Here is a 219,686-nt window from a genome sequence, read left to right as displayed (position 1 = left end):
TGTATAATATTAAAAATATAACTTTTTAAAAAATTTGATTTATAGAGAGGTATTAGTCCGTTTTGGCTCTAATTTTGTACTTTAAGATTCAAAATTTTTTCAGCTACTATTAAATAAAATAAAATTTTTTAAATATTTACCATAATTTATTTTTTGCATAAAATTTTCTCTAAACTAAACTTTGTAACTGTGTGCAAATATTTTTCAATTGGCATAAAAAGTTCTCGAGATATGGCGAAATGCGCAAAAAGAAATATTAACATTAGGTGGCTCAAATTGGGACCAAATTTTTTCACATTGCGGCCATTCCTTATATTTTAGAGATCAGAAATTTTAATCCGTTGATGAAAAAGGTATGTTTATTCAGAGAAAATATCGTCTGACCTATTTTATTAGCATATTTGAAATCAACCCCTCGAACCATTAGAAACCTTGAACGTGGAAGTCTGATTATTAGTTCAAAGGTAAGTTTTTTTTCTACGAAACTAGCACTTTCTATTTCATGGCCCGGGATGGCTTGGCTGGTAGGGCGTGAGTTCAAAACATTTAGATTTGAATGTCTTATTAATAACGGTATATAAAATTTTAAAAGAATTCGTTTTGCCTACAACCACAAATCAATAATTTCAAATTATGTGTGTTATCATTATTTAGACATCTAAGATTTTGAGCGTTGAAGTAGCTTAATTTTTCGGAAACATTCTACCGCCTAGACTTTTCTCCGACTTATGTGTATGTTGGCAACCTTTAACTCTTCAAAATCCTGAAGTGTCGGAGGACATGCGTGGCAGCAGGAAAGTCCTCAATCTACTGCCCATGGGTGCCACTCTTCAGTCCTGGGGACTGAAATCAGTCTTAAGAAAAATCAATGAACAAATAAATTCTATCAATTGAATTAAATTTTTTTTTTTTTCATTAGAAATTTAAAAAAAATTTTAGTCAAAATAAAAATATATTATACTTTAATGAAAACATATGATATGGTAATGATGTCAGGACTCTTATTTATCTTGACAAATGGGATTGATTGAACTTAATCTACTTGTGTAATTAAATTTGTAATATTACTGAATCTAAATCTACTATTGTCATGCTGACCAAAGTTAAATTAAGATTTTTTTAAAAAAGAGAAATTATAGTACTAGAACAAAAAATAAGTAATGGTGAAGTGAAAAATATGGATATGAATGGTTTCAGGTTGTTTAGTAATAGTTGTAAAAAAATATACAAGGTTAGCTGTTATTTTCATTTTGTTTGCTAAAAAAACATAAAATAAAGAAAAAATAATCAAATGATTGATTTAATATGAAGGCTATTATCTAGGAAAGGTAAATTTTGGTGTTAGTGACCTATAAATTTCTGAAAGTTTGGTAAACAACCCTAGATAGTATTTTTTGGTCAAAAAATAAGTTTACTCTTGAGTGGCATTCTTGCTACTGCCACATATTTAATTTTTTTACAAGTTTGTTCAAAAAAGAAGACTGGTAACTCCATTATTTTACTTTTGCAGAAATTCTTGTCACTTTATTTATTAATTAACAATTTTTTAATATGAATCTGATTTCTTTAAATACTGAAGCTATAGGGAAAAAAAATTATTCGATTAATTTTTCTTGTGCAGAGTAGCCAGTCTACTAACACTAATTCAACAAATAGGACTGGGCGATATAAGAAATTTTATATCGTGATGCATCGTCAGTTTTGCATCGCGATATAGTATTTTTGAAATTCATTTACTTGTAAGGCGCAGAAAGTCGGATTTCTATCAAAACTTCATACTCAAATTGATTTAAATCAAATTATGAATTTGCTTAAGAAAGATATTAATGTTATATTTTCTAAAAATGATCACGCAAATAACGAAAGATTTCTTAGTTTAAAAATAAATAAAATTGAAATTTATCAATATATTTACCTAACAATATAGAAAGAAAATTTAAGAAATAAGTTCGTTAAAAATTATTTGTATGCTTAAAACAAAGTGCTAAATAAATTAAACAAAAAAAAACACTATTTTTTATCATTATTATTTCACATAAATAATAAAGTTAAATTGAATAATTACCGAATTCTGAGCGAAAAAACAATGTAAGGTTTAATTTCTTAAAAATAAAAACAAAAGAATTATGATATTCGATAATATATTCAACTGACAATATTGAAAGAAAATTAAAAAACACGATTATACTCTTTAATAAAACGAAGTGCTAAATGATTTTAAAAAAAGAAGTCGCAATCGCAAACATTACTAATTTTTTTGAATAAACAAAGTTGATTGACTTATGTCCAAATCCAAAAGAGAAAAAATAAGTTTTGTTATATAATTTTATTTATAAAAATGAAAACAACTAAAGATTTATAAATTTAAAATCAGTAATAAAAACCCATTAAATTATTATTTTATCCAAAAAGTTTTTAATAAAGTAAAAAATAGCCTAACAAATTTAATTCTTTATGGGCACCTTAAATTAGATTTCCGTTTGTAATAAATTCAATAATACTTAAACATATAATATCAAAATTAATTTTCATATTTAAAAATAAAAAAGAAAGTTTTGTTGCAAAAAAAAATTTACCTAATTAATTAAGAAACACTTCTTTATATATTCTTTTCAATAATAGATTACGTTCAGAACAAGCTAACGACGGCCATCACAAAGTCAGTCCCACTGAAAATAATCTACAAGAAACGATATAAAGAAGAAAGAAAAAAAAACTAAGAGGTGCGGAAACGAACATGCGAGATCACGATATATGTTCTCAAAACTGATTCTGATTCTACCGCTCATCAATCAAGGCGGTTTCAATATAACGATACGTACATCGTCTTCCCGAGCGCGAGTTGGCATCGGAACGTAAGAGATCCTTGCGTGTCTTGTATCGCTATATCGTTCATCTTCTTTACTCGACGGCTTAAATCAGATTTCTGATGCATCGCCTGGAACGAAAGTCGCTGTATCGGCCTGCCGATACAGGCGTTAAATCGATAAGTCGCGATATATCGATTTATAGTCCAGTCCTAGTTACAAACCACTAGAAATGTAAAACAAATCCACAATCTTTTGAACAGCAAAGAGCTAAAGTATGTCGCTTCAGTTAGAATGTTCTGCCTCTGACTAAAATTTTCAATCGAAATTTCTTGCTCCGCAAAGGGTTTAACGAATGAGTCATACCATTTTTTTCTTCATTAAAGCACTTACAACAACGATTGTGGGTTAAACCCTTTTGCGCAATATTTGAATATAAAGGCAGAAAAGACTAATTCGCGATCATAACGCTCGAATACGCCATTTGAGGAGAAGATCGGTGTCTTGACCCTTCCCTCTCCTCCTCTTCTAAACATTTTTCGTGTCCCGTTGTAAAGACACAATTCTCAGTAAAACACCGAAGTCAAACATTACTGGCTGCGGTCCGCAACCGGATAGGTGACCACTTTGATCAGCCTGCGTAGGGACCGAGGGTGTGCGGTATCGGTCCTCGTTAAACAGTCTTATCGTAAAGTGCTCGACTTCGCTCGCAGATCGTTGGGCTACCATAACAGGGGAATCAACACCACTACAGAGGATCAAAATTGCGATGGCATGTCTTCAGATCATTCTTATGGAGGTTTCCCAGACCGTCGCCAATAGCTCAAGTGCGACGTAAATAAAGTACCTACCTACCTGATATTTTTCACATATAATTATCAAAAGTATTTTTTAAATTTTCTACGACTGTTTCTTTGATATCTATGCTAAATGTAGTTTTCAGCTCCATATAGTTTACAAACTTAGAAGGTTTCGATCTATTTGAAAATCAAGACAGAATCTAATGTACTTTCTTCTTCTTTGTCAGTTCTCACGCAAATGGTGAAAGCATGTGAAGTGTTGCCATAAGTAGAGTATTCTGCTTTACGCCACCTGTAGCCCGTTTCGATCACCAATAAATGATAAACGTTCAGTCTCATGGATAGATGTAGCAATTTTGGCAATGTAAACAAGAATTTGCTAATTCTGCTATCCTTAGTTACCAAACACCTAATTAACAACTTTCATTAATGGTAGATGCCTCTGGTACCCCTATTAGGGCTGTTTCAAATACAAATACTCCTGGTGGACCAAATCCCCTCAGCTTTTTCACCCTCAAGCTCTCATTAACTGAAAGAATATAGCACATATGATCGCGAATTACTAGTCGTTTACGTAACTATCGAGCCCATCCGACATAATCTCGAAGCTCAAAATTTCGTAATTTTTACAGATCAAGTAATCATCGTCCCTCGATTTGCGTATTTAAAAAGAACTTAAATTCAAGCTCATTATGCCAACTTCGACACCTAGATTTCATTGCTCACTTGAGCACTGATATACGGCATGTTGCCGGTTCTGACAACATAGTAGCAGACACACTTTCATGCGTAAGCTCCATTGATCTACCTCCACTTGATTTCCTAGGCACCGCTGATGTCCAAAGAAATGATGAAGAGTTGCTGAGACTACTCAGCGAATGTAGAGACTCTAATACAACCTTACAGCTGCAGCCTATGAAATCAGATGGCCCACATCCAATACATTGTGACATTAACACAACAGCCACCCTTATGTGCAGTTCACCCTTATATGCCGAAAGACTTTAGACGAAGGTTTTTCACAATTTTTCACATCCCGATATTCATTCATCCAAGAAACTCGTTCTCTCACTGTTCATATGGCCATCTATAGCCAAAGCAAAGATGTTATGGAATGGACTCAATCATGTATAAGCTACCAGAAGAACAAAGACACCCGTTACTCCCAATCTGCTCTACAATCTTTCCCACTACCCTCTCAACGGTTCAACCATGTGTATATAGACCTTGTTGAACCACTTCCACTTTCTACTGGAAGCGAGTACCTTTTAACTTTCATGAATAGATTCACACGATGGCTAGAAACTATCCGGATATTCGCGATCGCAACACACGAATACGCCATCTGGGGAGAGACCGGTTTCATGCCTTTAGCCCTTCTCCCTTCCCTCTCCTCCTTTTCTCAGTTGTATAGGAATGTACTACGATATTTTCCCTTTTCTTAATATTTTTCCTTTTTATATAATAAAAATATTTCTTAAAATTTCCATGATACTTTTCTTAAGAACTATGTTTAATGTAGTTTTCAGTTCCATATAGTTTCTCAAGTTAAAAGATTTTAATCTATATGAAAATCCAGAGAGAAACTAACGTACTTCCTTCCTCTATGACTTTGATTTATTGAAATTACATACATTTGCTGACTTGTGTGCTCAATATAGGCTTATAAGTCATTGTCAAGTTGAAAATACAGATAGAACAATTCAGAGAAAGACATCACAAAGAAAACATCCAGGGTAACGGCGGGATTCGAACCCGCTACCTCCACGCTTAACAGAGCGTTTGGACCGGCGATACCGCTCGGCCAAGGAGGCCCCCTCTATGACTTTCCACACGCTAATGGGGAAAGCATGTGAAGTGTTGCCATAGGAAAAGAGTTCTGCTCTACGCCACCTGCAGCCCATTTCGATCACCAATTACAGCAGAAACAGTAGCACGAGTGCTCGTCAGACAATGGTTTTCCAGGTATGATATACTTTCCATCATTACGATTCACGACAAACCCATCAATTAGAGAGCAACCAGTTTCATCAACTGTCACGAATGATTGGCGAGCATGACTGATTGCACCCTCATCGCTCTCGCTGGACGCCTAGTGATTTTTGGAACAGTGACTTAAGTCAGTGTGTCGAGCAGACGCGGCCTTTCTGGTGTTCACAAGTGGAAGTGGCGTCACGGTATTAGAGGAAAGTACTAGGCTTTCAATGACGGTTTGATTCCAAAGGACCTTGCGCGGACTACTTATAAAAGACCGCGTGGAGGCTTCTTGATGTAGGAGGTGATAGTACCACACTATACCGTCCTTCCAGCAATGGACTTTTTGAATGGCTTCCACAGAGTCTTGAAACAAGGTCAGAAATTTCATTCTAATGTAAAATGGTCTGAATCTCTTGCACTTGTTCTTTTCGGTCTCATATCTGCTTTAAAAGACCTCGGATGCACAGGTACGGAACTCGTCCATGGAACCCCTTGCGATTTTTTTTGCTACTGTATAGGCAATGCGTCCCCCCAGATCACGAAGTAATCGGAAATCAACATCGTAAGAGGTTCCGAGGGATGGAGAGCGAAAGCGAGCATTTTTTAGAAAATGTAATACGTTTATTATCATTATTACTGCATATTTCTAATGGGTAAGATTTTTTTATTTTCCTTATTATTATGTTGATCCACCAAAACTTGGTGAAAAAATGTATGCTTTTCACTAGAAAAGTCAAACTAAAAATTTCAAATCAAGTCCTTTTTTTTAAAACTACTCTCTCGGAATAGCTGGCGGTGATTGTATAATACGCACTGCACTGAGTCAAATGTATATACTTTTTTAGTCTAATTTCTTAGTTTTCAGTTGTCAAGATTTTTATTCAAATCTGTAGAATTTGATTTAAATTGGAAAATACTTGTCTATTTAAAATATTTTAAGACTTTCAAATAGATGGAAAACCACTTTTTTCATTAATTAAACATAAATAATACTCACCCATTTTGTCTGAAACTCGTATAAACAATCATTTAAGAAACTTAAGTGTTTTAACCCTCAGCTCAAGACGGTTAGATGGACAAGCGAACGTTAATCGTTTAACACAAAGACAGTCATGAAGCCACGTAGAACATTAACAAACTAATTACGCATCGAAGTTGCCAGGTACACAATATATATATATATATCACGGTTACAATAAAATTTCAATTAACTTCAGGTTAATTAACATTCTAACTTATGTGGGGAAACTTAGCTCAACTTTAACACGCTATTTTGCTCATAAACAATCAGCTGGCGCTGACGTCATATGCCACATGTGTGGGTATCCGTGATCTTCTTCTTGAAGTGCATGCACCCAATTCAAATAATTTAACTATTCAATTTTTATAGATAGCATAATGTTAAATAATTAATACTTACATGAATTGTGGCATCTTACATTAAAAAAAAGGAAATAAATATTTTCTTAACTTACCAAAAAAGGGATTAGACGGATCGAAAAGTTTTTTTACCATTGTGAACAAGTAACTCTTTTGTACTAACTCATATGACCAAAAAATATGGTTATCCTGGTGATCTCATATGAAGTCGAAAGTTGTGCTTCTCTGAGGTTTCCTACAAACAATTCTTAAGGAAAATATCCCCCCCCCCCTCAGAAAACTTCAACAGGAGCGTCTGAAATTCGGACAACGGACGAGCCATGCTACGGGAGAGAAAATTAGAAGCTCAGAAAGGAATTCGACAACACTTTTCCTGAAGCAATAAAGATAAGGTGGAGTGACAATTGAAATCAAGAATTTTCCTATCGGTCAACAAAGGGACATATATATCACCTCGGAGGGGGATGAATAAAGGATGATCTGGTAATAGTCAAGTATAAGGAATTGGTTTAAAAACAAGAATAGAAATAACCTTTTTTTCATTAAAAAAAAGAGCAGATTTTATCTGCACATTTTGTTTCTATCGCAACAAAAAAGTTCCAATATAAGCAAAATAGTCCAAAGGTGGGGTGGTAGTTAGTTTCTAGGGCAGGGATGGCGAACCAATGGCACGCGACACAATATTTTGGGCACTCCACCGATGGCAATTGTTGTTACACTATGAAGCATATGTAACAATTAAATTAAAATTCACAAAAAATAAACAATTATTAATAAAAAAATAAAGCTGAAAAAACAATTAATAACCATAAAAAACAAGCTAACAACTAGCAAAAAAAAGTTAACAGTTCTGTTTAAACTAACATCTTAAAACCTAATATAAGTTATTTGTCATCTACATGTCAGAAGTCAGAAGATCATTTGTCAGAAGTCACACTGATGTTACTTGAAAGTTGAATTACACGTATAACTGAGATATTGCAATATGTATTTTTTTTTCAATGTAAATAAAGAGTTTTGAGTTGATAGTATTTAGTATAATTATTTTTCCATTAATCACGAAGTCAAAATTATTTGACGGCACGTCTATGATCTCATTAAGCAATTTTTTAGAGAAAATGGCACGTTGGAGTAAAAAGGTTCGCCACCCCTGTTCTAGGGTCTTCAGGCGATCATGCTATGACCTTCGACTTCTGCGCCCTTCGTTGTAGTCAGATGGAACAAAAAAAAACTTTTCCTTAGAGAAGGGTAAACGATAGAATAAAATTAATTTCATTAAAAAACTTTCGTTTTTAAGTTTTTTCCCCCTAGAAAACACATTTGAAACAAAATTATTGTAAATTTCTATTTTTTCAATTTGATATGATGAAAATTTTTCAATAGAAAGTAACCACTCCGAAGGGTGCCAGTTGAAGGGGAGCACGAGGATAGGTTCCGTCGGGCCAATCCATCCTTGTCTCATATGTTACATCGTTTTTATTCGATGTATTACTGAATAATTAACAAGTAAATACATTAGTACACAACTTTCTAATGAATTTCCTTTTTCAATTAATATCGGTCACGAAAATATTCGCGACCTTTATTCCAAATTCGATGATTTTTGAGATAATAAATTTTTAAAATGCAACTTCTCCAGCGAATTGGATATTGAGCAATAGTTCTTAAAAAGGAGCGATAGTTAATAGACAGGGGTGAAAGCGAGACGGAAAAGAGGAAAGGCTGGTAGTAAAACCATTTCAGCTATAGCTAGTTTTGGGGAGGAGCTTACTTATTCTTTTTTTAAATTTTTCAACAATATCTACTTTATCTTGGAAAAGAAGCTGTTTTATATAAATGCCAGAATTATAAAAGAAATCTTGATAGTTACAGATATTTCATTTTTTTCGAAAAAAATGCTGGAATGAAATGTTTTACGTACCAGGTTTTTCTCTTTTCCGTCTTGCTATATAAGGGCTTTCACCCATGTTAATAGATAAACGAAGAGAGATTTTTGTTAGAGAAAAAGACTTTGAGGACGGATATAACCGCTTTTATATATAAAAATGGACAGCTCGAGCCATTAGAGCAGTCGGACATTTTTTCAAGAAAATTATAGTTTTTTCTATTTCTCACTGTAAGGTAATCAATCTTAAAGTACAAGCATGCACTGGTTATAATTTATTTTAGCCTTTAAATTGTTTACTTTACTGTCTCACAATTTGTAATATGGAATAAGCTTTATGTAAAAAGTGGTAGAGCGTCTGAGATTACAACTCATTAACAATCAACACTCTCGTTTCATCTTGTGCACTTTTTTTCAAAAAAGATAAAACTGGTAACTCAATTATTCAGGGATGAGAGTAGTCAGAAAGTAAAAAAGAGGAAATCCAAGAATGAAAGAAAGTATATATATATATATATACACAAAAATTTGACGAAAAAAGTGAGATTTTTAAATTTGTCAGCCATGTGATTATAAATCCCGATGATTAATTTTAAAATTGTATGAATATAAATCCCGATAAGAGGCTTTTAAATCACGTGAATATGAAACTCTATATCGAATTTTAAAAAAATGCGAAAATACAAATCATGATGCGTAATTTTTAGATCACGTAAATACGAATCACGGTGCATAATTTTTAAATAGCGCGAATACAAATCACAATGTCTAATTTTTAAAGCACGTATAATTACGAAAATTGACGTTTGATATTACAACCGCAATAGCGAATCACGACATTGAATTTTAAGCTCGCGTGAATACGAATCGCTACATAGGGTTTTAAAAGCGCGTAAATACAAATCGCTATATTGGATTTTTAATTCTCGTAAATAAGAGTTGCAATGTACGATATTTAAATCGGCTGAATAAGAATCGCAACGTTCAACTTTCAGATCCGGTAAATACGAAAATCGATGTTTGATAATAAAATCGCGATTTTAAAAATGCATAAATACAAAACGCGATATTGGATTTTTAAATCTCGTAAATAAGAATCATAATGCACGATGTTTAAATAGCGTAAATAAGAATCGCAATGCGCAACTTTTAAATCAGGTAAATACGAAAATCGATGATTGATATTAAAATCGCGTGAATAACAATCGAGATATTTGCAGAGTCTGGACTTGGGATTTCTAAAAGGCTTGTTTGTATTGTTTTTGTTTAGACCTAATAAATAGAAATTTTCAAGATTAATTGAATGAGCAAATAAATATTTTCACCGCTAAACGTCTATACTTTTTTTTCGTTTGCTTTTACGCCAGACAACAGGGTCACGACGTCTGAATTGCAAAAATATGAGCTATCCGGCGGACGAATAAAAATACGGAAAATCTTATTTTCTGTGTATAAAAGCGGAGAAAATAGCTAAAATAAGTAAAAATATGGAAGGGTTAACAGCTAGGACATAGTTTGAATTTTCTGTTTATCTTTGAAAATCGTAAACAAATATAATTATTTTATATCAAAGACTGAATTTTCAAAAGGAAAAAAAAGAAAAAAGCGGGATATTTATTTAAAAAAAAAACGAAACTTTTCGAGAATCGGAGTTTTTGATAAAAAGGTTGAAATTCAAGAGGCAAAAACGAAAAATCTCATCTCTGTATAAAGGTCAACCAGTTTTATCCCAAAGAAATGATTTTTAGAGAAACTTCAGAGGGAGGAATGAGGACTTCAATACTTTCGATCCGCGGAAAATTAAATTCCTCATAAAATATTTTAATTTGTTCCAAAAAAAATTCCGCGGAAATTAGCGGGAAAAATGGAAAAATCTGACAAAAAGCGGAAATCCGCGAATCCGCGGAAGAATCACATCCCTGATTATTTCTTATTTTAATTTCATTGGGAGAAACAAAAAAATCCGTACTCGCCATATTTTGTTAATGAAGTACAGGGGTTGATCAAAATAATAGAAATTCTTCTATACTAAGTCAATGCAAAAAAATATTATGTTTGGGGCAAATTTTACCTGACAAAGCTGTTCGCTTAATTTAATAGATCATGCTGGTAACCCCATGCAAAATTTGCATTGACCATAATAAGTTTAGACCAAAAGATTAGGAAATTAAAAGCCGATTTCCTTTTTCAATACCACTAAAATTAAAAAAAAAAACATTGTTAAATAAATTTTGAAATCATAATGAATGAATTGCAAAATCGCTGGTTTTAAAGCTGAAAAGAAGTAATTAACTTTTAATGCTCACTTTGGTCAATTCGAACTTAGCAAGTGTAAAAATGACATTTAGTAAAAGTTTCAAGCATGAGCTTTCATATTGAGCCAACAATTTCGCCATTTAAAACCTCTCATAACATTAGTTGCAAAAAGAAAAATTGTTTCGAGTTAGTATAGAAGTTTACCCCTATAAGTAGTTGCATTTTGATCTGAAATCAATGCAAATGCAAAATTTTTAAAAACTAAATCAACCACATCTTTGTGCAATCTTAAAAGTTTAATAATTAAAATAAATATTCGACAAGAAAACATCCAGATTTTTGGATCAGGGAGACAAACATAAATAAGTTTTAGAAACGTTATATTTCACAAGATGCTGTTGTAACCAGGGAGGAGACCTGTCAGGAGAGATAAAAACTGATATTAAAACTATTGCATTTTTAGCTGGGTTTCGTGAGGGGTATAAAAAACCTTACTATTCTTAATTAAAAACTCATCACTAATTACTTCTTCATGGTCTTTTACATTATGAGCTCCTTTCGTTTGTATATGCGTAAATAACAAGGTAAATTCAAAACTAAGATTTGTTTAAATAATTACACCTTGGCTATATAAGCTATCACCTATAAAAGCCTCCACACTGTTTCTGAAAGGTAGTCCGATCAGGTCACTATGCAACTAAATTACTTTACACAATAGTCACTTAATAGAAAATTTTTTATCTTAAAATCTGCTTAGTTAATGAATATAATTGGTTTGCTTTAATTCCTTGTTAACCAGAACATATCAATTCCTCAACTACGTGAATATTAAATTAAGCTAAATTTCTTCTAAGTACTCAGTTTATGCAGACTACTTGCAAAAAATCGTGGGGAGACTTTCAGATGTAGGAAATAATGTATGAGCCCAGTTAACTTAGCCACCTAACAGAATGAAAAGACCATGTGTTACAGAAAGCAGAAGACTAGTGTTGGCAAGGAAATGGGGAAAATGCCTCTAACAGAAAGAGAAGCAATCTTAAACATGTGATAGATATAACTGCATGTAGGTTATTATGCAGTCATATGATCAATTACGCTTGAGGAATAAATTGCAAAGGAAATTATATTCTTAACTATGAGACACAATAAAAAACATCAGAATATTTTAAATGGAAATGAAAGCAAGTTTTTTTCAAATAAAATTTTATTAGCAAAAGTACACTGTATTTAATATATATATTTAGCAGTAAAGTTTATGAAAATATTAAAATGAATGCTATTCAAGAACTTACTCTATCACTTGAAACTCTTAAATAAACTACAAGTCACTTACTGCACATTGGCACACTTAACATAATTATTTTCAATACTTGAATTGTAACTCTATCATTGCGTTTTTCTACTTTCCATCTTAACTCTGGTTGCTTGTTAGCATCCTGAAAAGCAAAAAATATTATTAATCAATGAAAGGTATTGGCAGTACCAACTTGTTGCATACCATTTTATGTTAAGCAGAATTTAAATTTTTTCAAATTAATTTTCATTAAAAACCAATGCAATCTTTAAATAAAAGTAAAGAAATAACCTAACTAAAATTATCAAGTCTTATTAAACAATAGAATTTCTTAATTAACTTTTAATCAAATTAAATTTTTTTTAAGGGAAAATACAATTTTTTCTTAATAATTGCTGTTAATCTAAAATGCTCAAGTTGCATATGTTACTTATTTCTAATTAAATTTTTTTTTACATATAAGTAACATACATACCATTGAATTCTTATTGATAATGGTTTTATCCCCCCGTTAGAGAAGCATTATGCTTAAATGAAGAATGCACCTGCCGTTATTAGATTTGGAAAATTATCACCAGAGTTTGAACTTGAAAAGGCAAATGATATGGAAATTTTGGTTTTAATTCTTCAAATTATTGCCAAATCAATTGCTAATTGCATTTTATTTCTTCTAGTCTGTTAAAAAAAAAAAAAAAAAAGACACTGAAATGTAGAAGTTTTAGGTCCCAAGGAGCTTTCTTAAATCTAGCGAAATTACTGGGGATTATTATAATGCATTAGAACTCATACGCTAACTTATTGCATGTTTACTTATTGTATACAATAAGTTAGTGCAAGAGTACAGTAGTTAACTTATTGCAAGTTAGTAGTGGTTAAGCACCCCCATACAGTTAAAATTCTTTCAGAATATTACAAATGTACACAAATCTAAAAGATTTGAGGATAAGGCCTAATACGTATACGAAACTTTTAGTGTATTATTAAATCAGCTTAGTTCATATGGACCCTTTAATAGTGGTAGTAATTTTATAATCATGCTAGCAGAAATGTTCTTTATTAAGATACTACTATAATTCTTGCAATTTAAATTCAGAGGATTTGCCCAAACAATTACAAACAGAGGATTAACAATTACAATTACAGGAGAAACAATTACAGAGGATTACAAAGGTATATTTTACATGAAATATAACAGGTAGTAGTTTTTAGAAACAGATAAGAATATTGATGTTGTATTCACTTTTATCACTAATTTTTAACATTTATAATGCCTGGTAAAATCCTGTGGATAGTATCAGTAATATATAACCTTGCAAAACATATATGAATACTACTATATGAATTGTCATAAATTATTATAAAAGTGTTACTCAAATATAACATTTTGTTTCTTTTAAATTTCCAGAGCATGCCTCATCTTAACACTTTCGAGCCTAACAAGATTTTTTTAAAATTTGCTTGGGACGTGTGTGTCATGCGTCCCAAGAAAATTTCAAAAAAATCTTTTGGGACAGAAACGCTTCTCTGTCTAATGGAAGACTTTCCCACCAGTCCTGCCAATATTTTTGAAGGCATTTTCATTCACAGAACATAGATGGCACTACCGTCCATAATTCTGCCCTACTTATAGTTTATGCTACCAAAATTGTTCTGTTGTAAAAAAAACTCGTCGCGAAAGGGTTAAAACAAAAATTTGAAAACACCTTAAGAGACACAATAGCTAAGGTTTATGAAATTTAACCTACAAAAGAAAATTGTATTTAAACTAATATTTTTCTTAATTCAAAGTACTGTTTATAAATCAGGGCCACATACAGGTGGATTTTACTAGTGTTTATTTGTAACAAAAAGCGTAATTATATTAGCAATCTCGACAACCCCACAAAAAATAAAATAAAAATGGTAGTTCTTAATTAATGCGGTAAAGTAAGTAACTCTTTTGCAAAAAAATAATTCAATAGTGCATATTTCGTAAGTTCCATGAACATGTGTGCAAGTTTAATGACATTTAAACTGACTTATTCTTATCACGATTTAAAAACCAACCACACTATGATTCAGGATGAAACAGAAATTGAAGAGCATTCCACCTACAAAATCATTAAATTTTCATTTAATGGCCCTCTATAGCTGTCAGATGATCAAGTAGATTAAATTATCACAAGGCGCGAAACTTCTTCAAATTGCAGGATAACCATTGAGAAATTTTTCAAACAATTTTCTACCTACATGAACTATTTTGTATATTATTAATTTTTTTTATTTGCAAAAAAAAAAATCAAGAAAAGCATTCAAAAAATATAAATTTAATATAACACTAAATATATATCAATATTAAATGTAAATAGTAAGTGTCATGACAAATAAGTATTTGTGATAAAGAGTTGTAAACGAGTATCTTAATATTTTTTATTTTAATACTAAGGAAAATAGCTCCTTCAAAATTAATGCTTTTTAAATATTTGAACAGAAAATGGTGATACACTACAGTTTTTTTTTACAAAAATAAAATGTTGCTAAATTTTGTTTTACAAAAATGGGCATTAGGTTGCACATTCTGGATTAACACCTGTAATTACTTAAATATATTTATAGTTTTAAAATTACACCACTTTATTTTTTAAATTAAAATAACGTGACATCAAAATTAGAAACAAATATACTGACTGATATTAAATTATAGTAGTAAAAGTTAATTTTAGAAACCTTTTGATGAATTTCATTATGCAAGTCGCTACCATTCTTTATGAGCATTACAATCGGAAATAGTACTAAATCCTACTCTGAAACAAATTTAAAAAAAATTTAGTTTATTTGAATATATAATCGAAAAATTAAATAAACTTTTTGCTAACTCAATAGCTGCCAACATTTGTACCAGAAACGTTTTGAGTGGTAGTGAAATTATAAATATATTGGTAATTGTAAGGAGAAATAAGCAACAATAAATTACTTAACATTCAACATGCATGTTAAAAGCTAAGTAGCTTTAAGTTTTTTTTGTAAGTTTAAACCAATTTCAGTGTTCTCCCTAACCAAATTTAGAAGGCTGGCCAGAAATGCCTGCTCTTTGATCCATATAATTGCACCCATTTTGCAAAAATAAGCAGCCATCGCTTAATAACACTGCCTTGTTATTCATGTTTCATTTAAAAAAATTAATTAGCTGTTTAAATAATAATTACACACGGGCAAAATTATCTGTGTTTATAGGTTTAATTCTGATAACTATGAGACATAAAATAGCTTAAGAGGGTAGTTTAAAATTGTTGAGGATCAAATTCTGCACACGTTGATAAATTTATAACATTAATATCAATTATTAAGATGAAAATTTAATGTTTTTTTTTAAATTTATTGTTGTAAATTTTAATATAAAGGAGCATGAGATATTTAAGATTAAGTATTTCTTCAGTTAAAAAAAATATTTAACAGTGGAATGATTAAAAAGAATAAAATTGTTAAATGGGCTACATAAATACATATAATAAAGTTATGTCTTAGTTCTAAAAACAAAGAATAAACTATTTTTTTAATCATTTATTTTAACTTAAATGAGTTTCAAATATAACAATGTTCGAATTGATATATTGCAACATTAAGAAAAAAAACCTTAAAAATATTTTAAAGGAAATTTGAATATTTTTTTAAACCATATTTTTAAAAATATAATATAAAAATTTTAATTTTAAAATATAACAACAATGAATATATGCAAACTGTATATAATACAAATTTGTTCACTTAAGTAACAGAAAACAAATCTAAAACTAAAATTTAGAAAAGCACTTTATTTCCATTTATACTTGAATGTAGCAAGAATTATGTATCTTTAACAAGTACATTACAATAAAGATTGAGAAACTTTAATTCTTTTAATAATTACATGATTTAGCTAATTTTAAATACAGTACAAAACCCGTTATCCGGAAATCAGAAAACCAAAGAACCGGAACGAAATTCGATAAATTTTCCCACCATTTTTTTTAAAAATTTCTTTTTTCCTCATAAGATTTTAGGATTTTTCTTTCTTTTTTGAAAGATTTTTACCTTACCATCATTTTGGAAATAATCATTAGTGTATTACTTTATCGTTTTTTCTTCTTTTTAAGATTATTTCCAAATTTTTTATTTTAAGTTGGGTTTAACAATAAAAAAAAATGGCTTTTTGTAGCGACTCAGAAAACCGGAAAAATCAGTTATCCGGAATAGCGATGGTCCCGATCGTTCCGGATAATCGGTTCCCTACTGTAATAACAGATCATGGAATTAGTTATGGTCTATTTTATTGTTTTTAGTATGCTTGTATAATTTTTATTTCAAATTAGGCAGTGGTAAGAAAAATAAAGCAAAGGATTATTAGTCACGCCCTCTAATAAATTGGTCTTATCTGACCTTTAATTTAGTGTTAAAATATTTATTAAATAATATGTTAAAATAATATATTGTCTGCTATATACCATAAATTAAAGAAAACAGTAGGTTTTTGACGATTTTTACCACTGTCATGTCAAAAACCAGTTTTTGACAGCAAAAACCCCACCCTGATTTATAAGTAATGGTGAACTAAGTTCTTTTAATTCCAATTCATTGAAATATTAATATACTATCTTTGCTAGCTACCACTGAAAAAAATATTTTCAGAAACTACAGAAAACCTGCTGCAGAATTATTATCAAAACTGCATCAATTACCATATTGGTAAATTACCTACTGGCATTACCTGATCATATAATACCAGTAGTACACAATAATTAAGCATCATCTGTGAATGGCAATTTTCTACAGTTTTCCAAAAATTTTCTATCAAGCATTTCTCCTTTAACTTTGCTTTTTGCAAATAGCTTATTATATTTCAATTAATACATAGTATCAATATTCATAAAGCATTCATGTCAATAATGTGGTGATTTTTTACAGCTTCTCAAAATGAATAAGTGTTTTTCCTTCCTTATTTTTGCTTTTTAGCACATAAGTTTTTTATTTATATCAATTAACATATTGCCAACATTAATGAAGAATCATTGTCACAAATGGTAGTATCCCAGAGGCAGAATTTTTTCTGGCTTTCTGCAACAAACTTACCTAGCACTAATATTTTGCATTAGGATATTTTTAATTGTAACAATTACTTATTAAAAGTAACAGAAACGTTGTGTTTACAGAAGAAAGTATAGAATAAAAATATATAAAAAATTTTAATTAGTAAAAATAATATTTCTTTTAATTCTAATAAAATAGGCGACATTCTCGCATTTTGTAGGCGGAAAAATGCACTAATTATTTCCGCTTTCGAATTTCCTAAATCATTACACAAATTAATATTCGTAAATAAATTAAAATTCGTACATAAATTAAAAATCGCAAAATCCGTGCATTAACTCCCAAAATATAGATCACGTATCATGCGAATAGGACTCTTTAAAAAAAAAAAAAAAAGAGTTGTTCATAAAAGAAAAAATAGTAATAAAAGAAAGAACAGAATTTCTAGAGCAAACTGTCTTTTAAACCTTTGAATTTTTTATTTTATATTATTAATATTAAATTCTAGCTGAAGTCATTACCTTTTTTTTTTTTAAATCTCAAGAATAGAAAAATCATGATTATTTTCTCTCTGATGCGCAAGAAAGACATCTTTAAAAAAAAAAAACATTTTTTGAAAAATTATGCAGAAAAGGAAAACAAACATTTTTCCTTTCCCAAATGAAAAATCTTTCTGCAAAAATTATGAAACGTTCCGTGACAATGTCGCCGCAATTCTGTCACGGGGGGTAGTATGATGATTTCTTACCTATCTTTTAGACAAATGAGTAACTATACTTCATTACTTTAGCTTCCTAGTACATAACTTATTTCAATATGCATATATTACCTAAATTAAGCATAATTGGTGTCAATAATAAAACGAAGTAGTAGCACCACATTCCCATTAATTTTGCCTTTAAATACATAAATATTTTTTCTATTCAATTACCATTGATTTTAAATGAATAATTATTTAGAAATACATTGTAGAAGCATAAATAAAAAAAGAAGCATGTGATATCAGACCACTTTAAGAATATAAATTTGATGACGTAGAGACCATGTATAATCCCCCAATTTATCAGACATAGCGAATATAAAATAATTAAACATTTAAATACATGCAATAAATAATTTTTTGATTGATAATCTAGAAATTATCACTGGTGTTATCTTTAAAATATGTGAAAAATTCAATCGTCTATAATTAAATTTAAAACAATGGCTAACATTTAACCTATCAGAAAATTCCATTTTGTTTTTAACCCATCCCGCTTGAATGGTTCACCATAGAATGCTCTAATGTCGACAATGACCTTCCTTAGGAGTCTATAAAAGTCACACACAGACATTCATTTATATGTAGTGTAAATCCATACGTAAATCCACATCTCCAAGTGTAAACAAATATTGTTTTATTTAAAGAATTATAAAATAAAGTAGTACTAAAAAAAGCTTATTTTATCATGAAAAACAAAATCAGAATACCAAGTTAGTCGCCTTCAACAATCTTTTGTAAATTTGGTGCATTTTTGTATACTTTTAAATGAGAATTTGTAGATAACTACACTATTTTAACTTTTATATGTAGTGCAAAATATACAAATAGTAATCTATAGTTTAGAGAAAGATAAAATGCATTATTTTGAAAAAACTTTTGTTTTGTTTTTGTTTAAAAGGATAAAGTTTTGTAACTTGAATGCAAGAATGCACAATTGATTGCAAAACATATAAGTAGCAAAGCATAGTTTAGCGAATTGTAAAAAAAAAATATTATGAAATTTTGTTTTTAATTAAAAGAGAGATTGGATATATATATATATTTGCCTGGAATAAGCTTGCCTAAAACCTTTCAGTTAATTGAAACATTATGTACCTATAGGTACTATTTGTGTAAGATAATACATTGGTAAATGTAGTATCTCTGTATTTATCAGTAGTATAGAAGTGGTCCCTGTATATTTTTGCTGAAATTAAATTTTGTAACCTTTTTTCAATGTCAATGTTCATGAAGTACTAGCATTTTAGTTCTAGCTAAATTAAAAATTAACCGGGAATTGGTAAAATTATATACTGTTTAAAAGGCTTTAATTTAAAAAGGGCATTCATTTAAAGTTAAAATTGTAACTGATAATTATCACATATGAAGAGCTGAGTAGATAAACCAGGTAAGCAACATTTTCAGAGTGGCTATAATCAGGATACGAAGGAAAAAGGATGCATCCGAACTATTTTATTAGATGGTGGAGCTAATAATTCCTTGCTTTACTTCATTTACCATCACTTAATTTTAAATAAAAATCATGCAAGCATACTCAAAACTAATAGTGGATTAGTTATGTCATAATTCTATAACAGTGGCATAAATGTAATTAATTTTTTAAATATGCTTCAGAAAAATGCATAAAATATAATATTAAACACTAATACTTCTAATAAATTTGAAAATAAACATTAAAAAGAAAATTCATAACAAGATTAGTTTTTTAGGAAAAAATGTAAGACTTTCAAGGAGACCTAAGTTTTCTTTTTTCCTAAATTTTTAGGTGTTTTAAATAATTTTCCTTTTTCCTCCATGAAATTCTGAATTAACAATTTCATAGTTATACCTATTGAAAAACAATTATAGTTATACTTATTGAATTAACAATTTCATAGTTATCATTGAAGAGTATTAATCTATAAAGAAAAAATTAAAGTAACATTTTCTTCTTTCAGTAACCATTTTAGGTTTTAAAGTTTTACAATAAGTTTATTTTAATATAAAATATCCTATTGTCATAAAAAAATCAATATATTTTTTGCAAAAATAGTGGGATGATAATATGTAACTTACAACTACTTGATCTATTTTATTGACACTAATTGCAAGGAAGAATTTCACGCGATATCGCGTGGTCCATCGAAAACTTATAAACTAAGGTAACTTTCAGAACAAATAGTGCCATCCACGGAAATAAATGGGTTTACGTTCTAATTTTTTACTTCACTGCAATTATATCTATTTACTAACAGTAGTCTCAGCATTGACTAGTTAAAAAGTAAAAGTTCTGGGAGTAGTAACATTTTTATTGCTGCAGCATTTTTTTTATAACATTTATTTAGCATTAAAACGAATTATTGGAAAAATCTTACTATAAAGTGGTTATACATAATTCGGAAGATTTCAGACTAAAATGTGAAAAACAAAAGTTCTTTACATTTTATTTTGAAGAAGAAAAAAAAATTTCATAGTATATGTTGGAATTTCCACAGAACAATTTACAACACTATATAGATGCACAGTATTAAAAACTAACTAAGAATCATTAAAAATTGATCAGCAGTATTTTCTTAAGGAAAAGGAACATTCTTTCATTAACAGTATTAAAAGAGAGGAAATTTTATCACTGCTGATTTCCAAGAATATAAAAAAAATAAAATCGAAATATCGGGAGAAGCGTCTTCGGCTTCAAAAGGTACTCTAGACCTACTTTATAAGTATTAAAAAATATTGCATGTCCTTTAAGATTAATCTGAAAAAATTCAAAATACTTTTTTGCAAAAATTAAATTAACTGATATGGTCTGTGTATTTATCAGACGCTATGAAATGCTTTGCAAAGGAATGGGCAATTTTCCAAAATTTCAAAAATAATAATGTGAATAATAAAATATTAAATAAATATAATTTTTTTTTTTAAAGTTCCTTCACCGATTAATTTAAAGAAAGCAAAACCGAAAATAAAAAAATCTGTTTCTTCAGCAAGGTTATTTATAAAAACCTTTCATCCGATATGCAAGAGGTTTGCAGAAAGTAGGTCACTGGAGCACGTGAAACCGGGAAATTGCCGGGCAGGGCCATTCAGATGTAAACAAACATTGAATCGTTGGACGAACTTTTAAGTTGAAAAATCACCTAAGTAAGTCTCATAAAAGATAAATAAACAGAAAAATTTCCATTTTTAGGCATATTAACCGCTTTAAAGATCAAAGTATAAAGAGAAAGGTGAAGAAAAATAATAGAACCGACCAAACGGCGACTCCATTTTAAACACTGAAGACCTTCTTTACACGAAAAAAGCTTAAAAAAACTAGAAATATAGAAGAAGTATACAGAAATTGCTAAAAGGAAAACAAAAATTGAAAAAAATAAAAAAAGTATTTTAATGCAATTTTTCTTATAACTCACTTAACCTAGACAAAGAAGTGAGGGTGTAACCTAGAAAATCACCTCATCATCAAGCACGCTGGATCATACCAGCTACCTCATATCCTCTAGTTCGGTAAGTATTCATTAATTAATTCATAATCATCCATAATAAACAGTGGAAAGTTAACAAATGTTGTTTTATATTCCTTTCATCTTGTTAAGTTATAAGACTACCTCCCCTTTTCAAAATGTTGCCCAATGCGTGTTTTAAAACGCAGCAGCACCTGCACGAGTCCCGTGAAAACGAGCCCGGGGAAAAATCCCCGGGTGTAGATGCGACGTCACCGGCCAGACTTCGACCTCCCGAGATGATCTACTGCGCATTACTACAGCGCAGAACGTGCACTATAGTAAGTTTTCGGTAGGCCGATGTTAGTGTAGGATGCAGTTATAAAATATTTTTTAGGATTTTAAAGTTGAATTCCAGTTTCATTTGCAATGGATTACTCCGTGAAAGTTCCAGGAACACTGCAGAGGTGTTTTTAACCCGATAGCAAACGGAAGGATTAAATGTGCAATCATTTTTCTGCAGCCTCTCCGATCCCTCTATATCTGGATATGTTCCGTGTTGTGAGTGTAGTAAGGATCTTTTGTAGAAACCTTAACATCACTTTCGGAGCGAGAGCTTTTGCAATTCGTTTACCTACTTTTCTTTCGAAATGCGTATTTAAAAATTAAAGCCTTCTAATGTTTACTTGCATCGTGCTTTTTGCAATTATAATATGCATGGAGAAAATCCATCGCAAATAAAATGTATTACATGGAAATGAAAACTATTCACTCAGCTGTGACGAAGTTCGCAAAGAGGAAATTAACCGCAGAAAAGTTTTGCGCTAGCTCTTCGTGTAATATTTTAACTTTTATTCGCATTAATTATACTTGTTTATTAGAAGGAAATACAATTATTTGATTAATTAATTAAACTTTTTTCAAATAAATTTTAAAAATTAATTGAGAAAAAAAATAAATCGAAAATTTCTTAATATTTTATCTAGTTTTATTTTGGCTTCAATTTTAGATTTCAGAATTTTTTTTCCAATAAAAAATTCGAAATTTAGATTTTACTCATACTTTATTCAAAAATTTTATAACCTAATCTTTTAAAACTTCGATAAACTTTTCATAATCTCGACCGCAGTGCCTTTCAGTACTTATTACTGATGCGTTGCATTTATAAGAACATTGTCAAAAATGACGAACGAATAACAAGTGCAAACGAAAAACTTTTTTTAAGTATCGTCTGAAAAAAATGTAAATAAGTATTTCCCCATATTTTAATGAGGACTACAAAAAGAGCATAAAGATCAAAGCAGAATAGAACTGTCTGTCGCCGGGAAAAAAATAAAAACAAACGATTTATTTTTATGACCGGCTTTAAAAAATAAAAAAAATTACAGAAAGGTATCCAAAATATTCGCTCTTAACCACTCTGCAGGTTCCAGACGATGTTCCTGTGAGTGATTGGTCTCAGCTAAAATCCGTTTTCTCCGAACTCACACCCACACGTTTTATGTCACAGATGTCGCGATACACGTGAGGCAGTACATTACACCGCCGTGAAGTATTCTCTGGCGCGTAAAGGAAGTGTTTTCTTCGACTTTAGTACAGTGTAGCATGGCCGAAGGTCCTGCCAGTGCACATGATATAGGCGAAGGGAGTGAATTTATGGACCAGCCCTCGACCAGTAGCTCCGCTAGCAGAGATTCTTCTTCGAAGGTGAGTGCTCTCTTTCTCTTTAGCAGACGATTGCTGCAGTTGCCGGTTTAACGGGTCGCGGCAATTTAAACCACGTGTTCCGGGTACATATTTATCCGGCTATGATAAAAATTACTGTGGTCTCCCGATTAGGCTTATTGTTGATCTTCAGAGGGAGGGGGGGTGGGAGAAATCGTTTGATTCTTCTATTGTGATGTTAAATGAAGGATTGTAGGGAAAGTATTCATGCCTTTTGGTTACTTTTACAAATTATTTTTAGCATTATTATAAAAAAATTTTACATTTAATTTTGGTGTTGTGTTTTTAGACTGATGTAGTGTTTTTCTACATATTACATTTAATTAAAGAAATTGGTTATAAGTTTACCTGGAAATTTGAAAAAATTTAAAAACATGCGCATTAATATGATGCATATTGCCTGAGATAGATATTCTTGCTTTCATAATTGCAACCAAGCATGCATACTTAAGCATCAGTAGGTCTGAAATGGATTTAAATTTTTAAAAATATTTAACATTTAAAGGAACAGCAGAAATATTGAGTGGCTATTAAATTCGCTCTATAACAGATTAAAAATTACTTTAATTAAAAATAGCGATTGTGTTTAAGAAATGCTCCAACAAAGTTAATTAGTGAATTATAAATCTTTGAATTTTTAAACTCTTTAAATATATACATCTTAACAAAAAAAACAGTTATGTACTTTTAAAAGAATATCTCACATATAATAATAATTATTTTCGCGTTTACAATTTAGGTTTTAAAACCATTAAAGCCGGACTTTAAATAACACAGTAGTGGGCTTAGTTCGCATTTTATTAAAATTTAATTGGAAGTGTTTTTTTTTTTTTTTTTTTTTTTTGCTTTAACCTCTAAATAACAGACACAAGAATGATGAATAAGCATATATATATATATATATATATATATATATATATATATATATATATATATATATATATATATATCAATGTAATCAAAAACATTTTCAGTTAAATTTATAAGATGGAAATTAAATCAAAAAAGTATAAATGATACTACCTATTAATATATATGATATAGATATAAGCAATTTATATATTTATATATCAAAAATCACAGTACAGTGCTTTTTCAAAGCTAAAGATGTAAGGATAAAGATAAAAAAGGAAATATGAATTTGGTGTTAATATACTTGACGTCACTTTTTTGTGAAAGCTCTTTTGCAATGTTTTTAGTCTGGCATTAGTGGGTTAATACGTGTGGTACTGATTGATTTAAACAGGAAATTGAGTGGAAACAAATTAAAAATTGGCACAATATTAAAAAGCGGTAGTAAATGGAGGGCTCACCACCAATAAGATCTGTGGTAAGTTTGTTTTCTCTAGAAGAAAAGTGGTTGCAGAAATGGTTAATAATTAAGTTTTTTAAAAGGTTTATTTTATTAACTAATTGTTCTGTCTACCAAACTACTTCAGTATTATAAATTCCTCTATTTCGATTTGAAATGGAAGCACAGTATTCCTTTAAAGCTTAAGTGGTAGGTAGTTGATAGAAATATAGTCAGACTTCTATTTAACAAACTTCCATTTTGAGAATTTCTCTATTTTGCAAATTTTTTTTAGGAACCAAGAACATTTTGGAAATTTCTTCGTAAAATAACTTCCAAATAGCGAACTGAATTTTCTATTTAATGAAATTTTCTTTGAGATTCACTTTCCCTATTTCCCAAAATGTTTCTGAACATTTTAAACTTGTTAACCCATTTTATAGAAGAAATGACATTGAATTGATTTTCGAAGCACCCTTAACTTTTAGAGAAAGCAGTAAAACCCCTTTCTCTTTTTGTTTGCATTTCAAACGAAAAACTCAGACAAAATTAACGGATTTTAGCAGTAACAATTAAACCTAAGAGCGCATGTGGTAATGTATGTTTAAAATTACTTTGCAGTTATAATTTTATGCAGCAAATAAATCCAGTTATAATTTTTTACATAAATTTAGCTTTTTTTAGTTGAAAATGTTTGTAGCATGATAATGTAACACTGGATAATGTTTTTCTCTATTCTTGCTTTCCATGCAGATTTCTTTTATGACTAAGATTTATAAAATAAATAGTAGATACTAGGTTTCGAGATAAAGGTGTATCAATTTGCCATTTTAATTATGTCCAGTGTTTATAAATTTAAAACCTGTTTTGTGTTTTTTAAGTATGTCAAAAGGTGATTTTCTATTTAACGAATTTTCCTTATAACGAACTTATTATCGGGATTTAGTAACTTCGTTAAATGGAGGTCCGACTGTATTTATTTTGTGTACAACCACTTTCTTCATTAAGGTCTTCGTCGAATGAAGACTTTTTGTTGCTAGACATTAATATATTACGTAGTGTTTCTTGCTGATCCCGCCGAAAAACGTAAAGGTTGATATTATAACTACACAATTTTGTTTACCTCTAGTTAAACAGACACTCCAACTATTACGAATTCTTTGTAATTTCAGAAAATATTTTTCCCAGTATGACGAGGGTAATGTAGAAATAATTTAAAAAATTGGAATTGAAAGATTTGAAGTATTTTGCCAAGAAATAATATATATCACAGAGATATCCCTTAAAAAAAAAAAGTGCTTTTTCATAAACAAGGGCATCTTCAGTTTTGAAGGTCATTAATCTTGCTAAATATACTAATTATATCTAGCTAGATTAGTGTTTTTCAGAATAAAATTAAAAATACTCAAATAAATATTAGTAGTAATAGAATCTTATATTGATTTAACCTAAAAGTAATTTTCACTAGTTATAGTAATCTGAAGATTCTCCCTTCTGTTATTGCTATTTCTTTTTTTAAAATAAAAAGAGCATTTTTTTTTTTAAAAAGGGGGGACTACATTTTTACGAAAATGGCATGGAGGGAGCATCTTCCCCTGTGAAAGGGCAGACGTGGGCCACCCTTCTCAAAACGCTTGGGGAAAACATTAATATATATCATCAATGTTCTCCCTAAGCGTCTCCCTGCTTACGTTTTGATCCCTATAAATGCACCCTCTTTGTCCTTTTTGTAAAAAATAAGCTGCCACCCCTAAAAAACACTGCCTTTTTATTCATATTACATTCTGAAAAAAAAAAAATTAATTTACTGTTTAAATAATAATTAACACACTGCTCAAATTAACTATGTTTATAGGTTTAATTCTGATTATTATTATAAATATTTACGTTTTAGGATTATTCTCAATCGGTTCATCAAATGTTATTTATCAAATGGTAATTTTCTCATAATTTTCAGTTCAAATTGTAGGAAAAAGTTTTTTCAAGTTGCAAGTTGTTTATCAATTAATCACTTTTTTTTCTAGTTGACTTTTTTTGAAAAAGAAAATTATGCATAGAGATTTTCTCTTGGCATGCCCTTAATTATTTTTATAAACTGCAAATTTTTCTATTATTTTGAAGGTAAAATTATTTTTTAAAATATTCATATATAACAGTATAAGAGGGTAATTTACAAATTGTTGAAGATCAAATTCAGTTAATACGTAATATTACAAATTTTAATTAATTTTTACGGTGTTAATTGGGTGCTCTTTCAAAATTCAAAGTACACTTTTCTGCGAGGAAGTGCTTTGCCTTTTTTATTCTTTGGGAGAACTCTGTATAATATAATATAATATAATATAATATAATATAATATAATAGTTCGCAGCAGCTCAAATATTGGGAGTTTCTGAGTTAAATGACAGCATTTTAGCTACCGAAACATAGAGTGATACAGAATGTCGAACTATCTCTAAGCCTGGATGAATGAGGTTTTAAAATTGAACCCCTGATACTGGATGCTTACCTCCTTACTTGTTAGTATTAAGGCTCCTATAATATTGGAGCAAACAGGTTCGCAAGTTAACGTTATGTTAGTATTAGTTATGTTATTACAGACACGCCAAAATAATTTAAAAAACGGTAAATAACTACAAAGTAAATTTTGCAAATAGTTGACAATATTTGCTTTGCTTTTAAAAAATTAAAGCATATAATAAGTACTATAAAGTGGTGAATTATATAAGCCTACGCATTGTTTAGAAATAGTGGTGGATTAAAATCTACTAAATCGAACTTATTAAACTAAGTATTTCAATTAATAAACTACCACTTGAAAATATTTATTCGATGTGCTTATGTTAGCTCTTTGCTCCAACAATAAATGATAAATCGGCCTGTCTAATTCAGGGGCTCTAGTTAGTATAAATATAAATGTCGTAATTCAACATTATTTAGCTGAATACAATTTGAAGCAATAACATCAATTAGTTGTCCTGAAATAAACATTTCTTGTTTTTTATTTATTGAATCAATACAAATTTCAATATAAATGAGCGTGAGATATTCAACTAAAAAGATTTTATCAATTAAAAATATTTAAAATTCATAGATTGATGAAAAGAAATGAAAAAGACAAATGTACTGCATAAATATAAATATGTAAAATTTTAAAGGTATGTTTTAGTACTAATTGTTTGGAAAATAAGGAGTAAATTTCTTTATTTTGTTATTTATTTTAACATGATGGAGTTTTAAATTTAACAATATTCTTATTGACGCATTGCAGCATAAAATTATGCTAAATGAATTTATATATTTTAACCAGATTTTTTTTAATATAATGTGAAAAATTTAATTTAAAAATTACGATAATGAATAATATTATGTACGATACACATTTATTTACACTGGTGACCGATATAATTCTAAAATTTATCTGAAAGCATTAAATTTAGAAAAGCCCCTCATTTCCATTTATACTTTTGACTATAGCCAGTAGCGTAGTTTTAAGAGGACAAAGCCCCCTCCGATATTAAACAATACTAGATTAATGAATTATCTAATTTTAGAAACTACAGAACATGGGTCATTTATTTTATTTTAAATATTTTTAAGAGACATTATGACTTTATTTTAAATTTTCTCGTATAAGTTAACACAATGAGCGATAGAAAGTTTCTTCCACAGTGGAAGAAACAGGCTTCTTCCTATCCAAATGGAAGAAACTCTTTTTTTTAAAAATAGAAATGTCAAATATCTAAACAGTTTTTTCAATCACTTTACTGTTGCAGTCCAGTTTAAATAATAATATTGATTTTTAAGGTATTAAATGTATCACTTTTTAAATAAATAAATGCTAAAAAGTAGAAAAATTTCTTCTATTTCTTTTTATGTATTTCTTAAAAAAATTAAAATAACTCGTTTTTTGATATTTTATTTTAAAAAGGAAAACTTAAATTTATAATTATATAAAGAACTTTTAAAATAACATAGTCAAATTTTATTAATACCGCTAAATTAACAAATCATATAACTAAACGTAGGTGCTACTGAAAACACTCATTGAACTCTCAATTTTAAATAGCATACAGATTTTTATAATCAAAGTATAAATACTCAAACCAACTCTTGAATAATATGATATATAGATTTCTTAATTCTTCAGAAAACTGATAAATAAATAAATAATTCTTTTAAAAAATAAATAAAACATTTAAACATTTTGTTTCTATTTTAAATTGAATTTGTTTAAATTTGAGTTATTCTATTCTTATAATACTTACTGTAAAAAAAAATTGTATTGGTCATTTTTGGCTTCTTCTATTTTGCCCAGCTCTTCCTCTGTTTTGGAAAAAAATAGTCTTCTTCTGATTGAAATGCCAATCCTTTTTAACACAGATATTTCTATGGAAAACCATTTCTGCCTAAACATTTAAAAATTGCAGATTTATGTTTACTTGAAATAATATAGATTGAAACTCGAAAATGTAAATCTTTTTCATCTCTTTTTCGTTTTGTTACAATTGAATTGAAGAAATTTATGTAAACAATAGAAAACTTAATTATATAAATTACTTGTTTTTTTCTATTTATTAAATTGTGATTTAAACCATAGTTTAATTTCAACTGTAACAAAATGGCGTATCACATAAGTGTTGAATTATTTAGAAGTGGTGGTGTGTAAAAACCCTGTAAATCGAATTTACTAAACCAAGAATCATACAGAGACTACAACTTGAAAATATTTATCCGCTTTCCGGAGTAAGTTGGCATCTTAGAGCTGGGTTTAATTAAAATTTAGTCAATCGATGGCATCCTTGATACAGGATGATTAGAATTCTATTTTTAGTGATTTAATTACCAAATCTAACCCGATACTCACACTAAATACATTGTCATTTATATGCTGTGATAATTAACAATGCCTAATCTTTTTCTGAAATAGACTAACAGGGTTGTTACAACCTAAAAAATTTGAAAAATGACATGATTTTGACAACCATTATATTTAAATATTTGAAACAGGTCTGTTGGTTCTCTGAAAGGGTGTTGTGCTGACAAACATTTTTATCACTAAAATTATAATTATTAAAATTAACTAAATCACTAACAATAAAATTCTAACCATCCTGTATCAGGGATGCAATTAGTGGACTAAATTCTAATGAATCGAATGAAATCTTTTGAATGAATCAATTGAATCGTCAAATGAATCAATGGAATGGGTGAAATGAATCAATTGAATGGGTGAAATGAATAAATCGAAATGGGTTTCTCTACCGATAGGAAATTTTTTTTTCTAAATGCGAGAGAATTGGTAGATATGTTAATGTATACATTATATTACTACTAAAATAAATTTAAAAAAAAACTATCACAAACATTGATAGCTATTTATTGGGTTAGGAATATCTGGTTCATACCCATTTACGCTGGGAGATTTCTATTTTATGAGACAGTGTTATTTTTGATTGATTGCAGCTATAAAAGTTTCTCTCAGCTAACTATCCAATTTTGCAAAATGACCTGACAAATTAAAAACAAATTTGGAACATGCATTTTTTTAAAAAAACAATTATTATGCGTCTTTATCTCAGCAGAGTGTGGTTAAAAAAATTCATAAAATTTTGCCGACCATTGAATGTACTGCTTATCACCGTGTTGCAATAAACTTATAAAAAGAAAATCGGCAAGATTAACGATAGAACCAGGGCTAAAGGTCGGAGAAGTTATTACTGGTTTACGGGAGGAGGAGTAAAATAAGCTCTTACCTTACTATTCCTAATTATTACATATTTTTTTTTGCCCTCCTGGGAAATGACCTACATCATACAGGCATCTGAAGGGCAGATTTGTTACCTACACTTTCCTGGGCAACCATATTAGATGGGCCAACGTTGCTGCGACAGTAAGGACAGATAGCACAGAGAATGAAAGAACATCCAGGCCTAGCCCGGGATTCGAACCCAGAACCTTTATGATGCATGGCCAGTTCCCTGACCCTTACACAGGCCGATTGGCTTATTCCTAATTATAAATTCTACTAGAGCCGCGATGGCTTGGGGGATAAAGCGTTTGCATTCCGATGGGGTGAATCGCATTCGAATCCCGGTGATGGCTGGTCGATACGAATCCGCATCCGGCTTGCACCGACCACAGTGCTGACGTGAAATATCCTCAGTGGTAGACGGATCATGGGTGTTAGAGATTGTAATATGTTTTTATAGTTGGTGTCACGTGACTGCTGCTGCTGCTTTCATTTAATTTTTATTCTTTAACTTTGGTTTTTATGTTGGCAACCTTCTTAAAATGTTTTTGTGTTGATTATTTAGTGTTCGAATAAGTTAGGTTTTGAAAATATCACTAAATGGAGATTGCTTTAGAATTAATAAATGTTTGTTAAGTTTTAATTTGTATCTGTTTATTCATCTGTAGAACTAGTAGTTCATTTGAATAACATTAAAAAGGCGTCCGTGAAATTTATTTGTTTGCTGCAATTTACATTTTCTGGCGTCCGTGACAGGACATTTTTTCCGATTCGAAACAATGTTTCAAGCAGCAAAAGGATTTAAAAAAGAAGATTTGTTGTTCGTCGCTGAAGAAATTGGCGCAACATTACCTCAAAAGGTCACGATATCGGAACTAAAAGAAGCAATTTTGAAAAGTAAGCAGTATTCCGAAGATCCACAGTTTGTTGAAGATATTTTGGTAACAACTGTTAGTGACCGGAAGCATAAAGAATTGGCGGAGGCGGATCAAAAACAATTAGAATATGAAGAACGGGAAAGAATAAGATTACATGAACTGGAGTTGGCGCGAATTCAAGTAAACCCGCCAGTGGTAATAACAGGTGAGTCCGAAAATTCTATGATTACTAGTGCTAGGAGGAAATTTAATTTACCCAAATTAGAGTTTCGACAATTCAGTGGGGATATCAAGGAATGGTTACCTTTTTGGAGCCAATTCCAACAGATTCATCAAGATGTAGATATTGCTCCCGAAAATAAATTTCAGTACCTTATTCAAGCTACTGTAAGCGGATCTAGAGCGCGAGAAGTTGTAGAGAGCTTTCCGCCAACCGGTGCTAACTACGCCAAGGTAATTGATAGTCTGAAAGCTCGGTTTGGAAGAGATGAACTTTTGGTAGAAGTTTATGTTCGCGAACTATTAAGATTAATAATTTCGGTTCAGAAAAATGAAAAAAATTTAATGACTTCTCTCTATGATAAGCTTGAATCGTACCTTAAAGCATTAGAGACACTAGGAGTAACAACTGATAAATGTGCTTCAATACTTTATCCAATGGTTGAATCTTGTTTTCAAGAAGAGTTCCTGAAAGCATGGAACATAAGTCCTTCTTACGCGGCTTCAACTGATGCTAAAGAACGACTGAATAATTTGATGAATTTCCTGAAAACCGAAACTGAAGGAGAGGAAAGAATAAATTTAGCCATGGCTGGGTTTGGTTTGGGTTCAAGTGAAAATCGCCAAACTTTTAGGAAAAAAGGAAAGCCTTTGATTTCAGGTAGAGTGCCTACAGCTGCCAATTTACTTACTGCGGCTTCAAAAGAGGTAAAGAAATTATGTGTTTTTTGTTCTGGAAAGCACTCCAGCTCAGACTGTTTCACCGCTCAAAGGATGAGTTTAGCCGAGAGACAAGATATTGTAAGAAAAAACCAGTGTTGTTTTGCGTGTTTGAATCCTGGTCATCCAGTACGTAAGTGCAAAATGTTTATCAAATGTATTGTATGCGGTAAAAGACATGTGCCACTTATGTGTGAGAAGCTAGATACCCGAGGTAAAGAATCAGGAGAAAGTGGTGAGAAATGTGAAAGTTCTGAGATTAACATGTCTAACATTACTTATGGTCCCAAAGTGTTTCTTCAGACATTAAAAATCAAACTGGTTTCAGATAACAAGGAAATTCTAGTGAGAGCTGTATTGGATTCCGGATCCCAAAAAACGTATATTTTGAAAAGTCTCGTGGAACAAATGGGATATACTCCGGTAAGAAAAGAAACACTTATACATTCTTTATTTGGTGGTATTAACTCTGATAAGTATGAACATACATGTTATAGAATCCGATTAAGAAATCCTAAAAACAGCATAACTTGTAACATGGAAGCTTTGGACCAGTCTTCTATATGTGATAACATTACATCTGTAACTTCAGGTTGGATCAAGGAGCTTCAGGAAATGAAGATAACTTTATCAGATATTGGTAATGAATTGCAACCTGTACAAGTACTTCTTGGAGCTGACGTGATAGGGAAGCTTATGACAGGTCAGCGTAAAGTATTAACTTGTGGACTTGTCGCCATAGAAACTTTACTTGGTTGGACTTTGTCGGGAAAAGTGCCTGAAAGCGATGCATCTTTATGCAATTCTATGTTGGTAACTTCTCTTTTAGTGAAAGAAATGGATATATCAGATATGTGGACATTGGATACCATAGGGATACAGGATCCATCAGAACAGGAGACTAAAGAAGAACTTTATAACGCTTCGGTAGATCATTTCTTAAAGACTGTTAAAGTTGAAGATCAACGTTTCTTTGTTAGTCTACCTTGGCTTGACGTACATTTGCCTTTGCCCTACAATTTCAATTTAGCACTAAAAGGATTGCAAGTAACAACTCGGAAGCTTAAAGCAGAAAATTTGTTTGAGGAATATGGAAATGTTTTCAAAGAATGGGAACGAGAAGGCATCATCGAAGAAGTTCCTGTAGAAGAACTGAAATTGACTTGTCACTATATGCCACATCGTCACGTAGTGAAGGAGAACAGTACAACAAAGATTAGGCCGGTGTTTAATGCTTCGTCTAAACAAAAGGGACATCCCAGTCTTAATGACTGTGTTGAAAAGGGCCTAAATTTGATCGAATTAATTCCTTCCATAATGACAAGATTTCGCCTCCATAAGTTTGGCATAATAGCAGATATACGCAAAGCTTTTTTGCAAATAGGTCTTCATAAGCCAGATAGAGATTTTCTACGTTTTCTATGGCACGACGAACAAGGTGAGCTCAAACATTACCGTCATCGAAGAGTTGTCTTCGGTGTTTCTTGTAGTCCCTTTTTGCTTGCGTCAACCATACGATACCACTTAGAAAACAAACTAGATGAAGCCACACAAGGAAATGGAAGATATCCTGAAGGCATTATCCGCCAACTACTACTCAGTTTTTATGTGGATAATTGTTTAGTTAGTGTTGAAACTGAGCAAGAGTTAAAGGAGTTTATTGAAGTTGCCACAGAAATTATGGCTGAAAGAAAATTTGATTTAAGAGGGTGGGAGTTCACTAATCCCGCTGAATCCACTGTAAGGTCAACAAACATTCTAGGAATGATATGGGACAGACAAAGTGATACTCTTTCCATAAATATTCCTGATGTTAATGAAACAAAGAATGAAGTGATCACAAAGCGAAATATTTTATCAGCTTCACACAAAGTTTTTGATCCCATAGAGATAACCAGTCCAGTGATGATGCGTTCAAAACTTTTGTTACAAAATTTGTGGAAGTCTAAAATTGGTTGGGACGCTGAAGTGGATATAAAAACGAGCGAAGAATTTCTAAAATGGTTAAATGAGCTTGAATATTTGAAGAATGTGAGGGTGGCAAGATGGTTGCACTGCGGTAAGGGAGTTGAAAATATTTCACTTCACTTTTTTTGTGATGCAAGCAAGTATGCGTATTCGGCAGTAGTCTTTCTGCGAGTTTGTTATATGACTAATGTTTATGTACAGCTCGTACAAAGTAAAACAAGAATTGCCCCTTGTGGGAAAAAAGAGACAACAATTGCAAGATTAGAACTTCTTGGTGCCACAATATCTGATCGTCTATCCACTGAGGTCCGAAAAGAGTTTAAAACCCACAATGTGTATTTTTGGACAGACTCCACCACAGTGTTAGCTTGGTTGAAAAGAGAAGAAACGTGGGGTGTATTCGTACAGAACCGTGTTCAAGAAATTAGAAAACTGACACCAGTGACATGGAGACATGTACCTGGATCCTTGAATCCCGCGGATCGGCCAAGTAGAGGTTGTTCAGCTAAGCAATTGTGCCAGTCAAAATGGTGGGAGGGTCCCTGTTGGTTGTACCTTCCATCCCGTGAATGGCCAACTAACGACTCAGAGGAAGATGTTAATGAAGAAGAAGTGATTAGAGAAAAAAGAAGAACGATCGTATCTTCAATTGTAAATATTGAAGTTACAGAAATGTGGAGCGATCATTTTTCCTCTTACAGTAGAAACATCAGAGTGGTGTCATGGATTCTTCGTTTCATACATAACACATCACATGAAAATAAATTAAAAGGTAACTTGAGCTATGAAGAATTCAAAGAAGCAGAAACTCAAGTGCTTAAATCCATGCAATTAAAAGTGTTTCACGATGAGAAGTTTCTTAACAAAATGCAAGCATTTAGAGATGAAAAGGGATTACTGCGAATAAGAACCAAACTTGTAAATAGTGATGAAACTGAAGATTTTAAATTTCCCATTCTTTTACCTGGTAATAGTTTCGCTATGAAGTTAATACGAGAAGAGCATGAGAAATCAATGCATGCTGGTTCTTCTATCGTACTTGTCAGACTTAGGGAGAAGTTTTGGATTCTTAAGGCTAAAAAGTTAGTAAAAGAAGTCATTTCTAAATGCGTGACATGCAAGCGTTTCAAATCTAAACCAGTTGAAGTTCCCTTCGCTCCACTGCCTAGAGAAAGAGTTACCTTGACAAAAGTCTTCGAGGTAAGTGGTGTAGATTATGCTGGTCCTCTCTACTTGAAGTCAAAAGGAAAAGCTTGGGTCGTTTTATTTACGTGCGCCATTTACCGAGCGGTCCATTTTGAACTGGTACAATCACTCACCACAGATGCTTATATCCAAGCCCTCAGACGATTCATTGCCAGACGAGGCCGGATTTCAATCCTTTATTCCGACAACGGCACAAATTTTGTGGGAGCCAACAGAGCATTGAAAACATTAGATTGGAACAAGATAGCCGCATACTCAACCGCTCAGAGAATCACTTGGAAATTTATTCCACCTACCGCAGCATGGTGGGGTGGGTGGTGGGAGCGAATGGTCAGAATGCTCAAAGAACTGCTACGTCGAGTTCTAGGGAAATCTACCATCAATTACGAAGAACTCTACACGATATTGTGCGACTGTGAGTCAGTAATAAATTCAAGGCCACTCACTTACATACAAGATAATCCAAATGAATTAGTACCGTTGACACCCGAAATGTTTATTCACGGTGGCGGTAACAGCGAAACACCAGATCTAGATAATGTAGACCGATCTTGCCTCATAAAACGAGTAAAGTATTTATAGAAGCTACGTGACAATCTCAGGCAAAGATTTAGAAATGAATATCTTGCTCTTTTAGTCCATAAAGGGATAAGAAGAAATAATGTTTTAGACGTTGGTGATGTTGTGTTAATAGGACATGACAATGTCCGTCGTATCGATTGGCCACTTGGAGTTATTTTAGAAATTTTTCCTGGTAAAGATGGTATTCCTAGAGTTGCAAGACTGAGGACCAGTAAGGGTGAAAGGATCCGTCCATTTCAAAGGCTTTACCCATTAGAAGTGTCTACCAAAACAGATATAGAGGTTTTAAAAGCTGCTAGAAGGACTGACGATTTTGTAGAAAACAATGAAGCTTTAGATGTGAATTATTTTCCTAAAACAAAGTCGGGAAGAATCATCAAAGTTCCTGTTCGGTTGGACTTATGAGCATTCTTTTTATTTTTAGCTCCAGTAAGTTTAAAGTTCCAACTTTCGTAAAATTTTGGTTGCAAAGTTCAATAAGCCTAACTTTGCAAGGTGGGAGTATGTTAGAGATTGTAATATGTTTTTATAGTTGGTGTCACGTGACTGCTGCTGCTGCTGCTTTCATTTAATTTTTATTCTTTAACTTTGGTTTTTATGTTGGCAACCTTCTTAAAATGTTTTTGTGTTGATTATTTAGTGTTCGAATAAGTTAGGTTTTGAAAATATCACTAAATGGAGATTCCTTTAGAATTAATAAATGTTTGTTAAGTTTTAATTTGTATCTGTTTATTCATCTGTAGAACTAGTAGTTCATTTGAATAACATTAAAAAGGCGTCCGTGAAATTTATTTGTTTGCTGCAATATACAATGGGTTTGAGTCCCTTTGCCGTCAGTCTAACCGTGGAAGGTTCTCGTGCTCTTCCTCTCCATGTAACGCAAATGCGGGTTAGTTCCACCAAAAAGTCCTCCACGAAGGCAAATTTCTCCCAATACTTGATCTAGGAGTTTCCTTGTCTTCTAGATTGGGTTCAAAATTACAAGGTTACGGAGTTGAACATTAGAAATCGTAAACCCAAAAATCGGGCCGGCTGTTCAACGACGGTTTTAATTATAATAATTATAATATAAGCGCTACTATTCCACCACTATTTGCTTTCTCTCGGGCTAGAAATAATCCTACATGCATGTTTTTACTATTAAAAGTTCAGGGGTCTGTTTAGAAGAAATTTGGGTCCGTTAACGGACCCTTCACAAAATATCTTTTTATAAAAACGGACCCTTCACAAAATATTTTAACTTAAAAACGAACCTTTCACAAAATAATTTATCGTTTAATCGGACCCTTCACAAATTTGTTTATCTTCATTATTGTTTTGTTTATTGAATAAACCCTTCCCGGGAAGGGGGGAAAGAAAGACAGATGTAAACGAACTAAGTTTTGTTTTCTGCAGACACTTCTTTCTTTATTCGTCTGGAATGAATATTCTGTGTTCAGCAGTATAGGCAAAATACCAAATATTTATATGTTGCATCGCTAATTTAGTAGCTGCAATTGCTGTTTATTTTTTAAAATTTAATTTTTTTAATTATAATTTTACAGTGTTGAGCATAACCTTGTATATCTTTACAATTTAAAAACTCCTTTAAAAAGTTTTTTTGCAATAACGGACCCTATTTGCACAAACACACAAAAACGGACCCTTGTTGAAAGAATGTGACTTAACGTTTATTTTATATTCACAAATTACGAGTAATTTTTTCACAATTTTACAAAAACGGACCCTTCACAAAATGTCTGGACAGACCCCTGAAGTTCTTGGTTTTCATAGGTATATTATTCCTCCCGTAAACCTGATTGGGTGAAATTGTTTTGTCACCCTCCTAACAAAAAATTTACCTTGGCCCCAGTTGGTCTCAATATCGGTCCTGTATAAACATGCACCGAGGGACCAATATTGGGATAGCTGGAGTTTTTAATATTGGTCCTATATAGGTCAAATATTGGCCTTTTTGGAGCTAATATAGGGCCTATATTTGCTGAATAATGATTATAAAATAATGATTATAAAATATTGAGTAAATCTGACAATTCTATATAGGGCTGATATTGGTTTTAAGTGGCTGTAATCGGTGAATCGAATAATTCTGTACAAGGTTTGGGCGAAAATATGAAAACACTTCTATGCTAACTCTTTGAAAGCAATATTTCTTTTAGCAGCAGTTGTTTTGGAAGATTCTACATGATAAAACTGTTGGCACAATTTGAAAGATTGTGCTTAAAGCCTTTAATAATGATTTTTTCACCTATTTTATACTTAAAAGTTAAAATGGGTAATAATAATAGAATATGGTATTAATGAGTAATTATATTATTTATAATATTTACCCATATAAAATTTGGATCGACCAAAATGAGAATATTAATACCTTCTTTGTTGAACCTAATGCCTTTTCTTAAACAAAATCGGCTTTTAGAAAAACTAATAATTTTTTAAGTTGCAATAATATAAAAAAGGATATAAAATTGTTAATTACTTACCACATTGAAGTGATTGTGTGTTAGGAACAATTTAGAGAAGCAAATTTTTAAATAAAACACATTAATGATTATGAATTGTAAAAATTTATAGATGACTTCGAATTTACATAAGGTATAGCACAGTTTAAAACAATTAATCTGAAGCTATATAAAGTACAACTAGAATGAATTAGTTACACGACTGAAATAGGTTTGGTTCAATTATGGTAAAAAATGTCCAGTTTTAAAGTGAATATAAAAGCAGCAATTTCATTATTAATTAATAACATTTGATCTATTTATGAAAGAAATGCCCTTAACAAAAACTAAAAGATAAATTTCAAATTCAGAAAGGAAGCAAATTTGAAAGAAAAATATTCTTAATACAGTGCACGCATAGTTATCAATCTGTGCAGTAAAAAATTAAACTAGTACAATTATAGTTTTACTTTTGATTTTGTAAAAAAATACAGTTTTATGTGCTTTATTAAAAATAATTCTACGTAATTTTAAATCTAATTTCAAACTAAGCGTACTCAATTCACATAAAAAATTCTTTCTTTTTAAGGTTAGATTTGTAAAACTAATAATAAAAAGTATGCCTTATCGATTATATATAAAGAAAGCATAGGATAAAGTTTTATTTTTTTTGTGTCCAAACTACTTTGTATATATGAACACCGTTCATATTCCTGTTGTCGTTATTTTTATATATAGAGGTAATAACATTATAAATTTTGGTTGGGCAAAATTATACATTTTCTCCAACCTCTGTAAACACTTCTATACAAATACTTAACTTCTTCAAAAATCACTTGAAGAACATTTCTATACAAAGAAGATAGAACACTTAGAAAAGAACACTTCTATACAAGAAACACTTAGAAGAAGAAAGACTTCGATACAAATGCTATGTAAGCAATCTTTCTTTTCGCAGCAAATATTTTGGAAGTGTGCATGATAACACGTTGAATGCCACGCTTATTTTACATGGCTTGCCCTTCTGTCCAAAACGATTTTCTTAGTATGTATAGCATTAATTTCTTCAAACCATTTTGCTAACGATAATAATATAAAAAAATTAAAAGCATTAAAAATTTACTCGAATTATTCGTTTCTAATAATCTTGGCTTCTCCTGTCACCGGTGACCTCCTGGGTGCTACGAACAAACTCAGTGCTGGTTACTGGTGACCCCATGGCATACAACGTGTTAAACTGCTGGCACGATTTGAAAGAGCATGTTTGAAACTTTTTGAAATGATGTCTTTTACCCATGAAAAGTTTGGATCTACCAAAATGAGGGAAAGAAGTTAATATCTTTTTTCTGGTTTTAATACCAGCAATCATTCTTTCACTTCAATTTACTTATCAAATTGAGCTGGTTGTCTGAGCTAAACATGGCCTTTGCCATCTATCGTATCCTTGACAATCAGGAAGGTAGATAATTTACATAAAAAAAAGATAAAAATTTCGAATGGAAGAGGAGAGGATGTAGTTCTTCCTTCTGCTTAGCCTAAAGCTTGATGTAATAACGGATGAATTATAATTTTGAAGTAGTCTTGATTATGTAGCATCACTGAGAAAGTGTGCCGCAATGGGTATGATGTATTTTGTCTTCTTTTAGAATCAGGTATTGTAAAATATCATTAAAGTGTGCTATATTGCATTTTAGAACATTGCCAAAAATAATTCTGACTTAATTTGGAGATGTGCTTGCCTAATCTTTCTATTTTAAGATCTATATGGAGGTTTTTGTTTCGTAGAACCATCTTGCTTTAGTTTTCTCAGAATTTAATTTTGGAAAGGGACAAGTTCCTTAATTTGATTTTTTGAAATATTACGGAGGTGTTTATTTGAACACTGGTCTTATCACTGATAAAATAAAATCTATTATATTTTGCAATATTTATATTAGAATGCTTTTTTTAAAAAAATTTATAGTGATATTGAAAAAGGAAAAAAGCTTTTAACTTCATACCCTCATTTTGGTCGATGCAAATTTTGTATGGGTAAAAAAGGACCCCTTTTTTTAAAAGTTTGAAGCATAGTCTTTAAAGTTGTGCCGAAACGTTTGCCACGTAAAATTTACAAAAATATTTGCTTCTGAAAGCAGTACATGGAGTTTGCTTTGGAGTGATTCCATATTTTTGTACAACCCCTGTAAAAGATAATCCACGATGTTTTTACCATAAAACTTTAAATTATTCACATTTCTGTATACCAAGTTTTATTTTAAGAAATTATACCCGAAACTTTTGCATCTCAAAGACAATAAAATATGTTTTAAATAGTGTTATTACACAATTCATAAGATATTCCATTTTGGTGCAATCTTAAACATCTGATACCCAATATCATAAATTATTTCACTGAATAGTCGTCAGTTGAACAAATTTAAATACACATACACATATTTTGAATATTAAAATGTAAGATATTAAAAAACCAATAAAGACTGGCTAGTAAAACCTGATCAGTTTGGGTTTTTTTTTCTTCACAAAAAGGCCATCTTTTTCACAAACCTGATGTAGGTACTAACTGGGAAACATTAAATTGACCAATTGTTTAAGTTGACCTCTAAAAGAAAGCCAAAACCTCTACGTAAATTGCAGTAATTCTTATTCTTATATTTTTTTTAGACAATTCAATTTGTCCTTTTTTTCCTGTTCTTTTTATTGAGAATTTTTGTTACCCAAACAATAAATAATTGTTTTTCGTTATAAATTTTAAAATTTTGCAATAAATTCTAATTGCACATGATCTTCTGTACTTAAATTTCAAGAAATTTTGTATAGTAAACAATTGGCGTGCTTTTTTCATTATTTGATTTTTTAAAATAATGAATTTGATAGCATTGAATTTATGTAGCATTCTGGTAATTAATCTCAATTTAACCTATATGTAGTATTCCGTAAATAAAATTTCAAATTATGTTAAAGAACATAATTACATTTACTTAGAATAATAATAATAATAAATAAATAATAAAAGAAATAATGACTTACCACACTTTTTTAAAATGACCAATTTTCTAAGTTTTCAAATTTTCTTAATGTGGTTAAGTTAAAGAGAATTTAAGTTTTCAAATATTAGTTACGCAACGCAACAGTGTAAGTTAAGAAACGCAACAACATACACAGGTTACACTGTATTTTATTTTTTAAATCTTGTTATTTTTTATGTTTTTACTATAATTCACTACCAATTCACTCATTTTATGTCTTTTGCAAAGATTTGAAGTTAGATGCTATGCAATATTGTCTGATTATTAACCCACTCCAGACTATTGCTGAGAAAACGCGAGATTTTGTAGTGATGCAAAGATGCCTTTATATTTCTACTAATGTGATATTTTCTAGCAATAGTCTGGTAGCAAAACAGCAGCAATAGTTGCAATAGCAGTAGCTAAAGCAGTAGCTTTAGCTACTGCTTTAGCTTTGAACTATCCAATTTCATTAATAAAGCAAAACAAAGTCAATAAATCACAAATAAGGTAGTCATTGTCTGATAATTAACCCACTCCAGACTATTGCTGAGAAAACGTAACATTTCGTGGTGATGCAAAGATGCCTTTATATTTTAACTAATGTGATATTTTCTAGCTTTGGTTATTGCTTTATCTTTGAAATATCCTATTGCATTAATAAAGCAAAACAAATTCAATAAATCACAAATTAGTTATTCAAATTGCCTGATTATTAACCCACTCCAGACTATTGCTGAGAAAACGCAGCATTTTGTAGTGATGCAAAGATGCCTTTATACTTTTACTAATGTGATATTTTCTAGCTTTAGCTTTGAAATATCCAATTTCATTAATAAAGCAAAACAAAGTCAATAAATCACAAATAAGGTAGTCATTGTCTGATAATTAACCCACTCCAGACTATTGCTGAGAAAACGCAACATTTCGTGGTGATGCAAAGATGCCTTTATATTTTAACTAATGTGATATTTTCTAGCTTTGGTTATTGCTTTAGCTTTGAAATATCCTATTGCATTAATAAAGCAAAACAAATTCAATAAATCACAAATTAGTTATTCAAATTGCCTGATTATTAACCCACTCCAGACTATTGCTGAGAAAACGCAACATTTTGTAGTGATGCAAAGATGTTTTTATACATTTACTAATGTAATATTTTCTAGCTTTAGCTACTGTTTTAGCATTGAAATATCCAATTGCATTAATAAAGCAAAACAAAGTCAATGAATCACAAATAAGGTAGTCACTGTCTGATAATTAACCCACTTCAGACTATTGCTGAGAAAGCGCAACAATTTGTAGTAATGCAAAGATGTTTTTATATTTTTACTTATGTGATATTTTCTAGCTTTGGCTACTGCTTTTGCTTTGAAATATAAAATTGCATTAATAAAGCAAAACAAAGTCAATAAATCACAAATAAGGTATTAAAAATCGACTTACTACTCTGTAAAAAATTTTGGTGTATAGTTGCCCCCATTTTTTGTATTGAGGTTAACTAAATTACTTTACAGTGCATGTAGTCAAATTTTTTACTTACTTTTCCACTGTTATAGTTTTATTTATTTTTTTATTCATTTTTGTTTGTTCATTTATTGTCAGCCTATATTTTTATGCGCATTACAATTAATTTAAGGCTTCATTTCAAAATCATTTCATTTAAAAAAACACATTAAACATTTTTAGCAACGTATTCACCCTAATTCTTTCAAACAATTGTTATTTTGTCAATTTGATAAATTTTTTTTACACAATACATACGGTGCCGATGTTAAAAATGTATTAAGTTTACCTCAACACCAGGGTTGGGATTTTGACACCAAAAACTGGTTTTTGACATGGCACGTCAAAAACTTGTCGAAAAGTGACAAAAACTGTCAAAAACCTGGAGCAAGATTCCTTTTTGTCATTGAGGGTATTTTTTAGATAGTAAATCATGCACAATACATGCATTATATACTACTTACTATAATTATGATTTATATTAGGTATCATATATGAAAAAAATATAGCTAAAATTATTGAGACTATTAATTTGCTTTTGTAGAAATATAGTACTCATAATAACTTTGAAATCAATATTATTTGCTACATTATAACTATTCAGTTTTTATTACAGGTATTAACTATGAGTATTAATTATTATCGAATTAAATATTGATGTTAAGTCTTTTATGGCACAATTTAGGCAGATATTTTAGATTAAGTAAATCAAAAATGGTCACCAACTAGTGTCTGATCTCAGCTTATAATTTTTTTTTTTTTGATTCTCAATATTTATTGTCATTACTTATATTCAGGGGAGTATAATATGTTTGATCGCGCGAATGAGGTTTTGGGGGAAATTCGGACAGTCATGGGAAAATTTCCGATCTAAAAAAATTCCTGTAAAAATTTTTATTGTTAAGAAATGTGTCGCTTTACAAAATTTTTCCTTGTCAAAAAACGTATGTTAATTTCTGTGTTTATTAGTTAGAATTCCTTAAGTTTGTGAGATCCCTCTTATTTAATTTAATGAATTATAACCATATCAATATATTTTGATTTCTCTTATTTTTAACACATTCGTTTATTCAAGTATTTAAATGAATTTTTTTCTTATATATCTAAAAAAATGCTAAAATTTTGATTTGAAGAAAACTTTATATGAGGAAATATTAGGCTCTGAGTATTTTCTACATTCTTGATTATATGTGCATAAATATTTCCAATAAATCATGACTACAATATATTCCCTGATAAGTAAACTAATTATAAATCATGACTACAATATATTAAAATCATGACTACAATATATTCTCTGATAAGTAAACTAATTATAATTTACAAAAAATATAAATGCTAGTTTAAATGAGTTGATAATTTTTTCAACCCATCAATTCAAGGAATTAATTAAGTTATTATTAATATTTAATACAGTTATTAGAATAAATTTCTTAACTGCATTATTTTATTAAGCTATAATAGTTTTAGTACGTGAATATTTTAGTCTATGCAGCTCAGCATCAATCGAAAGAATAGTTTCAAATTTCGGTCTCATTCTTACAAAACTGAAAAATGAACTTAAAGTACAGAGGGCTTCAAAACTACTTTTTTGTAATCGCACGTTTCAAAGAAAGAAAGTGTTGAAATGGGAATAAATGAAAATTAATTTTACTTATAATGAATAAGATGATTGTTAAGTGTTTTTTTATAAGCTGATTTGTATTTGTATTTTTATTTTCAATAATTAAAAAAAAATAACTGATTAGATACATTTTTATTTTACACATTTTTATCTATAATTATTTAATATTTCCTACACCAAAATTTGAGCTTTTAACAGCAGTAGTAAAAAAAAAAAAAAAAAAAAAATTTAATCTTGAAATAGTAATTTAAGAACGTATTTGATTGATCTCTTGTAATTTTATATGTATGTTTAATTATAAATACTTCATATTTCTAGTAGTTATCCTTATACCAAAATTTGGGGGTTTTGATAATTGTCAAAAAGTATGTCTAAAAGGGTCCATTTTAACCGTTTAACATGACGGTTAAAATTGGACAAAACCGTTTATTCTCAAAGACTTGCCAGTTCTGCTCAACAACAAAATTGGTGGCAACTGTATACCGACATTTTTTACTAGCATAGTTTCAGTTCTATAAACAAACTTATCTTTATATTATCTGACCAACTTATATTTCTCAATAATACAAAGCAAAAAAATTGTTATAATTTTTATCTGTTAAACAACACGATTACGACACGAATGCGCGCTACAACTACCACAATATTTTAATAAGTAATAATATATAGATCCGAAGAGGACTAATAATTCCAGAGATGTTGACTTGTTTTCAACAGCAAATTTTAAAGTGGTAGTTTATCCATTGTGATTCTTGGTTTAATAAATGCAATTTAATAGATTTTTATCCATTACTGTTTCTAAATAATTCGTCGGCTTATATAATTCACCACTTTATATTACTTATGTCATGCTATGCCTTTTAAAGAGCAAGCAAAAATAGTCAAATATATGCAAAATTTAGTTTGTAGGTATTTACCGTTTTTTTAAAATTATTTTGGCGTGTCCGGAGCTGCTGGCATATCTGTAATCCAGGGTTATTCAGAGAAAGAATATTTTTGTGTTTGATTTCGTAACTTAAAATATCGTCAGCACTTATTAATTAGCATATTTGAAGTCACCCCTCAAACATTTATGATTGAGTTCTAAAGCTTGAAGATCCTATCGTTAGAACAAAAGTTTTTCAGGGTGGTCCATTTTTTATTTTACGCACTGTGCATCATAATTTACATACCTTTTTTTCCATGTGAGATATGAATAAGTTTTTTTCTTACATGTTACATTTGGAGTAGTAGCTAATGTTTAAAATATATCTACTAGAAAATTTTGCGTAGGTGACTTATTTTTTTCTTGTCTTGTTGCTTATGGTATGTTGGGTGAATAAATCGACCCTTATTTTTGATTACCAGATATCAAATTTATGGTATGTCGGGTGTATAAGTCGACCCTTATTTTTGATTACCAAATAGCAAATTTACGGTATGTTGGGTGTATAAATCGACCCCTATTTTTGATTACCAGATATCAAATTTATGGTATGTTGGATGTATAAGTCGACCCTTATTTTTGATTACCAAATAGCAAATTTATGGTATGTTGGGTGTATAAATCGACCCCTATTTTTGATTACCAGATATCAAATTTATGGTATGTTGGATGTATAAGTCGACCCTTATTTTTGATTACCAAATAGCAAATTTATGGTATGTTGGGTGTATAAATCGACCCCTATTTTTGATTACCAGATATCAAATTTATGATATGTTGGATGTATAAGTCGACCCTTATTTTTGATTACCAAATAGCAAATTTACGGTATGTCTGGTGTATAAATCGATCCCTATTTTTGATTACCAGATATCAAATTTATGGTATGTTGGATGCATAAGTCGACCCTTATTTTTGATTACCAAATAGCAAATTTACGGTATGTCTGATGTATAAATCGATCCCTATTTTTGATTACCAGATAGCAAATTTATGGTATGTCGGGTGTATAAGTCGACCCCTATTTTTGATTACCAAATAGCGAATTTATGGTATGTTGGGTGTATGAATCGACCCCTATTTTTGATAACCAGATATCAAATTTATAGAATGTTGTGTATCGGGTAAATTTTTAATACTGCTTTCGAAATTTATGCTAATTTTTTCTATTGCAGTAATAAAGTGTTTTTTTTAAATAATAATAAATAAAAAGTAAATAAATACTCGAATTCGGAAACATTAAACGTCTGATTTACATTTTTATTCCTTTTTTTGTGTGGAACAAAACGATAAACGTGTAATTCTTGTCTCTGTGAAACATTTACATTTTCGATAAAGGGGGCGATGCGCATCTGTTTGGATTTAGGGACATTGCAACTTTTTCGAATACATATATCAATATTACTCCAAATATATATTCAAATTTTGACATTAGTTCATTCAGTTAAATCATTTATTGCATTCTTTTTGATGAAAGCGAAGACGAAGGGGCAAAAAAATATTTCTAAAAGTCTACAGCAGCGCCACCTTCTTGAAGTGGGAGAAAGGATGGAGTACTGGATCAATACTTCAACCTTGACATTGGGCTAGGAATGAGGGTCCTTATACACCCCTTATCCCCGCAAACGGGACATTTCATTCTTTCATGTTCCCTAACGTCCTTTTTTTTAAAAAAATTCTAAATTGTCGACTTTTATCTAAAAATTTTTTTAAAGCTATCCCAGTTCCCTTTTAAAGAATTAAGCGGTATGAATGCGGTTATATTTGGATGGAATACTGAAAGCACTCTGCGGTTCTCATCACGATTTTGGCATCAAAATATAGACTTTGTCCGTGATTGGCTAGTTTTTCGGCGATCCGATTTGTGATCGATAAAGAAATTGTATTTATATTCCCAAATGATCTTAGTTTTTATCATTTGTAACTATTAAATGTTCAAATGTGTTATGAAAGTATTGTTTACATGGAAATGTTCTTACGTTTTGATGCTTCTAAAAAATTTCTGCTTTTATGTTTAAATTTTAATTCATTAATTTAAAGTTAATCTAAACGTTTTCTAGCCAAAATAACGGTTATGACATAGCAAAGAATAACTATTCATTTTGAAAGATTTAAACGTTTTGAATGAGTTTATTTATTTTTTTTTTTTTAAATTTGTTTATTATGTTTAAAAAGAAAGTACCATTTGATATTAAGTAAGAACGTTAAATTAAAATAAGGATTTTGATTTTTTTTTGCATATAAATATAATAAAAATTTTAGTTTTATTTAAGTTGTAGAAATGTAATTTTTTTAACGCTATTTAAAATTAGCATTTATGTACATATTTCTAGAAAGTATGATAATTATTTTTCAAATATATAAAGGTATTTTACATTGATTTGAAAATATTTTTATGCATTAAATTTTTAAATTCCATTTTAAAAAATCTTTTTAAACATATTATTTTGCAAATAATTTTATACAGTGTTCTTTTAAAAATACGGTTTTCTCGCATGATATCTACCTGTAATATAACTAAATATAAAACAATATGTTATAAAGTAAATTTATTTGTTGCATATAATGATCGGAAAAAAACTAATTACTCAGCATTTAACGAAGCATTTTATAAAACGACCGAAAAATAACCAACTCAAATTTGCAAATTTTGGTTACTTTGGCCAACTTTTTAAAAGGCTCAACATTGCTTAACTGTAACAATGTAGGGTATCATATAAGCCTTCGAGGTATAAGTAAAAACCATATTAATAGAATTCTCTAAGTCAAGAATCATACGTTAAAGTCAGGGGTCTGTTTAGAAGAAATTTGGGTCCGTTAACGGACCCTTCACAAAATATCTTTCCGAAAAAAACGGACCCTTCACGAAGTAATTTATCTTTTAATCGGACCCTTCACAAATTTGTTTATCTTCATTATTGCTTTGTTAATCGAATAAATCCTTCCCGGGAAAAAAAAAGACAATTCAAAACGAACTAAGTTTTCCAAGTTTCCCTAAGTTTAAATTCCAAATGTAGTATTCTAAAAAAATATTTCTACTGTTACAAACATCGTGTGCACATTCTTATTGATATTAAATAAAAATTTTTTTTGTAAATAAATAGTTTATCAATTTATATTTATTCAGAAAATTAATTAATAGAATATTATGTAAATAAAAATTAATTTCTGGCAATGTTTGAAATAAAATATTATAAATTTAAGAATTGTTTAAGTTTACTTAATGCAAAACACATTAAAAGTGATACATAACTAAGTTGTGTTATTTAAAATATGTCAATTGAAAATATTAGAAATGTGAGTGATTTTGTTTCCATTATTCATTCGAAATGAATATTCTGCGTTGAGCAGTATAGACTAAATACCAAATATTTGTATGTTGCATCTCTAATTTAGTAGCAGCAATTGTTGAGCATAGTCTTGTATCTATTTACTATTTAGAAACTTCTTGAAAAAGTTTTTAGCAATTTTTGCAATAACAGGAACCTATTTGCACAAATTCACAAAAGCAGGGCCCCGGTAGAAAGAATGGGACTTAACGCTTATTTTATATTCACAAATTATGAGTAGTTTTTTTCACAATTTTACAAAAACAGGACCTTTCCCAAAATGTCTGGACAGATCCCTATAAGTACTACCACTCGAAAATATTCATCTTTAGTTCAGAGCAAGCTGCATTTCTTTGCCGGAGGATACTGCTTAAGCTCAGAAGCCGTTAATGTGCACAATACTTAGCTAATATTTATCTTTTGTCCGGAGCAAGCTAAATGCAAAAAATAAATAGGAATTATAAGTTTCAAAACTACTTTAAATATAAAAATAATATTTTTGTGAAAATGTGTTATAACTAACAAGCATTTGCCGTGAAAATTACAAATATAACGAAAACAAAAGGTAAATTAAAGATAACGATCTCTGGCTGTTTTAAAAGTAGATTAAATTGATGTGTATTTTTTCAAAGTAATAATATAAATTAACCCATTATATCATTAGATTGTAGTAAATTAAAAAACAATAGTTCTATGGAAAGAATTGTTGCTTTTTATATTTAAATTAATGGATTGGATTTTGATTTAATTAACCCCTTTGTACCTTGCATTCTTTTAAAAGGATGGTTCTTTTTTTTCGAAAAAAAAAATGCCCAATTGTTTGCAGAGTGAAGATAGTATAATATATTAATCTTAAAAATACTTATATTTCGATCGGAAATATTTAAAATAAAAAAAAGTTAAAAATTAAAAACAATAAGTTAAAGACGTCACCGACTTCGTTTTTCAAAAGAGATTTTTGTGCAGGTTTCCTTTTTAAGATAAAATATTTTGTGAAAGGATCGTTTTACTGACAAAATATTTTGTGATGGGACTTTCACGATAAAATATTTTGTGACTGACCGTTTTTACGATAAAATAATTTGTGACTGACCGTTTTTACGATAAAATAATTTGGGAAGGGTTCGTCTTAGCGATAAAATATTTTGTGAAGAGTCCGTTTTTGCAACCAGTTTATCGAGATAAATCTCCCGCCAGAAGCAGATGGTGGTATAAAGATTTTTATCAAAATAAAACTAACATTACTCACTTTTGAACATTTTATTGAACTGATTCGAATGAAACTTTAAATATTCATTAAATATATATGATCACAGATCATATATATTTAATCATTATATTTATCATTATTAAGCGCTCTCCTGATCATATTTATCAGGCTCACAGATCATATATATTTAATCATCATACGTAACAGATCATTATATTTATGTTCGAATGAAACTTAAAATATTTGTTAAATATATATGATCCCAGATCATACATATTTAATTCTTATATATAACAGATCATTATAATTATGTTCGAATGAAACTTAAAATATTTGTTGAATATATATTGTCACAGATCATATATATTTAATTAATCATTATATTTATCATTATTGAGCGCTCTCCTGATCATATTTATCAGGCTCACAGATCATATATATTTAATCATTATATATAACAGATCATTATATTTATGTTCGAATGAAACTTAAAATATTTGTTAAATATATATGATCCCAGATCATACATATTTAATTCTTATATATAACAGATCATTATATTTATGTTCGAATGAAACTTAAAATATTTGTTGAATATATATTGTCACAGATCATATATATTTAATTAATCATTATATTTATCATTATTGAGCGCTCTCCTGATCATATTTATCAGGCTCACAAATCACATATATTTAATCATTATATATAACAGATCATTATATTTATGTTTGAATGAAACTTAAAATATTTATTAAATATATATGATCCCAGATCATACATATTTAATTCTTATATATAACAGATCATTATATTTATGTTCGAATGAAACTTAAAATATTTGTTGAATATATATTGTCACAGATCATATATATTTAATTAATCATTATATTTATCATTATTGAGCGCTCTCCTGATCATATTTATCAGGCTCACAGATCATATATATTTAATCATTATACGTAACAGATATTTATGTTCGAATGAAACTTAAAATATTTGTTAATTATATATATTGTCACAGATCATATATATTTAATTAATCATTATATTTATCATTATTGAGCGCTCTCCTGATCATATTTATCAGGCTCACAGATCATATATATTTAATCATTATATATAACAGATCATTATATTTATGTTCGAATGAAACTTAAAATATTTGTTGAATATATATTGTCACAGATCATATATATTTAATTAATCATTATATTTATCATTATTGAGCGCTCTCCTGATCATATTTATCAGGCTCACAGATCATATATATTTAATCATTATATATAACAGATCATTATATTTATGTTCGAATGAAACTTAAAATATTTGTTAAATATATATGATCCCAGATCATACATATTTAATTCTTATATATAACAGATCATTATATTTATGTTCGAATGAAACTTAAAATATTTGTTGAATATATATTGTCACAGATCATATATATTTAATTAATCATTATATTTATCATTATTGAGCGCTCTCCTGATCATATTTATCAGGCTCACAGATCACATATATTTAATCATTATATATAACAGATCATTATATTTATGTTTGAATGAAACTTAAAATATTTGTTAAATATATATGATCCCAGATCATACATATTTAATTCTTATATATAACAGATCATTATATTTATGTTCGAATGAAACTTAAAATATTTGTTGAATATATATTGTCACAGATCATATATATTTAATTAATCATTATATTTATCATTATTGAGCGCTCTCCTGATCATATTTATCAGGCTCACAGATCATATATATTTAATCATTATACGTAACAGATCATTATATTTATGTTCGAATGAAACTTAAAATATTTGTTAATTATATATATTGTCACAGATCATATATATTTAATTAATCATTATATTTATCATTATTGAGCGCTCTCCTGATCATATTTATCAGGCTCACAGATCATATATATTTAATCATTATATATAACAGATCATTATATTTATGTTCGAATGAAACTTAAAATATTTGTTGAATATATATTGTCACAGATCATATATATTTAATTAATCATTATATTTATCATTATTGAGCGCTCTCCTGATCATATTTATCAGGCTCACAGATCATATATATTTAATCATTATATATAACAGATCATTATATTTATGTTCGAATGAAACTTAAAATATTTGTTAAATATATATGATCCCAGATCATACATATTTAATTCTTATATATAACAGATCATTATATTTATGTTCGAATGAAACTTAAAATATTTGTTGAATATATATTGTCACAGATCATATATATTTAATTAATCATTATATTTATCATTATTGAGCGCTCTCCTGATCATATTTATCAGGCTCACAGATCATATATATTTAATCATTATATATAACAGATCATTATATTTATGTTCGAATGAAAATTAAAATATTTGTTAAATATATATGATTACAGAGCCCACTTTTAAGTCGAAAAAATAGTTCGGAATTTGTTATAAGGTAGCTCTACAACACTAGTAAAGTAATAAGATAAAACAAATTGTTAGTCTCATAATTTTTGAGAATAACATATTTGATTTTGTAACTACATGCTTTCTGTGAACACACATGAATATTTATTTATTTCTCATTCACATATAGTTTGAGTTGAATAATGCGCAAAAAAAGGACCACCCTGAATAACTTTTGATCTAAATATCGGATCTTCACTTTCTAGGACTCAATTTTAATAAATTTACTCCATTTTAGCATATTTTAAGTTACCCCATCGAGAGGTGGTAACTTAAAATATGCTAATAAGCGCAGAGGATATTTTAAGTTACGAAATCAGACACAAAAACGCACCTTCTCTGAATAAAAATGCCTTTTTTTCGATGGATTTGGATTTCTGACCCCCAAAACATAGGGGTAAGCCTCAATCTGGGAAATATGGTTCCAATAGTTTGGTCAGGAGGGCGCTCTATAGTTTGGACCCCATAATGTTAATTTTACTTTTCGCGTATTTCGCTATAGCTCGAGAACTTTTTAACCGAATTGAAGAATTTTTGAGCACAATTATAAAATTCACTTATCCGAAGATAATTCCATGCAAAATATAAATTTTAGAAAATATTTATTAGTTTTTTATTATTTTGTTTAATAATGTATTAATATTATTTTGTTTACAATTTTTGAATTGTAATGTACTCAATAAATTTTCTGCATCATTTTAAAGAATATAATTGTGGATATAATACAAAATTTGAGCAAAATAGGTGGAATGGTTTCTGAGAAATCGAATTTTGAATGTCCAAAATTTTTGAAATTCAGTTTTATATGAACTATTCAACCGAATTTGCTCAAATTTTGTATTTAGTCATGTAAAATTTTAATCTTTAAAATGATGCAAAAAATTGTATAGGTACTTTACAAATCAAATTTTTTTCGACTATTATTAAATAAAAAAAAATAATAAATAATTTTTTAAAGTTATTCTTTGCATGGATTTTTTTTTTGGATGAATGAATTTTATAATTTTGCGCAAAATGCTTTCAGATCGCTTACAAAGTTCTCGAGATATGAATTCGCAGAAAATAAAATTAACATTAACGAGTTCATATTTTGGATCGCTCTCCTGTCCGAACAGGGGGGACCATATTTTTCAGATTGCGGCTACCTCCTACATTTTGGGTGTCAGAAATCCGCATCCGTAAAAAAAACTATGTTTGTTTAGAAAAAGTACGTTTTTCTGCCTTATTTCGTAATTTAAAATATCGTCTGCTCAAATTAATTAGCAAATTTGAGTTCACACCCTCGAGCCATTAAGATTGAGTCCTAGAAAGTGAAGATCCGATCATTAGATCGAAATTTACTCAGGGTGGTCCGTTTTTTTTTGGAACACTATACAGCGCCACTTATTTTCAAAACTTCAAACTAATTTTTTCACTCGAAACATTGGTTCTATGGTGTAAAGAACTTATATTTGAAGCCTCGTTTGGATTCGTTTTGAACCGGAGGAGACTTGGTGATCTAGGTAATAGAGTGCTCACTTTTCGAAGCGGTAACAGAGGCACGAATCTCAGTGATGGCTGATTGATTCAAGTTTTACTTCGCTTCTGGCTCGCACTGCTGGTGTACAATCTAAAAAAGTTATAAACTAAAAACGCTTCCAGAATGTAGTTCAATTTAGCGGACTCTTTAAATGTTTAATAAGATATAATAGATGTAATAACTTCACTTGCCAAATGGAGCTGATCCCATGGTTAGCCTGATTGCAATAGGACTCTAACCCATGATAAGTCTACCACTGAAGATATTTTACTTCAGCATTGTGGTAGGTGCAAGCCGGATGCAGAATTCGTATGGACCAGCCATCGCTGAGATTCGAACCCGGTTCACCTTATTGGAAGGCGAACGCTCTATCCCCTGAGCCATCGCGGCTCCAGGGGAGTTGCAGAATGAAATAATTGAGAATAATTAAGAATAAAATTATCGAGTAACTAGTTTTTGCCATTTTGAAAATAATAATAAGAAAATAAGGAGCCACCCGTAAAAGACGGAACGATTGCAGGGAAATAAAGACAAGGAGAGGGAGAAAGATGGCGAATGTGACATATTGGTAATAAGAGAATAATAAAAAAGATTATATGAGAAGTATGTGTAATAAAGGTGTGTACAATAAAGGTTTATTATATAATAGAGAAGAATGTAGGAGGTGATATGAAATGCGACTTACGAAACTTAGGTTAAATTAAAAATACATCAAATCGGAAAATTAAATATTTGAATATTATATAAGATTTTTTTTTCTTCATCAAAATAAGTGCACATCTAATCATTATTATTGTTACACCCACAAATGTTATGAAAAAATGTAGATAAAATTTAAAAATAAAGTACGAAATATAATTTTTAACATGGGTTTTGTTTCTGCTCTGCTAGCATATATTTTATGTAATGTTAGCATGATATGTGACTGAGTGGTATGAAGAAGTGTGACACAGAGGAGGAGGGCTCTAAATTGTTTTTAAAAAAGCGTAACTTCATATATAGACGGCCCGTGAGAAATGAAAGCATGTTATGAATATGAGCAATTTAATGTTTATTTAAAAGTCTCTTACAATTTTAATTACCACTTTTTAATATAATTTAAAAAGAATATGATATGTTATTAGAAGCACTTTAATTTCTGAATGAAACGTGGCGTTGCTACCATTTTAAAAAAATGCTTGTAATTTCAAGCATGTTTACAGAGATGCCAACTTGCTCCGGACAGCAAATAAATGTTTTAAAGTGGTAGTTTATCAATTGTGATTCTTGGTTTAATAAATTCAATTTAATAGATTTTTATCCACCACTATTTCGAAATAATTCGTAGGTTTATATCATTCACCACTTTATAGTAGTATGTCATGCTAGACCATTTAAAAAGCAAGCAAAAATAGTCAAATATTTGCAAAATTTAGTTTGTAGTTATTTACCGTTCTTTTAATTATTTTGGCGTGTCCGGAGCAGTTGGCATCTCTGTGTTTATGAAACTTTATTCAGTATGTTATCTCACGGTGAGTAACATGAGAGTACAATTTTTATTCTGTTGCATGACATGTAGGGATGCCAACTGCTTCGCTTTCTAGAGTAATTTTAACACGTTAAATGCCACGCTAATTTTACATGGTCCGTCTGACCACAACGGTAAATAACTTATACAGTAAGAATAATTACTTCTATTTTTATAGAGAGTAACTGTGAAATAAATGTCCTAAGCCCAGTGGTGCAATTTATCGTGGCATCTGGGCCGCGGAGCGACCTCTACTCCATTCATTGTGAATTTAAATTCAGTTTGTGTTGAGTCTGTAGTGTGTCTACCACTACAAAATTGCAATTCCAAATGAATAGTATTTAAAACATGTAAAATCGATTTTATGTTGGGACCTCGGCGTCACACTTAGTAGTACTTTAAACTGGAACTCCCATATTGATAATGTTCTAAGCAAAGCGCAAGGAGCCTGTAGAGCTCTGTATCTGAAACCAATATTGAACTATAACTGAAAACAAAACGAACGCTATACATCCAATGCATTCGACCGATCATCAGCTACGCAGCCCCGGCAACAACCACTGCTACTCAAAAGAAGACGCTAGAGAGTACTCAAAATAAATTTCTCAGATACATCACTGGAGCCCCCAGTTCCACGAGAATGAAAGTTCTAAGAAGAGATTTAAAAATCAACAAAATAGATGAGCATATAGCTGAACTATGTGCAAGTTTCTTCAGAGATGCACTCTCTTGTGATACATGCAACTATACTTTAAATACTTTGATTTTGAGCTCATCAAAGACAATATAAAATATAGCCCGGCAACAGCCTTTTTCCTATCTGATGGAGTTTTGTCCCGTAAATGTTGTAAATAATTGCAAATACTTGTATATATTCTTGCTCATTTATTATCATGCATTTTTCCTTTTCTCTGAGGCTATGTGGCTACTGTGCACCTGAGAAGCTCGGGGGTAATACCTCGGGGGGAGGCAAGGCAGTCTGTCAAAAAAAACCTCTTCTCTCTCTTAAATTTGATTGTTTAATCCCGCTACTTTATTTTAATTTTCACTCAGTAAATGTTACTGAACGCCAACTTTCACCTTTCAGTTGTGCTTCGGCGATTTATTATTTATTCCCACTACTTATTATTAGTCACGATTTATTATTATTCACGATTTATTATTATTCACGATTTATTATCCCAGGCGATTTATTATTAGTTAGAGCCCCTCGCGGGGCTGATGCTAAGATAACCAATGAGTATGAGTTCTATATTGGGGTTCCTTTTCACAGATGAAGGTTGACATGGATTACCCCCACAAGTCTTTACGGTCAGCAGGCTGTGATGCTGCTCTATATACGCTTCAAGTACTCTGCTTGAAAAACTAAAAATGCATTGTAATAATGAAAGCAGGCAGCTCCAAATTAGGTTTGCTTCAAAAACTTTTAGTTGTAGATGAGTAAAGAAATGTGTCAGCATGAGGAAGATATTTCAGATTGATCGATTTCAACAGTTGTGATTTTATTTTGTAGAATTTTAGTTTTTAGAATTGTAGTTCAAGCAAAGTTGAAGTTTCAAATTTAGATCTGTAGTTGAAGCTGTGGTTGAGACTGTGCTAAGATTTGAAGTTGAGGACTATTATTTATTTCGATGGTTGTAATATGAGACGTCGGAGGGGAAATGTGCAGCTATTGGTCTATATTTCTTGTCTCTATTATAGTTTTCAAAGTTGAATATTTCGTTAAAATTGACTGTACTGCATTTTGTGGCTTTGTCGAAAAAATCTGCATTAATTGCATGTATGTGCTGCGATATAGTTAGGATTTTAAAATATTTATGGGTATTTGTATTCTGGTTAAATCTTGTTTTGACATTGATTTAGTTTTTTCATGAGATGCTATGGTATTGTTGACCGGGCAGGTGAGACTTAGGAAAGTATTGGAAGGATCATTGTTGTGTAGAGCGGTTTCTTTAATTTTAGAGACACATTCCGATTGTAAATTAGAGATTGTATGACTATTATTGCTGTGTTTGCTTTGTCTATAATGCTGTTGACGTGATCATTCCAGGCAAGTTTGCTGTTTATGATTAGGCCAAGGTAATTAGCTTTTTTAACTATTGGTATTTGCATATTAAACATTTTTGGTTGGCATTGTGGAAAATATTTAATCTTCATTTCAGTATAATTATATTTTGTGATTTTCCAGCATTAACTGCTGTTTTCCACTTGACGCACCAGTCTTCCATTTCATATATTTGTTCCTGTAATTTTTGAAGGGCAAGGTTTGGATTTCTGAAATAAGATATTTGTATTAAAGCTCCATTTCGTATCATATTTCGAACTTTTGATATGTAGTAGTGGAAATATTACTTAAAATGAAAATTACTGAGCTATAAATAAATTACTTTATCCACTAGAAAATAGTTAAGTGGAGCAAATTAATAAGACGGAGAAAGTTGGCTTTTTGGAGATGTTTTTATCAGATTTCATAGATGCCAACTTGTTTCGGATAGCGAATAAATGTTTCCGGGGGATTGTCTTTTTATGTATGTTTAGTAAATTCGATTTAAAGAGTTTTTACTCGTCATTACTTCTAAACCAAAGGCTCACGTAATATTCCACTTAAGTAGGGGAGAGTGGGGTCAATTGTAACAGGGTACGATTGTAACAGAGCAAAAATTTCGAGTGTCGGGTTCTAGATTTGGTTCCTAGATGGTGCACAAGGTGTATTTAACAAATCTACATGTACACCCCTGATGGCAACCATTTTTATGTACTTTTGAAAGAGTTACATCACAAAAGATATTTTCACGTCACGCAAGTACTTTTTTTGGTATTAGAATATTTTATTGTAACAAAGTAATTTTGTTTAAACAAATAAAAATTAGTAACCGAATATGTAAGTGGACACCTTAATTAACATTTCAATAAAAAAAAGATTAGTTTTGCTAATTAACTAGCATTGTTTTTAACAAATGAAGCTGAAATGGCGTCGTGGGGACAATTGTAACAATAAGTAAAGGGACGATTGTAACAGCTGAAAATAAATAATCTTATGCTTACAAACCATTACTTAACTCTTTAAGAACCACCAATAGTTTCCTATAGCATTTATATTATGCTGCATGTGCATTATTTTATTTGTCACCTTTCACAGCATAAATTAAAATTTTTAACCCCTTAAAGTTAAAAGTTTGACCCTTTAGGTCTCTGCTCATTATTATTTTTACTCCTAAAATATCACTACTATTTTGATCAATAAAAAAATATATCACAACTATGATAATATGTATAATTAACTATGTTTTAGTTGAATTTATGAACTGTTACAATTGACCCCGTAAGTGGGGACAATTGTAACAAGTGCACGACTGTCAAAAATTGTTAATAACTAATATAATAATATTTAAAATCAGGTATTTAATTTTTTTTCTAGTAGAGGATAGTCTACTTTACTCGTCTGTCAATTAATACTAATAATATATTGGATTTTTTGTTAGTTAAAAATGGTTAAGTAAAAAATGTTACAATTGACACCACTCTCCCCTACAGTTAAGCCGGGTTAAACCTCTTAAAAATTTGACAAAAGGAGCAAAAAATTTAAAAATTTTAGTTTGAAGTTCTCTACCGTGTACCGTTTTCTTTAAACATTTTCTCGTTTTCAAAGATGCAGTTGACATCTTTGAAATTTTAGGTACTTTCGGATCGCTGATTTCAAATATGAAATCTGTTTATTGCACAAGCTACAGGTTTTATTCCATTTAAGAATTTGCAGTCTAGAGTGCTTTTCCGGCTCCTGAAATTACTTACCGTTCTGAATTTTTATGTTTTTTCACTTTAATGTCTAAGTTCCCATAGCTTTTGGAAGACGTTAAGAAAATTATGGTTATATAAGGAGTATTAGGGAAAAACTATCGATAAAATTAATATTGAGGGCACGTTAAAACTCGTGTAATATTTTGGTTTTCTATAGAAGAATTATTGACAATTCTAACTCACTGTATAATGTTTGTTAATTTGAGCAGTTATGTTATTAAGACTGTTTATCTGTTCTTTTTTCAAGAATTAAAAAAAAAATTAACATTGACATGACATTGACAAGAAATTAACATTGACAAGAATTAAAAAAAAATTAACATTGACAAGAATTAAAAAAAAAAGTAACATTGACAAAAAAAAATTAACATTAACATTAAATTAGACTTCGCCATGATTTTTGCATGAATTTGAACCTATTTGTCTTCGTAGCTTCCCTAAATTTTGCTTAAAAGGCGGATACATACCAGGGGTCTGTTTAGAAGAAATTTGGGTCCGTTAACGGACTCTCACAAAATGATTTTTCTTTTAATCGGACCCTTCATAAATTTGTTTATCTTCATTATTATTTTGTTAACCCTTTCGCGCCGACTGTCACAAATACGTGACAGCATAAAACAGTATCAGCCAGGGTAAAAAGATAAAACTGGTAATCAAAGTAATTCTTTAGCAGCTTATTTGTGGGCGGAGTTATAATTGTTTGATTTATTTAATTCACCATTACTTTGTTCAAAATAAAACTATTTAGTTATACTTTGAATTGACATTGATTATATAAATGATTAAACTAATAATAATTAATGTAAAAGCAAGGTAAGTCTGTCAAATTAGCAACTACTACATTTAAGTTACCGGTTTTTATTTAATTACAACTTGATTCTGATTTTGTATAATGCTTTTCTGAATCACCCGTCCCCAAGGGGTTAATCGAATAAACCCTTTCCAGGGCAGAAAACGAGAAAGATGGATGAAAACGAATTAAGTTTTGTCTTCGGCAGACGATTCTTCCATTATTCGTCCGAAATGAATATTCTGCGTTCAGCAGTATAGGCTAAATACCAAATATTTGTATGCTGCATCTCTAATTTAGAAGCAGCAATTGTTGTTTATTTTTTAAAATTTAATTTTTTTAATTATAATTTTACAGTGTTGATCATAATCTTGTATGTCTTACAATTTAAAAACTCCTTGAAAAAGTTTTTTTTGCAATAACGGACCCTATTTACACAAATTCATAAAAGCGGATCCTGTTTGAAAGAATGTGAGTAATTTTTTCAGAATTTCACGAAAAACGGACCTTTTACAAAATGTTTTGACAGATCCCTGCATACTCTTTTCGAGAATGGATTTTCCAAGTGGTAGTAAAACAATTACCTAAAAACTATCTTCCTCAAAAATATATTTACATTTTAATCAGGTTGAAATTCGCTATCGTAAGGACTAATATGCTTTTATATATTTGTTGTAATTATTTATATGTAGTGGTGGTCAAACTGATTTAAACTTATTATTATAATTCAAAAAGTTTAGTGAAATAACATGAATTTCGCTAGCACTTTAAATATGAGAATAAAATCTTCCGGGAAAACCGGAATAGTTGGCAGCTATGCGGATATATTCTTTAACATCAGTCAGGCATAAGCCGTGGTGGCTCAGGGGATAGAGCGCTTGCCTCCCAATAAGGTGAGCCCGGCTTTAAATCCCAGCGATGGCTGATCGATACGAATTCCGTACAAGGCTTGCACCGACCACAATGCTGACGTAAAATATCCGCAGTAATAGACGGATCATGGGTTAGAGTTCCCTTACCGTCTGGCTAACCTTGGGAGGTTTTCGTGGGTTTCCGCTACATGTAACGCAAATGCGGGTAAATTCCATAAGAAAGTCCTCCACGAAGGCAAGTTTCTCCCATTATTTGATGCTGAAGTCTCCTTGTCTTTTTAGTTTGGCTCAAAATTACAAGGCTACGGAGTTAAACATTATTAGACATAAACTCAAAATTGGGTCGGCCGTTCAACAACGATGGTTATAAAATTACATAATAAAGTAAAATCAGTCATGTATTTTTATATTTCTTTTTTGTTTTAAAAAGTCAGAAATTCGTTATTTGCTAACTTTGGAGCATTTAAATTTTTTTCATTTTTCTTTCTTTTCATTATTTTTTTTTCATTTTGGACGGGATAGCTTGGTTGGTACGTCGTTAGGCCCATGTGCAACGTTCATGAGTTCGATACCCACCGACCAAAGACTACCCGTATAGTAAATGATGACTTGTTTATGTTAAATCTGTCCAGTCACAAAGTCATCCATGTTCCCATAACATATCATAATTCTGGGGGTACTGAATTGGAGATTGATCGTTCTTTGGTTCAGGTGAAAATAATGATCTGTGGATGAGTAAATTGATGTATGAATGGGTTTGCCCTATTAGCGTGTGTGTCTGAAATCGTATTCTTGGCCATAGATGACGCCATTGAAAAACAAGAAACGCGTCCCCTGCCTTAAATTCGCCTAGTTTCACCAAGCTGCCTTTCTGATATTGGTAAGTGGTATTAGAAACAACAACAATAATTTTTCTCTCCCTTTTAACTCATTGTACAAGAAAGTTTAGAATATATATTTAAGTTAACATATTTTTTTTCTCTCTCTTTTCTTTAATTATACGAAGGGATACTATCAAGGCATAATCAACTTCGGATATCCTATTGTTAACTTATAAAATATGATTCTCAGATTCCATTCAGTATTGACTGAAGGAAGACATAGAAGTGTTGAAATAACCTGAAATTATTCTTTCTAAACTGATAACGTTCATAAATTAAGTTATTTCATGTTTTTTTTGAAAATATGTAAAAAAATAATGTTTAATGAAGCATTAATTCAAACTGCAAAGTGATATGATGAATTTATTTTTATGCAAACATTCAAAAATTTATGCGTGATTTTTTTTCTATTAATTATTTTACTTTTATTGTTATTATTACCGTTTATTTTTTTATTAAGGGAGCGTTGAAACTTTTTTGACCTTTGCAAAGTGAGTGGTGATATAAAAAAGGTTTATGTTTAGTAACCACATTGTAAAAGGTAGTATTAGTAAAAGGTTTTAATGTTCAGTCTCTCTCTCTTCGTGTGCCTGTTAAGGCAGAGGGGTGTGATTGTTCTTGTTTTTCAGTGGCGCCATCTATGGCCAAGAATTCGACTTCTGCCACACCCATACGTCACATCCATTTATAGGGATGACCCATTCATACATCCATTCATTCATCCACAGATCGTAATTTTGACCTGAATCAGAGAACAATAAATCTCCAATTCAGTACCCCCAGAGGTGTTGATTTGTTATGGGAACATGGAGGACTTTGCGACTCGACAGATTTAATGTGCATCAGTCACCATTTACTATGGAGTCTTCAGCCCACGGGGTTCGAACCCACGAACTCTCGGACATGGGTCCAGCGCCCTGCCGACCAGGCTATCCCGGCCTATAATGTTCAGTAACCATATTATTTAATGGAATCTATGTGTTATACAGTGATTGTGAAAACTGTGAGTTTTGTCCAGTAAATTCTTACGTCCTTATTCACCAACGCGAGCTACTTCCAGGTAAACCGAGGGTACCAACTAATCCAGGGGTTAAACAAGAAACGTTATTGTCCATCCGAAATCCGCAGATAAACCGCAGATTGCTGCCTGTTTTGGAAGAGTAATCGGAGGGTTATATGCGGATTAATCTTGTAAACTAACAAAATGGACACACTCACTTTTTTCGTTCTCAATAACTTTTTTCGTTCTAGTAGATCTTGAATTCCTCGCAATTGTTGAAAGAAAGAAGCTAAAGGTAGCAGATTCGAATCCAGCTAGTGGCATGGATTTCTCTCTATGTTTATCTTTGTCGTGTGAGGTATGAATGTGGCCTATACTATGACCCTGTATCTGAGGCAGTATGGCGTGGGTAATATTACTCGCATCTGTGACGCAGGTCTCGAAGTGCAATCACTTCTGGCATCTTCTGTGGCGAAGAACGTAATAGTTCGGTGCCGGTCATTGGAAAACAAATTATGTACAAAGTCGTATGATTTTACCTTGTCCAATTAGAGGTTTTGCTACACTTCTTGCAAGAGGGAGTTAGAAAAATCCTTCGCTGAAGACGGCTAGAGAATAAAGACCGAGAGTTAACCCTAGAGTAACTTTAACTCGATCATTTACTAATCCCTGAGTTACTTTCCGTTAAACACTTTTTTCCTACTTCATATTATCTAACAAAAGCCGACCGGCCTGTGTAGGGGTTAGGGAACTGCCCTTGCATCAGAAAGGTTCTGGGTTCGAATCACGGGAAAGGGATTCCTTCTCTGTACTATCTGTCCTTACTGTGGGAGCTACGTTGGCACACCTAATATGGTACCCCTGAAAGAGTGACCAACAAATCTGCCCTTCAGATGCCTGTATGACGTAAATCATTCCCCAGGTGGGCATTGGAAAAAAAATATATTACAAAATAATCGTCATGTCTAGCTTATCTACACTGATGGGGGAAAAAATCCCAACACCAAGAAAAAATTATTATAGAGTAATGAAATTTCGGCATCCGTTTGTTTGAGTAACATATTTGATTGAATTAAGTTTTAAGATCCCAGATTAATGCAATCAAGAGAAAAACCATTTTCAAATCTGAAATACTTGTACATTAATAACCGGTATAACCATCAGAATTATGAATGCAAGCATGCAAACGGGCATGCGTTGTGCCATACAGATGCTTATGTCATTTTGTGGGAGGGAGTTCTTTGCCTGTTTGCACTTGGTCAGTCAATACGGGGATAGTTAATACTGGTCGTGGATGAAGTATCGGGCAAATGTATACCGGGCAATGACACTTGACTTTTAAAAAAAATCAGTGTAGGGTATACCGGGCAAATGTATACCGTGCAATGGCACTTGACCTTAAAAAACCATTGCCCGGTATACAATTGCCCGGTATATTCCAAACACTGATGTTTCTTCTAATCTATCATCAGTAAGTGTAAAATATCAAATAAATGTAATTATATCCACGAATAAATTAATATCAAATCGGATGTAATAAATATTTCGGACATTCACCAAAGCGACTATGTGATTGTCAACATTCACCAGTGAAAGTCAACAACCACCGATTTCGGTCATTCACAGTAACATGCACATCATTTACATAATAACCTCATCAGGACGTTTATTTCATACTTTGCCTAAACAGCATCCGGCATTATATAGAATGCGTAGGCAATGTGTAAAATATTAATCATTTCATACTTTGCCGGCTAGTTTCAGGCATTATATATAATGCCGGATTTCATACTTTGCCGGTAACATATTAAAGTTGACCTTATTAATATTCACGTAACGTTCTAGAAAAAAAAAGATAACTTCTGACGTGTATTGAAGCTGGCAAGACAAATCTAAGTTTACGTGTTATTGTACTTTTGACATTTATTTGTAGAGTCAAACGGTACGCGTGTTTCAACAAAGCTTGGGTTTTTCCCGCCCTTCGCCTTGGCTAAATCGTTTGCTCAGGTTGACCATAGTTTCTCAATTATTGCTGGCATCACTTCCTAATAGTATTATTCCTTAGGAGGTTTTATTTTCAGCTTTGTTTGTGCGTTGCGTCACTTTTAGTAACTGGTGAATTGAGATTCGTTTTTGTTTTTCTCAGAAGACGTAAATATGACGTGCTTTTATTGATAGACCAGCTGTTTCCTGAACAGCAAACAGTCTGAAAATACACTTAAAATTAAGGTATTACGAAAAACAAATAATAAATAAACCGTATGGCCAATAAAATCGTCTTCCTAGTTTTGGGGATTTCCAATCATAATGTTTTAACCTTGTTATGTTAAATAAAGTAAACAAGGGTAAAACCCATATTTGACTATTAATTTTATGACTTATAATGCCAAGGTTTCGTTTTGCGGGGAAAACATTCCAAATAATCAGGGCAATATTGTGTGACATTATTTCAGCTGCTCCTAATCTAGAGCCTGGGAAGACAAAAAAATAGGTCTTAAAATCTACACATTAATATTTATGTGGTGTGATTATAATTGGGATGAACTCTGATATTTAATATGATTACGAACAAAATGAACTCTGATATTTTATGCGATTATGCCCAAAATAAACTTACAAATTATCTCTTAAATTAAATAATACTATGATTCAAATAAACTCGGGTTTTAATTATAATTATGATATAAATGAAAATTTGTATCATAAATTGTATAAAAATATGTTATTTACGTTTTGATATTCAAACATATATTATTCGAGATTATGTGACATGAAACAGATAAAAATATTTAATATTTTTTTTTCGTTTCAGCAGCGCCATCTTTTCGCGAACTTTTTAACTAACATTAAAACTTGTTCAAAATAAATAATTTAGTTTCCTAAGTAAGATTCAGCAAACTGTACTTTTCGATCTACTTATGTTTTTTATCTTTAATTTAATTTAAATGCTCATATACTTCTTCGTTTCTTTGAATTTTTCATGCATTTTAGTACTTTTCCTTCTGTACCAAACCAACTATATAGCTGGAAATCTTCCAGTTTTCGAAGAACATTTTATTTTTATGTTTAAAATAGCAATACAATTTAGGTTTTAAAATTTTCTTTCCTTATTATCTAAATTTAATTTATAACAATTTTAATCGCCCTTAATTTAAATATATAAATATTTTTTTATTTGATTCAAGAGGGAAAAGAGCCGTAAATGTACTCAGGCGACTAGATAAATTTTAATGATGATTTGATTCAAGAATCATGATTCAAGATCGTGGCTCTGTCAAGTATGAGTTTTATAATAAGCTAATAATTGTTAGCAGATCCGTAGTGGCTCAGGGAATGGAGTGACTCAGGTTGCAGAGGCTGGTCATCACCTCCTACATCAAAAAGCCTCCACACGGTCTTTTATAAGTAGTCCGTGCAGACTATTTAAAAAGTGAGTCAGTTGTGCGCATAAACCCAAAACCTTTTATAAAAGTAATTAAGAGAAATTTATCATATATATTTGAGAATTGAATCTGTAGTGATTGACAAGTGAATAAGGCAAACCGATTATATTCATAAATAAAACAAATTTTTATTCATACATTTGCTACCACTTTCCTATTTTAACTAGATTTTGTATTAAATGACTCGTTCAGGAAGTGGATATCTTCATAGTGGTCTGATCGGACTACCTGTAAAAAACCGTGTGGAGGCTTTCAGTTATAGGATGCGTTGGGCTGGTTGATACGAATTCTGCTCCCGGTTCGCACAGACAATAAAACTGATATAAAATATCTTCAGTGGTAGATGGATTAAAGGTTAGACTCCCCTTTCGGCATGTTGACCTTGGGAGGTTTTCGTGTTTTTCCTTTCTCTGTAACGAATTGCTGGTCAGTTCCATAAAAAAGTCCTTCACCAAGGCTAGTTTCTTGGCTCAATGCTTGATCCATGAGTTTTCTTGTCTTCTGGGTTGAGTTCGAAATTACAAGGCTATGGAGTTGAATATTGATATTTTATTTTATAACCGTCGTTGAACAGCCGACCCAATTTTATGGGTTTACGACTACTAATGTTCAAAACCGTAGCCTTGTAATTTTGAACCCAATCCTGAAGACAAGGGAACTCCTGGATCGAGTATTGGGAGAAACTTTGCCTTCGTGGAGGATTTTTTTTTTTGATGGAACTAACCCGAATTTGCGTTACATGGAAAAGAAGACCACGAGAACCTCCCACGGTTAGCCTGACGGCAAGGGGACTCTAACCTATCATCCGTCTACCAACTGAGGATATTTCACGTCAGCACTGTGGTCAGTGCAAGCCGGATGCGGAATTCGTATCGACTGGGATTCGAACCCGGTTCGCCTCATTGCAAGGCGAGCGCTCTATCCCCTGAGCCATCGCGGCTCTTTGAACATTGATAGTCGTAAACTCAGAATCGGGTCGGCTGTTGAAAGCTGGTTACAATAATTGTTAGTAGGTTTCAGGTTTTCCTTAATTAGGATTCGCCACTGACGGAAAATGGAAGATACTTCCACCATGTTCAATTACGGGAAATCCCAAACTTGACGACTTTTAAACTGCAAAAGGAAGTGTTTAAGATTGTAGATTGGCACATTCACTGGAAAATTCGAGTAAAATTAATGCTCAAAAATTCAATTTGCACGCCATAAAGAAAATTTAAAAATCTACTTCTGTTTAACTCTATTCAACGATTGAATTCCATTGGTACTAAAGTCGACTTATCTTGGTCTGGTATTACATTCGAATTTTCTTTTGCAATGGCCATGGGAAAAAGATGAAAGACAAATCAACTGCCGCAAAGAATAATCTTCAAGCTCTCATCACCTCCAAATCAAAATCAGACATTAAACTAAAACGACTAATTTGTGCCTCGATGATTAGAACATTCTCACCTATGCATCACTAGCATGGGGCAGCATTTCAAAAACGCAAATAAAAGTGTCATTTTCTTAAATAAAGTTCTGAGAAAAGTAACTATAATGCAAGTTGATTTATACGAAACAATGACCTCCACGAAGATTTTAAGATAGAAGGATTCAACAAGCACAACACTAAATTAACCCTTAGACTACGAATTTTAAAAGATGATTTTATTTTGTCCCATTTATTATTCAAAAGGACAAAATAGGTCACAAATAAGGCAAATTTAGTATTTGTGATTTTTCTGACAAGCGGTTATCAATTTAGAGAGTGGGACATATATGTCCAAGCCGTAATTAATGGCGGGATACATATGTCCCGCCTGTAGTGATTGACTTACTAGAAGCACATCTATCATTCCAGAAAAATTTATTATATGGACTTTTTTTTACATGTTATGATACAGGGTGAAGCAATCTTTGTATAACCCGACATTACACATCGGACAACTCATATTTGTTCTTTTTTCTATGTCCATTTGAGAAAATATGAATAGACATAACAATTCCAATGAAGAATACGAGTGGGATATACCTGTCCCAATGAAGAATACTAGTGGGATATATCTGTCCCAGCGCAAAATCACAATGCTATTTCATGCAAGAAACTCTTTAGCGTCATCTAGGGGATATTTGACACATGAAACACGTATACTTAGTTCGACTCTATGACTGGGACATATTACAATGAGTTTCTAAGTGCTATTCACCCCATTGGTAATTTTTAAACATTTGTTGGGACAAATGAGTCCCGTTAGTAGCCAAAGGGTTAAACCAGAATTTTTTTTTTGGTAAAGCTCTATAATGCAAAGCAGTGAACTTGAATGAAATTTTTTAGTGCCAGTACCTGGAGGAAGACAAATACATCAGATCAATTGGGGCGCATTTTTTCAGCGATTAATCAATAATTTTATTTTCAATTCATTTATTACAGCATCTAGTCTTAAAAATAAAGCGAAAAGAATAACAATATCCTCTCGCCTCTTGCATCAGACTTTTATCCTTTTTTTTAAAAATCATTTTTTCGATTTACTTATCTCACTGACTGTTATGGACAAGATGAATAGTCACAGGCCAAGCTTTGCTTAGGTGACCAGTGAAGTGATTTGATTCAAATTTGATTAATTTTATTCATATTTTAGTGAATTTAGACTAAATTTTAAAAAAAAACTGTGTTTACAATTATCAAAACAATTGTTATATTACTACTGTTAAGGGAATTTTTTTTCTCCAAAAGTGCAGAGATGCCAACTGCTCCGGACACGCCAAAATAATTAAAAAAACGGTAAATAAATTCAAAACAAATTTTCCAAATATTTGACTACTTCTGCTTGCTTTTTAAAAAGTATGGCATGGCATAGCATTAAGAAAGTCGTGAATTATATAAGCCAACGAATTATTTAAAAATAGTGGTGGATAAAAATCTACTAAATTGAATTTATTATACCAAGAATCACAATTGATAAACTACCACTTTAAAATATATATTTGCTGTCCGGAGCAAGTTGTATATGTGACTGAGTGGTATGAGGAAGTGTGACGCATTGTGACAAAGAGGAGGAGGGCTCCAAATTTTTTTTAAAAAAGCGTGGCCTCATATACAGACGACCTGTGAGAAATGAAAGCGTGTTATGAATATGAGCCATTTAATGTAAATTTAAAAGTTTCTTACAATTTTAATATAAATTTAAGAAGAATATAATATATTATTTGGAGAACATTTTATTCGATTTGAAATTTAATATCCATTTTAAAACATGCTTGTAATTTCTAGCAGGTTTATGAAACTAATATTCAGTATGTTATCTCACGGTGAATAGCATTCGAGTACAATTTTTATTCTGTTGCATGACATGTAGTGATGCCAACTTGCTCCGGACAGCAAATATATATTTTAAAGTGGTAGTTTATCAATTGCGATTCTTGGTTTAATAAATTCAATTTAGTAGATTTTTATTCCCCCCTATTTCTAAATAATTCGTAGGCTTACATAATTCACCACTCTCTGGTTCATATGCCAAGCTATACCTTTTAAGAAGCAAGCAAAAATTGTCAAATATTTGCAAAATTTACTTTGTACTTATTTACCGTTTTTTTTAATTGTTCTGGCGTCTCCGGAGCAGTTGCCATCTCTGGCACATGTAGGATGCTAACTGCTTCGCTTTCAAGAATAGTTTTAACACTTTGAATCCCACTCTAATTTTGCATGGTTTGCCCGTCTGGCACAACGGTAAATAACTACAAACTAAATTTTCAAATTTAGACAGATTTTGCTATTTTTTTAAAAAGATTTTGCATGACATATACGAAAAAAGTGGTGAATGATATAAGCCTACGAATTATTTAGAAATAGTGGTGGAAAAAAATCTAAATTGAATTTATTAAACCAAGAATCACAACTGATAAACTACCACTTTAAAATATATATTTGCTGTCCGGAGCAAGTTGGCATCTCTGAAAGTGCATAGGTTGGCAACTATGACTGCATTTACGGGGAAGTACTGAATTACTAATTAATTACTGTGTTACTTGATTAAAAACTTCGCTTCAAAAATATGCAAATTGGAGATAGCAGTCGACATGTTTCCAGGGCGCGAATATAGGCGTCCATTTTCAAGACTTACCGGCCTGAATGAGAAGAAACAAAAGTGACTAGTATTTTTGAGAGCTTGAAACAGGTCAATTTTTATTTCCGATTTGTATATTTTTGATGCGAATTAATCAAGTAATAACTCACCGCTTAAGTTTCTTGGGAGTATTTATTAAATAATTAATGTATTGTTTAAAATCATTACTTATTTTACGGATATTAATTACACTCAAGCTGTATTTGTCAAACGAAGGTTTTTACATCTTTATAAATGTTTTTTTTTCTTTGAGTGAACTAGTATAGGGAAGAAAAAACATTAAATCTATCTGTTCTATAACATGTCTTCGCACTATAGGAGGAATTTGGTGGTAAGATTGTTGCTTCAACTTCCCCTAGTGTCTCCATGTTGCTTCAAGTCAAAATCAGTCAGCCATCACTATTTAACCTGCTTCACAACGGGCATTTTTCAAAAAATTACTTTTACCCTCATCAAAATTGTCTTTTCACCATAATTTAGAAACTAGTTATTTGAGTTTGGAACTATTAACCCATTTGTGCCATCACCTCCTACAACAGAAGGCCTCAACACATTTTTTTATAAGTAGTCTGCGCAGACTATTTAAAAAGTGATCCAGTTGTGCTCATGAACCATACCTGCCAACTTTTACGCATTTGGCGTAAAATTTTATTTCTATATTTAAAGTGGTAGTAAAATGTATGCTTTCTATATATTCCTTGCATTTATAAACTTAATTTATAATATTTTTGATCCATTACTATTTTTGAATAAATTTACCATATGTTAATGTGTAATACTGTTGTAACAATCCGCATAAGCCAGAGATGGCAACTGCTCCGGACACGCCAAAATAATTTAAAAAAACGGTAAATAACTACGAAGTAAATTTTGCAAATATTTGACTATTTTTGCTTGCTTTTTTAAAAGATATAGCATGACAAAAGTACTATAAAGTGGAGAATTATATAAGCCTACGAATTATTTAGAAATAGTGGTGGATAAAAAGTACTAAATTGAATTTATGAAACCAAGAATCCCAATTGATAAACTACCACTTTAAAATATATATTTGCTGTCCGGAGCAAGTTGGCATCTCTGATAAGCTTCTTCAAAATACAGCGAATGTTTCTAGTTAAAATTGTGATTTAAATTTCAATTTACTGCCATTGGAGAAAATCATCCTTGAAAGGATTAAAAGTTGGCAGGTATGCATGAACTCAAATTCTATTTTAAAAGTAATTTACTTTATTTTATTTATAAAAAATTGGGCACCTGGACCGCACAGCGGCCCCTCCATACATCTAGAAATTTACATAAGTTTAAAGTGATAACATTTTGAATTTAGCAGTCGATGTGGTAGCTAATACAAAATTACAAGCACTTTGCTTGGGTAAATAAACATTTGAATATCGAAACTAAATTTACACATATAAATATAAGCATATAATTATAAGCATATAAATATAAACATAATTTGAAATATATATACATAGGTTGACATAGATAAACATAGTAGATATAACATTTGACTATAGAATCTAAATTGACACATATTGACATATATAAATATAAACATAATTTGAAATATATATACATAGGTTGACATAAATTAATATAGTAAATATAACATTTGAATATCGAATCTAAATTGACATCTGTTGACATATATAAATATAAGCGAAATATTGTTCATTAAATACAATAGAATTTGCAAAAGAATTTAACGTGCATAAGTTGATAAATATATATGCATAAATTGGCTATATTATCAGAAAATAAAATTTGATGTAATTTAATGTAACATAAGTAAAAGTCTACTGTGAAAAGTTCAGTGAATTTAACCTGAGAGTCTTGAAAATAAGAATAGAACTCACTGGGTTTGAGATGATTCCCCGATGATCTTCCTTAGAAGACGGAGCACTTCTTCATTTTTGAGCAATTCCTGTAATTCTTCGATTAATGACACTCATCGGTGAGCAAGTTTAGGCGTCGAATTTGATGTTGCTCGAGGGCTCCTTCTGCTGGGGCGGGTCTCGCACCCAGTATAGTTGGCTGTGTGGTTTTTGTAGCAATTACAACATTTTGGAGGTGTTGTTCTGTCTTTGTTGCATTCATGAGACCTGTGGTTTTCAGCGCATTTTACACACCTTGCAGGTGCATTGCAGTGGCTTTGCGTATGTCCATAATTTTGACAGTTGTAACATTGTGTAGGTCTTCGACCTCCTCGAAATCGTTCGATTTTGATCGGGATCTGCTGTATGTTGTTGACTTTGAATACTCTATGGTGATTCACCGTTGATGTTAGGATTATGAGAAAAAGTGGAAGGTGCCGATAGGCCTCTCCCATTCTCTTCTTAAACTGCACTATTTTAAAGGTTTCAATATTGTTTTTCTTTAATTCTGTATTGATGGCATCTTTATCAAAGTCCACAGGCAGGCCCCGGACCAAAACCTTAATAAATCTGGCTTGCGGTGTTATTTCTGGTTTGCTGGGCGGATCCTGTACTTTGTCGGTAACCTCCTTAGGTTTTGTTGTCGGCAAGATAGTGACGTCATCTGTTGAGTTATGTTGGCTAGAAGAAGGACAGCTGTTTGTAGACATGAGTGTAGAATTATCTTCAATTGTTTTGACTGCATTTTGCTTCTTCTTCTTTTTTCTTTTCTTTGCTGGTGGTTTTGTATTATTGTTAATATTGACGTCCGTGTCAATTTCTGTATTCGGTGTTGTATTCAAGTTTTCATCTTTATTTTCCATGGTTTTGTCTGCAGTGCTTGGATTAGTTTCAGTCATTATTGATTCGACCTTAATGGAGTTTTCATTCATCACCTTGTTTTCTTCTGCTTGAAATTTTTTCCGCTTCCATCTGACGTGATAAGCTGCATTTGTCAGTTTTAGGAAGTATGAGTATTCATAGTCTCCAGGGTAACTTGATCTTATCTGAATGAGCAGTTTGCTAAGTAATTTATCTAAACGAATCAGCTCCTCTGTATCAAACTGAGAGTAAAACTCAACAAGATCATCAATATGTTCAAGTTTAACTGATGGAAAATATCTTTTTGAAATCCCACAGGTAGCAATGATTTTTTCTAATGACGTGGACTCTACGCAATGCGACGGTGAATTACGACCAGAGAATGAGACCTTTCCACCACGAGCTGTTTTATGATACGGCATGATTTGAAAAAACAAAATGGCGGGATCAAAATCCAGACATCAAAATGGTCAGTTATCAGTATTGTCTCTCTCGTCTCAGAAACCTGACGAGATCAAAATCAGCATCACTCACCTTGAAACTTTCAGGATAATCAGCATCAATTCTTCATGACCGACATCGCAAGGAAGAAGACATCAGTAGAGCAAGACCAGCATCATTTGTCGGCATCCTAGACCAGCATAGATCACTTTCTCGCAATTCTCCGGCTTGATACTCGAAATTTTCACAATATGATTAGTCTGACGCCTTAAAAGTAATTGAGAGAAATTTATCATATATATTTGAGAATAGAATCCGTAGTGGTTGACAAGTAAATAAGACAAACCAATCATATTCATAAATTAAACAAATTTTTAGACATATATTTGTAACCACTTTCTTATTTTTACTAGATTTTCTATTAAATGACTCTTTCGTAAACTGGTTTATCTTCATAGTGGTCTAATCCCTCACCTCCTACATCAAAAAGCCTCCACACGGTTTCTTATAAGTAGTCGGCGCAAACTATTTAAAAAGTGAGCCAGTTGTGCGCATGAACCCAAATTCTATTTTAGAAGTACTTGAGAGAAATTTATCATATATATTTCAGAATTGAATCTGTAGTGGTTGACAAGTAGCAAAGGCAAACCAATCATATTCATAAATTAAACAAATTTTTAGACTTATATTTGCTACCACTTTCTTATTTGTAATAGATTTTGTATTAAATGGCTCTTTCGTAAATTGGTTTACCTTCTTAGTAGTCTGATCGGACTACCTATAAAAAACTGTGTGGAGGCTTTCAGCTATAGGAGGCGTTGTCTAGTTAGACTGCCTTTAAGAAACCGTGTGGAGGCTTTCAGTTATAGGAGGCATTGTTTATGTCCAGCGTCCTTTCATTAACCGGTTAACGCCCAGCGTCATATATTTAGGACAGTTCCTTTTTTCAAAGACATTCATTGTGGTGGGAAACTTTTTTCAGGATTTTCATTTATCTGGATGAATTAAAAGATTCACAGATACCACAATGATTTAGTCATTTCTGATTAGATCTAGAATTATAATGAGCAAGTACTTTTATATCTATCAAAGACTTTTTGAAAACCCTAACAGTAGAAAAAACAATTAATTTCGATAATATATTTTGCCACTTTTTCCATAAAACCACTTTTCGTATCAATTCAATTTATAAATTCGGCACAAAACGGGTTAAGAGCAGTAACTTTTTTCAAAAAGAAAGTGGAAGCACAAGTAGTTCATTGCTCCGATTAATTTTGTGCAAACAAGGTAGCTCTGTTCAACATAATATATTACTAATCGAAGCATTTACATTTGGATCTGGATTAAAGTGGCCGAGACCAGAAAGAAATATTTACTTGATGTAACCAAATATATACTACCACTTTTTTTAGATTATATATTACATAGACGCTTTTTGTGCCTGTGAATTATACTACATACTTTTAGCTAGATGAAACCAGCATCTGTCCAAGTTTCCAGGTAATATAAAAATATAGTTTAGTGAAACCTCTCGGGCGGAATCACTTTCTGTTCCACAGGAAAATGGTCGTTAAAGGATTTTAGCCGTTCTTAAAGCTTACCTCTATTGACTTCAAAATGTTATCGAAGGTACAGGATTAAATTTAATCAGTGTCATTTACTGGGTGCGGAAATGCCACTTGCATACCTGCCAACTTGTACGCATTTGGCGTAAAATTTTATTTCTGTCTTTTAAGTGGTAGTAAAATCTATGTTTCCTATATGTTCCTTGCATTTATAAACTTACTTTAAAATCTTTTTGATCACCACTATTTTTTAAAAAATTAAGCATATATATAAATATGAAATACTTTTGAGCAGTCCGCATTAGCTTGATCAAAATATAGCGTATTTTTCAGCCTAAATTTGAAATTTAAATTCCATACCACTGAGGAAAATCACCCTCGATAGTATTAAAGGTTGGCAGGTATGCACTTGTGTTGGCGTCATGAAAACCAGATCGATGAATAAAATTTAGCGTCTACTAAAATGATTCTCATTGGCATAATTATGTGTTAAAACAAATTTACCAATTATTAATGATAGAACTATTTTAAGGAAATAAGCAATTTTGTTTTTTGTTTCAGTTTGTATTTAATTTTATACCATAAAAATTAATTAGCTTTAAAAGATGAGAAGAGGTTTGTTTGTTTGAGATGCTTCGTTTTTTCTAAAATTACTTTTTTTTCTAATTTAACTTTCAATTTTAAAAATAAATCATTGATAGCATCGTCTTTAATGCACTTCGACTGCAACATGAGGTTGTAGATCTTTTTCAGAGATCGTCAAAAAGATCTAAATAAAAGACTCACGCGAATATTTCGAATACATTTATCTATTTATTTGTTCGACAAATATATTTTGTTTTGATATTTTTTCGTGTTTCATTGTTTGACCTTCTCCGCAGTCGGTGCAGAAGTTTTTCCCGATCGTTGGGAGAGGTTTTAATGGTCTCTCCTAAAGGTTTTCTTTAATACAAAGTCTATGGAAAAAATCCCGAGCTTCCCAAAAGTTGTCGTAAATAGAGGAGGTCGTTACACAGAGACGGTCTTTTCTGGAGGTTACACTGTAAGCTCCTAAAACGTATGCAATATTTGATACTCTCTAAATTATTCTAAAAATGCATAAATCGTTCTTCCGATACCAATGAAAATTTCTGCTCTAGATGTATTGTTCTAAAACAGAAAATAATAGCAATGGCGTATCTGCCAATATTTTCAACTTTTCAAGGAATGTTATTTTTCAGTAGTAGGAAAATAAAATTTTCACGTATGTTTGTAATAATATTTTCTAAACTTTTAGTAACACTTGAAAAAGCATTTAATACGTATCCTCAAACCGTTACATTTTTTTCTAAATATTTTATAGTGGTGGAGAATTAAATCATAAATTACTGAACAATTAAAATTTTATTATAACTTTTGTCTATTTGTTTATATTATTAGCAGAGATTCCAACTTGCTCCGGACAGCAAATATATATTTTAAAGTGGTAGTTTATCAATTGTGATTCTTGGTTTAATAAATTCAATTTAGTACATTTTTATCCACCACTATTCCTAAATAATTCGTTGGCTTATATAATTCACCACTTTATAGTAAGCAAAGCTCATAAAAGCAAGCAAAAATAGTCAAATATTTGCAAACTTTACTTTGTAGTTATTTACAGTTTTATTAATTATTTTGGCGTGTCCGGAGCAGTTGGCATCTGTGTATTAAGTGGTAAACAATCACGGATAAAAGTTACATAATTTTTCTTTATCTGGCCAATATTTTAAAACGTTCTTTACGAAATTATTCGACTAAAGTGTTACGTTATGTGAACACCTGAATTCTTTAAATGTAGTGGTGGGCAATATATCTTTAAATGAAGTTTTTTAGCCTGAGAATTAATACAGGTTTTTCTACCACTAGAAAAATAGTTTCTCGAAGTGGAGCCAGGGTTGCCACTGGTAACTATAAATTCAAAAATTGGTGACTTATAAAATTCAAAATTTTATTGAAAAAAAATTTAAAGTGGCAACTTTTTCTATTTTTCTTCTTCTTTTTTTTTGAAGTTTACTATTAAAACAAAATGTACAGAATGTTTTTAAAATGTTAGTCCTAGTGGTAATTATGATTGAATAATTTATGATTGAGTAATTGAATAATTTATAATAGATAAGCTATCGAAACTAATGTTGGTGTAAGCCAAAGTAATTGTCAAAAGTTAAATTTATCTACAATTGCATTTCAATTAGTCAAGTCAATATTTCCTCAGAAAGAATAGAAATTGACAGGTCTTGTATATAGCATGGATATTGACGTTGTTCATCTGTAAATGTTGTTTTTCCTTCACAAGATTGTCACTGCGGGAAAGCTAATAGACGATGAATTTCTTATTTAGGACATGGCTTAAAATGCGTGCCTAACCTTTCTGGTGTCGCAATAAAAATAGCCTCAATGATTCTTCACATTTTCCACAAAATTTTTTTTACAGTTTCATATCTTAAATTATGTGGACATTAATCAACCATTTAAAAGTTTGAAAAATATAAATAAAATCAGAGCGCTTCATCACAGCTCCATATCCCTCAATGCAACATACTTCAGAGATGCCAACTTGCTCCGGACAGCAAATATATATTTTAAAGTGATAGTTTATGAATTGTGATTCTTGGTTTAATAAATTCAATTTACTAGATTTTTATCCACCACTATTTCTAAATAATTCGTAGGCTTCACCACTTTATAGTACTTACGTCACGCTATACCTTTTAAAAAGCAAGCAAAAATAGTCAAATATTTGCAAAATTTACTTTGTAGTTGTTTACCGTTTTTTTTTATTATTTTGGCGTGTCCAGAGCAGTTAGCATCTCTGATACTTTTCCGAGTCCATTTTTTCCATTGTTAGAGAATAAGGCAGAAAATTATGAAACAAATAGAATTTTTATAAGACTAATTTGAGAAGTTAAGAACATGAAATCATCATTTCGTTAATAATGAAGTTTTTTTTTAAATGCAAAAACAAATTTGTTCCGTAGAAACGTATAATTTTTTTTTAAAAAATTGCACTCAATTTAACGAACAAAATTAACCACCTGAATCCAAATTCCAGAAAATTCTGAAAATTGGTGGAACGCACGCAAGCAAATGAACATTTGACTTAAAGAACGTTAAGTCGCCAATTTTCGGCATTGGTAGAACTTGCAGCAATAAGAGAATCGTGCTTTATTTAAGTAATTCATTGCGTAAACCTGCACACAGTGGCAGTAACATAGTGATAAGCAATTTCGCAGAAAATTTTCTGTAGTAATTATGTAAATAAATTCCGTTACTATGGCAGAAATTCTTTTATTTTTGACATCATCCATAATCATTACTAAATAATTATCGGTTATTTTTTATTTATTTATATATTCGGAAGTTTAAGATCTCCACAAAACATATTTATAATAAAATAATCAAAATCTTAAAATTTTTTTTCCCTGGCAAAGTTTTTTTTTGTAAAAATGTGTGACAGTTGGCATCTAAGTACAAAGAAAAGTAAATAAATAAATAAAAAAAATAAATAAATAAAAAAATAAAAAAAAGTTTAGCTTTATTAACATTAAGAATTTATACATAACTTACTTTAATATTTTATTAGCATTTAATCCAAAACCGTAAATAAAAACTGCCGATTACGATTTAGCAAGAGAATTATAATGTCAAACATACAATCACGATACACCTTTTAACAGCTTTGAAATTTATTCGTTTCATTGACACCTATACAATGACATCGAAATTCACCACTCTAAAATTAAAATTTATGTATTTTAATTATTTGTAACCACATTATGTCATGGATTTTCGAAATTATTTGAAAATATTGCAATATGTAGTTTAAATATCTGTACAGTTCGCTAAAAAAAAAAAAAACTGAACCACCCTCAATAACTTTTGATCTAATAATAGGATGATCATGTTCAAGGACGCAATCTTAATGGTTCGAGGGAGTGACCTTAAGCCTTTTTACTTTTTATTAATACTTTAATAATAATTTTTACTTTTTAATAATACCTTTTAATAATAATTTTTACTTTTTAATAATACCTTTTTTCAAAGTATTCGAATTTCTGACTACCAAAATATAGGAGGGAACTCTGGGAAATATGGTCTCAATACTGTGCTGTGCTAAGTTTAGACCCCTTAATGTTAATTTTAATTAAAAAATGTTTGCACACAATTCTAAAATTCGTTTGTCCAAGGATAATTCCGCTCAAATAATAACTTTTAATCAATATTTATAATTTTTTATTATTTTATTTGATATTTACCGAAAAATTTTGTATTATACAGTATACAATTTTTTTACATCATTTTAAAGAATATAATTTTACATGGTGCAAAATTTGAGTGAAATCGGACGAATAGTTTCTGAGAAATTAAATATTAAAAAAAAGTTGTATTTTAAAAATTAGATTTTTCAGGAACTCTTCACCCGATTTCACTCAAATTTTTTGTTTTGCTACGTAAAATTATAATCTTTAAAATGATGTAAAAAATTGCATAGCTTACAATGCAAAAGTTTTTCGATTAATATCAAATAAAATAATAAAAAATGATTAATATTTATTAAAAGTTATTTTTTGCATGGAATTATCTTTGGATAAACGAATTTTATAATTATGTGCGAAATTTTTCAGTTCGCTTACGAAATTCTCGAGATATGGCGAAATATGGCAAAAAATAAAATTCGCATTAAAGGGTTCAAATTCTGGATCATTCTCCTGTCCAAACAATGGGGACCATATTTTTCTGATTGCAGCTACCTCCTAATCCGTGAAAAAAAAGGTATATATCTTTTCAGCGTTTTCGTGCATGACGTTTCTGTGTCTGACTTCGTAACTTAAAATATTGCATGGACTAATTAATTAGCATGTTTGAGATGACCCCCTTCGAATAATTAATATAGCTTGAGTTCTAGAAAATAAAGATCAGATCATTAGATCAAAAGTTATTAATAATGATTTATTTTTTTATAGTACTGTACATAGTACTGTACACTGTACATGCAACTTCATATAACTCACTCGCACTGCACATCTGCAAAAATTATTTTTCATAACTAGTGCATAACCTATAAGTCCTGTTAACCACCCTCACCATCCACTTATAATTCCGTTTGCATTCCACACTACACTGTCATATCTCATCGAATCTATTTCAAGATGAATGGAACATGAAGTTGTAATTTAAATGCTTAGTTCAAACATCATATTAACACTAGGTTTACGGGGCGCTTTATTTTGACGCATTTCGAATTATATAAGGAAAGTTACAAAACCCGTTTGCATTTTTATTTTCTTGCATTTTTGCATTTTTATTCTCTTGTAATGACTTTTATCCATTGATCGAGGTAAATATATATTGAAGTCTATTTTCTTCAAAAGCGTTGAAATTCTCTTTGTGGTATACCTGTCTCAACGGATATGCGTCAATTTGACGCTATTGTAATTTAGACAAAATTTTGAGTAAACATGCAAACATCACATCAATAATAAATAGGAATTTACCGACATTACTTCGATCCGTTATCCTATACCGTTATCTCAAATGAAATAAGCGATAAACAGCTGTTGCCGAGAAGCAATAATAGAAAGAACAAACGCAGAATGTGAATTGATGTCAGATTTTGAAGGTTTCAGTTGCTTAGTTCGAGTATTGAAGAATAAAATATACTTGAATATTTCATAAATATATATCTCTTATTTTCATTTTTTTTCTTCCTTATAGTATATAGGTACATTGCTTGCTACCTGCAGAGATGTCAACTGCTCCGGACACGCCAAAATAATTAAAAAAAACAGTAAATAACTACTAAGTAAATTTTGCAAATATAAAGTGGCGAATTTTATAAGCCTATGATTTATTAGGAATAGGAGTGGATAAAAATCTACTAAAATGAATTTATTAAACCAAGAATCACAATTGATAAACTACCACTTTAAAATATATATTTGCTGTCTGGAGCAAGTTGACATCTCTGTAAGTGCTGTTATATATATTCGTTCATGCGTCAAATTGATGCGTGTTCGTAGAGATAGGTATATAAGAAACGTCCGTAAACATAGTGTTAATATAGGTTTGGAAAACAGGATTTCGTAAAATTTAAAAGCAGTACCCCTATTGATTGTAAGCCAGGTACTAAAAACTCTTCAGCGCGGCAGGGTGCGCTGCAGATAATTTTTTTACCTAAGTTTTCTTTCAAATTTAACAAGAGCAAACAAACGAATAGGGGGAAGTGTTGTGACTCCTTTTTATTATCTCTGAACTTATTTATAAGAAAAATTAAAACTGTGAATTAGAAGAGCACCGCAAAGAACAAAAAGTGAAGAATTTCTTATATGTTACTTGATTACTGGTTTATCTGTATAGGGAACTATTCCTTTTTTTTTCATATTATTGTAACAAATTTAACTTAAATTCAAACAACATTAAGTTTTTATGTGTAAATTTTAGGGACCCTATATTTGCAAATTTTACTGCTTGTGTATTAAGTTAAGTTGAACTTTAACTGTAGTAATCTCTGTTTAACTGCGTTGAGATCGCAGGCAATTTTGGATTTATGACGATGAGCTGTAAATTTTTGCCATAAATTATGCTATCGGGATAGTGGGTAAAAGAAAAGTTATAATGAGTCTGCAATTAAATTTGTAAATGATACGTTTGGAGGAAATAGTTTAAATCTAAAACCCATAATTTAAAGGAAAGGAAAGTTCAAATACGACTATAAAACATTTGTAACGACTATAAAACATCGGATGAGTCGGACACTTCTATATCGAATCGACATAGGCTAAATAATGGCTATAAAATATCGGATCAATTGGACAATTCTATATATCGCCTATATTGGTAAAGTAACGGCTATAAAATATCGGGTCAAATGGACAATCTCAGATAGGGTCTATATTGGCTAAATAACGGCTATAAAATATCGGGTGAACTTAACAAATCTGCATAGGGCCGATATTGGATAAATAAGAAAAATAAAATATCGGGTGAATTTGACGATTTTATATGGGGTAAACATCGGCTGAATAGTGACTATAAAATATCTGGTGAAGCGAGCATTTCTATATTGGCCCTTTAACCCCTTGGGGACGGGTGATTCAGAAAAGCATTCGTACAAAATCAGAATCAAGTTGCAATTAAATAAAAAACGGTAACTTAAATGTAGTCGTTGCTAATTTGACAGACTTACTTTGCTGTTACTTTAATTATTATTAGTTTAATCATATATATAATCAATGTTAATTGAAAGTATAATTAAATAGTTTCATTTTGAACAAAGTAGTGGTGATTCAAATAAATCAAACAATTATAACTCCGCCCACAAATAAACTGCTAAAGAATTACTATGATTACCAGTTTTATCTTTTTACCCTGGTTGATACGGTTTTATGCTGGCACGTATTTGTGACAGTCGGCGCGAAAGGGTTAAAGCTTTGTTGAGTCAATATTGGTGAATATTGGTCCAATGAGTTCCAAAGTTATATTGCTGTTTGGGTTCATTCAAGAAAAAGGCACAAACCAATGTTCCTTATACACTCCCGAGCTGAATGAAAGTGCTAAAAGAAACACGAGTCTAATAATGGAAAGTGCTAAATGAATGTTACAATGTAAAAAATTACCATTGTGTTTGTGGACTGAAGCAGTAAACAACAGCTGTGTATATCATGAATCGTTCGCCGACTAGTCAGACTACTAGACCGACTAGTCTAATCCATATGAACTGTAGACTGGTGGACAAATGTCACTAAAGACTCGAAAAGTTTGCACTCCGAGGCATATCCTCATGTAGACTTTGTATTGACAAGAAATAAATTGATTTAATATCTTTATTCTTTCTTTACCGTTTAATGGTAGCTGCATACCGTTACAAACAAATATTTAATATCTATAAAACCGACGTAGGAGAAACTGCGCCATTTTCATTATCAAGTTTGTTTCATGTTAGTGCGAAGCTGTTGCCTGTAGCTCATTGACTGAAAGATGACATTCGTTTTATACTTTGCTATAGAATCAAGTTTGTGACTAAATTTTATATTTAAATATCCCTTTTAAAAGAGAAATCAAAACTATGTACAGTTCGCCAAAAAAAAAGAAGAAAAAAAGACCACCCTAAATAACTTTTGATCTAATGATCGGATCTTCACGTTCTAGGACTCATTCTTAATGGTGCGAGGGGTGATCTAAAATATGCTAATTTCTTAATACAGACTATATTTTACGTTACGAAATCAGAAACAAAAACGTCATTTCTCTGAGTAAATATACCTATTTTTCAAAGGATTCGGATTTCTGATCCCCAAAATATCGCGATCTGGAAAATGTGGTCCCCATAGTTTGACATAGAGAGCGAGCTAAAGTTTGGATGCTTATTTTACTTTTTTCGTATTTCGCCGTATCTCGAGAAAGTTTTAAGCGAATTGAAAATTTTTTGCACAAAATTATAAAAATCGTTTATCCAAGAGGTGCAAAAAATAAATTTTAGTAAATGTTCATTATTTTTTGCTATCACATTAAATAATGATCAAAAAATTATAAATTGTAAGGCATACAATTTTTTGCATCTTTCAAGGAATAAAATTTTTCATGACAAATTACAAAATTTGAGTGGAATCGGTTGAATAGATCCTGAGAAATGGAATTTTAACTGAACAACTTTTTCAAAGTTAGATTTCTCTGGAACTATTCTACCAATTTCGCTCAAATTTTATATTTTGCCATGTAAATATTACATACTTTAAAATGATGTAAAAAAATTTTATGCCCCACCATTCAAAAAGTTCCGATTATTATTTAATAAAATAATAAGAAATAATGAATATTTACTAAAATTTATTTTTTGCATGGAATTATTTAATTTATAATTATTATTACGAATTTCGTAATTGTGTGCAAAAAGTTTTCAATTTGCTTAAAAATTTCTCGAGATATGGCGAAGTACGCAAAAAGTAAAATTAATGTTAAGGGATCCAAACTTTGGATAGCTCCTGACTCAACTATGAGGACCCATAATTCCCAGATTTGCGACTACCCCCTCTGTATTTTGGGGTCAGGAGTCTGAATCCGTTAATAAAAAGGTATGTTTGTTCAGAGAAAGTGCGTTTTTGTGTCAGATTTCGTAACTTAAGATATCGTCTGCCCTAATTACTAAGCAGATGTGAAGTCATCCCCTCGAACCATTAAAAATGAGTCATAGAAAGTGAAAATCCGATCAATAGAGCAAAAGTTACTCAGTGTGTTCCGTTTTCTTTTCTTTCCCCATTTTTTTTTCGCACACTGTACGTTTTATAATTTTAATTATACTTTGCTTAATTCATTTATCTTAATAATTTCATTTATTCGTGAACATAATTATTTATTCTTTCAATTTTAATGCAACGAAAAAGTTTTGTTTATCACCAAATTTTGAAATAATGTGAAAGTAACTTTTGGTGAAGTTTGCATTTTTGAAAAAGCAGTTCTTTTTTCACTAACAACTTAGTTCCAAAAGTTGGTAAATGGATTTACACAATTACACTACTTGTCCCATGGTCTAAAATGAGCATAGGACGTCAAGAGTTTCCTTTTTAAAACCCACCATAAACACTTTTTTAAATACCATAATAATTAAAAAAGCCTTCTGGCATATATGTTGCTACCCAATGGAATAATTTCAAAATTGCTGGCATTAAAATTAAAAATACATCGCTCATGGGCTGCAATAGTGGCACAACTCAAAAGACACGCGTTTTGGACTAAGAACAGGTGTAAATATGAAAATACACATTCTTTCAGCAGCAATACTAGCACAACTCATAATTCAACTTAAAGGTAATCTTCGTTTAAGCCAGTGTTTATCAAACTTATGAGTTTTGTGTACCCTTTCGAAATTTTTCGTAACGCTGTGTACCACTAATTAAAAAATGAATGTATTTTTACTATAAAAAATATGCTCAAAAGTTAAAAATCACAACTGGCTGTTGACACCACTAATTATTAAATGTTAACTCTGCAAAAAATAGCCAATAGAAAAATACGTAATGGTAAATTTCCATGGCTAGCTTTGTTTTTAAAAAAATTATTTTAAAATTTTCGTTTGTTGGAAGATATTTCGCCTAAGAACGCGCACCCCCGTTAAACTGTTCCCATACCCGTTACCACACTTACACGCGTACCACACTTTGGGAAACACTGGTTTAAGCAAACTAAAGCATTTTTTTATGCATTTTGTTAGCAATGAAAACTTTAAACCCACTTATCTCAAAACTTGATTTATTGAGTTGTGCCGCTATTGCAGCCCATGAGCAACATATGTGAGGTATAGTATATTATATAGTATATTCAATTATTTGTATCAGATACAGATAGGGGACAAAATAACATGAAAACTTCTATACAAACTCTATGTAAACAATGGTTCTTTTGGCAGCAAATGTTTTAGAAGATTTTACAACACATGGCAAAAATTGAGCATTAGGAAGTTTAAAGCTTCATTCCTTTTCTTCACCACTGTACTTAAAAAAGCATTCTAATATAAATATTACAATCCTATATAATGATTTCGAAATTACTAGTATTAAAGCTAGAAAAAAGTTGTTAACTTGCTTTCCTCATCTGGCTGATTCGGATTTTGCATAAGTGAAAAGAATATCATTTCTAAAAGTTTCAAGCATGATCTTTTAAATTTTGTCAACATGTTGTGTCCGTGTAAAATCTCACAAAACATTTGCTGCTAAAAGAAAGATTGGTTACATAGAATTAGCACTGCTGAAATGTTCACATTATTTTATCACCCATTTGTAAGTTCTATTGGTTAGGCAATTATGCAGATTAATTACTAATCAGATTAATCTTTACAATCAGATTAAGCAGATTAATCTTTAGTAACTTTTACCTCGAAAAATCTTTTCCAACGAATTGCTCTCAGTAACGGTTAAACACAAGGCGTAAATTACGATTTTTTACCATAAAGACGCGGAAAACGTAAAAGTGATAGAAAAATTATTGCTCTCGTTGTTAATTGTGGATGAAGTCTTTATGCTAGCTCTTATAAGCTAATGTTGTTGTTTTTTCGAATGCAACTTTCTAATACCAGCAACCACACACACGTCACAGCTCGTTTATAGGGTGGACCCAGTCATACATCCATTCATTCATCCACAGATCGTAATTTTGACCTAAACCAGAGAACAATCAATCTCAAATTCAGGTCCCCCAGAGGTAAGATTTGTTATGAGAACATGAATGACTTTGTGACCCGACAGATTTAACGTGCACCAGACACCATTTACTACACGGGGAGTCTTCGGCTGGTGGGGATCGAACACACGACTTCTTGGACATGGGCCCGACACCTTACCAACCAAGCCACCCCGATCTATTTACGCCCTAATAATCAGGCTATTCCCTGCCGCTCATCAACTCTTAAAACAGGGGATGTCAATTACGATTTCCTCTGCTATAAAACACTAAAAACGTAAATGTAGTATGGATATTATTGCGTAATTTACATTTTTCTTGGAGTCGTAAACACTATAGTATTTTTGCATTATTGCGTTGCATTTAAACGTCATTATGTATCTTGATAACATAAGAAATGAGATTATTTACGCAAATTACAATTTATTATATGAATTAAATATTATCAAACTGATTAGTGTTGCATATATTATTAATGATGCATGCCAGTTATTTATAATACATATTTTAAAGTATCATGAACAAAGACCATTGGAAAACTTAGCATTTTATTAACATTAACATTTTAAAATTTATTCTTTTGTTGTTGCTTGGATAACAAAATAGCTCCATAAGAAAAGAAATCGTAGACATTTTTGAAGAATAGATAAGCCATTCATAGCTTATGTTAAATTCTCAGAGGGGTTTGCTTTATCTTTTAATACCATTTTTCCTATCCAGTGAAATTCTAATAAATAACAGAAAAAGAACTATTTCCTGAAAGTGTTTTCATTTTCTTACGTTAACTTATGAAGGATTTATAATTGCATTCATTAATATTTTTAGATGAATTCAATTTCTTTTAGTGGTCAGCCTACGTGTTAGACAGATGGTCAAGTTATAATAATTTTGATCAAATTAATTTATAGGTTAAATTCGGTTCTTGATAACAGAGGTTCAATTAGACAGGTAGTTAACAGACAAGGAGGGGGGGGTAGACCTAAAAATTTAAATTTTCAGATAGTAGCCACTGCCCGGTAGACTCTTAATATTTTAGTAGCCACTTTTTCCTCAAACCTAATGAATAGGCGACCTATGTTAATAGGTACTTTTCATTTAATAGTCATTTTTGCTAACTTTTTTGCTTGGATTAAATTATATTAAAAAAAAAAAAAAACTAACTCATATTAGAAATAATATTCGGTTATAAAAAGTTAATTAAACAGTAAAAATATTATAAATATATGGCAAAATTTACTTAAACATACTGACTTTAAAGAACTTTTTTTAAAAATATTTGGCGAGGAAAAATACATTTAATGTATGCATTACAACTTTGAAATACCTTCCTCATGAATCTTTCCTCACTATATTGATGGATTCTGAAAGATCAAAATTTTAAATGGAGACCATAGACATTTTAATGAAAATTCCGTTGAAATTTTTATAAAAATTTTACTTCTAAAAATTTATGCTTTAGTTCATTACCACAGGAGAAAATATTTCGCAACATTTTCAATTGTTAAAGTGTATGGTAATAGCAGCTTCAAAATCATTTTAAGAACGAGTCATCTTGCTCCTGTGAAATTATTTTAATGGTAGTTACCACTGAGAATACCAACTTGGTTTAAATATGATATTAAAATGTGTATCCTATCACAAATTACGCATGGGGTAAATGTCTAAATGGAAAAGTGCTATTTTCTGCTGGATTATGCTATTTTTAAAATAAACTCGTGTGTAAAATCAACTTGGGAACTAATTTTTCTCTATGATGAAGTCAATTAAATCAAATTTATCGGTTTTAGTCGAATGTTATAGTAACTATTTAAAGTTGATAGCAAAGTTTATAATTTAACATTTGAATTTAAATTATGTTAACTACTATGATATATAATCAATTCTATTACCGTTTGGTATAGAATTGATTATATCATTGATCTAATTAATAAGCAGATATGTTTTAAAGTCAAAATTTTGAACATATTTGATAAGCTATATGTTTCATACTTTCACCACTCCAAATAATGTTGTAGAGCTGAAAATTCTTGATTTATAGATTTCTGAAAGTCATTTTTTTTTGTATCGTAATATTTCTCGCAGGGAGGTGCATGGGTGAAAGCGAGACGGAAAAGAGAAAAAAAAAAAAAAAAAAAAAAGCTGGCAGTAAAACCATTTCAGTTTTAACTTGTTTTCGGGAGGAATAAATCTAATCTCTTCTTCAAACTATTCCAATATCTACTCAACTCTTCAAACTATTACAATATCTACTTTTTATAAAACTTGAACTTGAACTGGTGTTTCTTACAGAGTGTCTGTCCGCGAAGCGGACAATTGACTCTTTCATACAAGCTTGAGCCCGTGGACGCCTGTAATGTTGACAATGAAAAGATGGGTACTTTTTATAAAGAAATAAGCAATTTTATATATATGCTATAATTGCAGAAAAAAAAATCTCGGTGGTTACCGAAAGTTAATGTTTCTCAAAAAAAAATGGTAGAATGAAATGCCTTTCTTTCAGTTTTTGCTCTTTTCCGTCTTGGTATCTATGGGCTTTCAGCCCTTAGAGGATGTACATTATGATTTTATTTTGTTGCAAAAACGTAAAAAGTATTTGGAAATTCGAAATACAAAGTTATGTCTATTTTTTTCACGTAATTTTTCTTTATTATAACACTAGCCGCCTAAGGCGGCCAGCTGTCCGCCACGCTGAAGGTTTTCACAAATAAAGTTTTTTAAAACGTTGCAGGAAATCTGAAGATTAGTGGACAATTAAAGTGTTCCTGTCCTGCAATTTTGTCTTCATATCCAGTTCTGCTGCAGATGTGTTATAGCTCTTGAGGATGTTTGAAATTATATAGCTACAACGCTTAAGAAAAAAAAAACTAAAATGCTAAATACATGAAAAGAACACGAAAACGAATAAATTTTTTATGGTATCAATTTCTATTTCTATATAATTTTTTATGGTATCAAATTCTATTTCTATATCTGTTACGTCAAGCACTCAGGTATTATAATTTGATCTAGTTGTGCTTGTATAATTTTGATCTAGTTGCGCTTTCTACGTCATTTTGTTAACATCGTTTGGTTTGTTATTTAACATCGTTTGGTTTGTTATTTCTAAGTTAACTTTCAAAAAATTGGCTGGCATCAGCATTTTTATTCTTTAAGTTGCTTATTTTTTCTTTTGGAATTCGTTCCTTTTTAGCAAAATGTTTTTCAACCTAATCGAATTCTTTGCCGACTGTTCTCTGTATATATAAAGAAAATAAAGTAAATATTTTTAAAGTGTTGTGAAAAGAATTTTTAGTTGTACAAAGTACTACAATATCGCTACAAAAATTATCGTCTTCGCTTAAGAAAAAAAAAAATAGAGCGTGGAAAGAAGAAGAAAAACTTATTATAACAATTATGAACAGCGACAAATATATCAAAGCGAAGCGTTCTATTTACGTATCGAATATGTTGCCACATTTTTAATACAAAAGTTAAACTTTTCTCCACTTTAATAAATGTAAACTAATGCGAACTTTACAATTAAATTATTAATTCCTTCGTATATCATTGGTTTAAGTTGTCGAAAATTAATATTTCAATTGTAAGGTTCGCATTAGCATACATTTATAAGAGAGGGGAAAAGTATATGCATTTTTTAATAGTTTTTTGAATATGGCTCTTTGAAGACGAAAAAGCAGACGAAAAGCATAGACTTACAAAATGACTGATAACTAAATAACTAATCCAAATTTTTAAAAAAGAAAAAAAATACTTCTTCATTATGTCAAAACACAATTATGTGCCGAGTTTCGTGCCTGGGCGAGGCTTCTGGGGCGATATATTGTGATTACAGACACACACACACACAGCCGCTTTTATTATTATGTATAGATGTATAGATGTATAGATAATAGAATTGATGGATTTGGGGCTATAGTGATAAACCTCTCTTTTTTCCTAAGATGACATTATTTACACCAAACCGTTTCTTAGGTACTTAACAAGTTTCGGGAATTTCCTACAAATGACTGAATCATTTTAGGCTACATAAAATTAGCGAGTAAAATTTGTCTCACTTCAGTATTTATACGCGGTACATGTGCTTAAAAGAAGGGAAAAATAATTTCATTTCCGGAGATTCCAACTGCTCCGGAATCGAAAAAATATTTTAAAATATGCTACAGAACTACAAATGAAAATTAGCAGGTTTTCGGCTAATTTTGCCAATTTTTTAAAAGGCTCAGTACGACTTAACTGTAATAAAAGTGACGTACCACAGACAAGCCTTTGAAATATTTAAGATTAGAAGTGAGTAAAAATCCTACAAATCGAATTTACTAAACCAAGAATCATACATTAAAAGACTACCACTCGAAAATATTTATCCGCTGTCCGGAGAAAGTTGGCATCTCTACTTTTTATTAATATTCAAAATCTCTATTAAAATTTGTAAGTGCCTCTCTACATGAATAAAAAAAAATTAATTCTGATAATATTAATTTATTGAAATAAATTAATATAATATAATATAATATAATATAATATAATATAATATAATATAATATAATATAATATAATATAATATAATACATAACATAACATATTATATTATATAACATAACATAACATTATATATTATATTATATTATGATCAAAAATCTTTCGAGAATTCCCTAATAAACTGAAGAAAAAAAATTATGAGCAAATTTTAATAGTTCTATCGCATCTTATTGTTGTTATTGTTATAACCACTAAACACATTTTTAGACATCTCCGGTATATCAATGGTAGATATGAAGTTAGTTATAGCTTTACTTGCATTTACTCGCTTTCCAACTAATTGGCAATATTTTAATGATAGGATCAAACTTCCTTTAGGAAAAATTAGTAAGAGGAGTTAAAGTTATTCAACTAATATAGTAATTTTTCTCAAAAATACAGAGGTAGGACAAAATTAAGCAAACACTTTTATACTTTATGTAAAGAATCTTTCTTTTCGCAGCAAATGTTTAAGAAGATTTTACGTGGTAAAACTGTATGACACAATTTAAAAGATCACGATTGAAGCTTTTAAAAATGATGTCCTTTTTTGCCCATGCAAAATTCGAATCGACTAAAACGGGGACAGGAAGTTAATATTAACTTTTTTCTAGCTTTGATATCAGCAATTTAGGATTGGGATCCTTATGTAAGCTTTTGTATCATAGCGGAATTAAAAAAGGATAGAAACTTTTTACTTAGTATGCTCATTTTGGTCAAGTGCATGCAAATAATTGTCAGAACTTAGTTTTCCATGTACTAAATTGATTTTTTTTTTGCTTACTTAAACATAAATTTAGTTATTATTTTCGATTATTCTATATAATTTAACAATCCTAAATATAATTTATTAATTAATGCGATAAATAAGTTATTATGTCTTGTGTTACATTTCATGATTCAACAAATACTTGACTTGATAGGAGTTTTGCTGAAGTAACTGCCCGCTGCAGCGTGCACCCGATTTCTTCACCAGAGATGTGCTTACTGGCAACTGAGACAACTGGCATAGAATTCAACAAATACTGAATATTTTATTCATTTTCTAGGGGTCTGTTTGGAAGAAATTTAGGTCCGTTAACGGACCCTTCACGAAATATATTTTCATAAAAACGGACCCTTCGCAAAATACTTTAACTTAAAAACGGACCCTTCACAAAATGATTTTTCTTTTAATTGGACCCTTCACCAATTTGTTTATCTTCATTATTGTTTTGTTAATTAAATAAACCCTTCCCAGGGCAGGAAACAAGAAAGATGGATGTAAACGAATTAAGTTTTGTCTTCGGCAGACGATTCTTCCATTATTCGTCCGAAATGAATATTCTGCGTTCAGCATTATAGGCTAAATACCAAAAATTTGTATGTTGCATCTCTAATTTAGAAGCAGCAATTGCTGCTTATTTTTGAAAATTTACTTTTTTTTATTATAATTTTACAGTGCTGAACATATTCTTGTATCTATTTACAATTCAAAAACTTCTTGAAAAAGTTTTTTGCAATAACCGGACCCTATTCGCACAAATTCATAAATGCGGGACCCTGGTTGAAAGAATGTGAGTAATTTTTTCACAATTTCACAAAAACCGGACCTTTCACAAAATGTCTGGACAGACCCCTGTTTTCCGCGTTCTGTCTTTAAAACTTGTAATTTCAAATGAAGTAAAAATAAATAAATAAATAAACAGAGTTTTTTTTTAGATTTATTTTTTCCATAAGTGTTCAAGATTATACTAAATAATTTTTCACGTGTACTTTGACTTTATTACTTATTATCTCTCTAGTAAGTGAAATAAAATCCAGTGAAATAAAAATAAATAAAAAGCGTCATTTATTTATTTATTTTTTGATGAATGTTTTATACGTTACCTATAAGCATTTATGCATTTTTGTTGCATTTTATTAAAATAAAAAAATAAAGTATTAAATGAGCTGGTTTCACTTTATTTTTTGTCAAATTAATAAATTACTTTTACGTACTCCGGATTTATAAGTCATGATTTTAAAATGAATTTAAATAATTCAGAGAAATATAAAAGTTTTTTTTTCTATGATAAATGCTCTGTATTATGATTAATTTTTTAAAAAATGTATTTCAGCTTTAAAGATGATAATCACAAATAAAAATGTAGTAAGAAAGTATAAAACAGCATTCCCCCTATTTTTCTATAAATACACAATATTATATAGATTTTTTTTAATAAATATATTCAGGATTTTTCCAATTAAAGTTGAAATAAAAATATTCGAACAAATGTAATGACCTCTGTTTTTATTTTAATTTCACTTTATGATAAATTCTTAGTATTATGATAGAATATTTTTATGTGTTTCGCCTTTATAACTGAATCTGAAATTGAATGAAAGCAAGGAAATAAAGAACAATGATGTTTTTTCTCCTATTTTTCTATAAATGCTTAATATTGCATGCATTAATTTTTATGCATTCCGTCTTTATAACGATTCCAAGTAAAATAAAAATCAATAAATGGATAGTAGAGTTTTTGTTTTTTCAATTCTATCATTGCAAAATATTCCTGTTACCAGTATTATCTTTATTTTGTTTCTGCATCAGCGCTCTGCATTATACTAATTATTCATCATTTTTATATTTTATGATTTTTTCATAATGATAAAACTTTAAAAAAAAGAAATTTAATTGAATGCTTAATGTTGTGTTTTACAATTAATTTATTTTATTTAATAATAAAAAATGTTTTGTATTCTTGCGTTGGAAATTTATTTCCGAAAACTTTCAGAAATCTGTTGCGCACAGGTAAATAAATCTAGGTAGTTAGCCTTTTCCTAGAAATTGGATCGCTTCCAAAAATCTTTCGATCCCGGAATCTGCTCCTCCTCACCCTCTGTATCCCGTGACGTCAGTAGCTTGATGACAACTTCATAGCAAGCTGGCGTCTTCTCTGGTTCTTATGTAAGATGGGCGTTCCTTTTGAATGTAACTCCGCCTTCATAAGTTTAATTGGCCAGATATCGGTCGGGTGAACCAATAGTGATAGACGAACTGTTTCCATCTGTACATTTGTATCTTATACCTGCAAAAGAAAACAGCTGAACAGATTGTCGTATAAACATCAGATTTGTCGGGTAATTTAAGGGCTTTGAACAACTGAGGTAATTTGTTAATTGTGATTTCAGTGCATCAAATTACATTTTTTTAACGTGCATGTGTTATGTATAGATGTATTTTTTTATTTTATTATTTTGTCAAGCACATGTTTAAGTACCTAACTAAATTATTAAAATAAATATGCGCGTGAGTCTAGAACAGGGGTTGCCAAACTTTTTTGATCATCGACCCCTGTATAATTTTTCGAAATCTCCATCGACCCCTACAAACGTAATTCTCTGTTAATTAAAATAAAACTCTATTAGATACTATGTTTGTACATTTATTTTATGATTTTAAAGATTTATTAAAGTAATAGTACATTGTGTAACAATAGTTTTATGAAAAATATATTAATTTTGAAATTTACAAAAATTGGTCAATTTTGAAATTTTCGTGAAAAAATACGAAGTGTGGTATAGTTTTGTCGCGGGCTGTACTAATTCATATTATTAAAGCTTACCTTCTTTTTTGTGCATTGATAATTAAAATTGATGTCTAAACCAAACGAATGGTTTTATCGAAACAATAACTAATTATCCAAAACTATAAAAGTTTTAATAATGACACTGCAAATATTCAACACAGTTTGCAAAGATAGCTGAAACTGCGTATGATATTTGCATTTTTAACGTCAATGCTCGTCACACGTGACATTTGGACAAGCGCACATATGCATATGACTTATAAACTGCGCTGAGTTCGTGCTACTGAGCGGTGGAACGTAAATACTTGTTTCACCCCAATAAATATACGTTTATTAATTTATGTTTTATATAGAAACTGACATTGAGCCAATTATAAAAATAATTCTAAAATTTTACATACTTAATTAGGTATGTGTGATTTGCGTATTGAGAACTGTTTTTTTTTTAAACCCACAATCGACCCTTCCGATTCGGATCGACCCCCATTCGCCCCCCGGTCTCAGATCGACCCCCGCTTTCGTTAAGTAGACCCCTGGGGGTCTATATAGACCACTTTGGCGACCTCTGGTCTAGAAGGAAGAGGGAGATGACTAATCAATTAGTTACGCATAGAATGTTTTTTGTTATCTTAAATTGAAAGATTAATTTTAAACTATTTCGACGAACACTTAAAAAATTCAAGAAATAAAAATAATAATAAAAAAAAACTAAGCGCGTGTTAAACTGAAAACATATTTATGTTATAAAATAACCATAGGTATTTTTCTAAAAAATGAATAAATAAATAAAAATAAAAAGGAACCTTTATGCTCCGCTTTTTGCTTGCTTTATTTAATTTAATTTCATTTTTGATAATATGTATTTTTGCATTCCTTCCCAAGAATTTTTTTCTTGCAATTAACATAAATTCAAAACAAAATAATTATAATAATAATAAATAAATAAATAATAATAATAAATAAATAAAATAAATATTTTTTTGATCAAAGTAACTATTTTAAGAGATCTTCTATCATTTAATTAGCATAATAATTTTTTTTATATTTTATAACCGGTGTTGAACAGCTGTCCCAATTCTGAGTTTACAACTATCGATGTTCAACTCCGTAGCCTTGTAATTTTGAAAGGAACCCTGAAGACTGGCGAACTCCTCAATCAAGCATTGCGACAAACTGGCCATCAAGGGGTTTTTTTGATGCGTTTGACATTTGCGTTACATCAAGTGGAAAACTACGAAAACCTACCACCGTGAGTCCAACCGCAAGGGGATTCTAACCCATGATCTGTGTACCACTGAGGATGCAATATCGTCAAGTCACAATTCCGACACGGTTTTTTTTTTTTTTTTTTTTTTACTCTGGTAAAATAACAATGCAAAGAATCGGTGAATAACAAAGTATTTAGTGTAACGGTTTATAGTTATTAATTATTATTCCACAAAAACACATTCTGATAATCCTTAATCAAAACAACTATGTAAAGATAAAGAATAGGTAAAAGGAAAAAAAAAAAAAATTTCCCTTTCTCTTTTACAGATTCTTTATCTTTACTTGACTTGATTATGAGATTTTTTTTTCTTTCACTTGATTGAGTTTCTGATTTATTGGAAAGTTTTTACTAAGTGGTTACTAGGCTATGATTAAGTTAGAAAGAATTTTTAAAAGTTAAACTTTTTTTCGAGAGAATGCTTAAAAGGGTAACGGCTAAATACATGTTTAAATTATTGATTTATCATGGTGGGTATAGTAATTTTTTTTCCCTTGAAAGTTTAAAAAATAAGATTTATATTTAAAATCATTTAATGTCGTTAAAATTAAGAAAACTTTCCCTCAATGAGCAAAAAGTTGGCAGCTTTGCTATACCTAGTGGACTACCTATCTGATTTTAGAAAAACTTAATAAGCAAAAACTGATTAAAAAAATCAAAATCAAAATCAATCAAAAAAAAATACATATTAAATATGTATATATGACTGTTTCTAACCCTAAAAAAAATAAATGGTGATAAATTATTTATTATTAAGAATAGTAAGAGAGAGAGCTTTCTTTAATTCTCACGAAAAACAATTATAATTGAACTAGTTTTACTGCCAGTATTTTTTCTCTTTTCCGTATAACTTTTAGATCTGGGTACAGAGTTTCCACGAACCTAGCAAATTTTTAAAATTGATTACTAAAATGAAACAAACGTCAATAATTTAATACATATGCAGGGGTCTGAACAAATATCTTTTCATAAAAACGAACCCTTCACAAAATAATTTATCTTTTAATGGGACCCTTCATTTAATGTCGTTAAAATTAAGAAAACTTTCCCTCAATGAGCAAAAAGTTGGCAGCTTTGCTATACCTAGTGGACTACCTATCTGATTTTAGAAAAACTTAATAAGCAAAAACTGATTAAAAAAATCAAAATCAAAATCAATCAAAAAAAAATACATATTAAATATGTATATATGACTGTTTCTAACCCTAAAAAAAATAAATGGTGATAAATTATTTATTATTAAGAATAGTAAGAGAGAGAGCTTTCTTTAATTCTCACGAAAAACAATTATAATTGAACTAGTTTTACTGCCAGTATTTTTTCTCTTTTCCGTATAACTTTTAGATCTGGGTACAGAGTTTCCACGAACCTAGCAAATTTTTAAAATTGATTACTAAAATGAAACAAACGTCAATAATTTAATACATATGCAGGGGTCTGAACAAATATCTTTTCATAAAAACGAACCCTTCACAAAATAATTTATCTTTTAATGGGACCCTTCACAAATTTGTTTATCTTCATTATTGTTTTGTTAATCAAGTAAACCCTTCTCGGGGGAGGGGGGGGGAGAACAAAGATGGTTGGAGACAGACTAAGTTTTCCTAAGTTTAAATTCCAAATGTAGTATTCTAAGAAAATATTTCTTCTTTTACAAACATCGTGTGCGCATTCTTATTAATATTGAATCATATTTTTTTTTGTAAATAAATAAATAATCAATTTATATTTATTCATAAAATTAATTAATAGAATATTATGTAAATAAAAGTTAATTTCTGGCAATTTTTTAAATAAAATATTATAAATTTAAAAATTGTTTAAGTTTACTTAATGGGTAACACATTAAAAGTGATACATTGCTAAGTTGTGTTATTTAAAATATGTCAATTGAAATTATTAAAAATGTGAGTGATTTTGTTTCCATTATTGGTCCGAAATGAATATTCTGTGTTGAGCAGTATAGGCCTTATACTAAATATTTGTATGCTGCATCTCTAATTTAGTAGCAGCAATTGTTGAGCAGAATCTTGTTCCTATTTACAATTTGAAAACTTCTTGAAAAGGTTTTCAGCAGTTTTTGCAATAACAGGACACTATTTGCACAAATTCACAAAAGCAAGACCCTAGTTGAAAGAATGTGACTTAACGCTTATTTTATATTCACAAATAATGTATAGTTTTTTCGCAATTTTACAAACACAGTACCTTTCACAAAATGTCTGGACAGACCCCTGATATGTAATCATAGATACCTTTTTGATGAAATACATACCCTCCAACTGCTACGGAATTTCAGTAGTTTCAGAAATCTTCTTTTCAGACGGTAGTAAAATTAATGTGTTAATATTTAAAAAAAAATTAATTTTAGCGTAACTTGTCCACTATTACTTATAAAAGTGCAGGCCATATGGCTAGATTCTTAAGTTCTGATAAAAGTTTTATGAGAGATCCATTTGCTTTAAAAATTTCTACTTTGGTTCGCTACCACTAGAAAGAATTATTTTCAAAATCTTCATAAGTTGGAGGGTATGGAAATATATCTGTGGGAGAATCGTAAGTTGTCTGAACTCTAAACTTTAAAGTGGTACCTTAAAAAAAGCGAAATTTACTACCACTTATATATAAATCTGTAAGATGCATGAGAAACACAAAGACAGACCTGCCAACTTTTAATCCCTTCCAATATCATTTTTCCCAGTGGTATTAAAATGGAATTAAAACTTCAATTTTAAGCAAACAAATATGTTGTATTTGAAAAAAATTAAGTTGACTACCATGATAGCAGAGATGCCAACTTGCTCCGCTTTGTAAAATAGTATTTTTTAATGGTAGCGAAATTGAATTTACTATTAGTTTAGTATTTTTCATTTTAAATAATTTTTTCACCACTAAATATCAAAAATTACAAATATGATATAAAATGCAACATCAGAGCATCAATCTACTGGTTCTTGTACTACAAAGTAAGCGTAACTATCTTTCTTTAACTAATCTTACTAAATATTTTGCTACCACTTTATTAAAACTTTTTCAGAAAGCGGAGCAGTTGGCATCCCTGTGATAGTAACGCATATTAATATATAAGCTTAATTTTTGTAAGAATAGTGGTGATCAAAATCATTTAAAAATTAAATTTATAAAAGAAAAAAATAGTATATATTTACTACCACTTTAAATATGAAAATAAAATCTCCCGCAAAATCCGGGAGAGTTGGCAGGTATGCAAAGAGTAACAGTACCTTTTACTGAAAAGTTTGTTGGAGAATTATGTTATTTTTCATGAAATTTGCTTGAATCACAATGTTCTGACTGCCATAACATGTTTATGGTTAAGTTATCATTGAAAATGTCTAGAGAAAATTTTATTTTGTAATTGTTTTTTCATTGGCCATCACTTTTTAATAATTAATAGGAAGTTGCTGCCTGAACTTTATATTAAAACTACATTACGATTTAGCACTTAGTGGAAAGTTGCCCAAATCGTACTGCTGCCAAATCGAAATCTACCATCTCTGATTTCTAAAGAAGCATTGTATAGAAAACACTAGCGGATAAAATAGGAAGCTTTTTTTCTTTTAACGTGGCAGAGGAATCAAGTTGCTGTGTACTTGTGTTAAGTTTTTATTTAAGTTAATCGGTTTTGCTTACAATATAATTTTTAAACATCTTGTGTAAGGATTTTGCTGAAATAAAGTATTGTAGGGATTATCATATGATTGTTAAGGGGACACTTCAGGTTCAAAATGATTTTTTTAAAATATCAACCAATTTTAATGAAAATTTCATAGATTGTGAATAAAGCATTTAGAAAGATATTCCCAAAATTTGAAGCAAAAATATTAATTTGTTGAAAAGTTATAATTTTTTTAATAATTTATCCGCAAGTTAAATTACTAAATGTTCCAATATTTCAAAATGTTTCCTGCGCATGAGTTTTTATCGTAGCTGTATGAAACTCATTTATATTACAATTTGAATAAGTATAAATAAAATTGGATATGTTTGAACAACTTAGCACTTAATTTTAAACATATAAAAAATTAAAATATCATAGTCTTTATATAATTTTTAAAAATTGAAACTTGAATAACAATTTAATGTAATTTAAAAAATATTCAGTGAGTATTCAGCTTTTATTTATATCACATTGGTTACGGAACATTAGGCCAATCATATATATGAGAAAAAAATAAAGATTTATTCAAAACTCATGCGCAAGGAACTTTTCGAAGTTTGAATATTATCGTAAAAAACAACATTGAGAAAAAACAGTTTAACTATAAAAACAGACAGTTTACATAACCTTGTTTACAAATCTTGAAATGCTTATAACTTTGCAAAAAATGACTGAAATTGAAAAATTTTTCTTTTAAATTGTAGCTAGATATAACTATTATTTTTTGAAACAAAAATTGAAAAAAGTATAATTTGGTCGATTTTTGGGTTTTTCATCGTGAAGTGTCCCCTTAAGCAACTTATTTATGTTCTACTTGTTTCTTTGTTGACTAACTACTGTTTGAGGCTAGAAATAACATTTTGCTTAAAGTAGTTGCCTAAATCATACCAGTACAATTTAGGAGCAACGCATCAATTTCAACTACTAAATAGGTCTATTATGAACTTACTGAAACTGCATTTGCTCCCAAACTGACGAAAAGTGTCTGAGAACTATTATTTGACTAACTTTCACCAAGTACCAAATTTCTTATCACGTGAGTGAAGCTTATAATAAAACTACAACTGAGAACTCTGTTTAACATTGCTTTGCGAAGTTCTGTCGCCAAGGAAAATCAATAAGCCATAGTTTAAGTGCTTGCACTTCAAGCAAAACGAGGATTTTAAATTACCAGCTGGTGACCGAGCTCCGCTCGGAGAAAACAGGTATCGAAACTAACTCGAAGATTTAAATTTTCAATTGTGATTTATCAAAACAATACATGCCATAAGAAAATTTGTGAAAAGATAACCGGTTAAAGTGCACCATTGTAAACTATCTAAACAAAGTTAGAGTTTGGAAAGGGAACTTTTCTATACAAAGGTAAAGTTTGAAAAGTCATAGGAAATAAAATGTAATTGATAACAAAAAATTATACAATTAAAGACACTGTTCACAACGAATTCGTAAATTTGCTTCCGTTCATCCGCTTCTTGAAAATTCTTGTTCAGGAAAAGGCGTCGATGAGAGAGGTATTGTCGAGCATAAAAGACGATGTAAACTCCGCAGGAAGACGCGTCATCTTGGTGGTTGTAAGCGTTGCGAGGTTTCATGATGCATCCTTTCAGCTTTTCATTCGTAACAACGGTATTCAAAACGTGTCGCAGTATTTTTCTCAAAACAGCATCGATGGGCAACGGATTGTCGACTGGATCGCAGACTAATAGTTGACGTTCTCCATAGCTTGCTTCGTAAATTCCTAGCATCCAGTGCTCGCCTCTATCCATTTGAGCTCTCTTGTGAATGGGAATGAGTAGCACGTCGAATCCTTGTTGAACACCGTATAGATAGTTGGAAGCCTTGTTCTGGTCGCTGATATCGTTGAGAAGAGCCATTCCTTCATAAGCGCCATCCGCTGTTGTAACGCAGAAGCGTGCGACAAATTCAGGGTGAAGTACGGCAACTTTGACGGTCGGGTAAGCTTGTTCGGCGTAATGGAGAAGCATTCTGACAATGACTGTATCTTCTAGTTGTCCATTTGCGGGTAGAATTGAGTTGATCGCGTGTTGTTCCAAAATTCCGGCTCCTTGAAGAATTTCATGTAGAGGTGCGTTCTGCATGTTGAAAATGTAGCTTGAAATCTGATGAATGTTGAAATGTCGGACTTTGTTGACGGTGATTTTAACACAAAAGTTAAACTTTTCTCCACTTTGATAAATGTAAACTAATGCGAACCTTACAATTAAATTATTAATTCCTTCGTATATTATTGGTTTAAGTTGTCGAAAATTATTATTTCAATTGTAAGGTTCGCATTAGCATACATTTATAAGAGTGGAGAAAAGTATCTATAGCCATTATGGCGAACTAATAAAGTTTGAAAATATCCTATCTGTAACTCCGAACTGCTTGACCGTAGCGCTTCAAAACCGGCGTCAATCGATTCCTCGTGGCCAAAAACCCCAGACCCCCAAGTATATCGGAGTTTATTAATTCTGGGGCGATTTTCGACTTGGCAACCATTCCTCGTATTATAGTATAAGATATGTATGTATCATTTTGCTGTGAAAAATTATCTGGGCTTTAGAATGGATAAAAAATTTAAATATTTTGAGAGTTATTAAAATATTTTAAAAGTCATCAATTAGGTGACATTTTTCCACCCACATGAAAATTATCAAAATCACTGCTTTATTCTCAGTTCTCTCTTGCAATTTTTTTATGAGCCCAGGTAATGTAGCTTTGGAGTAAGTTTTTAAATATACAAAAATTAAACCACAAGCATTTTTCATTTCCATAAAAATGTGTCTTTTCTCCATATTGACGTTTTGCGCCATTTTCCGCTTAAGCAATTTTAATTAAGCATCGCACAGCTTATAGAGAGGCTAATCTTGTCCTCGCAGCTGTTAAAAACTCACAGTAGATATGAAAATAGCATATTATTCAAGGAAAAGCATCATTTCATATAGCGACGAAGCCATCGAAAAACAACTTTAACCCTTTCGAAGGCCGTGGTATGTATACTTACCACCACTTTTTAAAGTCCATGGTAAACTTTTTTACCACTTTTAATTTAGGTTTCCATTTGTTAATAACTTCAGCTTTCTTGAAGTGGGTTTGAATAAATTTGGTAACCATTTGTTAGTTTAAGAAAACTCATAAAATTTATAAAATACATACATTCCTTTTGAAGTTTGTAGCAGTTATAAAATTTATTTTATAAACAACGAAAAATAAAAGTCAATAAGTTCCTAATAAGTCGTGGTAAATATACTTACCACCAAAAAAAAAATGGCATTAAAATTTTGATAAATTTTTTATAAGCTAAATTAGTTTATTTTTCCTTATATCAATTACGATTCTTATATCAATTTCAATTCCAAAAATACTTTAATTTACCTTTACTAGAAATAAATGGCCCATTAAAGGGTTAAAAGGATTTAACTATTCTGGTGCATGAATCTTTAATTACTTTTTGACAGCAGACAATCTAAATTTATGCTTGAATCAATCGAAAGGAAATGAAACGATTTCAATAAGTTTAATGACATTTATATCCATGTGGTGAGATTTATTTTTCGTATTCCCAAGAAGTAAAAAATGATGAAAAACGTCGAAGAGACGAGCTTTCTGGGTAGTCAGGAAGTGATCTAGCAATTGTTGGTTGGAAATGCGATTTAATAGACCGATCTGTTCCAATACTTCTTATGTTGAATGCTTGAATTGAACCATTTTCCCGATTTCTAAAACCTAAGAAGAAGAAGAAGATTGAGTACTGATCTCAAAAAGCGGCAGTCATGAAAGTCACGCTTAAACTTTGCAGTGCGTAACATCATGTTCCATTGACTCACAGTATCATAAACCAATAAGGTCATTGTTCCATTGACTTTATAGATTATGATACTGTTATATTATCCTTGGTAATAGTTCAAAAATTTAATATTACATTTCTTATTATGTTAACAAACAATTGTTTCTAATTACGCATGGTCTAATTATTCACTTAATCAAAAATACTCAATATTTTTGAGGTTGGTACGATTGAAGGGATTTGGTGGTGCACAGGCAACCAGTTTCCTAAATCGTACCACTTACAGATCTTGCGAAAATAATTCCTTTTAAGTACTTGTACAAATTTTATTACCAAAAAAATAATATAAGTAGCTGAATGACCGTAATTATTAAAATATTTCCCACGTGATTGGCGATCGAAATGAGCTACAGGCGGCAAAGCAGGACTCTTTACTTATGACAATTAGACATGCTTTCATAATTAGCATGTGTATTACAATATGAAAGGATCGCCTGGGGTAGCCTGGTTGGTAGGGCACTCGGCCCATGTTCAAGAGGTCGTGGGTTCGATCCCCTCTGGCCGAAGACTGAGGTGTAGTAAATGGTGACTGATGCACGTTAAATCTGTCGAGTCGCAAAGTCCTCCATGTTCCCACACCAAATCAATACCTCTGGGGGTACTGATCCAGGAGTTTCCTTGTCTTCTGGATTGGTTCAAAATTACAAGGCTACGGAGTTGAACACAAGTAGTCGTGAACCCAAAATTGGGTCGGTTGTTCAAAGACGGTTATAAAATAAGAAAAAAAAATGAAAGGATCGTGGAAAATTTTGAAACATATTTTTGGCAATCTAAATGTAAAAAATATTATGGAAGGGGGAAAGATCGTAACTCATTCTCATATATCTGAGCAAAGGAGGAGAGGGAAGGGGGAAGACACAAATCCCGTATTCGAGGGTTTGCGATCGCGAATTGCCAGTGATTTGTGTCAAATAAAAATTTAAACGTAAAAAGTGGAGCGATTTAGACAACTCCCCTATGCATGGTAAAGTTTTTTTCCTTCTTTTTTACTGTTTGACGATTATGTGAAATTGTGTTAGAATTATAGGAATGTTATTTGTTTCAGAAGGAACACACCTCGTGTTGCCACGTGGAGTGTTGCGGTAGAGGTGGTGCTACTGGGGATAACAACGACCGACACGAGCACCCTCCATCGGTGGATATTGAAATGAGAGAGAGGACGCCTTCTTCCACTGTAAGTAAAATCGCGATTTAAATGGCAGATTTTAATCGTTTGATCTAAATTCCGGATGCTCTGATTTTAGAGAAAAAAAAATTGTTTTCATTTCATTTTTTTGAAATTAGACGTGATTTAAATTTTGACAAAGGTTGACAATGTTTATTGACTTAAAATATCATAACGCTTTCAAAGAAGAAAAAGACAAAATCTGCCTCGTAATTAGTCTACTAGTCAAACGTCTTAGTTAAAAATACCAGGAATAAATTTTTTAAAAAAAGGGTCTTTTTTTCCGCGTAGTAGACAGCAGTCAGCTATCGTGTAAAAGCAGCTGACTATCATCCTGATAATTTTTTCAAATAAATATAACAAAATATGTCTTCTTGCTTTAGTTAACAAATTTGCTGAAATGCTATCGTAATATACATTAGATCTACCGGAATCTTCTGTCCGTTTAAGCACGCGCCTCATTTTACAGTAATGAAAAAGGTTCTTTTATAAAAGAAAGTGGTATATATAGGGTATTTACCTTTAACTCAATGGTAATATTCCAGCTTAAAGAGACAGAGCATATTATATGGCGCAAGAGAATATGAGCATTCATATTTCTACTTGCAACGAAAGTCATCGACAGAACTAAGTGATACATACATCTGATGTATACATTTAGTGCAGGGCTCAAAAATCCGCCCGTCCTCGGCGGTCAAAAATTCCCCTCGGACAACAAATTTCTCGAATCCAGCGTCCACGCGGACGGCCATTTTCCCGTTAATGTTCGTGATACATTTTCAATTTTTGTTATCTTACAAGAGTCTAGCGCCTCTCTTCTAAAATGACCCTCTAATCTCGAAATACAGCAACATACTGCGCATGGTGGAATTGATGTTTTCTCTGTCTGGTAGTACTGCAGCGGTTGAAAGGGGCTTTTCAGCAATGAACTTACAAAAAAACACGTTACTTACTGGTCTTAAACAAGAAGCGTTAAACGCATTTATGAACATCTACCTAACTGGAAAACCTCTTTCAGATTTCTGTGCAGAAACCTCTGTAAATCATTGGTTTGATTGTGGAACTGGCAAACGTCATATTTGATTCATTTAAAAAACGCAGTACCATCGGATAAATTGACAAGATAATTGACAGATAACTTAACCTTTGTTATTTAAATTATTTCATCAAAGAAATAAATTATTTCATAATAGAAATACTAGGTTTTACTATTAGTAACCTAGTATTTCTTTTATTACTGTATAATGTAATCCTAGTATTTTTAATCCTAGTAACTACTAATTCATTGTGCAATTTATATAGATGTTTGTAATAAATAAGAGAAAATTATATTTTTATTTATTTAGAAGCGACGGGTTAGTTTCAAAGGAGGACGGGTACATTGTTGGACAAACCGTCCTCGGGGACGGGTAAAATTTCTGTGTTTTTTCGAGCCCTGACTTAGTGGAAAATGCCCTAATTTCTTTTTAAAAAGTCACCTTTTGCATCTTTGTACAATGGGGCGTATTTTTTCGTGAGCAGAAGTATCTGATGGATCTCATATATATACAAAATACAAAAACCACATTTTGTATTACACATATATGTATATAATTCAAAAACCTAAACGTTCTTAAATACTTGTGCATTCAGACAGAAAAACAAACTAAACTAAAAATATCATTTTGAAAAAAAATAAGTAGCATTCCGAACGAAACTAATTTCACATTTGAAATTACCACACCTAAATTAGATAAGATTAAGTACATGCAATACTCCAGTGTTAACTTAAATTGTTTTTGTTCTCAGGAGAAGAAACTAAGCTCCGGCTCTTTAGGAGGTGGTGAAACTTCACGGCCCAAGCATGTCACAGTACATCCCCCGGGTACAAAGACAGCAAAGCCTACAGTGAAGAAAAAATCCATTCAAGCTGATTTGGTAAGTTTATTTCCTCAAATCCTAATTAAGATCCAGTTATGTACAATGGATTTTCAGTAGATCCTATCACATGTAAGAGTTTGCCGGGATAGCCTGGTTAGTAGGGCACTGAGCCCATGTCCGACGTGGGCTCGAACCCTGCCGGCCGAAACATTTCCCTTGTAGTAAATGAGGAGTAATGCGCGTTAAATCTGTCGAGTCTCAAAGTCCTCCTTGTTCCCATAACAAATCAATACCTCTGGGGGTACTGAATTGGAGATTGATCGTTCTCTGATTCAGGTCAAAATTACGATATGTGGATGAATGAATATGTGTATGAATGGGTTCGCCCTATAAACGGGTGTGACGTATGGGTGTGGCAGAAGTCGAATTCTTGGCCATAGATAGCGCCACTGGAAAAACAAGAACAATCGCACCCCCTCTGCCTAAATTGCATACGTCAAGAATTGAGGGCAAGGAAAGGGCCGACTTCTTGGCTAGGTCTGCTGCTCAGGAATCTGTGCGTTGTGGTGGAATCTCACACCTAGTAATATTTCATCACTTACTAAAATAGAACTAAACAATCGTATGAGAACTCTCAGCCACTCACGATATTTTGGAATATGTCCAGGTGAGTCTTTCCAGCTCAGAACCAAAACGTCTACTCGTGCTTCATGAGTGGTCATATAGGTGGCCTCACTTTTCGACCGGGTCAAAAGTTTTTCTCAGAATGCCACTGTTATTCTGCTTCTGCCGACATAGCCTTCCCTTCCTACATTTTAGCTACCAAAGATGAAGCTAGATAATCAGAGATTTGTAACAATAACAACGATACAATTTTTAGATAAATGAAAAGGCGTGTTTCATGAACATCTCATTCATTGTTGATTATCATTTTTTTTCTTTCTTTTATAAAAATATATTCTTTCTTGGGAATAATTTGTTCAAAATTGCGCCTCTTTATTTTTTCAGGACATTCCAAGAGAAATCCTAAAATGTAAGGAAGAAGGTGCTGAAAGATTAGATCTTAGTAAAGCAAATGTAAGTTAGTTTTGTTAATCATGTTTTTGAACAATTTTTATGTAAAGCAATTTCAGGTAATTTTTAATATAGATTTTCTCCTTTATTTGCCGAAATAAAATATCAGAAATATTAAAACAAGCAATTTAATCATAAAGTTATAAATTAAATGCTGTTAAAAAAATCTTAATTCATTTAATAAATCAAATTTTATAAGTAAAACGTTATTTTTTATGTACACTTGTTGCATTCAATGCCAACTTCTAAAATGTTTTGATTCCTCTTTTTACAATATTTGAATAAGAAGTTAAAACGCAGTTTATTTTAAAAGCTGAAATGGTAGATACAAGAAAGAAACATCTAATGGCTATAAAGCAATTTTTGCTACCACATTTTTTAATTAAGGCACTTTTTACATCATTGAAGCATATATAGGGACCACGCTAAGGAATTAAAATTATTAGCACTAATTTGTTATTAATGCTAGCAATTTTAATTATTAATTTATTATTAATTATTATTATTTATTATTATTATAATTTTTAATTTATTATTATTTATTTATTATTATTAATTTATTATTATTATTAATAATTAAATCATTTATTATTAATTTATTAGAATTAATTTAAAATTATTAGACATTAAATTAGCTAAATATGCAAATCTTATCAATTTTTTATGATGAATTTTTTTCCCATAGAAAACTATTTTACGGTAGTTTGTTTCAGGCTTATATTATTTTGTCCCAATTCTGATTGGTTATGCGGTGCATCCACCGAAAATTATTGTTATCGAATAAAAAATACTGATTTGTTTAGAAAACTCATTTTGACGTAATTTTGAGGACCGAGATAAATATATATTTTTCTTTCCAGTGGAAAAAAATCATTCATCAATACTTTTGCAAAAACAAATTTATTCTCCAAATTTACGATTTTACAGCATTTGACGAGGTTGCGAATGCTTTGCTCCGGCCCTGCATATATACAAATGCCAACTCCCTCCGTACGAAACCAACTCCCCTTTGTAAGAAAATATTTTCTAGTGGTTACGAAAGTTATTTTTAGTTCAGTATTTTTCAGCTTAAAGAATTTTTTCTACCACTACATATCAAAAATTCAAAGTGTCATATCAAATCGCAGTTATCTCTCTTGTACATATTCTTGTACATATTCTTTTCTAAATGTTTATTTTAATCTTGCATTGCCCATCTTTATTATTATTCCATTGATATGAGCTTCGGCTATTCTTAATATTTCTCCACTCAGATGACTGAGTTAGGGCCCCTGACCGGGACGAAACTTAGATAACTACCTCACATAGGCATAGACAGTTATCTCGTTGTGGCATTTATAAAGAGTAAGCGTATTTATCCTCATTACACGAGTTTTACTACTTAATTCGGTACCAGTTTATTAAAAATTTTGCTGTAAGCGGAGCAGTTGGCATTCCTGCATATATTATCAACCATTTGAGAGTTAAAATAAGAAAACTATTCACTCCAATATACTTTTTTTTGGATCGTATTCATAAATTTGCCACTACAGGGGACATGGAAACACTTTTATACTAACTCTTTGCAAGCAATCATAATTTTAACCTGCAAATGTTGTGGAACATTTAACGGGGTAAAAATGGGCAAGGATGAAAGATCCTCCTTGAAGCTTTTCGAAATGATGTTTTTTTACCCATACGAAATTTGCATAGACAACTATGAACGTAGGAAGTTAAGAGTCGATTTTCTTTCACAGCGCCACTAGAAATAAAAAAGAAAAATTTTTTTCTTTAGAAGCATTTCAAATTGCTGGTGTTCAAGCCATTAAAAGTTAATAAGAAGTTAAATTCCTACGTTCATTTTGGTCTGTCCAAATTCTGCCTGGATAAAAATGACACGATTTCTGCCAAGTAAAATCCTTCCGCAACATTTGAAGCTTAATGTTATTTTTATTTTTACGGCAGGCATTGAATTTATCGTTCTTCGCCCTTGGAACATTACCCACGCCACACATACCCGTTCATAGGGTGGGCCACATTCACACACAACAGAGGACATCACACAGAGAGAAACATTTATGCCCTGAGCGGGGTTCGAAACCTCAGCCATTGTATTCGCTGTCAGACACGCTAACCGCTCGGCCACTTGGCAGCCTGATGCTAAAAGAAAGATTGTTTACATACAGTATAGAAATATTTTCATAAATTTGCCTTAACAACCATACTTTATAATTTTTCACTTTGCGGCTTCTAAAAATGTACAAAGAAATAATTCCTTGTATATCTTCAGTGCGGATGTAGTGTAAAATGTAATTGTCACTTCTTTTCGCAGATTACACAACTGCCAGTATTGGTGAGAGAATTGACGCACTTGCAAGAGTTGTATCTCTATGGAAACAAGCTGTCGACCCTTCCGACAGAAATAGGTTGTCTAGTCAATTTGAAAACTCTTGCTCTGAGTGAGAACTCTCTAACTAGTCTACCCAACTCTCTTTCAAACCTTCGATGTCTCAAAGTACTAGACCTCAGGCATAACAAATTAAACGAAGTAAGTTTCTCATCTCTTTTTAATTTTATGTCATGTATCACATACAATCGATAAATAACGGGTCAGAATCAATTTTAATTTTATAACCGTCATTGAACAGCCGACCCCATTTTTTAGATTTACGACTACTAATGTTCACCTCCCTAGCCTTGTAATTTTGAGTCAATCCAGAAGACAAAGAAACTCCTGGATCAGTACCCCTAGAAGTATTGATTTGTTATGGGAACATGGAGGACTTTGCGACTCGACAGATTTAACGTGCATCAGTCACCATTTACTACACGGGGAGTCTTCGACCGGCTGGGATCGAACCCACGAACTCTTGGACATGGGCCTAGTGCCCTACCAACCAGGCTATCCTGGCCAATCAGAAATATTTTATTTTATTTTATTTTATAACCGTCGTTTAACAGCCGACCCAATTTTATGGGTTTACGACTGCTAATGTTCAACTCCGTAGCCTTGTAATTTTGAATCCAATCCAGGAGACAAGGGAATTCCTGTATTGGGAGAAAATTTGCCTTCGTGGAGGACCTTTTGATGGAGTTAACCTGCATTTGCGTTACATGGAGAGGAAGTCCAGGAGAACCTCCCACAGTTAGCCTGACGGCAAGGGGACTCTAACCCATGGTCTGTCTACCACTGAGGATATTTCACGTCATCACTGTGGTCGGTGCAAGCCGGATGCGGAATTCGTATCGAGTGGTATTCGAACCTGGTTTGCCTCATTGGAAGGCGAACGCTCTATCCCCTTTGCCATCGCGGCTCGTCAGAACGATTTCATATAATTTAAAGAAATTCAAAAGTATTTTTTTTCAACCGCTTAGGTCTATCTCATTCAAAATCATGATCGTTAAACCATTGGCCACTGTTTGTTGAACGGATCTTATTCGTCACTGATTTCAAATCTGCAATAGACCTTTCTCTACGAGCTTCACTTTTCTGCTATTTTATAATATTTTCCTAACCAGGATTTTTCAAAAATCACTCCAGTGAGTACTAAGTATCCCTACTAATGTGCTACGTAGGGAGTGGTAGAATAAAGGTGATAATACATTTCACTTTATGATGTGATACGTTAAGGTTATATGCTTTTTTTGTCTTAAATGTTATTTTTAAAAGAGCAAACAAGTGTATATCTATGCATATAAACCTATACGTTCTAAACAAATTTGCACATTCCGATAATAAATAAACTAAACTAAAAATACTACTTTGAAAAAAATCTGCAGCTTTCGGAACAAAGCTAATTATAAATTTGAAAGCTCCACACCCCAATTAGGTAAGAACAAGTACTTGTATAAATGCAACAAGAAATTTGTTCTCCATTTTTATGTAAGTTATATTATAACATTATAAGTTTTGGTATGTTACTACTTCCGAAAGCTGAAATGGTATCACTCCAATTTTTTTTCTTATTTCGATTTAAGTTACCGTCTTGTGAAACTGTAACGAACAGAAACTTTTGTGAATAAACTAGAAGCCTAACAAGTTCAAGCGCGACTTTTATAATTGCCGCTAGTTAACCCTTTCCGGTGCAGAGTTGCCCATCTGACAACACTAGAAATGTAAAACTAATTAAATGTAAATATAAAACAGTTGTTTAACACGTTGACGCCAGGTGTTGCTCCTGAAAACGGGACGGAAAAGAGAAAATACTGGTAGAAGAACTATTTTAATATTCAACTATATCAATTTCTAGATAATATTTCGGAGGAGTTAATCTATTCTCAACAATAACAATTCATTGTAAGGAAACTAATCACGGCGAAGAAGCAATTCAATATAAAAATTGCATCCGTTAAAAACAATTGGTAGTTACGGATTTTTATTATTCCCGGAAAAAGAGACACTAAAAAATGAAATGTATTTGTTACGTTGTATTGTATTTGTTTTTACTCCGGTGCGCCGCCCGATGAGACAATCTAGCGTGACCCACCACCCACCGGTGGGTCACCCCGGCGTGAACGTGTTAAGGAATAGCCACCACTATTCTTTAAGCAACAAATAATTTTTTTTTAACTGCTACTGTCTTCTCGATACCCAGTGGGCACCTGTGGCGAAGCCACTGCGGTGGAGCAGCGTCGCCCACGTCACACAACCACAAACCCGTTTATAGAGCGGGTTACATTCACACACACACAAAGGAGAAAGGACATAGAGCGCACAGAGAGAGAAAGAAACGTCCATGCCCTGAGCAGGATTCGAACTCGTGACCATCAGCTCCGCAGTCAGACACGCTAACCACTCGACCACCTGGCCGGAACAACAAAGAATTTTGATACATCATTTCAATTAGAATGTACTTTCTGAGGTCGCACTTGCCAAATGTCTAGTCTGCCTAAAATTTTCAACCGAAATTTGTTGTCTCGGAAAGTGTTAAGGGCAAATATAAAACCACTATTTTCATAGAGGCATTGTTAAAATAACTTTTATATAAACACACTCAGTGAACAGGGCAATATCGCGGAGGATCTTTTTATTTTCAGAAAAAGAGTATCATCAAATTTTTTCATTTGTATCGTTCTCTCTTCTCATTATTAATTTCATAAGAATTTCGACGTTCCCAATAATCTTTGATAAGATTTCAGATGCTTTGGCCTGATTGTTTTGAATTTAAGCTTTTATCTGAAATGCACGTTAATAGGGAATTTTTTTAATGTTCTATTTACAGATTCCAGAAGTCGTTTACGAGTTGACCTCACTGACGACTCTATATCTGAGGTTTAATAGAATAAGAATAGTTGGAGAAGAAATTGCTTTTTTGCAGGTAAGAAATATTTCATAATTGAACTTTATTCCTCTGTTTGAGGCTAATATTTTTCTTATAAGATCCTTCAGATTTATTGTAAAGTTTTTTAGCTGAATGGCACAAGAGCCGAAATCGGCCCCAAGCACAGGAGGTTAAATTTAAAAATTGGTGACGAAGTTGTTTTGAAATTTACCAGTTACTGAGAGAATTATTCAATCCGTGATTAAATTTACCCATGTGACCTATTTTGAGTTAACGAATACCAATAACTAGCTTAACCCCACCCCCGCAAGGGGACACTCCGAAAGTTCAAAGTGCGCGCAACAGTTCAATCATATAAGCAAACATGTTCAAAATTTTCAAATTAGAGTTTTAACAAATAGGTAGAATATTAAATATGAAATCCAGAAAACAGCGTTACTTAGAAATGAACTAAATACAAACAAACGTCACAAAGAAAATAAACATATCAATCGGAAGAGATATTGATGTCCAATCTTCAGTAGGGGTGCTAAGTTAATAAAAAGAAACAATTTCACATGATTAAATATAAGATGTTTGTAACTCAGAATATAATTTACGAATACCAATGCTTCACTCCGTAGCCTAGTAAATTTGAACACTATCCAGAAGGCAAGAGAACTTTTGGATCAAGTATTGGGAGAAATTTGCCTTCGTGGATGTATTTTTGATGGAAATAACCCGCTTTTGCTTTACATGGAAAGAAAAAAGACGAAAACCTCCCACGGTTAGTCTGAAGGCAAGAGGACTCTAACCCATAATGCTTCTTCCACTGAGGATGTTTTTCTTCAGCACTGTGGTCGGAGCGAGCCAGGTGCGGATTTCGTATCATTCGAGCCCAGGTCTTCTTATCGGAAGGCGAGTGCTCTATCCACTCGACTAATTTACTTATTATTACACATAAAGAGGCAGCCTTATGTGCTTGTTACAATTTACAAAGATGGCTTATAGGTGTGAAGAATAGTGGGATTCGAATTCAAACGTGATTTGAGGAATGTCAGTAACATTGAGCTCTGAGTGAATCGTTCTTATGAGATTATCGTACATTTTAACGACTTTAATTTTACGTCAATTTCGTCCATGGTCAGTTGTAACACAGATATTTAATTTACAAAGTTTTTAGTCGATAGTATTTAATTTAAATATTTTGATTCTTTGATGTTTTTCTAAAAGTTTTTAAATTTTTCTTGAATGTTCAACTGTAGGAATCTGATGATCAACTTGCTCAGTTTTAAAAACGAAAATAAAATTTCTCGCATACCACCTAAATCTGCATAAACAAACCAAGACACATTTATATTTCTAAAAAGGATGAAATTTGAGTTAAAATATTAAGTAAACTGAAATGCATCTTGAAGATCTAATAAGACTAAACCCCGTTTTGTGAAAAACGATCTTTCTTTTTGTACCATCTTTGCAAGACTTTGCATGTTAGTTATACAAGTATGCATACATTGTATTTTTATACAAATTTAATCACATTGATTTTATCAAGTTTATATGAATATTGCAGCTCCTTATTTGTAATTTAGCTTTCAATTAACCACTACTTTAGTAAAAACATTTTAGAGCATTAAATTTTTTGATTAGCATGTCCATTCTTTTTACGGTAAAATCTTTTAATCTGGCTACCTTCTTGGCCCCCAAAATGTCGGCTTTGCCAAAGTTTATCTGCATTTCAGTTCAAACGCTCTTAAATTAATTAATATGTTTTTTTTTTCAGAATCTGACGATGATGAGCCTAAGGGAGAACAGGATAAGTGAATTACCGAAAGGAATCGGTAAATTGAAGAAACTAGTCACTTTTGATGTTTCGAACAATCACTTAAAACATTTGCCTCCTGGTTAGTATTTCTCCTATTCCTTTTTAACTAACTAAAAATAATTGCAATTATCCATTTTCTTTTAAAAACTGCAAATTCTGGTATTTTTTCCTTAAAAGTCACAATATATGACAATATATGCCTTAAAGTCACAATGCATGCCTTAAAGTCACAATATATGACAATATATGCCTTAAAGTCACAATATATGACAATATATGCCTTAAAGTCACAATATACGACAATACATGCTTTAAAGTCACAATGTATGCCTTAAAGTCACAATATATGTCAATAAAGTCACAAAACCGAATATCAGCAGATTTAATTTAAAATTTAGCTAGTATTTAAACCTATCTCTACGTGATCATTTGATTTCATATATTTATTTGCGCGAATTATTTATATGTGTATAAATTATTCATGGTAGTTAAAATTATTTTAATTTGCAACTATTGAAATATTTTGAATTTTTTAAACATGAAATAATATATTACATTTTAAATTTTTCGTCACCCTTAAAATATTTTGGGAAAGTTTCTGGCTGAAAGTAAAAGTTGGCAACTTTAACCTATCCTAACGCTGAAACGAGAAACAATTTGAAAAATTATGAGACAGTATACTCAAAAAATTTTCAGCCAGATTTCATATTTCATTTGTAACAAATAATTCCTGATCTCTTCAGGGTGTTAAAACTTTCCCGTTAAAGCATTGAGCTTTCACGTAAATCCGGGGTTGTATCCCGGTCTGGGGCTTGAAGCACACCTTGTTTCAGATCTGTCGATTCGATACCAGATTGTAGAGGAAGTAAAAGTGGCTTGCGGGCAATGCTCACCTCCTCACCAGGACCAGTCCATTGGCCTCAAAATTCTGAAACCTTAACCCCCATGGCCTACAACTAGTTATTTAATAAATGATTTATTGTATACGCAAAACATACATGAAGTGATCCGTAATGACCGCTCTTAATCTATAATTTTAGAGTACTTGTCAAAAATGGAATAAAAACCACACACATTATGCCGACCGGACTGTGTAGTGGTCAGGGAGCTGACCTCCCATTAGCAAGGTTCTGGGTTCGAATCCCAGACAAGGCATGCTTGTTCTTTCATGCTCTGTACTATCTGTCCTTACAATGGGAGCAACGTGCTCCAGAAAGAGTGGTCAGCAAATCTGTCCTACTGATACCTTAATGACGAGTGTCAAACAGGTGAACATTGGAAAAAAATGTACACATTATGGATGGCAAGATAATATTGAAGAGCGAGGAAAAATGCTATTATAATCTATCGTGCCATTACTGAGAAAGGTTGGGTTGAAAGCTTGAAAACTGAAAACGTGCTTGGTTGCCATAAGAAACTGCAAAAAGAAATGAAAGATGATTGTTCGAAATACCTCCAGTTTACAGAGGACAATCAAATTGGTTTCGCTATTTTTCATTCGGTGTCCGTTACAGTAGGTATCTTCTCTTGGAATTCGTTAGATTTTGATAGCGTTTCTGCCATTCTTTGCTTAAATAGTGATTTGTATTTTTTTGAACCTCAATTTTGATTATATAAGGCTTTAAAATTATATATTTAAGGCAGTCAATAGAGAACAACCAGTATATTTCCACTCAGGGAAGCAAAATAGCTGGTTTTCAAAAACTTCGCTTCGCGATAAGCAGCACTGTATTGTGTTGTTTTCCAGCTAAAGGGGCCAATTTTCCTATAACCCTCAGAAAAGAAAAGAAAATGCTGAATTGTTTTCGAAACTTTTTGTTTAGCTTTAATCTAAAGGGGGGGAAAACGAAAAAAAGAAGAATAGAAAATGGTTGTTTATTTCGATTTTGGCCCTGATAGAACATCCGATTGCTCTAAATCATTTTCTTTTATATGTAATTTAAATAAATCTTTTAAATTTTACTTTCGTGAAACTCTGCTACATATTCTGAAATTTCATCTGTATTATATTTGTTTCAGAGATTGGTGAATGCACCCTTTTATCCACATTGGATGTTCAGCACAATGAGTTAGTCGATATACCAGAAACAATAGGTTTACTCCAGAACTTAAGCAGACTCGGTCTCAAGTAAGTCTATGTTTTAGTTTTTAATTTTTATTAATTGCGGATTTTTACAAAAACAATTTTCCATGATACAATAAGGGATATTATCTTCTAACTGCAATACTGGCCATGAGCCCGCTAGTATTAGTATTAGTAGTGCGGCTTTGAGGAGAACTCCTCCAGACTGAAAGTCTGGGGCTGTCTGCTGCTATGGTAACAAGCGAGAGCATATTCCTAATGGGGGTGAAATGGAGGAAAAAAGGTGTCGATTGGTTTACCCACGACGACCTACATTAAGATTAGGACAAAACTATTCACCCCACACCCCTATTCGAAGTGACCTTTCCTCGTAACCATAGTACCTGGAGGAGTTCTCCTGGAAGCCGCACTATATAATAGACAGAATTCGTTCATTGTAACATTGGCACAGTAAAATATCAAAAAACTCGAAACATACAGAGTTCGTTTATTGCAATTTTGGCAATGGAGAGTTGTAATGCTGGTAAAGGATGCCGTAGAAAGGTTGTAACTACAAGAGCTCGCTTTTAGTAATGCTAGAAGCGCTGAAAAATGCTAATATTGTTTAGATGTTTTACTGGACAATCGTGACCTGTTTTATGCATAAAATTAGCTGCTGGATAGCTGGATTTATATTTATAGTCTTTCCAACTTTCATGGACTTTTTCCACAGCTTTTTCTTATAGGTCATAAATTTTGTTCTGTTTCATGCTCTTTAGCACTTTCGTGAGCCTATAGTGATTAGTCGAAGTCTTTTTAATGTTCCATGCTTTACTAAAAAATTCCTTCGCTACCCTCAATGCCTAAATGCGATGGGATCCATTGCAATACGATCACGTTATTATTATTTTTGAAAATTCGATTGTTTGTTTAATGCGTGAAATAATACAAGCCATGATTCGGTGATTCGACGTAACAGACTGTTTTGCAGCTACTGAGTCTACTATTATTATGGTCCTGGAAAAGAATTTGATATTTTCTATGAAACCAATAAGATGGCACGTCAAAGCTAGAAATGTCTTTTACTCCTGAAGTGTGGTGTGACAACAATCTTCTATAAACCTAATGCGGAGGGTTAACCTCTAACTGCTTTATGTTTTTGAGTCATATGTAGGGGAGAGTGGGGTCAATTGTAAAATTTTTTACTTTACTATTTTTAACTAACAAAAAATCCAATATATTATTAGTATTAATTGACAGACGAGTAAAGTAGACTATCCTCTACTAGAAAAAAAAAATAAATACCTGATTTTAAATATTATTATATTAGTTATTAACAATTTTTGACAGTCGTGCAGTTGTTACAATTGTCCCCACTTACGGGGTCAATTGTAACAGTTCATAAATTCAACCAAAACATAGTTAATTATACATATTATCATAGTTGTGATATATTTTTTTATTGATCAAAATAGCAGTGATATTTTAGAAGTAAAAATAATAATGAGCAGAAACCTAAAAGGTTAAACTTTTAACATTAAGGGGTTAAAAATTTTAATTTATGCTGTGAAAGGTGACAAATGAAATAATGCACATGCAACATAATATAAATGATATAGGAAACTATTGGTGGTTCTTAAAGAGTTAAGTAATGGTTTGTAAACATAAGATTATTTGTTTTCAGCTGTTACAATCGTCCCTTTACTTATTGTTACAATTGTCCCCAAGACGCCATTTCAGCTTCATTTGTTAAAAACAATGCTAGTTAATTAGCAAAACTAATCTTTTTTTTTATTGAAATGTTAATTAAAGTGTCCACTTACATATTCGGTTACTAATTTTTATTTGTTTAAACAAAATTACTTTGTTACAATATAATATTCTAATACCAAAAAAAGTACTTGCGTGGCGTGAAAATATCTTTTGTGATGTAACTCTTTCAAAAGTACATAAAAATGATTGCCATCAGGGGTGTACATGTAGATTTATTAAATACACCTTGTGCGCCACCTAGGAACCAAATCTAGAACCCGACACTCGAAATTTTTGCTCTGTTACAATCGTACCCTGTTACAATTGACCCCACTCTCCCCTATACTTTTAGAGAATGAGCAAAGATAAGATCATTTAAAATTTCATCTACAAAATTATACCTAAAGAAGTAGCTAGATTTCATTGTACTTTATAAAACTCTCTTTTCTTTTAGATACAATCAACTGACATCGGTACCAAAATCTCTTAGCCAGTGCGTTCTCATGACAGACTTCAATGTAGAGAGCAACGCTATATCACAAATGCCAGTAAGTTCGTTTCATCTGTTACCTTACTATATATAGTATTATAACTAAATGTGGTGATAACATTTACCACTCTTCTCATTGGGGCTAGCAAATAATATGGCATGATTGTCATTTAAAAAAAAAAGAAAATAAAGAAATATCATGCTGTCACTAACAGGCTAGAAATAAAAGCATTCTTCAATATATTCACCTACAAACTATTTACAAGGAGTGGTTTTTAATTTCCAGAACAGATCCCACACCGAAAAAAATTCCGAATCAAATTACGGTGAAATTTTAAGTAACAATTCTGCTATACCATTATTTTATATAGATATATTTGCTGTAAAATCACTGAATCGCTGCAATTAAATAAATATTACTGAAAAAATTACGATATCAAATTTTACAGTAAAAAGGGGTTTTATGGATGTTTCACTCAGGATTTCAGTACTTTTTACCGTAATTTGTTCCAGAATTTTTTACAGTGTAATTATTTCCTATGTGGATTAGAATACCCACTTAATGAGTTTTGAAGTAGCCTCCACCTAATAAACTTCGTATTAAACATCTGGAAAAGTTTTACGAACAACTTTTAAAGTTCTCTGTCGGAATGCTTTTTATTCTTGTGTTCTAAATGTCATCAAAATCTTTAAATCTTTGCTAATGAACAAAATTTAAGAATGTTGAAGACATAAAAAAATCACAAAGCCAAAAGTAAATAATTAAATTAATATTTAGCGTGAATTTCGATTATATTGTGGTATAAAATGTAGGAAATAAACAGAATAGGAAGTTTTAAAAATAATTTAAATTTCTCTTTTAGAATGCTTTTTATTCCGACATCCTTAAATCTTTGCTAAAAAATAAGATTTAAATATGTTGTAATCAACAAGAAACCTCCAATGTCAGAATTAAATTAAAATAAATTTACAGTGAATTTTAATTTTATTTTAGTGTAATTACAGAATCGAAAGTTTAGAAACAATTTTTAGAAGTTCTCTTTCGGAGTGCTTTTTAATTCTGATATTCCTTATGTCTTCAACATCCTCAAGAATTTGCTAAAGAACAAGATTTATAGATATTTAAGTAATTAAAGTAACCTCAACGTCAAGAATTGAATTTAAATACCTTTGCTTTTAATTAATTTTCATTTGTGGTGTAATGCATAGGAGTTATAACAAAAATCTATTTCAAAGCAAATGTTTACGACCCAGTGTTTACCAGCAAAAAGAAGCAAGCCAATTGTTTAATATTTTAATTTTCTGTCGATTAGTATTTTTAGTGTACTTGTTTAATTGTATATCATGTTTTAATGATTCTTTTGTAATTTATTTTCAGGAAGGTCTTTTATCTAGCCTCCTCAATCTGTCTAGTCTGACTATATCTAGAAATGCTTTCACATCATACCCTATTGGTGGACCCTCACAGTTTACCAACATATATGTAAGCTTTTTTTTCTTTACAGCTACATAAAGCACTGTATATATTTATGTTCCGTTACCTACACGAAAGATTTGGCAACATTTTGAGGACAACCGGCAAGTATAAAACAATGAAAAACATCTCTTAAGAGAAAGAATTCAAAGTGTCAGGGCAAGCCTTACATATTTGTTTAAAAGTTTTTGCAAGTGCAAAAACCTATTCGTGCGAACAAGTTCTGATACCGAATTATCTCCAAAGCACTATTTATTTATTGTCACACATGCATATGCTGACTTGTGTGCTCATACAAAGATGACATTGAGCTGCGGTAGCTATTGAGATGGAGTTACATGCGCCTTCCAATGAGAAAACCCAGGTTCGAATCTCGACTGTGGTTGGTTGATACGAATTCTGCTCCCAAGTCGCACCAACCATAGCGCTGACGTTAAATGTTCTCATGTCAATCATTCTCACCAATCAAGGGTTAGAATCCCGCTTGCTGTTGGGCTAATTGTGGGAGGTTTTGTGGCTTTCCTATCTATGTAACAGAAGATAGGGTTAGTTCCATCAAAACATCCTCTACAAAAGCTAGTTTTTCCCAATGTTTGATACAGGAGATCTCTTGCCTGGTTGGTCTCTCTGGGTTGGGTTCAAAATTACAAGGTTACGGAACTGAATTTTGATAGAGTTAAACTCAGAATTGGGTCGACTGTTCGAAACCAGTTATAAAATAAAATAAAAAACGACTTTTAAGTTCTTGTCTAATTAACCTTTTGGGGACGGGTGATTCAGAAAAGTTGTAAATTAATCAAGTTGTAGTTTAATAAAAAACGGTAACTTAAATGTAGTCGTTGCTAATTTGACAGACTTACTTTGCTTTTACTTTAATTATTGTTAGTTTAATCATATATATAATCAATGTTAATTCAAAGTATAACGAAATAGTTTTATTTTGAACAAAGTAATGGTGAATTAAATAAATCAAACAATTATAACTCCACCCACAAATAAACTGCTAAAGAAATACTTTGATTACCAGTTTTATATTTTTACCCTGATTGATATGGTTTTATGCTGGCCGTATCTATGACAGTCGGTGCGAAAGGGTTAAAGAACTGATAGCAAAAATTAGAAAAAGACATCACAAAGATACATCCTGGGATACGCCGAGATTCGAACTCGCTACCTTCACGTTACAGAGCGATTGGCGGATCGGTGAGACAGCTCACAGTTACTATTATTTAAGTTAATTTGTTTGAAGAAATGTTTATTAGGGTTTATAGATAATTTATCTTCATTCGCCTTTTCTTGATAATGATTAGGAGACAAAAATCAAATTAGTCGATTCTAAGAGCCACAATTTTCTTTTCAAAGTATTAAAAAATATCGTGTTATCAACAGTGATGGATTTTATTGGAATTCCACTATCTCGGTATCTGGTCTAAAATATCGATATTTTATTGCGTTAGTTTTCGTATTTACCTTAGTTTTACATTGATCAATATTTTCGTTATTCGCATGAAATTTATCAAAACTCTACCTGTCAACTTTTAATTTTTTCGAAAATTATTATCCCAATGATAATGACAGTCCAAATATTAAATGGAGAACATAATTTTCACTACCACTTTAATTAAAAGAATAAAATTTTAGGCAAAGTCAACAGTTACGCAACACTAAAAAAAAGTCGAATTCAAGAAAATATCGCATTTATCACTATAAAAAATACTGGCGATATCATCGTATTCAAGCATTCAATTTATTGATAATTCTCAGTTATTACAATTTAATAATAATCGTTTTCAATAATTACAGCATATTCAATTACTACCTTATATTCTATTACATACCTGCCAACTTTTAATTACTTCCATCATGCTTTTTCCCAGTGGTATTAAAATGGAATTAAATTTTCAATTGTAAGCAAAAAAATATGTAGTATTTGAAAAATCATCAGTTGACATCCATGATAGTAATACATATTAATATATATGCTAAATTCTTTTAAGAATACTGGTAATCAAAATCAGTTTAAATTTAAGTTTATAAAATAAAAAATAGTATATATTTACTACCACTTTAAATATAAAAATATTATTTTACGCCAAATGCGTAAAAGTTGTCAGGTGTGCTATTATTATCATAAGGTCTTTCATTCATGATATATTACGAGAATACTTTTTAAAATATCGTTATCTTTATTAAATTATAGATATTTCAGTATAAATTGTTCAGCTGTTGCTATCAATATGTGACAGAAGATTTTCCTAATGAAGCGCAATTTACACCCTGAATATTTAATACTTCTCCCTAATTTTCAATTCTTAATTGCTCTTCAGTTTAATTTGATTACTAATATACACTCATGGACAAAAAAATTAGCGCACCAAGAAATAATTGCGCCCACCCATCGACGCCGCCGTTTGGAATTTTGCCGTGCACGAGGAAAATGGACTGCAGCGGAATGGAACCAGGTCGTCTTTAGCGACGAATCCAGATTCAATCTCAGCAGTGATGACAATCGTGTTCGTGTGTGGAGACCCCGTGGTGAACGCCTCAATCCTGCCTGTGCTGCACAGCGACATACCGCTCCCACAGCTGGTGTGATGGTATGGGGTGCCATTGCCTACAATAAACGGTCACCCCTAGTATTGTTCCGTGGCACCATGACAGACTAGCGGTATGTCCATGAAATCCTGCAACCACATGTGTTGCCACTCATGCATTTTTCAACAATAAAGTGCTCGGCCTCATACGGCAAGGGTGTCACAAGACTGTCTCCGTACTGTTACTACCCTTCCTTGGTCTGCCCGATCCCCAGATTTGTCTCCAATCGAGCATATCTGGGATAATTTGGGACGGCGAATTGGGCATCCCACGAGTTTGAACTAACTAGAGGCAAGGTTACAGCAAATATGGAACGAAATGTCTCAAGACATCATACAGAACTTGTATGCCTCAATGCCCGATCGTATCGCATCGTGCATTCGCACTTGAGGGGGTCCAACAGGGTATTAACTCCTCCGTTTTTTTGCCTTTTTCTCTGATATAAATTATCCTTTTTTCTTTGAGTTTCTAATCATTTACTTATATCAAAGTAGTCATTACGTGTGTAAAACTTCGTTTTATTTTGACGACTCCTTCTTGGTGCGCTATTTTTTTTGTCCATGAGTGTATAATACATAGAACATGTCAATCTGTTGCAAAACTTTTTAAACTACTTTATTTATTTTTGTAAAGCATCTTATTTATTTATTTAATTTTTTTTTCTCCAACAAGCATTATTTTAGCTGCAAACAACTGTTTTAACAAAATTTTAACAATAGTATTATTTTTCAGTCCATCAATATGGAGCACAACATGATCAACAAAATTCCCTTTGGAATATTCTCTAGAGCCAAGAATCTCACAAAGTTAAACATGAAAGAAAACCAACTCACGTCACTTCCCTTGGGTAGGTCTTTTTTTTTAAACTATCAGACAAGGTGATTAGAAGTTTCAGTGATAGGTGTCGTCAGAATGATGTAGCACGTACATAGAATTTTTTTTTACAAATTTATGCATATAACTTCATTCTGACGCAACCTACCACTGACATTTCTTCTCGTTTGGTTAGAGAATAAGCACGCAAATATAAAGTATGGAAACAATGAATAAAATAAATGCTGATTCTAAAATATGTATAACATCAGTTTTTTAATGTTTTTTGAAAAAGAAGCTGACGCTTGATAACAACATACCCTCCAACTGCTACGGAATTTCCGTAGTTTCAGAAATCTTCTTTTCAGACGGTAGCAAAATTAATGTCTTAATATTTAAAAAAAAATAATTTTAGCGTAACTTGTCCTCTATTACTTATAAAAGTGCAGGCCATATGGCTAGATTCTTAAGTTCTGATAAAAGTTTTATGAGAGATCCATTTGCTTTAAAAATTTCTACTTTGGTTCGCTACCACTAGAAAGAATTATTTTCAAAATCCTCATAAGTTGGAGGGTATGTAACAATGTGTTAAATGTTAAAATTGAATAGATTAGCGGATGAAGGTGCTAAATGACGCATTTAAAAATTTTGATAAAATGAAAAAAAAAAAAAAAATTACTTGCCCCTCCGTTGAGTTTTGACCTCAGATCAATGTTTTCAGTACTGCATTTGGCGACAGACAGTCGACAATAAACCTACATGATCGCCAAACCGTCGACATTTCAGCAGATCGCAATAACACTCCAGTTATCTAATATACTAATATGTATACCATTAACATACTGACTAACTGGCTAATAGTTAATAGGCAATAAACGTTATGAAATTGAAAAGAAAATTGAACGTTCTTGTTGGTAGCTTACAATTTAAAATAGGTAAAGTCGTTTAGAAGCTTCATATGTTTGGAGATCACTGTTATAAAGCATGTTTTTTGGTAGAAAATTATAAGGCCAAGAATACGAACGCTATGACGCGAAGAGTTCAAATGAGTGCTTGATATTTTCTAATTTTGCAATTTGGAAGCGTGAAAACGCAATACCCAAGTAGCACAATTCACAAAAACGATATCGTAAAAGCTTAGCTTTTAACAATTGTATCGTAGCGAAACATTGTACTATATAAAAATGGACCCCTTTTATAACGTATATTCAATATCGCGAAACAATATTGTTCGATATTGTAAAAACGATGGGGAACGTCGATCGATATCTCTCAGCATTTACAAATACTACTAAATTTATATTTTAAATTTATTTTTTGGAATTATAACAATTTGATGTCATTTCTTGTATGACTATGATTAATTTTGATTTAAGAACACGATAAAGTTTAAAATGAAATGTTTTACAGACAGACTTTTAATGTGAAATCGACGGGGATAGTACAATATTGTACACACAATGTCGATTTTCGCCAATATTGACAATATCGGTCGATGTAGACTAAAGCTGTTACAATATCCCTGTACTACTTGGGTATAAAAACATCCATAATATACTATTGACAGCGAATGAACTATAAAGCTACTTTATTCAAACCTACTACGATGTCACTATAAATCTTCATTAACTCAGCTCTTCAATTTTGCACCAATTTATTTAGAATAATTTTCATACTTATGAAGTTAACAGTTCTGTGAAGTTGTTAACTGTTAGCTATGTTTCTGCAGATATTGGTACGTGGAGCAACATGGTAGAGCTCAACCTAGGCACCAACCAAATAAGCACAATTCCGGATGAGATTCAGTTTTTGCAGAAGTTGGAGATTTTCACCCTCAGCAACAACCTTTTGAAAAGGTTACCGCCAACAATCGGCAACCTTAAAAATCTCACTGTTCTGGATCTGGAAGAAAACAAGCTGGTGGCTTTGCCAGAAGAAATTTGTAAGTTGTAAATTTTATTTAAAGCTATTTTCCAAGTTCAATTTTAGTAAAATTTATATGCAACGACACTTTGTTCTCACTTGGTGATATATTGGTAAAATTAGCAAAAATTCTGAAAGCTTTACTCTTTAATTGTCTACCATTCATCAAAATATTTTGCAAAAAGCTGAGTAGTTGCAGCTTTGACTATATGTACGTGCAATACATGATTGGCAAAACTATAATAAAATGTAATTAAATATAAATTTTGCTTTGGTAATTTGAGTAAATCTCTCATCTAAAGCGGGAAAACTTGGCAAGTATGCTGCAAAAAAAAGTTATTAAAACCATTACTTACCAGCCAACTTTTCTGGAAGATTCCACTTTTATATTTAATGAGTTGACAAAATATTTGCTTGCTTGATATGAGTGGAATCTCGGCGTTAAGCGCTTCTAACAGATTCATCTATACTGTTTTGGCATTTAGACTAGAGGTCATATACAGTTTAAAGTTAGGATCAGATAATAAGTCTATGAAGAGGTTAGGCATGAGTTGATTCAGTAGTACATCAGTTGGATGGGGAAATCCCCTGGATTGAAGTTGTGAGAAGATGCAGCACGCCTTGGTCCTTCAGCAAGTCTTTAAGTTCACTGATGATGCATTCTTATTTAAGGGATACCAACTGCTCTATTTTCTCCAAATGTTTTAATAAATTGGTAGCAAATTAAATAGTAAAACTTGTAGAATAAGGATAATAACGCCTACTCTTTAAAAATGCTATATGCAACAAAGTTGTATTTCATATAATACTTTGAATTCTTCATATGTTGTGATGGAAAAATTACTTAACACATTAACGCCGGAAAAAATGAAAATACTGGTACAGAGAAAATACTGGTAGAAGAACTATTTCAATATTAGATAATATTCGGGAGGAGTTAAGCGATTCTCAACAATAACAATTCACTGTAGGGAAATTTATCACGGGGAAGAAGCAATTCAATATAAAAATTGCAACCGTTAAAAGCAATTGGTAGTTACGGATTTTTATTATTCTCGGAAAAAAACTGAAAACTGAAATTTATTGTTACCAGTTTTTACTCCGGTGCGCTGCCATGATGAGACAATCTAGCGTGACCCACCGGTGGGTTACCCCGGCGTGAACGTGTTAAAAGGAAAAACACTGAACTACAAATAACTTAAATTTCATTACTACTAGAAATTTTTTTTTTACAAACGGAGTAAATTGACATCTGTTATTTTGGCAATTAATTATGATTTTTTGCTACCAGTACATTTAAATACTAAAAGCATGTATGAAGAAGACCTACTAATCATTTTACTAGAGAGGGAAAAAACCGTTAACTGCATCAGGAGCCCAGAAAAATTTCGATGATTTTTTTTTACTAGAGATGCAATGTGCTTCGTAAAAAGATTTTTTCAAGGGGTAAAAGTTATTATTTTATATTGAGTAATTTTTGCACCACTACGGATCAAAAGTTCAAAGTATCAAAAGAAATGCAACTGTACTACAGTTATCTCGTGGTGATACTTAAGAAAAGTGCTCGTAGATATTCCTATTCAACAAGTTTTACTATTTAATTCGCTACCAATTTATTAACACTTTGGCAGAAAGCGGAGCAGCCGCATTATTGGCAAAAACTGAATTAAATATATGCCTATAACTGTGAAAAGTGTTTTTTACGAGCGTAAAAGTTAGCAGCTCTGTCGTTAAAAGGTAACATTTTATTTTGACTTCAAAAGCATTTTTATGATAAAAACGTAGAACGTTTATACTTATACTTATACTTATCCAGGGGTCCCCAACCCTATGCCCGCGGGCACCTTGGCGCCCGTCGATCGATCTAAGTGCACCCGCTGCTTGTGTCCAACAATAAAATATTTCAGTTTTCCATTTTCCCAATAAATCCATTGCAAATACATATGCAAGTACGCTGACTCAGTAAAGGCAAAGTACTTGATAGATTTCTACATTTAATTGGAGAAATAAAAAATTATTTTGAAGCCAAAAATCAAGCATTTTTAGAACTAAGAGATCCTTTTTGGCTAGCAGATTTGTCTTTTATAACGGACATAATGGAAAAACTAAATAATTCAAACTTGGAGCTGCAGGGAAAGGACAAATATGAAGCAAAAATGATAGAGGCTGTGAACTCGTTCAGAGAGCTAAACTAGTTTTGTGGATATCACTTTTAAAAATGAAGTCTCCTGTGCAGTTTCCAAACATGAAAAAAATGATAGGTGACAGTGAGATAGACTTATTAACATTTGTCATCAACCTCCAATTGCCTAAAGATCAATTTAAAAAGCGCTTTCAACATTTTAATATCATCAAGACTTACAAGGGAAACTAGGGAAGTGTGACTCGCCAATTTTGAAATAAACTAGTGGGATGTATGCCTTATGAGGAACAATTTTAGGGGGCAGCATTCGTTTCGGCCCATAGAAGGTCTTGTGAGAGATAAAAAATAATTCAATATATGGAAAAATCGGTATTTTATTAGTTCAATGCAGACTATTAGTTATTGTAATTGTCTCATAATCCAATTAATTTGTAATTAATTGGATAATTAATTAATTTTTTAATTAATAAATTAATCAGAAATTATTAATTAATTAATTGATTTGCAATTACATACTCCAATTAATTTGGAAAGTTTTTTGAAAAAAAAAAATTTTAAAAATTTGAAGTCAATTTTTTTTTTCTTCAAATTAACCTAACAGGTTTTTCTGAAAAACTGCAGATACATAAAATTTTCAAAATCAATTTTAACAATAAATATGCATTATATAGTACGTGAAAGTAATTAATTATCCAATTACAAATTAATTGGAGTATGAGACAATTACAATAACTAATAGTCTGCATTGAAGTAATAAAATACTGATTTTTCCATATATTGAATTATTTTTTATCTCTCACAAGACCTTCTATGGGCCGAAACGAATGCTGCCCCCTAAAATTATTCCTCATAAGGCATACATCCCACTAGTTTATTTCAAAATTGGCGAGTCACACTTCCCTAGTTTCCCTTGTTAGATAACTTTTTTATTAATCCTTTTACCATCGAAATAAACGTAACCGTAATAGCAGCTTACATTTCAGAATTTCTTCAAGTAAAGCGAGAGGAATTGGAGATAGAAATTGTGGATCTTCAGAACGACATCCTCAAAACTATTATATCACATGAGAAATTTTAGAACATAGTTGAAGGAATAAATTCCATTCTTAAAAAGAGCATCATATTCTCCCACTTATGTAGTGCTGGCCAGCGAAATGCCATGCCAAACACCACACTAACTGTATTTTATAAGTAATTTTTATGCTTCGTATGTTTTGAAAGCAATTTAGTAATGATTTAATTTACACAAGAATATTAATACTAATTATATTCATATGTTAAATTAATTATTAAAATTAATTTTTTGTGCACTTTATGTAGTGTGTATTATTACCTATGTCTACCAACTATAAATTTATCTTGAAAAAATAAATGGTGCCCGCCATTCGACCGATATTCTGGTATTTGTTCTTAGGTACGAAAAGGTTGGGGACCACTGTACTAATCTAATGTTTTTTACCACTTTCGTTTTAAATTATCGTAATGACCTAATTTCAAATCAAAATATATATATTGGAAATACTAATAAATTACCGTGACTCCGAATATTTTCTACTTTCAAGATAAATTTCGAAAATGAAGTATTTGAGCTGGCAGTCTTTATCACGTTGGAAAACGTTCCTGAGAAGTTGGCCCGTAATAGGTTAAATTTATATAATTTTTAGTTTTGATATAACAAACTGTTTAAAGGAATCAAAAGGCGGACCGAAAGTGGCATTGGCGAGCGAAGCCTTCTATTAAAATCTTGATTTAACTGGAAGAATTATATGATAAGTACATTTTTTGTTTTGTTTCTCTTTCAGGCAATCTTCAAAATTTGCAGAAATTGATAGTGCAAAGCAACCGACTTCAGCGTTTGCCAAGTATGATTGGCTGCCTGACCAATCTGACTTACATGAGCGCTGGAGAAAACTATCTGGATTCTATACCCCCTGGAATCGGTAAGGGATACTCACTTTCTATAAATCTCGAATATCACTTGACACAATCAACACCTTCTATAATTGAAAGCCTCCACACGGTTTTTTTTATAGGTAGTCCGATCAGACCACTGTGAAGGATCTCCATTTTCCGAACGAGTCACTTAATACAAAATCTAGTTAAAATAAGAAAGTGGTAGCAAATATATGACTAAAAATTTGTTTTATTTATGAATCTTATTGGTTTGCCTTATTCACTTGTCAACCACTACAGAATCAATTCTCAAATATATAAGATAAATTTCTCTCAATTACTTTTATAAAAGATTTTGGGTTCATGCGCACAACTGGTTCACTTTTTAAACAGTCTGCGCGGACTACTTATAAAAGACCGCGTGGAGGCTTTTTGATGTAGGAGGTGATGACACAATCTCCTAGAAATGTATTGTTTTAGAATCTTCGCCAAAACTCGAATTTATCACAAGGGGCGCCGCTAACTTATATCTTTGGGAGGGTGGGAATTCCTATTTTTCCGAATGAAATTTTGAATTTGATCAAATCATTAATAAGTATGTAATTTTTTCAGTTTTAGCAAAAAAATTATTATTTTTTTGCTAATATTTTCATTCTGTGTTATTTTTCCACCTTACTGATTTATCTACTTTATACTTAATTATTTTAATCAATGAGCTGCGATTGTTCAACGGGTAAGGTATTGAACTATTAAGAACTGGGGCTCAGTCCCCATTGGTGGCTTGGAGCACATCCAGACTCAGATCGATGGGGTTTTGTATTGGAAGTAAAGGCTTCCTGTGCGCAAAGTGTGCGGACAACATTCTCACAATCAGCGATTACCACATCCTCCATGAAAACCCTAACACATTAAAGGGCTGAATGCCTTATTTTTATTCTAATCAATAAATAATGAACCATTTGTTAAATAAACATAAAAAATAAATAAATAAATTGATTCACAATTAAGATGAAGACATAATTTTTCACTATCCCATGAATCAAATAATTTAGTAATCTGGTCGAATTTCAGATCGAAATAAAATAGGTAGAAAGAGAATTATGCTTTAAAATGAAAATATATTTTAAATAGTTAAAAAAGAAAGAAAAAAAAAGTAATTAATTAAAAAAATGATTTTAAACAAATAGTTTGCTGAACTTAAATTACATTTGTTATATTTAAAAAATAAAGTAATGATCTTAATCAAGCTTAATTTTTCCAATTTTAATAGACATAATTAATAATAATTCAATAAATAAGACCATTATATAAGCAGATGAAATGAAAATTATTATTTTTAAAATTGTTGATGTAATGAAATCCAGAGATCAGTGGATCAGAAAAGGACACGTTTATTAGAACATGACACAGAGAGTATAGAAACGTACACTGGGACAGGACAAATAGAAAAGAACATTGGATAGACAGAGTTACATGTATTTATAGCCTTCTTGGGCTCGAAGTTAACGGCGAATCAGAACAGTCTGATAACTATAACATGCGGACGTAGAAGAAAACTGCTTCAGATAAATGCGATTAAAGTTTTTCCTCAACAAAAATTACTATTGATAATTTGCAGATGCAGATAAGAATTAATTTTTTTCATCATGGCAACAAAGGAATTTTATTAGAGCCTATCACCAATTCAATGGATACGTATATAATTTATATCGGCTCTAAGCTCTTAACGTTTTTTTTTATAATCACTAGAGAGGTTATAATCACTTGATAGATTTTATACTCCCTCTGCTTCTTGCTCACTATCCCTCACTAACGCCCGAAATTTCTGACGCAGCTATTTCCGAGCGATTTTCTCATTCTTTTCTTCTTATTTTTATTTAGTACCCCAATTGTTTGTGTCTTGATATTTTTTTACGCATTATAATTACATTATAGGCCCTCTGCTATTTATTGCTCCTCAATCCTCAGAGCTTTACAATTTAATTACTTTAAATAAATTAGAAATTTAACGAAAGTAAGACGCGCTAATCATAATTTAATTTATGTTTTCGAAGTAAAAATACTGAAAATAAATTTTTGTAAATATGCAGAATGGTCAATCAAAATTTTCTGAATAGTGAAAATGTTTGGGAGGTCACAGCAACCTCCCGTGACCACCCATCCAGGAGCACCTGTTTATCACCACTGTACGTTAACAGGTTAAAATTCATTGTTTTCCAACCGAAATTGGATATTTTTTTAACATTTTAGTCAAACCTTATACAAGAGCCGCGATGGCTGTTCGAATCTCTGTGATGGCTGGTCGATACGAATCCGCATCCGGCTCGCACCGACCACAGTGCTGACGTGAAATATCGTCAGTGGTAGACCGATCATGGATTAGAGCCCCTTTGCCGTCAGGGTAACAGTGAGAGGTTCTCGTGGTCTTCCTCTCCATGTAACGCAAATGCGGGTTAGTTGCATCAAAAAAGTTCTCCACGAAGGCAAATTTTTGCCACTACTTGATCCACGAGTTCCCTTGTCTTCTGGATTGTGTTCAAAATTACAAGACTACAAAGTTGAACGTTAGTAGTCGTAAACCCAAAACATTGGGTCGGCTGTTAAACGACGGTTATAAAAAAACTTTATGCAAAAACTAAATGTAAATTATCTTTAACTTTATTCTAAATAATTAGATTCGCGTTCATGCGGTTAAAAATAATTCTGTAGTATTTTGATTTTTTACTGGCTGAATATCCTTTCTTCGTGCAGGACAAAAAAAAGGAAACAATCAATATATCAGTACTGAACAAATTTACAGAACAAAATTAAAAGACTATACCAATACACTGAATAAAGCTAAAATAATTTTCTTTAAAATTTATTAGACTTCGTCCTTCCCGGTGACTTTACGTTATTAGAATTTTATTTAATTTTTTTACCAGCGTTGAAACAGTCGACCCAATTTTGACTTTATGACTACCAATGTTCAACTCCGTAGCTTTGTAATTTTGAACCCGATCCAGAAGACAAAGGGACTTTTGCATCAAGTATTGGGTGAAAGTTTCCTTCGTGGAAGATTTTTTTCATAGAACTATCCTGTATTTGCGTTGCATGGATAGGAAAACCACGAAAACATCAAACGGTCAGCCTGACCACAGGGGGTCTCTATACCATGATCCGTCTACCACTGAGGATATTTTACGCCAGCATTGTGATCGACGCGAGCCCGGTGCAGCATTCGTATCGACCAGTCATCGCTGGGATTCAAACCTGGGTCACTTCATTCGGAGGCGAGCGTTCTATTCCCTGAGTTACCGCGTCTCCATCCCTGTAATTTTATTTTATTTTAAAACCCTCGTTGAACAGCCAATCCAATTTAGAATTTACGACTACTAATGTTCACCTCAGTAGCCTTGTAATTTTGAACTCAATCCAGAAATCAAGGGAACTCGTGGATCAAGTATTGTTAGAAATTTGCCTTCATGGATGTATTTTTGATGGAACTGACCATCATTTGCGTTACATGGAGAGGAAGACCACGAAGACTACCCACGGTTAGTCTGACTGCAAGGGGACTACTCTAATCCATGATCCGTCTACCACTAAGGATATTTTACGTCAGAGCTGTGTTCGGTGCGAGCTGGGTACGGAATTCGTATCAACCAGCTATTGATGGGATTCGAACCCGGTTCACCTCACTGGAAAGCGAATGCTCTACCCCTTGAGCCACCACGGCTCCCATCCCAGCTATTAAATATTTTCAGAATGAAGTAGTGTTATATGGTTAGTAAATTTATTGTTATCTCTCAATGCATCTCTTCAATTAGAAAGCAATGTAATTATGTACTATAAGAAAAAAAATCAAAATATGAGATATATATTTATGAAATATTCTAGTATTTTATTTTTCGAAACTAAGCAACTGAAACCTTCAAAATCTGACATCAATTCAAATTCTGCGTTTGTTCTTTCTATTATTTCTTATCGGCAACAGTTGTTTATCGCTGGTTTCATTTGAGATAACAATATCGGATAATGGATCGAAGTATTGTCGGTACATTCCTATTTATTATTGATGTGATAATTGCTTGTTTACTCTAAATTTTGTCTAAATTACGATAGCGTCAAATTGAGGCATATCCGTAGTGATAGGTATACCACAAAGAGAATTTCAATATTTCAACGCTTTTGAAGAAAATAGACTTCAATATATATTTACCTCGATCAATGGATAAAAGTCATTACAAGAGATAAAATAAAAATGCAAGCGGGTTTTGTAATTTTCCTTATAAAATTCGTCCCGCAGTGGACTGATCGTTAAGACACGGTTCTCAGCAGATCACCGAAGTCAAGCATCACTGGCTGCGGTCAGTGTGCGAGTGGGTGACCACTTGGATAAGTCTGCGTTGGGACCGAGGGTGTGCGGTATTGGTCCTCGTTAAACTGTTCTACCGTAAAGTGCTCGACTTCGCGTGCAGGTCGTCGAGCTACCGAAGCGAGGGTGCCATCCCCTCTGCAGAGGATCAAAATTGTGATGGCATGTCTTCGGATCATCCTCATGGATGTTTTCCAGACCGTCGCCAATAGCCCACTGTGCAGCTCTAGTGCGACATAAATGAAAAACACCAAAAAAACACACACACCTTATAAAAATCGAAATGCGTCAAAATGACGTGTCCAGTAAACTTAGTGTTAAATTCGCTACCTATAGGGAAAGTTTTTATCACAGACATTATAGGTTTGTAGACGTGCAATGCATTAAATAAATATTAAAATAGCTGTCTTCTTATTTTATATCTAATGTTCTAGGCCAGTTACAGAACTTAGAATCTTTGTACATAAATGATAATCCCAATCTGCATAAGCTGCCCTCAGAACTGGCTTTGTGCTCGAACTTACAGATTATGAGCATTGAGAACTGCCCCCTGTCAGATCTCCCACCTGATGTCACTATAGGCGGGCCCTCTATGGTCATACATGTAAGTATTAGATGATTTTCTTATTTGAGATGTTTAGGTATAATCCTAAGTTAAAAGAATATTGCAGTCGAGCTTCATAAATTATGGAGATTCGTACGTTCGTCAAACTTCGATGAAAGTCATAATTAATTGATATTCTGTGTTGGTTTTATCAGCATTTCATTGAGAAAAAATATGTTCCTGTGATCTTCTGAGCTGGATTTAATTGATAATTATTACTAATTAAAACTAATATAATTAATAAATTTAATTACTAATTAACCTAATTTATAAATTTGATTCATTATTAAAAGAATGTTTCATGAGTGCTCGTTAAATCACGGAGATAATTTTGGAGTACAAAGAAATTTAATTAGCAGGTTGAAAATAATTCAGGTGTGCTATTATTAAAATTTTTTTTTTTGCCCACTCTATTATCAGTATTTAAAAAAGGCACATTTTACAGAACAGAAACTTGTTTAATCCCTTTGGGAAAATGGGTTTTGTTCTAGAATTTTATTACACTTTTCGTCTAGATCAACTTTAACACTGTAATCACAAGCAAAGAGTTGTAATAATAAAAAATTCAAGCTTATGTAAGTTTCAATAAAAAAGCAGCACAACAACATCAAATTAAAAAGGCAGGCGATAGTTTTGGAATTTCTTAGAGTTGATTATTTTCCAGCATAAGTTTTTTATTTTAATACTTTAAATTAATATTATTTCACATAATATTAATTTAAAGTATTTTTATGCTCGTTTTATGATTAACTTATTCATAATTGCTGTCTTGGTAGGGATTTAAATATAAATATTTAAGAAGGAAAAAAATTGTGGCTTCTTCAGTTGTTTGGAATAATCAATTAATCCTGCCCATTGGGAGGCAAAAGGATAAACATGAATTGATGCAATTTTTGAAACCCAGAATTTGAAATGCTGTCGCGTTTATGAAAGTCTATCCCGAAAAGAAAAGGAAAAAAAAAAGTTTTCATCAATGGGTATCCAAAATGCAATAATGCGATCACAATTTTCTCTTTTTTGAATCAAAAAAATCATTCATTGTATCAGGAAAATGGTCATATTGTTTTTCTTTCTGCATGATACTAATGATATTTCGATATTCTTTGTTTCAGTGGCTAAAGATGGAGTCTAGGTTGAGATTCGACAGACCATACTCGTAACCAAAATTATCAAAGGGGAAATAAAATAGGCTTTGTTTTGTCAACGTTTCGCTTGGAAAAAATAAGCTGCTGTCAAATCTTGGGCAATCTTGGCCTTTCAGTGGTCTTCTGAGCTGAAAATGATGATCTCTCTCTCCTTGGCTGGAAATTAAAATAAAAAAAGCTTCATTGGATGGTGATAAGATACCAGAAATAAAAAAAAAAATATAAATATATATATATTAAATATTTCTCATTCCAATCAGTGCAAAATGTTCCAAATGATTTAGAGAATGGTGCGTGCATGCATTTTGTGCATAGATAAATAAAATGGTGTTAAATGTAACTAAGGTGTTGTGATTGTAAAGAGTGGGTTTGTTTACAAGGTTGTAATGAGTATCAATTTGCACTGAACCATATGTAGACAAAATGTTAAATGATGGTTGAAGTCAAATGTATCTATGTGCTGATACTTTTTTTCATGATACATTAAATAAATACTTTTTTTTAAATTTAATTTTGTTCTTAAAATTATAGATTTAGTTAAATGGGTTATTTCATTACAGCTTAATTCATTTTTTTGAAATTATAATTTGAGAACAATGCCTATAGTTATGGGCTGTGATTTATTGTTGATTGTATTTTTAATTTAGAGATTTTTTTTTGTTCTGTTTTGAATTTAATTATCCATATTTATAATTTTCTTAAATGCTTTAGCATATTGTTTGTGATGCACTATATGCACTCAATTAGAAATTTCAGTCGCTGTTTTTACACTTTTTGAAGCAACAAGTTACATGCAAAACTTCATTCCATTTTATATTTTTAGGTGTCATTGTGATTCACGTAATTGCGTAAGATGAAATATTTTTTTAGTGTCAAAACATTTCTCAAAATTATGCTGTTAAAAATATTTTAATACACTAAAAATATTATTTAAGTACTGAAATTTTTTTTAAAAATGTTCTAATTATACAGTATATTGGTGTAAAAATGTGATTTCAACATGTACAGGGTGCCATAAAATTCATGCAAGTAGTATTTGTAAAAGAAAAGGCGTTTTTTAGCTAAAAATTGTGATTTTTTATTTGTTGATTCTTAAAATACAGTACATGGTTATGCCTGGAATATATTATACCCGTTGGTAATTAATTAATTTCTACTCAACTTCCTTGCTATCGCTTGATGCAGGGCCGGATTAAGCGAACGCGGGGCCCTAGACCATTCAAATTTTTGGGGCCCTTAGATTAAATTTTTTCTCATATATTTTTTATTTATTCACATATAAAAGTATTTATATATCTTTTCATTTCAGAAAGCTTGTTTAAAATTAAAATAAATAATAATAAATTAAATTTTACTTTATTTTATTAAATTAGAACTAAAAAATAATCTTATCATTTTGAAAAAAACTGAAAAATCATTGTTTTTCTTAATTTTTTAAAATTTATTTTCAAAAAATCCCTATTTAGGGGGCCTCTAATCATTGGGGGTCTCAGGTCATGGCCTAGTCTGGCCTAATGGATAATCCAGCCCTGGCTTGATGGCTAAAATCTTAGATTTAAAAGAAAAAATGACCTCTAAGTGGGGGTTTTTACGCAATCTAGGCAGCTAAAAATATATTTTTTTACGTTCCGCTCATAAAGTTTCTTTTATATTTGATTATTGAGTAAAATATCACGTTGAATTCTTTTTTATCAGATAAATCATTTTCTATCTGCATTTGCTTTTTAATTCTTTAATATTATTTCAACTCTTATGTTGAATGTTATGTTGAAGTGTAAAATATAGAGTTTGAGAATGAGCAAAATTATAAGCAAAACTTTTAAGCCCTATACTCAATTTTAGATCATTTTTAATTTTTTATTACATCGTTTAAAATCGTCTTTTAGCGTAATTTACACTGATATTATAATTTTTACTTTTTAATGGATTTAGTTTAAGTATTTCGTCGCAAAATCCAATTGAAATTTTTTTATTTTCTGGATAATTTTATTTTCCAGGCTTATTTCCAAACATTTTCAGTTATAATAAACCTGCAATGATGCAATAATTTTTACTATGTTAAAATAATTTCCTAAAATATTTTTTTGCTATGTATTTCATATTTATGAGAATCCCTCTTTAATGAAAATCAAGTTCGTGATTCAATGCTCCACCAACTTTTATCTTATTGTGCATTTAGTGTACATTTTGGGTCAATGGTGTAAATTAAAAAAAATCCTGAATTATTATTTAGGCAAGTATTCTGTAGAGGCAAGTATTCTGTATAACTAAATTGTGTTTGAGTCTATACATAAAGCAATACAAATTTAATTTTAAATAATATTATAAGAAATCAAAAATAATGTAGTAGGCACAATATAATCTAAAGATTTCTATTGGAAATAACTTTTAGTCGTTCCAATATGGAACTTTAAATTTAAGTCCATCTACCGTGATCTTTACTTCAAATAAGAAAATTGCGTGTGAACCAGTGAGGTAAAAGTGAAAAACTGCAACATTCTGACGAGGAAAAGAGCAAAATGGAAAAAAATATTCTAATGAAGGCCTTGGCTCACAAGGGGCTGTCGAACCAGTAAAGAAGAATATTAAATAATATTTCTTCAAGCAGCCGTGTAACCAATAAAAGGAAATTTTATATAAAAACAAATATATATATATATATATATATATATATATATATATATATATATATATATATATATATATATATATATGAAATTGCTTGATTTTTCCTTGTCTTACCACATTTATTTGAAAATGGTATAATTCTTAAAATTGCTAATATTGGCAGCTAATCTTTTAAAGAAAAAATGAAATTCACATTTTTCATTACATATCAAAATAGTCTCAGGAAATTCACGGAAGTGTAACTGAAGGCTCTTTTATTCCGATAACATTAACGAAAAATTAGTTTATACAAGTTTTTTTTTTAAAAGTTATTGTAACTGTTACAATAAAATTTATTTATGACTATCAGACATGTTTTCCAACTTAACCAATAATCATGACTAAAACTTCTCTTCAAAAAAATACAAATATTTGCCAGTTTCAAGGGCTTTTTATCACAGTGCAAAGAGATGTACGACGTTGATCAGATGAGCCTACTTCAACTTCGTGTAGCGTGATTTATTTCATTCTTTAAAGGAATAAACCTTCTTTTTTTCTTCAGTTACCAGGGCGGTTTACTGTGGTATTTAGAATCTCCTTACAATAACCCTCATTTTTAAAATCTTTCGGCAGCCATGATTGGCTAAATGCCCCAATGTCATTCATAAAATCGCAGGATCTGATCGCCAATTCTGATTACCAAAAACGGGAAATAACATGACTCAGCATTTTCCTGATTAAAAACATCATTCGCTTCAAAATATCATAAATAACAAATAACAGTCTGCAAGTTTTAAGCTCTACAAAAATATGCGTCCATTTTCAAGACTCGCCAGGCGTGAATGAAATGTTGAATGATCTCATTCTCATCTGGCAAGTCTTGAAAATGGGCGCCTATTTTTGAAGCGCTTGAAACATGCCGACTGTTATTTGCTGTTTATATACTTTTATAGTGAAAGAAGTTTTAGGTAATATCTTATCGCTTTAGTTTCTTGTGATTATTTACTTAATGACTTCGTATTGTTCAAAATATTGCTCAACAGTGAAAATGCACTGTTGAATAGTGACCCTGAATTTTCAACTGTTACGCTGCTTTCTTTATTTCATTGATTTATTCATATTGTTTATTTTTTGAATGGCACCTAATTTTTAATAACCCTGTGCTTTTTTTTTTTTTTAAATTTCATTACACTAATGGCACAAAACTGAATTCTTAAATGAATTTTGGGGTACTCTGTATAGTTGAAAAATTGTCAATCAGTTATGAAACTATTTTTAAATAACAATTGAGCCTGCTGGATTTGAATTTTTATAAATTATTTAAAATCTCAAGTGACAAATTATTGTAGTCTTCCTTATTGATAATACCAGAGCTGAAAATCTTTCAAAGATCTGTCGTTTTTATTCAGTTTTCATAACTGATTCAATTTTCATGTTTTAAATACTGTTGTAATCTTTGAAAATCGAAATTTTTTCTTCCTTTCTTTAAAAATAGAAAATGTAAAAATAAATTTTTTTTTTTGTTGTTGTGAAAAATGATAGCATATTAAAAGCTGCGCAAAATGAACTATGGTTTAAATTTATTTTTAAATGTTGGCCGATTTTAGTGTACTTTTTTCATTTTCATAACTATTGAAATTTTGAAAATTAATACTGGGTGGCTATAAATAAAATGTATGTGTATAAATACGATACTATTAAAGAGTAAAACTGCAGTTCTATTTCTGTATAGATACATTCAGGACTAAATCAAATAAAATTTAATTGATAACTCTTATGTTTGAAATAAATGATGAAAATAAATAATAAATAATATACAGATTGAAAATAACTGTATAATGTAGTTAAAATAAATGAACTAGAATGCATTAACAATTATTGTAGTGGTATGAGAAGATTTGTCTTAATGATTAAATATGTAATTTATATGTAAAATTTTGTTTTAGATATTTTATTTCAATTATTTTAGATAATGCCTAGTTAAATCAATTTCTCATGTTTGACCTTTTGCACTCAATTAACACCCATACCATAAACATCAAAATTCACCCCTTTGAAATTTAAAATTTTTGTATCTTAATATTTCGTTACCACATTATTTTATGATTATTAGTTATATAAAAAATATTGCATTATATATTTTATATAAATTATACTAGCCTTAATTTAAATTACCCTTAAATTAATTGCTTAATTGCCTTAAATTATACTTGCCTTATGAACTCTGAGTGCGAAGGTTAAAATTAATGGCAATTTATATACCATTTTAAAATACTCTGAGTGCAAGAGGTTAAAAAGAAAGACTCGGAACCAAAAAGAAAGGAATACTTGATAAAGTTGACTCTCAATTTTACTATGAACATGACCCAGCAGAATTTAATAAAAAGAAAAGAATATAAAATGGCACCGAGTTGGAAGATAAATTTTATTAAATTAATGTTTAATTGTCTCTTCTTTTTTTAAAAAAAAAGATTTTGTCAGTATATGAGCAATTCTACAAATAAACGCCAATTAGGCGGCCAAAAAAAAAAAATTTTTTTTTTTGGAGGGGGGGGGGGGCACGATATCTCTACATGAATTTTCTTCTTTTTTACACTCTAAAAAAGCAAGAAAAAATCGTGAACATGAAATTTTTTCTTTGTGACATACTTTAAATGACAAAATACCAATTTTAAATTTACGAACTTTGATTAAATTTTTTTATTTTTGTTTTTTATACTAAAATATAATCTTATAGTATGAAATCTCTATAAATACATTTTAGAAAGACATTATAATAATATTAAATTTATGTAAAAGTCTTTTTATGTGAATAAATGGCTCAGATTTATCTGAGCCATTTATGTATTTATAGAGATTGTATTTATAGAGATTTCAATGATTTATTTAGAGATTTAATGTATTTATAGAGATTTCATACCATAAGATTATATTTTAGTATAAAAGACAAAAATAAAAAAATTTAATCAAAGTTCGTATATTGAAAATATCGGGAAAAATTTAAAATTGGTATTTTGTCATTTAAAGTAGTAAAAAACAAAAATAAAAAAATTTAATCAAAGTTCGTAAATTGAAAAAATCGGGAAAAATTTAAAATTGGTATTTTGTCATTTAAAGTATGTCACAAAGAAAAAATTTCATGTTCACGATTTTTTCTTGCTTTTTTAGGGTGTAAAAAAGAAGACAATTCATGTAGAAATAGCGTGCCCCCACTGAAAAAAATTATTTTTTTTTGGCGGCCTAATTGGCGTTTATTTGTAGAATTGCTCATATGTAGACTTATGGTTTCAATTAAAATGTTTGGAATTGGTATTCTCTGGATTGGAATTGGTATCTAAACATTTAGAGTTTCGTTACGAGCTGAATTTTAATAAATAATTAAATAAAAAATAGAATGGAAACAAGTTGTCTAGCACTTTTGAATAAGCTTTAAATTTGCTCACTTTTAAATTTTTTTATTTAGTACAGTATTTTTCACAAGGTTCACAAGAACCCTTGAAAAATAATAGACAGCACCGTCTTCTGGTAAAACAATCTCGAAACAATATTAGTTAATCTCTGGGATGAGTTTTCGACATGACAGTCATAAAAAACTGGTTATAACTGTCAGAAGTCTTAGATAATACTCACAAAATCGTAAAGCAGGCCAAGTTTTTTTTTACAGTATATTTCAAACACTAAATTAATGCATACAAATATCTAAATATATGCTAGTATATAAACACGTAATTTCACTTTAAACATATAAATATATAAAGGTAGAAATTGCATTTTCAAATATACCCTTACTCCAATTCTAATAATCTATGTAAATTATGAATTTGGTTGATAATTTTGTAAATTTGGTAAAAAGAATTCTGAAATGTATAAAAATTTTACATTTCAGAATTTTAACGATTTTGAAATTTAAAATTTAGCGATTTTCAGTTAAGGAATCATAAACCATTTATTTGTTTATAACTTAAATTTTAAAAAAACATTACTGTTTTTTAAATGAAAATCACTATACAGATTTTTTACACACTTATATTAAGGGTAAAACTTTCAAACAATAACACTTTTAAAAAAGTTCGGAAACCTTGATTTATCTATAGCCACCCTAAATTTTTATGTATATATTTTTTTGCACATTGCTGATTTTCACAAGACCTGATTACTGGTTAAAACTTAAGTGGAATATTTGCGCTCATGATTATTTTTCTTATCAGATTTCTGTTTGAATTCATATAATGCTATGAATCAGAATTTAATTTCTGATACTACACTTGAAACATTTAGTCTACTAAAATAATAGTTTTTAAAGCAATTTTATTCTCTAATTTGCATGTCTGTCACTATATAGCTATTTTTTTATACACAAATTCGGCTTATCAGCACTTGGTTTAACACAATTTATTATGTTAAAAACTTGTAATTTTGCTTTCAAAATAATTGTATATAGTTACACCAGTACTGTAACTCTGTATTTTTTATTTTCACACTGCCGTGTATGCTTTGTTTTTTACCTATATGTCCATGCATGTACAGAGTTAAGTTCTAAAAAGAAAATTCTATGGACATTTTTTAATGAGTGTGATATTAATGTTGGGTTACGAATGTGCCACATGCATGTTGAAGGGCGCATGGATTGGTGTGTACATTATATTTGTTTCAAACATGTTAATTTAACCTTGAGATATTTATTTATGGAATATCACATTTTATTATGAACAAATATGATATTATAAATTAAGAAGGATAATGTTTATGTAATTATGAGTAGTAAAAAAAAATTGTGATTTAGTTTTGAAGTGAAATATTCTTGCTAAATATATTTTTCTGATTTTTAGTTTTGAATGCGGTTTCAATTATGATAAATTTCTTTTATATAGATGGTTACATAATTTTTTTATTTTATTTAGAATGAATTTCACACGTGATAATGAAGATTTAGATTCAGTTACAGAATGTTTAGCACATTTTTATCTACATTTAATACAGAAATGTATCTGTGTTCTGTGTCCTATTATGAATGTCATCGTGAGAAACGAAATTGCTTTTGTTAGTTATTTTGTTGAATTGTTTTCTTTGATATATCCTATCATTCCAAACTGTTTTCAAAGCAAAAATAAAAATTTTAAATCTCTAATTTTCTGTATTTTCCTTCAAGTGATTTGAGTTACTATCTCAAATGAAAAGCTTAATATAGTTTTTCGAAGCCTTTTAAGCCAAAACCTGCTAGAAGAGAGAAGGCCTCAGCACGGATTAATTGAGTTAGTTCAACGTAACGAACATAAACTGCGCAATAGAGGAAAAATAGGAAAGATGCCACTTCGTTTGGACTATTAAGCTGCTTAGTGGGGGAATGCGAAAGATGTCATTGCATTTGGACTACTAAAGAATCAAATTTATTGTTTTTTTATTTTTTAATATCCATCGTTGAACAGCCGACCCAATTTTTGGGTTTACGACTACTAATATTAACTCCGTAGCCTGGTAATTTTGAACCAATCCAGAAGACTAGGAAACTCCTGGATCAGTATCCCCAGAGGTATTGATTTTTTAATGGGAACATGGAGGATTTTGCAACTAGACAGATTTAGCGTGCATCAGTCATCAAAATTTATTGTTTATGGTAAAAAGTGCTGAAATTTAATTTTTATGGTAAAAAGTGTGGAGGCTTTTTCTTCTAGGAGGTATTGTTTAAGCCAGGGTTGGCAGGTTTTTGACATGTGACAGTTTTTGACAGTTTAAACCATGGTTTAAACCGTCACGTCAAAAACCTCACTGTCAAAAATGTCGAAAATGTCAAAAACCTATATTCATATGTGAAATTTAATTAATACATAAAATTTATATATTTTTTTATAAAGGATAGTGTTTCTAAATATGTTCTAGAATAAATAAATTTAAAATTTTGAAGTAACACTTATATTTTGAATAGTAACCAAAATCTTGTACTTTTGAAAGCTCACATCTTTTGTAATATTATGTTTTCATTTTCATGTGTTATTGAAAATCTGCAGTGATATTATTAAGAAATTTATTTAAAACCAAATTTAGTGTATAATATAGATTATACTAAAAATTAGACATTTTTAAAGATAAACATTAGCAGTTTTGTACATTAGACATCTTTTAAAGAAAAATCTTTTAAACTGGTTGGGCACATGCAATATTCACAATCAGGGAATTTTTGTCTATTTTTAGCTCTTCTAAAGTAAACTGAGGGGGAGGGGGATTAGTGAACTGCTTTCAACATACTTTGTTTGGTGGTGGAAAAATGTTCAAAACTAGTTATGTGCTACAGTATGCTGCGAGGAGCAAATGAACTAGACTATTGAATTTTGAATTAAATTTCTACTTCCATCATTTAATTTTGATTATGTAATGTGATGCATGTTCTAATTTTTAAAATTATGTATTTAATTAGGGTAATTAAAAAATTTCCATAATAATTTGTTTACATATTTCATGGATCAGTGACTGTAATGTTCTTCTGTTTCGTTTGACTTTTGTGATTGGTTGTTAGTTTTTCAGAAAAATCAGTAATTCTGAATTTTAAATCTTAAATTTTTTTTAATTCATAGTTAACATAAGACAATACAAATTTAAGTGCTTTCTGTTAAATACACAGAGAAGTTAGTGTCGATTTACAGTATATTCAGCCTATTCATTTACTATGCTGAAAATTTAGTTTATCCAAATACTTGTGAATTTCATTTTGTTGAATACTATATAGTTTTGTTGAATATCTAAATATTCAGGCTGTTGAATAATTACTTCTTACTTTCAAGATATACATTATTTGTATTCTTAATACAAGTGGAGAAAAAAAAATTAAGAGATGAAAATTTTTTAAAATGATAAGTGTAATAATTATAAATAAATATAATAAACAATATGAATTATATTTATCATTATTCATAAATATAACTACTTGTAAATTCAAATTAACATACTGGATAATAAAGATATTCAGTCTAACATTAAAAAAAATTTTTATACACTTGTATCAAGTTTGTATTTATACAACAAACCTTGTAAGTTCCTTATAAATATAAATATTAGTTAAATGTTCCTTATATGTCAAAAATGCATGGTAATAAACTTTTAATTTTCTTAAATATCAAAAAAAAAATTTTTTTTCTTCTCAAAATAAAAATATTTAAACAATTTTTGTGCAAAATTTTTCTGAGCATGCATTTGAATATAAATTTCTGAGATTTTAAATCTGTTATTTTACCTTAATTTTAATAAAAAAATATTTTAAAACCTGCTGATTACCTATAGTATAATTAAATTTCCATATAATGCATGGCAACTGTTGGTAGTTTTGAAGTTTATATATTTTCTTGGCAAACTTCAGTTTTTGACGTTTTTGACGGTTTAAACCAGTATTATACCCTTGTCATGTCAAAAACCACTTTTTGACGTCAAAAACCCAACCCTGGTTTAAGCCCACCAAGAAAAATAAAAGAAGCCACAGTTTAAGTGCCTTATGCTTGAAACGAAGCCATAACTTTAAACTGCATATACCATTTTGCCGTGACGAATTATCTGGGCTTAAGATGGAACAAATAACTAAACATTGTAAAATTTATTTAACTTTTTAAAAACTACGAAATTGGCAAGATTTTTCCTTCTAAATATTTCTAACATCAATAAATAGCTCTCCATTTTTGCAAACTTTTAAATTTTTATCCAGCCCAGATAACGTACCTTTGGAGTAAGTTCTAAAATATTAAAAATTTAGACCACAAACGCTTTTCATTTTCAAACTGTGGCTTTTTTTCCACATTGACGTATTGTACAATTTTCAATATAAACATACAGAGAGCTGTCTAAAAAAAGATTAAACCTCATACCTAACAATCATGGCTATAACTGTTACAAAAATATATCAGTTTGGAAAATAGCATACTATTCGTAAAAAAAAGAAGAAAAAAAATTTCATGCGACTACATAGCTTTCGAAAAACTGCCTTAAGTGAAAGAAGGTTCTAAGTAGCTTAGAAGCAGGGGTGTGATGTAGAGCCGGAACGCACAAGTACGACGTACCGGTATTTTTTAGCCAGCTATAACGCCGTTTTAGTACTTTAATTCGAATATATTTTTAGAATCTTAATCAAAAATAAAGTAAAGGCAGTATATACACATAAGGGACCGTAGTTAAATATTTAACCCTTTCCAGAATAGAAAATTTCGATTGAAAATTTTAGACAGAACGTTAGCAAATACAACTTTAGACAGCATATTCTAAGTGAAGCGACATCTTAATCTCGTTGTTGTTTAAAAAATAGTGGTTGCGAAGCGTTTAAGAGCAGTTGGTTTTACATCTCTATGGTTTGTAACATTTGTTGAATTAGTGTTGTCAGACTGGCTACAATGCATTGGAAAGCGTTGATCGAGAAAAAAAACACAAACGCTATCAAAATCAAACGAATTATTACTGGGGTAGACTGTTTATTTTATTTTCATTATGCAAAATCAATGTTTTTTTTAAAAAATAAATACTGATGAACTTCTCCTTTTTTCCTCCGGCATCAAATAGATTTTGATGCTTTTAGTCCAGCCTCCTCTGCAGTGATTCGTTTGCTTTGAATAAGTGCTTTTTGTTGCATTTATACAAGTACTTGATCTTATCTAGTTCAGGTGTTGGGATTTTAAAGCTACAGTTTTATTTTCAAAATGATATTTTTTTTTTATTTAGTTTATTTTTTATCTGAATGTACGAGTTTATAAAGAAGGTATAGGTTTATATACATACATATACACTTGTCTGCCCAGTTAAAAATAACACTTAAGACAAGACAAAAAAACAAACAAACAAAAAACATGGTTTTAACGTAGTGCACTATAAACGGAAAGTATAATCGCATTCTTCCTACCATTCCTTACGCAGCAGAGAAGTGAGAAAACTTACACTGGATTGAACAAAAATCCTTGTTAATAATATTTAATTAAATTGCATAAAAAGTGTAGCCTGTAGAGAAAAAACGATTGCAAATTTGGAAATAACGACTCAAAAATATCCAAGATTCATTTTGTAGTGTATCTACTACTGAAAAAATATAATTCCAATTCACTAGTATATAAGATATGTTAACTCTATTTCTACGGTGGGGTATCTTTTCATAGATGAAGGTTGACATTCCACTCTCCCCACATTGGTGACCCTGACATGATGTGAACATGTCTACCTTGACAGAAACTCCCACTTCGTTATGAACATGCCTACTTCGATGAATGGTTCACATTGAACAGTTGACTTTGCTACTTGTGACTGCGACACTACCCACCTCCTCGAGCTGTTGCTACTCAATCTCGATGACACACTACGTTGGCGTGTATACACTCGGCTGCTAATGGCTGCACAGGAGCAACCACGACTATGAATTTAATACAGCTCTCTCGGCTTCTCACAAAACAGCAATGAATCAACTAGTGGTATCCTTTCATCGAATTCTATCACAGATATAATTCTGGAGGGGGAGTACTGTAGTGTTAGTGTATCTACCACAACAAAAATATAATTCCAATTCACTGGTATATAAGACATGTTGACTTTTTAGTAACACGTTAATCACAAAAATTCTACTCAAACAATGAAAAACACTGAATGATTGTATAGAATTTTAAATTTGATGCTTATTGTATAGAATACTTAATCAGTCATGGGTGTTAAGATTTGGGATTTTGTAATTTTACCCTATTTTTATTTCCTTAATTCTGCATTACGGCCATTCTGTATTAGAAAACCAGCACTTTCAAGTCACAAAACAATAATGAGAAAAAAAATTGCTTTCCTTCATGTCATATGTAAAGCTGTTTTACTTCTTTTTATTTTAAAATTGTTTTGATTTAAAAATGAAATTTTTTTCCACATTTTTATTTTTAGTGATTATAATTTTTTTTTTGTGGATATAAATCTTACTTAGAATTTTTTTTTTTTGTGTGTGGATATAAATCTTACTTTGATAATTTTTTTGTGTGGATATAAATCTTACTTTGATCATTTTTTTTTTTGGTGGATATAAATCTTACTTAGATCATTTTTTTTTTTGGTGGATATAACTTTGATAAATTGGTAAATTTTTTTACAGTAGATAAAGTTTGTGAGACATAGATCATAAGTAGATATGATGAAAAAAAATGTGATTGATTGATTTTAACAGAAAACAAAATTAATGGAAATGATACTTAGATTCATAGTTCAGGACAGGATAGGTAAATGCTTCTCAAATAAATTCTCACAAAATATGTTGAAAATAAAATAAATTGAAAGTGATATTAATCAGAATAAAACTTTTTTATTTTGGATAATAATAATTCAGAGTTCAAGTTGTAAAAAATAAAAATATATATTATCCTAATATATAATTATATTGTATTTACAATAATAAAAAATAAAAATGGCCGAGAGGTATTGGCTGCCAGGACTAAGCCTCACAAGGCCACCTCTGATCATTGAAATACCGAAAATGCAAGTGGTATGTACAGATGTTGCAGAAAAATATGGAAACACACCTGTACTAACTCTTTGTAAGCAATTTCTCTTTTAACAGCAAGCTTTTTGGGAGATTTTACATGGCAAATCTGTTGGCACAATTTGAAAGATCGTGCTTGAAGTTTTCAGAAATGAGGTCTTTTTTGCCCATGAAAAACTTACATCGACCAAAATGAGCGTTGGAAGTTAAAAGCTTCTTTTCCTTTTCAATACTATTAGAATTAAAAAAGCATTCTAATATAAATATTGCAATCGTATAGAATGATTTCAGAATTACTAGTATTAAAATTGGAAAAAAGTTATTATCGTTTTCTCCTCATTTTGGTCGATCCTAATTTTGCATGGGTAAATATGACCCCATGTCTAAAAAGGTTCAAGCATGATCTTTCAAATTGAGCCAACAGTTTCGCCATGTAAAATCTTCCAAAACATTAAAAAAAAACAAAACACATTGCTTACATAGCATTACTATAGAAGTGTTTCCAAAATTTTGTCTAATCCCTCTAGATGTTAGAATATTCTCCAAGAAAAGTTAAGAAATCCATGCGTTAGCCACTGTTTTAAATTATTGCCATGGATCCTTTTCTTAGAAATGTAAAAATCTTCTTTCAAATGTAAAAAAGTGTCTTTTTAATAAAGTCAACACATTTTAGCAATCACATTATGCTAAAATTTTGAATTCTATGCAAATATTAGACAGATGTAGATGGAATCGCTGAAAATAGATTGTTTCTGAACTGAAGTCAAAGTTATTAAATATAAAAATTACTGATTATATTTATGATTTTTTTTATTGAGAAAAGGATTATATGAAACAATAATTTAATTTTAAAATGACAGAAAATGTGTTATGCATATACTATGCATTTTTTTGGATTTGCCATATCCAAAAAAAATGGCGCTTACGTCATAAAGCAAGCCTTTTACATGGCAGTAGACACCATTATTAAGAAGTTATTAAAGTTTTTTAAAATTGAAAATCTCCCTAGCCAAACCACAGGTCTTGTGTAGGATGACCTACTTACATTTCTAGTCTATATCATATACGTAGTGTTTTGTAAGGACTGTTCTTAATACAATTTTTTAGAATCCATTTTAAAAAAAATATACTTATTAAGGGTTATAAATTAATATTTAAACTAGAGAATCACAGGCAATGAAAGCAAAACTGAGAATATCAAATCCAGTTTGACTGTCTGATAATACTTGAAAGTGTTTCTTATAATGCTCTTTTAACTCCTCTCTGTTTCCTCCGCTAATCAAATAGGTTTTCATATTTTTCATTAAGTTTTCCTCATTAGTGAAAACACATTTGATTGCCAAAGAAAACAAACAGGGGTTGAGAAACCAAAATTAGTAATGCTTTCTACATTAAGCAATCAAACAGGTTTTGATGTTTTTTATCTAGTTAGTCTTGCTCACTAGGGTTTCATCAGATTTGGATAGTCATTTTCTGTTCATGTTTTTTTTGCTTAAACATGCATTAATTGTGTGTAAGTATTAATTTGTGATTCCTAAGGTGAATTCTTTTTTGATATAATTTATGACAAGGATTCTAAGAATATATATACAGGGCAGTGGCTTACTGAATAAAGGGCCCTATGTAATTATGTCAACCTTAATATTATTACTCGAAATAATTGCAAAAGGGTTTGCTCTTTACAAGTAAACATTGGCTGCAGAGCCGTGGTGACTGAGGGCATAGAGCGTTCGCCTTCCAATGAGGTGAGCCGGGTTCGAATCTCAGCGATGGCTGGTCAATATCAATTCTGCACCTGGCTCGCACGGACCACAGTGACGACATAAAATATCCTCACTGGTGGACAGAACATGGGTTAGAGACCCTTGCTGTCAGGCTAACTAACAGTGAGAGGTTTTCCACTCCATGGAACTCAAATGCCGGTTAATTCCATCAAAAAATTCTCTGCCAAGGCAAATTTCTCCCCAGTACGTGATTCAGGAGTTCCCTTGTCTTCTGGAGTGGGTTCAAAATTACAAGGCTACAGAGTTGAACATTAGTAATTGTAAACCCAAAATTGGGTCAGCTGTTCAATGATGGCTATATACACACACACACACATATATATATATATTCTTATTTACAGCTAACATATTTTGTAATAATGTCAATGTTTTGAGCAGTATAACCAATTTGGTTTTAATTCCATTGTAAAGTTTTTTATAATCAACGCAGCATTTAAAATTTTTTCATTGAGAATATTTTAATGGTGTTGACTGTATGTAAATTAAATCCCCACCCAATAGTTTGGTGCAGCAATTCCATACAATTGGTGCAACAAATACTTTTATATTTTTAAATTTATTTAGAATATCAATTTTATCTGAAATTGATAGTCATGTTTGTTTTGATACATAAACATAAATAATTTATGAATGACAATAAAATGATTAAAATTAAGCTATTGTTCTACATTAGTATTAAATATCATTGGTGCAAGTCTAATGTAATTTTGTGAAAAATGTTACTCTTTAAAGTAAATATGGCAAGATTTCTTTTTTCTTTTAAAGTTTGATTTGGAGCAGAATGCAGCAGAGCTAATACATATATTGGCCTACTTCCCAACTACTACAAAACTTCTGTAGTTTCAGAAAGATTTTTCTAAGTGGTATCAAAGGTAGTGTATTCTTATTTTAATAAATTATTAATAAAGGAATTTTGTCCACCACTACAAATAAATAACTTAAGCAGATATATAATATACAGGTAGACAATTGTTCATATTAGTTTTGATAAAAATTTCAATAATTTCTGTTTCCTATTGCCACAAAAAAAAAAAAAAAAAATAGTTAGCCTAACCCACAGATTTAAATGGGTGTGTATTGAGCAAATTTTGAGAAAATTGTCCATTTTGGAACAATTACTTTATTTATAGTTTAAGTAAAAAAAAAGTCAAAACAACGAAACATTAAAATAACTGCCTTTTTCTTGATACTGTCCCGTATACTAGTTAAAGAATGTTTTTAACTAATTTAAATAATTTTCAAAAAAAGGATAATTAACTATATTCATAGTCACAAAGATTGAATAGCAACATCTCTTTTTAAAATAATGAAAACTAGATTATAAGCAAATCCTTTTATTCCTAATTACAATAAGCCACAATTCAAAAACAAAACTAATTATTTTATCAAAATTTCTGCATCATCTAGTTTAAGCTTTAAAACATTTACTGTCCATGTTGTGTCTGCTTCCTGTTTAAACGCATCAATTACTAAGAATCCCGCTTTTTTCGGTCCTGCTACTGGAATATTAATATTTGCTGCATCTTTTGTGATCCGATTACTTCGATCTAGCAAACTAGGATTACACCAAGTAACTGGTTTGCCTAATAGTTCTACAGATGGATTATGTTTTAATAAATCCTCTATAGAGGATTTGCAAACGGTTGAATTTCCTATACTATCTTCAATTTTCTTTCGAAGGTACATAGATCCAGCTGCGATAGAAAGAGCTGTAAATCCCAATGCAGCAAATTTTTTATGAGTATATTTCAAGATGTTCATCCTGCAGTGTTAGTAAGCTTATTGATGAATTAAATTTACTAAAATTAAGTTTAAAAACATTCCTTTATTTAATTTTCAACGATTTCAGACCAAACAGCAACGAAAATAGCATGCTGAGAGTTGAATTGTTTACAATTTGTTTATTTACATCCGGTTAAGAATTCTCAAAAAGCTTTCAACTACCTGTTTTTACTCCTATGAGGAATATTTTATTGTCCAGAAAACATATTTAAAACAGAAACAAGCAGCCTAAAACTGTTTCCGTTCAAACAATCAAAAAATTGATCAGAGATTTAACTATTGATGAATATGAAATCGAAAATTTACAGCGTAAAGTAAATTTAATTAATGAAGTGAAGAATAAATTAATTATTCTCTCTGAAATGGCGGAAAAAAGTCGAAACTTTCGTTCGACGTATTATGATAAAGTAGGATTCCGTGGTGTTGAAGAAAAGAAAGCTTTGGAAATTTTAATAAATGAAAAACCTATGGATAAGGAGAAGATGTCCAAATTTTGTTTGAGATTTACTTTACCCTCTATGTATCGAGAATATGTGTGGAAAATTTTGCTGGGTAATATTTAAAATTCTTTGTAACAAAATTCTTCATTTATAATTTTTAATTCTAGTTACTGAAAGGGAAAATGAAATTGTTTTATCATTTTTAAAAAAAAAAATTCTTTTGCATTATATAGTATGCAATTAATCGTAATAAATATTCTAAAATAAGTTCCCCTGTAAAAGTTTTTAAATATTTTCAGTCAAATACACTCATATTGCCACCTCTTAGTAAATTGATATGTAAAATTTTTTGTATTTTATTCAATGTACAAGAACCAGCTAGTTTTGCTTGACAATTTCAGTTGTCTCAAAGAGGTATCCATCAATATGGATATATTCAATTAACTAATTTTTTTATGAATATATTAAAATAAATATTTGAACTTTTAATAATATCGCACAATATTTTTGAATTTCCTTACTATAGCATGTTATTTATATTAAAACTTGATATAGCTTGTTTTATGTGTTATATCCAGCTTTAAGTTTTATAAAATGTGCTTTTTTTGATGAAAACTATTCAGATTGTTTTAGATTATTGTATCCTTTTCATTTGATCCCGTGTCTGCCATTAGAAGAAAAAAATACCTTTCAAAAATATATCTGTTGGTTTGTTTATACAGAAAAGGGACAGATATCAAGTACCGAAATCAAAGAATAGCACACAAAGACTGAATAAGAGATACGGGAGAAATATAGTAATGATTTGAAATTGCTTCTTCTATCTTTTGGAGAATTTAACAGAGAAAAATATTGAATATTGATTGTTTTTAGAAACTTTTTATTAATTATTTTTATCTAGCCTTCAAAATTTAAATCAGTTGTTAAACATCAGTTGTAGTTTCAAAAAGTCTGAAAAAAATTGTGGATTAGAATGGGAGTTCTCTAATCACCCACCATATTTGTACAACATTGCACCATCAGATTTCTATATATTCTGACCTTAACATTTTCTGCATAACAAATATGGATGATAGTAATTTTTCTTTAGTAATTTTGCTCCAGAAATGACTGGTCTTTATGAATATGGCATTTAAACATGATTACAAAAGTGTTCTGATGACATGGATAATGCGTAATTAATGATTAAAACCTTTTAACTGATTAAAATAGGTGCCCAGAAAATGGGCTTTCTTACTTTTTTGTGTAAACATATCTTATTTTCGATGGATTCAGATTTCTGACCCCCAAAATATAAGGGGTGACTGTGATCTGGGAAATATGGTTCCCATAGTTTCATCAGGAGGGCAATCCATGCATCCCTTTAAAGTTAATTTTTCCTTTTGGAACTTCGCCATATCTCACGAACTTTTAAAAATTATTGATAAACTTGTGCACACAATTGTAAAATTCGTTTATCCAAAGATAATTCCATGCAGAAATAAATTTTTGTAATTATTTTTTTATTTATTGTTTTTTAATAATAGTGAAAAAAACTTTGAATTGTAAGGTACTCAATAAATTCTTTGCATCATTTTAAAGAATATAATTTTGCAAGGCAAGGTATGAATCTTTTACATCATTTTAAAGAATAAAAATTTAAATGGCAAAATACAAAATTTAAGTGAAATTGATCAAGCAATTCCTGTAGAAAGCGAGTTTTAAAAAAGTCGTATTTTTAAAATTTGATTTCTCAGGACTGAATTTCAACTATTATTAAATAAAACACTGAAAAATAATGAATATTTTTTGAAAGTTAGATCTTGTATGGAATTGTTTTTGAATAAAAGAATTTTATAACTGTGTTTTGAAATTTTAAAATTCAACATAAAGTTAATCGAATTTCGACTATTATTAAATAAAACAGTGAAAAATAATGAATATTATTTTAAAGTTAGATCTTGTATGGAATTGTTTTTGAATAAAAAAATTTTATAACTGTGTTTTGAAATTTTAGAATTCAACTTAGAGTTAATCGAGAAATTGTGGAATGCGCAAAAAGTAAAATTAGCATTAAAGCGTCCAAACTTTGGATCTCTCTCCTGACCAAACCATTGGAACCATATTTTCCAGATTGCATCTACTCCCTATATTTTGAGGGTCAGAAATCTGAATCTGTCCAAAAAAAGAGATGTTTATTCAGAGATTAGAAAAATATTTCATTTCTTTTGCAAAGTAGATAATCTGTTAGTGAAATCACCTGCTTATAAGATATAAAATTTTCAGTCAACCATGTAATCACGTCTAACTGTAGGCCGAATCAGTAATCACATTTAACCGTACGTCAATTGAGAAAGGAAGCCGAATACATCTTAACATTAATAGAGCCTGTTAATTTTTTTAAATTTTATTTTTTGTTGCTTTCAATGATTAAAATTACTTATTTTAGATGTTTTGCCATGTGTTTCTGAGTGTCATGAATCCATAATAAACCAAAGAGGTTTACATTACGAGGATCTTGAAAATTCGTTAAAAGTTATGCGGAAAATTGATGAAACTACACATAAATCTACAGTACACACATTGATGTATTTAATGACTCTTGACGTGTTGGAGTTTGATTTAGAAGCACAAGTAAGTAGAGTTATTATTAGAAAAAGTTTTATGAAATGCATCATAATTTTTATGTCTTTAATTATTATTTTATTATACAGTTCAGTAATTTAGTTTCAATAAAACTTAAATGAAGTGAAAATGATGAGAAAATTAAACTGCCTCAAATTGCTATAGATTGATATATCATTTAGAAGTATTTTTTTCTAAGAAAATTAACTGTGAAAAGAAACCTGTCAATAATGATAGTCATGACTTTTAACGATTTTCATTTCATTATTATTTATCCTGCACCAAGTTGATTTTGGTTGTCCCATTTCCTTCAAGATTTCAATCATATGCCTATTTTTCTCTCTATATTTTTTTAATCTTTTTAACTCATATGCTCCCTCTTTTGCCAATTTTTCATTCAAATTTCACTTTCTATTTTTTTTTAAAAAATCATTTCTAAACTTAGAGTTAAAATTTAAACTGTTTTTAAAATTTCATTTATCCTAAAATATTAAGCATTTTTTTTATTCTAGTGAAATTCTCTAATGTGATATTCAATAAATTGTTATCAATGATTTATTTGCCTTCTTAATTTATTGGGATATTTAAGAAAATATTCTGCAGTATGAATTTGTAACATAATATTTTAAATTTTTTTAAACTTTCATGAGAATCTTTTTAGATTTGTAATTCAACTTTCTAGTATTGTTACTTTAAAAATAATTATACTTAATGCAAAGAATATACATCTAAATAATTGAATTTTATTTCAGTTATCAAGCTCAAGTGTTCAAAGTTTAATTGCTCTTGCATCTTTTTTTCTAAAATTCAGTTCATCTGATGTGATTGCCTACTGGTTGTTTCGTAATTTTACTTTGCATCTAAAGAAACAGCACTCTAATTTTAAAAATCAGGTATGTGTTTATCATATATATATGCATGCATACGCGTAATAAGATAATGAATTTGTGTGGGTGTGCTTGTATACTGGATAGAGGATATACTGCAAGCTAAATAAGTATAACTGTAAACAAATTATGAAGCCTGATTTTTTAATTATATTTTTAATTCAGAGACATTTAAAAAAATGGAATTTTCTCATTGGCCTAGGGGAAGCCATTGTTTTAAAATAAACTATAGACAATTCAGTTTTATCAAATATTTTAAAGAGTGATATTTGCTACCTTATAGCTCTAATAAAAAAAAATTGTTTATTGAGGATTATTTCTATAATACTCAATTATTTTATATTCATTATGCCAGTGATGTTATGTATTTTTTGTTTTAAAAAATGTTTGAAAAACAAAACTAATGGGGAAATGGAACTTAATTAGTTAAGGATGTACATAAAAAACACCAATATTATTATTGATGCTAATTATAATAAATTCTGGTAATAGTTACTAATTGACGTAAAATAATTAGTTATGTACTAAAAGGCAAAATTAATGGAGAAATTTTACAAATTAGTTTAAGATAGCATAAAAAATAGCCAAACTATTATTAACGTCAAAGATGCTTAATTAATTTTGTTAATAGGTAGTTATTGAAATGAAAAAATATGCTGTATGAACTTAAAGGCAAAATTAATGGAGAAAATGTACTAATCCGTTATTGAGTACTGTAAAAAGTTGTCATACTATTATTGACACCAATGATGTAATACACTTAATTTTGGTAATAAACACTATACATCATGCATTTGATGCATAGTGCAGTCATGTAATTTATGCAGGTTTAATAGGGACCAAATATACTATTTTGTAGTTGATATATACAGGGGTACCGAACTTTTTTGAGTGATGGGAACATACACCGCAGACTGATCATTGAAGGGCCTCATGCCTAAGTATTTAGTTAAATGTTGACAGCATTATAGATAGTAATAGTTACATAAATATCATTCTTCTAACCACTAAATTCTTTTTATCAGTTAACCTTGTAATATTTTTGCATAAAATTAAATGCTTTTAAATGTTCTAAATTAAAATCTGTAAAACTGATTACTTAGGGAAAAGTACAGAAACAGAAAACCCATTTATCAGAAAGAAAAAACATTGAGATAAATTGAAATAAATAAAAACAATGGGAAAATTCGTGTTTTTTTGTCACATTAAATAAGTCCATTTAAAGATAAATTTAACATTAAAATTTTTTAATGTTTATACAATTAAATTTAAAAAAGAATATTCTAGTTAATAAAATAAATGCAAGTTAAATGCTTTAATTTAAAGTAACTTCGTATGATTAAAATTAAAGCAAACTTTTCTCAGGGCAAAATAAGATTCAACATTTTGTGGGGAATATACTTCCAACTTTTAAAGATTTATTTTAAATGAATTGTAAGAGGAAGGGGTTGAGAGAGAAAAGAAAACATTAATTTCGAAGGAACTATTTTCCTTAATAATAAAAAATTATAAAGATACTTGTTTACAACTCTTTATGACCAATACTTTTTTAACTGTATACTTTTTGACACTATTTACAATTAATACTCATATATATTAACAACTAATTAAAATTTACATTACTTAATGATACTTGTCTTGATTACACTTAAAATTTAATGATACATAAATCATTTTCCAGCACCCAGCATATAATCATAAATGATACAAAATGGTCCATGTAGGTAGAAAATGATTTAAAAAATTTCTTAAAAGTTATCCTGCAATTTGCAAAATTTTCAAATATTGCTATAATTTTATCTACTTGATCACCTGTTAGCTTTCTTGGGCCATTAAATGGAAATTTAATGATTTTGTTTTAAGACTGCTCCACAGTTGGGAAAATGTCCAGTTCATTTTGGAAAACACTTTTTCTATAGAAGCTGTTGTTGTGAGTAGTATTAAACTTTGGGCAAATAACTTAATCAGTTTTGTGAATTTGTCCAAGATGATGCTCTTTTTTTCCCAATTTTTAAATCGTGTCAATACAAACAGCAATGTGTGAATTTTAAATTGCTTAAATACGAATTTTTATGTGTGATTTTTAAATTGTGTGAATAAATAACGTGATGCGTGAATACGAATCGAGTTATTTGATTTTTAAATTGCGAAAAGACTCACAATGTATGATTTTTAAAACATGTGAATATGAATCGAGATGTGGTTTTAAAATTGCTTGAATACGAATCGTGGTGTATAATTTTTGATTTGCGAGAAGAATAGCAACATATGATTTTTTAAAAGCCAGAATACGAATCTCAATATATGATTTTGAACCTCTTGAATACAAATCACGATTGATGATTTTTAAATCTCCTTATTGTCAATACAAAGTGCGATTCTTGGAGTCCTAATTATAAAATGACCTTGAATCAGCAGACCGCCTATCATTTAGATCACCGGTTTCCAACCTTTTTAGTAGTGCAGACCATCGATTTTGTAAAAAAAAAAACATTTTGACTACTAATTACATCAGTAAAAAATATAATGATAAGCATTTATTATGTAGGTATGATGAATAAATAGCGAACATATAGCAAAGCCCTACTAGAGCAAGTGAATTGTCCCAAAAAACTGGTGTTATACCCCAAAACTTTTCTTTGCTCAGGCTGTAGATCAGCAATTATAGCCCACTTGTGGGCTTTGTCCCATGGGTTAGCAACTGCTGATTTTGATAATTTGAGTGAAAATCTAGCTTTGTTATTGACAGTGTTTTGTGTTTCATTTAGACTGAAAATGTGGAGTCAATTTTAAGAAAAGAAGATGAAGTTTTACATGAACATTTAAAACTTACCAAGGCCTTCGATGTTTTACCCTTAAATGCATGGTTTGAGAGATGCTTTGCCAAAGTGTTACATGAAAGCTCCTTGGTAAGGTAGCTATTGTTTTTACTTTTATGAAGGTAAAACAAAATTTTCGAATGTATATACTTTAATTGTGAATTTTTCAGTGCAAAGCTCTAAAATTTGATTTTTAATCCCAATTTTAAAAAAAATATTTTACTTTATATATTTGTTTCTAATTCTTTTTCTGAAGAATGGGACTAAGATTGTATGCAAATCTTTTTTTTTTATTGTTCTTCCTTTCTTTTGAATAACACAACATATGTTTTATCTTACTATTTTTTAGCTTTAAAAATACATTTTATTATTATATGGAGCATGGGGCCATCTACAAATGATGCCATTATTACCTGCAGTATTGGGCTAATCTACAAATGATGCTATGTTTGTAGAAAAAAGAAACGGGCTTCTAAAATTATGACAGTTTGTGACAGGGCAAGGGGAAGGAGGAGTTAACAAGAAGTGTGACATCACTCATTTCGGTTAAAATCAAAACGTTTAGATTTAAAGAACTAAATATTTTACCGTATTACCCCACATCAGACTGCATACTGGGAAATTCCAAATCAGATAATTCACAGCAAAATTTGCAAAAAAAAAAAAAAAAAAATTTAATTTTCACATTTAGTTTCAATCACAAACCAAACCACAATAGGGACAATAATAGATAAGAAAACTGGTATTTTTCTCGTCATCCTAAGGCCATCTTTTTTAAAGTGTGTAGTTTTGTGATAGATGAAAGCAGCCTTCATATAAATATATATAATTTTATGCGCAGACTGAAGCAGAAATCGATGCCAACCTGGGCGCGAATAGCTTTTTGCAATGATGACAGCTGCTGTGCATGCAACAGAGCTTGCTGAATGCAGAAAGCATACCAAGTGTGAAGGTTGCTAAAAATCAAAGTTGTTAAGCCAAAAAGATTACACATTGGCTTTTAAGCTGGAAACTTTAAATAAACCCGATAAGCTGAATGGCAATATAAGTGCAACAACAAAATACTGAGGTCAAAATACTTGTTTATAGGAAGGTTAATGGTTTAAAAATTAAAATTCATAATGAACAATGTTTAAAAAATTTGCATAGTAATGAATTCACTAGATATTGAAGGAATTAATTTTAAAGCATCAAATGACTGGTTGAAAAGTTTTTAAATAGACATAACTTAATTGATCTGTGACAAGCTATGGTTAAAAGTGTCTATAAAACGCGGAGGAATTGAGCAATGTTTTTTGTGTGATTATTTTGATCAAATATACAAAAATATAGAAATTAGTTACAAATGCAATATGGACGAATTACCTTTATGGTTCCACTTATCCACGCAAGAAGCTTTTGACTTGTGCAAGAAACTTTTGAAGGTGTTAAAGTTGCACCCTGTAAAACAACAGGAAATTTGCACTACACTGTGTTTTGAGTGCTATGGCAAATGGTGTAAAACTCAAACCTATGATTATTTTTAAAGGCTTGAAGAACATTCCTAAAGAAAAATGTTCAAAAGAGGTAGTGGTAATTGTAGCTATGAAAGGCTCTATGAACGTTGATCTAATTAGTATATTGGTATTTATAAGCAGAAAAGTGTAAAGCGATATTAAAGTCCTCTTTACTCTATTTATCTTATTTGTTAAAAGTAACCTTAATCTAGTAGTTGAATTTACTGAAATTTTAATTTAGCAAAATCTGATGTGCCATATAAAATTTTAACATCTTTTCTAATAAATAATTAGTAATGTATTTTTAGGGTCTGTGATAAAGTGATTGGCGGAAGCAGCAAGATTTTACCATATGTTGGAATAGCCATGTTGATTGTTCATAGGAATCAATTAATCTCTATGAGCAATTCTGAGGAGATAGTTGAACTGCTTGTAAAAGTAATTAAATTTTGTTTTCTGACTTGTTCTAAAACTATTTAGTTTGATTGCCCATACTTTAACAACTTCCCATCCTCAAAGATTTCTATGTGATTTTGCCACAAGCCATTATCATTTTTAAATAAACTATAATTAAAAATAATACTGTTCTGTTGGTATGATAAATATGAGTTTATTTATAGTTCTGCCCCTTATATACTTAATTCGTTATTGGTTTTTCTAAATGCGCATTTAAGTGAGCAATATGTGTAATGGCTTGAGTAGATGTTTTAAAAAAATTTTTTTTTGCTGATATTTTAACTCAAAATTATGACTGGAAAGGAATGGGTAAAAAATCATTTTCTGAAGTTAAATTTTTTTTTTCATTACAATGTTTGTAAATTAACTTCATATGAACACCTGTTCATGGGAGCACCTTTCGGACTACCTACCCCAGAAATTTAAAAAGTCGGAGTCTTTTTGTGACCACGACATAAAGTGTTAAAAAAAATAATAATCAATTCACACATTCTATAAATTTATAAAAGTACATTTTTTAGCCCTAAAAATTAGAAAATAATAAATTATTTTATTTTTTCAAAACAGATTGACTGACTGATTTAGCATTTTTTAAAAACACAAAAGTTCTCTGAAACTTTTATCAGTTTGCCTTCTCATTTAAGGAATTCTCCAAAATTTGTTTTGACCAAGAGCTGAATTAAATCTGGATTTTCATTACGTTGCTAAATATTCTCTCGCAGGTTCTCTGTGAGGAATGGTTAATGCAGCCAATTTTAACTTAGTCTACACATTTTAAGCATTACTTTCCTGCTATTGACTTTACATACTTTTGTATCAATTCTATCAAAAGAAAACCTCACACTGTAAAACATAACACTGAGTTTCTGGAATATGAAGATCGATTTGAAATATCAAGATTCAGTCGAAATGTGTAAGTTAAAAAACATTATACATAACAGAGGGACACATAAATGTTGCAACAAACTTATAGGTAAGTTAGGACATATCAGGATTAAAATCACATGGAAACACATGCCCGGAAATGTCGTCATACGCCGCTAGAGGCACTTTTCTATTATGAACGGTTTCTTTGTTCTTGTTCAGTTTCTTGAGCTTCTGAACAAGTCATTATTGGGAAATGCTCTTAGCCGCGTACAATGGCATTTCCGAGTGTAGGTTCTTATGCAATTTTAATCCTGCTGATTTGCCCTAACTCCTCTAGAAGTTCGTTGCATTATTTAAGCAACTCTCTGTTATATATAATGCTTTTAAACTTCGACATTTCAACAAAAAAAGAAAGAAAAGAAAATAGACTAAAAGTGTCATTTTAAAAAGAACTTGTAGCTTTAGGAGCAAAATTAATTTTAGATTTGAAATCCCCTACACACGAGTTTGGCAAGATCAAGTATTTGTATTAATATAACAAAAAATCTGTTTCATTGTTTAATGATTTTTTTTAATTTTTTATTAGTCTCAAATATGTTGGGGAAATTTGTGAAATTTCTAATCATAGATAGGGATATTTACCTACTGTCTCCTGTATTATATTCTTTTGCACTATTGAATGCTCAAATTGTTAGGAAAATGTGTATCCACATTATGTAATTATGGCATTATAAAATATGTTTTATTTTGTTTGCGAACATTAAAAAAAGATTTTTAACTGAAATATTATTTATTTCTATAGTGCTATGTTTTGATATTTTTTTTTCAGAACTCAGAAGACACGTCTGATGTCATAGTTAATAAAGCTTTAGATATGTATTCTAGCTGATGCCTGTAAGTCTATTTAAATAAAATTTTTATCATAATAATTTTTTTTACAAAAGATTATTAATATCTTGAACAATAATCCTAGAATGCTTCACATTTTCGTAGGGCTTCTTTTGTGTTTTTCTACAGGATTTCTGAAAATTACCTCAGTATCCTAGTATCCAGAGTAAAATAGTATGTGCAGCAACAGTTAAGGACCATGGTATTAATATTTGGGCACCAAAAAAAAGTTATATCTTAAAAGCATGAAAAATTTTGAGTTAACAAGCATCAGTATAAATACAAAAATTACTACTATTCTTAGATATTTGTTTGCATTATCATGATGCGTTTTCATATTAATACATCTATAAAGCAAACTTTTGAGTTAGAATAATTTCCAACTCTTTAAAGAATTTCAAACAAGAACTTTTTATTACTAATTACCCTTAAAAATTCCCAGAATTAATTTTAGTTAATTTTAAATCCCCTAACTTTTCCAGATTTTCCCTAAATGTGTATGAATCCTTTAGTTAATTAATAAATATATAAATCATTAATTTTAAATTACTATGTAAACTTGCATGATGATTAATGGCCGAAATGTGCAAAAAAATTAGTTTTTTAAAATATACAATAACTATTTAACTTTAAGTATCCTTAAACAACATAAAAGTTGCATAATAAGTGGCAATAGAATTTAAATTATCTGTGAGTTATATTAATTATTGCCTTTGATTTTTTCAGTTTTTAGTAAAACAGGATTTTATACATAGTTTCAATATTTATTATAAGCAGCAACTTTTTGAGTTACAAGTCTCTGAAGAATAAAATTTTCTAAAGCCTTGCTACTTAAATAAACAAAGCTTTAATCATAATTTTATCCGCATCATGTTTGCAAATTTAAAAATAGAAATTTTTTCAATTACTACTTACTGATTAGTTTGGAATTCTGTTACTGCTTTATATAACCCTTGATTGTTTGATATTGATAAATACAAAACAGAATCCTTTTACCCTATCATTTAAACATTTGAAAGCCAAACTTTGTTTCAAGTGGTTGTTCAAGTACTTTTTTTTTAAAAAAAATATATCTGCAAATTTTTAAGCATAATTGTCAGTGTTTAGCGCAGTTGCTATCAAGTTTGTCAATATTGTTTAACTTTTTTTTACATTTAAAAAATTTGTATATTAAAATTAATCTATAGATTATTAGTTTAATAAAAAATATTAAGCTACAGAAAAAAGAAAGATTATAAAATTTATAACCTTACTAATTCCACATTTTTGTAAAGTTATCTGACTTTTTCCATTGAATTAAGCTCTTTTGCTCTGTAAACAACAAATCATTCATTTTTTGTAGGTGAAAAAATATAGAAGCATCAGCATTTGCTCTGCTCTCTATTAATCCTTGTAGAACTTCCACTGATGCTCTGGCTTCATGCTTGGAGCTTCTATACTTTCTTCTCTAGGACTTCAATCAAATTTTTCCGTGATTGATTGTATAAATTCTATATCTAAAATTTTACCACAAATAAAAATATCTTCCTCAGTTAATAAAATCTGCATACTCACATTCTGCCTCATTAAGTTCTTCTACTGTTGCAGGCAAAGGCTCACTTTCATTGTTGATTTCCAACTAATCCACACTTTCGGAAAGAATTTTTTTTATCGTCATCTCACTTATATATCATTATTCCATGCACCGGAAATCAGTCTCAGGGCTTTAAGCACATCTATTTTAATTAGTGACGTTGTTCTCAATATCTTTTATTATTTTCTGGACTAGCCTTTTGCGATAAGACTGTTTAAGGCACTTTGAGTTCTTGATCCATCAGCTGTAATTTTGCCAGAAATTGCAAATTTATTGTTTTAAAATTATGTAGATCACTATGTGCAGTATCCATAAAAATTATCACTTTTCGTTTTTTAACATGAAATGTTTCATCGAATCTTCTCATAAAATCTTCAATAAAAATTGCTGTCACAAAAGCCTTTTTGTTAGATTTGTACTGCAAACAAAAAGTTTTAAAATTTTTGAAACAACAGGAATTTCGATACTTTTCAATCATAAACAAAGGCATGAACCATTGCCTTCGACCAAGACTGTTAGGCACCTTTTGTTTCCTAAGCATTTTTCATCTTTGAACATCATTGTCTTATTAGGAAGATATTGAAAACATCATTTTTATAGTATCCTTGAAGCAAGTTGGGTATGATTTTATTAATCCTCTGTTCACATACTTCATTAGAGACGTTTTTAGCTTCACTAAAAACATCTGTGGGGGATTATTTTCACAGAGCAATATCTGCTCTTAGGTACTTAGCTAATGGAAAATCCTGGGCTAGCCTTCTTGATGGCCAACAGTGCTCTCATCTTTCCCAGGGCAGAGGGAGTTGCTTGTCTTAGAATAATTACGGGACATGACTACTTGCAGGCCCATCTATTTAAAATTAACCTGGTCAATTCACCTCTTTGTGTGCTCTGTAACCCTTCGCCTGTGACTGGGGAGCATCTATTTGATTGCCCCTCTCCTCTTGACATTTGTTCCTGTGACGACTTTCGTGCTCTCATTTTCTGGAGCTACTTCACTATTGTATTGGACTGCAAGACGCCTTATGTCTAAGAAGACGATGGCGGGCATAATTTAAAAAAAAAAAAGTTTCACTAAAGGGAATCTGAAAAACAATGTTATGTCTAATTTGAAACTTTTTGAGCCACCCAAAGCTTGCGTTAAAATTCTCACTCTTTAACCAAGCTGTAAAATCATTCGCTTTATCACCTAGCTAAGCACCGCTAATAGTAGCTGCATTATTCTAATTCCCATGCTGTTTGATTCACAATTTTTCATTGATTTTGAATAAGGGTTCGTACATTCATGGGAATTAAGGATGATTTTTCATATCTTTTAAAATCATTGAAAGATTATCAGGGCTGGAATTCCATATTTTTCTGCTCAGTTATTTTTTTATTTTATGTTCGCATTTCTTTCCACATCATTGATAAGATTCACTTTATCTTCTAAACTCAGGATTTTTAATATTCGCTTGGATATGTTTGACTCCTGATGAACAACTCAATTGAAGAGTAGCTTTTCAAATGAGTTTCCTTAATTATGGTAAGCAAGAAACTGGTTTCGACCAGTTCAAATGACTCATGCTACTAACATATCTTCAGTAATGTTTAGAAAAATAAATTCATTTGATCAATTGACCAAGGCACTGTCCCTATACTGTGCGTGCTCACAATAGAACACAAGTTATTCCCTTCTCATTCACAAACTAAGCAAATGCTGTTCAAGACATGCAGAGTCAAAAGTGTGGGAATTTAAAAAAAAGTTGGAACATTTCACTTCATTGGTGGTCGGAAAAGAAATTGGCTTTCTTTTAGCTTAAAGGAACAAGACATATTGCTTGAAAAAGAAATTGAGTTATAGGAAGTTAACATCCAGTAATTGAAAAAACACTGGGACTGAAAAAAATCAGAGTTAAAGGAATATTCGAGTTATTGTACATACTTTTTAATGACGGTAGTTAACAACTTTTCTGCAGTACAGTTGAAAGATTTTAAATATTTTCTTCTTCAAATACACCTCTAAAATTTAAGTATTGATGAATATTTCAGAAATTCTAAAAAAAAAAAAAAAATGTTTGTTTTTAAAATTGTATAAAACTATAGGCACATTGGCTGAACAAAAATAAATTTAGATTCTAATATTGATATTCTTAATAATTTCAGATTATATTTTTAATGGACTATTATGTGAAACAAAGAATGGAGCTGAATAAACAGGTACTTTTCTCAAAAAAGAATTTGATATTTATTTGAAGATATAACAAGAATCCTCTGAAGATTACTTTTGTACAGTTGTCATTTCTAATCATATTTGTGTTACATGTGTTTGCTGCATTTATGCGCCAAAAGTTTAAATGATTTTTAATAAATTTATGAAATTATTGTAATGTTAAAAATTTTACATTTTTTTTTATTTTTTAAATTTGTTAATGATTCTTCAGTTTGTAATAATTCCTATTAATATGCTGAAGTTAAAAAATCGCAAATAATCAAAATATACATTAATTTCAAGTACTATTATTTCATAATCTACATTGTGTAAAAACAAGTTGTGCTTGTGTTTTCATAATGTGTAACCAAACTAAATCGTGAATCTGAAACGAAACTTTTTTTTTATAGTTATTCAAATTAACAGTCATTCCTATTTCCTACCTCTACGTTGATCTAGTGTATTATAATTGCTTAACTTATAAAGTAGTTTATTGGTATGGTATAAATTTTAAAATTTATATATACACTACTGGCCATTAAAATTGCTACACCAGGAAGGAATGCAAATAACAGAATGATATTTATTGGGCTCATACATTATAGTTGGAAGAACAAGTGATTAAATTTTTGGGATATTTGGGTGTATCTATCCTGAGGAATCAGTACTCGGAGCAGCCTCCCCTGACAGCAATAACTGCTGTTATTTTCCTGGACATCTAGTCGAATAGAGATTCGATAGCATGGACGGGAACAGCTTCATTATGCCACAATTAATTGACTGTAGTGTCTGATGATGAGTGTTGGTGGGCCAGTCATTCGGCAACCATTGACCAGACGTTCTCAATTGGTGAGAGATCAGGAAAATGTGCTGGCCAGGGCAACACATTCTCCTGACCTCAGGGCAAAGACCTCGATCAAACTCAGATACATGCTGGTAGGCATTTCTCCTTCTTACACGAGGTATAACAAAAACTTTTTTACCTAAGAACAACGCTTAAATTCAATTTCTGTATGAGAAACTTACTGTCAAATCTCTTTTTTTTATAGACATTGTAGGTGTCGCTGCCGCCGGCTGCTTTGCAACATGCTTTATTCGTCCTGCAAATTTCACGTTTGTGGTGTGTCGCCTTCCTGGTGTAGCAATTTTAATGACCAGTAGTGTAGTTGTATAAGTGTCTTAACCTTTCACTTTACCCTTTTGAATGTCTGCATTGGTGTTTATCTCAGTAAGGTCGGTCACTATTCTATGCTAGTTTCAAGGCCGAAGGAGTGCTGTTTTCCCGCATGTAGCTTCATTTGCTTGGTGCCTCCTTCCATCTGAGCAAGAGGGATAATTATTGTTTTTAAACAAAAGTATCTAAATAATAAATTCTGTTCCTGTTATAGAACCTTTAGAGTGTGGCATCACCAATGTATATGCAGTTTTACAGATATGCAAAGTGACAAAAAAAGTTTCCCCCCCCCAAAAAAAAAATTGTAACTGATTATTTTTTGTAAGTGGGGAGAAAATCCAAAAATATGTTGGAAAAAAACAAAGATATTTAGAAATTTGACAAAAAAAAAGCAGCAATTTATCAATTTTAAAAATGCAATGAGATCCCCCCACACATGCATAAATTATATTGCAATTATTTATAAATCTATTACTCCTATATCATTCTCATATGTTAATCATATAGTGTTTTCCTTGCAGAAAAGCTCAATGGCCTTTTTTTTCTCCGCTGTAAATTCATACTACTTTGACTGTTTGAATAGCCTCAAATAAGTCTACATTCAGTCTATTGATCCTGTTGTTTTAATGGAGTTCACAATATCAGAGATAGAAAGTGTAAAATTTTAACTTGAAGCAATTTTTGCAGCAGAAAATTTAAGATTTGTTTTAAAAAACGACATATTATAGCAACATGTATTTGAAGTTTTAGTAGTCGAGTCGTGAGTTTAAGCAATTAAAACTCACGTGCATATCATTTCTAAAGCAGCTATTACAAGGTTCATTCTAAACCTTAAAAAAAGTAGGGTGCTTGAAACTGAAAAAGGCACCCATTATAAAAATGTGCATTGTATTTTATAAATATTTTCATAGAGTTTAAGAAACCCAAAATAACAAAGTTCTTAATTTTATCATTAAATTTTTTTTATTTTTAAAGAGAGATTGTTTAAATTAAAATACAGTCGAATCCCGTTTTTGCGAAATAGCGAAAATTTCAAAGTAACGAATATTTTCCGAATCCCCAAATGTATTTCCATGTGAACAATGTATAAAAAATACCGATATTATGAAATCAATTATCCGATTTAGCGAAGGCGAAAATGAACACCAGGTCTTATTTTCTTTGATGAACAAGACACATTTCTTCAAAAATGTTCTCAGAAATGAAATGTTTTATCACCCTTAAAATACTAATAAGTTTCAAATGTGAAAAACCTGTCAAAAAAAGAAGAATCACTGGAAAGAGACCACCCTGAGTTGACACTTGCATTGATTCATTCATGTTTAAGAAGTCAAAATACACATGCTTTTAAAAGAGGGAATTCTATTCAATAGAAAGGGCTTGTCAAGAATGATAGATTAGAAGTGACCACCCTTAGCAGAACAATTCCTTCCTTGAATTACAACAGACTAAATAGGGGGGGGGGAGAGCTGTTCTAAGAACTCAAGGTGCAAAAGGGGTGTAAACAAGTTTCAGAAAATTACCAGAGTGGTGTGCAACTTCAATAGGAGAAGGTTAGTTAAATCAGTTTGTCTGCTTTCAACGTTTGCAAGCATTTTGTTTTCTTTCTTAAGCATAATGAGTGGTTAAAAGCGTAAACAATTTTTCATTAAGGAAACACTGAAAATTATTTCAGAAGTTGATCATGGGATAAAAAAAGCTGACGTTGCGACAAAGTATGGACTATCCCCATCTACTCTATCTACTTTTTTAAAAAATCGAACGAAGTTGAAACAGCAAGTGCAATCAGCATTGATCAGATCACATAGAAAAAAGATACGACTTTCAAATTTTCAAGATGTAGATGCAGCTGTTTTTACATGGTTCCAGGATATTCGCTCCCGAAACATTCCAATTTCTGGGCCCCTCATTCGTGAAAAGGCTTTAGAATTTGCAAGAACTTTTGGAAACGAAAATTTTCAAGCAAGTGTTGGTTGGTTGAATCGATTCAGGGAACGTTATGGTATTGTTGCAAAGCAAATTTGTGGTGAAGCTAACTCTGTTGATTTAAAAGCTGTGAATGACTGGAAATCAGAAAAAATATCAGATGCAATTAGGTCTTATGATCCTTCTGATATTTTTAACACAGACGAAGCGGGAATTTTTTTCCAGTTGTTACCAAACAAAACCTTGGCGTTTAAAAAGGATAAATGCTTTGGAGGCAAAAATTCTAAACTGCGTTTAACTGCTTTGTTTTGCTGCAATATGTCAGGCACTGAAAAGAGAAAAGTTACGGTTATCGGCAAATCTGCCAAACCTAGGTGTCTAAAAAATGTAAATTCACTACCTTGTGATTATAGATCTAGCCGCAAAGCGTGGATGACGACTGGAATATTTAATGAGTGGTTGGTTAAGTTTGATGAAGATATGAAACGTAAGAAAAGAAAAATTCTGCTTCTTATTGATAATTGTTCACCCCACAATGAGCCACCAAAATTGGAATGTATTCACATCGAATACATTCCTCCTAATTGTACGTCAATTTTAAAACCTCTTGACCAGTGTATAATTAAAGTGGTAAAGGGAAAGTATCCAACACAACTTCTGAGGCGTATGCTTGTGCAAATCGGAAACAAAGAAGCAATTACGAAACCAGATGTAAAGCAAGCAATAGATATGATTGCTGGAGCATGGAAAGACATTAGCCAAAAAGTCATCAGTAATGGATGGAAGGAAGCAAATTTAATTTCGGCAATTGACAATGAAACAGTCGATGAAATTAATGATGTTATCATCGATTTGCAGCTTTTATGGGAACATGTGACAAAAGAAACATTAGTGCCAAACGAAGTCAGTCTTGACGATTTTCTGACTGCAGATGATGATGCTAGAACATGCAAAGCATTGACAGACAATGATATTGTACGTATGATTCAAGAAAACAAAAAAAAATCACTTTCGGACAGCAGAGATGATGAAGAATGTCCAGAAGAAAACAATTGGCCAATTTGGAAGCTGTAAAGAGATATTTATCGGCACAAAAAAACTTTTCAGATTCTTTGTTTGAACATGTGCATAATTTGGAAATTTTTTTAATTTCTACTGGTTCTAAATAATTTGTTCAGAAAAAAATTACTGATTATGTATCTGCCTAATTAGTAAGTGTTAATAAATTCATTGTTTACATTAGTTTTGTGCGCTCTTTTAATATTACATTGATATTTTCCCAAATCTAGATTAAAAATATAATATCAAAATTGTAAATTGATTTTTCATACGAATAGTAATCCCAATGTAACGAAATAATATTTGTTAATGGTGAAAATTCGTAATATCGGTATAACGAATTTTCATTATTGCGTAGAAATAGCTTCGGTCCCATGGAATTCGCTAAAACGGGATCCGACTGTATTCTCACAGTTTTACATTCGCGAATTTTATTAATTAATTTAAAAATTGAGCACAATTCTCGAACTTTGAAAATGTTGCGTGTCTTAATAACAATGTATTAAGAATAATGCCAAAATGACTTTTTTTTAAAAAAAAATGATACATTACTGTAATAACTGCCAAAAAAGCAATAGAAAATTAAGGAATCGTAGCTAATTGAACATGTAAAAAAGTGATTGCTTTACTAAAATAAAAATATTCGCATTGAATTAAGGTTGTGAAATGGCAAACAGTTAATGAAAAATGATACAAAAACGAGGTGGATTTACAAAGAATCGATGCAAATTGAGCGTATGAGCGCGTGTGTCAAAAAGTGACTCCTTAGATTTGAAATGCATGCTTGTCGTAATAACATGGTATAAAAAATATAAAGTGGAAATAGCCAGAAAAATGCATGTATTTATGACAGTCATCGAAATCAATCACACCCAAAAGTGATAACTCAAATTCGAAATTTATATAGTCTAATAACAACCAAAAAAACTATGATCTAACGTTGTTAAATAACACTGTAATTGTTACAAATCAAATGTGTTAAAAAGTGATAATTTAAGTTCAAATGTACATCATAATAATATTGTATTAAGAGTATTAAAATTTGAAAAGAAGCCATGTGAAAGCCATAAAAAAGTGATAAATAACTGACGAAAAAATTGTCACCCAACAACATGAAATTAAGATTAAATGAACTCAAGTCGAATGCGTCCGAAAGTTATCACTCAAATTCTAAATTCAAGTGTCATAATAATATTGTCTTTAAAATTTGAAAAATCACACGAAAGGTACCAAAAAAATTAAGCCCCAAAAATTACTGCCAAAACATTTAACACCTGACAACATGAAATTATGATGGAATTGTTATGAATCGATAAGTCAAATCTTAAATTCGGAAATTATTTCAACGTTATATTAGAAATGTGGAAATTCAAAAAACCATGTGAAGAGCACTAAAAATAATGAATAAGTACTGAAAAAAATATCTAACGATATGCAATTACAGAATCAGCACGAATCGAACTCTGTAAATTATATCATACCTGCCAACTTTCACTCTTTCCAAGAATGGATTTTCAGAGTGGTTGTAAAACGATAAACAAAAAACAATCTGACTCAAAAATATATTTATATTTTGATCCCGTTGAAATTCGCTTGCGCCAAGATTGTTATGCTTTCATATATTTATTGTAATTATTTATATGCAGTGGTGGTCAAACTCATTTATAATTATCATTACAATTCAAAAAATTAATTGGAATAATCTGAGTATTGCTACCACTTTTTTAATATGAAAATAAAATCTTCTGTAAAATCCGGAAGAGTTGACAGGTATGTTATATTGTATTAAAAATATCAGAATGCGAAAAGACATGAAATAAAATAAAGGTGACTAAACAGTAGAAATTTTACTTACAAAAATATAAAAATCCGGCAAAAGGCAGATAAATATATCCATGGATTTAAATAACTTCTTATTTTTTTATTAGCCTTTAGGAGGATTATAAAATATAAATTAATCTAATAAAAATATTTTCAAAAAAATAAAACATTACACTTTTAACAAATCACAGTTTAGTTACTGCATACCCTCCAACTTATGAGGATTTTGAAATTTTTTTTCTTCTAGTGGTAGCGAACCAAAGTAGAAATTTTTAAAGCAAATGGATCTCTCATAAAACTTTTATCAGAACTTAAGAATCTAGCCATATGGCCTGCACTTTTATAAGTAATAGTGGACAAGTTACACTAAAATTAATTTTTTTTAAATATTAAGACATTAATTTTGCTACCGTCAGAAAAGATTTCTGAAACTACGGAAATTTCGTAGCAGTTGGAGGGTATGTTACAGTAAATGTATTTTGAACAACAACAAAAAAAGGAGTCAACACATTTATCAACTTTCTTTATGGGTTGCTAGAAGAGCTACATTTTCCAATGATACTGATTTATCAGTATAGGTGATCAGTTCTACTTCATAACCTTCTTTCTGCAAGTATAGAACTCTGCCTGCATCAATAAGTCTTTTACACTTCATTCCAATAACTTCCCTTTCTTCGTGACTTAAATTTAATTTTTTATACCTAAATGAATAATTATGATATGTAATGAATGTCAACACATATTTAAAAAACCTATGCAACTAAAAAAATTATATATAACATAGATATTAATAACCAGTTTTAGACATATAATTTTTCTTTGTGCAATACTTGTTCTGTGTAAATCAATGTGTTTGTAGATGGTAAAAGTAATTAAATTTACATTAATGTGTTGCAATGTTTAAAAAAATATTGTATGATTTTAAGACCTATAAAATTCAGCTTTCTTGCTTAAATAGCAATAAATAAATAAAAAAGACTTATCCCACAGAAAATATAGCTTTTAAAGGAAAGAATAAAATAAGAAAAAATTAAGTAATTAATTCTTTTTATTGCATTCACATGAACAATAATGTGAAATAAATATTATATTAAAAGAATTTATACCACAAGAATTTAGATATATTTTTTTCAGAAGGGTCTTCCTTTATTTTGAGATAAAAAGGCTGATAAAAGAAAAAAAGCTAGAAACAACATGATTGTAGGATTTTGTAAGTAGTAGGATTCATAGGATATTTTTGTGGGCCTGCATGGATTGAAACTTTTAGTAATAATAGAGTAAAATATTATTTTTAATTTTTAAAGTAGAATATTTTAATAATAATATAAGAATAAAATATTTTTCAAACTAAATAAAATATATTACAAGTTTCATATACTCAAAAAGAAGAAATTTTTAACCTGATTTTGTCCAGGTAAATTTACATAAAGTTCCAGAATTTTTTTTAAAAAAGTGAACAAATTTATGTTTAATAGAAATGTAAGCAAAAATTAAAAAATGAAATTGCATCTCTAAGAAAGCATTAATAAAGTATTTTTATTTAAAAAAAAAAACAGATGATTTAAATGATTTCAACTCTGATTAGAAATAATAAATTGTCAGAACTAAAAATGTGACTGAAAGGGAAAATAAGATTAAAGGAATTTACTAGACAAGTCCTTTAAAAAAACAAACAAAAAAACATAGCAGTACGAAGTTGTTTAAAAAAATAATAACAATCTATATATAATTGAAGTTAAATCGTATTTAATCAATGTAAGAAGCAGAATATAATGAGATCAATTGAATTTAAAAAAATCTTTATCTTAAAACTCATGAATAAGAACTAATATTGAGTAGGAAATTTATAGTAATAATTATAATAAAAAAAAAACCCTCAAGAATCACAAATGTATCCCTTGTAAAAGGAGAAAGCTGCAATTTGCTCCATAAAATAATCCTCTGCTTCTAGTAATAGATAATTGTATGTTTAAGTTTAAAATATCTTTTGCTTTTATTTATAAAAGCAGATGATTTTTAATGAGAGATGAGATTCCACATCTGGAAAAACAAGCAAATGAAAACAGAAGTGTGAAATCAATTTGATAGGGTGTCAAATTCCGGTTTTGGGCTAAAAAAAGTTTTTTCTAGACTTTTTTTTTTGATTTTCATTATGAATCCTGTATTACTAAATGTTCATTTCAATTGAAATTTGTGCAACACTTAAAAATAAATAACAAATATTTATAAAAATAACAAGTTTATATTATAAGTATAATAAAAGCAGAAGTGTACTAATTTTGTTGTAATATAATAATTTTATGCAACATTCAGTTTGTATATATTTGAAAATACATGTAATTTATACAATTTAAGATACACTTAAAATATTTTTAAATAATGTTTCTTGATAAAAATCTTTTGTAAAACACAATATATCATAGAGAAAAATTAAAAAAAAAAATCAATTTTAAAATAAAATTTGGTTGAAATTTTAAAATCAACAAAATGTTTCCTAGTAATAGAAACTTTTGTTTTAATTATTTAATAAGATACACATATTCAATCTGTGCATAAGATGAAATATTTAATCAATGCATTACATATTTAATCTTTAATAAATATTTGTTACCTGTTTAAAACATTGTCTTCTGGAATTTCTACATTTTCTTTAGCTGTAGTTTCTGAGTGGTGCTCTAGAGCAAAGGAAGAAAAAAAGATAATAGTAAAAAACCTACTTTCTTATTTTCAATTATTAAAATAAACTCAAGGAAAATATTTAAAAAGCTATTTAATTGTTAGTTGGTTGAAAAACATATTTCATTACTGACACTTTCTTAGTGGACAGAAATTTAAAACTTGTCCTTTGACATTTTTGGTCTGATTTTAGCATATAACTTATAAATCCTTAATAATTTGCTTCTTCTTCACTTCAATAAATGAAAATAATGTTGCAATTTCTCAAAAAACTTTTCTATTGTATTCTGTTAACAAAATCATTTTTCAAAAAAAAAAAAAATGTTTTTGTTTTTAACATTGAGTGCATAGTAAATTTGAAGGAAATAATGTTTTGTCTAGATATAAAAAGAATTTCACTAAACCAATGTTTGGTTAATGAGGTTTGACTGTATTAAATGATATAAAAAATTATACATTTGTGCATAATTATTGTTACGACAGATTTCTATGCAATGATTACAGCTTTTTCTAAAGTTACAAAAAAAAGACTCCTAAGCCACATATCAAAACAAACTTTGCTTAGTCTTTATTTATTTCTTACAATAAACTGGGTCTTATCAATAGTTTGACAGCAATAAGTATGCATAACAGTAACAAAAATAAGCTATGAACTTACTGCTAGTATAGTCCCGTTTCACTACCTTAATGTTTTGATTTAAAAAACGGAAAGAAAAAAAAAACCCGGCAGAGTATACTAATAAAAAATCTACTTTGCTTTCATAAGAAAAAGTAATATTTTCTCAGTTCTTCTGGGTAAATATAAAAGTAATAGAATTCGTTTAAGCAAATTTATGAAATTAAATTTTTCTATTGAAACTCTTTAAGAACTCTTTTCTTTTCAAAATTTAATATTAATAAAATAAAATGACTAAAAATAATTAATGAAAGGTAATACATCAAATTAACAATAGGAAATGAAGATTATTTTTAATAAGATATTCTATTGTCTCACATTTTTCGTCATAGAACAAAAGAAAAATGAAGTTAAAAATGCTAGATTCGCTATTAGCGTCTGATTTACTTTGGCTTTTTGCAAAGTTGAACTGCTGATAACTTCAATTTAAACTGAAAGGCTTGAGAAAGGAAGAGAGGGGAAAAAAGGAGAGTAGGAAGATAAGGATTTAACTTGGGACTTTCAATGGGTTTTGATTCTGAACAAAATGAAACAAATAAACTTAAATTGCTAGTAGTCCAAAAGTAAAATTGCAAAATACCCTCAAAGATGGCCTGTCTAATTAATGTCTTGCACATAGGTCTCGAATTTTGTGTACACTTTCAAATAAAAAGCATGTTCTCAGTTTATACATGGATGTGCTTTGATACAGAAATATACAGTACTTATTTTCCTTTGAGCTATCTTTGTTTACATAAAATGAATTGCACAGTAAAACTTAAATATTTCTCTAACATAAAAATAAAAATATTTACCAGTTTTCCTTAATCCACAAGTGGCCCAACTAGCCATGCAGCAAAGTAACTGAAATTCTCTTTCTGAGAGCTTAAAATTTTCAAAATATTGTTTTCCAATATAACTGTCCCAAGAGCAACGGTGGTGGCAGCATAAGGCCATCAAAAGGCCAAAAGCTCTAAAACATAAAAGGTTACCAACTAAAACTAAGGTAAGTTGAATAATAATTTCACTACAACATTTAAATATCAAAATAGTTAAGAAAATAGGAATCTATTATTTAAAGTATTTTATGAAGAGGAAAATATAATGTTAAAGTAGATAAAATAGTCCTAGACTCCTAGTTGTTTGTGATGAATCTAGAAAAAAATACAATCATATTTTCAATTTTACATTCTCTGATATTAATTCTATAAGAACATTTCCTCGTGAAAAAGCTCAAGAATATTTGCTTAACAAGGTATGATTTTGCCAAAATATCTTTTAAAACCAAGTTTAAATTACAAAGCACAGTCAAAAACAGATGGGAAACAAAAATAAAATTTACGCCATTGCAGCTCTTAAGGCAAGTAATTGCCCCCTAAAGATTTAAATCATTCAATACCATATTTAAAATCTATCTATTAAATGTTAATGTATAGCTGCCAACTCGTTCTGATTTTTTGTAAGATTTTATTTTTATATTTGATTTTTTATTTTTTATTTATTTATATCGAGCACAATTTATGTTCCTCGATTTAATAATTGGCTTTATAAATTTAGTTTAATTTTGACCAGCACTTCATAAAAATGAATTAAGTTTACATATTAACACATATTCTATGGTGTGCTTAATCTCTAACATAAAGTAAAAATCTTTGTGCCTGTAATCCTGATTTGGTTTTCACATTACTATTACTTGGAAAAATCATCCTCGAAAAGAATAAAAATTGGTAGATATGTTAATGCATGGAATTTGCTTAATATGCCTGCTTTGTAACTGGTAGGTACAAAGTTTTAGTTTTACTTCTATTTACTTTTTTAACTTCACTATCACTTGGAAAAATCATCCTCGAAAAGAATAAAAATTGGTAGATATGTTAATGCATGGAATTTGCTTAATATGCCTGCTTTGTAACTGGTAGGTACAAAGTTTTAGTTTTACTTCTATTTACGATTTTAATTCAAAAAAGTGTTAATTTAAAAAATATATATATATATAAATAAAAATTATTCATTAATTTTTGTTAATTTTTTTTAAATTGAAAACTATGTAATTTTACCTTTTAAATTAAAATATTTGAATAACTAAAAGATATTTAAAATTTTTAGAAGTTTTCAACTGAAAAATGTTTATTAATATATATGCTCTAATTACATTGAGGAACTAGTTTTTTTTCTTGTGTTGCATGAGAGTTTTTAACGCATCTTAAATACTTTTGAAATGCTATTTTCAAGTCTGCAATCAGTTTTTAGGTAATTTAATACATATAACTTCGATAAAATCCAAAATAATTCCTCAATGAAAGTCTGTGTTAGTGTTTTTAATGGCCGCAAATTAATTTAAAACTTACTTTAGTTTTACTTTTGCACCATCACTGTCTTGCTCTAATGTATTAGCCATACATTTGATAGCTAAATCTATAAAAAAATTAAAAAATATATATGAGATTATCAATTTTAATGTCATAAAAAATTGGATTAGTTATTTTGAAATAGTCAATTTCTAAAGTAAGAAATTAAATTTTTCATTAAGATAAAAAATTATCAGATTGGTTGTCTTTTGGTAATTTTTATAATTAACTTAATAAAATGTTTTTATAAAATGGTTGATGGAAGAAAAATTATATATATATAGCGTAAGCTCGTTAACATGATGCTTCCAGAACAACAAATAATACCTGAATTCAGTTTGCAATTTTATACACGCAATGTTATTTTTACAACTCTTAGAACATCCACACTGGACTATTCATTCGAATAAAGCAAAAATTTAGTTTCATCACTTTAAAAGTATGAAAATTTTTTGTGCTTTCAAAATAAAATGCTTACATTGAAAATAAATCATGTAATATAGTAAAAGCTTTAATGAAATTATTTAAAACATTTCTTTTGATATTACTGCACATTAAATTTGAAACATCTTGAATTCTTTATGAATAAACCATTCCTTATTGAAAGAGAAATGATCCCCTAGACTCTTATCCAAAGTTCTAGAAAATTTGGAAGAAAAAAATATTTGCTTTAAAGCAATTAAATTAAATTTTTTTGGTATGACCCACTATTTCATTAATTTACTTAAATCTAATAATTTTTCTATTTCTATGAAAAAAATTTGTAGAAATATTTGTTTGATAAATTTGTTGTAAAATTTTATTTTTTAAATAACAGATTATTACATTAATAACAAAAATTGAGTTAATATCACTTATTATTTTGCTTATTGTTGTCTTTGATGTTATGCTTTTTTAACTGAGAACTGGTACAAAATTGAGAGCAAAACCAGCAATATAAAATGAATAATTAATATGTTAATGTATTAATACTTTCTGAAACAGTTTAAATCAGATATTTTCACTGTTCCCTTACTAAAGTGATGTTCTTTTTTCATCTTTCATGAGTAACATGTTATTTTCAGAACAGTTCCAAAAATAGCACTTTAATAACAATTAATTTGATAATTATAATATTTATTTTGTACATTATTAGAGGGAAATAATTAAATAGAGTTAAGGTTTGTATACCTGTTGCAGCTCCACAAAGATGTTTTGACACTCCAACTACTCTGTTTAACTTATCTTTTAGAGTTGGAATTTTACCTATAAAAATAATAATATTTTATCTAAAATTGAGGTTTATTAATGAGAAGATTGAAAAGTAATATGTGTAAATAATGCTTTAGTGATTTTAAATCTTATTTATATTCTTTTTTAACAGTGGCTAAAAGGTTAAATTTTAGAGGTAAATATTATTAGAATACAAAACATTTGAACAATTAAATTAAATTTCAAGACAGCTAATGTGTTTTATATATTATGTATAATACTAATATTCAGTTCAACAGGCTTGTTAATACCCAAGGTTAACCAGGCATCATTAATACCAAAGCAAAAAGTACAGAAAAATATGATTGTAAAATGTCAACGTGTTTGCAGATTTTTCATTTTCCTACAGCTGGAAAATTTCTAGCTTTTGTTAGTTATAACATGTTTTCCATTGTAAAAATTTTCTAAACAGTTTTAGATTAGGGGTACAATGATGTATGGTAGTGGTTCCTAACCCAGGCTTGGGTCTTCAAAGATAAGTTACAAAAGTTTTTTGAGATTTTAAAATTTTGTTTTTGGACAATTTTTGTGTTAACATAAAGATTGTTTTTATAAATCATGTATATCAAAACATTGAGCCTAACTAGTGTTTTTTTCCCTTTTGCATTAGCTTTAGTTTATAGCAGAATTTTATTTCTTATCCTTCATCATATCACATTTACATTATTATTTATTATCATATTTACATTATTATTATTTATTTTCATATTTACATTTCATGCCACATAGCTGATTCTAGCCTTTACTTAATACCTTATATAAGATAAAAGTTATTATTCAAAGGATTCTTCATTATAGATAAAACTCCAACTTTATTTGTTTATTGCCTTTAAAAAATTAAAAACATTAAATAAATGCACTTGATTTGTCCAATTTTTGTCTATTTTAAAAAATAAATATATAATTAATAAGAAGCATAATAGTATTTTAAAGAGTTTTGAATCATTAAAGCTTTAGAAGCATTTTTATGTATGCAAATGTATATGAAAAAGGAAGCCACTATAAGAAATAAAACATTACCAAGATGTAAATGTTGTATGTCAATCCTTATTCTTTGTAACAAGATTTCTGTTCCTTTAAACTTATTATCACTCTGTAAAAAGAAACAAATATTGAATAAATATATCATTTCATAAAAAAGAAAGAAAATAATTTTTTAAATGTAATTCTAGAAAAAAAATTGACATTAAATATCAAATCAAAACGAGTGTTGATTTAGAACAAATATCTTTGATTTGAACCCTGTTAAAATAAAAATGGTTTGAATTTAAAGTCATTAATAAATGAAAATTAAAAGCGAATTAACATTTATAGAGAACAACTAAGTAAATACATCATTAAAGAATTACAACTTTCTTTAACTAAAGCTCTGAAAGTGTTAATCCTTATTCCTTGTACAGATAAATTCTTTTACTCTAGTTTTCACAGTGCAAAATGAAATAAGTAATTTTTTTATTTTTAAATTGTTAAATGTTTTGAGTATGAAGAGCTAAACAACACATAAGGGTTTAAATTAATTGTATAATAACTGTTTAATGTTCAAATACTTAAATTAATTTCAATTTCACTAAGAAAGACGCACCAATATTTATTAATTATTTAAACTCAAGGTAATATGATAAATTTCATTAGAAAATAGCATTTTAAAAAGAGGCAATTCTATTCCAGGCTATTGAGACTATATTTATTAGCAATATTTTAATCAGATGTCAAACAAGTACATATTAACACTAATTCATCAACAATAACTGTCTCTATCTAATCTATATAATATGTCTATATCCTTCTAATGTTTATCTAAGTCTAATAATAAAGCTAGAATGTTGATGACCTAAAAAATTTTTATAAAATGCCAGATAAATAAAATCTCATAAATGCAAAAAAATACTTAAAACATCAAAAATGTCCTTAAAATGAAAAATAAATTCAAAATGGTAAAAATAAAAGTTTTACAATAATTAGAAATCCCAAATTGTTTTCAAAAGTTAAATAAATAATAAGGCAGTAATTAAAATAAATGCAACTTATAAAATAAAATGCCCATAATTACCCAATAAAGATAATTAAGAATTCATTAATTTTTAGTAATACAGTCGTCAAGAACATCAAAATTGCATTGCATTATAAAATATTTTTGATATCTTAAAATTGAAAGACCTATTGTGCAAAATCAAATACTCATATCAAGAAAAACTTTATTCAACATCAATACTCATTATTAGAGGCTATAAAGAATAAATTAATTTATAAATAAAGAAATTTATAAAGAAAAAATTAATTCACTATCAAAATTCTCTTAAAATGAAAAATATTATTCATAATTCATAAAAAATTTTAGGAACGAAAAATAAAAAAAGGTCAAAGAAATATGAAACCCGTTAGAGTTTAAAACAATGTAAAAGCAAAAAATTAAAATACAAATTACCATCAACATCCTAGCCCATATATTTAATGTATCAACCAGAATTGCTTCAAAGTAAAAAATTTACACTGATTATGACTGTTAGAAATTTTTTTTTAAAATAAAGCTCTTGTAGCATTATATAGTAATAGTAAATATTTAAACATTCAACCTTATGCCTTTGAGCAGATCTGTCCACTAATATAAAAGCAGTATTTTCTGCATCAGAGGCGCATTTGATGATCCAATACATTAATTGACCTAGAAATTAAAATAATTAACATTTAATTAATTGTAGAGCAGAAAAAAAAATTTAAGAACTAGAAAAGATTTATATTAATGCAAAGCATAAAATAAAAGATATTCATTATTCTTTATGTAGTCTATAAAAATAAAAGCCGCTTAAAAAAAAGTATACAAAAAACAGTATAATCTCAAAAAAAAATCCGCTGACTTTGATACATAGAGAGAATGGTAAGTTACAAAAGTACAAACAAGATCTTTAATGGTGAACGAAAAAAGGCAAGGTCAATGAAGTGAAAGTCTGAAGAGGTTGAGAGAAACCTTAAGTACTTGAAAATTGGAAAATTTAAAGCAAGAGGCAGAATGCATACATAGACTTAGGTGTCCACCACCCACCAAGATTTAAAAGTGCACTCTATCTTAGAACCACAACAAAAAAATAAATAAATAAAAAATTCAAATTATAATATGCGGTAAAAGTTTTATGGTGAAGAGATATTTATATTTATTAATTTCATATTAATTCAATCTAATAAAAATCGTAATTGCGATGAAAAGAAAGAATTTAGAAAAGGTACTGAATTGTAGCATTGTATACACTTACTAGATTAAAATTAAATTTATCTTTAATACGTGAAAATAACTCACTATCGTGCAATAAATGTAGTCAAAGTTCAGTTGAGGGTTATAATTATTTATGAAGTGAATTATAAAATATCTGAGAAATAAAAGACTTTTGAGAGCATGCACTCTCGCGGCTGTTATGTACACCACCGATAGTTAAGGTGGTCACGATTCATGGTGAATAAGTAGTACCAGGGAGTGAGTTCTTGTAAAAACAAATAATAAAATTAGAATATTAATTTTTCAAAGCAAATTTAAAGACAAGAATTATATATTATAAAAAAATATATTATTTCAAATAAAAATACCTTTTCCAGCTCCAAATTCCACAAAACACGAACTATTTTTGAGGAAATTTTGTTTCTCCATGACCTCTAAAAGAGAACCTTGTTGCTTTAAATGCTTAAATGTATTTAGCCCATCATCAGTCACTTCCATTTCTCGCTCCAGAGTTGGGTGCATAGAGGTAGTTTCTGAAGTAACGATATCCAAACCTACATTAAGTTTTACAAAAAAATTGCAAAAATTAAAATATTGTACATACATTCACGTTCGAAGTTCGGGAAGCCAAAGTTTATTTTATATGCTTTACAATTTGAAAAAAATATAATTAATTTTCAAATGACTAAAAGTTAGTAACTTTGCATACAAAATAATCATAGGAAAATCTTTGGGACTCAAAGATATTAGGGTCCACGAAACCATAAAGTAGGTAGATTCAGTGTTGTAGAATTAATTTTCTTTCTAAGAAGAAAACCATGTGACAGGAGGACAATTTGAGGGAGAAATTTTCTACCTCTCATTTATTGTTATTTTAATGGGGGGGGGGAATCCCCATACAAATTTTAACAACAAAAAAACTTAAAAGATAGTTGTTTCCTGTACTGTATTTGGTTGTAAAGAAATTTTTTTTTAAAACCCACTCATGGTTCAAAAAATGGGAGAATGTTTCTCCCCAATACATTATTTCCCTATCTAATAACATAGAAAAAACCGGTTTTGCTATGAGGAGAAAACAGCAGGTAAAAATATGATTTTTTACGTGCAGAACCGTCGGTGGGTTAAAGGAGAACCTTACACATTTCATAGGTAAGTTACTTTATTACTTTCTAGAATAACAATAGCTTTATTTACTTCATAAATAAAATTTTAGAACATACTTCCTGTCATGAAAACATTATATTAATCATAATTGTTCTAATTAATTCATCACAAAATCCAATTTTATACTTTTAAAATTATCTAATAAGAGAATATAAAAAAAGTAAGAAAACAACTTAAACATTAAGTTGTTTGTTTCGTCGTTTGTTTGTCATTAAGTCATTTTTTTATTCCCTGCTTTGTTCTTTTACATTTTTTTTCTCCCTCTAATGTTTTTCAAAGAGTAAATTTATTAACATATTTTATTTCAATAGTTTGCTTTTTAGTAGTTTAGTTCATAAAGTTTCTTTGTTCAGAGAGAAGAGGGGTTATAAATAGTAATTACAAAATTATTCGATAAATAGGGCAAAAGAAACGAATTATTAGTTTTTTGATGAAATCATCCAATCTTTTTTATTTACATTAATACCTACATGAATAAAAATACTTGCACTAGTATTAAAGCTGATTAAACTTATTATTACAAGTGTAAAGGTTAAATATAATGGAAAAGTTTGAAAGAGGAAAAAATATTATTTGAAGGTGATGCAATATTCTTTTCATTTTAAATTTTTATTTTTAACTCATTGACACATCAAAAATTACTTCTTGTAAATGTTTTCCAAAAATTTCAAATACCTGGAAAGATATATATGACATTACAAGATGCTGTAGTATTGCAAAATCTATGTTGGATTAAAATTTATACCATATTTCAATATTGGTAAATAAAAATAAATCATTAAACAGAATTGTTATACAAATAACTGTAGCTCTAGTAATTGGGGTCAAAAAGATACATACTGTTTTTAAAAAAATTCAAAAATTCAAATTTTCTTATCTTTGAAAAAATGTGAACGATCTTGTACAGTTTATACAAAACTACTTAAAAATTTGAATTCTAAAATAACTTTTAATCAAGCAAGGTTTTGTTAAAAAAATGATTCAATATTCTACTGTTCATAAATCTCAACAATCTTAAAGCACTCTCAACACTCTACATCACTCTTAACTTTCCTTCTCTCTATTAAAAGCACAAATCTACCAGAGAAGAGAACGAATGTCAACAGCCACACGATGCCTTCTTGTTTCTGCCAAATGAGAGGAATCATGTGACAAGGGATTTTAATGTTCGGCACAAGAAGAGATGGAGAAATAAGACAGCTCCTTTTCTCTACATGCATTACTATTCTATGTATGAAATACTTGCATTTTATTTATGTGTAAAAAAGTGCAAGACATAGGATAAGTATCAATTGAGAAGCTGAAATTCTAATAAAAGTTTTCCCCCTAACATAAATTTTTTGATTTTTTAACTGAATTTTCAAATTGTCGTAATTTTTTAGAATCATTAACATATTTTTCTTGAAAATATACATTTTTGTATAATTTAATCGTTAATAAAGACAATTAAATGTAAACTCTTTTCATGAAAAATATACCACCCCTCAATATAGTATGTTCCCTTATAACAATATCTTTATCTTATCTCCAAAATATTGTGGTAATCAGGTTTTAATATATTTAGAAAAACATTTTTATAAAAACAAATCTCACTTTCATATAAAGTCTCTACTCTTTTGATTAATTCAAGTAGTTCTTCATCAGACACATCATTGAGACTCAGCTGTAAATAAATTTAAATAAAACAATTCAGTTGCAAACAACAAAGAAGTGGAGTGAAAAAATCCACTAGTTTTCATTTTAAGTTGAAAATAACACTTTTTTTAAAAAAGAATTTAAGATATTAAATGTTGGCATACTTAGTTTTTAACAATTATATATTTTTTTATTTGGATAAGTAACTTTATCGTTTTCATGAATCACTAAAATAATATACATTATTATTGCTATAAAACTTTTTACTATAGTTGTAATTAGTTTATAAAAATTTTTCAACTTTACCCCATTAATATATATACAGTCGAACTCCAGTTTTACCTTGTCCATTTTTTATGTAAAGTACAGTTGTTGAAAGTATGAGAGTGTAAAATTTGCAAGAGGAATTATTTTAGCAATTATCCAATCATTTAAAGAATATTACACTGGTTAGGAAATCACAAATAAATGTTCTGGATGCTCTGAATTGGATTTTTATAGCGTTGGACAATGTCGACTAAAATGCATTGTAAATGGGTCTACTAAAGCTTCTTGGGGTTAATTGCTTCTCATTATACAACTGGCCCTTCAGAATAAAATAGCATGTCTGAAAAACTGAAGAAGTTGATGACATGTCTATTGACTGTAACACACATTTCATTACTTTTCAATACCAGATTTAAGGCCTACTTTCGATGGCAGTGATGAAAACAAGTAAAAAACATCGAAAGATATACTCACAACTGATCAAGAGGTTAAAAACGTAAGTACTAGGTAACATTTGCAAATGTAAACCATAAAGCAAATTTGTAAATAATAGTAAGTGTTAAGAAGGATTTTGTTGAAATAGAATCTAAAAATAAAATGTACACATTTTTTTTAGTAGTTCATCTTGTAAGTGTAAATTTTTTGAAAAATTTATATATATATTTCTCTTACACGACACCAAAAAAAAGCCTCATTACAACTCCCCGAATGGCAACGTTAGAAAGTCGACCAATCATTGCTGCTAAAAATGTCACATGGCAAATGTCACATGAGGTGGCTCAACATATAGCGCTATTAAAAACGGAAACAATAACTAGAGTGAGCATTATCAGGATGTTCAATTCAGATTCATGCCCTAAAAACATGATAATATTTAATTTAAACTCAATTAGGAATTAATTAGGCTGGCCTTCTCCATGACTATAAATAAGTCACAAGGTCAGACTTTTGAGAAAATCAGTTTAGTATTGACTACACAAGTTTTTAGTCATGGAGAATTTTATGTTGGCCTGTCAAGAGTTAAGTCATTTGACAGCCTTTCAGTTATTGCTCCAAGATGCCAAATCTATAATTGTGTTTTAAGGTATCCGACTACCTTCGGGACAAAATTTTTGAAAAATAAATATTTTTCACAACATTATTGCAATTTATATTGTATATTAATTTAAATAAACATATTTAATAGAGAAAATTTTAATATACAGGAAATTTTTTGTTTAAAGAGTATTTTTTAGATAATTTTAATGAAAATAACTCATTAACGGAAAACACTCTACACAAAAAACTATTGTACATACAGCTATCAAACTTTTTGAGCCGTTTCGTATAACCCTCTGAAGTGTTATGAACCTCAACTTAAATGATAGCATGAAATTAAAAAAAGTTATGGAGTGTTAAGCATATTTTTCAATTTTTTTTCACATTTTCTTCACATTATCTACTGCAAAATATCTCATAAAACAAAAAATAATACAGTTATCTGAATTCTGGAGGTCTGTTACATAACCACCAATACAAGAAACAATCTCTGAAAGTTTGAAGACAAATTTATTATAATTAGTTGAGTTATCTTGTTTTCCGTAGACAAAAAACAGCAAAATTGTCATTTTGAGAAAAACACAATTAAAGTTTATAATTACATTTTTTCTAAAAACTATGAATGTTTGTCAGTAGGAAGTTATTATATTTTATATGGGGCACATTCCTTCACACATTTTCTTAGTTTTATTTAGCGTAGCGATATTTTAACGTATTATTTAGCGATATTTTAAAGTATTTAGTGAATAACATCAAAAGTCTACTACTTATAAAGCATTTAACACAGGAACAATTTTTTATTAAACAACCATCTTACTGTATTTTCACACTTTAATATATATGTCTAAATATAGTTTTTATTAATAATTAGAAGTAAAAAATATTTTTTATAATATTTATAATAGCTCAAATCTAGAATTTTCTTCTAAATGCAATTTGTTATCATAGCAAACCGGACAACATAATGAAGCTAATATCACCATTAGGATCTCAATATCAGTTATTCGATTGCCACACAGATTGTTTTTATCCAAAGGCATCAGTTCTTTATTGACATCCATAGAAATCGATAATTTTGAAGAGCTTGAAGTAATAGATTCATCTGCTTTACACAATTTTGAATAAATGGTATAATCAACTTTACTCAAATCATCGCTTTTGGTGGCATGTTGATTACCGTAATATTTACGTTTCTTAGATCGAGAAGTACGTCCTTTACCCATTTCAATAAATTCATCAAAATAAATAACAAATTTTTTTGAAAGAAATCAATAAATTTCTTCAAAACAAATCAAAATCAAGATATAGAAAGTACGCTTCAAATGTAAACAAACTATCAGACAATATGCTAACTTTTCATGTTACCCACAAACAGTAACCACGAAACGTAAAATCTAATTAAAATATAATTCAGATTATTAGCCGTGAGTTTAAGAGCTTTTAAAAATTAAATATCTAAGAAAAATAAACACACAAATAGACACAAACTATTACCTACTATCGGCTTCATTTTTGTAATTTCCGGTAAGTTGGACAGCTGTCATCTGTTACTAAAATAGCTATAACTAAAGTTCTGCTTGACGTGCATTCAAAAACGAAACAGTTTTTAAAACTAGAAAAATTGGGCATTATTATAAAGCAATAAAATAAAAAAGTGATTTTTTGTGAAAATCCTCTTTTTTAAGGTAGTCGGATACCTTAAAAGAAATTCTAAATGCTTAGTGTTAATTTCTTAGAGCTTTGCAGAAAAAAATGTTTCTTGGGAAAAATTTAATTGAAACTTCTATTGGCAGTAGGCAAGGGGAATTGCCAAAATCAAAACTCCCCAATTAGAAATGCAGCATGGCGACCTCCATGTGATATTTCTCGGGTAATGCTAACAGCCATGCATTTTAATTTATTGTATGTAAAACATCCTTATTTTGTTCTAAAATGATATGTACTTTATCACAAATGTTAATTAATATGGAAATTGATTTCAATAATGCTGATCACCTACAAATTTTTGTGTTCTTGAAAATGAAAGACTTTTTGAGGGTTATTATCGCACAAGGAAAAGTTAGGGTTTAAAGTTTATATTTTTAAATAATAAAATTTTTTTCTTAAACTTTCAGAATTTCTAGCATTAACTAATTTATTATACACATTTAGTTGAATTTAGGTGAGTAACTGCAATATTTGATAATTTATTTTGCTAATATGTTTCTCATTTAGCTAATGTTCTGATTTTTTCACCATGTACAATCTAAATTGCTAATATACTTTTTTAAAAGCCAATAAGAACATTGATAGAATTCTTCTACATAAGTACAATACTATGTCTTTGATGATAATATACTATGTCTTTGTGCTAGAACATTGTGTTCATTGGCGAGCGAGCGCAGCGAGCTATGGTTCATGGCGTGAACCACATAGGAAAGCGTAGCAATTCTCGGGGGTTGGCGAGCGCTAGCGAGCAGGGGGCGGAGCCTCCTAGTATTTTATACTTTCTTTGCTACAATTTTGCGTTATCCTGCTTCATGCGTTTTTAAGCCCTAGTTTGATGGAAAAGGTAAAATTGGAGTTCCGCTGTACCTATATATAAGTTAAAAATATGGAGTAAACATAACTCATTTTGTGATTTCTATATACTTGAAGCAGTTAATAGCACTTATTTTTCTTCATTAACCCCTCTCTTTTTTGTCTTTATTGTGTTATTATATATATAGGATGAAAACAAAAGACTTTTAACAAAAAAAAAAAAAATTATAAGTAATGTAATATATACAAGTAATATAACAAGTAATATTAATTTACCTTTGATTTTTTAGAGCTTTCAAGATCTAAATTTATATTTTCCACATAATACTCCTGAAATAGAAAATCATAAAATTACAGGGGTGGTTGCATACCCTCCAACTGCTACGGAATTTCCGTAGTTTCAGAAATCTTCTTTTCAGACGGTAGCAAAATTAATGTCTTATTATTTAAAAAAAATTATTTTTAGCGTAACTTTTCCACTATTACTTATAAAAGTGCAGGCCATATGGCTAGATTCTTAAGTTCTGATAAAAGTTTTATGAGAGAACCATTTGCTTTAAAAATTTCTACTTTGGTTCGCTACCACTAGAAAGAATTATTTTCAAAATCCTCATAAGTTGGAGGGTATGTGGTTGTGACACAGTGAAAAACCCAGAAAATTTTATGAGTAAAAAATCAATATAATTTCATATAGTATACATGTTTAGTATTTAACAAATTTTTTTTAATAAGATTTATAATTAAACTACCTACCAATGAAGATTATGACACCTTTATAGTAACTAAACTTTGTACTTACAAGAATTGCGATGTTGGATTTTAAAATCGCGTAAATATATTATTTTAAAATCGCGTAAATATATTATTTTAAAATTGCGTCAATATGAATTGCATTGTACGATTTTTAAACCACGTGAATACGAATTGCATCGTGTAACTTTTAAATGAGGTAAATACGAAAATCAATGTTTGATATTCAATTCATGTGAATATGAATCGCGATATTATGGGATTCCGGCGCAGTTTTAAATATTCAAAATGGTGAAAATCCGCCAAACAAAATTTTCATTTGTCTCTTTAGCGCGAATTAACGAAAGTTTCAAAATTTGGATTTTAGATTGAGGAATTCCTTGAAAATTTCGTCGGATTATAAGTTTTAGATTTGCGAAAGTTCGAGAACCAGCGGTCTTAAAGAAACACAGAATTCCCCGATGTTCCCAGAAAAATCGGATGCCCTGCTCTTAATTTTCTCTCTTGGAAGAATAATATGAAAAACCCGGAATTCCAGGATACCCCCATAATACAACCACTGCTGAAATTAATAAGTTTCCTGTAAAAAAATAAATAAATAAACTTCGTAACAAGAAATTGTTCATGAACTCCTACATTAGTTTTGACAGTGCAACTAAAAAAAGACAAATCTTATATAATTGGTAAAAAGACACATTTAAAATTTTGAGTCATTTGAGCTAAGTTAAAAATAATTATGCTCTTACATTATAAATAGTAACAGAAAAAGTCATAAGCTGTAAAAACAACAAATAGACTAAATAAATATTTTTTTTAAAATGAATAATAATACCAACAGGCTTCTCTTTTTCTCTTGCATTACACTTTTTTAAGTGTTTTTGAAGCTTGGATTCATAACAAAAACTGAAAATAAAATAAATTTAATTATTGACTTCTAAAAGAATAAAAATATAACTTAGGTTTAAACATATTACAAAAGCATTTTATAAACAATTTGTAAAAATTATCCATACCTATAGGGCAAAATTAAGGGTTTCCACTGGCCACAAGATGACTAAATATAAAAAAATTGTCTGCCAGTTCCCAACCAATCGACACTTTTTTAATTGAAAATGCACATCACATGTGGCATATCATTATTTTTTTTAAAAACAAATCATGAATTATTATGAATATTTTATAATATTTTGAAAATTTCTTTATTTTACGCTCATTTTTTAAAATTTTTCTTCATTTTAGAAATGAACCTTCAAATGTTTACCAAATCTTGAGATATGCTTCAAAGTTTAAAGTTTCCATCTTTTGGTCACCCATTTTAAGAAGAAGCGACTATTAAAAATGCTATAATTGACTATTGGCCAGGAGGGAAACTTCGTAATTTTTCTCTTTAACTATAACTAAAAATAATAATAACTTTATCACTGCTAAAAATGAGAAAATGAAAAAACAACATGTAACCAAGTTTAGATTGGTATTTCCATGACTATTATCATTGATGAAAACACATCTTTTTCCTGCATTAACTATTAAGCATCATCATTTTTTCATTTTACCTTTATAAAGTGACAAGCATGAACTGTCCTTTTTTAACCTTTAATTTCTGCCAAACTAGCTCAATTTGTTTTAGCATTTCCTTGCCCGATCTAAATGGATATAGTCAATGGTTAAATTTTAATATAATATTTTATTTCATGATTATGACTGCCTATACTTGTTTGATATTTAAATTTTTTTGAAAACAGAAAAAAGAGGAAACATTACCGGCTTAGTGACAATATGCATACATTAGTCTTAGTATATAGATAACTGCTTACTCAGTTCTCTTTTTTCAACGCAAAAAAGAAATGTCATTGGTTTGGTGGAAATATACATACATATTAGCGATTTATATAATGCCATTATTTAATAAGCATGTATATGTAACAAAGCAAACATAAGCATATATATGTAACAAATATAATTTGGCGACAATATGAATATATTAGTCTTTTAATTTAGACAACTGCTTACTGCTCAGTTCACTGATGCCAATGTGGAAAGAAATTTCATTGGTTTGGTGACAATATATGTTACACATAAGCAATTTATATAGATGTCATTATTTAATAGCAATAAAATATTAATATGCTATTAAAAAAAAAAGAGAGAGAAAATATATTTATTTTTAAAATGTTTTCACAAAACAATTAATTTTAATAATATTTTCTATAAGCAAAAAAAGTTCTAAGCAATTTACAACAATCATAGGAGCAATTTATTTAAAAAATTACAATAAATTATTTTTATTGTTTGCAATTACTGTAATACACTTAAGTTAATACTAATAAAACATCAAACTTACTGAGAAGGATCAAACGGGCATGGAATTCTGATGCCTTTAACAGGGTCCTGTAAATAAAATAAAAAGATGGAAAGATTTATTAATGTTGCATTAAGAAAATACAGTCAAACTCAGATCAATTGAGTGAAATAAAATATTTTGGCTGAATTTTTATTATTTATTAATGAAGCTATTTCTAATGCCTTTTGTGACAAACATGACATATTTTTGGCATAGATATGCAAACTCTTCTATTTGATGTGATAGTAACAATGATTCTAGTTACACACTATAAGGCGTTAATTACGCAAAAATTGTTGAGGGGATACGAAAAATAAAAAACAGTCGCTTAAGATGCATAAATCTAAAATGAAAATAAATAGTCTCTGCAGAGTTATGTAGACAAAATTGCAATCAAGCTCTAAATATTTATTTTTAAAAAAATTGTTTTTCCTTTGCTATTAACAGCTGAAGGAGAAAATTAGAATTATTATGTGAGTTTCAAATTATAGCATTTGTTTACTGAATTCAGGTGTATGATCAGCCCTAATTGATAGTTCAAATATAACTCTTTCTTGATTTGAAATTCATTGTTTTGTCAATCAGTAGTATGAATGTGAATATTAATAGATGGATAAAGAGATTGAGAATTTATACTTTAAATATGGACCTGCTTTTAGTAAAAAGGATCCAGAATTATGAAAGTCCTGGTCTGGGTTCTAAGGACCCATAATTTTCAAAGTATATGAAGAAATCACTGCGGAAATTACAAACACAGAACTTGTTTACATTAATGAAAATTTGAATTAATATTTTTAGTTCATAAAGCAAATGCATACCAAACGTAAAGAACTTGCAACCACATTCATCATATTAGAAATAATTTTATTTATAATTTATGGTAAGTATAAAACTGGGCCAAACACTTTGGCAAATGCAAATAGCATAATCATGTACCAATGTGGAACTATCTTTTGTAGTTGGAAGTCAGAGGCTATTGCTATACTCAACCATGAGTTAAGAGTAATGGTTTTTATTTTATTAACAGTAATATGATATTTTGAAAGGTATGGTACAAAATAACAGTTAAGAGGTATGTTTTAACTGTGTTATTGAAACTAAACTAAGTTAGAGAAATTATTTTTCTCAAAATAATGAAGTAAAATTAAACCACTTTTTAAATTAATGAATGAAAAATTACTAATAAAAATTAATTCTCAAAAGCTATTAAACAAAGCTGACAAGTTTGTGACACATGACGGATTTCATTAGCTTTTATTGTCAAATAAAAAACCTAGATTTTTTACTGATATTATTTTCTTACTAAATATTCAATTAATTTAAATTTTAATATAAAAATCGATAAAAATATTCCTCATATTCTTATAAAAAATCACGTCGTCATTTTTCCAATATGATTATCAGAATTTCCTATAAGTAAAATAAATATGAAATTTATAAAATGTTTTATACATTTATAAGCTTTATTATCTTAAACATATTGCATTATTAATTTTAAATATAAAAACATTTTGGGCTTTACACTCTAAAAATTGTGATTAGATGTCTTTTTTTTATTGAAGGGAGGAATAGGGTTACAAATTATTCAGCTCAGGAAACATTTTGTATATTTTTAAAAAGTATACCTATTATTGAATATAAAAATATTTATATAAATATAAAACTAATTTTAGTTAAAATAATAAAATAAAAATTTATTGTTCGCAGCAGTACAAGAAAAGAAGTAGGTTTTTGACGGTTTTTATCTCTATCATGTCAAAAACCCAACCCTGTCATAAAAAGAAATAGAACAACTGAGATGAATGTGTGTCAGATATAAGATGCAAAGGTAACTGAACTTAAGCATGAAATAAATTGTAAAATAATATTATACACTTACTTGTTCAGTATCTAAATGTGAATGATGAGGACAAAACGACATCCCATCTTGAGTTTTCATTCGGCAAGGCTTCTTTTTCCGAGATAAGAAAAATGAACACACATTTTCTTCTTCAGCCGATCGTTTACTCATTATAAACAACTACAAAACTAATTTCCCTATTAATGTCTTCATTTGTTAATTATCACTTCAATAGAATGTATTAATAGCCGCTTTTAATTGCTTAGAATAATTTTAAAATGCATGATAAAAAACGGGATAAACAAATGAATTATAAAAACTAAGTAGTAATTAAGAATCGATTCAATTACTTTAACTTAATATTTATAGTAGTACACAAGAAAAAGATCAGGAATTTTTATCAAAATAATTATTGACAAATAAAGAAACAAGTAACTTTAGAACAATCATTATTTTTAAAAAAAATTAAGGATTCAATTTTAATAACAACTCACATTTAACACGAACGTGTGAAAAAATTGATTGATTGATGGAAAATAGTAAACAAATCAACCAAACTATTTTCCTTACCTTACGCAAGTAAGAGTTTGAACTTTTAGCTTACTTATTGGGTTTTTTTTTTCTACACATTATTATTCAGTGTCGCCATCTATCAATAAAATTATACATTTATGTCCCACTGGATAAAAAGTTCATTAAACATTAACATATATGAAAGACGGATAATTTATATGATAGCACATTATATTTTGGTAGTAGTAGCAGGAAAATTTAGTGACGAATATTTGTTGCATTCTTGCATTTTATTAAAAATCATACAGTTCATTCTTATTAGAATAAGGCAAGGTTATGCAACTGATCTTATAACGACGTTTAATAAATCAAAGTTTAACGACGTTTAATTAATCGATGTTTAACTAATTAAAATTTTTTCAATTTACAATAAGGAAAGAATAAATCTTCGGATCAGTCCACCACATTCTTCTTTTTTCTTTTCTTTTCACTGCTACTAAATTTCAGCTAAATTATTTTAAAGAAAGAAAAAGAGAATTTAAAAATAATTAATAACAAAAGAAAATAAGAAAAAAAGTCTATACAAGAAACAGTCCTGGAACTTTAAACATCGTGCTGCTTTAGCAATTGCTGAAAGTTCATTTTTCCATAGTTGCATTTAAATTAATCTTTCGTAACTGCTTGGGAATCTTACACTTAACACAGTTGCTCTCGTAAAATTATATTGATTAAATTGATGAAAAAAAAAAACAAACTATTTGCACAATTACTTTAGCTTTTATCATGTGGAAACAAAATGTGATTTACCAACACGATAGATAAGAAATTACAAGCTTTTAATTTGGATCTAAAATCAATGAATTATAAATGTTTGAAAATTAGGTGGTACCTCACACAAATATTGATTAATATGCCCATTAATATAGAGGGTTTGGGCTAAAATATGAAAACTCTTCTATACTAATTCTATGGAGAAAAAAAATTTATTTCAGCCGTTTCAGAAGATTTTTTGTGGCAAAACCGTTGTTATAATTTTGAAAATCAAAAATTTTAGAAGAGGGGTCTTTTTGACTCTTGCAAAATTTACATGGACGAAAATGAGCGCAAAAAGTTGAAAGTTTTTTCCCTTTTTCTATACCACTATAACTATAAAATCACTCTAATATAAATATTGCAATCCAATAAAATGAAATCAAAATTGCTGGTATTTAAACTACAGAAAAAAATTATTATATTAATCTCCGCATTTTTTGCCTCCGAACATGGTGCCATGGGTATTAATGAAATTCTTGAAAGCTTTAAGATGATTACTCTTCCAAATAGTTCCGCAGCGCAGCGCATCATTGCAATGTGAAAATTCGAGCTTCAATGGAAATTTATTGCATATAGTGTTATTTATATATTTCGTTCCACTTCTTATTGCCCAGTTTTTCTTCCAAGACAAGCGGAATTTTTATTGTGGATGCAAAATTATGCGAATATTCTTTCTTTTTAAATAAACGCGTTTTTAAATGTTTTCTTTGTTTATATGTAAACATATAACCTTTATTTAAAAGGGAGGATTTTTCACCTGTTATCAGTATTGAAATTCTTGCATTTATGTATGAAATACAATAAAAATTTATTTTTATTATTTTTATATTGCAAAATTTGAGTAAAAAATTATTTTAGATACTAAATTCTTTTATTTTTTAGTGAAGATTTTCCCCAAATTGTTTATTAATTTGTGTTTTTTTATGGCACACCTTTCCTATATTTATAATCATTTCGTTTATTATTATTATTATTATTATTACGGTTATTTTATAAATTTCTGCTAACGAAAGTTTAAACATCCCATATCTCTCGTGAGTTGTGTCAATTTTAAATTTGGGTCATTAATATTACAAAATATGATCGTTGATACGCTGAGGTTCATATAATATCGTTTTAAACTGAACAATTATTTTTTAATTTTATGTGCGATATGCACATTTTTATTTAATTTAGTTTGAAAAGCTATGTCCAAAAGCATAAAAATATAATACTTTATGTTATTTTATATCAAGCTTAAATGAAAGATGAAACGACTTTGTGAAATACGACAAGAAGTGGAATCTAAATTTTGAATCTGATGCTTAGTAATATTTTAAGAAAAATTAACATTTGTTTGCTAATCTTTTTATTGATAATTTTTAAAAGAAAAAAAATATAAACATACTTATTCGTAATCTACATTAATACTCTTATAAGGGACAAATTTCCGATGACTAAGTGAGGGTTAGAATTACACTATCATGAGTACACCTTGGGCTTCCCATGAGTTTTCTTCCTTATAAAGCAGTAACAGTCATTTCTTTTACCCTTAAATTATTAAACTTATTTACAAAAAATAGAGTTGTGGAAATAGTTTTTTATTTACGCTCCACTAGAGTTGCACAATGGACTGTTGGCGACAGTTAGGGAAACAACAATAATCAAAAGACATGCTATCAAAATTTTTATTTTCTGCACAGGTGATGGCTCCCCCACTTTGATAGCTCAAAGACCTGTACGCGAAGTCAAGTACTTTATGGTGAAACAGCTTAAAGAAGGCCGACACACCCTCGATCCCTTCGCAGAATGATCAAAGAAAGTGATCATTCCTCCCCGCTCACTGAACACAGCTAGTGATGCTTAATTTCGGTGATTTATTTAGAAAAATGTCTTTACGACCTGTCCTCTGTGGGACTACAAGCAATAGAATATTTTACTTAATGCAATTGTATTTTTTCATAGTTTCGAATTCTTGCCCTTTAATGGAATAAAAGTTTCTGCGGAAATTATATAATTAAATTTCATCAATACAGTAGAAGTTCATTTACTTTTGCCACTACTTATAAAAATCACGATAAATTTAGCATATTTCCATATAGATGTTTGATTAATTTATATTTTCTGGTGGTCATAATCTTTCCAAATTATATTTATCAAAGAATTGAAAAAGATTGTTTTTAATACTGGAAAAAAATTTCTATAAAAGGAGAGCTAGTTGGCATTATTCCTCAATATTTTATCAGCATTTTATTAAAAAAAGCTGATTACGAGTTTATAAGAATTTTAAACTAAGAAGCTGCAATTGTTCTGCCTTTCATCAATGTTAGCTAAACTAATATTCAGGAAACGGAGTCTTGAAGAATTTAAAAGCAGTTAGCACTATTGCAGGAATAAAAAGTATTTTAATTAATCTGTGACTAGATTTGTAACGAAGACGTTTGGAGAGATATTTTGAAACTGCAGCACACAACCACCCTAAATTCATCTAAACTGAACCACACATCTAGGCACACAAATTCCTCTAATAGGAAGGAATCTACATCTAGGCACACAAATTCCTCTAATAGGAAGCAATCTACATCTAGGCTCACAAATTCCTCAAATATGAAGCAATCTACATCTAGGCACACAAATTCCTCTAATAGGAAGCAGTCTACATCTAGGCACACAAATTCTTCTAATAGGAAGCAATCTACATCTAGGCACACAAATTCCTCTAATAGGAAGCAGTCTACATCTAGGCACACAAATTCCTCTAATAGGAAGCAGTCTACATCTAGGCACACAAATTCCTCTAATAGGAAGCAATCTACACTTAGGCACACAAATTCCTCTAATAGGAAGCAGTCTACATCTAGGCACACAAATTCCTCTAATAGGAAGCAATCTACACTTAGGCACACAAATTACTCTAATAGGAAGCAATCTACATATAGGCACACAAATTCCTCTAATAGGAAGCAATCTACATCTAGGCATACAAATTCCTCTAATAGGAAGGAATCTACATCTGGAATAGATAACTTTCTACTAGTTTTTATTAAAAATTCTCGAAAATCAGGACTTCACTTAATTTTGCAGAAAAAGTATTTATGAAAGGATTAACTCTTTCATTAATTGGCTAACTTGTATTACGTCTAGTATAAAGCACTGCAATGCGGAAATGAAATCTCAATATAGTGTGCTATTTCAATACCACTCAATAAATAATTTTTTAAATTAACTTTTAATCACTTTTTTAATTAATCAAATGGCATAGAAATCTAGATTTAGACTTAAGAAAGTCAGAACATTTTGAATATCTAAATTTTTTTATTCCATGAAATTAATTTAAATTTCTTATCATATTGCGTACTTGTCTTTGCGCAGAAGGCTTGTAACTTTATCTGACTGAATTAGTTATTGTTTAATCAATCATTCAAAAGATATGAAGAAAAACGTGACATATTACAATTACGTTAGAGTAACAAAACATTGAACCGTTATAGTGATTATACTATAAAAGCTAGTTTTTCGAAATTTCGTCTACTTATCGTCTTATTTTGAAAGTAAGAAATCCAAATTTAATAAAAAAAATTAGGATTCTTCAGAAAAAGTGTACTTTACTCGAAAATAAGGTGCGTTTTCAGTTCATTTTTTTTAATGGCATGAATAACATGGTAAAAATAAGCGTATTCCGCTACTGTTATATTTTTAACCGTTATAAATACTTAAGAAGATTTCTTTGCGGAATGAAAATCAGACCACCTGTTCAAAAGTTAAAAGTATGATCCAGTTTTTTTTCTGACTGTACATAGATCTTAAAAATAATCAACTTAAACATTTTGGTAAGTATTATATTTTTGCAAGGAAATTTAGGTAATAAAAAGTTAACCAATCGATTCTGCCAATTTCAATTTTCAAAAACAAATTGGTTTTGCAAATGCCTATCAACCAAAAGACATTTTATTTTATTTTATAACTGTCGCTGAACAGGAGACCCAATTTTTGAGTTTACGACTACCAATGCTCAAATCCTTAGCCTTGTAATTTTGAAACCAATCCAGATGACAAGGGCACTATTGAAACAAGTATTGGGAGAAATTTGCAATCGTGGAGAATTTTTTAAGGGAACTAATCCACATTTACGGTACATCGGGAAGACAACCGCGAAAACCTCATTCGGTTTGCCTGACTGCAAAGGGGACTCTAACCTATGATCCGTCTACCACTATGGATATTTAACAACAGCACTGTGGACTGTGCGAGTTGGGTGCGCAATTCGTATCGACTAGCCATCGTTGGGATTCGAACCCGGTTCAAATTGACCTCTTTAATTCCTAAAGCTAAAGTGAAATTAAAGCTTTAAATATTTCTAACAGCGGCATAAAATATTTGTGTCCACTTTTTCAATTTTTCCCCGTCGTGGCCACTATAGCTGGAGTTTTACCCAAACGTATAAAATATTTTTTTTTACTCTAACATTTGGATTAAAATATTTTAACGACTTAGACATTTAATTAATTTAAAAATACATCAAAATAGCTGAAAAATATATCATAATAATTTTTGATTGTTGGAGAAATTTTGAAACTATTGCTTACTTGATTGCTATCTTTTAACCTCCACAGTTGTTCTAAAAAGCTCGCACTATCGAACTAACAGCAGCTCTGGGTTACTCAATATAGGGTGGTCACAGTCAGAAAATATTATAAAACTGATGAAATTTTTTTTTATGAGATTTTAAAATGTTTAATGAGGTTTTACTCTATAATTCAAATTTGGTAAATTTCAAATGTTTCAATTTCACATCAATTTTAGTAATTCAGCTGATCATTTATTGTAACACAGATATTTATTTTCAATTATTTTTGATTTGATCGATCATTTGGTCGAACAAACCGTTAAAACATTTTGTTTTTTCGATCTTTTCCTACCAGTTTTTAAATTTTTCTGGTGACATTGCATTAATGCTTGACTATGAATATTACAATAATATAAAAGAGCCTTCGAGAAAAAAAATAGTAGTAAAGTATCTTTTGTTTTTACAGTAATTTAAATTTATTAGGAAAAATCATCAACATTGTAAGAAAATTTTGATAAATAAAAACTAGTTTTACAGCTTAATATTTAAAAAATCCAATTTAATTTATATAATATTTCTTTAAAATTCGTTAAAGGGTGCAAAGCTCGCTATATTATTCCTGTTCCATTTCTATAAAATGAGGAATTTTCCTGTAAATGAAAGCTCAGAAATGAACAAAATTAATGCCGTTAATGGTCAAAAAGATAATCCTGCAACTTATCAAACGCTTTTGTGTTCGAAGATTTACAATTGGTTGTTTACACTCATCATCCAGATTCTAAATAGTTTCTTTAGAAAGAAAGCAAACGAAGGAATTTTTAACAGACAAAAGAGCAAAATATAGCCAAACATCATCCTCAGTTCCTTCCTGTTTTGTTCCGGAGACGACGATAAAAAGTCTACGGCTGATGTTTCGTCACTGGTCCCAGAAAGTATTTAGAAACTTTTGTCGTTCGTAATATATCGTGGTGCAAAATACCAAAACGATTGGCTGCCGTAAATGGAATTTTCGAAATCCGGTACTAAAAGATGCCAGCACCGCATTTTTGTTCAAAGTGGGGATTGAATAACATAGCACGGAACATGCTAGAGCGAGCAATCATTCTGCAGTCATTTATACAGCAGTTAATGAACTAAGGGCAGAGGCAGTGGGAGCATTGAAGCGAAAATCCTGGCTAATAGCTTTTAATTTATATCCCCGGCATTCTTCGGCTAATACTCCTTTTCCAACGATAATTTGTGGAAAAGGATGGTAAATTTTCTTGCCCTGCGTGTGTTTACGAAAGGGTACAGCAAAAATCAGAGCCTACCAAAGATAAAATTCGATTGTGGGAAGCGCTTTTAATAATTGTTTGTTGGCGCTGTTGAGTAAAATCGATGAGGCCTCCTTTTGTCTTTGGGCAGTCGGGGGGACACACTTTGTGACTAAATTGTGCGTGAATATTCCAGTTCCTAAAAGATAACACCTCCTTTCCCACCATCCTTGCATTCAGGACATTCTTATACATTGTTTCAGTCGTTGAAGATTAGGAACACCTCCGCTTCATTTGGCGCAAAGATAAGAAGCTTGGCGATTACCACGGTGACCGGTCATAAGAAGCTTGAGAAAGATGTAGGAAAAAAATGGCATCTTTGATGTATGCCCATATTTTAGCTCATTTTTTCCTGTTAGAATATTTCGCGTCTGGTTTTCTTTTTTCTCCTTTTCTCTTCATTTCAACCAGTCGATGACAATGCTTGTTTGTTGCGATGCTTTACCGATTAGAAACTTGCTTGGGAAAAAAAAAATCGTTTGCTTTTTAGTATTTTTTGTTCTTTTTGTGGCATCATGTTGTGATATTCATGGCAAAAGATCGATAGTTCTGTCGCTGAGCGCGGGTTCTTTGTTTGTGATCTAGATTTATTATTTGTGGAAGAAACAAATTGAAAAGATTTAAGAAATATTTTCTCGAAATGTCATTTTCAGTGTCTCGTTAAATCTCTTTCGACGATTCATTGCTTGATTAATTAGGATCATTTTTGTTGGGATAAAAAATAGCAACTGCCTTCTTATTGCACAATTTTTAGCAGAAATAAAATTTGTTTAGTGATTCCTACTAATAAGTTATTTTTTACAGTTTTTTTACATCCTGTTATCTTAATTGAATTATCTTGGAGTTTTTTTTAAAAATTAAAATAGAAGTTCGCTAAATTATAATCAAGGAACAATTATTTAAAAATGAATTGTTTAGTTGCAAAATACAGTAACTGCTGTTCAATTTTTAATTTTAATTTTCATTAAGTATAAATAATTTCAGTAATGGAAGTTATTTTCCTTTAAAAACGCAGAAAAGAACATGAGCTATTGTCTGTCTGTTACGATGAAGCAAAATTTATTTTCTCTTAAAAAAAAAAAAAAAAAAAACAGATTTGGATGGCGCTTACGAAGTCTAAAGAGTTGGACAACTCAAACACTCATGGCATTTCAGACAATAGTATGCTCCCTAGTGGGTCCAATAGGAAAGTCAATTTTAGTCAAATTAGTATTAAGTTAAAATTATTTTTTACACCACTACACAGAAATGAAACCAAAATTTATGAAAGATCAGATAGATGAAGGGAAGATAGAACACAATAAATTTGATTAGATGCTGTTGTTTGATGTCAACTCATGATAGGAAAATTTTCCACAAGTTAGCAATTTTCTCCTTCACTAATCTTTCGAATGAAATATCTCTTTTTACCGTATCTATATTAAAACTATACAGTATCGGCTCAGTTTTTATAGATACCAATAACAGTAATTGTATCCATATTAGTATTAATTTTACTAAGCTTCGTTGGCACCAATAATAAGGAAGGCGTTTTTTTGCTCTACTTTTTAATGAATTAGTACCATTTGTTCATTGATTTTGCTTTTTACTATACAACTTTTTTCAAAAAAATTTCAAATACCAACAGCTTTAAATTATCTAGTTTTACATAAGAACGTTTTAAAAGTATAATTATAAACTAATTAAACACATGGTTTCATATAACTTTAGAAATAGTAATTTGCTGACTTAGTCAACTTATATACCACCACGTTCACATGGATCATTGAATTTGTCTGACATAACGAATAAAAAAATATTCCTTTTCTTTATTAATGAGATTCATAAGCTAATAAACATCACTGATGTTATCTTTAAGATATTTGGTGGAAAAAAACAGACTTGTCTACAGTTTAATTTTTATCAATAACGAATTCTAAGCCAATGAGAAAATTTAATTTTTAAAACGTCTCTCAAGAACTATCTAATTGAAATTTTTGAACAATTTTTTAGGATTGGGGGGCTGAAATTGCCCCTTTCATCCACAGTCTAAATTTCAGGATTTTAGGTTCAAGCGTTTCTGGAGCTATAAGAGAGACAGACACACAGACAACTCCGATTTTAAAAGTAAATTTTATTTATTTAAGAAAGCTTATCTTTTAATGTTGGCATCTAAATACAAATAAAGGTTTAACTTGATACAAAAACTGCAAATACGAAAAAAACAACCATACATTGAGATCGATTTCTGAGGAATTATATTTAAGGAGCAATTAAAACTTATATTAAGATTTCGTAACTTTCAACAGGTGCAATACCTTCTTTCATAAATTCTTCAAAATATATCCCTCATTGCAACGTGATTTTAATATTTTTAATGAAAATATTTTATGCCATTGGTTTTACAGGAACATCGGTCTACAGGAACATCGTATTATTGCATTTAAGAGCCATTGTTTTATTTGATATAAAATGTATAAGAGGATTATATTAATAGAGGTTTTAACTTATTGTGTTACGTTTAAGTATAATCTACAATTCTTGACATTGAGTCGATATGGCTCAGGGCATAGAGCGTTCGCCTTCCAATGAGATTTGAACCAGGTTCGAATCCTAGCTATGGCTGGTCGATAAGAATTCTGAACCCGGCTCATGCTGACATGAAATATACTCACTGGTAGACGGATCATGGGTTAGAATCTCCTTGCTGTCAGGCTAACCGTGGGAGGTTTTCCCCTCCACGTAATGCAAAGGCGAGTTAGTTCCATTAAAAAGTCCTCCGCAAAGGCAAATTTCTCCCAATATTTGATCCAGGAGTTCCCTTGTCTTCTGGATTGGATTCAAAATTACAAGGGTACGGAGTTAAACATTAGTATTCGTAAACCCAAATTTGGGTCGACGAACGACGGTTCTAAAATAAAAATATTAAATTCTCGACATTTATTTTTCTTAAGTATATCTTAGTCTCCTTGAAACTAATTTGCAATGAGTAAGTATATCCTACTATCCTATGTATGCTTTAAATTTATTATGTAATGTGTAACTTATCCCTTAAACTTACTACGTAATGCGTAAGCATATCCTACTATCCTATGTATGCTTTAAATTTATTACGTAATGTGTAACTTATCTCTTAAACTTACTAAGTAATGCGTGAGCACGATCCTTAAAACCTATTATGCTATGGGTAAGTTTATCCTACTATCCTATAAACCCTTTCGTATTATATAATGTGTAATTTATCCTCAAACCTTATTATAATGCGTAATTAATCCTTAATTAATGTAATGTGTAAGTATATTTTACTATTTTTGAAACCCATTATGCCATGGTTAAGTAATAGGGTGCTATTTATTAACGTGGGGTAATTTTTTCCCATTGAATCTTTCTTGACACCCCTTGCCTATTTGGTATAATACTAATATTCTGAGAGCTTATTCTCTACAAAAAAATAATATTTAGATCCAGCTCGCGACCATCAAAATATAAAAAAAAACGTGAATTTTATCCCCCAAAACTGCACATTTTTTCCAATAAAATTGAAATCGTTGGTTTCAAAAACACAAATCGGGTTCCATCTTTTAGTTCCATTTTTTTATAATTGTAACGAGTCTGTAAAATTAATAAACCAAAAAATACAAGGGGCTTTTCATAATCCTCCCAGCAAACTCAATTTTTTAAGGGGTTTGGACACCAAGTCCTGATTATCGAGTGCACTTTGTACCAAAAATAAATAAATAAACGCCGGACAACCCTGAATAACTTTAGATCTAATGATCAGGTCTTCACGTAATATTTAGTATTTTTGTTATTTTAATTAAAAAATGAAAACATTTTGGATTGTAAAGCATACAATTTTTCGCATTATTTTAAAGAATATTAATTTATATTGCAAAATATGAAATTTGAGCAAAATGGGTCGAATAGCTCCTGTGAAATTTTTAAATTTCTGACTTATTTGAAAATCAATTTCTCAGAAACTATTCAACCGATTTCGCTCAAACTTTGTATTTTTCTATGTAAAATTAAATTCTTTAAAATAATGCACAAGTTGTATACCTTACAACTTTAAAAATTTTCGATCATTATTAAATAAAATAATAAATAATAACAAAAATTTACTAAAAGTTTCTTTTCGTGTGGAATTATCTTTAGATAAAACGAATTTTATAATTGCGTATAAAAATTTTTCAATTCGCTTAAAGAGTTTTCAAGATATAGCAAAATACGCAAAATGTAAAATTAAGGGGTCAAAACTTTTCAGTGCTCTCCTGAACAAACTATTAGGATCATTTTTCCCAGGTTGCGGGTACCCCTGTATCTTAAGGTTTAGAAATCCGAATCCGTCGAAGAAAGGCATGTTTATTCACAGTAACATGCTTATTCAGGTATGTTTTTGTGCATAAATCCGTAACTTAAAATATTGTCTGCACTTATTAATCAGCTTATTTGAGGTCACCCCCCTCGAGCTATTAAAATTGAGTCCTAGAACATGAAGATCCGATCATTAGATCAAAAGTTATTTAGGTTAGTCCATTTTCTTATTGAGGCGAAATGTACATTTTATAAATTATCTTAAAATAGCTTAAGAAGCATAAATAATGATGATTTCTTTGCCGTGTCGTTAAAAAACTTCACGTATTCATGAAAAAGAAGCAAATAAATTCAGATTAAACTGATTTTTAAATGTATTATAAACTCAAGCAGATGGATTTAATATGATGAAAAGAGTGAGTTGTAATCGATAATATGAAGGAAATTATTATGTCTCATTAATAAATAATCTTTTATTTTGAAAAAGTAATCTTAGCGCTTTGTTTCCACTTGAAAATAAGCACAACCAACAATAACTTCAATAGGTGTTATTTTGACAAAGAGTTATAATATTGTAGGTGACATCTTGTTTTATCGTTGTCTACAATCTACATAATTGGAGTATATCTTCATTCCATATAATAACTTGGAGCATAAGGTCAAAAAAAGTAAAACTCAGAACTCATTATGAAATGATCAGCCAAAAGCGTGAAACATGAAATTTTAAACTTTAACGTTGATTGTTTAGAGATATCCGTACTAATAAGTTTAAAATACAATATAATAAATGAATAAAATATTTATTTTAGTTATTATCTATGCTTGCATTCGTCTAATTTCAACGAGAAAAATTTAAACTTCTGTAAGCAAATAATGTAATCCCAGGTGATAGTTCTAAATAGTATATTCCAATAAATTCAGTTACTTCATAATTTTATTCTATTATTTAAACAGGATTACTACAATGCTCGTACGAAGCAAGGTTCTAGACAAAAAAAACAAAAACACAACAAAAACAAACAAAAACTCTTTTAAAATAGATAAAAGTTTTTCTACTTAGAAAAAAAGGTATAATTTTCTCATTTCAAGTTAAATAAAAAATAAAGCATGCATATATATAACTTAATAATTTTATTATAGTTTGGCTTGCTTCAACTTCAAGTTTAATTTAAAGTCACAGAAATGAGCTTGATTATGTATACGATCCCTCAAATTATTGTGAGGAATTAGTTATTTAAGGGACAAGCTTTTCCCTATTAATTCGACAGAAAGAGACAAATAAAATTGGAAACAAAGGGATGTTGAAAGGCTGACAATCGAAAAAATATGTTGATGATTTTTAGGGAGAATGAAAACACAAAGATACATAAGAAGAGTGAATGAAAGAACTAAATCTCTGAATTTTAAAATCTTTATAAGGGTGGGAATACCTTCAATGGGAATAAGAAGTCCCAAATCTGCCGAAGATTCATTCCTGAAAGGAAACAGGAAGATTTTCGTCGACCAGACTGTATAGGAGTCAAAGAACTGACTTTGCATCAAAAAGGTTCTGGATTCGACGCCCGGATAAGGCATTGATGTTCTTTCCTTTTCTGTACTATCTGTTCTTACTGCGAGAGCAACGTAGACCCACATAATATAGTGCCCCTGAAAGAGTGGCTTACAAATCTGCCCTAATACACCTGAGTTGACGAAATGTCAACTCAGGTGGGCATTGACAGAAAAAAAAGAATGAAAAAGAAAACAAGATTATCAGTCCAGCCTTAATGTTTGCTTGGAGTAGTACAAAAAACAAAACGGACGTTTCTGAAGAACGAAATTGGAAACAGGCGAGGAATTGGAAGTAAGGTAAATTCTAGCTGAACATTAAATCTTCAGTGCTGAAAGTTGGAAAAAGGATTTCAGTTTTTAGAGTAATTGTTTGAAAAAAAACCCCCATTTTTATACCGTGCATTTTCTCATTGCATTTTAGTTTCGTGATCAATTTTTGGTTTAAAAATTGAATCACCAATAAGCTTTGAATTTGAAATTTTATAAGATTTCAAGTAACGCTGTCTGAAATCGACAAAAATCAATAAAAAGAACTGAGATTACGATGATGAGATGACAATCTGCCCTAATAAAATGACATCGAAGATGTTGCTATGCAACTGCTTGTGAGCAGTCACAAAATCAAAAAAGAAAAAATCTTTGAAGAAAAGATAAGGAAAATTCTTGTAATTGCACTTGATATTTACAGAAATATTTTACCAAAAAAAAAAAATTCCTTCAGAAGTAAAAAAAAATATTTTTCAGGTGCCATACGTCATACTGGATGAATGGCAACCACCCTCTACGCACGGAAATTTTATTTTCAGAAATGAATTTCCTGAATCGCCTTTTGAAGTATCTGCTCTTTCTTTTTAATCATCTATAAAAAGAATGAGTTTAATGCTAGAAATAATTTATTAGCTTCATATCAAGACCTTTAGTCATCGAAAGTTTTAATTAATTGGTAAAAACTAGATGAAGAACGTAACATTTCACTAAACATTTAAAACATCAACATTCAAAGTAAAATTTTTTGAACCATTTCCGGTATTTGAATCCTCAATTAGTTGGTTTCGATATTTTTTGACAAAACTCTTAAAGAAGAAATGATAAAGGATTCAAATTTATTCTCGCAATATAAACATGAACTAGATAGAGAATATAGTTAGAAGCTAGAATTTTTATTTAAAACCTATTCCTCTTTTTCTTTATAAAACAAACTTAAAATATCATCTTGTTTGTAATATACTTTTTCAGTGGATTTAATATTTTTGTAATTCCTTTTCCTAAGTCTGATCTAAATATTAGTCTAGTAATTTTAGAAAGCATAAAAATTACCAATAAAATCTTATGTGACATAACAGAAAAAGGTATCAAGCATATACTAGAATATCATCACTGCATTTTCAAAGACGAAAAACAGAGCACGTATAGTAAACAGTCATTTAGAGAAGAGAGCAATACATTCATGCAACGATGTACCTCGAAGACTATTACACTTTCATAATCTTTAACTTCCTGATTGGTTAGAATTTTAATTTTAAAAATTCAAAAGAGTATTATATATTCTGAGATTAATATATTTGCTAAGATTTTGCGGGGTATACTTGGTGGTGTAAATGAAAACAATAACTGGAGAAGGAGATTTAACTTCGAACTTTACAAGATTTATAAACAACCTGATATTATTGAATACATAAAAATAAATAGAATGAATTGGATCACCCACGTGATTCGAATGAGTGACGACAGCACAATAAAAAAGATACTGCTTCTTAAACCCACTGGAAGAAGAAAGCGGGGAAGGCCTCGGTTGAGATGGGCTGACTCACAATCAGTGGAGTCTAATTTTCTCGCAATTAATGAAAAGAATTGGAGATCAAAGATAAATCGGAAGTCGTCATGGGGAAATCTTCAGAGGAAGGCATTGGCTCACATTGGGCTGTCTGGCCAACTATGATGATGAATATATTTGCTATTTTTATAATAATACATGATTATATGTCTTATATCAATGATCCATAACCATAATTACCTATCTTATTTTTAAAAAAAAAAAATCATTATATATGATTTTTTAGTTCAATTTCTAAAAGTTTCCTTAATCACCTAGCTAATTTTTTAATATTAATTCTGTAAAATTATTGTATGTTTTTTTTACAAGTTGGCGTGTATTTAAGAAAACAAAAGAACATTATGTACAGTAAATACGATTTAATTTTATTAATTAATTAATCTCCATTTTTATTTCCTAAATTTATTTATATGTTGAATAAAATACATATTTATAAGGAAAACACGTACTATTAGTCCTTTAGAAATAATAAAGGAATATTAACGGAATAGTAGAATAGCTTATTATTACTGTATAAATACTTTCATATAGAGTGAAAATTGATTTTTCTCTGTTAACAAATAGAATTTATCATCAAACAAAGTGAATAAAAATATGACAAAAATACTTTTTACTAATAATAGAGTTAAAACTTAAGATAAAAGATTTGGAATTAATCAGAAAATTTTATGTTTCCACGCACATGCACGAAATGAAAAAAAAAATTCGAAAGTATAACAGAAATTTCCGTGATCCAGTCTTAATTAAATACATATTATTGAACAAAGCAACAAAAAAAAAAAAATACAGCTAAAAACTATAAATCACAATGAAGTTCTTGTTATAAATATATTCGAACAGACGTAAACAAAAACAAGACGGAGACACTAAATTATAAATCATTGAGTTTCAACTATTGAAATTTACAGTATAAATTAACCGTTTTCCTTTTATTGTAGATAGAGGAAACAGCGACCTGTTTAACAAAAAAAGAAAAAAAAATGGAAAGTGTTATGATAACACCACAGTGGTTAACTGTTTTATGATTAAGAATATGGTTAAAAATTGGGCACTTGCAACTCGAAAAGAAGAAGACCACTGATATGCAGACACCTAACCTATGACCTCAACGCCAGATAGGTAAATAATCGTTTATAAACAAGATGGCGTGTTAAAGTCGAGATAAGTTTCTCCACATAAGTTAGAATGTTAAATAAAGTGAAATACAACGCCGTATCGCACATCGAATTTGTTAAAATATAATTCTTCCTCGTCTAAGTCTCTCACTGAACTTAGATTTATTATTTGTTTATGTACTGTAACCGTGAAATATTTCTGTTTTGTGTACCTGGCGATTTCGATGCATAATAAGTTTTGTTCTACATGACTACAGTCTTTGCGTTAAGAAAGAAAAGAATAGTGAGAGAATTGAAATCTTTGGGAAAGAATATAGAGTGCGTCACGTAAGAGAAAAGGTATTTGACGGACTTGGCTTACTCGAAATGAAATAGAAAAAACAGTTGGTAACATAAACAAATGCTGCATTTTAACAACCAGTCAGGATCGAGATAACCACAGTACGTCATTTGCAGGTATCTCATTTTAAAATATATGAAATAAAATAAGATATTATTTAATTCCTGATGTTTTTATTGTTATTTTAATTCTTTAATTAATAGACGTTACAGACTTAACCCTTCTATGCAGAATTTTTATTAAACATATTTTTCATACTTTATCATTGTTTTGTACTAATTTAGATCAAAATAAGTGAAAAATATTATATTTAGTATTTGTATAATTTATTTTTATGAAACACAGAATGAAGTACCGTGGCCTTTTTCTGCGTTAAAAGTAAAATCTCCCAAATACGTCTCACTTTACAAACAGTAATTTTTTCAAATTTGCACTATATTTAGATCTAAGAAAAACAATTATCCAGCACTGATTTTTTTCTATTTTTTAATTTACAAACCTAATTGTTTGTAAATTTTTGAATATGAATGAAATTTTTTTTTCGAACTACATTTATTGATTTCGATATTTTAGTGCAAATATAATTTCGATAATCTAACAGACTTTTCGAGCAACTATCAGACTATTTTTAATAATTAAAAAAATACTAAAATACATTTTTGCTCGTAATTAGAGCCTCAGTAAAAAAATATACAAAAAGGATGTCCTATCTTCGTCAAAGTTAATTTTAAAAATCATTTTGCAAAAAAAAAAAAAAAAAAAAAAAAAAACTTTATACAGAATTTTTTTTAAATATAAATACATAAATTAACTTTAACAAATAGGTTCTGAATCTAACTCATAAAAAATCACGCTAATATTCCTTCAATCGTCTTTACAATTCGTCGAATAAAATTCTTCCTGATCCCTCCATATTGGTACCAATGATCCATCGGATAAAGCAAAACAGGAGCATCAAAATGAAACGAATTGGCAAGCAGAAAAAAACGACATTAAAGGGGAAAAAACGGTCCCACCAGGGAAAAGACAATCAAGGCTTTCCCCCAACCCTCCACCTTCACCGTTTAACATTCAAGATTGCAGAGGGTGCAAGATCTTTCTCTCTCTTTTCCACAATCTGAAAAGGATGCTTGGGATGATATGCACACGTCTTAAGCAAATGTCCCAGTGGAATCATCCCAAGCATGAGTTCTGTCTTCTATTGTTCACAGTGCATGAATGATGAAACACACACACCCCCTTTAAATCTACCCACCCTAAAATTTCCCGAAAAAAAAAAGGTTCGAAAAAGGGAGAAAGCGCGAAAAATAAAATAAAACAAAAATTTTTCACACTAAGGCCCTTTTTCCTTCTCTCTTCTTACCCCTGTTTAGCTTACAGCTCACTGAATCCCATCCCCGCAAGAAGATGTCGGCAGTTTTTGTGATGATGCACTTTTTTTCCCTGCTGATCCCCTTTTTCTCACCCCCCAGCCTTTCAATTTTTGAACTGTATACGTAACCTGTATTTTTCCCTCTATGAGTGCGGATAGTTTAACTTTAATTTGAAATATATCAGCTTCCTCGTGCGCTCTCGGATTTGGGAGGGATTTTTTTCCCCCTTCGCATCTTCGACTTCGAAGTTACATTTTTTCTTCTGGCCGTTTTATATGCTATCATGGAAAGAAGTTGAAGCGTATAAAGCCTATCAATTACTGGTTGGAAAACCCCTCGCCCAAGTGAACGGGATTTGGACACTCTATCTTGAACTGAATATGGATCATTAGGGGTGGTAACTTAGTTTCCGGACTCTTTTTTTCCCCCCTCAGAGAAAACTATGGCTGTATAAGCAAGCAATTCACGCGTTTTTATAAACTTTTTATTCTTTGTCTCTAAAATTTTTTGTTTAAAGAAATGAGTTCTTGTATTGTGGAAATCACTCATCGGCAGCAGATTTTTTTCTTAACACGTTGAATGCTACGCTAATTTTACATGACTTGCTCGTCTGGCCAGCCACACGGTAAATAACTACAAACTAAACTTGCAACTGTAGACAGATTTTGCTAGTTTATAAGAGGCTTTAGCATGACTTATCTGTAAAAGGTGGAGAATTATATATACTTACGAATTGTTTAAGAATAGTGGTGGATAAAAATCTACTAAATTGAATTTATTAAATGAAGAATTACAATAAGTAAATTTTGAATAAATTTTCTGCAATTCCATAAAAGAGTGTAAATTTTATAGTTCTATATCATGTTAGACGCTGTCAGCCAGCTGTTTTTCGCTGTCTTTGTGAAAGGTCAGTATCAGCAAGCGGTGGTTGACGCGGCCTAAATGTAGTTTCAGTGTCAGCCACCGGTGGTTGACGCGGCCTAAATGTAGTTTCAGTGTCAGCCACAGGAGGTTGACGCGGCCTAAATGTAGTTTCAGTGTCAGCCACCGGTGGTTGACGCTGCCTAAATGTAATTTCAGTGTCAGCCACCGGTGGTTGACGCGGCCTAAATGTAGTTTCAGTGTCAGCCACCGGTGGTTGACGCGGCCTAAATGTAGTTTCAGTGTCAGCCACCAATGGTTGACGTAGCCTAAATGTAATTTCAGTGTCAGCCACCGGTGGTTGACGCGGCCTAAATGTAATTTCAGTGTCAGCCACCGGTGGTTGACGCGGCCTAAATGTAGTTTCAGTGTCAGCCACCGGTGGTTGACGTGGCCTAAATGTAGTTTCAGTGTCAGCCACCGGAGGTTGACGCGGCGGTCAACGTGTTAAGGAGGCTTACCTAGTCGAGTCCAGGGACACCAACTTGATCTGGACAGTGGATAAATATTTTCAAGCGGTATTCTTTTAATGTATGATTCTTCGAGACGGGTGAGTCATATATGCATTCTCAGGATGGAGACAATCAGGGTAAAAAAATACGAAACTGATAGCCAAACTATTTTTTAGCAGTTTATTTGTGGGCGGGTTAAAAATAGTTTGCTTTATTTAATTCACCAAGACTTAGTTCAAATTAAAAATTATATAGTTACACTTTCAACAATCATAGATTGGATGTTTTAGATTTGAAGTGAAAACAAAAATAAGGCTGCCAAATTAGCCATGCCCAAACTTAAGCTACCGCTTTTTACTTTTTTACATCCTGTTTCTGATTCCATACGAATATATTTATGACTCGCTCGTCCCGAAAAGGTTAAGGAAAGAGGTGCGATTTTCTTGTTTTCCAGTGGTGCCATCTATGGTCAATAATTCGACTGCTGCCCCACCCATACGTCACACCCGTTTATAGGGCGGACCCATTTCATCCACTTCATCTACAGATCGTAATTTTGACCTGAACCAGAGAATGATCCATCTCCAATTCCGTATCCCAGAGGTATAATTTGTTATGGGGACATGGAGAACTTTATGATTCGACAGATTTACCATCATGCATCAGTCGCCATTTACGACACAGAGAGTCTTCGGCCGGCTGGATACGAAGTGTCCATCGGCCTGCCAACCAGGCTAACCCGGCTCTTCGAATTTTAATGGGAGACTATTATTTCGCTAAAATGAAAAACAATGTAAATGCAATTTTTCCATGAGGCCCTTACATTGTTTTTTAACTGCACATCATTAAGTTACAAAATGTTAGGATAAATTTATCTTACTGGTTTAATTAGAGAAATAGATGAACTAACTGCGCGACAAAATCAAGTTAAAATTGGGCTTCCCTGGCCTAGTGGTCCTGTTGATCAGCCAAACTCACGGTCCCAAAACATATTAAATTTCAAGGTTATTAGAATATGCTGTGCAGCGTATTCTAATTCATGGATAGTAGAATAAATATACTTACTCATATATGGAGTAATGAATTTCATGGATAGCAGAAATAAATTTACTTACTCATAGAATAATGAATTTAATGAGTTAGGAATCTATATACTTACTCTTACTATAATAAGTTTTAAAGGCGGTAGGACACTTCCTCTTGGCATAAACAGTTGTAAGGATAATAGAATAGTTACCAATAGTATTATAAATATTAAGCTATATAGGATATATTTATCAACAATATTACATTTTTTAAAGACAGACGTATATAGTTTCCAAAAGAATAACAGGCTTCAAGGATAGTAAGATATGATTTCTTGCAGGCTTCACGGGTAGTAGGACGTACTCATCCACAGCGTAGTTATTTTAAAGGATAGTATAATTATTTTAAAGGATAGGATTTAATTACTCAAAGCATAATAAGTTTTAAGAATAATGAAATAGTTACCAAAAACATTATAAACATCAAGGATAGTAGGATGTATTTATCAACAACATTATAGTGTTTTTTTTTAGACAGAAGAATATAGTTACCTAGAGAATAATAGGTTTTAAGGATAGTAGGATATAATTTTTAATAGGTTTCACGCAGTAGTAGAACATTTTAAGACTGAGCATAGTAGTAATTTTCAAGAATATTAGAAATAGATATACTTACTCATAGTATAAGAAGTTTCAAGGATAGTAGGATACACTTTCTCATAGCATAATATAGCTTTAATGATAATAAAATAGTTATCAATAGCATTATAAATATTGAAGATATTAGGATATACTCATCCACAACATTTAAGCTTGTATATATAGAAGATTATAGTTACCCAAAGTATAATAAGTTTCAAGGATAGTAGGATATAATTTTTCACAGGTTTCACGGGTAGTAAAACATGCTCCCCTACAACATAATAATTTTCAAGGATAATAGAAATGGATATACTTACTCATAGTATATTGAGTTTCAATGATGGTAGGATACACTTTCTCATAGCATAATATAGCTTTAATGATAATAAAATAGTTATCAATAACATTATAAATATTGAAGATAGTAGGATATACTCATCCACAACGTTAAAGTTTGTAAAGATAGAAGAGTATAGTTACCCAAAGTATAATAGGTTTCAAGGATAGTAGGATGTAATTTTTCATAGGTTTCACGGATAGTAAAATATACTCCCCACAGCATAATAATTTTAGATGATAGTAGAAATGGATATGCTTACTCATAGAGTTTCAAGGATGGTAGGATACACCTTCTCATAGAATAAATTGTTTCAAGGATAATAAAATAGTTATCAATAACATTATAAATATTGATGGTAGCAGGATATACTCATCCACAACGTTAAAGTTTGTAAAGATAGAAGAGCATATTTACCCAAAGTATAATAGGTTTCAAGGATAGTAGGATGTAATTTTTCACAGGTTTCACGGATAGTAAAACATACTCCCCACGGCATAATAATTTTAGAGGATAGTAGAAATGGATATGCTTACTCATAGAGTTTCAAGGATGGTAGGATACACCTTCTCATAGAATAAATTGTTTCAAGGATAATAAAATAGTTATCAATAGCATTATAAATATTGATGATAGTAGGATATACTCATCCACAACGTTAAAGTTTGTAAAGATAGAAGAGTATATTTACACAAAGTATAATAGGTTTCAAGGATAGTAGGATGTAATTTTTCACAGGTTTCACGGATAGTAAAACATACTTCCCCACAGCATAATAATTTTAGAGGATAGTAGAAATGGATATACTTACTCATAGAGTTTCAAGGATGGTAGGATATACTTTCTCATAGTATAAATAGTTTCAAGGATAATAAAATAGCTTTCAATAACATAATAAATATTTAAGGCAGTAGGATATACTCATCCATAACATGAAAGTTAGCAAAGATAGAAGAGTATAGTTACCCAAAGTATAATAGGTTTCAAGGATAGTAGTATATAGTTTCCCCCAGTTTTCACTGGTAGTAGAACATACTAACAAACAGCATATTAATTTTTAAAAGTGAAATTTATTTTCACATAGAATAAAACGTTAAAAGGATAGCCACGGTCATTTGGTTGTTCAAGGTATTTGGTAGTCCTTTGTCTTGGAGTAGTTTTATTCATGAATTAAAGAAGAAATTAAGAGAAAAGATTGGCTAACAAAATCATGAAATAGATGCGAGAAAATGCAATAGTAAGATATATTTATCTATCAACAGTATGATGAGTTTTAGGAATAATGGAATAAACTAATAAATAGCATAACAAATTTAAAACATAAGCAATGTAAAACTCTTATACATTTTATAATAAATAATTGACGATTCTTCAGGAAATGTAATAATACGTTTATAAAAAATTTATTTCCATTATGTTTATTTAATTAACTGAAAGTTCCCATGCATAAAGTATTCTCAGCGAAAATAATCAAATTAATTTGCCACGGAAAGAGATCTTGAAGAATTTATGAAAGAAGGTTTTGCACCTGTTGAAAGTTACGAAATCTTAAGCTGAGTTTTAATTGCTCCTTAAATCTAGCTCCTCAGAAACAGCTCTCGCACATATATTTTTTTATATTTGCAGTTTTTGTATCAAATTAAACCTTTACTTAGTATTTGAGGCCAACATTAAAAAAAAACTTTTTTTTTTAAATTAAAAAAAAAAATTAATTTTAAATTTTGAGTTGTTTTTAAATCATTCTTAAACTGTTCGAGAATTTCGCAATAAATTTTTGTAAAAAATGTATTTTCTTCATCCTATAAATATCAGCTAATACTCTCAAAAATAATTTTCCAAAAAAAAACCTCATTAAAGAATCTCTTTGAAAGGAATTAAAAAGAAATTGACTTGCTCTTTTTATTGTTTACCGTACTAAAAAGTCGATAATAAATAAAATGTATTACATAGTTCGCAATTAAAACTTTAAAGTATGAAGTTCTTATTCTTTTTAAAAAAATTATTTATAACTCTTAAGATAATCATGATAAGGGTGCTTGAATAAGAATATATTTCTTTTATAGTCTGCATTACTAAATTAAATATTCATATATCAACAATATTTTAAATGAAGTATCTAAATTTATTACATTTTATCCTATGAAATAAAAACAGAAATAGTTAAAACTATGAATGTTAGTTCACGTAGATATTTTAATATTTTTTTAAAAGTCTTGTAAGAAAATCTCTTTAAAAATTTCTTTTTAAACACTACAGTCATACTTTCGATAATTATTATGTTATAACGCTAAAAGCATGGATTATTTTTAACCAAATGAAATACACGAACAGGGCTCTACCGCCTTTGATCGAAAATAAATTCATCATCAAAATTGCTCATAAGTGCTTCCAACTGAGCTAAACTTTACTGTACTAATATATCTGGGTGACTGAGGCTGCTTATGACCCTTTACCCATTCATTGTGATCTTGATTTATGTAGTAGTTCGACAAGGTGGTGGGAATGCAAATGGAAAAAAAAGGAGTATTCTCTTGATTCTCATATTAACGTAAAATTATGGTTTTGTAGCAATATGCAGAGATGCCAACTGTTCCAGATTTGACAAAATATTTCAAAAAACGGTAGAGAAATACAAATTTAGAGACCTTCTGTTAATTTAGTACTTTACGATCAAAATTTTTATTTCAGATTTAATAAATATAATTTAGCGTAATTTATGCTACTTAAACCATATGTCATAAATTTAAGCATTTATAAAAACCAGAATAATTCCGTAATTTAAGAGGTTTACCTAATCGAGAGCAGAGATACCAACTTACTCCGGCCAGCAGATAAATATTTTCAAGTGGTATTCTTTTAATACGTTCTTGGTTTAGTAAATTATATTTATAAAGTTGGTTACTCACAGTTGTTTCTAAATAAGTCTAAGACTTATCTGACATGCCACTTAGTTACAGTTATCCGTTTTGAGGCGTTTAAAAAGTTGTCAAAATTAATCAATAATCTGCAAATTTTAGTTTGTAGCTCTTTACCGTTCTGTTAAATGTCTCGAATCCGAAGCAGTTGGCATCTCTGCGAGTGGTCTCATCAATCCACCAAACGCTCTGTATATATATATATATATACTGCTCGCGTGCCAACGAAATACCTGTCACGAGTCACATTGTGGTGCGTAATAGCCATTTATTTGCCATCTCCGCTATAGATCAAACAAAAAAATATATTTATGACAGATTAGATATAGCTAATCTAATCATACTTAAAACCCTCTCAAGTACTTTAATTTTATTTTATAACCGTTATTGAACAGCCTACCCAATTTTTCGGGTTAACGACTTTTATTGTTTAGCTCCTTAGCCTTGTAATTTAAAACCCTATCCAGAGGAAGGCAACTTCTGGATCGAGTATCAGGCGAAATGTGCCCTTGTAGAGGACTTTTCGATGGAACTAACCCACATTTGCGTTACATAAAGAGGAAAAACATGAAAACCTTCACGGTTAGCTTGGTGACAAGGGGAATCTTACCCATGATCTGTCTAGCACTGTGGATATTTTGCGTCGGCACTGTGGTTGTTGCGAGACGGGTGCGAAATTCGTATCGACCATCCATCGGTGGGATTCGAACCTGGTTCATCTCATTGGAAGGCGAACATTCTATCCCCTGAGCCACCACGGGGCTAAGTACTTTAATAGTAATTAAAAAGAAGGTATTAATATTAATATTTAATATAAGTATTAATAATGTTAGAGAAAATATTAAAGACAAATTACCCGCTATTCATACTTGAAATTGTCGTTGGATAAGCTTACTGTTTAAGAAGTAAAATTTTTGAATATTAAAATGCAGCTCGGTACAGCGATTTCTTATTCGATATTTACTTTTGAATGATTTTCTTGAGAACAACAACCGCGTTTAACACAGCTTCTCATCAAATAAGGATAATACTAAAGGGGTGGATAAGAAGAATACTTAAGGATAAGGAGAATATCAAAAGGAACGAGAACCCTCATTGCTTTTTGCTTTAGAATGTGATACTTCCATGCATGCAAAACTCTATAAATTTTACCCTGAAAATTTTTTTTTTCCGAATTGTAACATATCTATTATAGAACTTGAAGTATTGAAGATATCATGATTCTCCTTGTCTGACACGACGGGAATATACTTTAGGAAACTCCTGTTCTACTGGTTAGCTTTAATAATTTCAAGAAATGTCCAAAACCGAAAGAGTTCTAGGATTTTGGTTAGCATAGTGTATAGAAAGCTGGAAAAAGTCATAATTAATATATAAATTTGTAAAATCTGTCCTTATAATTAACTAATATATCATTTTATTTATAATACTTAACACTAGAAAGACTAAAATACCTATATTGTCCAAAAGCAGTCAAAATGGCTGCATTGTGAAAGAGTAACTAATGTATAAAGAAATTTGTTTAAAATGAATTTTT

General features: G+C 30.3%; 4 protein-coding genes and 1 long non-coding RNA gene across 13 annotated transcripts; 2 read left to right on the top strand and 3 right to left on the bottom strand.

Moving 5' to 3' along the window:
- Positions 1-11,382: 11,382 nt before the first annotated feature.
- LOC122271744 (uncharacterized) lies at positions 11,383-21,877 on the bottom strand. Its single transcript, XR_006226567.3, has 2 exons — positions 21,595-21,877; positions 11,383-12,541 (listed from the first exon to the last, which is right to left on the bottom strand). It is a non-coding gene; the product is annotated as an uncharacterized LOC122271744 (long non-coding RNA).
- On the top strand, positions 21,867-135,652 carry LOC107447237 (uncharacterized). 2 transcript variants are annotated; one of them, XM_071184951.2, is made up of 15 exons: positions 21,867-23,331; positions 104,262-104,390; positions 106,170-106,298; positions 107,250-107,318; positions 109,627-109,842; positions 112,517-112,612; positions 114,339-114,459; positions 116,400-116,508; positions 118,649-118,742; positions 120,063-120,167; positions 123,486-123,600; positions 125,296-125,508; positions 129,435-129,572; positions 134,317-134,486; positions 135,599-135,652. In XM_071184951.2, the coding sequence occupies exons 1-15, from the start codon at positions 23,230-23,232 to the stop codon at positions 135,644-135,646; spliced, it is 1,854 nt and encodes a 617-aa protein (XP_071041052.1). In that variant the 5' UTR covers positions 21,867-23,229; the 3' UTR covers positions 135,647-135,652. The 2 variants fall into 2 exon arrangements, with proteins under 2 accessions (XP_071041052.1, XP_071041053.1); XM_071184952.2 differs by having other exon boundaries at positions 21,951-23,331; positions 104,265-104,390.
- A 16,215-nt stretch (positions 135,653-151,867) lies between these two features.
- Positions 151,868-152,251, bottom strand: LOC122270288 (uncharacterized). The gene has a single exon (XM_043047045.2). The coding sequence runs from the start codon at positions 152,249-152,251 to the stop codon at positions 151,868-151,870; it is 384 nt and encodes a 127-aa protein (XP_042902979.2).
- A 262-nt stretch (positions 152,252-152,513) lies between these two features.
- On the top strand, positions 152,514-166,680 carry TBC1d7 (TBC1 domain family member 7). 2 transcript variants are annotated; one of them, XM_016062115.5, is made up of 7 exons: positions 152,514-152,824; positions 155,141-155,325; positions 156,069-156,209; positions 158,972-159,117; positions 160,827-160,956; positions 162,671-162,735; positions 166,448-166,680. In XM_016062115.5, exons 1-6 carry the CDS (start codon positions 152,635-152,637, stop codon positions 162,728-162,730), a joined length of 852 nt encoding a protein of 283 aa, XP_015917601.3. In that variant the 5' UTR covers positions 152,514-152,634; the 3' UTR covers positions 162,731-162,735; positions 166,448-166,680. The 2 variants fall into 2 exon arrangements, 1 of the variants encoding a protein (XP_015917601.3); XR_015433687.1 differs by lacking the exon at positions 166,448-166,680 and having other exon boundaries at positions 152,523-152,824; positions 158,972-159,112; positions 162,671-162,689.
- A 6,303-nt stretch (positions 166,681-172,983) lies between these two features.
- LOC107447235 (tRNA:m(4)X modification enzyme TRM13 homolog) lies at positions 172,984-194,771 on the bottom strand. Of its 7 annotated transcripts, none has more exons than XM_087163704.1 (14): positions 194,661-194,771; positions 194,206-194,346; positions 192,327-192,373; positions 190,822-190,888; positions 189,512-189,565; positions 185,369-185,438; positions 182,980-183,165; positions 181,977-182,065; positions 180,424-180,496; positions 179,323-179,397; positions 178,153-178,219; positions 176,622-176,777; positions 175,085-175,156; positions 172,984-173,174 (listed from the first exon to the last, which is right to left on the bottom strand). In XM_087163704.1, exons 2-14 carry the CDS (start codon positions 194,335-194,337, stop codon positions 172,988-172,990), a joined length of 1,275 nt encoding a protein of 424 aa, XP_087019830.1. In that variant the 5' UTR covers positions 194,338-194,346; positions 194,661-194,771; the 3' UTR covers positions 172,984-172,987. The 7 variants fall into 7 exon arrangements, with proteins under 7 accessions (XP_087019830.1, XP_087019832.1, XP_087019831.1 ...); XM_087163706.1 differs by having other exon boundaries at positions 175,085-175,148; positions 176,620-176,777; positions 194,661-194,763; XM_087163705.1 differs by having other exon boundaries at positions 175,085-175,148; positions 176,620-176,777; positions 194,206-194,354; positions 194,661-194,749.
- Positions 194,772-219,686: the final 24,915 nt, after the last annotated feature.

The sequence above is a fragment of the Parasteatoda tepidariorum genome, chromosome 5 (assembly GCF_982258835.1).
Source record: "Parasteatoda tepidariorum strain Cologne lab strain chromosome 5, Ptep-v5.0, whole genome shotgun sequence".
NCBI classification, from domain to species: domain Eukaryota; kingdom Metazoa; phylum Arthropoda; class Arachnida; order Araneae; family Theridiidae; genus Parasteatoda; species Parasteatoda tepidariorum.
Note: the sequence above shows the minus strand (reverse complement) of the source record. Positions and strands in the feature narration are given on the sequence as shown.

What these genes read in the sequence shown, in the direction of transcription:
- LOC107447235 (XM_087163704.1), bottom strand. Translation starts at nt 194,337, where the DNA reads ATGAGTAAACGATCGGCTGAAGAAGAAAATGTGTGTTCATTTTTCTTA. An exon ending in GGAATTTGGAGCTGGAAAAG is followed by an intron (nt 182,066 to 182,979) that starts GTATTTTTATTT and finishes TTTAATTTCTAG; the next exon opens with GTCAATTAATGTATTGGATC. An exon ending in GAAGACAATGTTTTAAACAG is followed by an intron (nt 173,175 to 175,084) that starts GTAACAAATATT and finishes TTATTCATTTAG; the next exon opens with GTATAAAAAATTAAATTTAA.
- LOC122270288 (XM_043047045.2), bottom strand. Translation starts at nt 152,251, where the DNA reads ATGAACATCTTGAAATATACTCATAAAAAATTTGCTGCATTGGGATTT.
- LOC107447237 (XM_071184951.2), top strand. Translation starts at nt 23,230, where the DNA reads ATGGCCGAAGGTCCTGCCAGTGCACATGATATAGGCGAAGGGAGTGAA. An exon ending in AGAGGACGCCTTCTTCCACT is followed by an intron (nt 104,391 to 106,169) that starts GTAAGTAAAATC and finishes TTTTGTTCTCAG; the next exon opens with GAGAAGAAACTAAGCTCCGG. An exon ending in CACAGTTTACCAACATATAT is followed by an intron (nt 120,168 to 123,485) that starts GTAAGCTTTTTT and finishes ATTATTTTTCAG; the next exon opens with TCCATCAATATGGAGCACAA.
- TBC1d7 (XM_016062115.5), top strand. Translation starts at nt 152,635, where the DNA reads ATGGCGGAAAAAAGTCGAAACTTTCGTTCGACGTATTATGATAAAGTA. An exon ending in TGTGTGGAAAATTTTGCTGG is followed by an intron (nt 152,825 to 155,140) that starts GTAATATTTAAA and finishes TACTTATTTTAG; the next exon opens with ATGTTTTGCCATGTGTTTCT. An exon ending in TAGTTGAACTGCTTGTAAAA is followed by an intron (nt 160,957 to 162,670) that starts GTAATTAAATTT and finishes TTTTTTTTTCAG; the next exon opens with AACTCAGAAGACACGTCTGA.